Source organism: Perca fluviatilis, chromosome 21 (assembly GCF_010015445.1).
Source record: "Perca fluviatilis chromosome 21, GENO_Pfluv_1.0, whole genome shotgun sequence".
Classification (NCBI taxonomy): Eukaryota; Metazoa; Chordata; class Actinopteri; order Perciformes; family Percidae; genus Perca; species Perca fluviatilis.
Genome location: NC_053132.1, coordinates 15,604,446 through 15,848,238, shown reverse-complemented (window position 1 = coordinate 15,848,238; position 243,793 = coordinate 15,604,446). Strand labels below are relative to the sequence as shown.

The 243,793-nt window shown below is 40.2% G+C and overlaps 6 protein-coding genes and 1 long non-coding RNA gene across 21 annotated transcripts; 2 read left to right on the top strand and 5 right to left on the bottom strand.

Annotated features, from left to right (window-relative positions):
* Positions 1–218: 218 nt before the first annotated feature.
* On the bottom strand, positions 219–4,886 carry LOC120551624 (probable cyclin-dependent serine/threonine-protein kinase DDB_G0292550). The gene is made up of 5 exons (XM_039789122.1): positions 4,882–4,886; positions 2,019–3,749; positions 1,244–1,894; positions 1,001–1,123; positions 219–244 (listed from the first exon to the last, which is right to left on the bottom strand). Exons 1-4 carry the CDS (start codon positions 4,884–4,886, stop codon positions 1,114–1,116), a joined length of 2,397 nt encoding a protein of 798 aa, XP_039645056.1. The 3' UTR covers positions 219–244; positions 1,001–1,113.
* Positions 4,887–15,270: 10,384 nt separating this feature from the next.
* On the bottom strand, positions 15,271–22,631 carry znf281b (zinc finger protein 281b). Of its 2 annotated transcripts, none has more exons than XM_039788776.1 (7): positions 22,460–22,631; positions 19,891–20,418; positions 19,550–19,663; positions 19,254–19,377; positions 18,188–18,280; positions 17,936–18,054; positions 15,271–17,528 (listed from the first exon to the last, which is right to left on the bottom strand). In XM_039788776.1, exons 2-7 carry the CDS (start codon positions 20,344–20,346, stop codon positions 15,906–15,908), a joined length of 2,529 nt encoding a protein of 842 aa, XP_039644710.1. In that variant the 5' UTR covers positions 20,347–20,418; positions 22,460–22,631; the 3' UTR covers positions 15,271–15,905. The 2 variants fall into 2 exon arrangements, with proteins under 2 accessions (XP_039644710.1, XP_039644711.1); XM_039788777.1 differs by having other exon boundaries at positions 18,188–18,271.
* Positions 22,632–25,968: 3,337 nt separating this feature from the next.
* On the top strand, positions 25,969–37,645 carry LOC120551717 (G protein-activated inward rectifier potassium channel 1-like). Its single transcript, XM_039789252.1, has 3 exons — positions 25,969–27,057; positions 34,351–34,567; positions 34,947–37,645. Exons 1-3 carry the CDS (start codon positions 26,389–26,391, stop codon positions 35,618–35,620), a joined length of 1,560 nt encoding a protein of 519 aa, XP_039645186.1. The 5' UTR covers positions 25,969–26,388; the 3' UTR covers positions 35,621–37,645.
* On the bottom strand, positions 32,601–74,132 carry LOC120551718. Of its 4 annotated transcripts, none has more exons than XR_005637907.1 (5): positions 74,009–74,132; positions 70,711–70,830; positions 69,363–69,462; positions 48,237–48,384; positions 32,601–32,915 (listed from the first exon to the last, which is right to left on the bottom strand). It is a non-coding gene; the product is annotated as an uncharacterized LOC120551718 (long non-coding RNA). The 4 variants fall into 4 exon arrangements; XR_005637908.1 differs by lacking the exon at positions 74,009–74,132 and adding an exon at positions 73,403–73,491 and having other exon boundaries at positions 69,363–69,483; positions 70,711–70,833; XR_005637905.1 differs by lacking the exon at positions 74,009–74,132 and adding an exon at positions 73,403–73,491 and having other exon boundaries at positions 70,711–70,833.
* Positions 74,133–74,907: 775 nt separating this feature from the next.
* svild (supervillin d) lies at positions 74,908–121,669 on the bottom strand. 3 transcript variants are annotated; one of them, XM_039788179.1, is made up of 30 exons: positions 121,585–121,669; positions 121,410–121,492; positions 108,553–109,090; positions 103,605–103,639; positions 100,612–100,667; positions 98,146–98,243; positions 96,775–96,877; positions 94,780–95,321; positions 94,314–94,446; positions 88,030–88,177; positions 86,113–86,196; positions 85,764–85,850; positions 85,201–85,384; positions 84,881–85,053; positions 83,579–83,740; positions 83,000–83,136; positions 82,729–82,876; positions 82,192–82,337; positions 81,756–81,931; positions 81,196–81,331; positions 80,146–80,446; positions 79,720–79,874; positions 79,473–79,575; positions 79,119–79,326; positions 78,896–79,029; positions 78,574–78,729; positions 77,709–77,852; positions 77,411–77,523; positions 76,668–76,823; positions 74,908–76,290 (listed from the first exon to the last, which is right to left on the bottom strand). In XM_039788179.1, exons 3-30 carry the CDS (start codon positions 108,939–108,941, stop codon positions 76,204–76,206), a joined length of 4,494 nt encoding a protein of 1,497 aa, XP_039644113.1. In that variant the 5' UTR covers positions 108,942–109,090; positions 121,410–121,492; positions 121,585–121,669; the 3' UTR covers positions 74,908–76,203. The 3 variants fall into 3 exon arrangements, with proteins under 3 accessions (XP_039644113.1, XP_039644112.1, XP_039644114.1); XM_039788178.1 differs by having other exon boundaries at positions 121,410–121,658; XM_039788180.1 differs by having other exon boundaries at positions 76,668–76,817; positions 121,410–121,658.
* Positions 121,670–124,670: 3,001 nt separating this feature from the next.
* On the bottom strand, positions 124,671–132,366 carry LOC120550599 (glycylpeptide N-tetradecanoyltransferase 2-like). Of its 2 annotated transcripts, XM_039787198.1 has the most exons (12): positions 132,304–132,366; positions 132,081–132,183; positions 131,691–131,835; positions 129,419–129,537; positions 129,155–129,246; positions 128,398–128,514; positions 128,096–128,266; positions 126,669–126,777; positions 126,070–126,240; positions 125,751–125,918; positions 125,394–125,531; positions 124,671–124,884 (listed from the first exon to the last, which is right to left on the bottom strand). In XM_039787198.1, the coding sequence occupies exons 1-12, from the start codon at positions 132,321–132,323 to the stop codon at positions 124,861–124,863; spliced, it is 1,377 nt and encodes a 458-aa protein (XP_039643132.1). In that variant the 5' UTR covers positions 132,324–132,366; the 3' UTR covers positions 124,671–124,860. The 2 variants fall into 2 exon arrangements, with proteins under 2 accessions (XP_039643132.1, XP_039643134.1); XM_039787200.1 differs by having other exon boundaries at positions 132,081–132,364.
* Positions 132,367–149,527: 17,161 nt separating this feature from the next.
* Positions 149,528–242,074, top strand: LOC120550918. Of its 8 annotated transcripts, XM_039787888.1 has the most exons (10): positions 149,529–149,986; positions 224,312–224,358; positions 224,442–224,525; positions 232,595–232,838; positions 234,250–234,299; positions 238,689–238,852; positions 240,827–240,918; positions 241,025–241,135; positions 241,269–241,545; positions 241,731–242,073. In XM_039787888.1, the coding sequence occupies exons 6-10, from the start codon at positions 238,811–238,813 to the stop codon at positions 241,953–241,955; spliced, it is 747 nt and encodes a 248-aa protein (XP_039643822.1). In that variant the 5' UTR covers positions 149,529–149,986; positions 224,312–224,358; positions 224,442–224,525; positions 232,595–232,838; positions 234,250–234,299; positions 238,689–238,810; the 3' UTR covers positions 241,956–242,073. The 8 variants fall into 8 exon arrangements, with proteins under 8 accessions (XP_039643818.1, XP_039643817.1, XP_039643820.1 ...); XM_039787887.1 differs by lacking the exon at positions 234,250–234,299; XM_039787884.1 differs by lacking the exons at positions 232,595–232,838; positions 234,250–234,299; positions 238,689–238,852 and having other exon boundaries at positions 149,528–149,986; positions 224,445–224,525; positions 241,731–242,074.
* The last annotated feature ends 1,719 nt before the right edge of the window (positions 242,075–243,793 follow it).

Here is a 243,793-nt window from a genome sequence, read left to right as displayed (position 1 = left end):
ATATATGTGTCACTCCTGCAAAGTAGATGAGGGATATATACAAAAAAGGAATGGATGTGCATTACCTAAAAGGCCTTTATTCCAAAAATGAAAGAAATAAAAGCCACTTAAAGAGGAGATAACCTTTTGCTTACCTCTTTGTTAATGTTTAGCGAGGCAGCTTGAAATTCTGGTGATGTATTGTCAGACATTTTTCCATTGTATGTTAATCCAGGCAGGGTTAGTTGTCCAGGGAAAACTTTGGCTAAAAGAGGAAAATATTATTATAGGAAAGTTGCATATACACTCCTGTCATTACCAATTCTTTAAAATAATAGTTCAACTATGTGGAAATATGCTTTTTCACGTTCTTGCCAAATTAGATGAGAAGATAAACCCACTCTCATATCTGTCCAATAAATTATAGCCGGTCAGATTAGTATTAAGATTTAAGACAACTAACGTGAAATCTTCTCTGCTTGCCTTGCTACCATAAGGTAAAGACAGGACTGCAAGAAATCACTGTTTCTGTACAAGATATTGTCCTGGAAACCCCAACTAGTCGTTCTAACACTTGTTTTATGGATTTAGAACTTGTTAATTTAGGAGGTGCTGGTGAATGAATTTTGTTTCCTTTGTACAAAGCCAGGCTAGCTGTTTCCCCTTGCTTCCATTTTTTTGCTAAGCTAAGCTAACCGTCTCCTGGCTCTAGCTACATATTTACCGATTTAACCTTCTTTATCTTAATATTGCCTAAAATGTTGAACTGTAGCTTAAATTATTTCCTGAAACAATTGAAGTATCACTGGTCTTCTAAAGGTGTTAATCATTTTGACCAACAGTTACCAGACTTCCATGAATCTGAACTAATTACAAATAATCAACTAACGTTACACTTCTCGTTTAACAAGGTCCTCCTACATCCCACAGGTACATTACTACACTTTTGTATTATAATTCATTAAGTCACTATCTCATTGAGTAACAACCTCATAGTGGTGGTATGCAAACAAATACTTACCACTCTCACATCTTCTGCTGTCATTATTGTAGTTCTCACCAGCCAAGCACAAGCATGCAAAGCTTTGATTGAAACGAGGCACACAGGTGCTCCCATCGCCACATGGGTTTCCCTCACAAGGGTCTTTAAAAGGCACAAAAAAAACACACACATACAAAAATATATGTGTTTACAGCATCATGTGAGCATCTAAAACAATGACATCTTGGAAACACAGGAAATTACAGTTTTTGGTGGAATTACCTGGAAGCTTTGTGGTTGTAAGAAATGGTGTTGTTGTTGTAGGCTCTACAGTAGTAGAAGTCGGACCTGCTGTTGTTGTTGTAGGCTCTAAAGTTGTAGAAGTTGGACCTACTGTTGTTGTAGGCTCTACAGTTGTAGAAGTCGGCCCTGCTGTTGTTGTTGTAGGCTCTACAGTTGTAGAAGTCGGACCTGCTGTTGTTGTAGTACGCTCTACAGTTGTAGAAGCCGGACCTTCTGTTGTTGTTGTAGGCTCTACAGTAGTAGAAGTTGGCCCTGCTGTTGTTGTTGTAGGCTCTATAGTTGTAGAAGTCGGCCCAGCTGTTGTTGTTGTAGGCTCTACAGTTGTAGAAGTCGGACCTGCTGTTGTTGTTGTACGCTCTACAGTTGTAGAAGCCGGACCTTCTGTTGTTGTTGTAGGCTCTACAGTAGTAGACGTTGGCCCTGCTGTTGTTGTTGTAGGCTCTATAGTTGTAGAAGTTGGCCCTGCTGTTGTTGTTGTAGGCTCTACAGTTGTGGAAGTCGGCCCTGCTGTTGTTGTTGTAGGCTCTACAGTAGTAGAAGTCGGACCTGCTGTTGTTGTTGTAGGCTCTACAGTAGTAGAAGTTGGCCCTGCTGTTGTTGTTGTAGGCTCTATAGTTGTAGAAGTCGGCCCTGCTGTTGTTGTTGTTGGCTCTACAGTTGTGAAGTTCGGCCCTGCTGTTGTTGTTGTAGGCTCTACAGTAGTAGAAGTCGGACCCTGTTGTTGTTGTAGGCTCTACAGTAGTAGAAGTTGGCCCTGCTGTTGTTGTTGTAGGCTCTACAGTTGTGGAAGTCGGCCCTGCTGTTGTTGTTGTAGGCTCTACAGTTGTAGAAGTCGGACCTGCTGTTGTTGTTGTAGGCTCTACAGTAGAAGTTGGCCCTGCTGTTGTTGTTGTTGTTGTAGGCTCTACAGTTGTAGAAGTCGGACCTGCTGTTGTTGTTGTAGGCTCTACAGTAGTAGAAGCCGGACCTTCTGTTGTTGTTGTAGGCTCTACAGTAGTAGACGTTGGCCCTGCTGTTGTTGTTGTAGGCTCTATAGTTGTAGAAGTTGGCCCTGCTGTTGTTGTTGTAGGCTCTACAGTTGTGGAAGTCGGCCCTGCTGTTGTTGTTGTAGGCTCTACAGTAGTAGAAGTCGGACCTGCTGTTGTTGTTGTAGGCTCTACAGTAGTAGAAGTTGGCCCTGCTGTTGTTGTTGTAGGCTCTATAGTTGTAGAAGTCGGCCCTGCTGTTGTTGTTGTAGGCTCTACAGTTGTGGAAGTCGGCCCTGCTGTTGTTGTTGTAGGCTCTACAGTAGTAGAAGTCGGACCTGCTGTTGTTGTTGTAGGCTCTACAGTAGTAGAAGTTGGCCCTGCTGTTGTTGTTGTAGGCTCTACAGTTGTGGAAGTCGGCCCTGCTGTTGTTGTTGTAGGCTCTACAGTTGTAGAAGTCGGACCTGCTGTTGTTGTTGTAGGCTCTACAGTAGAAGTTGGCCCTGCTGTTGTTGTTGTTGTTGTAGGCTCTACAGTTGTAGAAGTCGGACCTGCTGTTGTTGTTGTAGGCTCTACAGTAGTAGAAGTTGGCCTTGCTGTTGTTGTTGTTGTAGTAGGCTCTATAGTTGTAGAAGTTGGACCTGCTGTTGTTGTTGTTGTAGGCTCTACAGTTGTAGAAGTCGGCCCTGCTGTTGTTGTTGTAGGCTCTACAGTTGTAGAAGTCAGACCTGCTGTTGTTGTTATAGGCTCTACAGTTGTAGAAGTCGGACCTGCTGTTGTTGTTGTAGGCTCTACAGTTGTAGAAGTCGGACCTGCTGTTGTTGTTGTAGGCTCTACAGTTGTAGAAGTCGGACCTGCTGTTGTTGTTGTAGGTTCTACAGTTGTAGAAGTCGGACCTGCTGTTGTTGTTGTAGGCTCTACAGTTGTAGAAGTTGGACCTGCTGTTGTTATTGTAGGTTCTACAGTTGTAGAAGTCAGACCTGCTGTTGTTGTTGTAGGCTCTACAGTTGTAGAAGTCGGACCTGCTGTTGTTGTTGTAGGCTCTACAGTAGAAGTTGGCCCTGCTGTTGCTGTTGTTGTATGCTCTACAGTTGTAGAAGTCGGACCTGCTGTTGTTGTTGTAGGCTCTACAGTAGTAGAAGTTGGCCCTGCTGTTGTTGTTGTTGTAGGCTCTATAGTTGTAGAAGTTGGACCTGCTGTTGTTGTTGTTGTAGGCTCTACAGTTGTAGAAGTCGGCCCTGCTGTTGTTGTAGGCTCTATAGTTGTAGAAGTCGGACCTGCTGTTGTTGTTGTAGGCTCTACAGTTGTAGAAGTCGGACCTGCTGTTGTTGTTGTAGGCTCTACAGTTGTAGAAGTCGGACCTGCTGTTGTTGTTGTAGGCTCTACAGTTGTAGAAGTTGGACCTGCTGTTGTTATTGTAGGCTCTACAGTTGTAGAAGTCGGACCTGCTGTTGTTGTTGTAGGCTCTACAGTTGTTGTTGTTGTTGGAGGTTGCGTTGCTGAGAATGCACCACCTGAGACTGTTGTGGTTAAACAACACAATGAAGCAGTTAATAAATGATAACCTGCCAATTGCCAAAGTGTTTAACCACAGCTAATTTTGAAATGCCAAACAAATTAGAAGACATAGATATGTCTTCTAATTTGTTTGGCATTTCAACTCTATCAAAGCAATACATTTAACAGGTTTCCCCAGATTTGGCGAGATCATCTATGAGATAGTATGGGTTAAAAGCTATTGATTCATCAGTTGTAAAAAAAAAATAAAAAGAAATAAGAGAGTTTTTTAATTCATACCTGCTTTATAATAAAGTTGTAGCCTTATCTCCATCAAATTATTAAAAGCCAATGCCAGTCAGCATATAATGATGAAATGATATACCGTGATATAATTACAGCTTTACAATACAGCAGCATGAATTATGGGTTTATAGGCAGTTCTTTTTCTTTACCTGAAGATAAAAAAAAAGACTAGGTCAAAACCTAGTAGGCTATGTGTCTGGACCGTGTATGGTCTAAATTGTGTGCTAAATTTTGGCCAAATATGTATTTTTTATATAATAAATTTTAGAACCATTTGAATTTATTTATAGTTAATAGTTTACATATAACTAAATGTTGTTTCTAGAGAAGCAACACTACAATTTACAACAGCAAAGTCACAATATCGCACTGTAACCAAATCCAAAATGTAAAGAACAGACAGCAGTCAGTATCAGTCATTTATCCTGTCCTCTGTCCTCTGTCCTCCCTATGCCGAGGTGATTCACTGCCTGCAGGTACTGCTGGTAGAGAGAGGAGGGGCTACGTTTACAAGAATTTGCCAAATTTTAAGATAATTAGCAAACTAAGCTAAAGAGCTAGACTACACACAGACAGCTTTCATTTTTGCTTGTTTGTAACTATAGAGCATAGGATCATAATGTAAGCTTGTCGAGTAGAGTAATAATATCTGGTATAAATTATGTGTAAATAAATTATTACTGCAAATACTTTGTTAAAATATTTATGTAAATAAATTAAGTAACGTTACACATTAGCAATCAACATTTTTATTTTCCTGGGGACCACGGCTATGCTGAGGACGTATTGGGACTGTCAGCACCTGTTCATTTCATAGAGCAACGGCCAATGAAGAAGACCAAAACTCACGTCATCCCCAAAGATTTCTAAATTATTTAGGATTCAAAGTTCTTATAAAAAAAAATCAGGCTACTTACCAAGACAGGCCACAACTAGCCAAAGGAGTTTGAATACTTGAGCCATTGGAAAATATCTTGCTGACGAAACTTCACCAAAAGAAAGAAAGCCAGAGTGGGCTATGAGTAGAAGAGGCTTTAGGGCTCAGGTGTTCTCCACTGGCAGTTTTAATCATTAGCCACTCCCCCGAGGGCAGCACTGTGTGCTAAAGTGCATTTCACACCCAGAAAAGAAGATTCGGTGTTCCCACTTTCCATGTCTACCAAGCCATTTATCTGTTAATTTATCTTCCATGACATAGATCTGTCTCTGTCAGTTTGTTAAAATATAGAGTTGCCACTGTTTACACTAAATAGGTTAAAAACCACAGTTAAAAAACACAAAAAGGAAGCATTGACTTCTGCCAGTACAGAGTCAGTAATAAAGAATAAATGAATACACATGTTCCGCATTTGTGTGCCTGGATCACATCAAGAGCAAACGTCAACGCAAGTAAAACTGACACAGACTTGAAATTACTGTATACCAGTTTTTTAAATAAGGAAGAAGCTTTTTTTCCAGTTGGGCTGGTTAAAAGTTAGTCGAAGTAACAAACTAATCTAGGCAGAAGGCCTAAAAATACTCTATGACACTTTAAAACGGCTCTGGACTATTTGTAAAAATACTCTGACACTTTAAAACGGCTCTGGACTATTTGTAAAAAATATCTATGACATTTTAAAGCGGCTCTGGACCCCTTACAAAAATAGTCTATGACATTTGAAAGAGGCTCTAGACTATTTAGAGACAGACTGCAGAAGAAATAAAATAGTTTAAGAACAAGTTCTTGACTATTAAAATATTTTTGTCTGCAGGGCTGTACCAGGTTTTGCAAGGTTTGCCGAAAAAAGAACTAAGCTTTGTGGTGACTACCACATCGAAAAAGAAATAGTATACTATAAAGTTTTTGTCAATCATGGGTAACGAATCACCCAAGCCCTATGAACCGTCTGGACCCATTGTGGTTGAGATGAGTCAGAAATGTGGACCGGATTGTTTGCGATTTAAGTAACTAACTAACTACTTTAGGCAGAAGGCCTAAAAAGAAATAAAAATACTCTATGACACTTTAAAACGGCTCTGGACTATATTCTATGACACTTTAAAACGGCTCTGGACTATGTAGGATATTCTATGACACTTTAAAACGGCTCTGGACTATTTGTAAAAATACTCTATGACATTTTAAAGCGGCTCTGGACCCCTTACAAAAATAATCTATGACATTTGAAAGAGGCTCAAGACTATTTAGAGACAGACTGCAGAAGAAATAAAATAGTTTAAGAACAAGTTCTTTACTATTAAAAGATTTTTTCTGCAGGGCTGTACCGGGTTTTGCAAGGTTTGCCGAAAAAAGAACTTTTGTCAATCATGGTTAATGTTTAAATGTTTTAACTGCACTTTATTTGCGTATTTTATCTCTCAGTACTTTAAATTCTTATACTGCACTGTAAAATGTATTCTTGTCTTTTAAATTGTTTTTAATTGTGTACTAACTGCTCTTTCATGTTTTATGTAAAGCACTTTGAATTGCCCTGTTGCTGAAATGTGCTATATAAATAAAGCAACCTTGCCTTTAAAGCATAGGAGAGTTTACTGATAGAGGTTATCATCATTGTGCAATATCAAACGCATTACACATGCATCAAGTGATGTCATGTACATGTTTCTTATCTCCATAGCTGAAAACATGTCTAACAGAATTGGAGGATTTGTATGACAACAAAAAACAAAACTACTAACTCAGTGTAATGACAAACAATGTTGGTTTACTTGCTTTAATATTTATATGTCATTCATTTTCAGCTTCTTTCTACTGTAGAGTAAATAGCACATTTTTTGTATATCTCACTCTAAGATTTCATAAGTTACTTATAGGGGCTGTAATGACCAGGAGGGAGAAAAATTACATTCCTTGCCAGTCAATTTGAGTTGCAATAAGGTTGACAAGACCTCAACGTGAAAGTTGGAACATTTGAAAAGTCAAAGTGTGTTGTAAACATCACCTTAAGAATGTAGTCTAAGTCTGAAGTATTGTTTTTAAATTCTTTTAAATTTCAATGAGACCCATAAAACCCATAAAATAGGACCCATAAAATATTATCTCCAAGTTGACTTTGAACACTGTTACATATCTGAATTAACACGACTAAAGTATTGCGCCACTTCAGCATCATCATGGGCGTCAGTAGCCTGGGAAAACTCTGACGAACTTCCGGCAAATTTGAGATTTGCTCTGCAAGTCAGTCTGGCCAAGAACCCATTCAAGCCCATTTCCAATTTTTCCAAATCGAGGCACCAATCAAAACCGTTGAGGCGGGCTTTACATGATGACGATAACGCAGCGACGGCAAGCAGCTTTTTGTTTACATTCAACATGACGACCACTGAAGCGCAGCAACCTGTTGATGCCGCTGTCGCTGCTACGTCACCCAGATCATTGGTCTGATTGGTTGAAGGACTATCTAATTGCGCCCAGAGGCATTTGAGCGGCGTCCGTTGGTGACGCCCCTTTGGAAATGGGCTGTGAATGAAGCTTGCCCAGACCCACTCTCAGTTGTAACTGAGAGTGGGTCTGGGCGTCAACCAGGCTAGGGCGTCAGTGGAAACATGGCTGAAATTGCCTAAAGATAAAAAACTAGTTTTAACTAAAGTTTTAACTAAAGGTGAAGTAGTTCCAGTGTCCATGGGTGTTGGCTATAGGCTAATTAAGGTCAAAACAACAACCCTATATTACGTCAGGCATTTATGGTAATTAATTGGTCACTTCTCTTTTCTTTTTTTGGAAGCAAAGACATAAATTGCATTAGGAGTGTATTCCATATCATATTCCACTAACTACTCCATGTCCATTGAGTTGCCGTCCATAATTACTCTAAGGGCATCCTATACTGTAATTTTTTGCTATCTAAAAAAAATTAAGAAAGCCATAAGTCTCTAGTTTGTGGTAGTAAAGTTTCATTTAGGGACTGTTCATTATTTATTTAAGGGTGCACCGGAGGAGCTTTGGGACCCTCCCCTCACCAGTAATAACTTTTCTATGACCCTCCAGTGATTAGAAAAAAGAGACATGACCCTACCCAGCAATTTACTGATACCTTATGTACTAGTTTGCACTTGTGAAAGATATACAGATGCCCTTTGATTTTTTACAGCCACAATGTACAGTTGTTAACCTCTGCTTTCTCATCTTACACATCACACTCCTCTGTTATGGTGTGGTGGCCATTTCAGTAGATTTATTCACTACATAGTTGTGGAAACACAATAAGCATGGAAACTAAATGCACACTTCCTGCATTGATGCATTACTCCAAATACTAAGTTACTCCTCTAGTAAACTAGTATTCACATGAAATAAAACAATAAAACATTAAGACCATCCAGCAAAGGACACTGGGAAATAACAAATTCAACACTGGTTGCTATGGACTCGGCTTCCTCGGTCATTGTATATTTTAGCATAGGTAAAGCTGCTGAAGCTTAACATTATATTCCAAAACATATATGTTTATTTTTAAAGCAGATTTATTTTAAATTACATTGTAACAATTTAACAATTCACCCTTATGAAATCCAATCGCGACAAGGCTGTCTTGAAAACACAATAGACAGACTTAAATTAAACTAAAATGTAACAGTGAACAATCAGTGTTCGACCTACAGTGTGTTGAGATGCCTCTCCAAACGCAGAAACGAAGCGCAATCACACCATAAAACATTAAGACATGTTAGTAAAAAAGATGCGTATTTTGCAGTAATCCAATGACACGAAAAAAAGTAATCCACAGCAATCAGTAGATCCACAAAAAGGGTCACGGTGTATCCAGCAAGGCCTATACGAGCATCACATTCACCAGCCAACTCCAAACAGGTGAACGAGGCCTCTCCACTTTGCTGTTTAAACAAAGTGGAATAAACGTATAAAAGTCCAAATCTACACAAAACCCGCAATCAATTAGTAAGCTGACATCAAAAGTATATACATGGCATTTAGGAAACCTTTATTGCAACGTTGGCACGGTAAGATGTCCAGACATAGTACAACAGTAATTTTAGTTTTTTGCATCCTGCTGCTCCCATCATTAGCCAGGAATTATTTTTTTTTACTAAAGCAGCATATTAAATCATATGTATTACCTACCACCATTTAGTTGTTTTGTGTTATTTAAGATATTTATAAAATATCTGGTTATGCCAGACGTAATTATTCCACTAATTTTATAAACAATGCAATTACCCATTTCAGCCACCAGGGGAGCAGTGCTCCCCGTGCCCCACAGCAAACTCATGGGTCAGATGACCCATCTGGTAGCGAAGGAGAGAGCTACATGGAAAAATATGCACTAAACAAGCCATTTTGAAATTTTTCTGTTTTCATGAATACAAAAGTTAGGTCCCCAACTTGGGTCCCCCCAGACCAAAACATATTGGGTGACCCTCCCCTCAACAAAGAATAAAAAGACATGACCCTCCCCTATTTTCCTCCGGTGGTCCATTCCATAAATACCGAACGGCCCCTTAGCTGTGATTACTATAGAGGTCACACAAGGTAATTTTATACATGGACACAATAAAATGGCTACTATGGGGATTAAAATCATCACACATGAATACAGTGTGCTCATTAAATCCACAAGAGTCTCGGTTTTCCTGTCATATATATATATATATATATATATATATATATATATATATATATATATATATATATATATATATATATATATATATATATATATATTTAATACCCAATTTATGCAACTCCAAGCCTGTTTAGGGACCCCAGTATGCAGAAATTTTCAAATATACCATTTTAGAATGTGCGAAAATAACAAATTTGTACTGTATGCAAAAAGATGCATAGTTTTTGCCCCAAACTGCATGGGATCAGGGATACAGTGGGCATGTCTGTAAAGGGGAGACTCGTGGTTAGTTTTCTTAATACATTCATGGTGGGTAGGCCTACCCATAGAACCCATTTCATTTAGATATCTTGAGATGACAATGCCAGTTTCCCCTCGCCATAATTAGCATAGAGTAGAGTAGCTATAGCTGGCACGGCATGGTTTCTACCATGGATTCTTCAGATCGTCTACTTTCACAACATAGACCTACCACTAACGATACCATGGCGCTAGCTTAAGAGAAATAAATAAAAATGAATAAAAACGGTCCCGCAAAGTACCTGCAGTAACGTTATCACATTTCAACACGATTTTACTAAAAAATAAACTACAAAAACTAAAGTAGCCTAATTATAATTATAAATTGCTTCAATCCAGAAAATATTCATTTTAAAGTATTAGTAACAATATAGATGTTATTCTTACCGTAACGTCTTCAAAATGATCAAAGATTTCCATACAAAACATCTGCAGCTCGGTGAATGCATGGATGTATTACGTATATTATGGTAACTGAGGGCAGCCATTTGATTCTGAGGGCCTCCGCTGCCTGCAGTGCATGGACAGTCCACCAGGGGGCAGATAACGTGTATCAGATTCGTCAGATCATTGCATACAGCAGGGTTTTGGCGTTACAGGGTACACATCTACCTGCACACTGGTTACTTCCTAATTAATATTATACATATTTCATTTTATTATATATACTATGTATTTTCATTCTACACTTGTATATGTTGCCTACATTCTTTTCATTCCTCTAAGTATATCTTTTGAGTAGGTGTTCTGGTGTTTTGATCTTTTGTTGTCTTATTTTATTTTATCTTATATTTTAACTCATTTATTATTTCTAGTATATTTCTTGTATTTTATGTATGTGTGTGAGTGAGTATGTGTGTAACTTGCTGCTGTAACACAGTAATTTCCCAGTTTGGGATTAATAAAGTCCATCTATCCATCAAGCTACTGTAAGTTATGTAGGTTTTTGGTTAAGTTGAATCAGTAGAAATAGGCCTACATTTTTCGATTATACCGAGCTGAAAACACACACATACTTATTTTTAATCTGCATGCCAAACTCTCGAACTACATAAAATACTGTCATTCCCAATGATAGTCCTTAACTTTTCACCCAACAATCAACATAATCACAATAATGGTATCCAACACTATGTTACTATTTACCATAAATCACATAGCTTTGCTGGACAAAAAGGATTTCACTATTCATTTTTTTTTGTGTTAAAAGATAATTTCTCAAAAAGTACATTTTTGAACTGGGGTTCTGCTTATTATCAAAACATTTTTTACATGATGTTCACCTCAACAGTTTATTTAAGAGCAGGTACATTCTTCATTCCTGCAAATTAAGATATATAACAGTATAATTCTCCAGCTACATTTTTCACCTGCAGGTTTTATGAACATGTTGCCTTGAGTCAATAGAGGTGCGACCACAGAGCAATAACTGCCTCTGGGTCATCTTGCTAACTGTAAGTCCAAAGTAACTTACAGTTGTGATCATCCTCCCCACCCCTCTCCCGCCTCCCCCAGTCATTCCCTGAAGTCAGACCCTCGATTCTGAACTCAAGCTACCGAAAGCAAACAGGGCAGGGGCAGAAGGAAGGGAATATTTCTTCTAACCGATTATACTGCAAAGTCATGGCTCATTTATAAAAATGGGTGACACATAAAAGGAAAACCAACATTAAGTGCAGAGGTGGAAGAAGTACTCAGATCTTGTACATAAATACAAATGAAGTAATACCACAGTGTAGAAATAATCCCAAGTAAACATACAAAAGTATTGGTACCAAAAGTGAAAGTACCCATTATGGTCCATTTTAGATTAATGTATATTATATTATTATTAAATAGATTTCTGATTTCAATGGGACATCCTGGTACTAGTGTATGGTTAAACTTAGGGGAAGATTGTGGTAATAAACTACAGTTAAAGGTGCACTAGGTAAGACTTATAAAACTAACTTTCTGTCATATTTGCTGAAACTGCCCCTATGTTCCAGTAGAACTACATGAAGCAGGTAATAAAAATAAAAAAAATCTGTCTCCTCTGGCACCACCTACAGCCTGTAGTGCGATTTGCAAAAATCCACAGCTCCCTGGTCAGATGCACCAATCAAGGCCGGGGTGTGGGGTGTCTAATTGCATGTCAATCACTGCTCATGCACACTCATTCATTCTCCCTTGTTGGGCGGGAGGGACTGAGAAGTTGTTGATGTTCAAATTTTTTGGCTAAGTCACACAATCCTACCTACAGCACCTTTAAGGAGTGGTCAAGGTCAGGAAACTATAACACTTGGTTAGGTTTAGGGATAGGTCATGCTTGAGGCTGTTTCTTAGTGATTTGTTTGGGCTGATCACTGGATAGACTTGTTATTTATACTGAGACAAATAGAGTAAGTAAAGAGACACAGTTTGCTCCTTCTAATTTAAAGCTACTGAAAAGTGTAATCAAACGGTTAAAAAGGGTTGAAGCTGCTGATCTATTCCATACAAAAGACAAAGAGCCAATTGCCATGGGAACAGTGCAACACTATGGTATATCTTCGGTGTCTCGGAAGGTCTAGAAAACAGGTTTTTCACAGCCATCAAAGTCAACAGTGTGAAAACAAAAGTCTTGTTGACATTACATCGAGCACCTTTTAAAACACCTGTAAAACATGCAACATATTTCAAGCAACTGATATTGTCAATATTTCATCTGAGTTCATGTCTGTCAGGAGATCCTGAGTTACTTGGTGGAAAACAGCTCCATCTTCAGGCAGCAGGGCCCCATGTCTAAATGACAGGATGATTCACCATCACATAAAAAACACATTATCCCTTAAAAGATCACAGGAGGACATACTGTAAACTGGACTTACTCACAGCAGGAGCGAGGTGCATCCACTGGAAGAATGTAAGTCAGTGTTATCCAGGGACTCCTGTGTCTGTTGAAATTCAAACTTCAGCTGCATAAAGAGAGTATTAAAACCCCCTTTACTCCAAAAAGCAGTAAAAGTACAAAGTAATGTACAGAATAAACAGTAATATATAGAATAAAGAATGTACAATAAACAGTAAGGGGTAGATATGAATATGCTACAGTATGAACAGTCTGAGACGAAGCTGTTTAAGCAGGCAAAATATATATTGCAGATAAGACAAAGCTTTCTCACTACCTGTACTTACTTTTGATACTAAAGTACACATTGCTGCTCATACTTCTTTCTGTATTTGTATTGAAGTGCAGGACGTTTATCTTCAAATGAGGCACTCATGAATATGAATTAATATGATACCCATTCCTGGTTAATTAAAATTCTATTCAACTATTATTGCCCAACAATGTAAACTATTTTGTTTTCTTGGTAATATAATAAACTTGTATTGTCATTTTACTGCTGTGCAAGACATACAACGAAATTGGGATGGCACATATTCGGATATTAAATACAATATAAAAGAAAAGCTAAATAAGAGCAGTTTTTTATGTGCAAAAAACCAATAGCAGTGGCATAAACGTGTAGTAGACCTAATATGATTAAGTCAATTTCCAATATACAATACTTGGATTGATATTTTAGTGTGCTTTTGAGAGACAAAAATCCCACACTGTGTACTTTTTTGTAACAAAAAGTTTTTATTGGCTTCTCTAATCCGTTCATCATCTCAATAACAGGTACAGCCTGGGAAATCATATCACAAGGGGTCTAGAACAGATAAGACAAAGGAATGCTACAAAACTTGGTATTGAGGTGACAGTCAGAAAAAAAAGCCATACAAAAAAAATTCTTTATCATGCATACTGGAGAAAAACTCAAAACAAAATTGAGAACACACATTTTTAGTGTTTTTGTACATTTTTGTAAACAATATCCTTCTAGAGATCATATCAAAACACATTATGGCAAGTAACAAAAATAAGGGATATAACATGAGAAGAATTAATGTTCTATGAGGCATCTAGAATGCAACACTGCTTGGCGTGGATGTTTTTACAGAAAAAAAAAAAAAAAAAAATACATTTGCATTTTGACGAGTCATTTGCTCTATAATTGTAAACACAGGCAGTGTTAAATGATTATACAAGATTTCGAAACCTATACTACAAATATTTCCACTACATACATGAAACGCGTGTCCCTGCTTTCTTACGCTTTAGTGATATGAGGTATATTTAGGTCAATCGTATTGTCTTTTTTTTATCTCACCCACTCTTTTTCTTCCTGTGATCTGAGCAGCTTCAAAGTCTCTTGGCTGTGGAGCTCACAGACATAGGAAAAGGAGAGGGGAGTCACAGGAAATCAACTAAATTAAATATCAACCCTGGCTGCCGGGTTAGAATGGCTTTAGCCATGGAAGACAAAGAAGGCCATTGTTTATTCTTGTGAGTGCAGGGCTGCATTTTTGGGGAGAGGAGGTGATAACTTTTCTGTTTCTTAACTGTATTATTGAAGCAGTTTCTTGCAATTACTACAACAATTGGGTATCATAATCATAAAATGTAGATGGATGGGATGAGGGGGCAGATCTGGTGATTACTTGCCAAAAATATCAGCTACTGAGTTGTGTTGTGGCTAGTGGAGAATAAATAAAAGGGTTTGGGTATGTATCCAACATACTCATGGGTTCAGAGATATAAGGGTTCCAGCCTGTCAGCCTGTCTCTCCAAACACTTAAATACAAAGAGGTACTCTCAGAATATTGTATTACAAAATTATGGCAAATCATCTTTTTACAACATCGCCCAACAAAGAAAAAAAATAAAAATCCCCCCTCCCGCTTTCTTCTAAAAGCAACAAAATACATTTAGATGCCCATGGTCATGCCTAGTCAACCCCTATCAAACCCCCCCCACCCTCCCCCTCCTCCACCCTCCCTCTCTCGTTCACAGTTTTCTCCTCTTAAAAATAATATTAATAATCATCGTATCACATATGCAAATTGAATGGTTTGTTGTTGCTTCCAATGATGATTTGTTTAAAAAAAGTGCTTGTTTGATTCCATTGACACAAAAAGGAACAGCAAGGAGTGGAGTAGAAAAGTGGTGACTTGTTTAAAAAAAAAGAAAGAAATCGATCACTTCAGCAACAGCATGATGAAAAGATCAAATTCATGTTCGTTGCTTTCGGAGACAGCAATGGGTTGAATTTTGTCTAAGCTGTGGCTTTTCTACTGGCCACCGGTGGGCACAACCAGAGGAGTGCACAGTTAGACAGGCTTCATAAACAGACACATAATGCCGACAGAACAGCCACTTGTGTTCAAACATCCTCTTCACTTCAGAACATGCTGTGTGCTGAACTCCACTACCTCGTGTACACGTGGCTCTCAAAAGAAATGTGGATGTCTTCACAACTGACACAACAGTACCATAATCTCAACAACATGCAGTCGAAACCAAACGTGATCATGTATTGTAATTTGTTGTTCTGACAAGTTTAAAAAAAGAAAAGAAAAACACAAAATCAAAGCTTTGTAGTCTCAAAATACACCTGTAAAAACTGTGCTAATTGCATCTCATTATACAAAGTCTTATTACACAATTTTGCCTATTTTCCTGAGTTAATACGTTTCTTGTAACAGACAATATATACTTTTTTTTGCCATTTGAATTCTGGGCCTTTCCCTGCCACAAATGTAATTATTGAAATGATCAACATTATTCATTATTACTTTACAATGGTATGATGATTGGTAAAACACAAGGGTTCAGAAAAAGAAATCAAGCAAAGTTTATAGCTACCCTCTAAATGTTTTAAATTACATTTAAATCTACGGTACGTTCATATCAAAATCACTACTTTTAAACAAAAATGAAGCGACTAAATACATAAAAATGACAATATTTTAAAAAAAATTGCATTTGAGGCCATGAAAGACCCTCCCTGGTCATTTTGTATCAACATTTAATGGCAGTGTATAAAAAACAAAACTTTGCTACAAGAACAAAATTAGGATGGGTATAGGGACTGTATGGACAGTAACAGAACAGCCCCATACTGGATTCACCTCGTTTGACCCTTATCTGAAACTTTGGCTTGTCTGGGTTTTTGATCCTGTACTCACTGGCTCACTGACGTCAGCTAACAAACTGGTATACCCTGAGAATTCTGACACTGGAGTCCGTATTCGGTGGTCGACCTCTGTCCCAGGATCACTGCCATAGCTCAGAGGGGTCCCCCGCCCTGACTTGAACTGGGAACCAAAGGCCTGGGCGAAGTTCTCGATCTGGTACGTGGTTTCTTTAGGGGGGTTCAGTGGGGACAGGTCTGGGTAGCTGGAGCCGTTGGTGGGTGCAGCGCTCCCTCCGGCCTTGGGCTGCTGCCCCTTGGAGCCCTCTGCTGAAAGAGTCAGGTCCTGGGGAGGTAGGTTGAAGGTGCCAGGGGAGTGCTGCTTCTCCAACTGCTCCGTTAGCTCCTGAGATGGAGTCAGCTGCTGGTGGCTAGTAGGTTCCAAACTGATGTGGTAGCCTGCCTGGGAGGGGGAGCAGACGAGCATGCCATAGTGGGACTTGGAGGAAGATGAGGAGGAGTTTGATAAAGGGGCGACGATGGGCAGTGGGGAGGAGACAGCAGGCGGGTAGCCACAATCCATTGGGGATGTGGCGTACACGTGTTTGTCTGAGAACAAGGGCCCCGTGGGACTGGAGCTGCTGGACAGGAGTGGGAAAGGCCCCGTTGGGCCAAGGCTGGGGAAGGGTCCACTATGGCTGGTGCGCTCAAGGGCCTGCAGGAGGAACTTCGAGTACTCGCTCATCACTGCTGTCTTGTCACCACCGTTGGGGGAGTCATCCTCCAGCTCAGGGGTAACGGGGGCTGCTGGCTGGAGGTCTACGTGGTGTGGGTGGTCCGACAGGTCGAAAGTCACGTCATGGTGGTGCGTCCCCTCTGGCTTATGGCTATAATGGTCTAACAGGCTTTGCAGTACCTCATCTGGAATGCCCGACTTGTCGTGCTTTAGTTCCAAAGGAGAGGAGTCCAGCATGGCCAGCGTGGGTTCGGGCCCCAGGGAGCCCTGGATGACACTATTGCCCTGGGATGCCATGTGCAATGAGCCGGCTCCATAGTCATTGTTAACTGCATGGAGGTAGCGCCGCTTTTTCACAAACTGCATTGCATCATCGTAGTTGCTGCTGGTGGCGGGCCCCTGCTTGTTGGCCCCGGCTCCCTGGAGTAGACCCATGTTATCAAGGTCGGAAACCTCCACATGATCCATGGAGCCAGGCTTGTGGCCCAACCGTTTTTGTCCGTCAGCACTGTCTTCCAGAGAGAGGAGGCCCTTGTCCAGGCCCTTGCGGCCAGCTTTTTTAAAGACCAATTTGGGAGTACGTCCCTGCATGGCGGGGCCAGAGCCCGAGGGGTGCTCCATGCTGAAGTCCTGCAGGCCCAGTTCACGGGCCATCCCCCCAGAGGACGAGGCTGCTGATGCAGCGGCATTCTTCTTCCTCTTGCGCTCACCGCCCTCACCGTTTTTGGACTTGGCCCTCTTGCGCCCGGAGGTGGTAGAGTTTCCCTGAGTGAGTGAATAGCTGCCCTGGCCTAGCTCCGCTTCGCTGAGCTCCAGCATGCTTGGGTCCAGGCCCTTCTTTATGGCTTCTCCACAAGTTCGTTTGTGCTTCAGTAACCGGTCTGTTCTTGAGAAAAACTAAAAGTAGGGAGGAAAAAGGGATGAGCAAGAGGAGTATAAGCTTAGTTTCCACTGAATGGACGGAAGCAGTTCTAAAATGCTATACATTATTAATTTCAGAAACAGAACAGAAAATATACTGCAAAAGGTACCATGGAATTTCATGAGCAAACATTACATTCCCTTTTCTCTTCTGACACTGAATGGCTTTATAAGGGATTGGAGTACAGAAAGACAAAATGTTTTGAATGAATGAATGAATGAATTGCCCACATGCTAATGATAATAATGCATGTTACTCATACACACTATTCAATAAAGGACGATTCAAAAAGTATATACAAAGCCAACTGGCAAAACACACAAAATTAAAAAGACAAAACAGTGGGATTAGCTACTTAGCAAACAGACTAGATATAACCTACCTGCTGGCAGGTATCGCAGCGATATGGCTTCTCGCCACTGTGTGTCCTTTTGTGTCGCTCCATATGGTACTTCTGGATAAAGCGCATGTTACACTGGTCACAGCTAAAAGGCTTCTCTCCTGCAAACGACATAGGACAGTGTTAGGCCTTGTGTCACAATAGCAAGGTTTATATAAACTGATACTGGTGACACGTGAACACAGTCATTCCAAAACACTTCAGTTCACTCCATATCCACATGCAGCGACTCACCACTGTGGATCTTCTCGTGCCGCTGGAGGAGATACTTCTGGATGAAACTCATGTTACACTGACTGCACCGGAAAGGCCTCTCACCTGTGCGATCAAGAGTACAACAATCCGCTCACCACATTAATTAATTACCTCTCAGCCTGTCCTTTAACTGCGTTAACCATATGGTCACAGTGACACATGAACCCGTGTCATTTTATCAAACGCCTGGTGCATCAATACAAAATAAGATCTATGAGACTCACATGCTAAACAGTCTAACACTAACAATAAATATGCTGAAGAAACTGAGTGTATCGCATTGTGTATTTAGAATAGCACAGGGCACTAGATACAGTAACACTCGGAGGAATATGGAAAAACCAAGGAAAATGATTTCAAATGAACTGAGGTCGTAAAGAAAAAGTAATGATTTACTTCAAATCATTTATGAGTTCAAGTTCAAAGAGCCAAGTGAGAATTTCCAGCAAAGAGAATGACTAAGACGTCCAGAAATATATGAGTAGTCATTGAGTCATCCCTGGCCTTAGCCATGTCTGGTTTCAAGTAAGGCCCCAAGCACTCATGGTGAAGGGCAAATTAGTGAGAGGCGAGGTTAGTGAAGAGTGTAATTTAATGTCTAAGGGGTTCTGAGAGTGCTGTTTTTATTAATGGAAACTTGTGTGTTGTTTTTGGGCAACCTTGGTAACATAGAATTATACCAGATTCCATGCAAATGGATCTGGGGATGTATATTATATAATGTATATATACAAATTACAACAGGGATCTTAAGCATACTTTTATTATAATTTGGTAGCGACTTTACAGTCTTGACACAAACTTGTACAGACTGCCTTCTGTAGCTGTATCTGTTCTGCTTCTGAACTAACATATCCTGTGTGCATCTTATATAACTTTTTTCAGCATAGGAGATCTAATCAGCAATGGTGCATTTAGTGAAAGGAGTAGTGGACATAGTTGGTAAATACATATTTTAATTTAGACATACTTTAAATGTATACATTCTGGAAAATACTCAGTCTAGAGAAAAGTAAAGCACTGACAAGCAGCGAATGTCTCTCACCTGTGTGTATGAGCACATGTCTGCGCAAGTGGTAAGAGCTGCGGAAGGCAGCATTACAGTGCTCACAGATATGTGGTTTTGAGTTGGGGGACAAGTAGGCTCCATCTGCATCCAACATCATGGCCTAAAAGGAGAGAGGAAAAGTAAGATACTGTTGACTTCTACACATCACGTTAGCGCAGCACAAACAAATTTAAAGGCCAAATGCCTTTTTTTCATGTGTAGATAGGTTTTAGCCAAAGATTTTTTTTTTTCTGGTGTAGTGACAGAGATGAGGAAGCAGATAAGTCATTAACCTTTGCAGCATCGTTGCGTTTTCTTCGTGCTTTGCCTCCCTGCCCATCCCCATTGCTCCTCCGCCCTCTTCTACCAGAGGACTCTTTTGGCTCTTTACCCGGTCTTCCATGCATCTAAAGTCAAACGACAAGGTAAGTTTGCCACTATAAATGGCAAATACAGGCAGAAATCGCTACTGCAAGAGGAAACAAAGGTCTACAAATAAAGGCCTGTCACAATTTGTGCTTAAGCAGTAATGGGGGGCAAACTAAGCACAAAAAGGACAGTCTGGCAAATTAATATGTCAAATTCAACTAAATATTATATCTAAACAAGATTTAGAACCACAACCCTTTCTCACCGGTTCTCCAAGGGAACGAACGTTGCTGAGGCTGAGGTCATGTAGGAGCATGTTCTGGTGATTTTGGTGGTGGTGGTTGCCGAAAGACATGTCCGGCATGTCGTTACCACTCTTCCCTGCGCCCCCTTCAGCACAGTTCACCCCTACTCCTCCACCCCCACCATAGAGGGGCATTCGGTAATCCAGCTCACTTAGTCGCTCCTGCTTAATGCCCATACTTTGGAGGAAGCCCCCGGTGTTCACAGCAGTGGCTCCCTGGTGTTCCGGGGGCGAGTCACGTTCTTTCTTCAGGATCATCTCGTGAGGAAGCTCGCCCATAACGGACTGGGAGGCCAGCCGTGTAAAGCTGGTGACAGGCGGCAGGTGGCTGAACATAAGCATACCTGGTGCAAAATTGGGATCCATGCCACCGTTGCGCAAAAACTCATTGCCTAATTTGTCTTGGATAATACTCATAGTGGTGGTTTTGCTTTGTGCAGGGAAGAAGGAGGGCAATAAATCTAAAGAGGAATGCAAGATAAGAATATCCTGGAAGAGAGGGCAGATAAAAAAAAAAATTTTTTTTAAAAAGAGTCATGTTAAGTATTGATTTCAGACATTAATAAGCATACAATTCAAGGTAAGTCACATTTTATTGTAGCCCAGAGTCTTTAGTTTAACATTTCACCTCTAAGTCTTGCCAGTAAAGTAAATTTAGTAACTGCTACATAGCTTTCAGTGTGTACTGCGTGCACTACAATGTACTCTGAATTTCCTCTCAGTCGCCCATTCATTACTTAATTGGATTTATTAGGCTTTACCTAAAGGAAGCACTGCGTACAGTAACTGGAAACCCTGATAAATATGTTGCAAAAAATACTTTAATTCACACTGAGGAAAAAAAACCTAATCATGAGAAACCTCTGAATTCAAATAAACACCTCATTTTGGGAAACTATGTCAAATATAGCAGCGCATATTGACACATTTATCAGTGAATTGAATAAATGAGGTCAGTCATCATGAAAGAAACTAGATTGTATATAACATGTATTCAAGAGATTCTAATAGAAGATAAATGAATGGAGTCAATGTGTGCCAAGGTATTAGTAAAATACAAACATTTGGTTAAAAAGGCCCCAAAAGACACACATTTAGGATGAATAATATCAATGATCTATGATGAAGTGACTGCAAAGTAAAAATTGGGAAGCTCTGCACCCCATGTTTCAGCACTAAAACGTTTCTATAAATTATGTTCAATATAAGAAGAAAAATTCATCAAAAATTCCCTCTGAAATATTCAATCCTCATCCCGTATTGTTCTGCTTGCGGCATTAAGCACCACATGTGTCTTGGACTGTAGCCAAAATCAAATATGTGCAGCAGATTGATAGCGTTTATACAGACATCCCTATTGTTTTCGCACTTTAATGCATGCTGGACTACGCCGGTTGCCATCTTTGGCTAATAAACCAACATGAATGAAAAAGCTGGGGGGCAATGGTTGCAATATTGGCAAATTAATCGGTTCACTACACATGCCTAAAACAAACGATATTTAGGTCAACTACAACTAGACATTTCAATCAAATTGGGCAGTCGGATGCTAAGTGGTACGTGTATCGAAACGAGCACAGAAGACTAGAGTGAGATTGTATTGTTTAGTCTAGACCAGCCGACCATTTGGCTACGTGACACGGAATTCAACAGAAAGCGGATGAGCTTTTGTGATGCATAATAGTTAGCCAGCTAGTTAGCATAGCAAGCTAGCCGGTTTAGCCACAATGAGACAATCAACGCACCTTTACGTCCTCAATCAAAACAATAGGCTAAGACGCTTTAAAAGCAAATATCCATCATTTAAATGAAGTCACAACAACACGTTAAGTTCTGTGGTCTCAAATAAGCCACATATTTAGTCAATACATGTCTAATTTGATCAGTTATGGTCAATGTAACGTTTAGCCTGTTAACGTTACCTAGTGTTGCTATCAAGCTGGCTAACACTAAACAGGATCCATGGTTTGATACTATTAACGCATACACTGGCCATTTAAAATGCAATTATATGTGGGGAAGCATCCTAAAACCAAATGGTACTAATCACTCACTGAAAAAATATCAGTGAAAAGAGAAATTAAACAGCAAGTTTGATTTAAAGTCAGGTCAGCGGCATAAATTGCACATTCTCCAATTCCCAAGCTTTGATGACGCTCGTGAAATCAAATCTGTCTGGCGCTCTATTTATTGTTAGCTAGCTAACTTTAGCTGTAATTACAACCGCATAATGCTTCGGCTAGCATAACATTCCTCGGCGACTGCGGTAGCTACATGTGGACTTCAGATCCAGCGACCGAGCTAAATAAAACTGCGCTTTAAGGCAGCTGTGTTTATAACAATCAAGCTGCCATGAGCTAGCTAGTTAGCTGCTAGCTGCCCCACTGAAAATCCGCATTACGGCCCATGCAACAGAAACAATGATGCTGGATCTCAGTGCATCTCCCCGAGCCAGACAATTCCGTCGCGTAAATCTCGACAAAGCCAAAGCACTCGCCACAAATTCAAATCTATTTAGCTTCCCACTCACCTACACATGACCGCAGTTGGTTTCAAACGTGCCTATATTCTCTCTGTGTTCGTCGCTTTAGGGTTTTATTGCCAAAACACTGTGCTCCAGCGGTCGCTGCTTTCGTCCATCTTGTCCTGGCGCGGGGAATTATGGGTGTAGCGGACGGGTCGTGAGAGGAGACAGGCGAAGTCTGCTGAGGTTTGGGTTTGAGAGAGACTCAGTGGACAATCTCAGTGGTCTTATCATAGTGTCATAGTATAATACATCCATGTGGATAACACACAAGTAGCTGTGTGCTATAGTAATGTAAACACCCTGGAACCATTAGCATGAACAGATACTATTGTAATGTAGAGAGACCTGGCGCTGTGCAACTCTTTGTCTTTAACGTTAATCAGGACGCAAGAAACGATTTATTAACATTTCTACTTAAACAGCATCTCCTTACAATTTTATATAGATTTTTTATAATGCAAAATTGTTATAAACACAGGTATATCATCCTACTTCTAACTGTTTAAATCATTTTAAAGTTATAGGCTACAATGTCTTTTAATTAGCCTACATACAGGGTAGGCTACTTAGCAATATGTATTTATTTTAGCAAGTTTTATGTCTTTATTTATTTAATATAGTTTTGTTTTTCTGGTTTTGTACATTAGAGTTGGTGTTATGGTGTGTTGGAATGTGATTTGGAGTTGTATGTTGATGGAGTGTCTGATTGGACCCCAGGAAGAAGCCTCTGTTTTGGTTAACCTGATGGGATCCTAAATAAAATTAAATGCAATGTAGCACAACACAATCACCCAGCCACAAACTGTATATTTTCTTTATATAATGTTAAGACTATCATACAACAGGGATTGAGCAACTGGTAGTTTGGGCTGTATTGTGTATGTATGATTGCATGATATAGTCAATAATTTTTGGGGCAACACAGATATGCTCTGCTCAGATCCTATTGTGGCCTGCACAGATGTGATTCACATACACACAAAATTATGCACTGATCAAAATTTTCACTCCCGATATCTCAACTCACTGTATCTGCTGATACATATTACTAATCTCATACCAGTGCTTTCACTCATTAAGATCATTTTTTATCAGCTCAGGTAACATGAAGCCAGGGGCCCTACATTTTGAGTTAGTGGCCTGCCATGACTGAATGGTAGTTAAAACACTGAAATGTATGATGACATGGATGAATAAACTGTATGTAATATGCATCGGTCACATTTAGTAGTTGCCTTAGTAAAGTCAGTATTAATGCCAATTGGTGTATCAGATCGGTGCATCCCTACACAAAAATACAGCGCTGGATTACCAACTGAGTAAAGCAGACAACAGCCGTGGAGCACAATACCCAACTTTACTGTGAACTGATTTTAGGTAATCTCATTAATTACAAACTTCATCAGGGAATTTACTTCACTGCAGACATTGTTGATTAAGGTGAGTCCTTCATTATGAACTTATGTTATGGCCCTACATTATATAATGTCCCTTTGTCAAAATAACCGTTCTATTCCTTAGATTGAAAAGCACAGTTTCTGTTGGTATGTGATGGATTCACTATGACATGGGTGTGCTTTCCTCTTAAATGTTGAGGCACTACATTTGTGGCTTGGTAGAACTGGTTATTTTAATTGCTTACATAATAATCCTTGAGAGTTTTCTTTTCACCACTGAAGCATTTCCATTTGATATTTAATATCATCAAGTATTATAAAAATTAGAACACTGTTCTTCTACAGTTCATTTATCATAGTTCACATGTTTTTTTTCCAAGAGTCAAGAGCAAAAACAGTCTAACTGAATACACAAATGTTTTTCATTATCAACTTGCAACTGCTAGTTATCAGATGAATGCCTACAGTGATGAGTTCATGGCCTGTGCTTGGAGTCCACTGTTCATACGAAAATCACAATTATCAGTATGTCCAAATCTAAATATTTTGGCCAGTAAAAGAGTTTTTTCCATTTTGTTGACATGGCCATTTATTTAGTTTACACTCCTAATACTGGACAGCTGGCCTGTGATTAAGTCCAACAGGGTGTCTCCCTCTTTCTGTTTTCCATCAGCCTCAATTTCCTTTATTTCCAGTTAACTCAAACAACAGGATAAGTGGGCTGATGTAGGGGTGTAACATGATAAATTGACAATGATGAAGGAACTACAGAGGAAATCAAAATGTTGCAAAATTTTCCATACATTCAAACTTGATAATCCTCTTAGGACTGGTGCCATTACTTGCTTTCACAGCGGTTTGATACAATCTTACTATTGAAAAACACAAAGAACAGACACAGTATTGATCACATCACTGCCCTCATTTGAAAGGGAGCGGCAATGATTCCATAATTATATTTTGTTTTGACAACATCTAGTCATATTCATTTGATAATATTTCCGCAGGGACTTGGTGTGAAGCAATGTACTGTAGGCTAACCTTCCTGAACATGATATAAGATAAGAGATCCTTTATTGTTCTCTACACAGTGCAGTACAGTAAATAGAGGAATGGAATTGTGTTTCCCTGGTCCCGGTGCAAAAACAAAAGAAAAAACTGAAATGAACATAAGGTGCAAACAAGATATAAAAACAGGTAGGCTACAGAACAAGACAAAGTACAAACATATTGTTCAATACTGGGATATTTATGTGCAAAATTACATTTCTAATCACCTTAATCATCTGTATATACACTTTTTTTTACCTATCTGTTTAAAATAAGGGTGTTTATAGTGTACATATAACTATTATTATAACTCTTATTGTATTTTTTTCTATTTCTTATAATACTTTTTGTATATTTTTCCAATGTCTATTTAATGTGTACTGTCTTATTCTGATGTGTGTGATTTTTTTCTTTTGAGCTGCTGTAACAAGGGAATTTCCCCAGTGTGGGATTAATAAAGTCTATCTTATTTTATCTTAATTTATCTTATGTAGTAAGGTGCAAGTATTCCAACAACCCCTATAATACAGCCTACCAATGAACACATGTAGTTTTATGGAGACATTTGTCTGACACAGTGACTTCAAATGGAGTATTCTATAGTGTATAATGCGGTTCATACAGTATATCGCCATTTATTACCTCAGGTTTACTTTCATCGCAGTACCACTAGGGGGAACCAAATAGTCGCCAATCACCACAAATGTCAGAATAACCAATTTTATAGTAGGCAGTCTTCTCCGCAATAAATATATAATTCGACTAGGGGAAACACATTTAAAAGTAATGTAAAATAAAATAAAATAAAATGAAAGACTAAAAGCGGCCTCATATAAGGATGTGAAAATGTGAATAGGCTAAGTACGATCATTTTAGTGATTTCACGCTTACATTGTTTACTCGCTCGGATGCTGTTACCTTGGGTACAGGCCAAATAAAACAAAACCATTTCCCTCTCTGTCCCCTCACATCAGCCTCCACCCACCGTCAACGAGGAATTTCTCATACGTGCTGCAATTCGTCTACAATCTTTGATTTGCAGTCACTTCTACCAGAACTGTTCCCTCAGGCAGAAGTGCGCACTGTAGCCTGCTATTCATATTCACAGGTCTGCTGAAACAGCATGTCAGTAGACCTACCAAGGACAGAGCCTTTGAGTCGAGCTGTTTGAATGCAGCATTTGTTTTAAATGTAATGTTGAATGTGTGTTATTCCTTCCATGGATGAGACCTGAACAAAAAGTTGTCACTTGCAGCAGACTCCTTTGCGTAAAGGACCGGATCTGAATCATGTATTGCGCAGAATCTCTGATCACTTAGGATTAATTTACAGGACAGTGGTGCATCTCCACCTCACAGGATGCGAGTCGCGCGCTGAATGTTATTGCATGGTTGTGGGCAGGGAGTTCCAAACTTGCGCAAAGACCCTGGTTCTGAACAAGTAGCCTATTAGTACTTGTCACAAGTAGGTAGGCTATTTGATACAATGTCAGCCTTACGGCGGAAATTTGGCGAGGACTACCAGGTGGTAAACACCAACCGGGACACGACTTTTTCCGCACCGGCGAAGAGAAAGAGGCAGCGGTTTGTGGAGAAGAACGGTCGCTGCAATGTCCAGCACGGTAACCTTGGCGGAGAGACCAGCCGATACATCTCCGATCTCTTCACCACGCTGGTGGATCTCAAGTGGCGCTGGAACCTTCTCATCTTCATCCTCACTTACACAGTTGCATGGCTGGTCATGGCTTCAATGTGGTGGGTGATCGCCTACATCCGCGGCGACCTGAGCCACGGTCGCCACGACTCGTCCTACACCCCGTGCGTCGCCAACGTGTACAACTTTCCCTCCGCGTTCCTGTTTTTCATCGAGACGGAGGCGACCATCGGCTACGGCTACCGCTACATCACTGAGAAGTGCCCGGAGGGTATCATCCTCTTCCTCTTCCAGTCGCTGATGGGGTCCATCGTTGACGCCTTTCTCATCGGCTGCATGTTCATCAAGATGTCGCAGCCGAAGAAGCGCGCCGAGACGCTGATGTTCAGCCAGGACGCGGTCATTTCGCAGCGAGACGGGAAGTTGTGTCTCATGTTCCGAGTGGGGAACCTGCGGAACAGTCATATGGTGTCCGCTCAGATTAGGTGCAAACTCATTAAGGTAGGTTAAAGGTTATAGTCAAGGTGCGCAATAGCCTATATCCAAAATCACTACACAAGTAGGCACTTTGGCGCAGTGAGCATTTGCCTATTGAAAGGCCATAATCAAGGCTGAGACTAATTGACAGTCACTTAATCTGTTTTTAAAATGCTCATTGTGTTATAAGGGTGCTTTTCAAGTCATGCGTTTTATTTCTATTCATCTCCAGAACTGATTGCATTCCCTGAGGGTCTCTATGCAGAGGCTATGGTTTTAATATGAGGCTCCAAGATGTATTTTAGTGACTTACCATTTACCCCCTGCAACTACTTCAGTAGCTAGAGTCTTCCTAAGCACATTTTGTTTCTGCTCAGTGTGTTGCCTGGTACAATGGGTTTAGTAAGTTCAGCCTCTGCTTCAAAGTCCACAGATGAGCTGAATGGGCCCCCAGGGGGACAGTAGGTGGAAAAGCACACTTGTTGACTAAAAGATAAATTTAACAAATTACTCTACTGTGTGGTAAATCATTTTCTTGAGGTCAGTATTGCCCAAAGACAAAATGCCACTAATCTGAAGCACTGACAGTTGACGGTGATATACTGTTCCTCTGTATCAAGTGTAAGCTGGTTTCAGAGCTGAAGGAATATCTGAGGATGAAAGGCGCTGAGGCAGCTGCTGGCTATGATAAAAAAGAAGAGGAAAACATTTTCTGTCAACATCACAACTAAAAGAGACTGACTCTGCAGTGTCAATCATTGCATTTTCTAAATCACAATTCTCTGCAAAATCTATGGCCGATAGCTGGACAGCACTATTTTCTGCCATGTCAGAATTCTTGTCCATGCACCACAATCCATCATATAATTTGACAGCTGTGTGTTTTATGTGCAAGCCCTGTATTTTCTCACTGTAGCAGGAATGTCTTTTCCCCAGTCCAAACATGAGCGGCTATCTAAAGGACAGCAAGTGCTTTGTTTTGGCAGGGAGAGTTAGTCGTGGGTGGAGTAGCATGATGATCTCAAGTGACAGTTTACTTTCTGAACCTCGAGGGAGAGTCACCAGAAAGCTCCCAGTATGTTAGTATTAATGTGGGCCTACTTAATGTTTTGTTGCGCTCAGATTTGATCCAGGCATATGATATCATTTAAAACACTGTTTTTCTGTTCAGTCATTTATGATGACGATTTAACTGTTATCAAATGAAAAAGGACTCATTTTTCATTTGATAACAGTTAAAGTATCATTAGAGAAATAAAAGTCACTCAGTTTAACACATCAAAACCCATGACTCAATAACTTCTTATTGCTATTAATAATAATACATTTGATTTATATAGAGCTTAACATGGTACTCAAAGACACTTTACAGTAAAACCAACCTAATGTTCCAGCTTTCTCTATAATGAGTTTTATTTCATTTCATTCCCATTGACTCATTATTTAACAGCCTAGAAAGGCAAAGAAAATGCTATATCAACAACTTTACAGAGGCCAATAGTTACATTCAGAGAGTTTCATATTCTGTAATAGTTGTCTATGATGCTTCACTTGGTTCTTTCAAACAGAATGAAAGCAGTTAGATATTCACCCATGGGGCATGCTGTCATGTTTGACTTTGGTCAGAACCATCTGTGTACCAATATTACAGATATGGTCTAGTAGAATGACCTCTCTTATACCACATGGAGCCCCTACAGATTTATTATTAAAGAAGAATTTTTGGGATAATTTAGTTTATAGTCTTTATTTGATACCTTAAGGCCCAGTAGAAAAGTGGAAAACTTGAATTGTGAGCAGGTCTGATTCACAACATGAAAAGCGAAACAAACTGCTGCAGTACTGTTGCAGATTAGATACATTACCACTACTTTGGCTACACTGCACCATACTCAATCTCACCTCTAAGGTCCTTTTTTAATTTTTATTTTTTTTAAGTAAACGATCCTGCCTGAGCATAATATAGTTACTGCAACAGGGAACGTTTGTTGTTTAAAGTGTTCCTGACCCATCTGTTTCAGATTTTTTTTGTTCAACAAACATTGGCTTTCTTTCAAAGATCAGTTGATTATATTTATGTGATGATCCTGATCTAGGATTTCTGCCAGTAAATGATGATCTTTCATTAAATCATCTTTTAAGCCACGGCTATTCGTGTGTTGGTGGAAGGTCAGATAGGTCTTTGCTAATGATCTGCTAAAAAACATCGCTTTCCTGTGCCATCAGTCATGACCCGAGGACAAGCGGTAAACAATCAAAACTTTCTGAGCTCACTTTTATACAGTGCCGTTTCATGTTTCATGAATTTTCTTGGACAGTGAGACAATATTATAAACATAAAATACCTTATTTTAGGATAAAACCTCTATTTTCTTTAGATTCTATATTAAATGTGTTGTTACAGTGGCCAGTGTGTAGGATACCACTGTGGCATTGCTGCTGAATAGATTCAGTATTTTTATGTCTTTTAAAGGGCACATTAACAGACACAGTGATGTGTTTATGAGCCCATAAAGCTATGGCATTGTGATGTCAGACTGTACAGTGGGGTAGTGTAGAGTAAATGTACTCTACATCACCCCATAGTACTACTATACATGCACTGTGGGAACAATGCCAGGGCTTCAGGTAATGCACAGCTCAAGGTCACTGTCAGATGGGTTGTCCTCGAAGCTGACTGAAGATATGAGAAATACTGCAGTAAATCCTAATGACAAAGCTGTGTAAACGCACTGTCACATGGCAACTGCAATCAGTTCTCAGGGATAGGCATGAGTTGTAACTTCTTATGGGACCTGGATACCTGGATGAAGTTGGCCACATTCTTGATGAGCACTCATGTTATTTACAATGCAATGTATTTATTATGCAGGAGTGCATCTATAACTTTTTAAGGTTTGTTAAAAAAGCAAACCCGTCAGGGAAATTGTCTAAAATATATGCTGTGTATGTAATAAGCACATTTTGGTGCAGTATTTTAACTCTTTTCAACTCTATTTTGTACACACTTTTTCACAATGATTCAGGAAGCGTTGATATAAGACTATTATCTTTATATCACCAAGTTTTATAAAATATTTATACACTGTCTACTCAATATATCACCTTCCAGCATCCTTATAGGTGGTGCTGCTAGTGCCCTCTGATAAGTGGCTAAGCAATAGCTCATGACAGGTGGTATGTTTTGATTTCATCACAGCTAAGGGCCATTGTTCGGCCTGACACAAAGGAACCAGTCAGATTGCTTGATTTAAGCTACACGTTTTATAATTACATATATATATATATATATATATATATATATATATATATATATATATATATATATATATATATATACTTGATGCTGGGGCTTATTGCCTCCATGAATTTCACTGAGGACCGAAGCGTCGTAAAAATAGAGTTGTGAAATGGGAGTCACTGGTCCTGGGAGTGTTTTTCCCAGTTCTTTCTTTTCAGAACTTTCTAGTAATTGATACTTGCTAGGAACGTTTTTGTAAAATAAATAAATATGACAGGCACTTATTGAAAAAAGTTATGTAGATATACCCAGAGTATAATTTCAATAGATACTTCTGACCTAGATAACAAATTGAACTAGAAGGGCACTCACATTAACATTGTGAAATAGGGCACATGCCCTATTTCACAATGTTAATGCAGTGTGAATTTTCCCAGTCGGGAACTCATTTTTCCGATAATTCAGACATCACATGAATGTAGCACAAATGCCCTATCTCGCAATGTTAATGAAAGTGAAAAATATTAAGTGTATCCATCTCGTGATTTGAATCCTCACCAAAATTGAATGGGTTCTTTCTTGGCCCATGCTACACCCTTCTACCAAGTTTCATGAAAATCCGGCCAGTAGTTTTTCTGTAATCCTGCTGACAGATAAACAAACCAATAAACGGACAAACTGAACTGAAAACATATCCTCCTTGGCGGAGGTAATTATCAGCGGAAACATTATTCCTTGGATAGACCGTGCATTTCTCTACATCCATAATGCATATAAACTTAAAAAGAGAACTGTCCTTGAATTTCAATTAATATTAATGCATCTTTCATTAATAAATCAATAGAATGCAGTGGTGGACTGACCCCTGAAGCACTGGCAGAATATGATTTTAATGTAAAGAAACATGTTTGCACATGGTTTGCCAACAGTGCATGGAAGAAACATACTCATCTTAATAGGAAAAAGTGCTCAGACAAAAAACAAAAAGACAAGAGCGAGAGAGTGACAGCCGGGTGGTGCTCCCCAATGTTAACAGACGCTTGTCTTAGTAGGTTAGTCTACTCCACAGCAGGAGATAAGTGATAAGGGCTAGTTGTAGCAGACAGACAGGCAGGCGACATGTCAGCATGACTCGCCACATCTGCCACTATCCAACTCTGAAGGACGAGCAAAAAGAGGAGAAAGAGAGAAGACGCAAAGAGAAAGAACATTTGAATTTGCTTTAATGGTGCTGTCGAGAGATTGGGAATTGGCAGCTCAAATGTGACGTCTGTAGGAGCATTACGTTTGATGTCCAGCTCTAAGGTTCCAGCTGGACACACAATGGACATAAGCACACACAAATACACAGTTGCATTAAAGACACACAAGGACAAACATGTACACGCATGATTCTTTCTAACTTTCACTGTCACTGTTGGTGTGTCTTTGCATCGCTCGCTCACACACGCACGCACACACACACACAGTCACTGAGAAGGAAGTGAGTCACCAGGGATAGAGCCTGCTTTCATTCAACCTGAAACTCAGGTGGCTCGGTAAATTAAGCACTCCCTCTATAGCAGGTCCTCTTCCAAAGGCCATTAATTTCCCCCTTGTGGCAGTGACTGTTTAGCGGCAGTAAGAGAACACACAAAGCTTTCACCTTGTTAAAACCATTCAGTGTCAAGCAGGTTTCCCTTGGCAGATTTTAATTTAGTTGCAAAATGGAGCTATGAACAGTATGTGAAAAATAGCAGCTTCACTTTCATGACTAGAATTGGCTTAAATATGACTTCCCAGGAAATTGTTTTTCAATCTCAATAAATTGTATGAGCGTTGCTGACAAATGGGACACCTGCCTGAAATATCTCACTGACAATTTACATTTTTAAATGATTTGGTGAAAGAAAGAAATGAATATAATCATGACTTTTTTAAGCAATTACATACTGCTCTTCCCACTTATAGGAGACAGAGGAAGCTTTTAGAGAAGTAGAGATCAACAGCAATATGGAAAAATCAATAGAAAAAGTATTAAACTTGAATTTAAATGTTATTTTAGCCTGTTTTTTATATTTATGTCTAAGAGATGCTGGAGTAGGATGAGGGCATGAAGCTGGTTAATAACTGCACAAAAAGTACAATTATATGGGGTAGCTGTTTCCCATTTCGTCTTTATGCTAAACTAAGCGCCTTCTGGCTGTAGCTTAATTTTCATCCTACAAATATAAGAGTGGTATCAGTCGAAGTATATTTCCCAACTTGTCTGTACTGTAAGCCTGCAAAAAAACGTGTTGACATTTACACTGCATCTTTTACACCTTTTATTGTAGAAAATGCCAAAATGAAGTTATAATACCTTGTTAATTACAAGAATATACCAGGTAGACTGGGGGTGTGGCTTTTTACAGCTCATTTTTATATATCTTACCAGGTCAACATTTTTTTAACATTGTTCTGTTTTCTAAAACATCGGCCTTTCTTGCTTTCGGAGTTTTTTCTGATTTAATTTCATTCGACATGGGACATAGGCTCCCTGTCTGCATATTCCAGGAGCGCCCATCACTGATACAGCATGACACTTTCCCTCACCATGCCAGGGATCTGTGGGCACAGACGTCTTCCTGTGAAATGTCACACCCTTCTGTCCTCAGCATCCCTGTGAATACAAATGACAGTTTGTGTGCCATCTGTGGACCAAGTGGCTCCTCACACAAAGGCCCAGGGAGGCTACTCTGCATACAAGTTAACATGAGGCGAAAGGGAGAACTATTTGAATTGAACCATAACAGAATATTACATAGTTTAGGTTATACATTTGCATTTTTATTCACTTATGTTGGTAGTAAAATTAAAAGGGGTTGGGCTTTGATTCTTCCTCACTCTGGGTAAAACAAACATAGTTTCCTTTGTAAATCATTCACTCCTGTCGTAACAACCGGAGTAAGAGGCTTGTTATTGACAGGAAAAGAGGGTTTATAAGCTCATAGAGACGTTTGAGCCTTGTCCCTAATTCCATGAATTCATTTAACAGTTAAAAGAGTTGATTAAGCTTAGTTTCCCAAGAGCGAGCACTATGTTCTCCATAATCTAATGATACTTGTCTAAGAAGCCAGGCTACCACAGAGTGTTAAAGTACTCTAATGTGCTGCCAATGTGAGTAATAAAGATTAGTGTCTCAAACTATAAATGTAACCAATGTTGTCTGAAAGAGATGTGGGAGACCTCTGTTTTTTTACACCCTTATTCTCACTTTTACCCAGCATGTCTTCCAGTAAGTGCACAGAGAACAACATCAAGGTCTAAGAACACATTCCTAGTGATGTTGCCTCTCCTGGGTGTATTGTTCTGCCATCTATCTTGCCAAAACAATATGTCAACATGTTCATTTCTTTGTATTGTTATATCAAAATGCATCCATGTCTCTGCCAAAAGTGTCACAATGTTTTTGTTGACTCATCCAACTCTCAAGGCAAATAAATACACCTACTGTCAGAGGTGTGCTTTTAGGTGCTATCATTTTGCAGCGACATCAAAATAAAGTCTGAGGCTCAGGGCAAAAACATGCCCCTCTTAATCCCTTCCCTCCACTTATTGGGGACTAGGACACATCTATGATCACTTCTAGTTTGCAGGCTTTGTCCCGCCGGCTTTTTTAGCTCTAAAAACTCCCTCCTCACTTTAACTCCCACCCCAACATCCTATTAAATGTGGAATTATGTCTGACCATGGAGGAAAATTGCCTTCTCAAAGCTATTTCATGGGACCCTTAACACAGCTTCAGTTACATTCCCATCGGGGGTTACACCTGCAACAAATACATGCACACGTACATATACATTTAGAGAGGCGTTTTTTCCAAGTTATACAGTATCTATTTCAATGCTATAAAGAATGTGGTGTTTAAATTCAACATTAAGCATTTAGTGGTGGTTCAATTTCACAATTAGGTATTCAGTTGCATATAGGTTTATTATTGTTATTACTTGCTTCCATTACCGTGTGCTCTGACGCTGTTGTGGAGGAGAAATGTGAAGAATTATCCTCAATAATTAAATGAAAATGTTATATGTCCTGATCATTTATGTTTCCAGTCTCGGCAGACCCCAGAGGGCGAGTTCCTGCCCCTGGATCAGTGTGAGCTGGATGTGGGTTTTGGGACGGGGGCGGACCAGCTCTTCTTGGTGTCGCCTCTAACCATCTGCCACGAGATCAACACCAAGAGCCCGTTCTTTGATCTGTCGCAGCGCTCACTCATGAACGAGCAATTTGAGATTGTTGTCATCCTAGAGGGCATCGTGGAAACCACTGGTTAGAGCAAATTATCATTTTTGAATATATATATATATATATATATATATATATATATATATATATATATATTCCTCATAACTTCCTAGCAAGTAGCATTACTCAGTAATATAAAATAAAATATATAATGGAATGTTTAATTTCATGGTCTTTAATTATTCAATAGCACAAGCTCTTCTCCGTCTGTCTTTTTTTCCCTTCATATCTCTGTCTGTCTTTTCCCTAAAGCAATTCTCCACTTTTCATTTCTGTTCCCTGCCTGGCTGTCTGTCCAATTTTAATAGCCCCCACAATTTCCTTCGTAATGTCACAGTGTTGCCTTTTTCTTGTCTGTATTTGAAATATTTCTCTATACTTATGTCTCTTCTCTCCATCGTAGGTATGACATGCCAGGCGAGGACATCTTACACCGAAGATGAAGTCTTGTGGGGCCATCGTTTCCTCCCCGTCATGTCACTGGAGGAGGGCTTCTTCAGAGTCGACTACTCCCAGTTCCACAACACCTTTGAGGTCAATACGCCTCCATACAGCGTCAAAGAGCAGGAGGAGAAGTCCCCATTAAAGTCGCCCAACTCTCTTTCTGTTGCACCCACCCCCTTATCCCCTCAGCTGGGTAATGATGGCCGAGGAGGCCGCAGGGAAAGGCTTATGTCAGCTGACTATGCAGACCACGTAGAGGACCAATCCTACAGGTTGCCCAGCAAACTTCAGCGCATGAGCTCCACCAAGGAGGAGAACCTTTGGAGGGGACTGAAGACAGGGCCAGCCTTGCCTGGGGGGAAGGCCTCCAGCACAGGAGACCTTCCACTTAGTATTCAGAGGCTGAGGTCCAGCTCCATCCCGGTTGTGAGGCAAGCACATCTGGATGAGCAGGTCCAGCTGCTGTCCTTGGATGGAGAACCTGAGGAGGATGAGCTGGAGAAACACAGACTACCAGCAGCCAAAAGCACCATCACTGCTCCAACCCTAACCCCAGTTCAGATCCCCTTGGTAGGGGGTCGGCCAGAGGACAACCTGCCTGCCAAACTGCGCAAAATGAATGCTGACCGCTGACTTCTGCAGACTATACCTTGAAGTTTTTCAAATTAAAATTGGACTTGATGGGCATTGCATATACCGTAAAAAAAATACTATTGTGATATAAGTTTTATTTTTTTCTGCAGTTTTTAGCCAGTATTTTACATTTATTGACGGGCTCTCTACTTAGTTGTCCATTGCCACAAATAGAAGGACAACGCCAATAAGCCATCCATCCGCTCGTACTGTGAGTTATTTTTGATAGATCACCATCTGTGCCCCCCACTGACTTCGAACACTTCTGTCCTTTTTCTTTTTTCTTTAAAGTTACAAAGTTACATCAAATACTTTATTATCTCAAACAACTACACTTTCTTTACCTAATCAAGCACCAAAATGTCATAAATAAGCCTGACCTGAATTGATCATTCGCTAAACCCCTCCCCCGAACACAACAGGTCTGTCAAGCTTTGGATTTCTCCACATACCTCCAGCAGTGTACATGGGGCTTTATTAAGACTAAAAACCCACTGGAAGCAGCATGAAGCAAAGTTTGCCCCCATTCATTTTCTACTTGGCATGAGTGAATCGACTTGCAAGGTATTGTTGACTTTCTGGCAATGTGGGACTGACCAGCGATTTGAAAAAAGGGAAGGGTCGAAAGTTGAACATCATTTAACCTTATGCAAATGAGGGCAAACTTCACTTTGTCTGCTTCTAGTGGGTCTCCTCCGTAAGAGTGATACCTCTGCATTTCCAAAGTTTGGATAGTGGGGTCTATCTTTTAACCTTTCCAAACCAAAAACACAAGAACAAAAGTGTGAGGAATGCATGAAACTGTGAGTTTATATGCTCTAAAGTAAGCTGCAAACGTTATCAGTCGAACAAGCTTACTATCTACAGTACTACAATCGTTACTTTCATGGCCAAGGAGCACTATAAGTAATTGACTACCTACCATAGTTTGTGGGGTTACAGGTCATATTAAAAAAAACACCTTCCACAACTATAGCACATCCACTGTGTAGGATTTCCACACTGTATGGAAGCCGATCCTGGAAGATATCGGAGTGTAGGCTACAGAAGCAGCTCCGTCCTGCTCAGCCAGTGACCAAGTTTTGAGCCAACTTGTATAGGTAACATTAGCTTTATTAGCTAGCTAACAAACAGCTCAAGCGGCAACTCCTGGTTCTAAAAAATTAAGACAAAGCAGAAGTGCCAAAAATTGCAGTTCCTTGAATGGCCACTTGAGGCTTGCCGCAAAAGGCTGCTTTAAGTGACAGGCGACCGCCACAGGAGACTGTAGGCTTCATTCGGCCCTCCTCAGCTCCATCCACACTCCACCTCTTTGCCGATGACATTTGGACCGATGTCAGGCACTGCCAAGAAGGTGACGGCCAGAACCACCGGGAGTTGCCCACTTTGAGCTTCATTTTGGCTCTTCTGAAACCTATGGGTAATGTCACAGGAACTATGTCCATATTTTATACAGTCTCTGGTACAGTTGGCAAAATCATTGGTTGCCTGCTAGAAATGAGAAACCTGCTTTTGTCTACCTCTGTGAAATTAAGCACCCATTGTTTAAAATATAACTAAGAATTTAGAGTAGTAACTCTGCCACTGTCATTGAAAACTGCAAATGTGCCGTGTGAGAACGAAAGCTTGACAGGCAGAGCAACAGTAACTATGGCAGACAGGGCTTAGCCAATGGTCAATCAACCTGAAATGGGTAAAATAGACTCACAAAAACATCAGTCAGGTTGATACACTGTATGTTTTTACCACTTGTACTGAACATTTCTTTATTTGAATGCTCACTTGATTTGTATGTTTACTACTGTACAATTTAATCTATTTTTTACCTGTGTGCAGTGTTTGCATTGGCCTGTTATACGCATGGGTGCAATTTTGGACTCTTTTATCATGAACTGATTTATTAAAATGTAAAAAAACTAATATTTGGGAATGCAGGGTTGCTGACATCAGGGGACACATGTATTATTGCTAATATAAGATACAACTTAATATTGCAACTGCTAAATAATAAATTATTTGAAATCACAAGTGTGTCTGGGAGATAATTATTCTTTTTACATAGTTCAGCATTTCAACACCCTGTGGTTTCAGTCTGCAAAATGCGCCAGCAGATCATGTGTCACCTGCTGCGATCGTTAAACCAACATTCATCAAATATTAAAACCTTAAATGTGAGTTGTTTCTATTTTGAAGCAAAGTTTAGGAGGGCAAGAGTTCAGATTAAAGCAAACGCAGAAAAATCCTATTGCATTTAAACCCTGGCTGGTAGATTAATGTAGGCTACTCTATTCCTTCCTCTGCTAAAATCAAAGCCCTAAGCCTTACTCGGGCTGCAGCTTCAGCTAATTATTAAAGTCCTGTAGCTGACAGAAGTCATGCCGATTGTGGCTATCAAGATAGAAGTGCTCCAGCGGAGGTTGATTTTCCAGAGATAATTAGTCCTACTGCAAAGAATAGCGTAAAACAGAAATTTTATTATGTAACTCGTTGACAGTGCAAAATGACCTCTGTCCAGCTTAAGATAAAATGAACTCAGATAAATGATGGGGGGGAAGAATAAATCACAGACAATTGTTCACACATACATAATACTGTATAATGATGGATTCAACTTTAAAGGAAAATCTGTTCCTGTGTCAGTAAATTGTGCTTTGGGAAATGGATTAGTCTAATTTTCACCTCAGTTGCACTTCCTTGGTGAAATAAAGGTCATTACATATATAGAATAGAATAAACATGCTATGTTTGTAAGCCTGGACTAATTTCATGTCTGAATCAGGCCATACTATCTTATTAAAAATGGATGAGATCCAACCAAACCAAACCAAAACCAAGAGTCCTTAACAATAAAATACATTTTGAGATTTTTAGAGTTAAACATTAGAGTCTCCTTGCATATTTGCTTCTCGAGGACCAAAAAGGAAGTAATATCTGTAAAAACTACATTTGAGCTAACTAAGACTAGAAGGTTGCAACAGATGACACAACACAACACAAACTCATCTGGAAACTTTACATGAACATAAACTCATTATAGATCTGTTTCATAAGCAATGCATATAATCTGAGGCAGTTCAATTAATACTTCCAGCATTGATGAAAAGTAACTAAGTACATTTTCTGAAGTACTGTACTTAAGTCCAATTTTTAGTTACTTGTACCTTTTCTTAAAGGTCCCATGACATGGTGCTCTTTGGATGCTTTTATATAGACCTTAGTGGTCCCCTAATACTATATCTGAAGTCTCTTTCCCGAAATTCAGCCTTGGTGCAGAATTACAGCCACTAGAGCCAGTCCCACAATGAGCTTTCCTTAGGATGTGCCATTTTTGTGTCTCTAGCTATTGAGGAGGAGAGAGGGCGGGGCAAGGTGGAGGGTGGGGGTGTGGCCTTGACCAACTGCCACTTTTCTCGTTTGAAAGCCATGATGTCTCTCTCCCATGGGTTGGCCAAATTCTCTGGGCGGGCAAAGCAGAGAAAGGGGAGGTAACCTCCAGAACGGCTCATCTGAGCTTTCATTTTCTCAAAGGCAGAGCAGGATACCCAGGGCTCAGTTTACACCTATCACCATTTTAAGCCAATTGGGGACCATAGGCAGGCTGGGGGAACGCATATTAATGTTAAAAACCTCATAAAGTGAAATTTTCATGCCATGGGACCTTTAAGCTCTTCCATTTTATGCTACAAATGTTAAGTTTTTGAAATATGATGCTGTTATAGAACTAGCCAAATGTAACAATAACACGCATCAATAATAATGGTCCATTAATATTAACACTGACAGCTCTCGCTCTACTGGAAAAAAGTTTTACTTTTCATTCTTAAAGTACATTTTAAAGATAATATGTGTGTACTTTAGCTGAAGTAAATTTCAAATGCAGGACTTTTACTAGTAATGTATTTTTAGTGTGGTATTGCTACTTTTACTGATCTGAATCCCTGCTCCACCACTGAGCTCCAAAATGTGAAAAGTAATTATGACATAATTGTAATTTTGTCATTTATTATATTATTGGATTATTGATAATGATGGATGTACTGTACTGTATGAAGTCCATCAAATACAGCAGCATCAAAAAAGTGGTCTGGATATTGGTTATTTTTTCTGCCCTTCAAAGAGACAATTTTTAACAATCTAAAACCATTAATTATAAGTGTGATCTCTGTTTACAATTGCACTAGCTAGGCTCCTTCACGTTTACAAGAGTTTGAGTCATTGCCAGGTATAGTCCAAAGTTACATTTGTATGCCACCATAGAGGCAGATGTGTGTGCAGAGCGTGACTCGGTCGGCTCTGTATGTCTGCATGTTTATCTGTGTGCATAGGGAAACAAAGTGAGGCGCTCTCAGAGGGAGCCCAGTGATCAGATCACACATCCACATTGACCAGATGCTCATCCATAGTCAATGAGCAAAGAAACTGTCGCTTCTCTAAAGCACAGCGCCATTAGCTTCGATGGTGTGTTTTGAGCAATCATCTGGTATGTGAGGATTCAGTTCGGTTGGATACACCTCTTGACATGGATACAGCCATTTACAGGTAGCGGCAGCTATCAATAAATCTGTATCTATGAGCTCATATCACTTTGAAAGTGGAAAGTGAGTTAACTCTCACTGATTTAAGCAACCGTCAAACTACTGAACAAGCTGGAGTGGGAGTTACCCTGGACACTCTCTCACTGTAAATGCACACCACTTCGGTTCACACATCAGAAAAATTACAAATATCACAGTGTACAATACTTTAAAACAAAACTTTTATGAGAGAATGAAAGAACCGACCAGATTTTTTAAGTTTCCTTTTGATCACCATGAGAGATCGAAGCAGGCATAATTTACTTGGTGTGGTGTCAGCTGTGTTGTGCCCACAGGCTCGCTCTGGGCAGCCTAGGTAAATAGTGCTCAGCTCTCCCCTGCAGAATCTCAATTGCTTTTCTTTCTTTATATTCTCTGTCACCATACATCAATTCAAGTGCTCTTTATTTCTGTGGTTACCTTTCAGACTGAGGAGTGTAAGAATACGGTACATTTTGACAAAAAAAAGATATCATTTTCAATTAATAATTTGAACTATTTTCTCAGCTTTTTCACTTTTACCGCATACACTAAATGCAATCTCACATTGTCAACAGTATTATGACTTAAGTTATTTACAAAACTTGTTCTTTTCAAAACAATGTTTGAGATGAACCTGAACAATAAAATAATGCTCTAAAAGAAGGGTTAATTCATTTCAGCAGCAGTCTAACTTTATTCTAAATCTAGTTCAGAATCTTACCACTTTTACAATAACATTAAAGTGGCTATAATAATTATTTGATATTAACAATGGATCACATGACCGCATATAATGTGAAATGGGTCGCTCATAGCAAGGAATCCACAGACAATAATCACTTGCCTCAGCAGTTAACCTCAGCTCTAAGGAGCATTTCAGCATCTTTCAGTATATTGTTTTGTTTTTTTCGGGCCAGCGACTTTAATGTTTCGGTTCACTCTCACCGCTTTCATTAGCATCGTTTACAGCCGCAGGCAGCTGTTTTTAGTGACAAATCTCTAAAAACCCACTGTACACAACCTGGTCAGCAACATGGAGAATTTAGCAGCTAAAAGAGCCAGATATTCCTCGGTGGAGTTGGTGGAGACCAAAAACAGAGCTAAAAGAAGAGTAATTACTGGACTGACTTTCAGCAGGTCACTACTAATGCAACTCCAAATGAATGCTAATGTTGCTCCATATCTGCTGGATGTGTAAATAGGGAACTGTTTGCTAACAAGTTTGCCAGCTTTATAAATTGATAATATTTCAGTGTTGTGTTTACAGTTTTTTTCTGCTGCCCCTAGGTGGCCAAAAAAATCTGTTAATGCAGGTTTGAATATTCATGACTAAAAAAGCAACAAGTCAAATCATACTTACCGGTATGTTTTATTTACTAAGAGTTTAACACTCAAACACTTTAATCATTAATGGGCTGTCAAAACAGAAATTAATTATTTCTGTGTATTTGTTTCTTCATGTTTTTGTGCTACTAATTGATTTATGAAGTAATCATTGCAGCATGAGTCGATTATTAGTCAATCATGGATATTTTAAGAAATGCCTTCTCTGCTAATTATTGCACATTTATTGTTTGTTTCAAACTGTAGAAACGATACAATGAATCCTATGTCATAAAAAGGTACTATCCATTCTCTCCCAATCATCTAACCAGCAGGGGAGGGTGTTGTATGCTTATTATGATGCTTCCCAGGATGACCATGATTGAAATCTGCTCAGAGTGAGAGCTCAACATGTGCCTGCCTTATTACCAGCCCAGTCACTCCATTACAGAGTGGCAGAATCATATTACATGCCCTGTCTTGGCATCCTAATAGGGTTTTCACACCAATACTTTTTCAAAAACTGCTGTCTAATCCTACCACTGTCAATAAAAAATCACTCAGCGCACATTAGCAGACACAGTATGCACCTCAGGAGTTGTGGCTGCTGCTTTGAATAAGTGATAATCTTTACAGGGCTTTTCTTTGCTTGACCTGGATATTTCAGGTAAAGTGCGATGCCTGAGAACCATATTATTACAGGGTTCAGTGCTGCAAATATTAAAGAAAGAGTGATCATTTTTAATAGCTTTTTCAGTTACAAACTTTAAAATATGGTCACAGAAAAGAGGCGTGTATGGTCTTCTTTTGATTATTTGTAAAATGCTGTAGACTCATGTTATTCATCATTCATTGAATAAAATCACACTCTCTTCTGTCACTCTCCCCACACACTAGCTCTGCTTCAATCCTTGATTCAGGTGAGACCTCCAGTGAGTGATAAAGCCATCATTTTCCTGTATTTGATATGTAAAAAAAGAAAAGAAAATGCAGCTCCACCACTCGACACCTTCGGCCAACTAAAACTAAAACCTTTGATTTCCCAAAAGGCCTTGCCTTGCTCACACATTTCGAAGTCTTCATCATATACAGTCATTCATCTTCCCTCTCTGGATTACCTAAGTAACACATTCAGTAAATACCATGTGGGATAATTTAGTAATCTTCAAAGAGAGGCTCGAGAATGAAGACTTGTTCATGTCTCAGAACATTTACATATTTTCAGAACATTTACATATTTTCAGAACATTTACATATTTTCTGGGACACGATTCTTCTGAGCACTCTTCTTTTCCATCATTCTCACAACTTTTAGACAGAATGTCTTTCTCCGTGACACATGAGATGTCAGCTAATCATTGTTTCAATTGGAAGGCAACAAGGGTAATAACATAATAATAACGTAATAATAATCTGCAAACGAGAGGCATCCAAATACCCAAAAAAAAACAAAAAAAAACACCTCTGTTTTTTTTTTTAAACTTCAGACTTCCAGTCTCCCTCAGAGTTATCAACCGTATGTTGGTAAATTCAATTGGCTTTAATATTCTCTACCCTATCAGTATTTCCGAGCTTTGTTCAGGTGTACCCTATCAAATTAAATTGCTTCCAACACAATAAATCTGATTAACTGAGCACACAGCCGTATTCAGTGCAGTGCTATGACAGATGATTAAGAGGTGGATGTTTCATGCACACAACATTTAATAAATAATTCAAACTTTTATTATACCCAGATGCTAGGATTGTATTCCAAGAAGAGCTGAGATAAGACGGCGGCTGCTACTGTGACTCTTCAGATTGAGGAGGCTTGCAAGTAAGTGCTTCCTCAAGGGAGTAAAGTGCAACACATAACATGTACTGTATGTTTTGACGTGCAGCTACACTGTTCAGTTTGAAGGCAGGTATAACTTTTACAAGCCAGTGGGTTCCAACATTTTTTGTCAGGTACCCCAACAGCCCTGTCAGATGAACACCTTCATGGACGCTACCTGTCATTTGAATTGATTTTAAACTGGGTGTTATTGAACTATTAATGATATAACCGTGGATATAATAGTAGCTAAATGTTACAAAATGTTTTTGTTACAGCTGAACTGCCAATGTCCTTCTTTTGGCTGCATTCTTACTACTATTACTTTACTTGGAGTGATAACCATTTATCCATTACATTTGGCTAATAATTTCAACTGTTCGTACTACTTTAAGCTAACCTTTCTCTAAATTACTGTTAACTAACCATTTAAACTAATCTAAACGTAATTTAAAAGGAAAGTGCACCCCAAAATCAAAGATGCATATTTTTCCTCTTATCTGTAGTGCTATTTATCAGTGTAGACTGTTTTGGCGTGAGTTTCCCAGTGTTGGAGATATTGGCCATCTAGATGTCTGCCTTTTCTCCAATATAATGGGAGTCGAAGTGGCAAAAAAATACATTTGAAAAACTCAACAACACGCGTCTCTTTCCAGAAATCATGACCAGGTGTTTCAAGATGATCCACAGAACTGTTGCTTTAAAATATTTAAATCCTGTATCCATTCATTTCAGCTATATTTTTCAACTGTTTATACCTTTAGCAATCTATTTAATTTGTCATTTGTTGGACAACTATTTCAACCATTTATCTGCTAACTTACAACTTATCTGCTTGCTTACTAACTAGTTTTTTATACCCTTCAATAACAGCAACATATTCCAGGCTTGGGACCGGGAGGTTGCCGGTTCAATCCCCAGACTGGCAGGATAAAATCTGGGTGGGTAAAGTGAAAGAGCAGCACTTGTCCCTCCCTCATTACCACCACTGAGGTGCCCTTGAGCAAGGCCCTTAACGACAACCGCTCCAGTGGAGCTGCTAAAGAAAACAACAGTCTTCCTTCCCGAGACCAACCAAAAAGTGGTATTTAGGCCAAACAGTTATTTCTGAGGATTTCTGGACACAATACTTGTCATGACTACAAGCGTTTGACTGCCAAACTGGAAACTCTGAACAGATTTGCTATCAGTGCAGCAGAATAATGACCAATAAAATGCTGTCTCGCACATTCGTCAGTTTCAAGAATAAACAGGCTGCAAAAAAACTGGCTGCAATGCCAGTCTGTCTTCTGGGAAAATGAGGCAGCCCTAGCCAGGACGCAAGTTGTGCAGAAGCTGCATCTGTGCCCTGAACCTTATTTCTTATACAACTCCTGCCAGGCAGCTTTACAGCCTCTGGGTGAGGTTAATCACTGCATGGTTTGGGGACAAATTGGTAAGGCAGGAAAGTGCCTCATTTTGTACCATGGGTACTGACCTTTCCATCCAACTTGACGAAGCAGATTATTCGCTAATCAGGGCAATAGTCGGCAGCACAGCAGTGATAGCCATTGATTTATTTCTCAAAAAAAAAGTTATAGGACATCAGGCACACAAACGTCAGGCTTGATATTCTATAACTCCTTTGTACAACAATTAAGACATTTAAGAACATGTGTGTGTGTGTGTGTGTGTCTATGTGCACTCCTTTTGAGCCTTTACCTAACGTCTCTCTCTCACACAGCAATGGCAGTGACGTCTCAACTTTATTACACATGCTCCAGTATCCCAATCAATTGGGAGCAGCTCAAATCAATTAGCTCTGCGGCATTATATACCCAGCGAAACCCTCTGGGATACACTCACTCACAACAGCATTCACTGTATCTGTTGTCCACTCTGGCTAATACTGTGATTCCCGCTTGGCACATACAATTTATTATTCGTTACTCACTCTGCCCAATTGAGGAGTTCCATCCTGAAAATTGAGTAAATGCCTTCTTTTCATTAAATAATAATAATAATAATTGTCACACTCAAAGAGAACAAAAGTGACATTTATCCCCAGGGCACATTTTGTGACTATTTTTGAGTTTAGAATTAAATTAAATTTGTAATTATTAGCTCGTTCTCTGCTTCGTGTTGTTCACATAATCCTCCTGTGCACTTGCACTAGCCATCTGTGACTAGACTGCCAGCAGTGCAGAGGGGGGGGGACATGCTAAAGCAGCTAATGCAGTGACAAGACTTGTACTTGAGGGAATACCATTAGTCCCCAGTTGGTGAGGGAGATGGCCATCTGTGGTTAGAAAGCAAATCTTAAATGTGTCCTGTCCTCTGGCGTTAAGAAACATTTGTGACAAAATTACTTGTGGGCACAATATCCAGAATTATTTTACTTTTGGTTTAATCACATTTAGTTTTTATGAAAACCAAAGCAGAGCAGGGTGATCTCTTTTTATAGACACCACTAATGGAGTTATTGATATACTTAAGCACATTAATCACAAAGGCCCCACAGCAAATACAAAAGCTATAAAGCACAGAATATGGGTGGGGCAGCTATAACGTTCGTCCTTCTGTTCACCCTATATAGGCTGTTGAGTTTAAACCAAGTCTGTTATTACAATGGACTCAATAAAACTTAAACAAGCATTAAAAGTATGTCCTCAAGGAGCTTCAGTAACCTTTTGTTACAATGTTTAATATCCAGTGGCAGTAAATTGGGACGAGTGATCTGCTTACACCAGAATTTGATTAAAATCTTTCTGGTCCTGAGTCTTGTGTTGATGTTACTTCAGCACAATGCATCGTGGTAATTATCAGCAGAAGAGAAGAGTGGCTGATATGTTAAAATGCCCTTGAGAAAAAAAGCTGCATGTACCGTATGCTCATGTGAGTTTATAACAAGACAATATGGCAGCTGAGACGTCGTTAGAGTAAAAAAAGTTCTGTGCAAAACGCTTTTCCAGAGAGTGGTTCTTTGCCATCTGGCTCTTTTGAACTGTAAGGTAATTGTTTCAGAGAAGCAGGTTTGAGCAATCAGGATAAGCAGAAAATGGTTGGCAGTGACCTACAGCACATATTAAAGGTACAACTTATAAATCGCAGTGCAATTCTATGAATTGAATCAGCTGTTCTTTCATAACCCCTTCCATCATCCTGGAGGCGTGAAAGTAAACTTGAGTTTGGTGTTGTGCTGCCTGTTTAAAAGAGATTTTACCTGACACAAAAGGTTACTGCACTGATTTACTTTAAAGGAAAATGTTTGTATATTATTCAGATTGTCGCCCACACACTGATTATAAGATGCTTGCAGCACATCGTTTTGCACTTTCACAGCCATGAGCATATATGCATGGTATGTACTGTATTTTTGGCTATTCTAATAAACATATTTCCAGATGTCAATAGCAGAAATAAAAAATAAAAAATGCATTGTTATCTAAATAGAGAGTCACATTTGGTTGAGCCAACACATGCACAGAAACAGATCGAGAAATATTATAATTGACTGGCAACTATGATACATATACTGTATCTTGGACATTAACACGGACCAGACTGAGCAAGCACTGACTATTTGGTTAGGAAAGATTTCCTCCATTAAGTGGATTTACCCTTTCACTGACTCAGCTCCAGGTTTGGGGCGGAGACGTTCCACCTACCTCTCTATCATCAGTATTCACAATGAGTCTCGTGTCCTGAAATGCACTTGATGAGACTTGCCACGCTCTAATTTACCACAGAGGGGAAACAAGCGGATGAAATTGCTCCTCAAAATATCATTCCCATGACGAATCAATATTCCACCAAAAAGTTGGTTGTTTGATTTTGTTTTTTCTCCAAGGGTGTCCTTTTGAACTATTGCAAACAAAAAGCTAAGATTTTAAAACCTATTTGGTCAAAGATATTGCATAGCTATAAGAGAAGTGGGTTCAGACTGCATATAGAAAATAAGCAAACAATTACTTTGGCCACAGAGGCGTTTGTTCAGTTTACATGGTCTGAATTCAGGAAATGCTGCAGTATGTAACAATATCCAGAGAAGAAGAGTGGGTGCCCGTTTTATTTATTCCATCACTATCTGCAGATAGTGACCTTAAATGAATTGTGAAACATAAACAAACATCATCATCAAGAGGAACAGTTGCACTTGACAGTCTCCTATGAGATTTTCTAATCAGCAGCCATAACTGGGCACGTCAGGCCTCTTTAGTTTTGGGTTTCTCAACATGCAGAAGTGGTGATGTGCATGGAGCAGAAGTAAGAGCAATACAAAAAGTTTGAAATGTGATGTACATTTTTTAAGCCTTTCCAAAAACACAAGTGAAAGGATTAACATAAACTCTAGTCTGGATCAACAGAAGTGCATTTCCAGGATAATTGCCTGTGTGGCTTTTGCGCTGGATGCCTCTCACCTTCCTCTCTCTGTGTGTTCGCTTGTGTTCGCTTCGAAAAACAACAATAAACTCCGAGCTAGCAAGCCACACGCTGAAAATGGCAAGTTTGGAAGAAAATTTGGACCGTGCAACAGGACAGGCCTGCTTGGTTCTTTTGGGAAATGATTGTAAGGATTTACAAGGAATATGTTTATGGCATTTACTATCTAACTGGGACGTTTTGGGACCGATTGGAGAGGATTTCTATGGCTAAGTATACATAGCGACTGGTATGAGCAAATAAAGTTTAACCACAGCCGGGCTCACTGCAATTTTTATAACAATCCTTAGCATGCTAATCTGTGGTAAAGCCCACTACAGAACTATGTATTCACAAATGCATAAAATAAGCCTGCAGCTCAGCACCTTTTGCACACTGATAAATAAATGTTGTTCACAGTGAGAGTTGTATAAAGAGCTGTACAATGAGAGCAAGGGGGAAACAGATTTTGTTTTCTTTTGACTGTGAATATAAAGTAGCAATTATTGGCCTGTGCTCTCACCTTATGTTTCATTGCATCGTGCACAACTCAGCGAGGTAATTCCATTCCTCAGGTTGAGAGTTCTTCACAGCTCAGCAGTGTCAGTAAAATCTGTGACAGTCGAGACGCAGAGTATTCGCTGACTGACTTCTTCCTGTGGTGTCATTACCTGTGATTGGCAAGTGTGTCATCAACATTATGACAAGAACGTCAGATACAAGTCAGTGACTTTCACGCACACACGCTCTCACACAAACACACACACATACACACAAACACACACACAAACACACACAAACACACACAGCAAATACATGACTGAATTTCACCTTTTAGAATGAATCCCATTACCGCTGTTGACACATTGATGTCCCTCAGTGACAGCATAACATGTTAACTGCCTTGTCAGAGCCATGACATTTCTTCTTAAGGTAACTGGGTGGCTAAAGGCACAATCCTACAACTAAAATCTAGCATATATCCCTAAGACAACATGCTTGCCATTTTTTCCGATCAGTAGTTACATAATCCTGAGCAGACCTCCTGCCTGTCTCTGTCTTCGTAAGCTGCTCTAGAGAGCCTCAAGTCTAAAATAGAAAAAATGGAAATGAGGAGATATTGACACCTAAACACTGCTTTGACAGCAGGGATATGTGTTTACATTGAGGTAAACGTAACGTAACTATGGCGCTCTGCATCCTTACCATCATGCTGTTGAAACAGTGTGTGGAGGCAGGTTACATTCATTTTCATTAACAGAGGACAAATTGTGTTTGGGAGGGACTTAATCAGATTGTGTGTTCTGTGGAGGCCTGTGGTTTCTTATACAACCTTGGGGTCCATCAATTGGGGGAATTTTTAGATTTGATTGCTGGATTGATTTGGTTACTTGATGATTTAATCAACAGGTTGACTACAAAAAAATTAGTACGCTTGTCGAGACTGTCCTTGATTTGGGCTGCTAATAAATACAAATCTTTATTAACGTGATAAAAATACTCACTTACATTTGCTCTGCAATCTGCATAAACCTACATGTTTACATACTTCAATCATATACCCATGACTGTTACCTTTTTATAATTCATATTGATTCTTGTATGCACATTTGCAAGCTGTGAGCTTGAGTTTAATAATTGATTAAACTAAGAATCATCCAATATATATAAGGAAGAGGAACTTTAATAAAATGCTCTCACAAGAAAATGCCAATGAATACTGAAAAGCAGAAGCAAACCTTTGAGGATGTTTTATGAGCAGGATAATTGGATTGATTTTTTTTGTACTTGGGGGACTTTAGCTTGTGTCTCTTTTTACTGTACGTGTATGAACAGAACACTCACATATTCCTACACTTGCTAGGACTTGCAATTGTTTTCTGCCTAATCTAAACCTAAAACTAATCTTCTAATATTGTCGATATATGCAGTATAATTGTACATGTGTTTTATGTAAGCAGGGTCAGGGATTTTACTTGCCAGTGAGAGTGAGCATCACATATGCAGCTTCCTTCCTGCATTCAATTCAACTATGTGACAGCTGTGTTCAAAACCGTTCCCTATCACGGAAATAGTGCACTATATAGCCATTTTGTAGTGGCGTTTGAATTCTCTGTGGTAAATGTCATTCACTATATAGTCCACTATAAAATACCCACAATGCACTGCTAATTTGAGTGTGCATACGATGTACCCTACATTTTACTCCCGTAAAACCACAATGCAACGCAGACGTGTTTTCCCAGAGGAGAAGAAGAAGCAGAAGTCACCGCGAAAACTGAAAAGGAAAAATGGAGCGGACTTTCCTTTCTAAACAGTGTAAATGTTAACATGCAACATATATACAACCTTTTACTATTCTCTTGAGTGCTGTGTTTGTTTCAGGGATGTATTAGAAGTATTTTAGTTTCGGTTTGTTTACATGATCCTGTCTCCACAACGGGCGCATCTCCTCCTCTCCAGTCACGCAACAATGTGTTTTTTCAGTGAGTGTCTGAAATCTCGTTTGGCCGTTCCCTGTATAGCTCACTATTTAATAAACACTATATAGGGAATAGTAGATATAATAGAATCAGGATGATGTTTCCATTTTTGGAGCCAAAGTGTGAGCTTACATGTAATCCTATAGTTGGCGTTCATATAAGTATATAACCTTTATTTTATCAGGTAGTCTTATTACGATTAAGATCTCTTTTGAGAGAGAGAGAGAGAGAGAGAGAGAGAGAGAGAGAGAGCTGAGTACAGCAGGGGAAACGTACAAAGTGAGGACACACAGTACAGCAAACAAAGTTCAGTCCCACTTCGATGGAAAGACAAACAGCATCATAAACTAATCGGAAATATCTCTTCAAATCTTTCCAAAAGTTAGTTAAAAGATTTGAATCAGCCAGTGGGATGAGATGTTCTTTGTTATACGCTCCATATATAAAATGATGACTAATACGTACTGAAAAGCAGTCTTTCTAAGTTCAATATTTACCCATGGAGTATCTACAAGTAAAGAACATTTTGCAAGATAGATCTCCGTCCAGTCTTCACAAAAGGTCTGAGGGCATCTGGACACAGAGCCAGACTGTGACATTTTGAAGTCAACTGGATGAAACAATCAGCTAAATAATTCGTGATTTTTCAAGTTCCTTCACCAACACGTTGGTATGATAGAGCCTAGTAAAATAAGAATGGGTCAGACCCAGTCACACCCCAGGAAAAATGAGAGTTGAACTATAATTGGCTACACTGAAAACAGACGATGAGGTCAGACTCTGAGGTCAGTCTGAAACACAAGAAAGGAAATTAATTCACCCCACAACTCGATCAACACTGTCATTTAAGTACTTATAATCAAAGGTCAAATAGGGTCAAACAATCACACAAATGTCTTTATTCATGTCGCGACGACTTTTGGACTTTTTGGACTTTTTTTGGACAGCAATGAGCCTGGCTGTGCGTCAGGAGCACTTACTCTTTTTTTGGTGGGGGCTTCCTCTGTTTTTTCATGTGTGTAAGTTATACAGAGTTATATATTTACTAATATAACATTCATTAACCTGAGTAAGGCCCTTCTGTATTTTTATTATGTACAGACACTGACTTATCTAATCAGTATCTTCATTTTGTGTTTCCCCAGGCGTTCTTGCTGTCTCATTTCAAAAACAGCCATTTCTAAGTTTAACCACAGAGTGCTGATCGCCTGAGGACATTTTCAGATTTTAGCCTGCAGTGAATTTTTGCCTCAGCTGACCTTCGAGAGGTGCTCACATAGCACATATCTCTGTTATTGTTTCAAGGTAAAAATCCCCTGGTTCAGCTAAACGAGGGAAAGGTCATGATTCTTTCCCCAAGGCCTGAAGACAGTTGGTGATTTCTGTCCACTATTCATTTCCCAAACCTTGTCCCAATATGCTGCAGCATGCTAATATCTTAATCGCTACACCGCACAGACCTTGTCACATCCTTGAGAAAAGCTGCTTGGAAAGACAGGGTGAGGACGGGGAAAGATAAGATACCCAGAGGCTAAAAGATAAAAGTCAGAGTCATTTTAAAAGACTTTATTACATTTCGAGGAGCCAGTGGTTATTGAATTATATTGAAAAGTGATTTCCATAATAATTCGCGCACCCATTGACATACATCAGGGAGTCAGAAGATTAGAACTAGCACTAACAATGGTTTCAAAAATGGCATTTCACTGCTGCCTGAGTGCATCACAGGTAAATAAGACTAAGGCCCAACCCCAAAGCCCCCCACCCCGTACTAAGGCTTTAAGCCCTAAACCCTCACAGACTTAACTGCGGTCACCTGGTAAGTGGTTGAGTGCGAGAGGCTGCAAGGGCTCGAAATGGTATAAATAGGAATGGGACAGCACTTTGCAGCAACATATCATGTTACCTTGACGGCACAAAAACATGTTCAGTACAATTGTGGGTCTGTGCTGGCTTTGTGAACATCAGGATATTGGACTAATCGACTGCGCTAATTGATTAGTTGAGTAATTGAGTAGTAACATGCAGTGATTTACTGATGATCCTGAACCTAGGATCACTAGAGGAAGAAGAAGAAAAACATGACTGAGAAGGTAAAAGAAGACAACAGAAGCAAAGTACATTTTCATGTAGCACGTGAATATACAAAGGACACACTCCTTACACAACACTCGGTGCATGGTGTAAACACTGGATAGAAGGTTTCTCCACTCTCCTCCCCACAATTTGAAATCGCTGAACTGGACTGCAGGACACAGATAAGATAAAAAAATACAAATACATGCGGAGACTCTTGCACTTAGCACAGACACGTTAGAGACACGTTTAAGAATGCATGAGCCATTAAAGTAAAACATGTTCTTTTGTACCTCCTGCCTCGAGAAAGGAAACATGTTTTGCTGCGAGGTTACCGCCAGCAACGCTGCTCTGGCCCTGTAGGAGATAACAACTCAAGTGAAACATTGGCTACAGCTGAATTTCAGCTGACACTGGTTTTCTCTCATTCTGCCAAGAAAATGTATTTGTAAGCCGACAGTTGGGTTTCTGTAAGGTGGTAAAGAGAAACACAGGGCGGATATGTCAGCGTACTGAATGATACTGTGAGCAACTGGAACAGAAAAAGGTCCAAAACGACAGGAATGATCAGAGTAGAGAGGAGACAATCAAAAAAATCAATTTCAACACACATGAAGGCTGAACTGTAGCAGTATTAGACACAATCTTAGTTTAGGATGCCTCACTGCAGAGATGGGAAGTAATGAAGTACAAATACTTCGTTACTGTACTTAAGTAGATTTTTCGGATATTTCTACTTTACTATTTTTTTTTTTGTGGCGACTTTTTACTTTTACTCCTTACATTTTAACACGAATATCGGTACTTTCTACTCCTTACATTTTAAAAATTGGCTCGTTACTTTAGTTTTGTACAAGAGGTCGTAATGTCGGAGAATAGCGCGGACACGCGCCTCACACCGTGACGGGCGTGCGCCACACAGAAAAAAAAGTGAGAAAAAAAGAAAGAGAGACTGCTGTCCGGAGGATAATCAGTTGAGATGGTGTGTGTGCGTCCTTGAGAACTGTAAGTCGTATAACTTATGTTGTCAGTTCATTTAAGCCTGTTGTTGTATTGGTCTATAGTTCCTGCACAGTTAAAGTAGGTTAGCTAGTGATTTAGTTGTTTGTGTTCTTCACCTGTTAGCTAGGTTTCACGTTGCTACACGCAACGTCATTCCCAAGCATCAAAAGAGAGAAGTTGTCCGTGTTTTACAGACACACCTGGGGGGGGCGAAGTTTGAAACCAGCATCAGCTTTAAATACGGTCCTAATCTAGTCCTCACTTGCAAGTTTCAAATAATTTCACTGGAGTTACCGTTATTATTTTTCACGTGATCAATACCGAATTCAATCTAATTGGATGGGAATATAATGTAGGCTACGTTGCATGTAACGGACCACTACAAGACGACTCGACAGATTCGGCCGCATTCTGCATTCATTTGCGGCAAATAATTGCAGCTTGATGGTGGTAACGTTAGCACTAGTAGTATGGACGGCGACATGATTGAAAATGAAGAAAACAGAGATCCCAGAGATTAGGCAGACAAGCAGCAAGACATTCCCAATCATCCCTGGCCTTATCTGAGAGAGATGTTTGAGATAGGCTAGGAGGCGTCAAGTATGACTCATGGCCAATGTGCTGTGTAACTCTAAAAGTATGGGGAACTTCTTAATTAATCTATGTTTAGTAATTCATATTGTATCCTTTATTTTCTTTCTATATTTGAGCACACACACATATACATGTAGATTCCTTTAAATGTTAAGGGGACGATTAAAAAAGAGAAACTGGATCTGTGAATTCTCACAGAATCACAATTGAATTCATATCTTGCTACTCAGTCAGAATCTTATTAAGCTGGAGTCCCAGTCTCTGTCACAATAATCATATATGTGATGATTGGCAGACATCCATTTAAAATGTAGACAATGGCATATAAAGAGCCTGGTTTTTATGTCCACTGAAGTTTCTCATCTTGCACTCTAGTAACGTGTGTGGTCCAGGTAGCCTTGCATAAAAGTGGTTGTCATTCGCAAGGCTACTTTTACTTTTATACTTTAAGTACATTTCAAAGCCTGTACTTTGTTACTTTTACTTAAGTAAAGAAGTTAAATCAGTACTTCTACTTTTACCAGAGTATTTTTTAACACAAGTATCTGTACTTCTACTTAAGTACGGGAAGTGAGTACTTTTGCCATCTCTGCCTCACTGTCAGTTGCAGATACAGCCAATAGCCTGGAGACACACTCACCACTCACTATGCAGGTTTGAAGCAGTTTACTCGAATTAGTTCAGTAGTCGACTACCCGAGATGACCCCAAAACGTAAGGTTTCATGGGTATAACAAGATTAATGTTGACATCCCATACCCTGCAGTTACTCATGCAACACAATGAAAATGAAGTGTAAAAAGCAGTCTCAACTGATGCAAATATTCAGCCACTTCTTCATTTGATATTAACTAGTATGAACACTAAGGAGGTAAATAATAAAAGAGTGCAGTTAAATGTTCAGCACTGAAGTGGAATAGGATTTATTTTGACACCAACAGCCTCCAGAGACTCTTCACTACAGGTAAACTGTGTAATAAGAGTTGTTTAGGCTCAAAAGAAAGATTATATACTATCACTTTTAATGTGACGCTGTAGTTTTGCTCTGAGGATTTTTTTTGTAGAACTGACAGTTGGAGATTTGTCCTAGATGAATGCTTCGGTAGTTAATTAAACAAAGGAATCAAGGTTTGCGTCTTCCATAAGATAATTGATCTGTGCATATGTACTGTATGTGCAAGTGTGCATCCACAAACACACACACACACACACACACACACACACACACACACACACACACACACACACACACACACACACACACACACACACACACACACACACAAATGTGCACTCATGCAAAACGCATACATACACACAAGCGTTCCTCTCAGGGGTTTAGCTCCTGTCGACCACTGCTCAACCATGCGCACACAAAACACAGTTTTCTCCAAAGCATAGTGCACATGCATCAACTTGAACACCAAACAGATACAGAGCATATATAGATGTGCACCTGATCTCATGCTCTTCCTGTTCGCCCCTGGTTATAGTAATGAATGAAACATGAAAGCTACAGTATGTCTACTCATCGTTTATTTCTCTGACTGAAACATCCACAGCTCCTTCCCCTGTTTCTGCTCACACAGGGATGCTGAAATCCCCCGCCTCAAATCGCGTCTTACATTACTGGCAGACATGCCGGGACTCGAGGTGACCTTAGCACCCAAGTTCTCATTACTGAAGTTTGAATAAAGGAGAGGAAGGAGGTGGGGGAGAGAAACAAACTGGAAGGGGACATGTGTTTGAAAATTTGCTTTCATCTTCATGTGTTACCACATACACCCAATGCTTTTTTAATAATGCAGCAAGTGCACAGTGTGCCATACATACTGATCCTAGAAGAGGACTTATAACATATACAGCAATGTGAATATTGTACAGATAAACCCCCTTTCACACACGTTTGGATTTTTACACTTATATATCTAAACCCCAAACCTGAGCCCAACATAAAGATAAAAATGTCATCCTTAAACCACTAAAACCAAGTCCTAACCCTTAAAACAGCCTCTGAAGAAGTCCACACACACACCACACACACACACACACACACACACACCTACACACACACTACACAAGACCAATGCTGCAGACTGAGGAAACTATAATTTATTTCTCTCCATATACCCATTTCAACATGGAAATCACAACAAAACATGTCCCAGTTTTCAAGCTACTACAGTAGTGTGCATAACGCTGTTAGCTCAGCAAAACAACAGACAACCATAAAATACTGTATCAGTACAGATTATTTTACAATTACAGTAAAAAAAAAAAAAAAACAAGGATCTGAAAAAAACTGAAAATACAGTGCAGAAAATACTAGACTTATCTGCTGCATTTTTATAGCCCTTAAACCTGATTGGTGTGTCTAAAATTAAGCAATCATATGTTTGTGCACCTGATGGCTGTTTCACAGATTGGCTCATAGGTGTGGTAATATGACAGTCAATGCTTTGGAATTTCAAGGAAGTGACATCATGATATACTTCTGTGTCTAATGTATTAAAGTGTGTTTGGTGTTTTGCAAATCACTGTGTGTATTGTTTTGCATAAAGTGTGAGGCTGACATTGTGCTTATAGTGGTGCACATCTGGCCAATGTTTTGCTCCTTGAGTCTAAGTTTTGATAAATGTGTAATATTAAGCAATTGGCAAAAACTGTAATCTTCACAGATGTGGAAGCCCGCACACACACACACACACACACACACACACACACACACACACACACACACACACACACACACACACACACACACACACACACACACACACACACACACACACACGTACTGTAACTACATTAATAAATTGTCTAATTACATTCTCAAAGCATGTGACAACAAATGCCTGAGCATGATCTGGAAACCACAAAACACACATAACATGGATTTCAAATGATGGGATTCAAATAGGCATGGGACTCACACACACATATGCACTCAGCTAATTTTCCCTACTTGGTAACATGCAATTAGATAAGCGAGTGTTCGACAAGGCACTTGGCACCCACACACTTCCATTTCAGAGCTGCTTTCATAACCGTAAAGCTCAACTCTACCGGTCCACTTTGACCAAACTCTATCAAACGGCGCCACTCATCCCTCTCCACCACAGGGAGTCACATCCCGCCCGCCTACTCAAAACCATCTTTCAATTCCCCTGCTGTCACACAATGTCTAACCCTAATGGAAGCGCCCCAGTGCCCCCAGAGTGAGCCATTAAATATGATCCGCTCACTCTCTGTTATGGAGCACTTGAAAATTGCTTTGAAAATCCAATCTGTTCTTTTTCAGTAGTGGTTGTAAAAAGTCAATATTAAAGAGTTGGGCAGTTCGATGACTTTGATTAGAATCTCATTCCCAAATGACATAAGTGAAAACACGTTCTTTAATTATGTTTTTGAAATGAAAGCATTTTTTTTTTTGCTGAGCAGTCCAGTAGAAGAACCGACTAATAATTCAAGAATTGAATATAAGAACTTGTCTCTGTAATGTCAGTATTTTTTTAGGGAAAAGAGGAAAAGGCTGTGACTTCAGCATAAGTTCAAAACATACACCAACATTTCACCACCAGTGTCATTTTATTTGCAGTAAAACAAGGTGATGGCGCAGTGGATATGACGCATGCCTTTGGTGTGGGAGACCCAGGTTTAATTCCCTACCAATGTGTCCCTGAGCAAGACACTTAACCCCTAGTTGCTCCAGAGGCGTGTGACCCCTGAATAGCAATTGTTAGTCGCTTTGGATAAAAGTGTCAGCTAAATGATATGTAATGTAATAAATGACCACCATCTCCTCAACAACGAACACCTTTCTAAATTGATAGGGTGCAAGTTCAAGATATAAAAAAATAAGAATTTTTAATAAACTGAAGGTTTAATTGCTCCTTTATGCCTATTTTTTTTGGGCTGCTGTAGGAGAATGTGCGTGGGGGTCATTTGGAGCGTTTACGTGGCTGTTTCTTTACACTTGCACTAAAACTTGTAATCATTTTTTCTTCTTCTTTCTACCGAGAACGTAACTCAACGCACCAGATGGTTTGTTTCACAGAACCGTCTGAGAAGCCGTCATTGGAAACTGTTTGGACAAGGGGGGGCACTTTCAAAACATACCTAGCAGGTGATTGAATGAACCATCCATCTATCAACTCTGCCATTGGTGTTTTGAACGAAAAGTCGCAGACGTCACACACACCTTAACCGTGCCCATAGCTGCTAGTAGCTCCTCAACAGACGCTGATTGGTTTGGTTAGCTGGTAGTTCAGACACAAACTCATTACTTGAGGCCTGACAAGAGGGTTTTTTCGTGTGATATTGCGAGAATCCAGCTGCCATGCAAGGTAACCTAGAACCTGCCTCCTGACAGAAGTTTAATCAACCAACAGCTTTCTTGACAAATAGGACTGCACAAGGCCTTGTTGCCATATTGGCAGGTGTGGCGGATTGCTCCTCTGCACACTGTATTTAAGGAGAAGCACAATTACAGTTTCAGGCTGATGAAATTTTTTTTTAGAACTGTGATTATCTCATCTTAAAATACATTAGCCTAACCATTGAATAATGCATCCAGGACAAGTTTTCACAGTGAAGCATTGTTATTAATTCTGGGTGGTCAGAGGTTTACTCTCTGCAACAGCCGCTTCTGCCTACTCATTGCTCTCGCTTTGGATAAGTCAGCATAAGCTGAACCCTTTTAGAGGTTTGATTCTCTCTGCAGCCAACCCCACTAAAGGTGGATGCACTGCACTGCGGGACACAAAGAAATGTGTTAAGTGTGCTCCCCAGAGGCACCAGCTGCATATTTGTTCATTAAGTTCATTGCACTTGTGGTTTTGACTCTCATAGTCGCAGCTGAATGTGTGGAAGGGCACCTTGAGGGTCGGTGGAGGGCTGCTGCCCTTCGAGAGGCTGACAGAGTCATTTATCAAACAGGAAAGGCCATGAATTTACTGCACCCGCTGTCTTATCCGCATGTTTAACCCCCTGCACTCCTAAAACACACACACACACACACCACCTGCCCCTGCAATGTACGCAAGGGGATCCAGATCTGATGGAATTAGAGTGAGATAGAGTGAGAGAGCGAGGTAGAGGTAGAGGCAGACAGGGAGAGTTTATTTAATTAGGGGGAGACAGGAAGAGGACTGAGTGACATCATTTCAATGTTGCCCCCTCCCCCCCCCAATACAGTTCACTGTCAAGAGCTCCATCTGGTAGGCACATGACACACACACACACACACACACATTCATGTCAACACACATATACTGCCATTCAGTATCCACAGGGACACACAGACCAACACACACGCTGCATGCTTTCTCACTGAGTCAGTAGATTAGACACAAAAAAAAACGCTCACACATCCGAGCTATTAATCAGCTCCTTCATTTCCACCTTATGGCTCCGACATTCTGCCCATGTTACTGTTCATGTAGGGGTCCATCAAGCCAGCCCTGACACCACGTCACGCACACGTCAGATAATGTACCACGTGAAGACACCGCCTGTGTGGATCAATTTAAAGGATTAAACCAAGTTGTTTTTGAGGGGACAGAGAATGACTGGCCTGACAGAAAAGGATTTCAGTTTCCTGAGAAAGTGAATTCTCTGTTGCCCCTTTTTCACGATAGCCTCGGTATTAACACTGAATTTAAGGTGGTGATCAAAAATGTTTGATAAAAGAAAACATACAACATACAAACAAACACAAACAAGCTGCTCATGGGTCGCACAGGTAGCGTGAGCACCGATTAGTCCCGACCAAGTGCGTTTAGATAACAACGGCAAAGGTACACGCCCAAGCGTCCGTATTTTACGCGATAGGCGTGAGAATGTGTTGCAAAAATTTGACATGATGATGGCATTGATATGAAAAGTCGGGGAATCGGAGTTTGGTACAGACATCAACATCTGTACCAGATGTCATGGCAATGCATCTAATAGTTGTCGAGATATTGCAATGACAACCAACGCAAGAGGAAAAGTCATATATTGGGTCAGCCTGTTAGCATGCTAACATTTGCTAATTAACATTAGGCACAAAGTACAGCTGAGGCTGATGGGAACATCATTAGTTTCATTTGACAAATCAAAATTTTGATCTGATGTTGGCGCTAGATCAAAAGTCAGGGGATCACCAAAGTCAGTAGTAGTTTCATCCCTATGAATGTCTTTACACAATTCCATGGCAGTCCATTCAACAGTTGTTGAGATATTTTAGTCTGGACCCAAGTGACTGACTGACCGTCCAACCGACCGACCAACACTGCCATCACCAGAGCTTCAAGCATGGCTAAATGTGCAATTTTAGCTACCAGGGGACACATGCATGACTGATTGTCTCTGTCCTCTCTCTCAGTAAGCCGAGAAAATGGGCCAATCCCTTTAAAATGTGGTGTATTTCTTTAAAAATCCAACCATCCCCCCTTTGGAGTCTACGGAGCTTCTGTAGTTTATCTGCAGAGTCCCAGGAGTGTAAGCCAAAAGTGCGTGTATTTTTAAACAGGACAGTGTGTTGTGTGAATGTAGGAGCCCTTCTCTATTGTGTGTCAATGTCTGTATGGGAGTATATGTGTTGTAGGTGCAGTATGTGTCCAGTTGTATGAGTGCTAAGAACGTTTCCTTGCCTGTGTGTGTGTGTGTGTGTGTGTGTGTGTGTGTGTGCGTGCGTGCGTGCGTGCGTGCGTGCGTGCGTGCGTGCGTGTGTGTGTGTGAGCGTGAGCGTGAGCATCTCAGCATGGGCAGGATAGAAGGAGCCTCAGTGGAGAGCCACACAGGAGGTGAAGTGTTCAGTGAAGTGTGTTTTTTGTATTTCATAGTGTGTGTGTGTGTGTGTGTGTGTGTGTGTGTGTGTGTGTGTGTGTGTGTGTTGTGGGAGGACTGAACCTCCCATTGCTGGATCAGTGGCTAACCACAGGGGATGAGGTGTCCATGAAAGCTGTCAGTGAAATCCAGCATGACTGCATTTTACACAAGAGCAGTCATGATCGGCTCTGTTTATACAGATGGAAAATATGACATATTAGTTAATGAGAGAGACATTTTTACTGTGTCAATGAGAGAGACATTTTTACTGTGTCAATGAATTAAATCTCCCATTAATGCACATTTGATCTGTTGCTTGAGGAGATTTTAAAGCCAGATGTCCTACTGAAGGTTTTTAACGTGAAACTAGACTACAACAAAGTGTACGTTGAAAAAAAGCATTGGAAAGGTGATTCTTTTTTATGTATCACAGAAAGCCAAGCCACACATTGCTAACTGTTAAGATTCAGATTTAGGCTACATATTAGGTACTCAGTTAACTGATAAATGTCTGTGAAATATAAAGCTAGAGCCAGTAATAAGTTAGCTTAATTTAAAGTGCTCCTAATTTAAAGTGCTCATATTATGCTCATTTTCAGGTTCATAGTTGTATTTAGAGGTTGTACCAGAATAGGTTTACATGGTTTAATTTAAAAAAAAACACCATCTTTTTGTTGTACTGCACATTGCTACAGCTCCTCTTTTGAGTTACCCAGTGAGGCATCTCACTTCTATTCCATCTTTGTTGGGAATCACACATGCACAGTAGGTAAAGACAACTAGCCATTTAGAAGCAGAGTATGAGGGCATGCCATGCTAGCACCTCGGCGAGCATTATAACGTGTGTTACAAAGTGCTGCACGTTTGTCACGGAAGTAAAGGCTGGACTACAATAGAGCTGTTTGGAGCAGTTGGTGAACAGTGTTTTCTGTTGGCTTTTTCACTTTGTAAACCTATAACGTGCACAAAAAAGATAAATAACACAATAAAGGAAAGGGAAAAAGCCAAAAAGCATAATATGAGCACTTTAATGTTGAAAGTCTTATATGGCTTTATGAATGGCTAGTACTGGTAATGAATTGCAGAACTGTGGTTTCACCACTTAAAAGGACCGACAGATTATTTTAAACCCTGCATCCCATCCATCAAAGTAAACCGAACTGATCACAACAAACACACACATTGGGCTTCTTTTCTGTGCATGAAAATGCTGCGGTGGCATTACAGGATGACCTCGGGGTCATCCTTAGACAGGTCGGGGACACACAAGAAATGCACCTAGCAGCAGGAGCAGAAATCATCAGGGAAGCTGTAAAACAGCAGGAAAATGGTTTTGCTCATAACGCCAAGGTACAGATTATTTTACAAACATGTCAGAGCGTAAGGGTGCCATTATGGGTAACACGTTCTAGCGGGTGGAAATGGAGGGATCACGGTGGTTTCGCCCGCAATAAACTCCCTTGATAGCAAATGCTTGTAATGGACTGCACTGAGGTGAGACGTGATAAAAAAAAAGAAAAAAATGCAGCTATAGTGAGCACCACAGAGAAACCCCTTCTGCTGCTGCTGTTGAAATTGAGTTTCTCTTGGAAAATTGCTGATGTTGTATTACATTTATTACATCACTCCGACATATAAAACAACAGAGGATCCTGCCAAAACAAATCTCCTTTGACATTTATAGATATTAAGCAGAAAGCAAATAATGAAAAATCTAAATCATCTTCTGGACATTTCACAGTCACAGTTTCTACTTAAACACACGTTGGCCTTACAAACAACATTAGCACAGTCGTGAGAGGCAAGACATCGTGCTGCTCACAGAAAATGACTCTCCGGAGAAAAATTGAAGTTCAGCGGAGCAAATAAACAGACGGTTTGGGGGTGAGAGGAAGAGACGGCTCTTTGATGTCATGAAATTAAAGTTTGTCTTGTCTGCTCTGCTCTGTAGATATATGAAGACGAAGGGTATTCATTTTTACTTTGGAAAGAGTGTCTCTGCACACGTGCATGCCAAGTGAAACTGCAGGAGTGCCTCCACGATGTAAGCACAGTGATAATGTAATGTATAAATCCTTTGTGACAGTGCATGCTACGTGTGTGCGCTGACACATGCTGGGGAATAGAGTCAGCTGCTTGAGTTCATTACTTCCTCAGGGCCCAGTGAGGAGGGTTAGCTGGTCAGTTTGCACAGAGGCTAGTGTTTCCATCAGTTCTACACACTGACACAAAGCATTCATCACAATTACACAGTCACCATCATTTTTAATAGCACTGTTATATGGACTGCAAAAGAAGCCTGCAATTAGATTGTGACATTTTTCATGTTTATGGCCTGTGACACCGCAAATGTATTTTACAAATGGGAAAAGACTGTTAAGGGAAACCATGCATGTAAAACAATTAGAGAGCAGGTTTTAACTCTAAATCAAATGATCGACAAAGGTCCAGTATCTCAGGGGATCCTGTGTGATAAAGATCACAGATACCTTCTTACACTGGGGAAATCAATCAACGTTGTATTACCCACATTTGGTCTTATCTGTGATTTAAGGCGTATACATCAGCACCTCTGACCCTGAATTACTAATGCCGGTGTTGGCATACATCTGGAATATGGAAGCAACAATTTATCGACTTGACTGCCATCAGTCTTGCAAAAGACGATGAGATTCGCGGATGGCAGTGGCGGATGTTAATCTGTTGGGTCGCGTCAATTTTGTGCTGGCTAAATGATGGTTATTTGCGGTCTAACTCAGACAAGAGTAGGAAGCATACCCAGCTGCTGATTCGGAGAAGAAGCCACTGGCACAACTTTCGCATGAATTTAAGAGGGCAACAGGTTTGTATTCATCAATTTGTTATTCTTGCTTTTCTAATCACTTTAATATTTACACTTCATTTATGTTTCACAAAAAGAATGTTCTTGTTGGGCTATGCAAGTACTGAAACATTCTTCTCATTAAGTAGGTAATTGTACAGCAGCTAAAAAGGCTTTTGAAGCAGTTGTTTATAATAAAAAAAAGAATCTTCATTTGAAAGAAGGTTATATTAAAGGTTGTTTCATAAATGATTGGATATGTGCTCATTCAAAGACAGTATAATGACGATTTATTTGTTTCCCTGGCACAAAAGAGGGAATAAATAACAAAATTTAAAAAAAATTTAAAAAAAATTGCTAGCGACCAAATTGTTATTTTATATCAGTCCAGAATTTCACAATCAGTGCATCCCTAATCTGGAAAATAGCCTTTCCACTGCTGCTGATTGTTGAAGATTCTAAAGAGATGGAGAAGAGGAGCATGATGGAGGGGAGGGAGGGAGAAGAATGTAGGCTGACATATTGAGAGAGAGAGAGAGAGAGAGAAAGAGAGAGGGGGGTAGAATGAAAAGGTAGACATGAAGGGAATAAACGGAGGGGTAGAGAGGATGTGGAAGGGAAATAAGAGAAAAAGGAAAAAGCGTTTTGAAAATGATACACATACAGAGCTGCTGCACTGCAAAACACCTGCAGTGACACTGAAAGCCAGCTGCAAACATACAGATTGATAAGTATATGTATGTGTATGTATGCGTGTACTTGTGTGTACGTGTGTGTGCAGTGCAGCGTTACAGGCAAAGGTAAACATACCTATAAAAGCAATTTCACAGCATCTGCTTAGAAGAATGAGTTTGTATAAAACCACAGGCGGCACATATACTGTAGAAATAAGTGATTTTGAAGACACAGCTGCAACTGTGATAAAAAAATAAAAATAGAACCTTGCCAGATACTGTGGGGCAAATACCTGATCTAGGGAAATATGTCAAAGTTTTGGAGCCCAAAACCCTGCCTCACTCTAACAAATACACACTGTGACAGCTTTAACACACACGCACACACGCACACCACTCTCCTCCGTGTTGGACTGTGTGTCATTGGTGAACTGACCTTGATGAAGTCTAGGTACAGTAGGAACCCCCCATCAAACCCTCAGCTGCAGATTGTTTTTTAGAGAGGTTGAAAGGAATTAGATTTGAAGGGTTTCAATACAAATGAGATTTGTGTTTTCCATGATAAAAATAATTGTGGAACCAAGGTTTGAAATGGGTTCCAACTTTAATGCTACAAGGTTACAACAGATTGTGCAATATACTGTCTGTACAATAATAACTACAGAGTCTAATATTATTAATCAGTGATATCGTGGTATGGTATAATATAATAAATAGTCCTGCACATAACCCCCATAAAATGGTGAACTGTTTTTCTACAGATTGTAGACTGTTTCCAGTCTTTATACACATTTAAGAGAACTGGCTGCTCACTGTAGCTTCATATTTAATGTACAAACATGGCAGTGGCACTGGTGTTATCATCTAACTTTCTAACTTTTTTTCCAAATGTCAAACTAAAATTTTTAATTTAATGATGAAAATCATTAAAAGTAATCATGCAGGTGCAAGTATGAGTAGTGTTCCTGTTTCTTTTGATACTGTACTATCAAAGCAAAGTCCATGCAGAATAAATCCTCCAGAATTCCTGCAGCAAATTCAGAGCAGAAATTTAAATTCCTACAGGTCCTTAAAATATCCTGCAAAATGATTACCAATCTGGTAAAATGATCAGCCCAAATCCTGTAGGTTAACAGGATTTAACCTGCAGTAATGACCTTTGGATTTTTGTACTGTTAGTATTGATCAATACTTACAATATAAAATAACTGAGCCATACACTGGTCAGATTTTCTATTTATTTTGAATCCAAAAACAAAAAACACAAAAATCTTTCCTTTTTTTTTAAATGAGTTCAAATGAAGTCCTTTTTTTGTCAGTTATAGAGAAATCATGTTTCTATTTGGTACAGTTAGATAAGAAATTACAAAATGTCTTGCAGAAGTTTGATAGATAATCCACTGCAACAGTAAAGAAGGTGCAATTTGAGGATGAAAACTGCAGGATGAAAGAGACATAAAAGAGACAAATTAGGCAGAAGGAGGGAGCAGAAAGTGAGTCCAGAAAGAATAATTTTGTCATCTTGAGACATTTAGTATGTGCTACACAGTTTGCTCAGATTCTTGCTATTAGTCACTGAGACAAAGGTGGAAGTGCCATTTTGGAGAAGATCAATTCATGTAAAAAACAAGAGAGGAGGTATTATGTGGAGACTGGAGGTGAGGAAGGAAAGAGGAGAAAACGACGGGCAGGGACCCTCGCAGACCTAATTCAGTTTCCTCTGCCGCAGAGAAGATCACTCCATATCAAACAGTGGACAACCCCATTTAGCAGGTGCCAAAGAACCTGATGGGCTTAGCAAGGATTAGACGGCAAGCACTAAAAAGTTCACTGGCTGTAATAAGTACAGACAGAGCAGGGTTAGCTGAGTCTGAAATGATGGTTCAATAACAAAGCCGTCTCATGCTAAAGTCCCGAAAGACACATACAGCAAATTGCAAGTTTCAGTCTGCTTCCAGAGATCTGCAAAGCAATTACACCAACTATGACGTTGTTGTCTGTAACGACACACATCAGAACAACAATACTGTCACTGAGGCGGTTGTTTCTGATCATCGGGATTTGCATAAGAGGTTTAAGGATTATTATATTTTATGTCATTAAGTCATCCAGGTATTTGGTCATAAAACAAAGTATTAGACGTAGTAAGTTTAACCTAATGATGGTGCTACATGAAAAGTCCATCAAAGGTTGGTACAGAAATCAACATCTGCAATAAAAAAAAGTTTTTACTTTCTTTCTATTCACTCTTGGTGAGTCAATCTCCTGTCTTATCTGTTCTCTCTCTACTTAATCTTCTGTAAACAAAAATTAATTCTATATTCACAGGTTTTCAGAAAAAAGCCTGCCTTTAGAAATGAGTCGTATTTCTTTCTTTTATGTTTTTTCCAAAAGCATAAAATACTTGCAGCTGTTTATTTAACAAATTATATTTTCATCAGGAGACCACATTGACATGTATTTCTTACCAATCAACCAGTACGGTTATCTTTAAAAACCTTTCTGCAGTATTTTTAGTATTTTATTTTGCTCTAAGCTCTTACTGAACACTTTATCATGGCCTTGTTTAATGACCGACATATCCTTGTGGATAAGGGTGCTCTACAGCTTTGACCCAGGCATTACTTTCTAAAGGGTGTGTCCCTATCAGTCAACTAGAAGTCTTAGTTTATTTTGCTCCGTGTGACTTTCTCTGGGTAAGTGCCGTCAACATCCCAAAAAATGTTTACTTCACGGTTAAGACATTCTAGAGAGCTTTTGGGCTGTCAACAGTTTAATGCTTTCCAAGCTGTCTGAGCACCTCGGTGATGCATGGCATCAATCAGAGCCAATACAGATGGTCATGATTGTAACTTAGTAGTTTGTTTTGTCGGCTGGATAAAGAAATAAAATATTTTTGAGAGCAGAATGTACTTTATTGTGATAGTGGGAATATCTGTGTTATAGGGTGCACTGTTCTCAATGCAAAAGATTTATGCATTTAGTTAGAATTTTGACTAATGAGTCACTTTGTGTTTGTTTGCCCACAAGGATGCTGTGTAGGCGTTTCATTCCTAACATCTCGAAAAAGTACATCTGTGAGTTGATCTGCTCAACTGTTTATTATGGTGTTTGGTGCACTGTGCAACAACAGAGCACACATAATAGAAGAGACAAATAAGCCCAAGTTTTACAGCAGGTGTAACTGCCTCACACAAACATATGTTGTACATACATTTAGGGGTGGGAATCACTAGAGGCCCAACAATACGATATGATATCATCACGATACTTATGTCACAATACGATATTATTACTATTTTAAACATGCAACATTGCGATATTTTGCACCATCTTAATTTTACCAACTTCCTCGTGCACGCTGATGGTACCAGACGATAACCCCTGCTGACCTCACCATAAAAAACTGAACTGCACCATCTAGTGGACTGAAAATTATTATTCTAATACCGAAAAGTTAAATTCTCATGTACAATTTATATAACAAAAGATCGATACCTGGTTTCCGTGAATTGATACAGTAAAGCCACGGAAAATATCCCGATACTATATGTATTGATCTTTCGCCCCCTACCCACCCCTACATACATTGCAGTTTTTCTTCACCTTCCATTAATCGAATGCTTGTAATTGCAAAGCATATTGGCAAGATGAATGGATTAAAAATCTGAATTTCCCACACCATAAACTGAGACATGGAGTTTAGACTAATCCCTTCATGGTTTGAGATTACATTTTGGGTTTCTCCGAACCTCACTCAGGTACAGAACTTTGGCTTTAGATTATCAAGCAGCTCAACTGCCACAATGATGGAGGTCTGTTACCTGGATATTCAGAAAGACAAGGTCGAGCAAATGTTACTTTGGATTCATTTCAGCCAAACAAATTGTGGTCCTCTTGTCTTCTGTGAGAGTAGTTATGCCAGATCCACGGCTGTATGTAGTCTAAAAACCCCTCTGGGTGACTTGATGGTCAGGGCTGGCCTAAATGGGTTTCGCTCTCTTTCCAGCAGATGGATTGAACAGCAAGAAGATGATAAACAGGCTGAAATGATGGATGCAAGAGGGATGAAGATCTTTCAATCAATCTGTCATCCGCAGTTCCCCTCTCATCCGCAGGAAACAGGACTGATGTCATGGTCGATACAGGCAGGCTTTTGTCACTGGGAGATATGTGTGTGTGTGTGTGTGTGTGTGTGTGTGTGTGTGTGTGTGTGTGTGTGTGTGTGTGTGTGTGTGTGTGTGTGTGTGTGTGTGTGTGTGCGTGTCTGCGTGCGTGCATGTGTGTGTTTATGCATGCATGTGGTGTACACTACCTGCTTTTGTCAGAGGGCGGTGTAGGAATGGGAAGGATATGAATCTGTTTGTGTTTGTTTGTTGTAACTGAGGTGTGCGAGTGTGTATGTGTGTGTTCGAATGTGTCGTGCTGGAGTTAAGTGGGCAAACTGTCACCATCTGCTGCCTGGAAATACCGACTGACACTACACATCAGACAATATAAATGCTCACTTCAGCAGTTGGCTCAGTGGGAGCAGCTCTCCTAATCCAAAACGTGTGCTACACAAGTGTTTGCTTGTTTGATCTCATTTTCATTTTTCATTTAAATTCCCCTACAACGAGATCACCTCCCAAAAGACTTCTTTTATTACTTAACAGGCTTTTTAACAAGGGCTATATTTAGATATGTCACAGTAGGGACAGCACAGGTATACATAATAAAATGAATGATGGCTGAATTCCATTTAACTGCTTCAGTTTCAGGCTCTTGGTGTTGTATTGCAATGACTTACTGAGACAACTGAACAGAACAGAGCCATAGTTAATGTGACATCTGTGCTTTTCCTTCCTCAGTCAAAATGCCTAAAACTCTTCTATTTACACATTTGTCCATTAGGGATCAAGTATAGTTATAATAATAATTACATAATAAAATTTAAAAGAAAATGATGTAATAATATGATGTAAAGACTCCTAAGACTTTAGGTTGGTTGTAAATGATTTAGTCAGAACACTTCAATATGTACTCCTTCAAGATTTTCTATGGTTTATTTTTCTAAAGATATTACCTGTTGCATTTAAGAGTACATTAAATAACGTTTAGCACTAAAAGCTGCATCTGTAGTCATTTTTTTTCTTTTAAAGATTTTTTCAAATCCAAGGTCATGTTGAAAAACTAGTCTACACCCACCTCAAAGGGGGAGGACAGCCTCAACGCACCATTAGTTTTGGGGAATCCTCCATCTCATTTGGGGATGACTTGCAGCTCCAGCCTCCTTGTTTTTAGTCCCCTGGAAATACACATTGGTAGGCTGTTGGATTGGAAACAGCATGAGTGAAAAAATCTCAAAGAGCTTTCAACCGCAGTTATTTGTTCTGTGACCATTTGTGTCACCTGAGCCAACTTTTAGCCACTCATGCGGCGTGTCCCAAATCCATATTACATACTATTCTAAGCAGGTTTTAAGGGTGTAGTGTGTTCACACTGGAAGAAAAAGACACAAAATAAAGTATACTCAAAGCACACAGTATGCATACTGAATACGTTTGATATTTGAGTGCTGTTGATGCATACTACATTATTCTCCCACAATGCAATGCACAAAGGAAACATAGGAGAACGTGGGTGGTGGAGTTTCATGGAAAACTAAAACATAGATATTGAATCGGAAAAACATTTTCAAAAGTTGCAGTTTGATTGACATCCAACTTTTTGCCATTTCCTCTTAGCATAAAATGATAAGGTACTGTTTGGTGGCATTTCAGTATACTAATTGCTAAAACTGACAATTAGTACTGTATATAGTACATACTGTATATAATTAGTATGTGATATAACACAGTTGTAGAGGTGAGATGCAGTATGTGGACCTTTGATTTGAGATTATTTTATCGCACACAAGAAAACTATTATTCAGGAACTATTTAGGACTGCTGATGTTTAGATAAAATACTTTGTGAAAATGGACGTGGATTTATAGGACAATGATCAGAAACAGCACCAGCCTCAATACAGTAAATGTAAAATCAAGTAATGTGTTGATTTAAAGGTCCCATGGCATGAAAATGTCACTTTATGAGGTTTTTTAATATGCATTCCCCCAGCCTGCCTATGGTCTCCCAGTAGCTAGAAATGGTGATAGGTGTAAACCGAGCCCTGGGTATCCTGCTCTGCCTTCATTATGGCTTTCAAACGAGCAAAGTGGCAGTTGGTCAAGGCCACACCCCCGCCCTCCACCTTGCCCCCCCTCTCTCCTCCTCAATAGCTACAGACACAGAAATGACACATACTAAAGAAAGCTCATTGTGGGACTGGCTCTAGTGGCTGTAATTCTGCACCAAGACTGAATTTCGGGAAAGAGACTTCAGATACAGTATTAGGGGACCACTAAGGTCTATATAAAAGCATCCAAAGAGCACCATGTCATGGGACCTTTAAGGCAAAAACAATGAAATACAAAGATAGAAAAACAATATTTAGCTTGCCATAAATAACATAATCAGAAGGTAAACCTAGGTACCTCTGATGTGAATCATACCTGCTGGATCAGTACATATTCTGAAGTGCACAACTCAGAGAGTTAATCCCACTGTAGCTCCGAAGCAGTCTCGGAGAAGTTGGCAATTCATCTCAGCAGCAGGAATCTATAGCCAGAGTGCTGCTGGGAAGAAAGCCAGAGAACAAAATTGATTAGCAACATTATCACCTTTATTCCTACTGATTCTGTACACACCTTACGAATACACAGACATCCAAGGTTATTGCAGGTTTTTTTTTTCGGTTCAATATTGGCTGCTGCACTCAGAGCGAACAATGAATTTTTCAAGGCCTTGGATATCCCACATAAAAACAAGAGTTTTGTTTTCTTTCCAAGCAAGCCAGGCAGTATTGCTTTGTGATTTATAAGAATCTGAAGGACTCTCTTGTCAACCTCAAAGCCAGGTTCCTCTCTCCTGCTCCAGCTAATAAACATATTTCAGTGAAAGAAGGCTCCTAAAAAAGTAGGGGAATTGATTGGCTCTCTCTGAGGCAATCAATCCTCCTAAAATATCTCATTTGGATGTGGCCTTTATTAAATATTTTTTCCTTTGTTAACCTGCTGTTTTGTTGATGTTATCTACATAAAAATAATAAACACACACAAAAACATCAAATTACACTCAGCACAAAGAAATACTCCTACTTACCAAAGAATAGGTTGGCAATGACAGTTTTGGCTAAGTTTAACAATTGCTGAGGTAAAATGCAAGAAACAACAAAAAAACATCCAGGCTAGTACTGCCTAGAGTCAAATGTGGTAAACACACAGGGTGTGCCATGTTGTAATGGTTGTGTCCAATACATTAGCAACATTTGCAGAAGTCCCTCCCTAATTCACCATTTAAAAAAATAAAATAGTTTGACATCTTGAAAAAAATCACTTTTCTTTGTCACGGAGAGTTCAATAAAGTCAAATAAACCAAAATGTCAAACTATTGCTTTAATCTGCAGGGAGAACATGCAAACTCCACACAGAAAGGCCTGGGCCGACCTGCGTTTGAACACAGAACCTTCTTGCTGTGAGGCAGAAGTGCTAACCACTGAGCCACCGTGCTGCCATTTAGAATGGTAAATGAGAAAATCTTTTTTTTTTATTGGATTTATTTCATAAAATATTGTTTAAGAATGAGTTCTGTGCTGAGTTTTGACTTTTTCAGGCCCATGCTTGATCAAAATTTGGATCCTGATCAAAGCGCGAGACTATTTCCCCTTCCAGAACTGCCCATTCAGCTGCATCATCTCATATCCAGCGTGTTATTACTCAAGCTAATCTGCCTTGTATAAGCAGCTTCATTGTTAGCCTGCATGTCAGTCACATTGTGGGCAGCTGTGGCACCTGAGCCAGAAGGCAGAGCGATGCAGGTGATTAATGCTCGCAGGACAGAGAAGATAATAAATAAACAAAACCAGCCGCCCATTCGCTGTTCAACGAAGCAACGGCTGCCTCCTGCCATCTGCTGTGGAAATAACTTTGCTGCTGCATCTTTGTTGGCATCAATGTGACAGGATGATCTATAAGAGATGTAGAGCTAGTTTATGTTTGAAGATTGATGTACTTTACATAACGGTTTGTTTACAGTATGTCAGTAACCCCGGGTGTGTAATGCACCGATGTGCTGCATCAAAGCTATGAGTCAGGCAGAACATAACAAATATTCATGAATGTTTTTGACACAATGTTCGAGACATTTACAAAGACCTCCAAAAACTATTTCAAGGTTTTTTTTGTTTGCTTTAAATGTTCCATTTTCTACTCATCACTTATTGATTATGTATGACACAAAAGGCTGCACAGATTTAAAAAGAGAGATTTACAGAACATAATGGTTGGACAGACAACGCCCCCTGGTGGTTAAATATAAAAATGTGACATGGCACTTTAACTGTTTTTATTACCTCATGCATAAGATTGGAAAGAAGCATTAGATATATTAAATATTAGATATTAAGAATACTAAGGTCATGTCTTTTAAATCTTACTTTTTCTGGGAATTTGTTAAGAGTTTTAACAACCTAGAGGGGAAGTTATTCTATAATTAAAAAGAAACACCAACATTAAGTGAATATTTTATAGGCTGATTCCAATGAATGTATGTATTTGCCTATTTTTATATAGGCTATTTTATTCTAGTTATAGGGCAACAAATGAATAAAGGATCCATCAGTTCCCAGAATTTTATTCAGGGCAGTGTGCCGGCTTTGAATCAGCATTTAGACTTAACGTTACCTGTTAGTAAAAATATAATTTAACTGTTGAATTAGCTAAATAAATAAAATGTTAAAGCAACTATTTGTAGATGGGGTCGCTCCTAGCGACAATGAAAAACCCACAGAAAATATCACAGGAACTTCTAGTTCCCCTTAGATCTATGAAGCATTTCGGCAAATTTTAACTCATGGTTTTGTTTTTCCAGCCCACAACTTTACTGTATTGGTTTATACCGTTTTCATAGACCCTAAAACCCACCATCTGCTACCTGCCCACCACCAAACGGCTAGCAGCTAGTTAGCAGCTAACCGCTAGCTACTTAGCTAGCTATATCTTTGGTTATATCTTAGGTTAGCTGCGAACGTTCGACATATTTCCAGAGACGGTTTAGAACCGTTTATTATTAGACTATCTTTAATATTTCCCTCAGAAGTTGGTGAAAACCAAAAACATAGCTAAGAGTAGACTGAATATGACTTACATATAATGAAGTAGACAAAAAAACTACTCCAAATGAGTGCAAATGTTGCTCCACGTATTCTGGCTGTGTAGTATGCAACTGTTAGTTTCTGTCGCCCCCATGAGGAATTCTAAGTAATGACAACAACACTGTCGGCGTATCCACACGATACAAGCCTGTACGTGATAGCGCACGCGCCCCCAGCCCTCCTAAATGCAGTTGCTAGCAGTTTAGGAGGACACGGAGGATTAAAAAACATGACAGACTCTTCAGAAGAGGTAATTATCTTCACTCGAGCTTCATGCGCGGGAAAGTCACCGGACAACGCAATCTTCTGAACATAGCGATACTGAGAAATACAGACAGAGTTGTGTGGAGCTGATAGTCTTAATTAGCTTTGTAGCAATTCATTTGGCAATGGCTTGAATGTAACGGACGTTCATTAATATAAAAAAGTTACGCACTAAATATTTAACGTTGCAAGTTACAACTCAACTTATTAACAAGCTAATATCATGTCTGTGTGTTTAACGCTACATTTACAACTTGTTTTCGCTGCCCCCAGGTGGCCAAAAAATTCATTGTATGCTTAAATCATTTAATTAAAGCAACAAATGTAACTTTTACCTGCAGCTAAACTCGCTACAACTAGCGCGAGTTGTATTTCCAATGAGACAACCTGTAGGGCTAAAAGTTACAGGGTTGGGTGCCCGGATAGCTCAGTTGGTAGAGCGGGCACCCATATGTAGAGGTTTACTCCGACCTGCAACCCTTTGCTGCATGTAACTCCCCCCTCTCTCCCCTTTCATTTCTTCAGCTGTCCTGTCAATAAAGGCCTAAAATTGGGTTTCTAACATGATAGCCTTTTAAGAGTTTTCTAAATTCTAACGAAAGAAAAATTGTATAATGTATAATAACAACAGCAGCCATGTTCTCACAATGGTACGTTTGGACTTGTCTGACACAGATTTAACTAACGTTAAGAACATTAATACTGGCTGTGTTCAGCTCAGCTGGACCTTTTCCAGGGCTCTGGTATTGTGCCCCTAAATGAAATGACATATAACAAGTCAATGCCTGCCATGAGGAAGCCATAGAAAGATGTTAGTGGTAGTGGCTATGGAATGTTATGCTTTACTGTTCCACTGGCAGATTCCACAGACTTTTCCATCTTAAAAACAGCAGAAAAAAAAAACACACCAATAAAATAAATGAATGTGTCTTAAGTCATTCCAAAGAAGTATCATGTTGTATTATTACTGCAACAACTTCTTGCACTGGGTAGCTGTTGTAATATTCATCCCAGCGGGCCTTTTTCCCAGCAGGCAGACCCCGGCATAGCAGGGAAAACACAGGTGTTACTAATAACACTTAACAATGGCTCTGCTTGTTTAGCCATTGTTAATTTAATGATCTGCACCTGTGCGTCTTCTACTGGGACATGCCTTCAGTGGAAAGACCTATAGATCATCTTTTTAAGAGCTAGCACATGCTTCTGCTGTTTCAAAGACGATCAGAACCAAACATTTTTTTAAATACTTTATTTAAAAGGGAATCTTGAGCATTAATATCTCATTTCCCTAACACCAATGTTTACTGTTATGTGCCATGAAATAAAAGCTGGCCTGGAAGCTGTCTCCACATATAATGCTGATCTTATGTATCACAAAAAAAAAGCAAAATATTTTAGTTTACATCATGCAGAGGATTTCCTACTTCAGACATCACAGGCAGTCATGTTAACGATATGGTTTACATACCATTACATCACAGTGGCAGTATACATTTGTGGTGTCACCTACAGCTATAAATGCAGCTTATACTGCACAGTTACTCTCTCTTACATACCCACACATACTTAATACTTTTAAAGTTGCACATTTACACACATACATACAAAAAAACATGTATAACAAGAGAAAAGATGAGATTTGGTCCCTAACAACCAGTCAATCAGAGGGCTGCCATCGCTGGCACACAGGCAGTTATTCATGAGAACCAGGAAATATTCAGTACCAAACTTAAAAAAATAAAAAATAAAAATGTTATGGATCAGTTTCAGTGATGCTGAACAGTCAGTCGCATCAATGTGATGGTTGCAAAGTCAGAAATAATGTTTCATGTTTCAGTTTCTTTTGGGATTTTGGAGTTCACTTTGTCACACCCACAACCACACACATATCTACAAAAAAAAAAAAGAATAAAAACGGAATTGCGGTTACAAATGTCCGAGTCACACCTCTAAAATACAATTCCTCACCTTTCTTTTTAATGCGCAACAAACAAAAACAAATTATAGGGATTGTTCTCTGAACTTTGACTTGTTTTGCTTCTTTTCTTTGTCAACCTCTAAGTGGAGACACTTTTGCTGAACAATTTAATCCCATTACACAGAGCTGGCTTTTTCCGTCAAATATAAAAATCAATAATTAACTCCTCTCACTTTTGAAACCACAGGCAATTTTCATACAAACACATTCTCACACACATATTGACACCATCTGGTGTCAGACATAAAAACACATTCATTTATGGTATATTACATATTTATAATGTGAGGGTAACTTCTTTTTTTTACCATACAAGGAAAACATCTTGCCATCAAAAAAAGATTAACAATTGCACATAATGATTGGCTAAAATATTTCAGTGACACAGGAAAACGTAAAAAATGGCATTGTTATTAAAAAATTGATCAACATTTAAACAAAATTGTACATATGCTTTTCTTTATCCTTACAAAATGAGGATATCATTTTCTTTTTGGAATCAAAAAATGTACGAAAAGCTGCTGAGAATATAAAAGAAGGGGCAGATTTGTTTTAAAACAGGCCTTTGCTTTTCTTCAGATTCTTTTGCTTCCAGTTTGGCAGAGCGTTGAACTCAACTCGGCTCATCTCAAGAAGTGTCTGCAAAACATCAATGAAAGAGGACAACCAATGTTACGTGAGGCCTAATACAATAACAAATACAGTGGGTGAAAAACCTGTGGTCCAGGTGGGCCAAGTGCTATGAAATCGGTGTACATGTATATTTGCTGTAACATGCATATGGTCAATACAAACACGTATGACTGTCTGGTCAAACTATTTTCATTATTTTAGCTTTTTAATGACGCGTTTGGTTTGGATATCATTTTGAAAATGTCTTTTTGTCTTCTGTCATTTGGCTTATACTCAAAATTCTCACACACTGGAAATAATTACTGTAACTGCAAGGAAATAATTTGATCCAACAATTAACTTTGAGCCTTACGATCCTATTTGAGAGCAGCCGAGTGCCCTACCTTGAAGTCCTGGTCAGACAGGTAATCCTCCAGGCGTAGAGGGTCCACTCCCTCTGGTAGTGGTTTGCTGGTCAGCTCCTCGATGGAGTACTGCAGCTTACTGAGCTGAGACAGCGCCTCCTTTACTAATATCACCTTGTTCTTGGAGCTCTCCATCTGTATACACATATAATTTACAGCAGGTAAACAAATGCCAAACTGAACTATTCTAGTTTCCATTCCTCTATTTTTTTTAAGCATCTTACATAACCGATTTAAATAATATCAAAATATGTGCAAATGGATCATTCCTGCAGGAAAGAATACAGCGCTTTGGAGTTAACTGGTGACAGTGGTTTCAATCCAAAACGGTGACTTTAACAGAGACAACAAATTAGGCATTTCAACCATAGATAACTTTACTTACTTTTACTTTTCATTTAAAAACTCTGTTTTGCTGTGTTTCTCTGTAGAAGTTCTACTCTCCACTTTTTTTTTGTCTTCACTGGCTTTACCCTACACATGATTCTGCATGCCAGCTTTAAATAGACATACCTGGGAGATGACACTATCTGAACAGATCTGGTTAAGTGAGATGATTTGGATTCTTTCTAGTGTCACCTACATGGAGCTCAGCAGTCTCCGGTCTTAAGCTGTGATACTGGGACAACACTACTAACCCCAACACTGAGTAGTAAAAACTGAGACGTCACAATGAGAATAATAATAATAATAATAATAATAATAATTAAGTATTCCAGCACCTTTGAAGTGATACTGGTGTCGTTCTCCCAGTATGGGAAGATGTTGGTGAAGGTGAGGGGTTCACAGCCTGCAAGGACCAGATATGCCAGAGGGGGGCGCCGAGGGTTCTTCTCTGTAAATCACACCACAGTGTAGAAGATGTATTCAGATTCAGGTTATCTACTGTATAGGGGGTAAGTGATGTGTGCTCAAAATACTGATGGCATAAAAAAAGACATAGCAGTGTTTTTTGAAGACTACTTAGGTAAGTGTTTGGCTGGTAAAAATGTCCTAATCAGTTACTGTAGACAGACTGACCTTTGCAGTACTGCAGCACGGTCTCCATGGCACACTTCCTCTCGTTGTTCCAGCGCATCTTTGCAGAGCCGGTACACTGTGTGTCTTCGGGCTGCCAGCCCTGCCACAGGTACACCTCCATACGGTTATCCAACAGGAACAGGGCTGGAGAAGTAAGACGGCAGAGCACTTACATATCTAACAGAGAAGCCTGTTTGAAAGTATTTCAAACACCAGCACCTCATTGTTAAGTTCTCATCAGTACAAGGTCCAAACAGGGAAAAATGTGTAACTTAATGTTTTTGTAATTTTTGTGTCGTGTTTCTTTTTTAAGATACATTTTTGGGCATTTTAGGCCTTAATTTGTATAGGACAGCTTAGACTTGAAAGGGGAGAGAGATGGGGAACGACATGCAACAGAGGGCCGCAGATCGGAGTCAAACCCGTGGCCGCTGCGTCGAGGAGTAAACCTCTATATATGGGCGCCCGCTCTACCAGGTGAGCTACCCAGGCGCCCTTGTGTCATGTTTCTTTGTGTGCACGCAAGTTGAGAAACCTGCCACGACTCTCTTTTTAACAAAATATCTCTGATTTAGATTAAGGGCAACTCAGCACAGACACTTTGTTTTTCATGATGTATCTCTAAAGTGTGCAAATTCTTTAGATGAATGACTCACAAGGGTGCAAAGCTTCAAACTATGGGATTTTACACTACAGTCACTATTACATCAATAAATAGGAGATACAGATACTTTTCTATTTGAGCATTGATCCAACTGGCAATGTAACCTTATTCTAGGATAACATATCAGAAATAGTTTTACACTGATCTATACTCCAGTTTAGTTTTATAGAAAGCATCAGAACATACAGTTGTGTGTGGTACCTGGTTGTTGTGCGGAGTAGAGGTTCTCCTGCAGGAATGGCATCGCCATGACTCCCTCCATCACCCTGGCTGGATACAGCTGCTCCTCCCCTTCGAACATCCCGGAGCTGGCGCTCAGCCAGAACAGCCGGGGTGTGTAGTTGTACTTCCCTGGATCTGGAGAACACACACACACACACACACACACACACACACACACACACACACATCTCTTTACATATCTGCTCACACACTGAATACAAGCAGTCAATAAAGAACTTTCTCTCCATTTCTTGCTGAAAATTTGGGAAGTGGTTTTGAGTATGTGAATGTGAGGACGCACCTTGCAGCATACAGTCGTAGGCCTTCTTGTCCTGCGGGCCCAGAGCCTTAATGAACTCTGCAGGTTCAGATCCTTCCTCCACCTCCTCAACTGTCACGCTGCTGGTGCTGCTCAGACCTAACTCTGAGGGACACCTTGACGACACAAACCCAGATAAACTGTTGGTCCACATATGTCCTTCCACTACACATCATCTAATTATCCATCTGCCTATACTCCTTACCTCTGGGTTAGTTTGTCCACAGCTCTTTTGGCCACCTGCCTGGCACCGGCATGTGCTTTACAGCCGTGCCACAAGTAGAGAATGCCTTTCTGAGCGCTAAGAAGCACCAGGCTAGCACGAGAGCGCAGGCTGGCACGCTGGCAATCTACCTCCACCAGTGAGGCCTCCACCTCTGCCTCACCACGAACACAGAACAACCTCCAGCCATCTGGAGAGGGGACACAGACATGGTGAGAAGCGTTAATGCCACAATAATTCAGTGTTTATTTGGCATTGAAAATTAAAAAGTGTTCAACAACTCCCTACTCGCCATTTGGTATTACACTGCATGAGAAAAAAACGTTTTGTTTTTACCTGTATTGTTGGCGCGGTCTTCTCTGCTGCCCTTGTGGATGATCAAACCTCCCTGGAAGAGCTGGAGGAAGCACGGCGGCTCTTTTCCCTCACTCACCAACACCTGGACAGCCAATCACATACAAACATATATAGAAAGACACACTTTGATTAAATCCTACTTGAATTATGAGTTCTAATCGGGAACTTTACCATCAAAACGTGACATTTTATTGATTGTGTGTGGCCGTGATGAACTGATACCCACTTGTGACCCCCTGTGGCTGCCCAGCTCCACTGTCATTAGAGCCGAGGTTCCTTTCTCGCTGACGCTGGAGTGAGTGCCTTGCCAGAAAAAACAAGCAGTCCTCTCTCTTCCAGGAGCACCGGCGCTCAGCTCCCCGGGTTTCTGTCGCTTACCCACTGACAAAACAGGACAGGACAGAAGCAGAGTAAACCTGGTGGACTTCTGCTAAAATGCAAATCTTCTTTCAAACCTTATTAACTACACTTAAATTTGCCTCTTTGCTCTAAGCACAGCTGCTGTTTTTCAGTTGCACTTCATCACGACTAACAATTGAAGTCAGTGCCATTAATCTTCTCCCAGGTCTTACTACTTTGTCATCATATTCAAACCTTCCAAATCACACATCCACTGTATTTCAGGCCACTCTGTGCCAAATGCATAACTCACCAAGTGTGGTGATAGAGTACTTCCAGCGAATGATGTAGGCGTCGCCCTCGTGCAGTTGGCCCAGGCTCTCTTTGGGCAGTTCCTCCTCACCGTGCTCTTTTATGTGCCAGGCGTCTACAGCTATTGTAGCCAACTCCGCCTGTCTGCCATCATCTGCCCTCACCAGGCCGTGGCCCCGCTGGACGTTCACCCCCTCCAGAACGGTCTTTACCGGCTCTGGCTCGTTGTCCAGCAGGGCCTTGGCGTCGCATGGCTGCAGTTCCATGTCCAGTGGGGGGCGTTCAATAGCGTGGACTGGGCTCTGAGCAGAAAAAGAATGTTTTTGGTCAGTTTTAAATTTGTTACTTTAGTCAGGATATATTCCTGAATTAAGCGGCTACAGAAGCAGTGTTTCTTTTTAATTCCTTTAAAAACAGATTGTCACATACCTACAGATCAACAGCCAACAAGAAAATAAAAGAAACAAGCAAATCAGATATTGAAAGCTGTCACTGATTTACACTAAGACACAGTCACTGCTAAATCAAATGCAAACACCCTTAGTAAATACAGTAAATAAATTAAATCTTTATTTTGATCGATTAATAGAAGAAATATATATATAATGTTTAAACGAACAACAACAGAAAGAAAATATATAACAACATTTTTTTATAATAATTTCAACATTCAAACCGTTCAAAAAGGGATAGGTAGAAGCCCTAGGCTACCCCCTGGTCTTTACCACATCTAAATTATATCACGGTCAAACAAAATAAACCATTTTAAACAATACAAAAATACCACTCCAATTTCCTCCTCCTCCTCCTCCTCCTACGTTATCTAGCTATTAAGATAAGGAGGACCAAACAAAAACAAAAATCAAGCAGCATTGACATCAGCAAGTGATTTTCACTCTCCTTCCTCACCTCTGTACCTTTCAAAAAATAAATCTTTTGTACCTTTTTTGAAATTGCAACCTATTAACACGTTGATTGATCAATTCGTTCAGACTATTCAACAAAAAGCACCCAACAAATCAAAATGCACATATAGTCGAATCTCATCTACCTTGATTTCCTCAACTTGGGCAGCTTCCTCCTTCTTCCTCTCGGCCCAGTCCAGGAACTTCTCTCTGAACAGGGACGTCTCATTGTGCTCTGACAGCCGGCCGAACAGAGTCCAGCTCGGACGACCTTCCCCCTGCCTGGAAATCACACACACACACACACACACACACACACACACACACACACACACACACACACACACACACACACACACACACACACACACACACACACACACACACACACACACACACACACACACACACACACACACACACACACACACACACACACACACCCCCCCAGGAAGTCCTTTAAAAAAAAAAAAAAACGTCTCCTCTGTGCAGCTGTACTGGCCAGATGAAACCACTAGGGGCTACAAAAACACAACCAATAATCTAACCCTTAACCCACCTTTGCTCTCCATTCATGCCCACTTATATCACGTAAAACTGCATTTATTAAGTCCAAAATGTCTAAGATAAATACAAAAAAGTGCACCACAGTGTACAATTGTGTTGACTGCTACAAAAGGTGGTAGGATTAACATGTGATACTCACATAGGCACATCTGTATTCAGGCAGGAGGCATCTAAAGGGTTGACTCTGCAGTTGCTGTAGTCATAGCTGCCGCTGTAAAGCTGTTTGCCCAGTTTCACTGCAACTTTTCTGTCACCCAAGGGCACATCTTTCCCGTGCCATACATACACTTCGGCGCCAAAATCAAACACTAAGACCTGGTGTGGGTTGTTGACAGCAGAGGGAAGGGGGAGAGAAGATGGATTGTGGTTTTTACAACATTCAAAACAAGAGAAACAATGTGTATTACAATGTCTGTCTGGACTATTATGGGTGCTTTATGGACATTTTATACCATGCCTTTTCACACTTTCTATGTAGGTCCCAGACTTTTCCAGCGGCAAAATGAATCAAAATATTTTTCCACACGTCAAAACTTCCCAGACATATGAGGTCAGTACTCGAGTAGTGGTGTTACCTCTTTAGAGTCGAGCAAGGAGACACTTGGGATGGAGGCCCAGGCATCTTCATGAGGCACCAGTTTGTCTCCCTGGAGTCTGTACACTCCATTAGAGTCTACCACCCCACTCTCATACAGCTCATCCTCCTCTGGCTCCCCTGCCCCTACAACACACACACACACACACACACACACACACACACACACACACACACACACACACACACACACACACACACACACACACACACACACACACACACACACACACACACACACACACACACACACACACACACACACACACACACACACACACACACACACCAAAGAGCAGAGTAAGCATATGTGTAAGTTGCCAGGGCCCCAGTGCTTAAACATATAATCCTTCAAATGAGGTGTTCTTAAGGAAAAGAAGAAATCTAAAAAGCATTATATTATATTATAAAAATGTGTGAAATGGAAACAGAGGCTGCAGTTGTCACTAACTTTGACTAAAAAAATACAATACATGATGGTGTTAAAGAGGGACAGTGTCTCAGTGTGAGTATGAACCTCTGTACTGGGTTTGTCCTCCCAGCAGGCTCCAGAACTCTTTGGCCCATCTGCTGTCAGTGTTGATGCCCTCCTCCAGCACTGTCACCTGGGAGGCCTTACACCCGAGGTCCCTCTTGGCCTGAACAAATGCTGCCATCTCCGACGCCTGGTCACAGAAAGCATATTGCACGTGTCACGTCTGTATTCAAGTGGAGAGTTTATATCATGCTTTGTCAACGCCGGTCTAAACACTCAAATCAAAAACTGGTTCTCCATTAAGGTTCCCTACCTTAGCTTTCTCAATGACGTTGGCAAACTCTCCGCTCCACATATAGCAGTGCTTTGGCGTTATGAGAAGGAAGCAGTCGCCGCTGTTTAGAGAGTGGGCCGTGGGCTCCACCAGACGCACCTGGATGTGCCTCCGACCTACAGACGATGACAAAGCAGTTTATACTTCCATCTGAAACATAAATCACTGGTATAGATCTGTAACAAATATAATTGGTTTGTGTCTTAACTTTCTTTAGACACAAGAAACACACATGGGAGTTTCCCTTTAACAGCACTTCTAAGTGTTGGGATGGGTGATAAATCACCATACATCATTACATTACATGCCGCTTCTATCCAGAGCGACTTCCAATTGATTGTGGAAACCGGAGCACCTAGAGAAAACCCCATGCAGACACGGGGCGAACATGCAAACTTCACACAGAAAGGCCCGGGACTACCTGGGTTCGAAACCTGTACCTTATTGCTGCCATACCACAGTGCCAACCATTGGGCCACTGTGCTGCCCATCTCACCTCCATTCAACAAATATTAATAGAAAAACAAAACATACAGTTAATTCGCCTGCATTTCTGACCTTTGACGCGGATGAGCATGAGCTTGTTGAAAGGCAGCGTACTGTTGTTGGTCACAACATCGGTGGATTTCACACTGCGCAGGCTGATCTTGCGGAAGTTCTCCTTGCTGGCGAGGCCCGCCAATGCCACATCAGCCAGGTTTGTTTTGGAGTGTTTTGCCACTTTGATGGAGAGAAAAGAAGAGGACCCGTGATAATTAGAAATGAACACAGTTGAACTGACACACTGATCGTTACTATTCCTTGATCTAATCTGCCATCTCACTAATTATGACAAACAAAGACCACGGCAGGACTTAGAACATAGATCATAAGAGATAGGACATGTTTTTGAATGTCTCCTTTCATGTGTGCTATATACTAGACAGCCTACACATAGCTGCGGTGCTCACTTCCTCTTATTTCCCGTGTAACCTGTGAAAAGGTCACTGAGGTCAGACGAGTGAAGAGAATCTATAAAGAGGAACCGAATATAGAAAATACACGAGCAGCAGACTAAACTTACAAAATACAGTATATGAAAATCAGGCAGGTAACGCGTACAGCTGCTTGTACCTTCAGAACAGCTTCAGTGCTTGAGTACAGCTAATCCAGCTTCAATGCAATGTGTTTACTGAAAATTAAACAACCTGAGCTGTGTTTTAGGTAGGGAACCTGTTTTGTGGCAGATGTTATTTGTAGAGTGTGGGACAGGAGACAAAATACCTTGTTTGCAATGAAGTGCATAGAAAAAATGGCCAAAATATAAAAGAACTTTAATTTCCCATCAGGTTACACTCTTTAGTAACCTACAGTATGTATGGTTATGTAAGTATGTATTTATTTATTGCATGCACATAGAAACGGCCACATGAAAATTTAAGACACCAAAATTGCAGTTGTAGTGGTGAAACATTTGTCAGACATAAAAAACTAAAACAAAGGCTAATGTCTGACAAATGTTTCACCACTACAACTGCAATTTTGGTCTCTTAAGTTTCCATGTGGCCGTATGTATGTGCATGACACAATAAATAAATAAATAACATACATTTAAGTATCAACATTGTAATCTCATTCTTTTGCCTTTCTGTTATTGTTAAAGTTTTAGAGAACACTGCAACCTTCAGAAACCACTAAAGGCCACTGGAACCTTGTAAGCTTATCAGGACATACACATAACTTGGTAAAGTCATTACACAGCAAAGTTTGGTTTTGGTCTAAACTTTTGGTGGTGCTTGGAAGCTGTTGGGCCATATAAGACTCTACAGCCTAGCTAGGGTTAGAACCGTAATAGCATAGCAATAGTTTGTGCAGTCTTACTCCTCTCCACTTGGATCCTCTTGGTCTCCAGTGAGGCCACATTAAGCCTCTGCTCGGTGTAGACCTGGCGGATGTCGTTGCGGGCAGCCAGAGCCCGCAGAGGGTTCCTGGAGCCCTGGTTCCTTCTCGTTGGTCGCACTGCTCGCTTGTGTTCTGCTACGGCTGAGGTGAGCCTGAAGACATGCATACACAAAACACTGGTCATTTTTAACTCAAGCAACCGAGGACCTGAGAATGACATTTGAGAGAAATAGGGAATCGTAAGTTGTTGAAATGGTTGATTGTCATTTTCATCGTTGTTATGATTATTATCAACTAACTTTGGTGTATCGGCCTGGATCTGGCTGAGGTCCTCCTCCGTCATAACCACGCTGGAGTCCAGGGGTGTGGACGGTGAGACAGATTTGTAGAAGTTGCCGAACGTCTCGTCATCATCCAGGGTCATCACTTCTTTCTCCGTCTCTGCCGTCACCTCGATGGTGGATGTCTTGCTTTTACTCACGCCTGACCCACGCACCATGGCAGGAAACAGGAAGAATGGAACAGGAAGTGTTACACAGAACTTTTCTCTCGCTAATTATGAATATGGCGAACAGGACAAGGACAGGGTCCTCCAGTGTGTGTGTGTGTGTGTGTGTGTGTGTGTAGATTCATCTATAAAATGCTTATCTGCAATGTTCAATATACACTGTAGCTAAGTGGCAGTAAATAAGTTTGAAATTAAACAAATCTGGAAAAACACATACACTCACTCACTCACACACACACACACACACACACACACACACACGCACACGCACACGCACACGCACAAGATCCTTAATAACTCAATGTGTATTCAAATATCTCATGCGGAAAACAACAACAAACAGGGGGATTGTACCTTTATTGTGGAGCTTGTCGAGGAAAGACTCCAGCTTGTCGAGCCTTTTATCTCCTTCCACCTTGACATCAGTTCTACTAGAGATTTCTGTCCAGCAAAAACAAACAGAGGCCTGATTAATCGTGGCTTAGTACGCTCAGTGTTACAATAAAAAAATACAATTTTGGCATTAATATTGTTTTAACAAGGTATCAAATGCTATTAAAAAAATACTAAAATTATTTAAATATAAAAGATAAATCTGGGTTATCTGAGTCAAAGAGTCCTGTTCCAAGTATCAATACTTAAATATTCACAACATCTGCTGTATTAACAGACTGACGGGTTCATCACTTTATTGATTAAGTACCTTGTTGCGGCTTCACAGGCGTGGCATTAGATCTCTTGAGGGAACTTAGAGGTGACTCTTCCTTTCCGGTATCTGTCACAAGACCTGGAGGAAGAAGAACAGGGGGAAAATGCAACTACCAGTCAATTTCATCACCAGTTAATCTGTCAGTTATTTTCTAGATTCATTGTTTTGTCTAAAAAATAAAAAAATAAAAAAAAGGAAGCACATTCAAATGCAAAGATATTCAGTTTACTTTCAAGTAAGGGGAAGACAAACTGCACAATCTTAAATTAGAGCAGGGTTCTTCAGCGTTTTTTAAACCAAGGACCCCTTAACTGAAAGATAGACAGAGCAGGGACCCCCAACTACTAATATCAGTGTTTCCTTTAGTTGCGACCGGTCGAGCGGCGAGCGGCGTGCTTGAGCTAGGTTACTGGTTGCGCGGCGTTCGTCGCTCGGCTGGTTGTGGCTGTTTTCCCGGGTTGGCGCCCGCCTGTGTGCATGGGCGGAGCTGTCTTTCTAAACTGAACTATCTGTGCACTTACAACCGCAGCTGCGACTGCGTTATGCGTCTGCCCTGTTTCTGGTGCCGTGGCGGGCCGCCACTGCAGGGTCAGCATAGAGGAAACACTGAATATTAGGGGTGCACGATTCAGAAAATGTCACGATTCAATATTGATTTTTAGGCTCAAGATTCGATTCAAAATCGTTTTTCGATTCAAAAATGATTCTTGATTAAAAAAACGATTCACAGTATGTAATTGTAGTTACTTTTCCCAAGTGATTGCAGTAGACATACAATAAAAAAAAAAAAATGGATTATGAATCGATTTTTGGAATTCTATGAATCGATTTTGAATCGGTAGAGCTTGAATCGCGATACTAATGTGAATCGATTTTTTTGCCCACCCCTACTAAATATTGTAAAAAATTAAGTTGAATATTAAACTGGGTCTACAATAAAGTGTAGGGCGGCCTAATGCCTTTATACATACCTTTTTAGTGCATAGAATACTAGCTATGAAAATAATAATAATTGTCAGCATGTTTTTTATGAATCATCTTTTAATGTTAAACATACATGTGGCACAGTGAATCCTTAGGACATACTACATACACTGTATCTGTGGATGGCTATCTTAGTTACTTTACCCATAGGCCAGTAAGCCTATTATACATGGGGATTTATATTTGCTAATAATATGTTGCAACGTTAAGACATTTAATTCTTTTTTTTACTTTCAAATATTAACAACAATTTAGAAGCCCCCCTGCAGTGACTCTGAGGACCCCCTAGGGGTCCCGGACCCCCTGTTAAAGATCTCTGCTCTCTGATTAGAGAAACTAAAATTCATTTAAAAGAAAGGGAATGTTGCCAGAAAAAATTACTGAAACTGTCAGAGTATCAGATTTGCTGCAGATACATTTTCTGTCAATCGCCTTATCGATTAATTGACTGGTCATTGCAGCTCTAAAGGGAATCGTTTTTAGGTTTGTTATCATGGGTCCCACTGTATATCCCAACAACCCTGAAGATATCCCTTACTATCTAATGGGCTTTAAGTAAACCACTGTAGGCTGAGTAGCTCTTTATGGAGAATCAAATGTGATGCAGCAAAATTGTTATATATGGTTATTGTTATATATGGTTATAAAGGCGGCAATTATTGTTTGTCCATTTTCACAAAATCATATTGGTCAGTTAGTTGTTGGTTTTCCTTTTTTTTTTTTTTTTTTTTAAACCTTTAAACTTTTCACTTTCATTTTCTTTAGATAAAAAAGACCAGTGTAAAGCAAAGTCTACAACCTGAAAGACACTATGTCATGTAGCAGCACAGAGAGTATTCAAGACTGACTTGTCCTCTCACAGCAGAACAATAAGCATGCTCAACTCGTGTCAAGCCACACTGAGTTAATAACACACTGCAGTTTCACCTCTCTTGGCCATGCGTCCAGCCACAGTGAATTGGACCGAGTCGTTGGCTGCTCCTTTGCCTTTGTTCTTCCACTGCTCCTCCTTGTCTTTAAGGATCTTCATCCTGTCAGCCAGCGACATCTTGGGCCCCAAATCTACATTGGATTTCTGTTGGAACATTTATTCAAATACAACTTTAGACTTTAACTTTTTTTTTGTTTTTAAATGTACGTTATGCACTCTACTGTCCATTTATTTAACAGAGGAACAGAGAGTTATGAAGACACAGTTAAAAAATCTGTGAATCAGAGTGAGCAAGAAAGGTTGCATGAGGTTAGGAGACACTACTGGTGATGGTGATGGAAGAAAAAATAGAAATACATATAGAGTGAATTATGAAAGATCTCACTACTTTCCAATTATTTCTGTGGGATCTTTGCTTCTCCCAAAAAAAACAACAACTACCTCCAAAGGGTTTTTACTGTGTTATTCAAACTTCATTTTTACAACCAAAAAACATGAAGAATGAGTCCTGACAATAAAACACCAACAATGGACTGAGGCCATCCGTCACCCACGATTCATTATTGCTTTCATTACATGATTTACTCCCGCTGCCATTTTTGCACCTGAACTCCACCATTAAAAATGAATTAGCAGAGGTTTACTGCCCCCACTGGACCCACTGGACCCCTGAGCTGTTTTAAAGTAATTAATGATATTCCACTCCTCAATATGTGAAGCGTTTTATGGCCCTGCCTGGGTTTTTACTGGCTGCCACCCCTTATTTCTTTGCTAATAATGAGCAATTCACTGCGTGTAATGTACCAGAAGAGTTGACTTCCTTTCTACAGTGAGTTCCACACAGCTTAGTCTCAAAAGGCAGACCTATCTCCACACTATGACTGCACAGGAGAAACACACGCAGGTAATAAGTTCCAAGCAGATAAACAGCATTAACAAAGAAAAATAAAACAAGAAAACGGGATATCCAAAACTCTACATGGTTGGTGCTCGCATGTATTTATACTGTATATTCTTGGATGTTCTTGTGCTTGTATGGTTTCATATTCACAGAGGAATTTTCTCTGTGGATAAACGATGATCTGTGTGATCTGCTGCCTGTCATACTGGGATTCACAGCATCATCTGTACTGTAAGCTCTGAAGAGTCAACTAATCATTCACAGATGTCAGCAGCTATAAAGCGAAAAAGATGTTTGGTTATAGCGGTGAACTGCAGCCACACTGATGTCAATGTGGCATTAGAAGGAGGATATAGTGCAAAATCAGCAGTCCATATTCAAAGTTTTTGACATTAAACTAATGTCAATATAATAGCAAAAGCTGAATGATAAGAGAATAATGTGTAATTGTGATTTATTGTCTTTATTTCTTTTTATAAATTAACCTTTAGGCATGTGTTGGGTGTCTACATGATATTTAACATGATAAGTTTGTGCCAATCACAATCAAAGTATTTCTGCATGAAAAGAAAAAGAGAGTAAGCCATCTTTGACTGATTGTAAATAGTACACACACTGGCATGCAGACAACAGATAGGAATCTTCACTTTGTAGTTTTGCCAACTCACACTTTAGCATTAATTAGACAATTAATACAGCTGACCACATTTTTTTTTTGGCTTCAGTTGTCTTTAGAGCTAGAGAAGTCAATGGCTGTCACTGACACAGCTTGTTTAAATTGTGCTTCATCAAGATGAATTGTGTATCCCCACAATAGCAGGAACTATACAAAAATATGTCATATTTTATGCAATGGCAGACTTCAATATCAGTCTAGTAATAGCTCATGACAGTTCTAAACTTGTTGAAATTTGAATCTCAATTATTAGCAATTTTATGAATAGAGCACTGTGACATACTGGCAACCTGTCCAGGGTGTACCAAAAAAATAAAAATAAAAGAGTTCTCGGATACAATAACTCATACTTATTATTGATTACAAAAACTCTGAACACATTACATAAACCACAAATATGCTATATATTCTATAGGGTAATTCTATAGGTTATTTGGATACCTGATTAATGTAATGCTTACAGCTACCATTCAATATCTTTTACAACTAAACTATTAATAAATTAGAAAAATTATGTATTCATTTTGTGAATCAATAAAAAAAAAAACTCACACAACAACACTACTGCATTACCTAAATCTCAGAGTATTTCCAAAGCGATCATGCAGATTTGTATTTGTTTGTATTTATTTAAAGCTATAGTGCGTAGTTTCTGTCGCCCCCATGAGGAATTCTAAGTAATGACAACAAAACTGTCGGCGCGTCCACATGATACAAGCCTTTATGTGATCGCGCACAGCCCCCACCCCTCCTCCACACAGTTGCTAGTAGCCAAGGAGGACACAGAGGATTAAAAAAACATGATGGGGGTGCCTGGGTAGCTCATACATAGAAGTTTACTCCACGACACAGCGGGCGCTGGTTCGACCTGTGGCCCTTTGCTGCATGTCATTCCCCATCTATCTCCCCTTTCATGACTTCAGCTGTCCTATAAAATAAAGGCCTAAAATGCCCCAAAAAATAATAATGTTTAAAAAACAAAAACAAAACAAAAAACATTATGGACTCTTCAGAAGAGGTAATTATCTTCACTCGAGTTTCTGCGCACGAAAGTCTGAACATAGCCATACTGAGAAATACAGAGAGAGTTTTGTGGAGCTGATAATTAGCTTTGTAGCAACTCATTTGGCAATGGCTTGATGTAACAGACGTTCATTAATATCAAAAAGTTACGTTATTTTAATACAGGTGTTCTCATTGAGACACAGGGTCTCATTCTCAAGAGAGACCTGTTTGGGACAATACTGAGATCTGAGATAAACAGGCTAAAGAGACTGTGACTGTAAAGTCAAACGTTTAATCCTCACAACAGTCCTCATGTCTAACAGTATATCGTCCCTGAGAAAAACTCTCCAGCTCTGCTTAACCAATCATGGTTGATACTATGGCAACGAAGGAGCTGGAAATTGCAGTGCCATGTAATATAAATCTAGTCAAATTTAAACAACAAGCCTGAGGAGTGACAGGCTGTGGTGTGATATTTGTCCTGAATATGCTACAATATCCAAACAGCCATATAGTAACAAAATGGAAAAGCACCAGTTTCCCTCAAACAATCTTCCACTCAAACACACTCTCTCTGTCCGTCCCTCACTCACTGAGCACACAGTTTGTTTGAACTTTAATGTCAAACATGTGGCATGGAGTGGTCAAATATTAGCCTCATGTGACAAAAGTTCCAAGAAATTCTATATACGAAAAAAAGGCAACTGGGTAAAGTTTATTGTTCCTTTAAACTTTAAACATTATCGTGTCTTATTAGAATAATGCTTATCCATGCATGCAAACTACAATATCCAACATCTCACACACTCAGACTCCCCTCCAACTATCAGCCCATCTCTGGACTCAATCAGAGGGGGGAAATACCTTGGCCTGACAGGACCCCAGAGACAAGGGGAGGAGAGAAGAGGAAAGGGCCTGGGCTTCAAACCCCCACAGGAAACTATTTTTTCTCAGTCCTGCCTTACTGTACGGTGCAGGCAGGCAAACACCTCAGCCAAACCACTGACACAGATATGGACCAGCTGAAGGCCAGCAAACCACATTCATGTACCAACAGCAAGTGTGTTGACAGCTCTGATTTCGCAGTGGTACTCCTCAGAGAGTGTGTGAGAAGTTGTCCAGGACAAGCACAGGTATAGAAATAAGGGCCAAAAAATGTCCGGGATTAAGTCCATGCAATGAGGCACATACAGTACATACTGTATGTATGGACACACACTCACCTGACGGGACTGGGAAAGGTTGACCGGCAGGTATCAAAGTCAAAGTAAGGGGTAGAGTCCGCAGGTGAGGACAGAGGAAACTGGAAAGAAGGGTTAAAGGAGGAATAGTACAAGAGGAGAAGAGGAAAGGGAAATGATCAGATGAGTATGGAGGAGAAAGAGCAAAGCAAGGCAACATGTCTAACTAAAGAAGAGACATGGGTCGTTTAAAGCCTGGCATAAAGATTGGGAGAATGGGAAAGCAAGGAAAAGGGAAGTAGGCTGTTTATAACAGTGCATGCAGAGAAGGCAAACACCATTAGCAATGCAGCGAGAGTATGAAACTAGCCACACAGTTTAGTTATAATCAAGTGAAAATGTCTCATCCTGTTGCTGGATTTAACACAAAAAATCTGACTCCTTTCAAGTAATCATTTGTGTTTTTAAATTGCCTATTTAAAGAGCCCTTTTCAACACACTCATGATGTATTAGAGATAATCCACTCATCTTTAGAGGATTATATCTAATACTTGTTCTGGTAATCAACACACCAGGGACAATATTTCCAACTGATCATTAGTCTTAATGGACTGCATCAGACTTCTTCAATGAGTCATCACTGGAATATATATGTAAAGTCCAAAACATTCTTTTAATGTCTGTCTAAACAGTACACTTTATAATTTAATGTACTGTCAAAACTAAGTTTAGCAAGGCAGCAGGTTCTTTTTTTAAAATTTTGGTTCAATTTATCATTAACTAATGACATGCTGCAAACAGTCAATGTAACTTATGGTTAACAATCATTATTCAAGACAACACAGACCCTCTTTAAATCTAATTTACAAGAAGACCTCACTTTACAACACAGCCGTGGTGTAAAAAAAAAAAAAAAAAACAGCTTTGCAGGCTAAACAGGAAACATCTGGAGCTGGTTGAAGATGACCATGGTGTATACCATGCATGTTACAGTCCCTGGTCTCTCACATATCAACCAAAGAGCAACAACATCTGCTCCGGATTGGCAGTGTATGAGATAAAATGACATGCCTAAACATGAAATTCAACGGCCTTTCCTCAAGAGAGACACGAGTAAAAAAATAAAAAAACACATGGGAAAGGCCCAAGTTAATACGAACATGGCACTAGCCAATGCCTCACCTCTCTTTTTCAGCGGCAGCCACAGAGCCCAGCAGATATCTGACCAATCATGCATCATGCCATTTATTTTGTTTACCATGTTCTGTCTACATGTCTGATGTCATTTGTGTCCTGATAGCTCTTGGTCAGGTTTCCCTTTCGTGTGGTGTTGAGGACGCATTTTTTTTTTCTTTTTTTTATTATTTTTGAGAACGTTTGTGTGCCATTAATTGTTATGGATTTTGTGTTGACTTATCATAATGAAGACAGACCACACAAACATAAAATGACATCAGTTTTCAGTATTTTATTGAGTGGGGATTTGTTCAAATTGTTGGCTGTCTGTACTTACTTATTAAGTGGCTTTTTCCAGACTAAGAGTGGATTTAGTCTAAGGTTAGCTCATCCTTGGATAAAGGATGAGCCAAAAACCAGAAATCCCCCAAGAGGATCATTGATCTGGACAGATGTCAAGCCAAGAAATGCCCTGTTCAAATAAACATGACATCACTTCAATCTTAGTGTCCAATCTACTGTTTTTTTGGGGATATCCATGTGGCACTCATAGGGGTTTTCCACTGCTGTAGTACAATTCATTACTTGCACTGTCCATGAAATGGTTATAATAGAGTTGAGTGTTGTTTTCCCACTTGAAAACTCAGCAAGGGTGGTCTTGTTTGTGTAGAAATCTGCATGCTCTTCTATCACCACTTCCAAATATGTCAGTTATCTTAACATGTGTTAAACATTAAACCCTCTATGGTGACCTGTGTAAAACTGTTTACTCTGGATGTTTAGATTTTGTAAGACATGGAAGTCTATAAAGAACTCAAAAGCTTGCTTATGGATGGAATTCTTTTTCATCTTTGAGGACAGGAGAAGAGTGGAGAGTGCAAAAACCAACAAAAGGAAGCAGGCATTTGCTTGGAAGGTTTGCAGGTGTTTGGTCATGGTGTAGGCTTTTATTTTTACAAGGGGAAGGGGCGTGTTTTTCTTTCTTTTTGGGAGGCCAGCTAAGCCCTGGATCTCTGGGCTTTGGCATCACCACTCTCAAATCTGCTGCACCCCCCAAGCCCTCCTAACCCCACACCATTTTGGCAGCAACTCAGGGAAATAACCTGATTCAGCAGAGGAAGAAATGTGTCCGCAGCCAAATCTCCTCTTTCCCTGCACACAAAGCTGAGGGGAAGCCTAAACATGTGGCAGCATTTGCTCGTTGCTGCCCGTTTCCCCACCCCAAAAAACTATTGCACGCCAACTCCAGTCTTAAACCGGTTATTCATACTAACCAACCAACTCAATAACTGACTACTAAACCCCACAACACAAAGAAAGAGTTTTTTTTAAGAACCTACCTTTTTCATCCAGGCATTTTCGGCATCTTGGAGCTGACCGAAGCGATCCGCCAGAGATGTCTGGATCAGACTGGATGGTATGGGCTTCTTCAGTCTATCCTTCTGCTCACCTTCACTAGTGAACTCTGCCAGTCTGAAAAAGGCAAGAAGACATATTAGTTCTTTCCCCATGACAATATACTATCTTGGAAAGCCTTAACTTGAGTATTAAAGATATTTAAAAGCTTCTCTTCTTGCAAATTACTTGGTCCCAGGTTTATAGTATAAATGTTACAACTACTGTATATTTAAGGTTTCATGACATTTTTAAAATGACTGTGTTTCTGGGTACGTTAGTTATACGCCTCAAATGAATTCAAAGTCCATTTCATATTTTTTAATTCCCTTTTCTTTGCATAGTCAAAAATCTGCACATTCAGGCCTTATACTTTATAATAATGCATGCTGTTTGTGTACATCCAAAGACCTCTGTTTGAGTGAGGAGCCCTGGCTTCCATCCAAACTGCTGTCCAGTTCCTCAACATCCTCCGACACTGTGGACGTCTTCTCCAGACTCTCGTCAGGCGAGGGACTCCGCCTCTCCTCGAAGCTCGTTCTGCTACTGCTGCTGCTGCTGCTTCCTTCCCTCTGTTGTCCGTCCATGCTGAAGCTCCCTCCGTCTGTGATATCATCAGTTAATGACTCATCCTCTCTGTCATTTTCCCCACTGACCTCTTCCTCTATCTCCTCCTCTATCTCCTCCTCCTCCATCTCCTCCATCTCCTCTTCGCTCTCAGGGTGGCTGAGGGTGACACTGCTTTGTCGGGCTGGCACGCAGTCCGGCGTCGAGCCCTCGCTGTGGTCCGACTCCACGCTGGTGGAGCGGCTTTTCTTTAGGATTCCCTTGATGCCTCGAGGCCCAGAGTCCTGGCGCTGCAGCGAGGCACGCTGGCAGGGAGGAGAGGGAGGGGGAGAGGCGTCTCTGTTCTTGCCGAGGGGGAGAGCTCTGTCAGAGAGGAGACTGGAAGGCTGAGAAGGAGAAAGACAAGAAAGCTTTTTAAACTACCAGCCGTAATATCTATAATATCTGGAAAAGACGATTAAAGTTGCATACAAGCCTTTAACCAGACCGACGTTTTCCAATTTCAGATCCTTTGCAGTTTCCACACATACAGTGAAATTCCTTTTTTCTCTCTCTCTTTTTGACAAACACATACTCCTGTTTCAACTACTAATATTTCTGCTTTCATTGACCTACTGCTGTTATCAAGAAAGTCTGGGTTAATAGGTGGAGGTTGAGAATGTTGAAGGGGTTTAATTAACATAAGTAAGAAGAAAAAAAGAAGACCTGGTGGAGAAAAAGAAGAGTGTGTGTCAAGAAAGTTTGTGAAGACTGTCCTTGTCTGAGTCTGGGAGACTTGTTTGGTATGTCACTTATGTTTTTCTAAGAAGAAGAATTTTTTTTTTTACAAAAAACACGTAAAGTTACCATAAAATAAAATATTACCAATTTTAAGAATGTGATCATGCCTTTAAAAAGCATTTCAAAGAGCAATACTTTCAAAATGCAAGTGCAATGACTTCTTAACTTGATTTTTATTTAACGTTTGTGTATGGATGGATCTTGACTTGTATGTACAGTGTGCAGGTAACTGCTACGGATGGTCTTTCTTTTCAGGTTTTAATTTTCCTCATGTTGTTGTCCTGTTGAATAGTAAGACCAATTTGTCTTTTTTTGCATTTTGCAAGAGAGACACACATAGCAAACACGAACATGAAATGACACATCTAAACACCCCCTTTTGTGTGTGTAATCTGCTGTTGCTTAGACGAAACAACAGCAGCTGGAGCAACAGCAGACATCTTGCTGACAGGTCAAAGGTTCTGAGGGAGTGCTGATTTGCTGATTTAGGAGGAGTTGAAGGAAGAAGCAGACTGAGAGGCCAGGTCAGGTAAAAGTGCAACGCTAACCAGGTGGTCTTCTTAAATGAAAAACACCGGAGCGTATAAGGTGTGAGGGCATTTGTGTGTGGTATACAGTACTGTATACATACTTTCATAACCTTGTGAGGATCAGTTTAAGATATGGGTGACGTGTTCACATTTTATCCAGACAAGTTAAAGAGAGAGAGTGTGTGTGTGTGTGTGTGTCTGTGTGCGTGCGTGCCTGCGTGCACGCACACATGCGTGCCTGCGTGCCTGCGTGCACGCACACATGCGTGCAACTGTACATAAGTGACATGAATTACGATCTACACGTCAACTTCAAAAACTAAAAAACTAAACTAAACCAGACCCAGAGGTAAAGAGAGCCAAAGTTAAGGTGAGTAAGAGTTTTGGAATTGGTCAAAAATATGATCTTTCCATAACACAATCCAGAGAGATGACTTTTATATTTCAGCCTACTGAGTTATGGAAACCATGTGGCATTTTAGTTCTATATATAATAGTAATGTATAAAATGGAGAAAACAAATACTGACCGTCTCTTCGACCGGAGAAGCATATTCCTGCTGCTCCTTCAATGAAGTTTCATCCGTGGCCTCTTGATCATCCATTAACTTGCTTATATCAGTTTTGGAAGGGCTGAAATATGAGCGGAAAAAAGGATGAAGATGGTGGAAACAGACAGGAAGAGAAGAAAACAATATGTTTTTCCTCAATTTGATGTAAAAACGATTCAGCCATTACATAACGGAATAGCAGGAAAAAGCTGGCTTACCATTTGTATTAATTAGTAGTTGTTTTTTATGTATTACAACCACCGTTGAAGTCAGTGTTAGTAAATCTAGCTGGGTAAAGCTTGTGTAAAAACTGTATTGTACACAACTGCAGAATATCTTGTTTTCCTTGATTTTGATTTTTTCACTTTTGCTTTTAGCATTCTCATCTCCTGAGCAATGTTGTTTTTTTTCGCTATCGTTTTTGTTTTTGTCATAAGCCTAATTTATTTTAATGAAAATGTTTGGTTTGTTGCATGCAGTGCAATTGAGCTTTGCTGAAAAGGGCATTTATATCTCTCAGTTGCAAAAAGTCAAACAAACCGATATCACTTCTGACTTGGGAAGAAACTGAAAATAGTCAATGGGTCAGTTCAAACTCCAAGTGGAAAAAAATATATGACAGGGCAGGAATGAACTTACTTATGTCTTTGGCCTATACACACACACACACACACACACACACACACACACACACACACACACACACACACACACACACACACACACACACACACACACACACACACACAGGACATTTCTAATAGATAGATAATACATATACATTGCAGCTCAGTCCAGACTTTTAACTCCAGTGGTTACAGTGCTAAGTTCAGTTTGGCTCTCACTGCTGCAGCTATTAACTTTAGTCTGGTTTGCATCACCATGGCTACCACACAGTGTTGAGTGTTGTCTGTTTATGCATGTGTGTGTGTGTGTGTATGCACGCGAGAGAGAGAGAGAGAGAGAGAGAGAGAGAGAGAGAGAGAGAGAGAGAGAGAGAGAGAGAGAGATATTACAGAGGGCAAGCTCTGCAGGTTTATCTGGTTTATCTCTGCAGCTGCTCACATCAGACAGCCTTTCAATTGGTCTGTAATTACCTCTGTGCTCCGCTCTGTCTGCTCGGCCTGTGTGTGAGTGTGTCAGTTGGTGAATCTGTTCTACTTGCTTGTGTTGTGGCATATGTTATGTACCGCAGACCACAACATCTATGACTTGAATGGTGAAAAAGAAGTCTCCATTCAAAGTTGAACTGCAGTTGGTCCAACACTTAACAATAATACAGTGTCAGTCACAGTATTTCATTTAGAAGTTAACTTTGCTGTTAATTAAAATCTGTTTCAACATGCCTACCTGGTAGAGGATTCCTCTGCTTTACTGCTCATTAGCGAACACTTTGCCCTGTCGCTGGCACGTCGGCCGCTGCTTCCATCCTCCGACCCCTCCAGCTCCTACAGGTAGAGAGAAGGGCGGCGGCAGCCTAAAGGTTAGGATTATGTTTGCAAGAAATTCTGCTTACGTCCTACACTAGCTGTAAAAAAAAAACAAATCTTGATAAGGGGAGGGAATAAATGAATGAGACTCCACCCATACACTTGAGCAAAGCAGTTAACCCTTCAAATGCTCCAGGAGTTGCTCAGGTCAATGGTGTAGTGTGCGAGTGATTGTGAAGTAAACCTACCCACCCTGAGTACATACAAAACTAAAACAGAGAGAGTAGTACTGCTGCTACTGCATTTTCCACATTAGAGTACATGCCCTCAAGGGGACTATTATGGTTTGTTTTTGTTAATATTTAACTATCTTTAAATGTTAAAGATCCCCTCAGACATACTATAAGACATAAAATATGCTGCTTTGTGTCTGATATAGTTTTTCCACAAAAGAAAAAAATCTTATAAATTACATCTTTCTTCCCTCACTCATAAAAAAAATCCAGAATTTATTCATATGTATCGTTTCAAAAGTTGAAATATGTCCAACTTCACTGAAAAGTCCATTCTCAAGTGTATGCGCGCTGGAGGCTTTCCACGTCATACTTGTGTAAGTTGTATATTGGACCATGGGTGCCTCCAAACTAGTTGTGATGTCATCAATTATGCTCGTACGTTCAACTCAGATTTAAGGTGAGCTCAGAGGAACTTTCGCGCTTCAGCAGATGAATGTGAAAATGGCCTTTTAGTGTCAAACTCTATCCATACATCAATCTGAACGGAGAAGCTCAACCATCACAGTGAAGTAACAAAAAGCAAAACATACTTTTGAGACTTTATACATTTTTAATAATTTCTTAAATGGGTCACTCTCATTCTGACTCGCTGTCCATTTTCAGACCCGAGGGGTGGATACATTGTGGTAGATCATTTTGGTGTAATCACACATGCGTACAGTGTGAACTCTGCAGCTGTGTGAGACCTGTGTCAGTAAACACTAAACATTCTACCGGGGCCCTGGGGTGACCTGCTGAGGATAAGTGGATCTCCAGCTGCGTGCCAAGTAACGGAAATCAAATGCTCTTTTCTCACAAAATTACACAGCAAAGCTTACAGAATTAGAGGCCTCTTCCAAACTGACTTATGCTCACTGATTATAAAAAAGGAGCTTATTTTCCACCCAGCATGAATGCATTGCCTTCTGACAAACAAGTTTTTTATATACTCAGGAAATTTAAAAATATAAATGAGCTGTATCTTTCTCCAGAAGTCTCCATGTACGCATTTAACTGCCTCCATCCATGCTGGAGAGCAGACGTACTGTAACCTCACTCCTGGTCTGTCTCTCCTGCTGGAGACACTGACTCACTGGCTTTCAACGGGGATTTTGGATCAGAAACGAATGATAAGGGAAAAGTGAAGACAGCGAAGGAGTATCTGTTACAGCTGATGACTTTCAAGTGAGACACCTTAAAATAACAGAGATCTAGGTCAGAACAAAGGATGGAGAGAGCAGAAAAAAAAAAGAGAAACCAAAAAGCAGCATGATGGTAAGATAGCCTTTTCGTGGGAGTTTGTTTTCCCAGCAGGTTTTGCGGCCATCTGGGTTCACTTGGCCAACCTTGGCACAGCTCCTGGCCTGTGAAGGCCAAGTTAGAACAGCTATTTACCACTTCTGAAACTTAAGCAGCCTGGGAAATACAAATACTGTCTATATTATTAAGCACACACGTGTGTCTATCTCCCATAGGATTGGGGGCATTATCAAGTTGTGTTCCTAAATGGATCTTTAAGCTCTATAGATTTCTTCTTCCCACAGTCGCTTTAAGACCTCCACAGACTGTGTGTGTGTGTGTGTATGTGTGTGTGTGTGTGTGTGTGTGTGTGTGTGTGTGTGTGTGTGTGTGTGTGTGTGTGTGTGTGTGTGTGTGTGTGTGTGTGTGTGTGTGTGTGTGTGTGTGTGTGTGTGTGTGTGTGTGTGTGTAGTCAAGACTTTGGCCGAGTGTGCATCAAGGTGCGGGACAGCTCAGTGCTGTATGGAACAGCTCAATTTGTTATTAATGGAGCAAAGATCCAGGGGGGTTGAAGCGTACACCAGCTGCGTTGGAAAGGGCTGGGAGTAAATCGGCGCGGGAAATGAAAAGAATTAACCTTAGACTGTCCAAAAAAATATAGAAATAACATCGGTGACTTCACTCACAAGTTTATGCATGTGTTTCGAAGCTTGGATTTGGTTTAGTGTGTGCCATCATTTGGAGCTATGAAATCTAAATTTGAGCAAACGCTACATAAAGACAATCGGACACACATACACAATGTGTACTCAATCAAACCAAGACAAACATTTAGATGAAGGGAATTAGCAGACAAATCTAAAATACTATACCTTAAAAAGAGACATCCTGGAAGTCCTCTTGGCTGAGTCCACATGCTTCTCTTCAACTAAAAAGAATAAACGCACACACAAGCGCGCACACACACACACACACACACACACACACACACACACACACACGGTTGAGCTTGATTACAACAGTGAGAGGACAACTGCTTCCTGCCAGTGAAGTATCATAAGATCAGTCACCTTAGAATGAGGACTTAAGGCAGACAGTGTGTGTGTTTGCTATCCAGAACATAATACCGGTACATTGTTCTGGGAGATGGTGAGGTGAGGTCAGACATGGCCAACAATACACTAGCTTTTTTCAAATACAGGATACAATTGCATGCAAAAAAGGTACACAAAGCACAGACACAAAGGTAGATTTAGGTCATTAGATGACACACACACACACACACACACACACACACACACACACACACACACACACACACACACACACACACACACACACACACACACACACACACACACACACACACACACACACACACACACACACACACACACACACACACACACACACACACACACACGGGAGTCTTTGAAAGTGGAAGTGTTTTCTTGGTGGGGATAACAACTTTAAACATGTAGCCAGGAAAAGTGACAGTATGTAATCTTATTGGCTTCAGTAATTCTACACAGGTGTCTCTGGATCAGAAAAGGAAATGACGGCAGGGATATTTCCTTGGCCTCAGGGTGAGTTTGAAAAGTCACTGGGCTCCAATAGATTTAGAGGTAAAACCATACTGCGTCTATCAGTTTATGTGAGATAATGGATGTCTTACTCTAAAGAAAGGAAAACCCTGATTGTGTGTGTGCATATGTGCGAGAGAGAAACATAATTATTTCTCATGTGAGTTCTCTAATCAAAAACAGCCCTGAGATTTATAATCTTCTTATCCGAACTAAAGGAAATCATTGAATGTAATGTTTTCCTTTAGTTTGGACAAATTTCTTAAATCAGCACACTCACAATCCACAAATCTGTTTTTATTGCCTTGACAATGAGTCATTTCAGGCTAAAATTGTTCCCCATCCAAAGAAAACAACTGAAAATCCAAATAGTGTCTCTGACAAACCCCCCTTTTCCAATGGAAAGAAAGCTGTTCCATTGAGGCCTAATGCTCTAGTTTTTTAATACTAAGATAAATTTATGTTTCCAAGATCCCCTGCTATCCAGAACTTAGCATGATTTAGTTCAGACGATGACACAATACGCATTGCAGAGCGGTGATTCCCCTGCAGACTGTACTCTCTTAGCTTTGACTCCAGTCCAATCTTTTTCACATCATCATCCATCCAACATCCAAAGCGAGCGAGAGAGAGAGAGAGCGAAAGAGAGAGATAGAGAAAGAGAAAAAGACAGAGAGAGAAAAAAAACTCAAGAGATGGAAAAACCTCCACTTAAGTTCACTGACTTTTCCATAAGTGTTTACATCCATCTCAAATGACTGCTCAGTCATAGCTGCTGAGAGCTTATTGGATGGGCCTTTGACCTTGTAATGGCCAATACTGTCTGCACAAATGTGAATATTAGCCAACTCTGAGGAGCAGTGTAGAGTTTTTCAAATCTGCATACGGTTTTAAAGCAGAACTACAATGGAGGGTTTACTTTAAGTCATAGTGAACTGAAATCATTCTGAATGCACTCTGCTAATATGAGCATGAAAGCGCACTTGTGCAGTGGAAACAGGCATCTAACTAAAGGCTTCCACAATATGTTCACTGTGAACCGGTTGTATGTGTGTGTGTGTGTGTGTGTGTGTGTGTGTGTGTGTGTGTGTGTGTGTGTGTGTGTGTGTGTGTGTGTGTGTGTATATGCATTGCTGGTGCGTGGGAGAGCTGAAGCGTTGGGGAAACCCTGGATGTGACCACAAGAGGCATTCTGGCTCAGAGCACTGGATCCTCTGCCAGCCTGGACAGGGACAGGAAGCTCATCAGCCGTGCGAAAGCACCACCAATGCTCTCACACTCTATTGCTTTCTCACTCACACACACAGACACACATCTCTCTCAATTACAGACATACACTGGCTATTCTTTCTTCCTCTTTTTGTATCTATGGTTCTTTCTAAGTACAATTTCTACTACTGGCAGAGAATCAATCATTGAAAGCAAAGGAAGTCCTCAGTATTCTGCATTATTTTGTATTCTGTTATAGTAGTATTGTATTCATTACAATATTGTTTTGCCTAAATTAATAATGTGTTTTAACAGGCTTAATCTTACTAAAATACATCACGGCATTTGCTTTTAAATATTTGAAAACATGGGTTTTACTTTTTACAATGTCATTATAAATACTTTATATATATATATATATATATATATATATATATATTATAAATACTTTCAAATATGTGCAGTCCACGAGTAAGCACTTCGTCTGACACAGACAGACGGACAGACTGACAGACTCAGGCTGTGGGCTCAGGTGGCTGAATGTGAGTGGGAAAACCAGCCAGCGGCCCAATGTGTAAACTCCGCCATTTTCTCCTCTCTATAGCAGCAGATTCTCCAAAATTAGTTCATAATGCTAGCTGGCTGAAACACGCTTCCAGTGTACTTGCATTAGAATCCGACAGTTGCACAGAAAGCCACACATGTGTAAAACACACCCACCCACTAAGTCACAGTTCTTGAACATAAGTCTGCAGACACGTGCCAAACATTATCTCCTTTATTATTGGAGATAGAAAAAAAACCATTGCTTGAGGAAAAACATTCACTTTAAATTACACAGAGAACAAAACAGAGCAGTAGATCTGTTTTGTTTTTTTTTCTCACTCCTCCGCAGTGGCAGAGTATTAAATAGCCAACATCTATAAAACCAGGTAGGTGATCTGACATCAGCAATGAGCTCAGTATTCCTTTAACACTGAGTAATCGAGAGAACTTGAATGAGTTCAGGGATAAAAGCAGTCTGTGGGACAAAAGAGGATCTGAGTGCAGTGAAAGTGGAGAGTTCGTCTTACCCTTTGGCTCCTCTGTGTCATCGGTTTCCAGCAGCCTAAGAGAGAGAGAGACAAATGAGGTCACCCTCTAAGACTCTGAAGTGAGGACAGAAATGATGTGTCGGTTACAACTGAGGTTTGCAAACTAGACAGAAAAAGGAGAATGTTAAGTCACAACTATAATCCAAATATCTGACACTCAAGCCACATAAAAAAAAAAAAAGAGTAATATGAACCAAACTATCAGCAGAGCTGCAGACAGCCACTTACTGTGCTGCGTATGATCTTACAACGTTTACTCATGCTGTTCTTCCAGTCCCATGTTGGCACTGATGTAACAGCGATGCCTCTGAAGATGGCAATTCATCTCTAAGTAATGGGCGTTAAATATGGACGGGGACAGCAGCTGCCTGTGGGGTAGCAGCGATGATGTAACAGGAGGAGGGGAGAGAACTGCTTTTAACACAATAGAGAATTGCGGTGGACATCTGGGAGGGGTCAAAGGTTACTGAAGGAGGGGCGCTGGCTGGCCCCAAGCCAATCTGCAGGTTTGGACCAATGGAGGCATTTCGTTAAGGGTCGTATTGGCTAAATACAGTCAGATCCATTTCTGATCTGTGTACACCCACCTGTACTCCCTTAAAACTGCAAACACGCAGCAGTGTGAGCTGGTGACAAGCGGCCTGCAGTTTTGAAAATACTACAGGCAAAAGTGTTTATAGCTGTGCTGAAAGGCCACTCTCGAAGGCGGAGTGAAAAGCTGGCCATCAACGAACTATAAGGAAAGAACATTAAATTAAATACGGGATCTGACTCAGTATTGTCTGACTTTTCCGTGGACTGGTGTCATGTTTGATTTCCAAAACAAAAGTAATTTAAAAAAGTAATTTTTACAGCAGTATATTATTATGAGAAGTTTTGGGCATTAGGTGTAGCTACCACGGTACAGCTTTGCGATATAGCAGGGAATGTAAAAATGCCAGGCCAAGGTATTTACGGCGTGTGAATATGGTGTAGTTGGAGATGGAAAATGTGATGGAAGATCACAAATCGATGCTGGCTTAACAAGAATTAAAGTAATGAAATACATAGCAATCTGTGGCTGTGTAAAATACACATGAACTTTAAATGATAACACAGTGTCGAACAACATTACCCAGTTAAGGCTCGGCTTCTAGAAAGTCTGTTTGAAGACCATGGCGATGTCAGTGACTGATGCCACCTCGTTCTTAAGCTGTAACATTAGGGGTGGTACGGTTCATGAAAAAACATCCGAACCGCTCGGTTCGCTTGTCTCGGTTCGGAGCGTGTGTGCGTCACACGGTTCGTCAGTACACGGTTAATGTGCATTAACCACTTACTGCCGTAGTGCCCACTTTCGACACCTATGTTAAAAGGACTTACTGGAAATGACGAGCGGGATGAGCGTGACGAACGCAACACATGGAAGCGGATTGGACGAACGTGTCACGTGGGTCTTGCTGCTCCCGAATTTCAAAACAGACTCTAAATGGCATCTCGTTCTGAACACGATCTCGTATTTTACGAAAATAGATCACCGAAATGTGTTTCTGAAAACATTTTAAGCAAGAAATAGGCCATACACTTGCTGAATCCGTCTGTTTTTTTGATCGACAAAGGTCAGTTTAGAAGATTTCTGACCGCTCCTCAAGTGGAGTGTGGAGTGCTGCTGCAGGTCACGTCACATGCAGAAATGTCAAGTGGGAGAGAGGCTGCCCGGAGTTGGAGAAAGCGCCAGCGGCGTATATAGTCTGGTGTGTGGGAACATTTTGGATTTCATGTTACCTATGATGACAGCGGAAATAAAACAATAGATAGAACTGCCACTGTGTGCATGTATTGTGCAACATGCATTATATGCTAATTTTAGCTATATATCATATGCTGAAGTATATTTCTGGAGTGTTAAAGATTAAAAGAAAAATTAACAAGAACCGTACCGAACCGAAAACTGTGATCCTAAAACCGTGATACGAACCGAACCGTGGGTTTTGTGAACCGTACCACCCCTATCTAACCCACTCCTCTGCAACCACAGGGCTCAGTGACACTTAACCAACCCCATCCACAGTGCATCGGTCCTACCCTCCCATAAAAACTAACCAGAGAAGAAGAGTAGGGTACAGTGCAGACAGAGGACGAGAAGAGTAGGGCTGGGTACCGAATTCAATCATTTTTAGGCACCGACTGAATTGCTTCTAAAGTATCGAGCATCGAAAAAATGCCTCGTCATTCAATACCCAATTTCAATACCTAGGGAGTAAATCTCATCTCAGACTCTTTGAGCCAATAAGCATGCAGTATTCTTCTACCAAGCTCTAATATTGTTTGTGATTGGCTGTCTAGCATTGCACGTCGTAGAGACACGCAGGAAAAACTCTATGTTATGCACAGAGACGGGGATCACGTAGTAGGAGCTAAAAATAAATAAAATTAAAAATTAAAATTGTCCCATAATGTGTAATGTTGTAATTTCTTTTTGTTTTATAAAATTGGTATCGAAACAGAATAATGGGGGAAGTTGACGAGAGAAACAATAAACGCACTTTCAAATCAAGGCAGGCGAGTCATTAGTCAAACACAGTAAACTTCAACACTCACTCTTGTTCTAATAAATTATGTCATTCCCACAAAGCATTACGTGAGACAGTGAGCCAGGGAGAGAGAGGATGAAGTAAGAGTACAAAAGGGACATAATCATGAGCGTGGCATTGTTCAAAAATGTAATTTTAATGTCTCTAATTTGTGCGCTTAACTGTTGGAAAGCTTGGTGCTTCGTATTGCAGGTACTGGAACTGTGTAATGGTTCAGCCATGTAAACAATAATTATCCCAAAAACCCATTCAGTCCTGTTTATAATCCAAAGTGTTTGGCTAACCCCAACGTGCCAGGAGCACAATTACTGCTGTTTACTACATCAACCCCAAAATACTACAATACCCATCACACTATAGATGAAAGAATCTTCTACAAATCAACTGCATTTTTGTATCGCATATGTATTGGTACGTCTTCCCAGTCCCACAATCTTACTTTTGTACATCGTACATTTAATTGTAAATGTCAAAATGCAGTGTTTTGGAATGTCACCCTTCAACTGTAACTTTGCCAAAGAAGAAGGGATTCTTGTCTGTGGCAGATTAACCTGTTGACAGACAGTTTTCATTATCGCTGGAACAGCCAGAGTTCCAGTTTCCTAATGCTATTCCTGTAACAGACACACACCGACGTGTTGTCTACCAAGGTTCAGTGAATACGTGCGAAGCTCTAATAACAAAGCACATGAAAGTCTACCAGGAATCTGGAATATGTTGAACTAACATACAATTCCGAAAGATCTGTAAGGATGCTTAATAAAACACAAAAAACTAAAATTGAAGGTGGAATTGAAAACCCCCTAAAATTGAAGGTGAAACCCATTACATATTATATATGTATACATATTTAATTTTGTTATATATACTATGTACAGTATGTAGGTTGTACATTTTACTCTACACTAGTATATACATGTACATTCTTTTTCATCCCTCTAAGAATATTTTTTTTTCTTTGCTATCTAATTATTTATTTCTGGTATATTTTTTTTTTCTGTACATGTATGTATGTCCAAGTAACTTGCTGCTTATAACAGAGTAATTTCCCAATTTGGAATTAATAATAAAGTCCATCTATCTATCTATCTATCTATCTATCTATCTATCTATTACATAAACCACTTATATCTGGGGATCATCAGCTGACAAGTTTTTGGCTTATAACAATAGCTTCTATAAAGCCTCCTCTGTTTGACTCTATGTTGAATAAGTATGCCAGCAGACAAGAATGCACAGCTGGACTGTGACATGCAGCGAACGTCATAACAAAACTTGCAAGATTAGTAGCTGACATGACAGGCATGCGAGACAAACACGTCAAGCAGCGTTCGTGCTCTCTGTAATTAAAAATGTAGTCCATAGCTTTGTGTGTGACTTTACTCTGTATTTTGCCAAATATTCTTTCTGCTGTGGTAAGACGAAAACAGTTCCTTTCAAATTTCATAATATGCAAAAACTAAAATTATTTAAATTTCCTCCAAATTCGTGAATAAGCACTACACTGATTTTTAAACTGGAACAATTTCAATCCTACATTGTGCACTTAAACATATTGACATAAGCAGGGTCGTATAAAAAATAAAAAAACAGAGCTTCGCCATGAGAGATGATCAGGTAGAACACTGACTTGATTGCTGAGATTTGCTGAAACACGCTGTGCTGCACGTACTGTATTTCTTTTGCAAGTCTATTTCAACACAAGACGAGACCTTTCCCAATCTTATAAAATAATCAGTCCACAGTGTCTAACAAGCAATCACTCACAGCTATCTAGATGTCTTGCTTCATTAAGTGCAGGGCATGAAAACCTGGCAGAGCCTAATCTCCCCCCACCCCCCACCCCCACAAGCCCCATTCTCTGACATTATCTCCGCACTCTGTCCATCTCAGTTCGTCTCCATCGTCATTCCCTCAGGATGTTTTTCAGGAACAGACAAGTCTGGCTGTGTGCACACAGCAGAATCCCCGGCTTGATTACAGCTCAAACATCCCAAAACAGTTACCACGACTGGATAGGTTTTACTCCATCTATGTACAAAAATCGTTCAAGAACATTCCTGGCATTGGCAGCCAATGAAAAACTATGAAAAAGACTTTCAAGTCACGCTGAAAATACCAGTTTGTTACTCCCAGATGTGTTAAACATGCAAGATCCCCCATATGACTGTTAAGTGAACCAAAACAAGCAGCTTGCATTTCATAAATAAATGAGGCCGTCCGCTGCTTTGCACACATGGCCAATTTTGGAAATGTTAGCAGCCATGTTTACTTCAAACAGAAGATAGACCCAAATGTTCTCCAAATTTGGCCAATTACAGACACTCAACTTGTGAAAATGTGAATAAACTCACCTCAAATGAGAGGACATCTTCATGGAGGTGACAGCTTCTGATTTAGATGATAAAAGTGGGTCTGTTTTGAGGTGAGTGGTACCATCTTTTTCCTGGGTGGGCTCATCATCAGTGGGCTCCACAAGTTCTGCTGCTTTATTCCTGATGCCACTCCTGGTATATGTTTGCTCTGATCCATTACCCTCACATTTTTCCTTCTCCTTGGTTTCTGAAGACACTGTTTCGGCTGTGTCTCCAATTTTCCTGTCCCTGCGGACATATTTGGAGGTGAATTCGTCTGTGTTGCCATAGCGCTCCGCGAGCTCCCTCCTCCTTTCTGCCTTGTACCGAGCAATTCGCTCGGCCTTGGTCTCTGGGGCCAAGCTCTGCAAGGTGTCTATTCCATCCATTTTAAAAGTTCAATGCCGTTTAGGGTTTCGAATGCAGGTGAGGAGATCCCAAGTTGCAACTTCAATTGTCCAAACCTACATATGTAGAACAGCTTTCTTGTAGCTCTCCCTTGACAGCAGTGTCTCACTCCATTAAAATCATCCCAGTGCTGCAAAGAAGAAAGGAAGACATCATTAGTGCGTCATGATTGTAGAGTACAATTTCAGATGACAGGCACACACTAAATGTGTAAAACTGGATGCACCAAGGCATATACTTCTCCAGCTTTCATAGGAAACTGGCTCAGCTGTAGAGCTTCAAGCCCTGCCCCAGCTAAACCCCCCCCCCCCCTGTGAGAATGATGTCAGCCAGCTCTGCTAAAAGACAGCCGACCACCGCAGTGAGACTCTCATATAACCTCTGTTCCATCGACTCACTTGGAGCCGGTTGGAAAGAGGGAGGAGAAGAGAAAGTAGAAGATCACACATGAAATATCTTCATCCCATTTTATTCCTCATTTACTTGAGGCTTTGTGCCAAAAGCCAGTCACCTCTTCAACATTATCCTACCTCATAATTATTATGTATTTACTATAAACACAGAGCACGAGAAACTAAATTGCCAATGTGTACAGTATGTCTACATGTGCTAGCCCTGCAAAATACTTGCAACTTATCCATGGTGCACATGGCCTCCGAACCAATGCATGCTGGGACAGGCTTTAGCCTCCCCCGCAAAAAGATCATTTATTTAACATCTCCTTTTCACATCTAGCACAATTAAAAAAACTATTTAATATCTTTTGACTTTTCAAATTAAATTTAGGGAGGTAAAAAACCAAGAGGTTGAGTTGAGCTCATTTTATTCCATTAAGTATTCACAAAGCAGAAAACCACACATATGGCTCGGATGCAGTGGTTTGAAATGTGCACTCACACAAATGCATCACCAGCTGACAACAACAATGAAAATTATGTGTGCGCAGTTTCAGATTGTTCCAAACCAAGCACAGGGGCTTTTCCACAGACTTTTTTTTTTTTTTTTTTTACAGAGCAAGTGCGCTTACGATGCTTCTGGGCTTAATGTCTGAGGACAGCCAAGGAGAACACAAATTATAAAAAGGTGAATAAAACTAGGTCTATTTATATTAGAGAGGGGCAGGGGTTTAAAGTAGCCCCCTGGTATTCCTCAAATGACATTACATTACGTTCAGCACATTGGTTCTTAAATTTATGGCCAGGAAAAGGGGTATGGGAATAATATAAATGAAAAGTGCTGTGTCTGGACAATGTTAGCAATGAGAGAAAAAAAGAGGGAAAGTGAAGAATGGGTCAAGACAAGAGGGAATAGAAAGGTGAGTCTGGTCATAAGGTAGAATAAACGAGCTGACACCAAGAGCCTTTTCTGTAATGATGACAAGCTTGAACCGATCTCAAGTGCACCCCTCTGACCCCCGTCCACCTGCTGGGCTATAAAACCAACCAGGAATAAGGACCTCTTGGTCCCCTTGAAAAATATGGCTTTGAAATATTACACAGGAAATAAGTGTATATGTCGGGGGACATGTGTCTGTGTGTCAGTCTTTACCTTGACCTCTACTTTCCCTCTTCCACCTAGAATAACAGTGCCTCCCTCCCTTGTGTGAATTTAAATTTAGTCTAACCATAAACTGTAACCCTGCTGAACGATTACATGCTGTCTGCTACTTGTTGTATTCCCGGAGATGTCCAAGACACCTACGTTCTGGGAAATGTATGCTTTGCAGTATGTAGAAATAAATGTACCATGTTTGTTAAATAAACAAATCAGCACTAAGCAATTCCATTCCAGGTAGTCCAGCGACAAGTACCCGTAGCCAACTGAACTTAGCTAGAACAGAAACTAGAACTTATTCTAGGAAGGTAACCAGGATCAGATGCGGCTAAAGCTTTTTAAATGGAATTTACTGCATAGTATGAAAAACAAATGGCCTATCAAATACGCAGTGATAATCAATTGGTAGCGGTTAATCCACTTCTACCCAGCCTCAAGCCTTTGGAGAGCGAGAGAGTTGTATTACATTTCTGCTCTAGGGTGAAAAGCTTAGCATTTCAAGATCAGGTTTGTTTTGGTTGTGAAGACCATTAAATATTAGGGGTGTAAGAAAAAATGGATACACTTGAGTATCGCAATATTTTATTTAGTAATACTATATTGATTTTCAAAAACGCAATATTGTTTTTGTTTTTTTTAGTTTACGTGCAAAAATATTCATGTAAGACAGTGGTTCACGTTTATGTTGTGTTTAAACCCCCTACCGCTAGATGGCTATGCTGAGAAACACCACTAGTGTCCTTGCCTAACAGTGCCTAGCAGTGCATGACTTTTTTGCTAGAAGCTAACAACGTAGCTATGGCTGAACTTTGGCCTACTTTAGCATATAAACATTAGCTCACTAAGAACCTGTGAACCACAATCCCAAACTGGCAGTTTGATTGGCAGTTTGATTTTCTGTGTACTGACTAAAGTAAACTTCTTTGACTTTTATGCACATCATGTCTGTTTTTAAATATTAGTTTTTCTGAAATTATACTTTAAAAAAAATCCCAATATATTGCATTACGCACAGTATCGAAATATATTGCAATTTATTGAATCGCGACCCTTGTATCGCCAGATTCTTGCCAATACACAGCCCTATTAAATATAATGGTAAAAAATGCCAAAACATATCTAAAATTGAGGTAGCGGCCATTCTCCCCATCAAAACCTGAAGCAGATATCTTTAACTTGTTTTGGGGTTTCAACTTAATGTTGCTCCAAACGTCTGTGAATTGCCTTATGAAGGCAAAATGATCCTGAGTTTGAATGTTGATTTCAGGATTGTGCACATGCTTACATAATTCATCTAGGTCACTAACTATAAAAGGAGTGCTAAACAGTTCGCTAAAGCTTGTCCGTGGAGACCCAGAACATCGAGGCTGCTTTGTTTGGAAGCTGCTTGTGTTATTTTTAACAACAAGGGGGACTGAAAACGGAGTTGTGAGTCATACTTGAAAAATCATCACCCCTATCGGCAAATGTGGACTCACCCGGGAATTTGTTTTGGTAGGTGTTTTAAACAGCCAAAACATCCCAAGGTGTCTTTACTTATTTATGGTTATTTCTTCAGATAAGTGGAGCAAGCAGAGACGTGCAGGACCAAAACCTCAATGAGAGGGCTCTGAAAAGGATCTAATGTGCTAGTATTGATTCAGAACATGGTGATAAAGGTGTAGGGGAAATAAGCATGATGCACTCAAGTGCCACATGTGTCCCATCTGAGGGGTTTGTTGGTGAACACAATGTAAGAAGAAAGATATTCGAAAACTCTCCGACGTGCATCTGTCTAGCTCAGCATGTAGTTATACCAGTTCCACCTGCTTATTTACACGGGCAATGTGAATAACTGCTCCTCTAGGGCATGTAAACAAACCAAGTCCATAGTTTCCAGTCACTGAAGTGTTCTCTGACCTTCTGTTGCCCATTGGGAGTTGTTACTGGCGACAAGAGGAAGATCTGTCTCAACAAAGGCCAAGTGTGTCGCTTCCTGACCGTGCCCCATATCCTCCTTCATAAATAAATGCTTAATCAGGAAATGTTACTCATAAACCTGGAAACTGTCCAAAACTCTCTTCAGAGCCAGGATGGGTGAGGGCAGTGAGAAAACTCTGAATGGGTTCAACAGCCAGACATCCCCTTTGCACTCGATAGTATCGGATTTAGAGTCATCATTTCCTCTTACAAGTCTAAGTACTCCATAATGGCCCAGTATTTAAATATTTACTTCTCTGAAAAGACATTCAGTGAGTATAAGCAGTTGCTTGAGATTACATAATAGCGGTTCAAAGCCTACTGACAAATGCAGAAGTTGCAAAAGCCAAGACGAAGGGTTCAAAGACAATTTAAAGGAGAATGTTCGCCCTTTTTTTGTGTGACATCCCCCCCACAGCCCAGTCAGTAAACAATAGTGTATTCATACACTTGAACTGTCAATGTTTAGGGCGGTTAGGTTAAGTTTGCATTTGTACTACTACCACTTGGAGTAACAGTAGCTGGGCATTTCAACCATTTACCCCAATACATTTATTTACTATTTATCTGTTACTTTCAGCTAACTATTTCAACTGTTTATCCATTTGTTTTATCTATGTATTTTAGCTGCTAAGCCCTGTCTGATTCTGATTCTGATTAATTTTAGCTAAGGGTCAAGACCTCTCTGTAACCCTGGTTGGGCATTACTATAGTTTAACGGTATGGTGTCCTTATATTCTCAATGTGTTACTGCCTGGTGCTTTGATTTAGTACAACATTTTGATAAAGGTGAGTCAACTAAAGCACCTGAAAAAAAATCCGGTCAAATGTAATTATGTCATTTTTACTCACTCACTTCGACGTCATTATCTACATCGGTGAAGCAATAGAAAGCAGGCTTATTATGGGTCACACAGATCCATAGGGAGCATTCATTCCGGGCCAGACAGAAAGTTGCCTCAGAGGCAAAAGCTGACCTGTGGCCCACCAGCCTGTGTATCTTTTCAGAATATACATGTCCACACAGGAGGACAGAGCAGGAATGCAGGCTACACCCTACTCATAAGCAGTGGATTTGCATGAAAAAAGTAGGGGATTTTGACTATGTAAAAAAATCCGGCTAGGGCTTTGTTTTCAAGTGAGTACCGCCCAAAGTAAAGCTTGAATAGATAAAGCGATAACCTGGTCTGGTCACCTTATTGGCCAAGGCCCAAGCAATGGGCAGGAAAGCTCTGTTTAGCAAACATTTAAGGTGTTATATGTGCCCACTGTTTCAACATTGTGTCAGTTCAGCTTAACTGGAGTCTTTTATTTTTTCTTATCTTACATTGAACCTTTACACAGAGATTTACACCTGAAAACTGCTAGCATTTTGACAATTATGTTTAAAATGGTCGCCACTAAGGTTGCACTCACATTACACAAGTTATCTGTTCAGCACCAACGCTTCATATGAAGATAACATGTTGCCACTGTAAACCTTCAGGAATCCACATAAAGTTACTGCAAACATCAGAGAGACTTTCCTTCGCTGTACAAAAGTAGAGGAGGCGGTTATAGACACAGCCGGCTCCTGACACACATTCTTCCTGAAGGAAGAGGGTGGAGAGTGGAAACTTTGCTCCACTGGGAAAATCAGGTGCCAGTGCATGGATTGCAAAGACAGCAGGCAATAAACAGACTGGCGGTCCATTTTTAAGAAAAGTTCTTCAGCTGGTGCAGCTCTGGGGAATTTTCAGACAAGCTCAGGGACCACGAAGGAGCAAAACAAAAGATGGATGCAGCAGAAATCTGGGCGACCTTCAAAAGTATTGTTTCCTTGCTTTTAGGGTTGGTTAGGTAATGTCATCATGTGTAACCCTGACTATACCGGGAAACAGCGATCCGGTGATTTTCCGCAGAGTGGTGTGGCGGTGTCACTTAAATGAAACTTTTCGCCACGGGCTAACTGCATTTTTTTCTGGCTCCCCCCATGCAGCAACCCCCCGCCACGGCCTAAAAGCACTACCCCCACTGAAAAAGAATGGAAAGACCTGCGTTTTTGCCACCCCTGTTCGTATGCAGACTTATACAGTATGTTGCATGTTTGTGTACATGGGTGTGAAATGACTGCAACCAGGTCATGTGACCAACCATTTAAAGCAGATAGGCCTGAGTACGGGTCATTAGTCTCTAATCCATTAACTCCATCTTGTACATTAAGCATTGGCTTCTAACCAATCTATCCGACCAAACAACATCAGAAACTGGCCGGGGCATGTCCAGGGTGTGTCACACTTTTTGAAGCCACCCTCATACAACAATCAACCACATACTGAGTGGCCAATGTGTTTCTCATTAAAAAGAAATCATTCAGGACTTAAGGCACTTAAAGTGCCCTGCCTGAAACCCCTGGCAGAGTGAAGTTTTAATTGCAATAGTAGAGGCTCACAACACTTCATCCTGTTGAGACAGGCCTTCACTAGTAGAGAGCTTCAACAGATGATTCTGACAGGAGGGTCGTGTTTGTCTAACTTGGCAAAGCCCTTCATTCACGTGACTCAACTCTCCCCTTTGAGCTGCGAGGAAAATAGGAAAGAAGGGGATAAAGCGGCAGAGGAAGGAAAGTCAGAGGAAGAAGAGTGTACAGGGTGGAGGAGGATACAAAAAAAGGGAAGGAGGATAAAAAGAGAAGGGTTGGTACAACAAGAGAATGAAGAGAACTATAGAGATCAGAGGAGTTGTGTGTGTGTGGTGGAGGGGATGAAAGAAGATGGAAAGGATTGAGGAGAGAATGGGCTTTTGTGGGGGTGGATGTGATGGCTTTGTGGGGCATGTGTCTCCAGGGTGCCAAGGGGCCCCGTTCTGGTGGTACGGGGGTGGAGGGAGGACAAGATCTGCTGCTGCAGCGGAGGAGGAGGAGGAGGAGGAGGAGGAGGAGGAGGAGGAGGGAGGAGGAGGAGGAGGAGGAGGATGGGGCAAAACAAGGCCTGAGACTAATCCATCTCTCCCTCTCCCTCCCCTCTATTTCTCACACAGACACAAACTCCCTCAAATCCCTTTTACCAGAAGTCCTGCTGACTGTAGCCACTCACCCGAGAAGCAGTTGACATAACAACCCCCTCGGTACTCATGCCTGCACTCTGCTATAGCTAAGTAACTGACACTGTAAAAACTGTACTGACCTGCTTGAGGCGGAGCCACCATTTTCACCAGGCAAATACTGTAAAGAGTGCTGCTTTCCCATCCCTAAAATCTTTGTCAAGGGGGGGGGGCAACAGCATGTCATTCAAACTTAATAAAGCTATGAAGTTTAACACAGAGAAGCATCTGGCAAGAGGAATACCATCCAATTCCATTGTATCCTGTACAATGACAATAAAGAATTCTATTCTATGTTATGTTTTTTTTTTTTAACAGGCTGGCTCTTTGTCCCAGCCTTCCGGCTTTCTGTTTACCGCATTCAAAGGAGCCATTAAATGTGACGTATGGGAAAGCAAACAAGCAAACTCACATGGAAACACACACTGCAGTGCACACCGACACGCAACTGATGAATCACAAAAACAGGACAGAAATACACACTGGCTCTCCGACAAGGCTGCAATCATGGAAGCTGGAGTGTGGAGTGGGAAGGGTGGGGTTTATGGGGCTTTATCTAGCTAGGGGATCATAGGCATGCATACTCGCATGTTCACAACACACAATGTGCTATGTTGGATTCCTTTCAGTGAGTCAATGTGGGCCAAAAACACCCACAGTTTTATTATTTATTTATTTTTTTTATAAAATGGGACAGATGTACTGTAGTAGCTACAGTTAAAGCACACTCACACCGATTGCTACGCTTTGTTGCACTCTGACATACGGAAAGCATTGTCTCACTCCAGCTGCTCCAATTTGGCAACTTTTGATGAAACAAATTTGCAAATTGACCGAGGACTTCATCAGTACACTCAATCGAAGCTGTTTCAACTATTTTAAAACTTGAACTTAGCCAGTTACTTTAAGTACAACTGATGTTTTGTTGAATGTATTTTTCCTCTTTCATGTGTACCTTTTAGCATTTATTTTACTAGTTTCTAAATAAAAATGCATGACAATTATTCCGCTCATGGTCACGTCCATGTATCCTAATTTTCTAGTATTTTGTGACTGTCGTCTGACTTCTATGTGTCAAAAGCATGCAACGCTAGTTATTTCTATCAACATTTTGGGCAATGAGGGAAATGAGTGATTTATTCTGTCAATCTTGCTCATGGTTCACTACGGAGTAACTACAGAGCTGTCTCTCCTTAGAAACCATCTAATGCGATTTTTTCCCCTTGTCAACAACTTATCGACATGGACTTCATCCCCAGACAAGACTGAGCAGAGAGGGAGGGACGGGGGTCAGTGGGGTGGAATGTCTCATCCGGTGAATCCTGCTGGTGGGGTTTCTCTCTCTCTCTCGCTCTCTCTCTCTCTCTGCTCGCTGGTGTCCACTGTGCAGAGCAGACACCATCTGGCCAGCTGGAATTCTGCATTGAGAAGGGGGGGTGGAGGGGTTAAGGGTCTCCTGTCTTGCAGGGGGATGGGTTATGGCTGAGAGATGAAGTATTAACAGTAGTGGTATTAACCATGTAATGCCAACTAAACTATTTGAAGTGGAACAAAAGCAGTGATTGGAAGAACACTATGGAAAGCAGTACTGAGGCCATTGGGGCCATTAGCCTTTCCTGTAAATATCGATATAAAATGCCTAAGATGCTGTATACAAGGATAACTATAACCTGGTGCTTAATGAGGTACACAGAAATTGATTCAAAGTGTGTCCTGCCTCTTCATATGATATTATATTACCGGAAAAACAAATATGCATGGGCACTGCGTTTGTGTCAGGTTTAATGGAATAGTTTGACATTTTGGGAAAATTTGCTTTCTTGTCAAGAGTTAGAAGAGAGGATTGAAATATGTTTGAAATCACAGCACAATACACAGACTTGTGCACACAATGTACGGCAATAAAACTAAAATAGGCTGAATAATGGCAGTATTATTTAAGTACTCTCTGCAAACCAGTCCCTAAAGGATCAATTCAAGGCAAGCTTTACACCCTCTTTATAGATTGCATTTAAAAGGTTGCTGTGTTTAAACACAATGCTTTGACTATATCCCTATATGGTTTACAAAGAGACATTTGTTTGTGCTTATGTTTTATTAATGGATGTTTCATGGCAACATCTGTCACTCACATGGGCGCAGGGCAATACAGCTCTGGTTGACATGCACCGAAAAGGTTGCCCATAAACTCACTTGTTTTGAACGCAGATTCAAAACACTCTCTGGTGTCCGATGAAATTCTGCTCCGGCACTGAGCTAAAACTAAGTGAAATGTAGTATGGAGAGAAGCCTCGTGCTGCCCCTACACATGGAAACTATTATGTGTGCGCAAATCAAATGAAAGTCTGAAGTATAACCATATGTTGATGTGCCATGCAAATATTACCCTGGTTAAAGACGTCATTGAAGTGGGCTTTGGCTGTGCAGTTGCTGACCAAATACAGTTAGCGTCTTGGTGGTGAAGCTGGAAGCGGTCCACTCTAACTGCTAGCTAGGTTTATAAATATGTCTTAGCGGAGATTAGCCTGAGGGTAACCCCCCTCACACTTTTCCCCGTGGAGATCCCATTGCTCACATTGCCACATCCCGTCTGCTTTATATAAATATTTGTACTGAAGAACTTCTTGGCTGTGCAGCCGACAACCAACCCTACTGAGAGCTGAGGAGAGAGGATAGGTCAGACTGGAGAGAGGGGAGAGATGGGGTTGAGTGGGTGGATCTTGTGCTTGACTTTTTGCAGCCAAGTTTTGCAGTTCAGCTGCAGCGTGTTATTTAACTGTTAAGTAAGACATGCAGGTGAAGCTTAGGACCCCACATGATCAATTAAAATACTAATATCTTGCTGACCATGTGAAACAATATCTACTACAATGAATAAATTGTTCCCTTACTTGTGTAAAACGTATTCATAGCTTATGTAGAGCTATAACATAACGGCTAGTGATTCCTGAGTGGTTTTAATATGATCAGAAAGGGAGACGCAATCGGGCTCCTTCACCCTCTCTTTGCAAGTCAGAAATGCATAATAGGCGAGGTTGCAATAATCAAACCATCTCATCGCCGATCCAAAATAGTAAATATTTGCTCATTCTGAGCTAAACTGAGGCAACCTGGGTGCACAAGTGTACTTATGTTGGGTCTTTCCCCCTTAGGGCCTTGTTTAAAACCTTAATTAGCCATTTAAATCTAATTTACAATCCTGATTGAACACAAGGTTGTTGTTGTTTTTTTACATCCCTTCAATTACTTGTCAGATAGGCAACTTCTCTGTGGGAGGTGCATTCACTCAATGCAACCAATAAACTCTCAAAATTACACCTTCATGACAGAAGGTTGGCATAACAGAACCTACAGAATAAAAGCCAAATGAGAGACCATTAACTAATCCGAAGCTTAAAGGTCCCATGACATGGTGCTCTTTGGATGCTTTTATATAGACCTTAGTGGTCCCCTAATACTGTATCTGAAGTCTCTTTCCTGAAATTCAGCCTTGGTGCTGAATTACATGTATGTGCCATTTCTGTGTCTTTAGCTATTGAGGAGGAGAGAGGGGGGGGCAAGGTGGAGGGTGGGGGTGTGGCCTTGACCAACTGCCACTTTGCTCGTTTGAAAGCCATGATGTCTCTCTCTCATGGGCAGGCCAAATTCTCTGGGCGGGCAAAGCAGAGAAAGGGGAGGTAACCTTGCTCCTTATGACATCATAAAGGGAAGATTCCAGATCGGCCCATCTGAGCTTTCATTTTCTCAAAGGCAGAGCAGGACACCCAGGGCTCCGTTTACACCTATCGCCATTTCTAGCCACTGGGGGACCATAGGCAGGCTGGGGGAACTTTTTCTTTTTATTAATGTTAAAAAACCTCATAAAGTGAAATTTTCATGCCATGGGACCTTTAAGGAGGAAGGAAAGTCCTGAAACACTGTGACTCAGACGCTTGTATTCCTTGCCAAAGCGTTCTCGTAATATTAGGCGATTCAGGAATTAAAACTTGATCTACAGTTTCACTCATGACTACTTGCTCTGATTCAAAATAAAAGAATAATAACAAGTTGATGTTCCAGTGTAGAACAAGACAAGTCACTGCAGCAGGAGCAGTCCTCCACAGCATGCTCCTCCACCTCCAAATAAAAAGCCCTCTCACCAGTGTTGAGTAACAATTTTACCTGCAGACGCTAATCCTCAGACTGACACGAGGCATTAAGGTGAATCATAACACTTACCACATAACACTCACTTCTGTTCAATAACAATGGAGCGTCTGTCTCTTTGTTTGGGGTCTTTACATGGTCCAAAGAAGAGTGCAGGTAAAGAGCCGCAGAACTATGTAAGCATTACAAGAGCCACTCCCTGCTCGGACACGTTTTGCTCCAGCAGCTCTGCACAGGCTGGATACTGTGCCCTGTGCCCATCAACTCTCTGTTATTTCCCAACAAAACAACAGGAACACAATGCAGCTTCCTCTGATTAATGAGTTACAGAGTAACCCAAACCTGTGCTGTCCTGCTCATGTCTTATCAATGCATGCATCAGTTTTCGTCTTCTGTCTTGCTCAACACCATGCAGCAGGCTGAGGTTGGTCTTGGTAAACATGTTGTGACACAGGCCACTGAGATGCCGCACAGCGGGAAAATTACAGCCTGGCAAGACTCAAATACCATAGCCCTCGGATATGAAGGTTCAATTAGTTTCAGTCTATTTATCATTTGAGAAAAAAAGTAACAGCTGCTGTTGCAATCATTGATAGCACTTTTACATAGTAGATTTTGATGATACTGTTTAATAAAAAAAAAAAATTCTCACAATTTTAAACATAAACCTCTAAATTCACAGTCTGATGACAAGTGCTAAGAGCCAGGGCCCAGTTAAAATCAGAGGAAAATCACTGCTGAAAGAAACACACTGAATAAACAAAGGCTTCACCTCGCAAAGGGTAAAGTGGCCATATCTTAAGGAAATCAAACAAGTCTCATCCATCTCAATGTACACATTACCCAGGCAGTTTGCATAGCCATGGCAGTCTGACACAGATAAACAGGCCAACTTACGTAATTTGGTCTGCACTGGCATTACTGTAAGCTTTTTCCACACAGCAGAGTTGAAAAATAAGGTATAGAGTGACAGCCATTTCAGCTCTCTCACACTTTCTTATCACTTTGTTTTCACAGGTGGTTTTTGATGAAATCACCACTAAATGCTCACCCCTCTCCCTCTCTCTCTCTCTCTCTCTCCCTCTCTCTCTCTCTCTGTCACTGCGTGCAAAGGGACTGACTCGATTTAACAAGTCTCTGTTGACCAATTTGCCAAGTCCAAAGTAAAACAGTGGGTGGAAGGATAAAACCAGCGGTCACTTGATATGTTACACATATCAACAACAAAATGCCTACATTCAATGGAGTGTAAGTGTTGTTCTAGGGTGCAGTTATGCAAAGGCACAAGCCAAAACGGTACAAATAACAAGTGTTTTTCCAAGTGCAAATTTAAACAGCGATTTAAAAAAAAAAGGACTATTACCACCCCCCCCCGTCCCAACCGCCAGAACTAGGCTGATGATTAAGGAAGGAAACTACACTGACACATACTACGACAGCTGTTGAGAGTCTGAGTGTGACAGCGTTTCGACACAAAACTACGCATCATATCCTTGACTGTAACACGTACCGAATAATGTGGCTGTAAAATGATAAGCATTTCCTGAAAACACGCTTCAAATAGCCTACTTCAGAAAGAGAAAAGAAACGAGAAAGAAAGAAAAGCTTCAGGTTTGTGCACATGCCTCCGAGGTTAAGTTACATTGCAACAACATACTCATTACAAAGTTACAACATAAGCTGCCGCTTCAATACTGTGCATAACCTACCTGCAGTCCTTTATGGAGGTCTGCTCAAGCCTCAGCAAACACGACATCCACGGAGATATAACTGCGGGACCCTTGTAAGACAGCTGTTCAAACAAAATACCACACTGAGGGTTTAACAGCACATTTAGCTAACGTTACTGTAGTTATGCTTTGGAAAGTTCCTGACTATGCTTACGTTTAACCGCAGCACGTCACAGCTAGTCGACTACCGTTCAGTCGGCAAGAGCGAGTCCTCAACGACAACGGGGGAAGTGGAATAGATCGAAACTTGTCTTAACCGTTTAGATTTCTTTACGCATCCTCCACCGAAGCTAAGAGGAGACACGGCTCTGTCCTGCCCGGGCAGGGTGCAGAGGCGGCAGCGAGAGCTGCTGGCAGGTCCACTAACTACAAACTTAAAATGCCTTCTCGCTTCTGATTGGCCCCAAAACAGCGGCGATGCCTTCACGTGCCTCTGGTAAACGCGGGCTCCAAACTATGACTTGTTTGTAGGCTGAGTGTTTTTGGATACAGTAAGAAAATAAAAGAAGCGTAAAGTGACAAATTACATTCACCCAAAAACATTTTTACAATTTAGGTACTCATACTTACTTAAAGGTCCTTATCATGCAAATTTTCAGGTTCATACGTATTTTGGGTTTCTACTAGAACATGCTAGCATGCTTTATTGTTCAGAAAACATTATTTTTCTCAATCACACTCACGTAACGCTCCGTTTTAGCGCCTGTCTCTTTAAGCCCCCTTCTGAAAAGCCCAGTCTGCTCTGATTGGTCTCTGCACCGTCATTGCAGCCAGGGCATGACTGTAATGGGTCTTAGCAGCACTTTCTGCCTATATATAGTATAGTTGTGACATCACAACCGACGAGCGTCCTGATGGCTCGTTTAAAGGCACTGTTTCTGAATACGGGCTGTGTGCATGGCTCATGAATGTAATATAAGAACTGGATACAGCGTTACAGTGGCACATGAAGCCATCATGGAGCCAACAATGGCCGGCACTGCTGATGATCGGCACTGTCTGCTTCCGCACTGTGCAGCCCGCAGAGCAGTCGCACTAGAGACCTCAGCTGGTCGTGCCAGGAACTTTGGGTTTGGAGCTCCACTAACTTGAGTGGGGGTTAAAAGATTTAATCTTGCGGCTCTCCTAGACTTTCCAAATGTACCAAGGACCAAATGGATCAAATTCTGACAGTGAAACGAGTCATTTCGCAGGGGTTGTGAAATGTACTGACTGATTTACGGACGTCACTTTCAACATGTAAGTCTATGGGAAAAAAGTATTTTTGGCCAGAGGTCATCACATGACGGGCCTGGAGTTGTTATTCCACAGTTTGACTTCAATGTTCAATTTGCTTCAAAGCCCGGCGCACTTCCTGGGGGCCTTGCATTTCTCTGTGGATTGAGCGTTTTGATACTTTCACAGTATTTATATAGCACCTCAACCTGCTTTATAAAAAAAAAGGCATGGAAATTGAACTTTTTACAATATGGGACCTTTAAGAATTTAGTAGCATAGTAGCAGTAAACTTATTACACTGCATTTACCCATTTAGCCCACTTGATGAATGCAGTACTTAACAGTTAAGGCTTTTGCAACTTTTAAATATAATAATTTGAAATGGATGGTTTCTGACCCTCAAATTGATGTAGTGTCTACTTGATCAGCTTGCAACCCATCTAAGAGTGATAAAAGAGTTATTTTCCTCTAAACTTACCAGGTCCTTTTATTTGTAAGGGACACAAAAAGTTAAATTATCCAATATTTCACATGCATAAAAAATTATGACAGAACTAAGATGAGAAAAAAATCCCCAAAATAAATTAAATTAGGGCAGCAGAACCATGTTTTTACCTCTTTCCTGTCCCATTAATCAGGTTTTTAGATTCTTAGATGTATCTTGCATTTGGAGGGGGCCCCACACCCAGGTTGGGAACAACTACCCAACAAGAGTATTCAGAATAGTTAGATTTGGCATCAGCTACACAAATGATACTAACAGACTGAAAGAGGACATCACTGATACTTTGTCAATGTTCTTTCAATTAGCTATAATGTAAGTAGGACTGTTATTTGTAGTGGGGTAGCTATTTGCCATTGTAACATTCCTCAAACTTGTTTTCTGTCAACTTGTAAGTGCTCTATTTTCAACAGGACCTGAAGGCATCATAAAGCTAGGTTTGTTAGCATGTTATCTATCCATCTGTGTGTTTCTTTGTCTTCGTGTCTGTCACTATCTTACACACACGCAAACACACTCTTGATTTATGTTAGTGATTTTCTTACGCATCCAGCAATAAAACGCAAAGCCTGTGTTGTCTCCATCTACACTCAGTTGTTCACAATAAAAGAGGCTCTCTGTAATGTTAAGGTTGCAGCGCCCCCTGCTCCTCACATTTAGACAAACATCATGGTTATAGCTAGTAATCAATGGCTGTTGCAAGCTCTAAAACCAAAGAAAAAAACTATTTAATTGAAATGTCCTGACTTGACTAACTAAAGGTGACAAAACGGCAGAATGGCATGTTTTCTTGAACTGTAAGATATGGATTTTAGATTTGTGAGAGCATAAAGTATTAAAGTTTTATTAATATGACTATTAGTATTAGCGTAAAGTAATTTCCTTCAAAGTAAGTATCTATCCCTTTAATGTATCTTTTTTTACAAATTGTCTGCAAGGGAAAAACCTGTATAGCCTAAACATGCTTTCTGATTTATAAACATTTATCTTGTATTCATATCATGTCCAGATGGGATATAACTTGATTACATTTACACCGAGCATAATGCATCTGCTACATGCACACTGAAATAGATTGTATCGGCATGTATGAGATTGTGTGTGTGTCTCTGAATTCTTACAGGTGCGTCAGTGAGATGAATTACCGTTTCCTCTAAATAAATAAGTGTATTGGTCTCTCTAATATTAAGTCATGTCACCAGAGGTTATGTGACACACACACACACACACACACACACAACACACACACACACACACACACACACACACACACACACACACACACACACACACACACACACACAAACACACACACACACACACACACACACACACACACACACACACACACACACACACACACACACACACACACACACACACACACACACACACACACACACACAAACACACACACACACACACACACACACACACACACTTCTCCATCAAGTCAGGAGCAATCAGTTCCTGTCACAGAAACACTGAAGCAAGTATAAAACTGACATCCAGATGACAAATGTATTTACAAATGGAATTCTATATTTTTTATTTCTTTCATTGATTTGTGAGTGTGATTGTGTTTTACAGTTTGTCAGTTGATATTTAAAACCCAAATGCATGCTGGTGATGTGGTTTAATATCCACCATCAGTGCCAGACAGTCCAGTCCTTTTGTCTTCACCACTCTTCGTCTTCTTTCAGTGGCAGGTTAGTTTGGTAACACCAAGCCCACCTGTAAAACATACAGCAATTACTATGAATTACTGATGACTGGCAGCTATTTTTTTTTTAGCTCTAATGAGATCATTTCCAGCAGCCTCTTTTTTAGCTATAAAAAGGAAATGTACATCATGAATCTGGGCACATAAAAACAGTTTTCCAAACAATGTTTATTTTGAGCTTTTCTGTGTGTTTTTGGTAAGGTAGGAAATTCATCATTACATTCTAGAAATGTGAGTCTGTTTTCTAGGACCCCCTTGATGCACTTAAATGAAATGCTTGAATGGCCAATGATAACATTTTTTCCCAATATGTGTACAATAAAAGCGGTTTAAGCTATAATGACACATTAGAAGTTTTATTTTCAAGAATTTCATTCTACTTTTATAAGAAACTAGATGATAAACTTAAAATCTTGATTTTTTTTCAGCAGAAAGGAATATTGTGGAAGACTTTGGGCTTTGAATACAGAGAATGACTGGAACGTGTCTTGGCAGGTAGACATATTACAGCATTCAGTACCTTGTCTGGGCTCATTTTAGGACACATCCAGTTGTACAGGTAGTAATGAAGGCTCTTGTCACTGATGCTGAACCTGAGCTTCTCCAGGAAACTCCTGTTATCCATCACTTCGAGAGCAGAGAAGACGTCAAAACCTTTCTGTCAGTGAGGGAAAAGAGCATTTCTTCTGTTTTAATATGCAGTAGACCAAATCTAGACACATAAAAAAAAACATTGATGCTAATAACCCTTTTAAAATTTTAATTCAAAATAACATTGACCATTTAACTGCATGCATGCAGTCTGGAGGGAAAGGTTTAAAGTCAAACACCTTGTGCACTTCTTAAATGAATGGGACTTTTATTTTGACCCACTCACGGATTTAGCGAGGACCAGTGTGTCCTCCATGAGGTCCACTGAGTCGGTGGCGGTAGAGGCAACGTAAAGGAGATGAGCTTCTCTCAGTCCGGTGTGGACAGGGTGATTCAGCACCTTGGAGGAGACGCTGTAGAAACTCACCACGTCTGTCAGTGTGCCATCATCACCCTGTGTGTGAGGAGGGCACATGAATAACTTCTTAACTAGGCTACTGCAGCATAATAGGAGTATTTTTTTTTTTCTTCCAGAAAATGATGAGGGCAGCTTTTCCCTTTCCGAAGAAATTAAAAATCGAAATTGACAAATTGTGATGACAGACCTCCACAACATAGGTGTCAATCACATTCCCCCTTGGTAACAGCCAGTGCTCTATTTCCTGTAAAGACGACACGGGGCTGAGGTAAAACTTGCGGAGGTTTGCCCGCAGTAGTGAGTGTATCCCCACAACATCTTCTTTAGTCATAGGGCGCAGACCTGGTGTCTTTGTCACCTGGAAGAGAGAGGAGGGACGTTTCAGTAAGTGCAGTGACTGTCACCACAAATTCCTGATAATTATCTTTAATAATCTGTATCTTTAATCATTTTGTGTACACCTTTTTTCCCAGTCCAACATTTTGGTCAATGTCAATGCCAACTTATTTATATAGCACATTTAAAAACAACTGAGGTTGACCAAAGTGCTTTACGAGGTCAAATACAACAATAACCCAATAATTGAATACAGAGTGTATCACAATAAAAATAAACGAATAAAAGGTAATAATATCTTTCCTTAACTGGAAAGAAAAGCCAAAAGGGAAAAAAAAAAAAAGTGTTTTTAACAGTAGTCAGTCTGTTAAAAACTCTGTGATGTCAGGCCAACGTCAGACTATAATGGCAGTAATGGGTTTTTGCCTCTGGGTGGCAGCACAAACTAACCTCAGGCAGACGGTTGAATTTGAGAGCTCTCTGCAGGTTCATGTTCTGTCTCAGACCTGGGTAGCTCACCTCCGTCAGCTTTCGGGGATTCAGAAGGCGACGCCAGCACCTAAAGGATTTAGTGTGTTTATTCGGTAGGGACAGTAAAGATATAACGTTGCTTTGTAAGAGAAATACCTAAGATGAGATGTATAGGGTACATAACTAAAGCTAATTGCTCATTGTAACATACTTGTTTGGAAGAAATAGCATATGTACTGTACATTTAAAGCTGCTGTAGGTAAGATTGTGAAGATCCAGGACTTTGCTAACAAATTTGAACATCGACAACTTCTCAGTCCCTCCCCCCTTTCTGCTGCAGCCCAAACCGTCTCCTAAGCCCCTCCCACACAAGGGAGTTTGACAGAAAGGCCGGCATGTCAGACAGACATTTTCAATAACTAAACACCAACACAATGTTAACTTTACTCACCAACAGTAAAACAATGCTAACTGGCAAGCTAGCGTTAGCCATTTCAGCATCATATCAGACCGACCACTGTGCTAACGTTACTATCATGCTCACCAACGTAGCTTTGTGGACTTTTGACTACTAATAACCAAGTGAAAGATAAATCATTCATGGTAATTATGTTACCTGTCGAGAAGAAATGTGGCTACGTCTGCATCGTTCTTCAGATCTTTAAAATCCTGGAGCTCACGCCACCTCTGAAAAGCCACTTCACCACCGGAGTTTTGGGAAACTTTTCTGCAGCTCGTGCGCGGGGGAGGGGGGAGGGGAGAACGCTATATATGCGTGTACGTGCCTGAGCAGTGATTGACAGGCAGATAGACCCCCCCTGTGGCCCTGATTGGAGAAAATCAACCGGGAGCGGTGGAATTTTGCCAATCGCACTACAGGCTGTAGGTGGTGCCAGAGGAGCTGGATTTTTTTTTATATTACGTAATTCATGTAGTTCTACTGGAACATAGGGTCAGTTTAAGCAAATGTGACAGAAAGTTAGTTTTGTAAGACTTACCTACTGCATCTTTAAAACAGAGAATGCATATTTGGTAATTGGGGGAATAACCAGATAAAGAAGTATTTCTCTATAACATAAAATATTCATGACTAAATAAACTATTACTAAAATTACATTTTGGGATTAAAAACTCAGCTAATCTGCTTCAACAGGACTGGGTGGGAGTGGTTTGAAAGGATTTGATTGACAGTGACCTGGCAGCAAAGAAAGACGTGACATCACCTTTCTCCAAATGCTCTCTGCTGCTTCAAAGGAAGCAGCGATAAAAACAGAAGTCTGCCATGTCAAATTTCAAGTTCAAGTCAAAACCCACCCCTCCTATGAAAAAGTTTTTTTCAGGGGCTTTAAAAGTGCTAATTGCCCTTAAAAACAAAGTGTGCGTTAACCCTGTGCAGCAGCCACTACCTGCAGGAGCTCATTGGTGTGGGCAGCACTATGCCAGCTGTGTAGACAGCTTGGTGGAGGCCCTGCTGGTTGACCCGTCTGGCGAGCTCTCGGATCAGAACTGGAGTCATCCGCTTGAGGCGTAGCTTCTTATGAACACACAGGAACTTAACCTGTACCATCCGCTTCTCCCTGCAGGAAAGCACGTTTTAAGCATTTGCTCTGAAACACTTGTGGATAAAATTGCCACAGCTTTGTTGGCAAGTGATCTGAATACTAATATTGCTCATCAGATTTCACACATACGCAGATGAACCACTCACGTCTCATATATGCGGACATCTGCGGGAAGAGCAGCAACGAAGCCGACTAACTTGTTATTGCCGTCTACTCGCACTCCACAGTTCCACTGGGCCAGCCAGTTGGGAGGTTGTAAAGCCCTAAAGAGGAAGAGAACGACTGTGATATGACTCTGTGAATACATGCTGGGGTAGTTAAAAAAAAAAAAATAATACAATTTCCGATAAAAGAATTGAGCATGAGATGACTCAGCTGAATGAATACAGCAGCTTTCTTTAAGCTCAGGACCAAAGACCTGTGCCAGTTCCTGGAATGCTAATGTTAATTATTCGTATCAAAGTAAATGTTATTATGTTTTGATAGAAGTGTTCCCTGAAGGTGGGGATACCGTTTATGCAGATCACAGAGGAACAAGGCAGTGGTAAAGAGATTAGAGCAGCCAGCTTGTAACTGATAACGGTGTGTTGGAGGGTTGGAGTGGGAAAATGATTATGTCCTTTTTAGACTCCCAACGCCTTAATTCCTTTATTGCAATTCAGAGGCTAAGAAATGTTTTAGATGTACTGAGCACTTTGAAAGTGTGTTAATGCAAGACAGAGCTGAAACAGCACTGCTCAATATTTACCAGATGAATAAAAGGTTTAAAAAGAAAGTTTTGCTGACATACATTCAAAATCAAGCAGGCGCATTTAGACGCATTTAGGCGCATTTAGGCGCATTTAGGCGCATTTAGTCCCTTTTGAAATCAAAAGGGACTAAATGCGCCTGCTTGAAGCTTACCATTGCAGATACTCCAGCGAGAACTCCAATCTGATAGTGTTGTCATCCTCTTCCACGTAGTTCTCATTGAGCAGCGTGCACAGCTCCTTCAACTGCATTGATACGTAGATGGAAAAATGTTGAATTTGCCTCGATGTGAGTCAATTTGACCTAAACTTCACACTAGAAAAGACCGTTCCTGTGCTCTGAAAGACCAGAATTTGACAGAATGTTGGTTGCAGTTTCTAACAATGTACATACAGTGACTTGCAGTAAGTAACCTACCACCGTAGGGCTGCTCAGGTCCAGAGTGTCCCAGGAGAAACCTTGCGGTAGAGAGTAGGGCTCCTTACGGACACTGGCTTCACCCTCCACTATTGGGCCATGAGTCACAATGCTGTCCCCTGAGCACACAAGTATAAAGAAACACAAATAAGGTATACATAACTTCATTCTCAATATTGTAATTAAAGTGAACGATGTATGGACTTCAGGTAATGGCTTTTTTAAATGAATGCTCTGTAATGACGATAGGGTTTCTTCTTCTTACTATTTTGTATAAAAGCATACATTAAAGTGGAACTGAAAAATAAAGTCTGTGCAACTGAAAAGTCCATCTATATCTTTTTTAAAATGACCATATGTAACTTTCAGTTTGTGTTGATTTCAGCGCCCACCTTTGGAGAAAAGCGGTAGTGTTTATATCACACTTGCTGTCGTAAAGGTCTAGGAGTTAGCGTTACCGGGAGGTCATATAGTTGCGATGAATGTTTTGCTCAGACAGATAATAATTCATTTTCAATAAGAGAATACGTTACAGATGCGTCATTGCATTTCAAGTATTGCATACGGTTACTTAGCCTACTTTGGATGTATCGTGAGCTAAACCGGGTATCACTGTCAATATGTCACGAGCCAAAGCATTAATAGTTTGTTGTAGCAACCGACGTAAAAAATTAGATGCATTTCATGAAACCTAGGACGCTTCACACAGGTACAGGGGGACAAGTGAATAGAAAATAGTAGGCCAACACAAACACGGACTAAAAGGAACAAAACGTCCACGCTAAATGGAAGGGGGACGTAATTTCATGTCGGCTACTGATGTACAACCACATCACACAATCTAAAGTTATTTCATGAATAAAAATGGACATATTATATACCTGAGGGGGCCAATTCGGGGACGTTTTTGAATCATTTACAATCCTGTAATGGTCTCCGTCTGTCCGACCGAGTGTGACTCGGATTGTGCCTTTCTGAGATGGCCCTGCCCCAGTATCAGCCATAACTACAACAGATAACTTCTAAAATACAATTAGGCCTATATAAAGAAATCTCCTGCTACCTTTTACCTGCATACTCACTAACACAGGCTTTTCTGGTGTTTAGCCGAAATCTGTGACCCTTCAGAATGTGTGCTCTATAGCGCCGTCTACCTGCCGTAAATCATTTTGTGACTTTGCGGGTAAAATCCAAAATCGGAACCGGGCACAGGCACAGGCGTTAATAAAAACTACATCAAAATAGTGTTCTTTTCACTGTTAGTCTCATTTGCTGTTACAGGTCATTTGTGATCATCAGATGGAACATTACACAGTTTCAGAAACATTTAAAAGTTACATAATAGTCACTTTAAATCAATTAAATTAGTGTGCAATATGGGCTGTGATCAGCAGTGGTATTAAAGGTATCCAGAGCAGTGCCTCTCGTATTTTCACGTTCTCCCCAGTTGCACAACCAGGAGGAATGTGATAAGATCAGATGTTGGTGGTAATGTGCTGTAAAAGATAGCAATGTACCAATACAATGATAGAAGTAGCTTGAAAGTTGCTGTAAACACTGTCGATTTTAATAATCAAAGGAAGGATTTGCAATACTCTTGACTTTCTGCACAGTGAATGGTACATTTTTACATTTTTATACTTAATGGAACATTTTGGTAAATACGCTTATTCACTTTCTGGCAGAGAGTTAATGAGAAGATTGGTACCACTCTCACATCTCTGTTAAACACAAGGCTACAGCCAGCAGCAGGCTAGTGTAGCTTGGCATAAAGGCTGGAAACAGGAGTAACCCAAGGAAACACAATCCACCTAATAACACCTCCACAGCTTGCTACATAACATGTTATGTCAAAAGAAAAAAGTTTCAAAATGACAATTTGCCATTATTTGTGCCGAACTATTCCTTTGCTTTCCAACAACTTCCTGAAGTCTCTGCTGGTTGCCTGGAAACTGCTCAGAGCCAAGAAATAATCCAGCACATAACCCCCCATGAAAACAAAATTGACATTTTTACACTGTTAACTACTGAGCATTAGAGCTGCTGGTAGGTTGGTTTTTGTAAGTCGGGCTACCTGTTTCCAGTCTTTATGCTAAGCTACACTAACCTGCTGCTGGCTGTAGCCTTTATGCAAGTGGTATCAATCATCTCATCTAATTCTCCTGCAGAAAGCGAATAAGCTAATTTCCCAAAATGTCAAACTTTTGCTTGAAGTATAGATTTAAACCAAGGATTTTGTTTTTAGAGTATAGGAACAGGAATTGTTTCTTACCCAGTTTGGGGACAGGCTGTGTGTCCCAGAAATGGTACATGTGTTTTTTGGCTTGCTGCAGGTTCTTGGGCAGACTCCGGCCCAAGGAGAAGAGGTGGAGGGCTTTCTGGATCTCCTGCTGCTTCATCTCAGGGAGGGAGTCCAACTAGGGCAGAACAAGGCAGGCAAGGACAAGTTACTATATAATCTTTTCCAGGAAGATTGAAATTTGTCAAACTGCAGCATAAGTCAGCTAAGTCATAAGTCATTTCAATAGACACATTTACCTGTTTCATGTGTGATATGCATACAGTACACCCTCAGGAAAGTTTATGAGTATTTATCATTGTCACAAACTAACACCAGCACACATACATCACTGCATATATGCACTCACAGAAAGACACAAACCATAGCAAATGGGTCCATGGGTCCCTCTGGTTTCCAGGCATCTCCCTTCTTTTGCTTCTTTTTGCTCCCTTTTAGAGTCCCGACCTCTGTCATTTTCTTATCACTGAAAGACATTTCCATGCAGACGTTCTTGTACGTTATATTATGAGGGTGAATTTGACCGAATTCTTTTTTTTTTTTACTCACTGAAGATACAGAGATCTGAAAATACTGTCGTACTTACAACAAGTTTGAATCACTCATTGTGAACAAGCTTGAAGCTGAGGGTGAATCGGGGTGTTTTCTAACACACTGGTGGTTTTTCATTTCTTATCTTGGCGAGCAGCGAGGGGAGGAGAGTGACCGCCTCAGTCACCCAACCCAACTCCCACCCAGTGTATAGATAACTGAGAACAATACCAACAATTAAATATAACTTCTCACAGTCTTCATGTGTCAGACAGCTGCTGGATGGAGCACTGCAGCTGATTAAATCTTATAGCAGCTTGATCCAGGCAGCAGATTTAATTGGTTGAAGTTGTCTGTTCCCATATAGCTTTAGTCTTGCATTTAAAAGTCAGCCTTGTTTCACCCAGCAGAGAAACATGGGCTTAAAAAGTATTTGAATGAAATGATTAATGATTAAAACATTTTGCTGGTTGCTTTCCAGCTGCAATATGGCTCAAATATATTTTCCATATTTTAGCTTTTTGATGATATGTATCTATTTATCTCTGAAATGGCTTCTCAACAGAACAATACTTAGAGTATTAAACAGTAATATAATAAACAACACAACATTCATTCAGTAAACATAAAATAATATCTAGACAAAATAGAATTTAAAAAAAAGGTGATTTTATTCCCAACTTATAGTTTTATTCACTACTGGATAAGAAGATTAGTTTGATATCAGCACATATTCACTTACAACAAATTTGAATTTGAGAGAGAGTGTTCTTTATTTATAAAAAAAAAAAGGGCACACGTACAGAGTTCTGCGCGAGCTCTGTAAATAACTCGCTGCATCTGGTCTTTGGTCTGAAAAACCCTTAAATGTTAAAGTTGTTTACCAAATTAAAACACAGGAAAGGGGAGAGGTTTTTTTTTTTTTTTTTTTTTTTTTTAGGGTTGGGGTGGGGGTTTTTTTTTTTTTTTGTGGGGGGGGGGGTTTTTTTTTTTTTTTTTTTTCTTTTTTTTTTTTTTTTTTTTTTTTTTTTTTTTTTTTGGTGTTGGGGGAATCAGCCGGGCCAGGGATGCAGGGATTTTGGGGAGGGGGGGGGGGGGGGGTTAAAAGGGGGGGTGGGGGGAGGGAGGGAGGGGGGGGGGGGATGGTGCAGGAAGACCACACTGTGGAGGCAGCAGTAAGTCAGAGGATGAACAACAAACAACACGTCTCTGGTGAGCTGATGCAGCCTCTAATACGCTGTATGTCTAACTCTATGTCTAGCATTCTTTGTTGTTTTGCTTGATTGTATCTGTGTGCCATTTCTGTTTGTTTTTTTTTATTCCAGAGGTCACTAAAATGCAACTCTTAATTGTGCTGGAGCCCTCTTGAGTCACTGAGGGAGGTTTATCATGATCGGGAAAAATAATTTACCCATTTAAAGAAGGTAAGGTAATTCACTTTGGATCTATTGATGATTTCTGTCCACCCCTGGTGATTACTGTCATGCTCCACTCGTAGACAGCAAATTTACTATCAGGTTATGTCAGAGAAACCGATTGTGATTCACATAACATAATATGATCACTCTCCGGTATTGTCTATTCGGACAAATACAAGCTGAAAACACATCTAGTTGAGTTAATGTAGTTAGATTGGTGACTGTGCTGTGTTTGTTTGCAAGAATTGCAGTACATGAGACAGTTATTTGTACCAAGAAACTAGAGTATGCATTGGCACGCCTTTAATTTATGCGGATCAAACTCCACCCTGACATTTTGGGGTAGAGAAAACATTTCACCATACCCAAGAAGACGAGACATTATGAACAAACGAAAGAGCAAGGTAAGCTCCTGGATTTATACTTTACGTGACAGGAACCATCTTGTTTTTGATGCTTTTTCTAATATTGTCTCTGACATTTCTATGATTTTACTACACCTTGTGTAAGTATAACTGTGTGCTCTAGACCTAATCACTCCAGATCCTGTATTGTTTTTTTTGTGCTTAAAGTTGGCTGATGCACAGAGATCCCCTTATCCTTAAAAAAGAAGACTTTACATTAAGTTGCCAGATATGAGGAGCAGATTGAGACTGAAGAAACAGAAAAGACTATTCTTTGGTTCATGGAATGGATTTTGTTTAACTTTTTTTTTTTTACTACTACATCATATTCATGTATGTCATTTTGTGGGTTAACTTGTTTTAGATTATTATGTAATTGCAATTAATGTATGCAACTTAATCCCTGAAATGCTTAAAATAAAAATGAATGTCGAATATTTATACCCAGGCCTGTAGGTGGCGTAAAAACACCTACAAAAATGAAATACACCACTATTACAAGTTAAGGTAAGTTTGCTGACACACACACACACACACACACACAGAGTCAGAACCATTACTAATCTGTAAATAGATCTGTACTGCTGTGATCTCTGCCGAACAAGATCCTCCTCGCTTTGCCTCGCTTCACTTCTTCTTCCCCGTCTCCCTCGTCTGTCTTGGTGTCTGTTAACTCTGTTGTTTGCGAGATTGGATGAATGAGCAACAATCTCTGCATCTCTCTTTCTCTCTGCTGACTCTTGTCTCTCAAATTTCTCTTTCAGTCTGTTGTTCCGCCCTTGTCTCATTCTCTCTCACTTATGCATTTAACTCGACTTGATACTTCTTGACAGCCATCTGTCAAATAAGTCCCAATCTCCAAAATATAGTTAATATTTCTAATCAGTGCATTGGGATAATTTGACCATTAAATATCTGTTTATCTTTTTGCATTCAGCCTAAATAATCAAAATCTGCAAGCAATAGAAGCTCTTTTTTTGCTATTTTGGTTCTGTCTTTGTTTCTCTCTTTCTTCCTCTAATTGTTAATTTCATTGTTACTTTAACAGGATAAAGATAAATGGCAAAACCTGAAGTTATAGTCTGTAAGTGGAAGAATATGCCGTTTCTTCTTTCTAAAGTTACTCACGAGTTATCATTATTTTACACATAAAATGTGAACCCATGTGTTTTGTTTGTGTTGAAAAACGTCTTTCCACTTATGTTGATTTCAGATAGGTTGAAGGATAACGTGCCCCTCCAGGGGTAGAGGAAATTCATCAACCCCTCTCACAAACCCTTTCAGGTGAAAATAGATAGTCCTTCAGGTATAACAGGACAATTTTACTTTGAAAAGGGTGCATTTTGTAGACTAACTCCAAAACAAAAGCCAGCCTTCCAAGAAATTAGACTCGTGTTGGACTATTCTGCAGCACAAAATTTACATCCAATGCCATTGCTCAGTGCTACTCTGCAGCAAAGTGTGTGCGTTTTATGTACCATCACAAAAGTAAAGGTGGAGGTGGATGCATGTGAGCCGTCTGACCTTAAAGTGATGGTTCGGAGTAATTTCACCCTAGGGTCCTTTGCACCATGACCTCGAAACAACCCCATTAATTTTTCATGGGGGGCTTAACATTGGGAGAGTTAAATTAGAGTTATCAGTTATAATAGCGTTAAGGGGGGCTAATGGACCCGTGTATCGTTTGTAATGACCCCACTCGAATAATGCCGAAATTCCAACGTCTATGTACAGTAGGTTATGTACAGTTAATATATGTAAATTTGAATTTAGTGACACCAGAAGTTTATGAACACTTGCCTGCTCTCTTCTGTTCTCTGCTGGGCTGCTGCTGCTACTGAGTTAGACTTAGTGCAAGTAGGCGCCTCCAAATTATAGACCGAAAGAGATACAACAAAAATATTTATTAATTTAATGATTAAATAAGGTAATGTCTCCAAACTTATCTCAATTATTATTTTTCTCCTGCTAGTTATACTACAGCACTTACTTAAAAAAAAAAAAGTTAAATTAAAAAATATTTTTGTTGCATCTCTTTTCGGTGTTGTAATTTGAAGACGGCCCTAAGCACTCGTCTTACAGCAGCAACAACAACAGCAGAGAGCAGAGGCCAGCAGGCAAGTGTTATTTACATAAACTTCTGGTGTACTTACAAACTTTCCAATCCATCGTTTTATGAGTGCATAACCTATATGTACTAGTGTAGACGTTTGGTATCATTTCGGGCATTATTAGTGGGGTCATTTACGAGATACAAACGTGGGTCCATTAGCCCCTGCGCTAAGCTATTCAGCTGATAACGCTACTCTACGCTAACTCTCCCAATGTTAGACCCAGGTGAAAAAAGCTTCTGGGGGGGGGGTGTTTGGCTCGAGGTCATGGTGCAAAGGACCCTAGGGTGAAATTACTCCAAACCATCACTTTAATTCTGATCTGAAAACTGATTTTGTGTCCTGTCAGAGTTTTTTTTAAACCCAATGATGACCTTTTTATCCTTAAAGCTATGTGTAGAATGTGTGGTTATAGCATCTTTCAAATCAGAATCTGATGCCATGCATCAAAGTCTGATATTTTTAAATTCTACTTGGAGTGTCTTTAAAGGTCCCATATTATGCTCACTTTCAATTTTATGCTTGTATTTTGGGTTTCTAGAACATGTTAACATGCTCAAAAAACACGTTATTTTTCTCATACTTTCTGTCTGAATATTCCTGTTTTATCCTCTGTCTGAAACGCTCCATTTTAGTGACTGTCTCTTTAAGCTCCCCCACCCGAAAAAGTCTAGTCTGTTCTGATTGGTCAGCGTTTCAGGGTCTTCTGTAACTGCACTCTCTGAGTCTCTACACCATCATTGCTGCCGGAGAATGACTGTAATGGCACTGTAGCGGCACTTTCTGCCAAAATATACTGTAGTGACATCACAACCGTACTGAAGTCCTGACAGCTCGTGTAAAGGCACAGTTTCTGAATACGGGCTGTGTGCATTTCTGCTTTTTGCGTTTTCAACATAGTTACATAGCACCTCAACCTGCTTTATAATAAAAAAAAAAAAACACATGGCAATCTCACTCTTTACAATATGGGCCCTTTAATCAATTGTGTCTTTAATCAATTTGAAATTTAAAATGTTAGCATTAAATGTTCAGAAATGTAACATCACTGCTGTATTTTGGCAATATAAGCGTTGTTGTTTGGCGAATAGGTTGTTAAAAGCACTTCCTCCAACACACTTGTCACTCACCTTGATGGGCTGTCTACCTTAAAAACAGTGTCTGGCCTGAAGCTGAGCTAACTGCCTCCACACCAAGGGTGTGGATGAAACAAACAAACGAACAAACAGGGGACTTTCACTTGAACACACAGACTTAAATGGATCAAGAATACATATCTTGTACATTTTGTTGTTTCAACATCAAAGAATTCCATGTTGTAACATTACAAGTAAGAAAACCTGTAGGATCAACTCCTGGAAAGTCAGCCATAAAAAGCCATACATCTGAGTCTAACTGGTTAAATTGGAGGCAGCACCAGCCTGTGGAATTAGTGCAGGCCGGGCTTTCTGGGTCCTAATCAGCATCTTTTCATCAAAGAGTCAAAGATGCTACTTTGATGTTGCCGACAACTCAGAAAAAATGTAGAGCCTGATTGGAGGATCCTCCCTCTTAAATCATGCAACCGCGGGGCCTTGTTTGTTGATATTATTTGGCCATGTTGCCGGCCATGATAAGTGGACTGGACAACAGTATTTGCATTCACCTTGAGCTCCAAGCTGAATACTTTCCCTTTGTGCCAGATTCTGTTGTAGAAGAGGTCTAGCTTTCAAAATTGAATCTGGCCGGCTGTGTTATTGGCAACTTGTCATCTCTGTCCACCTTTATCCATCTTACATTTTAGGCATGTAGCTGGCATTACGGCGACAGCGATAGTGAGCGAGCAGGATTCAGTGTCTTGTTCAAGGAGACATGGGATAACTCTTGGAGAAAATGGCTGCCATGGGGCGATCGAAAGATTGACTTTACGACTATTACATCTACAACCGTGGATAACCTCCATCTCACCTTTACTTGATTTCTTTCTATCTCTCTCTCTGTCTCATTCTCTTGCTATATCTACTCCTACAAAAGAATGAGACAGAAAAAATTTAATTTCACTTCATTTGGCATTGCCTGAAAAGAAACAAATCCTGACAACTTAAGTGGTCAATCAAGGACAAACAATCAGATGAAAAGGTTAATTACTTCATCATCCTCTGAAAATGTTGGCAGGACTTTGGAAACTCAGTTACAGAGAGGTATAAAAGTAAAGTTGTGCTCAAACTTCAGTCTTGTTTGAGCACCACAGTCTCTCCAGCATCTCCAGCTTGTTTGCAGGGTGAATTTAGGGCAGAGATCTTCAACAGGGGGTTCTTGACCCTTAGGGGGTCCTCAGAGTTACTGCAGGGGAGCCCTAAGACATTGTTTAATTATTTTTCTTTTTAAGTTTCAAAGGAAATATGTCTGAAAATATACATAAACATGAGTCCAACATATTATTAGCAAAGATAAATCGGCCTATTTGTGATTTGTTTTTAAATGTACACAACATTGATGATAGGCTTATTGGCCTGTAGGTAAGGTAGTTGTCTGTAATGCCTGTTTAACATTAAAACATGATGTATAAATATATGAATATGTCAGTAATTATTATTTTAATAGCTTTAGGCCGCCCTACACGTTATTGTAGGCCCAGTTTAATATGCAACTCAATTTTATACAATATGTGGTGGGGGTCCCTGCTCCGACTTTCTTTCAGCTAAGAGGTCCTTGGCCTACCGCAACTTTATTTCTTTTCTACTGCAAAATGTCTTCTTTTTGGGGGAAAAAAGGTGTACGTACAACAGTGTGTTTGTTAAATGTAACAAATATCAGCTCAAACGTCAACATTATATGGGGACTAACCTCCACAAAAAGTCGGTCCCCACAAGTTATTGGTACCATTAAGGTTTAGGTTTAAGACTTGGTTTTTGGTTAAGGTTTAGGCTAAAGTTGGGTTGGGATGAATGAGTTGGCAATGCCTTCCTAAGTATGTTTGTATTTAAGGCAGCACTTTCATTATTTTTAGCCTGACATGGTATTTAACACAGGAAACCTCTTTAAGTAAAAAAACACATTATGGCATTAGACATGAAATAAAATGAAATAAATATAAATATTTTCCAGTTAGGGGCCAAATGAACACACCACGCAATGATGAGATTCATGAAATAAGCCGATTAAGAAACTCTATCATTAGAAACATGGCAGAGCTTTAATGCCTATTTGATCGAAGCTATGTTTCACCTATAGAATGATCAAGTTAAAGATGAAAGGTGATTCAATTCACACTAAAAAACCAAAGGCAGAAAACTGGCAACTCAGTGGGTGGAGGGCATGACATGATACACAATATTCTTAATACAATAATACAAATATGTACTATGAACACTGTATAACAAAGATGTCATCAGGTGATTTCATCTTACCATGTGGGGAACTTGGGGCACAACACTGAATCAGAGCCTGGTGTTGTTCTTACATTCTCGTACAGGGTGCGCGGCCCATTACTTTAATCCCTCTGGCCCTCCCTCTCGGACAGCTACAAAACACAAGCATGTCTCTTTTTGGAAAAATCGTTGCCAAGAATGAGGCCACAATAAATAAAAAGTACAATAGAAATGCATCACAGTGTTTGTACAATAAATGAATGGCTTACTTTTTCTACATCAAAGCTCAGTGTGTTCGTAAACTGACGCGAGTCCTTTGAGCTCAGCAACATCCCAAATATTTGATCACTTACAAGTGCAGTACATATAAATACATTTTGCTGTGATTCAAAGTACACATTTCAATTGAAAACACATTTACAAGTTGCGGTTTAAAATGTATTCTCAGCTGTTACATACTGTTACTCATTATATCAGCTCAGCCAGTCAGTTTCAGACCTCAAGAATGATTTCAGTTCAGTAAATAAAAGCAGGCCGTGTACAATTCAATGCACTGACTCAGGGCTATGCTCTGAAAATTAAGAAGCTGGCCAGATTTAAGATCATCATTTCTCCAACTGATTAACGTTGTTGTTGTTTCCATATTGCAATGTTGCTCTTGAAGAAATGTAACTTCAACACAATCACAGGCATTAAAAACAAAAATGTAATAATGTTTTTACAAAAAAATTATAGTTTGGCATTACACTTATTTGCTTTCTTGCCAAGAGTTAGATGATTGATAAGATTGATACTACTCTCATATCTATCTGGTAAATATGACAGCTAGATGCCAGTTAGCTTAGCTTAGCTTAAAGACTGAAAAAAGCAGGAAACAGCTAGCCTGGCTCTGTCCAGAGCATCAATGTATAATAAGCCGGGTAGACCCCACATGGCGCCTATTCAGTCCAATGAGAATTGCTTGCCTGGCACACCCACCAAAAAGGTTTCTAGCTTCAGGGTTTACTTGCAGGGTATGCAAAAAAAATAAAATAATCCTCCTATAACTAGTGGACTGAACCGGGATTTGAACCCCTGTCTTGTAGTCTTGTTGTTACCGTGAGGTTGCCAGGCAACCAGTAGAGAGTCCGGGAAGTGATAGTGTGGCACAAGGGCGTACCTTTGGGTTCAATATGGGTGGGGTTGAGATCTCCACTTTTGTGCAAAATTGAAATTTTGAGCATATCAAACACTTAATTTCCTGCATTCTGGTGAATTTCTCTGCAACAAGTTATGGTGCAAATATCTTTATTTATGTAAAGGAAATTATAATAGTTTTTTGGGGGGGTTGCACTGGCCACATTTGAATATTGGGGGGGGGGGGTTTAACCCCCTCATCCCCCCTGTAAATTACACCTATGGTTCGGCACATAGCTCCCTGTAAAACCACAGCTTGTTGTTGTGTACAGACAAGATATAACATGTTAATTAATCAGCTTTAGAGGTGCTGGTAGGCATACAGATATTGTTACCTTTGGAAAATTCCATGCTAGCTGTTTCCTATTGTTCCCAGTTTTCATGCTAAGCTAAGCTAAGCTAAGGGGCTGCTAGTTGTAGCTTTATATTTAACAGACAGACATGAGAGTGGTATTGACCTTAACAAAAGCATTCCTGTAACATTTTGAAAGTAATAGTGAGTTATGTTTGTGTGAGTCACCACTTACTTTTCAGAGTAACAAACTCTTTTAACAAACACTTTTTTTCTCTGTGGAACAACCTTTTCCATGATATTTTCATTGTGAATACATTTGTCATCTGTAACTATGGAGACCAATCTAGCAGCATGTATATGCCGTGTCTATTCATGCAACTAAATAAACTCCCTACTCGATTATATTCCGGGCAGAAAACAAATCCTCTTTTGGATTTTGTCCATGGTGGATTGTGCATCCTAAAATGCATCAGTCACTTTCATTATTCTAGCAGCCAAACTAATTTAGTGCTTTGAGTGAACTTCCATATGCTGGTTTGGGTACCTGCCAAAGTGGCCGGTAAAAGTAGACGAAACAACCGCATTTATTGGCTGTTGGCTCATATTTTCCCATACTGATTGTGTGCGATGTACCTAATATGGGATGGAACTGGAAAGATAAAGAAAACAGACACTTACTTCATGCAACATCACTATGCAAACTAGAATCTGCCAACGATATCCTGCCATTACTTTGTGTGTGTTTGTGTGTTTTGTTCTATTTTTTTTGTCCTATCCATCCTTGTCTCCTCCTACCTGCATTTATCATCCTTTGTTCTCTGCAAAGAACTTTGTGACATGTTTATGAAAAGGATTTTATAAATAAATTTGTCTGACACCAACATCTCCAGAATAATTTAGTAACCCATGTAAATCAGCTAGTGACCTAACTTACATATAGGATGCTGCACCAGTTTCTGAGGAATGCCAGAGCAGAAAAGTTCAGGCTTGAAGGAAAACAATTTCAACAACTCACTCTGACAGCAGCAGCCTTAGGGTCAGACAGATAACTCTGCATTAGTTCAGGAAACAGTTTAGCTCCATTTGGGACACTATTTCATCCAAATTTCATCACAACCCATCATGATAGAAGGTGCAACACTTAGACATACCTCTTATTACCATGTTATCTGGGTTAGTTTCAGAAATCATCCCACAGATCACCACAATCAATCCTCTTTTTTCAAAAGTTTACTGTAATCCTCTCAATCTATTACTTCCCAAAATCTGTTATTACATCAACCTTCAATGACAGTTTAAAAACTAAGCGTGATCATAGTCCTCTTGTTTTAGATGACGATCTGGGTTCGATTTGGTTTAGATTGCTCCATTCTTCCATCTGAATTTCACATTTTCTGAATGACAGGACATAAGGCAGAGCAGACTGATGAACTGAATGAATAAAAGTAGGAGTTGGTAGAAGAAAGGTAAGGGGATTAATAAAAGATGGGTTTTATGGGGAGTGTCAGGCCTGGGAGCCTCCCAAATCCCTTTCTTGGAAAATGAAGATAATAAATATGTTCATCTTGTTGTGGCTGATTGTTTGTACATACAGTACTGTACACTTGTTTTTATTATTATTATTAATGTGTGTGTGTGTGTGTGTGTGTGTGTGTGTGTGTGTGTGTGTGTGTGTGTGTGTGTACTGTGTATGTATGTGTGTGTCCAAATGCTTCTCCAATGTAAAACTAATGATTCTCAATGAAAGCCTGTTTTTATTGTTCATTTGTGCATGAACACGTACTTACTGTAGTGGGAGGGAAAATCTGTTACAGAGTGTGAGCATGTGGTTTTTGCCTAAAAGTGCATTTGTGTGTGTGTGTGTGTGTGTGTGTGTGTGTGTGTGTCTTTCTGTGTGTGCGTGCCATACAGATTAGCTTCTGATCCCTTCGTAAACCAGAAATCAATAGGTCTCAGTCTGTATTGAGACGGTTAGACAGACAGTTCTGCTTCAAAACATCCAAACATCACCTCTACTCCACATTCAGAGCACACAAATGTATTTCTGACATCTTTGAAAGACAGAAAAGAGAGGAAGAGAAAGGCGAGAGGGGGCACACAAAAAAGGGGAAAAAAGAGCAGGAGGGAACAGGCGTGAACAGGTCTATTTTTGACGTTGGTGAAAGATGTGGAGGAACACAGAAAGACAGACAGACGGACGGTGAGTGATGGAGCAGGAGACACCAGCTCGGTTTCTCTCATCGGATAATAGAAACAGAGAGAGGGAGAATGGAGAAAGAGGCAGAAAAAAAACAGATAAAAAGCATAGAGCAGTTTTTGTCTACAAAAACTACAAAGACAAAGAGAAGCCTTCCACCCCAGACTCATGAGACCCATTGACATAGACAAAGAGAGGAAGAGACAGAAGGGTCAATGTAAACACATTTGAACAATAACACAAAACAGAAAACAATTTGTTGTGCTGCACAACTCTAATGCACATCATGTAACATTAAGGATAGGATTCTTGTCATATTTCCCTGTAGATAATTGTTGTTATTGCCAGTATAGCCTTGACATACCACAATTGTACTTCATTTCACAAAAGCTTTTACTTTAGCTGCTCTTAACAGCATAGTTTACATTAAGGCCTCACCAAGTGGCACAGTGAATTAGTTTTTATTACTGTCACTTGGGCCTTCTCAGTGAGGGGCTGTTTGTTCCCAGGATTGCACCATTTCATTCACTAAAAAGGTATTACTAAAATGAGCTAGCTAGCTATCTGTCATCTACTGCTAACTATTAATTAGCAAGCTAGCAATGGTCAGTTAGCAAGCGTGTTAGCTCATCGCTGACAGGACAGTAAATTCACACAGTTTATTCAAAATATGTATGTACTTTTAATTGTCTATAAACCATGCCTCTTTCATGGAACAGTACATATTCCAGTAGAGGAGGTTTATAAAGAAGTGTATAATGCAACACAGCTAATAAGCTACAATAGTTTCCTCCATTTTGGTTTATCAGGCTTTCCATTACCTCGCAGGTCAGCACTCATCACTAAGGCAGCTTTCTATAGAGAGCAGAAGTGAACCAGAAGTAAGAAAACCTCATTCGAAATCCCATTGCCAATTGTAAACACTCTATATACATCATGACTCAACAGAAGAGGTGACTATATGAGCGGGTTAAGGGGTATTACAATATTAAAATGGTCCTTGCTGTTATAATGTGTAAAAAGCTAGCAGTTTGCCCACTCTCATTGGGCCATTCAATTTGAAAGGATGCATCTTAACACTTACATTCACATACTTACTAACATTCTGAATTTACAGCTGGGGTCATTAGGATTCAAACATTTCTGTGTCACATTTTATAACAATCCAGTTGTTGAAATATTTCCCACTGGACAAAAGTGACTGATGGACTGACAGACTAGCTCAAGGACCAAGCAAAATTTTCATACCCTAAAAAGAAAATAGAAAAAACAGGCATAGTATCATACTCTTTAAAATTACACACACACACACACACACACACACACACACACACACACACACACACACACACACACACACACACACACACACACACACACACACACACACACACACACACACACACACACACACACACACACACACACACACACACACAAACAAGCACAAATTGATGGGACATTGCAGGATAACAGCATGAGATGGCATGCACTGACACTCCTGCACACAGATGAGTCACACATATGGACACAAAGACATGCACGTGTATGCATGTGGATGTGAACGAGTACAGAACACACACACACACAGACTGTACATGCAGGGATCTTGTATGCTGAGCCAACACTGGCACAGAGGGACTGGCAATGCTTGGTTGAGTGGCTGGCAGAGACAGTGACAGTGGAATTGGCATAAGGTGATTGAATGAAACCGTTGGTGTAACAATGAGAGGGTGGTTTTCAGGCATTGTTTTAGGGGGAAAAGGAAAATCACATTAGACTGTAAATCAGGTCGAACTGTTTCAACTCCAGCTGAACTAAACTCAGCCGCAGAGCTTTCCTGCTGAGGATATGTAAAGTCCACTGCAGCACAATGAAGGACCACCTGTTGTGACTCATTATCTACGAACCAAGTATACTTTACATCACTGGCAGGCTGCCAGCCTTTTCCCAATATTCCTAAAGCAGGAGTAAATGTAGAAATATTATTAAATTTTCTTTATATAGTTTAGAAAATATTATATATCCAAGATGAAGCTGACTGAGTCGCAAATCTGTCTGCTACTTCAGCACCATGGACAGCGGAATGAATTTATCAATACACAGCACGGTCAGATAAAGGATCAATGAGTCAGGCAAACTAGACTAAACTGCCCCTGCACTGTCTCTGCTACTAGGGGATGAAGAGGGAGGGATGGCAGGTTAACTACGAGCATGCATTTTAGTCATTTTGCTGGAATTGTCTACGAGACAACACAAGACAAAAACAAGAACAATAAAATAGATATTTTGCTCATTTTATTGTGAACAGAGCCCATACTTCCCACTGGAGCATGTTGGTACAATGAGTTAATGCTGACACACTTTAGTTTATTACAGATGCGTATCAAAAGAGTGTGCATCAATGACGGAGATGACAGATGGACATGACAGATAATGAAATCCTCTGTAATCTTTTGGTGATAAAATGTCACTTTTTGAAAAGAATCCAATCATTTGCTCTGCATTTCTGTCTCACATATCATTTCATATTTGCTGACAGTATAAATTAACTGTTGGTTTTTGTGTCTTGAAGGGAGTAGGTGATACAAATAAAATAGCAAATAAGGGCTAAAGTGGTTTGATGGTTTCTAAGGACATGTATAACACGGATAAGACGGATCTTGAACTTAATAGCACTAACACAAAAACTGGAGCTTCAGAAGCTTTTGTGGCTACAGCACGGATATTCTGCTGTAATAAAAGCTACTTTGTACTGAGAAGAGAGGGTTTTTATGAAGATTTGCTGCTTCTCTGGCCCCCAGCTGATTCAATCAGCACAAACATCAGGAGAAGAAGGACAACAAGATACAATTGGGTAAGCATATACATACACATATGCAGACATACGCTGACACACGTGCTCACATGTTTTCTAAAAACAGCCACAGAGGGAAATGGTTGACATCACAGCAGTCCAACTAACAAGAGAGTCCAGGGACAGTCACCACCCCCCCCCCACACACACACACACACACATGCTTGTGTTTGAGAGACAGACAGAGGGCAAGTATAGGAGAGAGTGTTAGAGAGAAAGGTGTTTACAGTATGTGCATTTTTGAGAGTGTCCTCTCTTGAGACCCCAATAGAGGGATTTCAAACCAGAATCTTTCTTCAAATGTCATATATCTTCCTCGCCGTGAAATAGACTTGTCTTTGCCCATTACAGTACATCCTCTTCACTCATGACTCATGCAGACCAAACTCAGAAGAACTGTTCCAGAAAGATTTCTTAAGACCTTAATGTTTGTTAATAGTGAATGCAAGGTGAATTTTAGGGAAGTTGTGGTTTGCTTCAGGCAGCGCAAATGGAGTCATGATCTGTATCTGCAAGAGTTACTGTTAACGCATTTCTTGAGTAAAAAAATGTTTTTCCAATACTGTATGACTGCCACACAACCATGTACCGCACACTGAGTTGACACGCGCTACAGTAGCTAGAGCAAGCATCTGTACTATTGGTGGATTGGATGATTCGCTGAAACTGTGCTGTCATTTTTGATTTCTAACATTTAACATGCAGTGGAAAAAGTTGCACACTCACATGGTGGGAACACCTGAAAAGATGTTACGGGGCACAGAAAAGCATATCACACAGAGAGTAATCTGTTCATTTACTGGAAAATCAACAGAACATCCGGCGCTGTGTAATGTAGGCGTGTAGGGGCCAGACCTTACTCTACAGCGCTGTGGAGATAGGTCTGGCAATGCGAGACTACACAGACAGAGATCTGGTAGTTCAGAGAAACAGGGGGCTCACAGTGGGATAGTGTGCATTAATTTGAAGCCCTCCAGCAAAGATGCTTGGATCTACAGTGTCTGGTTCGTTTTCCAAATAAAATTAGCTCAAAAACATCCGAATAATGTTAAAAACAAAACATTTTTTTAACTGTAACCACTAGTCAAAGTTGTCTTACGATCATGAGCTGCAGCCATGACCGTGAAACACCTCTCCACTGGTCTGTAGAGGTGATGAGTTTGGTTCATACCAAACGGTTCCTAATGTAAAACTATACTCTGAGGAGTAAACGCATCAAAACATTTGTTACAGTGACATTCAAGTAGCAAAGCTCTCTAGTCGTCATAGTAATTATGACTCATGTCCGTCAGGTGTCGGTAGTCAGGTTATGTTATCATAATACGACAAAGTCTGTGTACAATACATGTTGTACTGAGATCATTAAGAATCTAAAGGGATACCATATGAAACCAGATGCGGCGGTAAAAAAAAAGTGAGCCGGAAATTGATACCAAAAAGAGAATAAAGAAACATCTTTGGCTCTGATGCAGCAGAAGGATGTAAGCCATTGATGATAGATTGAGTTTATGCTAAAGTACCCTCAGTGGAGGGGAATAGGTGATGACGATGTGGTGACTCTGGGACCTCTACCAGATGGCTCGACAGAAGAGATGAGCAGGGCAACGTTTGTGGTACTGGCAAAGGGTGAGTTTGAATAGTTGTTGGACATGATTGTTTTTTTCCACCATGGGGTAAAATAGGTTTGGTGAGCTGTGTGTTAAATTGTGCACTGCTGCAGGGGAAGTATCAGTAGGCCGAGAATATGTGAATCACTCTTCCAAAACTTTTGGTCATGAATTTCAAATGTGTGTAACACTCAATGTGTGTGTGCAATTGTTGATGCTGAAAAAGGGGTCAGGCAGAGCTGATTATTTCTCCACTTTCCCTCAAGTGCTTGATTCTCTTTCCTTTCCTCCTTGGGTCCTCTTGCTCCTGAGATCTTACTAACAGACAGACACACATTTTTGACCGTATTATTGTTGGATTTTGTACACAGGATTCACACGTTTAAATCCCCCACATCCCTCTAAAATGACGCAAAAGGAACCAGGACATAATTTCTGCCAAATTTTGCTGGCAGAAAGGATCCAAAACCCATCACTGTTGCACCACCTGTGCACCTGAGCCATTTTGCATGGATCTTGCAGTTTTGACAGTGAACCAACATCTAGACACTTTAGTGGGAAGAAAACTAGTTGCAGTATAATAAATTGCAGCTCCGCTCCAATGATAGCCACATAAGCACCATGTCAGATTTACATGTAGTGTGGGGATGCTGACTATGTAAGGTCTAATTAAATGCCAATAAACAGGCTCACAGAAATTAAAAATGAACTGAGCTGAACAGGAAAAGCCAGGCCTGGCTGCAAAACATGTGGGAAGATGTACAGTAGTTGTCTCTGGGTCCAGAGAGGACTGGCTGAAAGAAAAATGGCAAAGTAGAGAAAACAAGTATTTCAATTGAATAATGGAACAAAGGCTTGTTTAGCAAAACCTCATTTTTCTGACACAATAAAAACGGTTTCTTATAGCAATAGGTCCGACTTATACATTTTGCACTGATTTCACTGCACATGGTCATTCATTTTAACAAACAAAAATAAAAAAGATTAGTCTGACTGACAGAAAATGAATTGGCAACTATTTGATAGAATAGTTTTTTTTAGCAAAAATGTAAAATATTGTGAACATTTTCAGCTTTTTTTACTGTCTCATGTAAAACATTAACTAATATCTTTAAGTGCCGGTCACATAATAACAGTGGTGGAATGTAATTAACTCTAGTGCTGTACTGAAGTACAAATTCAATGTACTTTACTTCTACAACACTATATCTCAGAGGCAAATATTGTATTTTGTATTCCATTACATTTGTCTGACAGCTGTGAAAACCATGTATCTCCAGATTTGGAGAGTTTAAATTTTAAGTGTTCTGATAAACTGAAGGATTAAGTGTTCCTTTATGGATTAAGAAAATTGTCCTACTTCTTAAACTAAATAAACCCGATTGAATTAGCTAGAAAATACATCTCACAAAGCTGAAAACTGGGCTGTTTTTCTGAGCATATGAAAAATTGACTTTTTAGAGTTACGTGGTTCTCAAAGGAAAGCCATTTGTCTGCGGAATGAGTAGGCTACTTTTCATACATTTTGCTGATACTGTTTACATACTTTTACAAATAAAAAATAAATAAAAAATACTCTAGTAGCCTAGAGTATTTTCCCAGTGTGGTAACTTCTTCCGCCACTGCATAAAAAAAGTGATTAGATGACATCACTTGGGCTTGGGCAGTATTTTGTGACATTTTACAGTTATTACATTTATGAATTAATTAATGGATAAATTCATACCAGTCAAAGGATAATTCTCATAATTCCGCAGGATAATGTGACAACTAAAAAATGTTTTTGTTGTGTTTGGATCTTGTTTAACACTTGGTGGTAGCCAAGCGGTTTCTGAGTTGCCATAGTCACATTTTGGTAAAAACCTTCAGCAAGTGTGCCCATGCATGATCATTTCCTGTCAGTAATGGAGCCCGGAGGAAGCTACTAGCGTTAGCTAGCTGCTTCTAATGGTGCTGAAGTAGCTGTAACAAGACAAAACGTGGCTAAATTTTCACAAAATAACTCTGAGAGAAAGAGAGTACGTTCACTCGCCGTTCTCAACGTTTTCCCATTCAGCCAGTAGGTAGACAAACGTAAAGTAGCGTTAGCTGCTAATTTAGCACCAAAACAGCCTGCTGGCACCAACTTTCCCGGATGTGGAGGAAATACAGAGGTTTAATGTACAGTTAAAGAAGAGGCACTTTTCATCACTTGGTAAAGTAGCCTACTGGACGTCTGGCTTGGCATCAATGGTGACAGACTGAACTTTGGTAATATTCACCTGAGAGAAAACTGGCTGATGAATAATTGGACTATGAAATATTATCATTGAAGACATCAAAGGTAAGCAATTTAAGCGAGTTTTATTGGGCGTCTTTGGTTTGGATGTATGTGCTGCTGTTTGTTGTTTGAGCCTTCAGAATGGATGTGTGAATGTAGCTGCTTCTGCCAGGCGTGTTGTTATTTGGCCGCTGTGCCACATTTTTGTTTAGTATGCTTGATTCGGCTGGTGTTATGGTGCCTGTGTTTATTGCTACTGTTGCTGTTGTGTCTGCCATACTGCCAACACCGCGTGTGAGTGTGTGCCGTTATGAGGAAGTGCCAGATGAAGATTCAGTATGCTGCTGTGTGCCCTTTACCTGGTGTAACCATAGACAGTATATTCAGTCTATGGGTGTAACAAGCACATGCGTGTGTATTCGTGTTGGTGCCTGTAATGTCACTTGATTGGAAATTAGAGCTGTCATTTTATAAATTAAGCAAACAGCACTCCAGAACCTAGCTTACGAACAGGCTTGTCTCACCTGATTTTCTCTTAAATATAAAACCTATAACTATATCTCACCAAAGTAAATTTAATAAATAGACCGTGAAATAAATGTAAGCAATGAAATCAACTTAATTTTCATATATCTTATTTTAAAACTCCATTTTAATGAATTCTGAATATTTATACACAATTTACATTTTATATTTGTTTAATTTTTACATACAAATTCTTTTCCATGTCAATTTTGTTAATAGAATTATGACCCATCTAGTCTTCGATATTCCCTGATAAACAGTCCCAATTCTAAAAATGTTAAGTCGTAGAAAATGTATGGCATCTTTGGCTGGAAAGTTAAGTTAATTATCAAAGTAGTTCAACATCATTTTTAATTAATCAACTAATAATTTAGTTCAGTTGCCTGATATGCAGAGTCATGATCTGCTGAAGGAATTATAAACTATTATTTGGCTGCAAGGACAGAGAAGTGCCTAGACCCTTTTCTATAAAACTCTGGCATTGTTCAGAGTGGCTTGAGCTCAAAAGAGATGGGAGCTGACAATAAGCTTAAAAAGCTGATGGACAAGTGGCAGGCACTGTTCAGGACATCCAGCCAAAAGTGAACTGCGCTGAATGTGCACACAGTGTTTAAACATTAAGCAGTCCTGGTCACTGTCCATGGCTCACATCAAGTTATAGACCGTGGACACAGTATTGAGAAAAAGAACCATCTATTAAAAGTATTTCAAAAGCAGCTGCAGAAGACCCCTGCTGTGGTGGCGTAACTAATAAATCTATCCTGGACTTGAATTGCACGTATCACCTCCCATGGCTTCCAAAACCATGGACGTCCAATGTGATTCACTGACAGAATAATTCATGCCTTCAGTTAAGCCTAAAAAAACGTACCATTATTGGGGCACACAAAGCTCTCTCTGGGGAAATGAGGGTGTTCATTGCCATGTTGGAGTTCAGTGACACACTGATCTCAGCCAGCAAAGAATTAAGGAGAATACCAGAGTGTAGCAATGATCAGAGGAGAATCCAAAATGAAATACTTTAAAGTGAAACTAAGAGGATCAAATATGTAAGCCAGAAAGCCATTGCAAAGGCAGTGTGAATTTATCTTAAATAAATCAGATTTACACCTTAATCCACGTCCCTATGCACATTTCTACCACATTATTACTGATCTTTCTGGAATCCCCAAATTCACACTTATTTAATCTTGTCTCTATGTGATGACAACGGCAGGGCACGCTACTCCTATTATTATGATACTGATTAGAACAAAAGTGGGCAAGGTGATGGTACGTACTGGTGGAAAAGTAAGCAGATGTTTTCAAAACATTCAGGTGTTTTCTTTAGATCTTAAGGCTTCTTTGGAAGTTAATAAATATCTTACTTTAACAGTACTTGTATAAATACCAACCTATGAATGGTTAAGTTGTCCTACAATGTATGTAAATTCACAAATCTGTAAATTTCCAGTTTTACAGAAAAGCCACAGAATTCCTTTAACCCACTAGAGGAACACAGTGAAGACACTTCAATATACCGAATTTGAGATTGTTCTCTTTGCTGCTGCAGTTTTTCTTGAAGATCAATAAAGTTCATCTTATCTTATCAACACGGTTTAGCGGCATTTATGGAACAAAATGGAATGAATGAAAAAACGAAATGGAACTGCAGAGGCAGAACAAAATTTCACCAGTTAGGCCTGAACACACACACACACACACACACACACACACACACACACACACACACACACACACACACACACACACACACACACACACACACACACACACACACACTAAAATGGCAGCTTTGAGAATGGTTTATTGATTGGTGATCATGCCTGCGGTGGCATTTCAATCCTTTTTAACCAGCAGAGGAAATTCCATTAAGCCATTTAATACAAATGCCATGACAACTGCTGGGCTGAGTGTGTGTTCGTGTGTATGCATGTCGCTCACTTGCTGATTCCTGAAAGTGTGTGTGAGCTTGTGAGTGTCTGTGCCTGTTTTGCTATAGTCCTAGATGAGTAGAGGTGTGTGTGTGTGTGTGTGTGTGTGTGTGTGTGTGTGTGTGTGTGTGTGTGTGTGTGTGTGTGTGTGTGTGTGTGCACACACACACTGCAGGGAGTTCCAGAGAAGGTTTAGACAAGGCGTAGAACACTCACTATGAAGAACAGAGAGAACAGGAAAGAGGAGAGCAGTCTCAATAGGGAGAGGGAAAGAAGGAGGCCAAAGAGATCTGGATAGAGAGGTAAAGAGAAATAAAGAGATTAAGAGATGGGGGGGAAATTATCAAGTAAGTCAGAAAAGAGACAAACGGTGGGAGAGAGCAGCAGGCAAAAAGAGAGACATGGTGAAGCTGTGAGCAGATATACGAGGGAAGACACTGATTCTAAACATTACCATATATACAGTACAGGCCAAACGTTTGGACATACCTTCTCATTCAATGTGTTTCCTTTATTTTCATGACTATTTACATTGTAGATTCTCACTGAAGGCATCAAAACTATGAATGAACACATGTGGAATTATGTACTTAACAAAAAAGTGTGAAATAACTGAAAACATGTCTTATATTTTAGATTCCTCAAAGTAGCCACCCTTTGCTCTGATTACTGCTTTGCACACTCTTGGCATTCTCTTGATGAGCTTCAAGAGGTAGTCACCGGAAATGGTTTTCCAACAGTCTTGAAGGAGTTCCCAGAGATGCTTAGCACTTGTTGGCCCTTTTGCCTTCAATCTGCGGTCCAGCTCACCCCAAACCATCTTGATTGGGTTCAGGTCCGGTGACTGTGGAGGCCAGGTCATCTGGTGCAGCACTCCATCACTCTCCTTCTTGGTCAAATAGCCCTTACACAGCCTGGAGGTGTGTTTGGGGTCATTGTCCTGTTGAAAAATAAATGATGGTCCAACTAAACGCAAACCGGATGGGATGGCATGTTGCTGCTGGATGCTGTGGTAGCCATGCTGGTTCAGTATGCCTTCAATTTTAAATAAATCCCCAACAGTGTCACCAGCAAAGCACCCCCACACCATCACACCTCCTCCTCCATGCTTCACGGTGGGAACCAGGCATGTAGAATCCATCCCTTCACCTTTTCTGCGTCGCACAAAGACACGGCGGTTGGAACCAAAGATCTCAAATTTGCACTAATCAGACCAAAGCACAGATTTCCACTGGTCTAATGTCCATTTCTTGTGTTTTTTGGCCCAAACAAATCTCTTCTGCTTGTTGCCTCTCCTTAGCAGTGGTTTCCTAGCAGCTACTTGACCATGAAGGCCTGATTCGCGCAGTCTAGTTGTTCTAGAGATGTGTCTGCTGCTAGAACTCTGTGTGGCATTCATCTGGTCTCTAATCTGAGCTGCTGTTAACTTGCGATTTCTGAGGCTGGTGACTCGGATGAACTTATCCTCAGCAGCAGAGGTGATTCTTGGTCTTCCTTTCCTGGGGCGGTCCTCATGTGAGCCAGTTTCGTTGTAGCGCTTGATGGTTTTTGCGACTGCACTTGGGGACACATTCAAAGTTTTCGCAATTTTCCGGACTGACTGACCTTCATTTGTTAAAGTAATGATGGCCACTCGTTTCTCTTTACTTAGCTGATTGGTTCTTGCCATAATATGAATTCTAACAGTTGTCCAATAGGGCTGTCGGCTGTGTATCAACCTGACTTCTGCACAACACAACTGATGGTCCCAACCCCATTAATAAGGGAAAGAATTCCACTAATTAACTCTGACAAGACACACCTGTGAAGTGAAAAAACATTTCAGGTGACTACCTCATGAAGTTCATTGAGAGAACACCAAGGGTTTGCAGCGCTATCAAAAAAGCAAAGGGTGGCTACTTTGAGGAATCTAAAATATAAGACATGTTTTCAGTTATTTCACACTTTTTTGTTAAGTACACTCACAGCACTCACTAGATCGGTTCGCAGCCAAGTGTGAAGCAGTTGGGATGAGGATCAGCACCTCTAAATCTGAGGCCATGGTTCTCAGCAGGAAACCGATGGGAGTGCCTACTCCAGGTAGGGAATGAGTCCTTACCCCAAGTGAAGGAGTTTAAGTACCTTGGGGTTTTGTTCGCGAGTGAGGGGATAATGGAGCAGGAGATTGGTTGGAGAATCGGCGCAGCGGGTGCGGTATTACATTAAATTTATTGCACCGTTGTGACGAAAAGAGAGCTGAGCCAGAAGGCAAAGCTCTCGATCTACCGGTCAATTTTCGTTCCTACCCTCACCTATGGTCATGAAGGCTGGGTCATGACCGAAAGAACGAGATCCAGGGTGCAAGCGGCCGAAATGGGTTTCCTCAGGAGGGTGGCTGGCGTCTCCCTTAGAGATAGGGTGAGAAGCTCGGAGTAGAGCCGCTGCTCCCTCGCGTCGAAAGGAACCAGTTGAGGTGGTTCGGGCATCTGGTAAGGATGCCCCCTGGGTGCCTCCCTAGGGAAGTGTTCCAGGCACGTCCAGCTGGGAGGAGGCCTCGGGGAAGACCCAGGTCTAGGTGGAGGGATTATATCTCCAACCTGGCCTGGGAACGCCTCGGGATCCCCCAGTCGGAACTGGTTAATGTGGCTCGGGAAAGGGAAGTTTGGGGTTCCCTGCTGGAGCTGCTGCCCCCGTGACCCGAAACCGGATAAGCGGATGAAGATGGATGGATGGATGGATTAAGTACATAATTCCATATGTGTTCATTCATAGATTTGATGCCTTCAGTGAGAATCTACAATGTAAATAGTCATGAAAATAAAGGAAACGCATTGAATGAGAAGGTGTGTCCAAACTTTTGGCCTGTAATGTGTGTATGTATATTTATATTTATTAGGGGTGGGCGATATGGACAAAAAAAACTAAAAATATTTTGACGATAACGATAATTAGACGATATCCTTTTAAAAATGTGTTTTTAAAAGTCTGATTTACTTAATCACTGATGATGATAATGGGCACAATGTTGAATGAAAACAGTTCTTATTTATTTTCTTTAAAATTTAAGTATTCAAGTAAAAACAATTCAAAGACAAAATACTAATACTATACTAATACTAATTGAACTAGTGTAGGAACATTGAACACACGGCAGTGTGCTATTTTTGTGGTAAATAAAATGGCCTGTATATTACCGACAGGGCTCCAGGTCAGGTGAGCCGTGCTGGGCAACGATCCTGCGGTCGGTACTCTATACATTGTGCACAAAAATGCAGTCCTCCGCCTCTGGTCTTGCCAGAGTTATTTTCTCATCCTGCCGGTAGCTAGCTCAGTGTGCTAGCGCCGACAACAACCTGGAGCGCCCGGTCTGGCTATTTCCTCCGGGATGTTATGAGCCGCCTGGAAGGCTCTCGTAACAGCTGTGTTGTATCATAGTCCTATATTGATTAGTTCAGTGTTGCAGTACTTGTATACACCGACAGGAGAGCAAGTAGCGCGCCGCCATCTTTGTTGACATGAGTGAATGTGTAGCGTTCCAATGCGTGTTTTGAAGTGTTTTTTTTAAAGTAATTTAAATACTCGATAATGTCAATTTGCACATCGTTAACAATGACGATATTATCGTCATTGTTGTTTATTTTTATATATATATATATATATATATATATATATATATATATTTATATTTATATTTGTAGGTTGCACTACAAATTTATTTTATTTGAACAGTGCAGTGTTCAATTTTAATAAATAGAGATTTGAACCTTATTGAAATTTGTTTTGTGTAAATTGTTAATAACTGAGCAATGGGATAATAATCGCTAATTGAAAAATGAATCATTAGATTAGTCGACTAATTGAAAAAATAATCGCTAGATTAATCGTTTAAAAAAATAATCGTTTGGGACAGCCCTAATTTAACCATATATCCAGCTAATTTAAGTAACTCACCTTACTGTCTTTTGTGAACAGTTCATTCAATATTGTATGTGGCGTATTCTTTAGCAGGACAAGTTCCTTTCCGAGACCATTTTGCAGAGTCAGCGTCACTGTGTGTGGAGTGTAGAATCCCCCAAGACGGTTGTGATTGGTTTAAAGAAATGCAAACAACCCAGAGCGATTTTTTTTTTTTTTTTTTTTCTTTCTTCCTCCTATCCCAGGATATGTGTGGTGTAGCCAGACCTTACTCCACAGCAATGCAAGATTACATAGACAGAGACCATGACAGCAGTAAAAAAGTAGAAAGTAAGGATATTAAAAATAGGTTGGAAAGAAACAGTGTATGTTTCTAGAACATAATTATGAATAAAACAACAAATAGTCACTGCTGAATGTCAAATGATTTTGAAATCAAAGCCTTTTACATTCTGGAGCTATGGGAAGACCTCTAAGAAAAAGCCCTGACGTACAGTGTGTTGCAACAGTAACAACATTTGAGACATAGAAAAAAGGTTTTTCTTTAGTGAATTTCTTACTGAATCACATAAAAACATGGACAGAGGACGAGAAAGTCAGAGAGACAGAAAGCAAGAGAAATAGTGTAAGAGGAACAGAGACCAAAGTCATTTTCAGTTTCTGTACATATTTTATTGCCTGAGGTTTGTCCAGTCAAGCTTCCTCGTTGTAACTGCTACATGGTCGATGGCATGAGTAAACTCCACACCACTAGTTTAAACACTCTTCTACGCTTTTCTAAGTGAATGATAAAAAGAAAACACTCTGTGGTCACATGGTGCTGGTGAACAGAAGGTTCAGACTGATTAAACAGGACAGACAGGGTCCTTGCCCCACTCCTACTACTCCCATTATGCGCTTTCACACCTCTCGCTTAGTTCAGTTGAATCGCAATAAGACAGGTGTCTTCAACGTTTTTTAGGCCAGGGACCCCTTAGCTCAAAGAGAGACCAAGTAGGGACCCCCTACTGCATATATTGTAAACAATTGAGTTGCATATTAAACTGGTCCGAATGGATGAAAATAAATGGATATTATTTATACATCATTTATACATGTTTTAACGTTAAACATAAATGTGGAAGGCACAGTGAATCTTTGAGCCTAACTGTATGGCTACCATAGTGGCTACCTTACCTATTGTAAGCTTAAATCCAATATGTACATATACACATGTATTTTTTGTTCTCACAAACAGCCCAATTTATCATTGCTATTATGTAATATGTTAGATTCATGTTGATGTATATTTTCAAACATATTTCATTTTTGAAAAAATAATCTATACATTTTTTTTTTTAAGATATTTTGGCGGCCCCCCTGTAGTAACTCTGAGGACCCCCTAGGGGTCACGGACCCCCTGTTGAAGACACACACCTCCCCCACTCCCCCACACATGTAAATAATGCACCTAAAATACAAACGTGAGCAAGGGTGTTGAGCAATCGCTATTATATCGAATCAACAGCCACGTGCAATTTAGCTCGCAGGTGAAGAACACAAACAACGAAAATCACCAGTTAACTTAAATTTGCAAGACCAGGCTTAAATGAACTGCCAACATAAGTTATACGACTTACAGTGCTCAAGGACGTACACACACGATCTCAACTGGCTTATCATCCGGATAGCGTCTCTTTTTCCTTTCTCCCTTTTTCTACCGAGTGACCGCGCTATTCTCCGACGTGCACTCTAACAACTCTTCAAACTAACTCTGGAGCAGTTTGTGGTGAGAACGTGATCCGACCTCAAACTGCACCAACTATATATATATATATATATATATATATATATATATATATATATATATATATATATATATATATATATATATAACATATATATATATATATATATATACATATATATACATATATATATATAGATGTACTCCACAAGTCTGAGCTTGTAATGAGTTACAGTGCCCTCCACAATTATTGGCACCCCTGTTTAACCCTTGTGTGGTCCTTCGGGTCCCAGTGACCCGAAGGACCACACAAGGATTATGTACTTCCCTTTACTTTGTTGAGAATTGCTCTCTAAACCCTGTTTCTTGTAAAGTAAGTAAGTAAAGTTTATTTCTAGAACACATTTAAACACAGTTTAAGCTGACCAAATTGCTGTACAAACAAGAACTAAGGTGCTGTATTAACCCTTGTTTAGAGAGCAATTCTCAACAAAGTAAAGGGAAGTACATAATCCTTGTGTTGTCCTTCGGGTCACTGGGACCCGAAGGACAACACAAGGGTTAAGATGGGGTCATGGACTTCTAAAAATTCTCCTTTTTTTTTAAGCAACATAGAACCCAAATGCAAAAAAAGAGAAAAATCCAACCTTTTTTTTTAACCTTTTGGTGGTAAAAAAAAAAATCACACATTTTAGAAAAAAAAAACTTGAAATCATGTGTCCCACAATTATTGGCACCCCTAACAATTGCGCTGAAAAATTTAATTGATTTTTTTCAAAATATATTTTTCTGTAGTTGCTAAAGTTGGTCAGGGTATCTAGGAACTTTTAAATAGTAATTCATGACTTCCTGTTTCCCTGGGGTATAAATATGACGTGACACAGAGTCCTAATTCTCTTACCCATTTGTCAACATGGCAAAGACAAGAGAACACACAATTCAAGTAAGGCAGATGTGTGTCGACCTTCATAAGTCAGGCAATGGCTACAAGAAAATAGCCACTCGCCTTAACTCGCCCGTATCTACAGTCAGAGGAATCATTAAGAAGTTTAAAACAACTGGAACAGTGACAAACAAGGCTGGAAGAGGTCCCAAGTTTATCTTGCCACAACGCACAGTGAGGAGGATGGTAAGAGAAGTAAAAAAAAGTCCTAAGCTCACTGTCACAGAATTGCATCAAAGAGTGGCATCTTGGGGTCACGAAGTCTCCAAAACAACCATCAGACGCTCTCTACATGCCAACAAGCTGTTTGGGAGGCATGCAAGGAAAAAGCCTTTTCTCACTAACACTCACAAACGTAAACGTCTGGAGTTTGCTAAGTGGCACTGGGACTTCAACTGGGATTGTGTGCTTTGGTCAGATGAGACTTAGATTGAGCTTTTTGGCAACAAACACTCTAAGTGGGTCTGGCGTAAAACAAAAGATGAGTATGCCGAAAAGCACCTCATGCCCACCGTGAAGTATGGTGGAGGATCTGTGATGCTTTGGGGCTGTTTCTCTTCCAAAGGCCCTGGGAACCTTGTTAGGGTGCATGGCATTATGAATGCTTTGAACTACCAGGACATTTTAAATAAAAACCTGATGGCCTCTGCCAGAAAGCTGAAGATGGGTCGTCACTGGGTCTTTCAGCAGGATAATGATCCTAAACATGTGGCAAAATCTACACAAAAATGGTTCAGCAGTCACAAACTCAAGGTCCTCCCATGGCCATCTCAGTCCCCAGACCTCAAACCAATCGAAAACCTGTGGGGTGAGCTAAAGAGGAGAGTGCATGAGAGAGGACCCAGGACTCTGGATGATCTAGAAAGATTGTGCAAAGAAGAATGGTCAAAGATCCCTCTCTCTGTGTGCTCCAATCTTGTGAAATGTTATAGAAGGAGATTAAGTGCTGTCTTGATGGCAAAAGGGGGTTGTACAAAGTATTAACATCAGGGGTGCCAATAATTGTGGGACACATGATTTCAAGTTTTTTTTTCTAAATGTGTAATTTTCTTTTTACCACCAAAGTAATGTACTTAAATAAAAGGTTGGATTTTTCTCTTTTTTTGCATTTGGGTTCTATGTTGTTTAAAAAAAAAGGAGAATTCTTAGAAGTCCATGACCCCATCTTAAACAGGGGTGCCAATAATTGTGGAGGGCACTGTAGGTGTGCTTAGCAATCAACATGCAAACTGTAGCAGCTTGCAGTGTTTCTCTCACAGAAACAGTCAAGCTCGCTGTCTGTCACTCACATCTCCGTGGTCAAACCAGCTGCCGCTAAAGTTGGAGACTGACTTTCCCCTTTCCTTTTATTGTGTTATATATCTTTTTGTGCACGTTATAGGTTTACAAAGTGAAAAAGCCCAAAGTCCACCCCAAAGGGACAGAAAACTGCTCCAAACAGCTCTACTCTAGTCCAGCCTTTACTTCTGTGACGAACGTTATAATGCTCGCCTAGCTGCTAGCATGGCACGCCCTTATACTCTGCTTCTGACTAGCTAGCAGTGCTTACTGCGCTGAAGTGAGATGCCTCACTCTGTAGCTAAAACCGAGAGCTCAACACACAGGGTGAAAAGAGGTGTTGCAACAATGTGCAGTACAACAAATATATGGTGTTTTCTGAAAATTAAACCACATAAACATATTCTGGTACAACCTCTAAATAAAATTATGAACCTGAAAATGAGCATAATATGAGCACTTTAAGTTAAACTTGGGACTATTCCTATTTTGTAATGCACTGTAGCTGGACTGTAGTTTTTCTATTGCTGTTTATTTAGTTGTACTCTTTTTAAAATCCTGTTTATGTTTTTATATTGTTTTTTAAAATATATTTTCTTAATGACTTCCTGTCCGATGTATGTAACACACTTTGAATTGCATTGTTGTTGAAAGATGCCATACACATAAACATTCCTTTCCTATGGTTCAAGCCAAGCTAAATAACACATGTGCAAAGTAGCGCAAGCAGCTTCCCGGTTTTCTTTTCCTTTTAAAGGGGTGATAGAATGCAAAACCGAGTTTACCTTGTCATAGTTGAATAACGACAGTTCTGTGGGTGAAATGGTTATACAGAGAACCTCAAATTCCCATTCACTCCTCTTGACTATGTAAATCTTACAATTTGAAACTGCAGCCGAAAACGGGCGAATCCCAACGAAGCTCATAGTTGACGTCAACTGCGCAGTGTGTGTGTGTGTGTCTCTGCAGCTTTGCTCGTTGTAAACCAACCAATTCGTGCGCAGCTCATCTAAATATTCATGAGCTCACCATATAAGGGAGAAAACCTCTCGTTTCATTCAAGGGCTATTTCTTTCTTTCTTTGTTTTAAAGATTATTTTTTGGGGCTTTTCCCTTTAACCCTTGTGTTGTCCTTCGGGTCCCAGTGACCCGAAGGACAACACAAGGATTATGTACTTCCGTTTACTTTGTTGAGAATTGCTCTCTAAACAGGGGTTAATACAGCACCTTAGTTCTTGTTTGTACAGCATTTTGGTCAGCTTAAACTGTGTTTAAATGTGTTCTAGAAATAAACTTTACTTACTTACTTTACACAAACAGGGTTTAGAGAGCAATTCTCAACAAAGTAAAGGGAAGTACATAATCCTTGTGTGGTCCTTCGGGTCCCAGTGACCCGAAGGACCACACAAGGATTATGTAATACCACACAAGGGTTAATGACAGTGGATAGACCAGAAAGGGGGAGAGAGATGGGGGATGACACGCAGCAAAGGGCAGAGGGTCGGATTCGAACCCACGCCGCTGCAGGACTCAGCTAACATGGGGCGAACGCTCTTACTGGGTGAGCTAGAGGCCACCCCTTATTCGAGGGCTATTTCACAGGGTTGCATTAGGGCGCATAGAACAGCACCCGGGCCATTTTCAGCCCAACCAATGTTACATACCCTAAGGAACAGTGAAATACCGTATATAATCATTTTATCGCCCCTTTTTAAGGATTTTTTTATTATAAAAAATACAGAGGTGTTAACAGTTTATTTAATGTTTGTTCCTCTCCATCCTCTTTTCTCAGTCCCTCCCTCCTCCCACTCTGTCTTTACTAACATAAATCATTGCTGACAGTCAATAAGCTCCTTGTCTAAAAGTTTTAAGTGGCCACCAAAAGGTCAGAACGTCTCAAATACCTCAGAGAGAGGTGCGTGAGCCCAGATACTATCTGCTGTCTAAGCAGCCAGAGCAATGACAGTGATCCAGCACTCCGCAGAATGCAGCTGAGGCCCTGCCTTCAAGATACACAACGTATCTGGATCAAAATGCTCAGGCGATAAATGACAGAGTCAAAAATGTCTTCAATCCAATAAATCTCTTTAACACAGAGCTAGCATCTCTTGAATGTTTTGATATTACAAGAATGCTTCTCCTAAATTTAAAACATGTTATGAGTTTTATTTTAATAAACTTTTATTATAAACTGCCCAAAATTGGTAGGCCGGGAATGCCGCACGACAAATGTTTAGCATTTCTAATCGTCCCATTGATCAGTGACTAGCTAGTCTCCCATTGCCAGAGCTATCTCAACAGTCTGTGCTGGAGTATGGTCTGACTACACCACTTATCTATTCTGCCCAAGCAGTGTTTTGAGCCAAATGCTAATGCTAGCATGGCAAGCATGCTCACAATGACAATGAATGAACAAACATGATGTTTAGCAGGTATAATGTTTACCATGTTCCCCATCTTATTTTGGTTTGTAAGCATGTTAACCTTCGCTAATTTGCTAACACTGAACACAAAGTACTGAGGCTGATGGGAATATCATTTGTTTTGCAGGTATTTGGTTATAAACAGAAAAATGGAAATGTTGACCTGATGATCAAGTGATACAAAAAGTCAGGGGATCACAAAAGTTATTATAATTCATCCTGAGTGGAACATGAATGTCTGAGCCAAAATTCATAGGAATGCCTCCAATAGTTGTTTAGACATTTCACTAAAAACCACAAATGTCAACCTCATTGCGGCGCTGAAAGAAAAGAAATGTTGACCTGATGATCAAGTTAGACAAAAAGTCAGGGGATCACCAAACTGATATAGATTCATCCTCTGAGGAGCGTGAATGTCTAAAATGTCATTGCAATCCATCCAAAATTTGTTAAGATATTTCTCAACTAACAATTATTTTCATTGTCGATTTAAAGTGTAGCCTAACTCTCACCAAAATGCATCCTAGGGTATTTTTGTGAATGTACGTGAGTCAAACTTTAGTTTAAAAGCATATTTAGGACCGAATCGCCACTTTTAAGATTCACCGTATTCTCGTTTTTGGGTCAAATGACCTTTTGAATGGGAGAGCTAGGGGCACTCTCATACTAGTCTCAAAATAGCTATTTTAGAAATACTAAGAAGGCTCGACTCAACATGAAACTTTGCTTCAAGTATCACCAGGAGCTCTACACCTTAACGCAAGCATTGACAACATTCTTTGTGTACACAGATTTACTAAAAAAGGTTTTGAGCAACTCACCGCCGTTGTTGTTGTTGTTTCCGGCCACTACCGCCTCGGCAGTCAAAACGAGTCGATATCCGAATGCGAATGAACAGACTCCATATGAGGCTCCTTTTTCAACTACAAGGTCAATGTTATTTTTCAATAACGACAAAATAACGACCTATCCGTGCATTTACATGGAACTAAGCTTTAGGAGCTTTCCGCCTTTACTCTCCTCCCTGTTACGTTGCATTCGGAAATCGATTGTTTGTTTTTGACTGATAAAATGGCTGCGGCTGGAAACAACGAGCGCTACGGTGAGTTGTTCAAAACCTTTCTTTTTAGTAAACTCTGGGTACACAAACAATGTTGTCAGTGCTTTCGTTAAGGTGTAGAGCCCCTGTGATACTTCGAGCATAGTTTCATGTTGTGTTGAGCCTTGTTAGTGTTTTAAAAATAGCTATTTTGAGGCTAGCATAAAAGTGCCCCTACCACTCCCATTCAAAAGGCCATTTGACCGAAAAACTAAAATACGGTAAATCTTAAAAGTGGCGCTTCCGTCCTAAATATGCTTTTAAATGAAAGTTTGACACAGGTACATTCACAAAATGCATTTTGGCGAGAGTTACGCTTTAATCCGTTGGTTATTTTCTTGATTAATCAATTAGTTATTTGGTCTATCAAATGTCAGGAATTTTAATCTTCTTTTTCATAGAAAATGACTCAAAACGATTAATGGATTATCGAAATAGTTGACAACTAATTGATTAACCGATAAACCTTTGCAGCTCTAGATATTTCAGACTGGACCAGAGTGGTGGACAGATCGACTAGCTGACCGACATACACCAGTAGTAACAAACTATATAGAATTTTCTATGATGTTATTGAAGTAACCAGCTGCGTAGATGGTCTTTGTTTTTGGCCAAAACATTCTGACAACTGTCACACTGAAGCAGATGTCAGTGAGTCTTCAGTTGAGTGGTTGAGCAATTACTCAGAAGAATGAATGTGTACCATATGTTTTTTTTGGATGAATTTAGGACTTTCCTCTTGAACCAAAGCACTTGTGTGTGTGTGTGTGTGTGTGTGTGTGTGTGTGTGTGTGTGTGTGTGTGTGTGTGTGTGTGTGTGTGTTGTGTGTGTGTGTGTGTGTGTGTGTGTGGGGGTGCACGCATGCTTGCACATGTGCTCCTTATATTTTGGAGACAGATGGTGCAGTCAAAGAAAATCTATAAACTCATCTTCTTTTGACTTCAAGGCAAACCGACTGATTACATATGTTCTGTTTTGCTGCCACTAGACACACGCACGCGCCATGCACACACACACACACACACACACACACACACACAACCCCCCCCCCCCCACAGTCCGAACATTACAGTAGCAGTCTCGCAATACGTCTGTGTCTCTTGTTTTTAATAATAATAATAATAATAATGATAATAATAATAATAATAATAATAATAATAATACATTTAATTTATTTTGTGCTTTGCATGTACTCAAAGACACTTTACAGTAAAATCAGCACATAAAAAACAGATAAAGGAATAAAACCAACACATAAAACAAGCATGTTAAAAGCAAGTGGAACAAAATAAATAAAATAAAAATAAAATAAATAAAATAAATAAAAGCAGGTCTGTGAGGTAGGAAGCAGCCTGGTTATGGAGGGCTTTGTGAGTAAGGAGGAGGACTTTAAACTGGATGCATTGGGGAACAGGGAGCCAGTGGAGATTCTGGAGGACAGGGGTAATGTGGTCACGGGAGTGGGTGTGGGTGAGGAGGCGGGCAGCAGAGTTTGGGATGTATTGAAGTTCACTTAAGGCTTTTGTGGATGAACCATAGAAAATGCTATATTTTTATCTTTCATACCCACACAGTCTGGCTCGCTGTACACCCAAATGTCTGTCTGCATTCCAGACGACCTATATTCTGTCATTTTTTTTATTTTTATAAGCGTCATTTGTGTGGTACTGTCAGTGACAGTAAAAGGTGTTGCATCCAGAGAGCTGAGAGGTGCATCTTTGTGCGTGTGCTATATGTGTGTGCCTAAATGTGTAAAAATGAAGTGTGTGTGATGTGGATGGATGAGGATGACGATAGTGATGAGTGTAAGATGAACAATGTGGGATAATGGTTCTTTGTTCTTCATTGCTCTAGTATTTCACTGTATGGACCGTAAGGAGCACGCAGTGCTTGTATTATTAGTTTACACTTACAGTAAGAGCAAAACAGAGCCAGCTTTGGGTCGACTTCAGGACCGAAGCTACACACGGCAACAAGTCAGAAACGCATTTGGCAACTGAGTGCAGTCAATGGCTACGTTCAAACTGCAGGCAAAAGTGGCCCAAATCTTTTTTTTTTGGGGGGCCAAGTGACCAGGTCAGACTACTTCAGAAGTAGTGTGAACACTCAAATTTTTTTTTCACATTTTGACCACTTCCATATGTGGTCCTGAATCAGAATTGATTTTTTTTTTCTTTTTCAATGCGGCCACAGTGTGAACAACCAAGGCGGATTTGATACGACTTTTATGTCAATCTACATCGACATTAAAAACTTGACTAGGCCTACAAAATAGAGAACAGTGATGGAGCAAGTCAATGGAGGGAGAGTGAGGTGTTAGTGTATGGGGAGATACTTCAATTCAATCAAAACTAGAAGGATCATACCGTAATCGTCTCCTCCTCAGCAGCTGCTCATTAATGTTAGGGCTGCCATTGTAAAAACATTTTTAAAAATAAAAGTGCTTACTTCCTCCTTAACCTCCCTAACTTTAATGCAACAGCGGGCTGCGTCTGATGTCATTGCTCTTTTGCGCATGCGGGTCAGTTCGAAACCGCAAACACTTCACACTGGAATCTGATATAGGCCACATTTTAAAAGGTAGCTAATGTGAACAGCCAACCAAAAAACTGGATCTGAGCAAAAAATCCAAATTAAGCATTAAGACTTGCGGTGTGAACGTAGCCAATGTGTCCAGTAGTGAGTAAATTGTCTGGCTAATTCTAAAGCTGCAATTCAAAAGTAAGTATAGACAATGACCTAAACCTTTCAATAAAACATAATAATCTATCTTGGTGTGTGCCTGTTATGATGGATAAGCTATTTTATAACCTTCTCAATAATAAACCTGACCTATTACAATTCTGATGGAAGGAGCATCATGATATCATATCAACCTGGGCTTTCTGATTTCTTGGCCACTGGGGGGCAGCAGAACCAAGTAAAAACAACCCTGGCATACTAGCAGGTCAATATGCCAAACTTGATACAATTAGTTGCCTGTCTAATATAAATGTTTGTTAGAATTTGTCTCCACCAACTCCCGAGGGAAATATATGGCTCTTTAGCTGCTAAATGCTCCGCTATGTTCACCAGCTAGTCGCTAACTCTGTTTGGTGATGGGCAGTTAGTGTATGGGTTTTTAGACCATTGTCTGCTGAAAACAACTGCCTGCTGCAGCTGCAAACAACGCCGTGAGAGCGGTGAGAGTGAACCAAAACAGCAAAGTTGCGGGTCGCGAAACCAAAACAATGAGCTAAATGATGTTAAAATTCTCTGGAAAGCTGAGAGAAACTGAAGCGTCAGGTGATAATTGTCTGTGGGTTTATCACTATGAGCACCTTTTTTTACATACAAGTAGTCCTATTATCCATTGTTAATATAGAAAAAAGCCAAGTGGCTTTTTATGTTGTAATAGTATTTTCCTGTGTTATTCTGATACTCATGTATCAGTAAAAAGGAGTGCGGCCTTTCTGGTGCTTCAGCCTATTCATTCTCCGTGTCAGTGGTGGTTATCTGCCACAGTGTCTTTTTTTGTACTGCCCCTAGGATTCGCTAAACACGCACATTTTCAAATCCTACACATAAGGTCCTTAATACATAATGTTTCATTTTAGGATTTGAAACATTTTTTAATGGATTGGTTAATTTAAGATCACAAATGTGAATGTGAACCAGTCTGATGCTGCTCATATCGTAAGAAAAAAATCACTTTTGTGACCTGAAGGCTATAGCGGATGGGAGCTGCAGAACTCCAATGCAACTACTGCTAAGGTGCGCTTCAATGAGACGCTCAGCAACCAAAGCTATAAGATCCAGTTTGTAGTTTTGTCACCCATGGAACTATTTCTCACTTATGAATGAATGAGCCAGTGTTAAAATATGCCAAAATGAGAGCAAGTCAGGGGATTAAAGCAACATGAGCTCCTATCTAAAGTATATATCAAACAAAAGATCATTATTATATATATTTATTAGTGCATATACAGTAGTACCTCATCATTTGTGTGTTAATGTGACAACATTATCATCATCAAACATATTTACAACTGTTGGGTATTAGGTCCAGTTTTATGTTTTGCCTCACTGATATAGTTTGCCAAAACCTGCTTAACTCTGGCTCCAAGCCCTCGAAACACTCACAGTCAACCTACCGGTGTTAAATAAAGGTGATGATGATAAATTATGTACAGTTACTGAGGGGATATTTTTATTTAGCCTTTCTAGAAGAGCAGCATCAGTGTAAAAGATGGCTGTCAACTCCAGATAAATCACATCTTTGGGGGCATGCCATATTTTCATTAGGGAACTCCGAGCACACACAAGTAGACATGCACAGACGTACAAACACATTCAGTACATGCTCCTCTTTCCATTACTTTCTGTCCTTTTGACTTTCTCCATCCATTACCAACACACACACACACACACACACACATACACACACACACACACACAAAAAAAAAACAACAACACACACACACACACACACACACACACACACACACACACACACACACACACACACACAGACCCATGTTATGTACACAAATGCTGTTTGTGATGAATTTTTGCATGCAACATCTGGACTTGGATACTCTGTTTGAATACTTAGCAAACTGGCCTTCTTGGAGAAGGTGCACTGAGATGGAAAAATTTTAAAGTCAGACTGGATACACCCACAACCACATCATTTATTTAAAAACCCCGTGTGTCCTGTCTTCTTGTAATGGTAAAGTCAGCTCATTTTTATCATAGACAGAACTCATATGGTTATATTGGTATGTAAAAAAAAAAAAAAAAGTATTTTAAAATTGACAAATGCTTGCAAATCACCATGGTAACCAAAACGTATTTGCTGTGTTTCACTGTAATGAGGTTACATTACAAGGCTTAAGTGTCAATAAATGATCTAAGTCATTGCCACTATTCACACACAGTATACTGAAATAGGACTTGACTTTTAGTTAACCAAATTAAATTACCATCATATCATAAGTTGTCAAGATTTTCGAGAATGCTTTCCTTAACTAACACAGTAGATAATTTGACCAGTGCACTCAAAATTTGGGCACATATGATTTGACCCCATTGGAGATCTTTTAGATAAAAACTTGCATGTCAAAGTGATGACCAAATGTTAGCTGAAAAATGGTCATAACTGGCATTGGACTTAACATGTTCCACTTGTGTAACATTGCAACTGTGATTAAGTTGATTCAGCAGTGGTGCATGCAATCTAAATCTTACATCTAATGAAAGTGTTTGTGTTGTTGATGTATGTGTGCATATCTCTGCACGTGTCTGTTCCACTGAGTGAACAAGGTAATAGCTACATATACTGTAGGTATGTTTTTCAAAGACGCACACTAATTTCAAACTAGTAGTGACCATGAGGGAGACCCACCTCAACAGGTCATTAAGTTTCATATAGTAGAAAATGCGATTGTTTCTGAGGTAGGGTGACACAATTCCATTTGTCCTCAGCACAGTTTCACTTTGAGAAAATGTCAAGCACGGAAAAGCATTTGTATATGAACGAACAGAATCTGAGATCTGTAAAATGACAATTGCAATATGTTAAAGCACCCTTATATGCTAATCACTTTGCCATAATCTGATCAATTTCATCCAATACATTGTGAATGCCTGATGAATAGTGCTTTTTGGTTTTCATCATAAGCAGCAATGACTACTTAAGGTAGATGTTTCTTGCATTAGTACAGAATTTCTTGAGAGAAATTGAAATAAAACAATGATTGTTAAAATTGATATTAAATAAAGTGTTTCAAAATGATGTCCTGACACTGCATATAGGTTATTAGTTTGGCAGCCTATTTCCGTCACTCTTTGGCCATCTGTGCATGCCTCTTACAGTTTATATCAGACATACTCAGACGTATCATTTTGAGATTGGTAGTTTTCAGTCTAGACTCTTAAACACTATATAGCTCTCTTTTTTTTTTTTTTTTTTTTTAGCAGATGTGCAGCTAGCAGCCCTAGCACCATGTTTTCTCTTGAAGTATCTGTGCAACATTTTAATGTTACATAACATTAATTTAATCTACAAAAATATGAGTCTCAGGGCACACAGTGTAGACCTGCAGCTTCTCCTCCAGTTCAGTCTTATGTTGACTTTCAACCACAATTGTGGTATTTTTCTACTGTACATACTGTGTGTATACAGTGTGTGTTTGTGTACTGTACCTGAATACCCCCTAGAGTGTTAAACATATATTCATTGAACACCAGCTTGTGCAGCAATGACAATAATAAACTGAACATCTTAAAAAAAATATAGTATACATTTGACTAAAACTAAAAATCACAATTGATCTGTGGTTTGCTTTAGTTCCTTTTGTAACTTGACAGAGAAAAACCATTCTTATTAGTATAGTTTTAAATTCACTTTTAATCATTTAATATTACGTTTGATAATCAAATAAATAATATACTAAAACTGCAATGAACTTTGATCTTAGAACCAATGTATCCAAAAACCTACAGCATAGCCCAACAGCCTCCTGCTTGTAGGTTCAAAATAACCAATTGGTTGTGTTTCTGTAATTCACTTTAAGCCCGCTGAATATGAAATGTCACTGGATGTCGAATTTTATTCTATTTTGCTCTTTCAAATCCTTTCCTACATCCTCTCATTTCCTCCACTCTATCTTCATTCAACCACTGCATTAAAGCTAGTTTCATAGGAGGGAATCAGCAATGTTATTATTATCAGCAGCACTGACTAATGTCCCTCAACACAAGCATTGTAATTCCACAATCAATACGAAGCTTTAAGTATTAAGTGGGTGTTTGCATTAGCAGTGCTGGAGACTCATAAATGATTAAACCTATTCAGTCTGACCCAGCATTGTGTGTGTGTGTGTGTGTGTGTGTGTGTGTGTGTGTGTGTGTGTGTGTGTGTGTGTGTGTGTGTGTGTGTGTGTGTGTGTGTGTGTGTGTGTGTGTGTGTGTGTGTGTGTGTGTGTGTGTGTGTGTGTGTGTGTGTGTGTGTGTGTGTGTAAAAGAGACAGCGAGGGAGATAGCAATATAAAGAAATGCACTGCTTTGTCGACTTACAGACAGCCTTTGACTTGGCATGAAGGACTGCTATATGAAGGAATCGAAAGCGGTATTGATGGTACAATCTATGACTCCATCAATGTGTAGTAAAACCATGTTTTCATAAGGACCAGGAGTGCGTCAAACATGTAGTTATACCCCCTGCATGCTTCAACATCTGGCCCATATAAATCACCCATAAACTACAGCAGGGTCCTAAACTTCTTAGGAAATGAAATGTCTCCTTTGACAACTCAACTATGTGGAGGGTTTTGGTCTGTCCGATCCTGGCTTACGACTGGTTAAGTGTGTGACGAGAGACAGGATACATAATTGGTCTTGATTACATACATTTTGAATTAAAACATCCTCTTTGGTTCTGCTTTGGTTTAGAGAACCCACATGGATCTCCGGCGCTTGCTGCTTCCTTGAAGTGTGTTTGACTTACACATGTTTAAGCATGTGTGCGTGTGTGGTTGTGTACAGTACAATGTGTAGCCTACATTCCTTGTAACATCTGCCTGCTTGTGTGTATAAGCCAGTACACACCAACCAGACGGCCGACCCTTGGCAGAAAAGCCAGTCGAAATGATCAGTTGCGTCCCAGAGGTCCAAAAAACTGCCTCGGAACACACTGAGGCGACACTGACTTGAGAAACGTAATACGTCTCCATAACAGCAGGTGGCGCTACTCTGTATTGTTGCCCAAGAAATGAAAACCGGCAGCTGATTGGACGAACGAGTCACATGGGGTTTTTTCTCCGGAAATTCAAAGCCAGACTGTCATGGCGGCTCGTTCAGAATACGATCTCATATTGTACTAAAATAGTTCACTGAAACGTGTTCCTGAAAACATTTTAAGCGAGAAATAGGCAATGCAGTTGCTGAATCTGTCTTCATTTCAGCTCAACAAAAGTCAGTTTAAAAGATTTTCGTCAGATTTTGAGAGACTCTAGTCACGCTCATTCCGCTCCCCATTTCCGGGTGAGTCCCGACTGCCCTGCCGCCGACTGAACATGTCTGGTCGGCCAAAATGAACGCCGACGGCACGGGACACACCGAACAGATTCGAGTCACTGACCTCGCCAGACTGTCCAACGGCCGATTTTCGCCCCTGTGTGTCCCGGCCTTATTTCTACACTCAAAATGTGTGTGACTTAATTGCAGTTGTGTGCGAGGGTGTTTTCTTTGTTGAGCCTTTGAAATCCTGCTGTGAACCCTGTCACTCCATGCCTACGGTCTTAGAAAATCAAGCTGAAAAGTGTGAACAGCATGGGTTGTTCAGGTGTAAGGCTTTGTAGTTATAAGGTCTTTGATATTTGGCAACTTTTTAAAGAAGTCCGACAGGCTGCACAAGGTAGGAGGGAGAGCAATTAACTGACTCAGAGCTGAACTAGCATTTGGGCACTAAGAATGAATGTACAACTCGTATGAAAAGTGACGAAATCTGTCTTACACTATTATATTCACAATACTTTTTTTCTTAATCTTCTTTTTTTTTTTTTTATACAATATATAATAATTGTTCAGTTTCCCCAAAAGGACTTAGCATTACAAGTGCTTCTCTTACAAACACATATTTCCACTGTTTTCAATGGAGGATAAAGGAGAAAGAAATGTGTGCACGCATTTCAAAAGTGCCCTGTGGAACAGATGTATTAAATGCATTCCCTTCCTCATAAAACATTTGCGAAGCCGAGTTTTTAAGTATTTTAAATCCAGCATTGTTTACATCCTTGTTTACTAGCTAGCAGTCTTGTTTATCCGTAATAACTCCACTCGGTGGTGTGAAATGAGATGGGCAAATAGTGTTGTTTTTTTTAGAATGTGGACACATTGTCAAACATACTTGGTATACATTCTTAAATACTGTTTGTTTCAACAAAGAACCCCATTTTCTTAAAGACAACATAACCCCTTATGGTGAATACAATACAGATTATAAGAGAAATCAGAGGAAAATGCAAAAGAGCTGCAAATTATCCATGAAAGTGTGTCTGTGTAAAAAATAAATAACTATTAAATAATACATAATCTAACATGCTGTGCTGTAATTAAAATGAACTCAATCAATTAATCCACATTCCTATTTAATAAACACTGAAATATTCCTGAATGTTAAACTGACCTGAAGAGCATCATTAATGTAGTAATAAAGCCGAATAAAAGTAAAAAGATTGAAAGTGTGTCAGTGTGTGATGAGTGGGTTTGTGGCTTAGTGATGTGTGTCATATGTGATTATGAATGTTGGCAGGTGTGAGTGGATGAAGCCAGTACTTGTGTGAATATGGAGTTGTGTGTGTGTGTGTGTGTGTGTGTGTGTCCATGGGAGTGTTTAACTGCCCATTATAGTGGAGTGCAGTCAGTTTTTTTTTTTTAACATCTTTATCGTGACAATCAATAGGTACATTAACTATTCGGGTTATAGAGCAGCAATATGTGAATATTGAAGGGACCTTGCTAGAGTTTGATGCAGGCGGAACTGAATAGAAGAGAGAGCAAAAGATATAGAAGAAAACGAGTAAATACACGAGCCGATGCATGTAAAGAGCCCAACAGGTTCCCATCAACATTGCTGTGTCCCTGACAACACTGAGAACTCAGCTTTAGTGCTCAGGCATCTAAGTGCTAGAATAAAAAAACTGCTAATTAAACATAAAGCAGATGATTACCAGCTCGTCCAGGTGTTTAATAGTTTCATTGAGACAGCAGTAGCAGTGCGTGCCTAATCCTTGTCCCACTAACTCCTTGGCGGTGTATTTAGCTTTTTTTTTTTACACCTCTCGCTTAAACGGCATGAATGCCACCTTACACTGCAATGAGCTGACGCATTATATTTGATCACCAAGCCCACTTCATCAGTTAAGACATCATTCTACACCCAAACAGTCATTCGCTTTATCTGACTGTTGATTGGCTGCCTGCTTCACGCCCTCCTCTCACACAAACCAACCGTGTCCCGCTGTACCTGCTCATTTACCTTTTGATTTAATTGGCTGAACGTTTCCCAGAAGGCAGAGTCAAGTTAGGCTGTCCACTGCTAAAGAGAAAAGGGCAGCCGTAAAAAGAAACTCTTTGGTGTTATTAGGCTATTTACTGCTCCATTTGTGGTTTTATGGCTGATGTGATGCTCTCAGGAAATGAGTTTGAAAATGCTTTGTTGGCAGACAGGGGATTATGAGATTGGGGTCCCAGAAATAGTTTGGCTGCACAGTGGGGCCCTGGAACTCAGTAATTACTAAATCTTTCCTGTTTCCTATGTTGTTAGTGTCTCTTTTTTTCTTTGGGACTGGCAGCCTTTGCATCTGTTTCCACCTATTATCATCTGCTCCTTCCCCTGTCTTGCATGTTTGCAGTTGAAGAGAGTGTATTTTATCTTGTCTCTTTCTTTCTATATATATCAATATTGTATCTATTATTCACTTCAGCAACTGTCAAGTGAAGTACTGTCTAGTAACCACGATGTTTTCAAGATTTCAGGTCCCCATTTGCACCGACAATTATTTTTGTGCCATTATTCCAAATTGAGCGTGAACATTGTGTGCCGTAGTTCTCTCCTTAAAGACAGTTTTTTGATGATATTTTAATGGAAGGTTACACAAGATAACTGACAGCTAAAGAAGTGGCAAATAAAAAGAAGAATCTGAGTGAGACCGAACAAGGGAAAGGATTACATCTGATACAAATCATGCTGAATTAAAACGCCCGAGTTTTCCTCACAAACGTAAATTAGTACTGAATCATTTGCTTTTTGAAACATTTGTCTGTTGCAAACAAGCCCATCATTTTGGCACAGTTGGAAAATGATTTTTGACAAACAAACCTTTTCTGGATTAAAACATTATTCATTGACTATACAGTGTCACATTTTATACTTCAGTTATTTAACAACACATGATCTTTTATTTGTAAGGTATTCTCAAATATCTACTGTTGCAACTCTGCTACTAATCCAAAGTCAGTGTAGGCATTTTAGACAAAACCTGTAATTGTTTGCATCAAAGTTAGGGGGCCCAAACATTATGAGTAAAATTATTATAGGTAGACCTATACATTCTATCAATGTGCAAATCTCTACACTAGAGTGTAGTGTATGCAAAAATAATGAACATGTATTATTTATCATTTTGCTGGAGGGCTTCTCAAAGGAAGTCTGAGAGCCAGACCAATGTGCAAGCTCATTCGTTTGCTCTGGCAGACACGTCGGTCCCTCTCCCGTTGAGACAGATTTCCAGCCGCCCGATATGTGCCGGCCAATCACAACCGTTTATCTAATATGGGCGGGTTTAAGACGATGACTGAAAGAGGAACGTCACTGTCCTGTAGTAGGTCCGTTCAGCGCAATCCACCCAGCTCACGTAACTCAGATCAAACTGTCAAATTAGGCAGTTTGAAATCGAAAATGAACTGAGAGATTCCAGACTAATACGCATTTGCGAATTAATCTACGCCACCATCAGCTTCAGCGCTACTTTGTGTTTATGGCTGCAACTAACGATTATTTTCATAGTCGATTAATCTGTTGATTATTTTCTCGATTATTCGATTAGTTGTTTGGTCTATACAATGTCAGAAAATGGTGAAAAATGTGGCTCAGTGTTTCCCAAAATCCCAAGATGACGTCCTCAAATGTCTTGTTTTGTCCACAACTCAAAGATATTCAGCTTACTGTCACAGAGGAGAGAAGAAGCTAGAACATATTCACATTTAAGAAGCTGGAATCAAAGAATTTTTACTTTGTCTTAAAAAACTACTCAAACCAACAAATCGATTATCAAAATAGTCGGCAAAAGTTAGCATGCTTACACACTATACTAAGATGTTGAACATGGTACAGCAAATTTGTATTGCGATTAGACTTTTAGGGTTAATGTACATTTTTAGTGTTCTTTCCTTCAGTTTGGCCTCATCCCAGACACTTCAGGTATTTGTTTGCAATTTTGGGAAATGATTTATGAAGCAAACATTACCATTTTAATTTCAATTTGGATTTATGTGAATAGGCGCCATGCTGTTGGTCTGACTCTTTTGACCCCATTTTTTTTTTATTAAGGTGTTGAACTTTATAATACTGTAATTCAAATGTTCCACACAAATTCTGATTAGAAACTTGATTTGAATTCAGATCACACTCAAAGTGGAACCTGCGTATAATTTGACAGCTATGCCATGACGTGAGTTTAAAAAGAAAATTGCGGCACCATTTTATGCTGATTTCAGCCAGCATGAAGCATTTCAATCTACATTATATCCTTATCACATAGTGCCACAGGGGCTGCTTGTCTCTGTCTCTCTTTCTTTCGTTTACTTTTCTCCTCTCTCATCTCAGTCCTGCTCCCTCTTTGCATTTTGCACAGTCCGTGTTTCTTTTCTTTTCTCTCACTCTTTCTCTTTTTGGGTCCCTCTCTCTGCCATAATTAAATATGGATGTAACCAACAGCTGATAGGAAAGTTCATTTTAGGAGTTAATGTCATAAAAATACCTGTCAGCAGAGAGAGAAAGTGTGTGTGTGTGGTCAAATAGATAAGAAAATCATTAGAAAGATATGTGACTAGCACAACTCACACAGGTGTCTAAGTGCTTACATTATAAAAGCTGTTCTATTTTGAGGTTGTATATTGTTGGTGTACATTCTTCCTATTTGACATATTCAGTGTTCTTTCTCTAATACAAACAACTCAAAAAATGCAATAAAAGCAAGGATGTATGATGATCATATTTCACTGGCGTATGCGCACAAACACACGCTCCCGTTCCTCTTGTGTAGCTTTTTTTGACAGCGGCCACAGGATTTAATTGAGTTCCTGTCAGAAATATCAATTGTTCAATTTCTCATCTGTCACAGGGTTGGGCAGGGAGAATTGAGAGGTGGGAGGATTTTCACTCCCATATACAAACTGTCAGTCGAAAGGTTGGAGTAGAAGCAAACAAGTAGAAACACAGAGAATCAAAGTGAAAATAGCATAGATTGCATGCCACGAAAAAAATTGATTTTTAATATACTCCCATCTCCTTTTGATAACTTCTGACTGACTCACCAACCCTTTTAAATTAATAGGAATAGTCTTTTGGTGCGTCTCATCATTTACAGACTTTCAAAGATAGAAATATTCCTTTTTTATTTAGGAAATGTTGCTTTAATGCTGAATTAGTGAATCACTGTCGGTGTGTGCATGTATCTATGGCTGCATCACCAAAGGTCAAGAAATGATCAGAGGTAGAGCTGCAACGATTAATCGTTTAATTGATTAGTTGTCAACTCTTAAATTAATTGCCAACTATTTTGATAATCGATTAGTCGGTTTGAGTAATTTTTTTATTTTGGGCATTTTCAGCCTTTATTTCGATAGGACAGCAGAAGAAATGAAAGGGGAGAGAGAGGGGGGAATGACATGCAGCAAAGGGCCGCAGGTCGGAGTCTAACACGGGCCCCTTGCTTCGAGGAGTAAACCCCTATATATATATATATATATATATATATATATTAGCGCTCTCCCAACTGAGCTATCCGGGCGCCCAAGGTTTGAGTAATTTTTTTAAGACAAAAGTCAAAATTCTCTGATCCCAGCCTCTTAAATGTGAATATGTTCTAGTTTCTTCTCTCCTCTGCGACAGTAAACTGAATATCTTTGAGTTGTGGACAAAACAAGACATTTGAGGACGTCATCTTGGGCTTTTGGGAAACCACATTTTTCACCATTTTCTGACATTTTATGGCCCAAACAACTAATCGAATAATCGAGAAAAAAAATCAACCGATTAATCGACTATGAAAATAATCGTTAGTTGCAGCCCTAACCAGAGGGCTTATTGTCAACTTCCAACACCTGTGCTTATCATTTCAACAACACTTCGACTGTTAATCCTGCATCCTAAACTAGATTTTTATCCTCATTAAAATGATAAAATGAACACAAACCAGCTTCCAGTGCCGAAATGAAATCTCTAGGTGCATAGTGAAAATGGACACATGTGGAATAGAGTCCCACAATGTGATAAAGAACTTGATAGGCAAGCATCAGACAGTGGTTGAGTATGCAGAAGCGTCTTTTCTGCCTTTTCTTTATTAAAAGCTGTGATAATTTCAGATTCCTTTTCACTGTTAGACTTTGGAAAACATAACTTGTTAGCTCCTCTTCTAATCGTAGCATTGGCGCCTCTCCAGAAAAGTGTGGGGAATTTTAGTATTCTTATCAACCAAAAACTTAAGACTCCAGATCTTACCCTCTGACAGGTTTATGTCTCTGCTGATATTTCTACTGTGAGAAGCTGTTTTGAAGCCATTTCAACCATTTCAATTTCTAGAGGTCACGCCGTCTCACTAGAAGTCTTCCACCTGTCATGTCGATTTTAGTGAACGAGGCATGAGTTTCTCAAAATGTTTCAGTGTAATTGCAGCTTCTCTAATCTCAAGCTTGCTTAAAATGCAGGAGCTGGATCATACCACCGATCAAGGTTTTTAGCATCTGTCACTTTTAGAATAATTCTTATAAAAACTTGTTCTTCTTCTAACTTTTAAGGCATTCAAAAGGTCTTAAATGAAGCAATAGCATATAAACCTTTTGGCAGTATAAAAGTCATGAAAAGGAAAGAAAACAAGACCTTTTAGTTTAGAAATCCTTTCGTGGCTATAAGATGCTTATATGGTTATATATTTATTTAAATTAAAGGGGTGATAGAATGCAAAACTGATTTTACCTTGTCATAGTTGAATAATGACAGTTTAGTGGGTAACTAGGACATACATAGAACCTCTAAATCCCATTGACATCTCTTTTCTCTGCAAATCTCACTATTTGAAACTGCCTCTGAAAACAAGCACCGGTTCTCACGAGCCCCATAGTTGACGTCAACTATTGCGGCTCCTCCTCATTTGGCTCTAGTCTCTCTCTTTGTCACGACCCAACATTTGCATAGGCTACACAACTGACCTGAGATCAGTTAGTCTTCTGAATCTAGGTCATGCAGATCTCAGAAATTGTATACATTGTTCCTATGCTATTTTACCATTAAATTCACTTCTGAGACTTTTTTATGCGAGAAATCAACTATGTAGAGGTCAAATATGGGCCGTTATGAAAATTGATGTCTAATTGCAAATTTTGTCCGACTGTGTGTCGGAGTTTAGAGGCTGGTGCTGCCTGTGTAGCTGCCTCGCCGCCTGGCCTGCCTTCCTTCACAGACCCCGGCCTGCTGTGAGGTAGATTGAGCTCAGTCACGGCTGGCAGCCCACAGCACTCCATACCCGCGCAACCGTTTTGGGCTAATGGACTACGAAACGCCGCTGCTCTGACAGAGCTCCAGGGCCTCCAACTCCCCTCTTCCTGCTAGCTAAATGCCCGGTGTATGTGAGTGAAAGCGCGGTCAGCGAGCTTGTTACGCCAGCATTCTCTTACCACAGGTTCCAGTTACTCTTTTAATGTGTGTAATTATAATGTGTTGAGTTATTTAAACAAACGATTGGGGAAATAAACGCCGCTTGTCCGTGAGTCTCATTGATAGAGCCTGCGGCTGGATGGAGCTCTATCTATGAGAGCTAGCTAGCTAGCCTCCACAAAAATTCATTAACTTGAAATCTGACAGTTGTTAGCTTTATAAGACATTTAGTTAGATGTTGCGTGACGAAATTCAAACTGTAAATATACTCGAATTACGCCGAAAAGGAAGCTAACTATCTGTGATTTGTAGCTAGGATTGACGGGACAGTCACAACTAACGAAACACCTAGTCTTCACAAATATTAATTAACTTGAAATTGGACACCGTTGTTAGCTATATAAGACATTTAGTTAGATGTTGTGTAAGTGGCGTGACGAAATTCAAACTGTAAATATAATCGAATTAAGGCGAAAAGGAAGCTAACTATCCGTGGTTTGTAGCTACACATAGCTAGGATTGAAGGGACAGTCGCAGCTAACGAAACACTTTGTCTTCACAAATATTCATTAACTTGAAATCGGACACCGTTGTTAGCTTTATAAGACCTTTAGTTAGATTTTGTATAAGTGGCGTGACATGTGTGTAACATGTGGTAAGAGATTGCTGGTGTAACAAGCTCGCTGACCGCGCTCTCACTCTCACACAACGGGCCATTTAGCTAGCAGGAAGAGGGGAGTTGAAGGCCCTGGAGCTCTGTCAGGGCAGCGGCGTTTGGTAGTCCCTGCTGTGGGCTGCCAGCCGTGACGGAGCTCCAAGTACTCTCACAGCAGGCCGGGGTCTGTGAAGGAAGGCAGGCCGGGCGCGAGGGCAGCACCGGTGGGCGGCGAGGCAGCACCAGCGGCTGAACTCCGACACAACAGTTTACCAAATTTGTACATTAGCCATACATTTTCATAAAACGCGACCCATATTTGAGCTTTATATAGTTGATTTCTGTAAAAAAGTCTCAGAAGGGAATTTAATAACGAAATAGCCCGACAAACAATGTATAACTTTGCAGTGTCCGAAATATGAGGCCTGCTGCCGAGTCTCCCATGTGTTTCTATGTAGTTTGCTCAAACCAATCAGTGCGTAGCTCATTCTGAATATTCATTAGCATACCATATTTGGAAGAAAAGCTCTTGTTCCAAATAGAGCCATATTCACAGGGTAGTTAAGGGCCTAATAAAATAGCATTCTGGCAATTTTCAGCCCAACCAATGTTACATACCCCATTAGGAGACCTTAAGGAACAGTGTAAAATACCCTATATAATCATTCTATCACCCCTTTAAACATGCAGAAATCAGCAAACTTTTTTGTTTTTATGGTTTTATTTTGCTCTATTACTATTTTTTCAACTCCCAAATATTGATATCGGTATGGGCCTGAAAAATCCAGTATCGGTCTGGCTATAGACTTCACAAACTCCTGAGAAAAATAGCTTCTAAATACTCTTTACACTATGTTGCAATAACTGCTAAATGTTCCACTATGTTCACCAGGTAGTTGCTAACTTTGTCGGTCTGCAGTTTGATGCTGTGTAGGTAGAGTATGCTGGGTTTTTAGTGCTTTTTAAAGAAAATATTTGCCTAATGCTGATAAGATCCTTGACAGCGACCCAAAACCGTTAAGTTGCACACCATAAAACCAAAACAACAACCTTTAAAGACGCTTAAAAGGTCCATAGAGCAGAGGGTAACTGCAGAGTTGGGTGATACGGTCCGCCACTATAAGCGTAAGTGACTTATTTCACACACATGAACACTATATCAATATTGATTGTAGCGGTTTAAAAGGAACAAAGAGCAATTTTTCCCATGGAGTTTCCTCAAAGGTTCTCACCTTCAGAGATGAGACATATGGCACTATTTCTGGACTGTACTGACACCTTGGTAACATGATTATATAGTCAACTTGGCTATTTAGTTGGTTAATGGTTGTTGTGGTTATTTATCAGTCCACAAAAAAACCTTCAGCAAAAGCCTGCACCACTGCCCCCCCCCCCCCTCCACCTCCCCCCTGGTTTTCTGCTGCTGCTGTTCTTTCATCTGTTTTCTCTGTTCTTTGGCCTAGCTCTTTAAGTCTCCCGCTGTGTCTCAGTGAGGTATAACAGGCATCTTGTGATCTTTGATGCCATCACTGCATGCAGGACAGAAAGGAAACGTTTTAGCCTTGAGACTCCCAGCCAGCGTAGAGACTTGCTAACCAAAAAGCACAAAGCTCCTATTCTTCTCTTCTATCGAAGGTTCATGTAAGGGGATGGTCCGGGTTGTTCTGAATCTTTTTTTGTTCTTAATCCACTGTGATTGTACATTATTTAAAACTCCTTTTATGTGTAAAAGCTGTGTTTCTGTTGCTTTATGGTACCATGCATATTTTTTATTATTAGAACTGCACATACCTCATATCAGTGACTTTGTAGATGTAGTTCCAGATATGTGTAGAGCCATGTATTTTTAATTATTTTTTTTTATTTCCACTTTGCAGTAAAACACCCTTGATACTTCACATGTTTAATTTTTACTATTCACTAGGGCTGTCAGCATTAACGTGTTAATCGCGTTGTGATTAAGGGCCGAGCATAACGCGTAAATTTTTTTTAATCGCATGCCGCCATTTATTTTATTTTCACTTCACTCGGCTTCACGTCATGCCTAACAGGCTACTATTTTTACCCTTTGCCGCACCGTTACTTATCATCAAGCTGTCATACTTCGTCCTAACACATCCTCCTGCTGCAGGCTGCAGGCATGATGGAGAAATGCAGCAGCAACACCATTCTGAATGGCGCTTTTTATTTTCCAAAACTCCCGGACGGCTTGAGACAAGTCAAAAGCCATAGGCACATTGTGTAAAGCCGAATTAAAATATCACCGAAGCACGTCGTCAAGCTTGAGCTACCAGCTACGAGCTAAGCATAGTACAGTTAACGTGACTCAGGTTGATGCTAGTGGGCTCAGGCAAAGCACTATTTTGGAGAGTGCTACTCGCCGACCTGTTATTGAATCCAAAGTCCAAAGTGCAAACGCTGTCTCATCAACCGGTGATCACTAGACGTCAGTGATCACGAGTAATCAAAATTATTTAGAAGTTACTGCACACTATATTGACTCTGGTAAGTATTTCGGTAATATTCGGTATAATTTCGGTGCCTCATTTCGGTGCCTGACTTTACACTACACCTGGCAGCAGGTAACGTTAGCCTACCTTTAGCTAGCAGCTGGATTAAACACAGTTAAAATGCTGACAGCTAACATTAAACAGTGTAAAGTGTGACTGGATTTTACTGTAGAGGATTCCAACACTGGGCCCTAACAGTCTGTTCTGCAGCGCAGCAGCTGCTGTTGTCGGAATTAAACGACACAGACGGTGCGTTCACTTAAAACAGGTAGCCTCGTGGTGCATTTACAGTAATTGTAAAATACCATTTTCCCATCTGGTGGTTGTTTTTGTCGTTCAACAGCAATTTACTGGTGAAATAAGTTATTGTTATAGTTATAACATTATTATTAAATCTTTAATTTTGACCATGGCCTTCACAATAAACAAGTTGCTATTGTTTAGTACCCTTTTTTTTTTTTTCTTCTTTTGTTTACAGTAAATAAATAATAAACTAATACAAATCTTAAAGTCAAGTTCATCAAGTAACTTTCTTTGATTAGTCTTTGATTGATTTGATTCCCAATCAATATACACTTGTAAGAATTGCTTTCCATTGTTAATAAGTACTTAAAAACAGTTCTGAAAAGCAAAATAATAGAATTTTATCCATGTGATAAAACATGTGATTAATCGCGATTAACTATAGAAATTCAGCGATTAATCGCGATTTAAATTTTTTTTATCGTTTGACAGCCCTACTATTCACTGCTTCCAAACACTGACCTGCTCCTTCGTCGCTTCACTAACCCTCTTCCATGTTCCACTGTATGTTATTGGCTATAAGAGATGCACTGTAGTTATCTGAGCCAAAGGGATTTCCTTTGATGTTACTGCCACAATGTAAGCTTGGAAATGATAAGCTACAGACGAATTACTGCTTTCAAAGTTTCCCTTTGATTTTAATGTTGTACAGTAGGACAGTCATGAGTGTGTCTAATCGGCTGTGAGAAATGTGAACGGAAGTGCGGCGCGCACACACACACACACACACACACACACATACACACACACACACACACGAGTAAGAGTCCTTAAGCAAGAGTAAGTGCTCATGCTTACGGACACACTTTTATCCACACACAAATGCATGTTAATACTGTGTGTGTGTGTGTGTGTGTGTGTGTGTGTGTGTTTACACATGCATGCTAATGTGTAACAGTGGAGACACATGCAGGCCTTCAGTTTCAAGTAGATGGAGCTGCTTCTTTACACATTACTTCTCTTCCTCCATCACACACATTGATTGCAAATTAGTCCCCTCATAAAAATTCTTCCTGGACAGTATGGGTTTGCTTAGGATAAAGTACAGTGAATTATTCAAGCTGAAACGTTGTGTTTTTTTGTTTTTTGGGGATTCAGCAGTGACTTGAATCTAAATGAAAAGTGAGTAGAGAATATATTAAGTAGTCACACAAATACACACACACACACACTCTGGGCCTAATTTACTAACACTAGCGCAGTTTGCGCTACGTCTGTTTATGCGAGTTCGGTAATAGCGCACGCTATGCTTCCACATTTTGCGTAGTATTTATCAACCCTGACACCCATCAGGCAATCAGCATCTTTCTCCGCCCACTATACTGTAAATTGCGCTGTAGCAAAGCGGTACTTGTGCTATGATACGGCTGAGTGCAGACTGCGATATTCCCACTGCTGATGCTGTGACTGTTTGAAATGATCCTGATGCCAATATTTGTAATGTAGCGAGGAGTTTAACAACTGGTGGAATGGGATGTGAACGCTGAGTGGGAGATTCAATTTCATCTTTGATTTCTTCCAGTAACTCTAATATTGCATGTCTGCTTGATCTTAACGCGGCTAAATGATGTTGTGTTCACTGACAAAGTGTGATTCTTGTGTTAAAATATATTTTCATCCTCGCTTGTCTTCGCCGTCTTCCGCAAATTACTGTTGCCATTTCACCCGCGCGCACTAAAAGTCACGAGGAAACTCGATTGCGGCTGGTTTAGACCTGCTTTTAAGAGGCCGCGACATTTCCCCCGCAGAATAGAGGCGGCTCTTACTGACAGTCTTTGTAAATACCACGGAATATATAATTAGGTGCACTTTGCGCTTATCCCCCCACCTTTTGGGTGGAACTCCCACTTTCCCCACGACCCTCCCACGAACGCATATTGAAAGCGTAACTTGTCTCTTCTCGTTCATGTGGCAGACAATCTGCGATTTTACCCAAGTGCGCCCTGTTTGTAAATAGCCCGCATCGGTTACGTCCGTCTTTGCGACCAATTAGCGCCTGGAAACAGGAGCAAACGGCTTGATAAATCTAGCCCTCTGTATTTGTGTACACTAACACTTTGCATTTGTACAAATGCATTCAAGGTTGTTTTCTCATATCTACAGTACAGTGCGGATCGGGCCGCATTTTTCTGCCCGGCCCACGTCCGACAGCAGTAACCGAGCCCGGCCCGAGCCCGACAGGCATTAAGATATTTATGTCCGAGCCTGACCCAAGCCCGACAGTTAAAATCTTGTTTTTTTCCCATACTAATGACACGTACGTTTGTTTGTGTGGAAAGCCCGCTTTTATTAAGCAACTGTAGGAAGACATTCGGAAATGTCAACAGATGAGCACATCAGCGCAAACGGGACAACAAGCGCACGTTAACACAGGCACGCACCTAATAAGCATTTTTAAATTTAAAATGTTCAATGCCTTATCGCGCTGATGTGACCGAGCCCAACCCGAACATCATTTCTAAATATCTGTCCGAACTCGGCCCGTCGGGTACCGTCGCGACGGGCTCGGTTCGGGTATCCATCCTCTAATCTACAGTCACAGAGACACTCTCTGTCCCTGTATCTGGTTTGTTCTTCAGTTTAACACAAGCAGGCACATACAGGCATAAATATGCACTCATTCTCACTGTTTTTTTTCACACTTTATTTCTCATTTTGTCATTTCACACTTATATTCACAGTTGACGTTGTGTGCTATAATTCCTTATGTGCACTGTTGCACAGATTTGTCAGATTTATTGTTTAAATTTGCCATGATGTTGTCTTATAGGTCTGCAGAATGAGAATACACTTACAATTCCTCTGGTATGCTCTTTGCAGGCCTGATTAGTAAAAACTTCTGCAGTGAAGTTAAAGATAGTTGTTTAAAACTGCTGTATTAACTTACAATGGCCATTCAGTTCCATGCTTTTCCATTCAATTTAGCTCAGACTACAAAGTAGAGGGCCTAACATCTCCACTCTTTAATCAGTTCAGCTCATATATTCTCTTTACTTCTCCTTTCGTTCTTACTGCTTTTCCTTTAGTGTTTCTTTCCATGTTGATTGCTGTTCATTTATCTTTAGCTGCCACCTATTTTTTGGATCTTGTTGTTCCTTACTGTGTATTTATTTCCCTCACATTCTCCCCTATGCCCTTTCTGGCTCACTCTCTGTACACCGTATGTTTGAATCTCAGCCTACTGCCAGGACCAGTCTTACAGTGTGTCTGCAGTGCTCAGTGTTGGACATCCTGCCTGACGTTTTTTTGCACAGAAGAGTCACTTTTAGAGAGTTCAGCCTTCTGATCCCAGAAGTAATTCTATTATAAGTTTCTTTATTGTTGCAGTTAATTTGCAGTTGTAAGGAGTTACTGGGGTAATATCTTTTAATGTTCACCTTTGTTTAGACCTGCTTTTAATTGCCGGGTTAAGAATGCAGTTTAAAATCCAAATGGGGCTTGTATTTCACTGTCCGCTGTGTCTACAATGCCATTGATGAGTACAATATTATGCTCAGGTATATTGGCCAAAATGAGTAAAAGGCCAAGATTGTAATAAGGATTTTTCTCTTTAATTTGTCAATATCTGGTGGAAATTAGAGCTGGGCAATATATCGATATTATATCGATATGGTGATATGAGACTAGATTTCGTCTCAGATTTTGGATATCGTAATATCGTCATATGGCATAAGTGTTGTCTTTTCCTGGTTTTAAAGGCTGCATTACAGTAAAGTGATGTCATTTTCTGAACTTACCAGACTGTTGTAACTGTTCTGTTATTTGCCTTTACCCACTTAGTCATTATATCCACATTGCTGATGATTATTTATCAAAAATCTCATTGTGTAAATATTTTGTGAAAGCACCAATAGTCAACACAATATCGTTGCAGTATTGATATCGAGGTATTTGGTCAAAAATATCGGGATATTTGATTTTACGCCCAGCCCTAGTGGAAATTGAGCTTGCAGGATTCACTTAGACCTCTGTGAGGATAATGTTTCACAGGCTGTCCATGCAGGTATCCTGGAAACTTTGGTTAAGACATGAGTGGTATATTGTCACAGCAGGACAGCGTCTGGATTTAAAAGGGAGGCCTCTTTTTGGCGAGGACTGACTTTGGTAAGACTCTACGGTGTGACGCGGTGTGTGTGGTTTCCTCTCCGCAGCTCCCAGCAGGCCTCAGGGGAGACTGACAAGGAAAGGTTTTTGAGTAATGGGTCTCATGCAAGTACAAGTACAGTGTGTCTCGAGCAATTGAAGCAAAGCTGTCGAAGTGTAAGCATCTGCTATCACATCTCTCATGCAGGGGCAGGATGCTGGTAATAAACAACTTGGCAGCTGTCTGCTTGTGACATCATGCTTAATGCCCCTTGCAGCTTTCCTGGCAGGAATCCAGAAGAAGTTGTTAGACGTCTTCTGGTCTTCGGCTGAGAGCTGCTGTCCTGGCCAGGACTGTGGTCACAGCTTGATTGAGAGTCAGGTGGAAGCTTTCCAGCATCAAGCAGCACGGACCAAGCAGCAGAAGTCTGCTCGAGGGACACTAGAGGATGCCACAGAGGCCAGTTTTCATCACCAGACTCCCTTGACACTGTTAACATCTGGCCTGGCATGTGGTTGGATTACGCAGAATAAGATATGGGCCTCTTAACCCTGGATATCCTCGGTGTGATGTGCGAGCTTGGCCGATTGGACTGACCTATCTGACAGTGCTGAAGAGGTTTATCCAGAGGTGCTGGGCCCTCTGGTAGATACAGAGGCAATGTAGGGATTTCACGTAGAGTTGCAGGTTGCTGTGATTTTTTTTTTTTCATCTTTGAGCAGGAGGCAGTTTAAACAGACGCAGCCTTGGATTTAGAAAAAAAAAAACTTTGAATCATTGAACACTGTTTATTCATTTCAGAGTTATGTGTCATGACTTTTAGCCATTCTTGCGGCATTGCTCTACGGATGTCAGTTGGTCTGCCCACCAGTTTGGCTCAGACTGAAACATCTCAACAACTACTGGATGGAAGTACAACCCTTCTTGGTGCCCAGAGGATGACTTTTAATGACTTTTGTGATCCCCTGACTTTTCCTCTTGCGCCAGCAGCAAATTGACATTTTTGGTTGGGAGTGAAATATCTCAACAAATGCTGGATAAAATACAGTGAGATTTGGTCCACATTATGTTCTTCTCAGGGTGAACTGTAATAACTAAATGTGTCCAATACTCTGGATATTGAACCAAAAAGCCAAAAACCTAATGAGATTCCCATCATCCTCAGCTGTTCTTCGGCTTGAGTGCTAGTTGATGTTAGCATTCTAACCTGCTAAGTAAGTTGGTGACCACCATAGTAACATTGCACCTGCTAAACGTCACCATGTGGACATTGTCATTGTCAGTATGGCAACATGCTGACAATGACAATGTCCACATTAGTATTTCCACAATGTCCACATTAGTATTTCTGCCAAAGCGCTGCTGTGTTAAAGTACAGCCTCACAAAGGTGCTGGCATGGCTGCAGGCTCTTAGTCTTGTTGTAACGCACACCGCTAAGGGGAATTACTGTATGTTATGCTCCACAGAGCAGAAGCGCTATGCATAAGCATAAAACAATTACAGACTGTGCTCTCCAGGCATTTAGAGTCAAATAAAAAATCAACTGCATCAGTCAGGTGCTACTTGGCTATAAGGAAGTAGCTTGGTGATTTGTATTGACTTAAGTTGGAAACTACATATGAACTAAATACAAACTACACCAACACTAAACACTTACTTGACACTTAGCTACACCAGTAAGAGATAACAGTTAAAAGTATCCCTCAGCCAATTTCATGTTACAGTAGTGAATTTGAGGGCCATATTTCTGGTTGGCCTAAAAGCAATAGTTCGACATTTTGAGAAATTTGCCAGCAGCCAGTTATCTGAGCATTATCAGAAAGACTGGAAAATTGCCATACTATTTCTTGGAACTGTTTTCTTCAGTTTTTTATTTTTTGACCGAGCCAAGCTAGCCGTTTCCAGTCTATTTGCTAAACTAAGCTGCTCCCAGTAGCTTCATATTCACCTCACAGATATGATCTCCTCATCTAACGCTCAGCAAGAAAGAAAATAAGCATTTTTTTTCTCAAATGTTGAACCATTTTCTTTTAAAAATGAAGTTGATTTACTATACTTGCCTGAACTTTGCTGTTTAATCACTGGACCTTTACGATCAATATGACAAAGTGGGAGAAATTAAAAATGTCTAGTGTCACACATAATCCAGCCGGAGGTAGAGAAACATGGCTCATTTCACACATCCTAATAGGGCTGAGACGGGTACCGTATTACCGCAATACCGCGGTCACGTGATGCCTAGCGCGGGTCTGTGCTCGTCACCGTCATCACCGCAAAAAAACACACTCTCTCTACAGGGTAGGAAAGGCAAAGACATTTTTCCGTTCTCAGCTGAGGTAGGCACATTAACTAGCTTAACAAGCTGCAGTGTTTACCAATCCACATTAGCCTAGCAGCTAGCAGAGTTTCCTTCTGTTTATAGCTTTATCCCGATAAAACGGCACGGTTGAATTTCAGCCTGCGTGCTCGTTTCGTAGCCTAAAACAGAGCGGCTTATATTGGTAGAGAGAGCAACAGGTTAGCGAACTGCTGAGTCACCCTCTCTGCTCTCTGTCTGCTCAGCTGCTAGACGGGCTGCACTCAGCATTGTCGGCCAACTATTTTATTTATATTTTACTTTATTGACAAAAGACTCTCACCTTGCACTGAACTGGAAACACTGTGATGCAATCTTTTTATACAGTCTATGGCTGCAACATATGTTGTAAGGTTTAAGGCAATGTTTTTTCTTTTGGGGGTAACGCCATTCACTTTACCGTACCAATAGATGAAGCCACCGTGTCTTGAGAAGCTCTAGCTTGCTGTTTTATTGTTCACTTTTAAGTCACTTAACATCATCTTTGCTATCGCTTTTCCTCACTGCGGCACTCATACGCTACTCTCCGTTACCGCTTGCTCTCCTTGCGCGACCACACGGGTAAGGGGGTTGCGGTACACCGCTTTACCGCGGGAATGTCTTGCTTTTCAACCGCTGTAAGAAAAAATCCATACCGTCCCAGCCCTACATCCGAATGGCACGCTGGTGGAGTCCATTGATGTTTCTCAGAAATTATATTGACACATTTATGAATGTTTGTGGACTGTGAGACAGTATTTACAGCGAGAGAGCAGGATCCAGTGCTTTGAATTTTAATATCACTTTGATCTGTTGACGCTGCCTGCATTGTAGATAGTGATGCGTTCAGTCCTGCTGTTGGGTTTGTGCGTGTATAATATTTTATAGGAGTTGAAGGAGACAGAGCTAAAAGGAGAGTGGAAATCATACTTGCATATTGGACTCAAACACTCCAAATGAATGCTGATGTCGCTCTATGTCTACACTCTGCAGGATGTGTAGTAGGCAATTGTATGTATGCTTCAACAAGCTTGTCTTATATAAGGTGAGGCTATATGTTATGTTTTCACCTTGTTCTGCTGCCTCAAGTGGCAAAAGAAAGTGAAAGAAAAGTTTCCAGATCCAGCAGGTCTAGGTTATGAGATTTGATATCAGCTGCAGTCCTTGGGGGTACTATGTGGTTCAAGAGACTGTGGTCAAGTCTGTGTTCAAACTGATTCTATTTTCTTGTTTTTATCTTATTTTCTGAAAACAGTGTGTCATCATCAGGACATCAGGACTTTTGACATCTCCCAGGCTCCCTCTTGTTGAGGACGAAACCTCACCCATCCTCATCATTCTGTGCACACACGGATGTACTTTATTCTTAGAAAAAAAAAACTTTTTTTCCCCATACAGTCACACAGATTTTCGCACGCTCACACAGTTAAACAGGAAATGGAGGCAATGATGAAACCTCAGTGCAACGTTCAGGGCTCAAAAGGACTGACAAACGTCAGTCACCCTCTCAAAACCAATTATCATCCCGGTTTCAGTCCAGATTTGTTTGTTGTGTGTGTGTGTGAGAGAGAGAGGCACACACACAAAGGGGTCCCACTGAAATCTGAAATTGGATCACAAGATTAAAAGACCCAAGAACTTTGCTATTGTGCACACATCGAGTTGAAGAACAAATGTTCAGAGACAAAAACACTTTGTCCCTTTACTGGCAACACACTATTCTGTGTGTTCAATAGGTGTCCATTCAAACCAACATAAATGAGGTGAAGATATCATGTATAATTTGTTAGTTACAGAAGCAGTATATTCAGTATCTTTTGAGCCCCTCTTGGGTACAACGGTGAACTGGAAATCAATCACTCACATTGGTAAAACATTTTTTTAGTGATTAATAGGGTCTCTAGCTGCAGTCTGTGGACTCTAATTTGAGTGACCTCAGGAACGCATCAAAGCTTTTTGCTGATGAGGTAGTTTTACTTGCTTCACTGGACTGTGACCTGGAATACACAGTTGGGGTGGGGGGTTTGCAGTGAAGAGTGAGTGTGAAGCTGCTGGGATAAAGGCTCTTATATACTAGACGCAGCCCAGCTGGCACGTGCAAATGTGACGTCATGGTATCGCCGTGACTATTTATACCTGCGCTGGTGCTCGCGACACTAGTTGCAGTCTTCTCCTGAACAGCGGTGGCGCTAATGAGCAAAGGCTACCAACGTTGCTCTTTCTACAGACTACAAGAAGAAGAAAAAGGTGAACAACGGCAGAACTGGCAGCAGCATTGCCGTCAATGCTTTGTTTATATTCGATGACCTACTTCGTCGGATCAAGCCTTTCATTTGCCATAAACGATCTCATCTTACCCCAGTAAGTTTACAAGAGAGACTTGTAGTCACTCTGAGTCCTGGCATCCGGTTGTCGGCGGACTCGTTCAGGCCTCCTGTTTCCGCTTTGTCGCGTGCCGCTGAAAAAAAAATAGAGCCGTGCGCGACCTCTGCTTGGATGCGGCTAGTATTAGGGCTGGCCGATATGGAGTAAATCAGATATCACGATATTCTTGACCAAATACCTCGATATCGATATTGTGGCGATATTCTAGGGTTGAAAATTGGTGCTTTAACAAATTATCTTCACAATTAGATTTTAGATAAATAATCATCAGTAATGTGGACATAATGTCTAAGTGGGGAAAAGGCAAATAATAGAACAGCTAGAACAGGCTGGTAAGTTCAGAAAAGTACATCACTTTACTGTAATGCAGCTTTTAAAACCAGTAAAAGACACCACTTAGGTCATATCATGATATTACGATATCCAAAATCTAAGACAATATCTAGTCTCTTATCACGATATCGATATAATATTGATATATTGCCCAGCCCTAGCTAGTATACCGTACGTTTAAGGGTCAGCCCCTCCAGGTCTGAGACTATGGTACTCTATTGGAAAACAATGGATTCTGGAAGAGAGCAAGCTTTGCACCAGACTGTTATTGTTAAGAGGGAACTGTCATCTATGGTCATGAGAGCCCCGGAGTGACCAAAAGAGTTTTCTTTGCTGGGTGTCTAGACAACCTAGCTTAGCCTGCTACCACCTTCTCTATCACATCCTAACTTCAATGTAGGTTACAAATCCAGAAGAGCATCAATTGCATGAAGATGAACAAATACTTTTGGACGTTTGTTTGCTACGGTTCAAAAGGTTACTTTGTTACAGAAAAGACAAGCACACCAAATGAGAATCAATTCTTAAAGAACACTGTCATGTCTGCCATTAGACAAGAAGAAAGGTTTTTAAATGTATACACGTTAAAACAATGCTAAACATATGGATGTACCAGTGATCAAGAAGAAAAATCACTGCAAACCATGCATGAAATTGAGTTTGGTCTGTCAGGACCATTATTAAGCCAAACTGGTGTTTAATGTATGCTATTAAAAGTAGCCATGAGTACACAGAAGTTTTGGTGTTCGCAAAACATTGTTTTTGTTAATTTATTGTAAGTCAGTTTTTTTTATTTTTATTTGTTCAATTCTTTAAACATTGTCAAATGTTTTTTTTGGAAAACTTAATTCTTCACACAAAACCCAAGGTTTTACAAAGAGGAAAGGCCACACACGAGTTCTAAATTAAAAAGCTAGGACCGCAAATATTTGTATTCATCTGCTGATAATGAAAAAGCCTGTCACTATTTCCAAGAGCAGAAAGTAACATATTCAAATGCCTTTTTTTTTTTGTCCCACCAACAGTCCAAAATTCCCAAATATTCAGTTTTAGCATTATATAAGACCAAAAAAAGCAGCAAATTCTCACTTTGGAGAAGAAACAGCAAATCTTTAGCCTGACAAGCCAGACCCACATCAAGATGTTGGGTCTGGGAACTCACCATTGACGGAGCTCAATCCGAGGGGCGGGATAAAGGGTTGTCTTTCAAATTCCCTCTGCACGTGATAGGATAGCGCTACAACCAGGCAGAGCAACGAAGAAGGTAGCGAAGCTAGTTGATATATTAAACTTTTGCCGTATCCGACCAGCAAAACATCTTCCTCTTTTAAGAATGACTTCAGTGCCGTTCTTTGTTCTTTTCTCAAAGAAAAGCTTAACTCCAAGTCGTCCAGAAGACCGCTGTTCCCAGCAGTAGCAGCCATAAGCCCGCCCACCGACTCTATACACGATGTGATTGGCCTGACCAGAGTTTGGTTTTTCCAGCTCGCAAGTCAACGGAGAGTGCCTAGACCCCCCCTGGCTGCAAATTAAATTTGCTGCCGCTAGCGTGTGCGTCTAGATTTCTAGGCTAGCAAATGTTTGCATTTTGTTTGAAATGTGACTAAAACATTTCATCGATTATCACATAGTTGCCAAATGATTGTACGTTAATCGACTAATTAATCGTCAACATTTCGGCTCCAGGGCAAACCAATCAATCAATAAAACCACATTCTCTGTCTAGGATCCTGCAGGGAGAGGCCGGTTTAGAGATGGCTGTCACATTAGCCTTCCAAAAAATAGTAGGATATTACCTACTAAACAAACCCCTGATGTTTCCCGTCACAAAAATGATGGCGCTACTTGACCACACTCTCTGAAAGCTTAAGCACTGCTTTTATAGGAAGGCCAGAACTAATTCATTGATGTCGATAGACATCAATCAGCAGGATAGTTTAAGATATGGGTGCATTCATACATTTATTTAATTTGGTCACTCAGTCACCAATTGCACTCATTTTGCCATCCGGATATGGATAGTGGAAAACGTACGTCCTTTGCATACAGAATAATACATGTTTTTAAGAAATTAATACGATTTGTTGAGGATGAGATCGTCTGTGTTTTCAAGCAGCTGGATTCCAGCACAAGATTATGCAAACAGACAGGTGGAAAACCTCCTTAAAAATGGTTGAAATCCGCTCTGGTAATGAAAGTTGATATTTAAACAGTAGCTGAAAGGTTTCGACACTGTTACACCTGTGTGTGAATATAATATCATTTGACATACATACAGTGAGTATGCGACTCACACATTTCCAAAAATACTTCCAGAAAATCCTGAAATGTAAATCCAGGGGGGGAAAAAAAACATATAAAGGTTCTTACCAGATTTCTCAGGAAATGATTGAGGAAGGAGCTTGTATTAGGTTTCTCAGCACTTCAGTCATTTTCATGAACACACAGCCTAAGGTGGCTTTCACGTTGTCTGCCTCTTGTTTTCTCCTTGTCATTTTCCCCCACTAATTTACAATCTCATCTCCTCCACAAACTCTCTCTCTGGTTGCATTTCACGTTATCTGCACTCTACCCACCTCTCTCTTTCGTTCTGTCACCCTATCCCTCCATCTCTGTGTCCCTCTGTGCTGTATATCATTGATTTGATCCTGTAGTCTCTCCCCTAATGTGCAGCCTGTTTTGGGCGGCAGCACGAGCTCATGGTGCCTTGAAATGTCAGGTACCTTTGGGAAGATAAGATTAAAGAGCTCAGAGCGATCCGTCTGTCTTTGTCTCCTCCACTTCTGATCATTTTTTCCTCTCTTCCGGTCTCTCTTCCACTTCTTCCCCTCGTTCTACATCTGTCTCTCTGCCCGTCTCACTCTTTGCTGTTTCCTCTCCTCTCTTGTTATAACTCTTTTTCTCCGCTTTCTGGCTTCCTAATCCTCTCAAGTGCTGGTTTTTCCTAAACCATATTAACACAGGGTATCATCTTTGTCGTGTCGAATTAAAACGGAACCAAGAAGATCTGAGTAGCTGCTATCAGGTTAAAATCACATATCTGCGGAGGAATTAAGTTCAGCCTATTTATTTTTTACGCAGGTGACCCTTATCCCTGGGTCCCGAACTTTGTTTGACACATGGCGGGGGTCATGGCGAGGTTTGATTTCTATCAAAACAAGACCGTTACAAGCAACGCTTACAAGGTTTTTCAGCGAAGCACTGAGACTGTGAGTTAAAAATGGGACAGGGCTTGATCCTCTTCATTCTCTTCTTCTCCAATTAAACAGTGAATGGATGTGGGAGCTTCTTGGTGGAGGATATATGGAGGATATAAGAGATCTACAGGCCGGCCTGGGGGACGTTAGCTCTGCTTTTATTGGGAATGAACTGTTGCATTAGCAGAGAGATGGATTTTCTTTACTTTTTTTATTTGAATGTCATAATAAATACATTCAAATACATCATTAGTAATTAGTATTAATGGCTAAATCCCCTTGTGCTTAAACAAGGCCAGGATGTTTCTATTCATATATTTCTATTATTATTATTATTATTATTATTAGCTAATGTTTTAAAAAATGTACTGTACTTCTATTATCCCTTACTTTTAAATCCTTGGAACACTTTCAGGCCCAGGCAAGAAACTTAAATGTCTTTATTTTCCTTGGCTTTAATTCATCTTTTTCAGCATGAACAGGGCTGATTGAAAACAATGAAACATTTAATTGGAAATGTGAAGGTGGCGCTGATAAAGTGAAACAAGAAACATTCAAAGTAGCTACTCAGGTTCTATTCAAGTGAAATGCCACTAATGATTAGTGAAAGATTAGTGACTAATCTTTCACTAATCAAAAGCAATAAACAACATTTAGTGAACTTTTTGCAGCCTCACAACCGCACTCTGATGTGCACTTGTTGCTTGGATCACCATAACAACATGCAAATGGGGTTACAACCAAGCATAAGAGCTATTAGAGCTATTGATATGTTTGGGCAAATCTCTGGCATGCCACTGGGACTAAAAGGGTTAATATTCTATCAAAAGGTCATATGTTAAGGCTCATAAAGATTACATATTCTTCTGGTTGTACGTAGATGGATTCTTTCGGCACCTTCAAGTGGAGTTGGTCTTGTTGTTTCACTGTCATTACTTTGTTATTTACCACTGATAATTTGGTATTAGAAACATACACTCCCTAGTAGGGCTGTGTATTGGAATATATTTCGATACTGTGCGTAAGGCGATATTGGGATTTTTTTTAAGTATAATTTTTGAAGAACTAATATTTAAGAAAAGGGTAGGGGGTTTAAACACAATATAAACGTGAACCACTGTCTTACATGAATATTTTTGAACATTTAAAATAAAAAAAAAATCGATATTGCCTTTTTGAAAATCTAGTATTGCAAAATAAAATACTAGATAGATACTGAAGTGTATCGATTTTTTTCTTACACCCCTATTCCCTAGCCACTATATTACGTTCACCTACAATCTAATGCACTCCAGTACAACAGCTTTTCAAGGGCCTTTGCCAATCAGACACTTGAGTAAATAGGTATTATTGATTGTTTCTGTCATCAAGGGCATCCAATAGCCCTATAACCATTAATAAAATTATTAAAATGTGTAGCAGTCACTTTGTATGGCTGTCTCACATTATTAGAGAACGACAGAAGGATGGCCTGACGCAGGCACGCACACACACACGCACGCACACACGCAAATTGCCTCTGGTCTTTTTCTCAACAACTAAAATAGAAGGCATAACAGTAAAAAAAAACAACTGCTTGCTGCGGAAACATAGTTGTCAGAACAAAGTCAGAAAAACAGGAATGATTTAATTCGTACCTTTAATAGCAAAGCCACCGATGAAAGGAATTAAGACAAAATAAATAAATAAATGTCACAACCTCGTAGCAGTGAACTGAACAAAAGAAAAAGAGAAACTCTGTGTTTCTGTCTGTGAACAAGAAAGGAGTAAAAACTTCTTCAGGGTCACAAGTTTGTTTCACATCAGCACCGGTATGTACAAAAGAACGAAGTATGAAAAGAAATGAAGAGGAAAATAGGACAGAGATTCACAAGGGAGCCAGCTTATCCAGGTGAATTACATTATATTCTCTTCAGTTTTTCCCTGTAGGATGATTATAGGGTCAGTGTCACCATTCAAAAGAAAAACACACCACATATGCTGCATGAATATTGGGTGATATTCTGTATAATAACAGTACGTTTCTATGTAGCTATTTAAAGATTTACCATCGTAAAGGTAATGACAGTATATCACTGTCAAAACTCATTAAAGTGAATTAAGATAGTTAATGTATATCTACTTGTGTTCCTAAAAATAAAGAACGCATTTCCCATAAAACCTGCTTCTTCCTTTTTAGTCTAAGCGGTTCTCCCTCACTTTACTGGGGATAAATAAACTTGTTTCAAGCAAATAATTTTTTTTACTTTGGCCTCTAATTCATTCCGCCATCTGTCATTGAGAGAAACTGTGAAAGCTATAGCTCCATTTGCACTCGAAGAACAGCGTCCTTTTACTATGTAGTGTTACACATCAATCTCCTTTAGTGTTACTGTGGTCACAAAATGGCTAAAAATCAATGAGACAGAAGTCCAAAAGAGCCTTTTGGCAATCAGCCATGGTGATGAATAGACAACTAGCCACTCAGTATGAATGCTATATTTACACCGAGACATTATTACCTTGAAAAAAAGAAATGAACACACGAGCGTATTTTTTTTATGTGTTTCAGTACTTGAAGCATATTTGGCTTCTACCTCTGGTCAGTGGTAGTTTATATTAGCTAAGCACATTTGTATGAAGACAAATTTAGTCTCTGATGTGAACACAACCGATCATTTCAATACACTAGTGGATATTGACTGCACCAAGCGTGGATTGGCTAAGACCAACAGCTGTTTTAAAGCTTTAAAGCTTCAAATTGTTAAACATTTCTGGAAATGCTCTTTTTTTGCATATGCAGCACACACACACACACACACACACACACATACACAAAAATAGATAATTTATATCTAGACTGTTGACAACCATTGTAATTCAGTTTTTTCATGTTCGTCATGCACAACAAATTGCTCTATACTGGGTATTAAAGACCCATGATATTTGTTTTCCTTGTTTTGCATTGTGTGTGTGTGTGTGTGTGTGTGTGTGTGTGTGTGTATGTGTATGTGTGTATGTGTTTGGTACCCCTGCAGTTTCATGGATATTTCTGCTTGTTGAGAGGGATGCGCTTTTGTGATAACGTGTGTATTGTATTCATAGCATGAGGCCTTACAACAGGCAAACACATACAGCCAGAGGAGACACATTAGGATTCACACACACACACACGCATAATAAGTGTAATGACTAACCCAAATTAATCACCTCCAGTAAAACAAACACCTAACTGTAAAAGTATTTATTCTTTTCTTCCCCCTCTTTAAGCAACACAGCTACACTTGTATCCATTCAAACACATGGTGGTTGTCAGTTTACAAATCCCAAAGAAAAAACTAAGTACCATTGTAAAGTACCTTTTATCTTGCTGCATTTACTCTAAATTAGAGCTACAATCCAAAATGGATGCCGTGCCCTTCTTTTCTCCTGTGTTAACATAAGGGCCATTGTGGAATAAAGAAAAGTCCAAAGTCTCATAATCAATGCTAAACATTACAACAATTTATTGGTTTTGGTCTTTTTACGAACTTATGGTGCAATTTATCTCTGCTGTGAATCGTCACTTTGCTAGAATGATGCTCTTCTTTCTTTCAGGGGACACAAGTAATGGTAAGGTAATCATAAAGTAATGTATTCTAAATTACGACTCTGTGCACCACTTTAGTTGAAGGAACACAATAATGCCAACTAATATGTACATAATAATAATGGCAACAATAATAATCAGTTGTGTGGCATTTATTATTTTGCAAACTAGGCTACAGACACTGCTTTCTGGCTACAGGCACTGCTTGCTGTGGAGCGTCAGAGTTTGAAAGTGGAGTCGTATTTAATAACAGTAATTATGGGAGAACAAGAGAAGTGAGTGATGCTGCAGGAGTTGTTTGAGAAGTTACTCTCAGTGTTATTTTAGCTTTTCTTCTGTCATAAATATGGAAAAATGTAATTAGCATTGTGAAGGAGGATCATAGGAGACACTTAAATACTCATATTTTGGCAAAAGACTGGTCGTTGGTGTCTAAGTCTGGAGCAGATCGCAGTGTGCAGGAGGGCATCTCAGCCTGCCAAAGCCTATAAACAAATGCATATTAAACCACCAATATCAGCCCTATTGAATGATGTCCTCGACCCCCTGGCATCTCCGAGTCAGTGGACCTTGACCCCGGTACACCTGCTTGCATGTCTAATTATAATGGCCCATTATTTCTGCTATGAAACATATCTATGTGTTTGATACACAAACTCTCATTTGGTTTCTCACGGTCTACACAAACTGGGAAAGAAAGTAGTTTGTATGCGCTATCATCCTTAACATTAAAAAACGCTTTGATGAAATAGAAAAGTACTAATAGAAAAGTAGTGAAGTTTATATCAATAATTATTTTCAACATTGCGTCTGCTGTTTTCATCATGAGGTCACAGCAGAAGTCATGAGTAAAACATTTTTTATCTACTCTCACCTCTTGTGTTTCTCTCTTGCCTGAGTTTTCTGGCTCTAATACACACCCACACACACACACACACACACACACACACACACACACACACACACACACACACACACACACACACACACACACACACACACACACACACACACACACACACACACAGCAGTGACGTGGTGTTGGAGCCATTGAAGCAGAATGAATGATGGCTATTACTCAAAGTAATTGTGTGTAGGTGTGTTATTGGTACACAGGAGTGCATATGTCACCATGTGCAATTTATCTGTGCGCGGCGTGTGTTTGTGTGTCTGGGGTTCATGGCGAGGTCAGCATCTCTCTCTGACTCTAGACTTTTCAGTACCCATTTAAATGCAACTCTTAATTATCTCACTGATAATTACACACACATTCACACCCAGAGAAAGACGTGGATGTGGGGCATGTGCACGTGGGCGCACATATTTGTGCCTGTCTTAAGGTGATTCAACACATAATGAGATGGAGGGAAAGCCAGAGGAAGAGAGGCACATTAATGAATCACAGGGCCGACTTGATGGATGTTTAATGAGCAGCTTCTTGTGTATGAAGACACAGTCACAGAGCTGATGCGTCACAGCAGCATTCTAGCTTAAACACTAGAGCCGCCATGACATATTTACTGAAATACATATTAACTGTATTTAATCCAGTTTTTGACTTCTCCCAAAATTTTATTAATGAATGCATCAGAAGAAGATTATAGACTGAAAAAAGGAAAGAATATCTCGTATCCATACCAATTTCTACACAACTCAACATTACTGGAAAACTTAATGAAACTAGTTGGGTACTCCCCAACACTGTGCACACAATCTACAGTTTACGTGGAGTTCTGAATCAGAATATCACCTGCATATTGAAACACACTTCCTTGCAGTGCTTAGCTAAGGAGTTCTTCAGGCACTGCAATGTTTGCCTTGGTGCAAACAAACCGTTACATTGATCCCCCATGGATGTATTATCACATCCTGAGCTGTGCCGACATGTAGGTTCAGGAACGAGGAGGGACTGGAAGCTGCCTACGAGAGAAAGAAGGCGTAGTATGCAGACCTGGTCGCGGAGTGCAGAGAAAGTGGATGGAGTGCGAGGCTGTACCCGGTGGAGGTGGGAGCCAGAGGCTTTGTGGGCAGATCAACATCACGCCTGTTCAAGGACCTGGGCCTACGTGGAGCCACACTGAGCAGATCCACCAAAGAGCTCCCTGAGGAAGCTGAGAAAGCAAGCCACTGGCTCTGGCTGAAACGACGAGACAAGGCTTGGGGAGTAACATCCAATTAGGTTTTGCTGCAGGGGGTGTCATGGGGACGTCCCTGTTCACTGCCCCGCCACCAGGAGATGTTCTGGGTTAAGGGGCGGAACGTCAATGAGCAGTGGTCCCCAGCTGAAGACCCTGCAGCAAAACCTTGTGGTATGCGGTCAGGTTTAGGCCTGCCTCAGGGAAGAGGACGCCCCCTGTAGGGTTGCACGATATTGACAAAATGTGATATTGCGATATCAATTATGAATATTGCGATATCGATATTAATTTTTATATTCTTAAACATATGTAACATGACAAAAGTTAGGGCAAAACGCATCAAAATAGATTCATAACAAATTAAACAAGTTTTCTTACAACACAAGGTTTATTTCAACTGACAGTCATATTGGACTGGTCCAACATGAATAAATAAATAAGGACCATGTCTACAGAACAGGACATGTTCTACTGGTTGGACAGCATACACTGTCACTCTGTCGGAATGGAACGCTACATAGGGTTTGTCATGTAGTGGACCCGTGCGCTGACGTGCACTAACATGCAAGTGGCACGGTGACTGGCCAATGAAACATGATCATTATAGCGTTTCAAGCGGCCTCTAAATCGAACACAACTAAGCCACACAGCCAACGGACAGGACACAGCGCTCCACAAAATAAACTAAATATTGCATACTTATTGCGACATTTTCGATATATTGCGATAATGATATTGAGTTGATATATCTTGCACCCCCAGATATAATATTGCGCAACGTGATATTGCGATAACGATATTAAGTCGATATATCTTGTGCCCCTAGCCCCCTGCCATGCACAGTCCACCACAGGCACCGTTGGAGGTGCGACAGGCCTAAGGCCCAGCAGAAAGACCACCTCGCTGTAATGAATAAAGTGTTTGCCTTGGTGCAAACAAACTGTTGCATTGATCCCCCATGGATGGTCTTATCACATCCTGAGCTGTGCCGAAATGTAGGTTCAGGAACAAGCCCCCAAAGCAGGTGGAGAATAGTGGAAACAATAGCAGGACCTGTAGACATGGCTACACGTTGAGTTTCAGTTAAATTGCTGGAATGGAAATGCCCTAAATTTAAGCGAGGGGGACAAAATTCACGGTCCTCATCCAAAGTTAAGCCAAAGCTAATAATAAGGCCAGTATAGAAAGTGATGATGACCCATATCTGAATATAACTTCTTCACTGCACATATGGCATCCAAAATCCTACTTCATGTGACACATGGATTTTTTTTTTTTTTTTTGTACAGATACTTTCTGTTGGTCTCACATTTTCTTGCATTAGCGTCTCTTCATCTAGCATGACCGCCCGCTGTACTCTCCCTGTCAGCCTGCCAGTCCACAGGTCTGTTGGTTTTATATGACCGTGTCTTTTTTTAAATCGGACTGTGACCTCCTCCTCTCTCTTCATCTTTATTCTCTTTCTCAGAAGTTATTCGCTCACAGCAATATTTTATTGGCATTTCCTCTTGGCAAGCCAATCGAAAGGGACCACGAACATGAAATCGTCCCGTTTCCCCTAGTTACTGAATGAAATGGTTCCTGTGGTGTCGGGGTGAGTGTGTTCCCATGACGACCATATGAGTTTTTCTTCCCGTGGTGATACAAAAGTTATTCAAGTTCTTTGATTTCCCAACGGACCAGAACGAGAGAGAAAAAGACTGTGGAAAGGAGTGGAAAAAAAGGTGAGACATAGGAAAAAAAAAAGCACTGATAGAGTGAGAGAATGGCATGGTAAAGAGACAGATCAAGGTAGGTAGGCTAGAGATGGCCTCGTAACAAAAGAGAAAAAAGAAAGGTAGGAAGAGAGGACTGCTTGCATGGCTGGAAGATAAAAACCTTGTTGATTTTCTGGTTTTCAGGATCAGTGGGTTGAACAGCCCTGCAGCATTCTTAACTTTATTGCCAAGTTTTATTGCAACACAATCTACTCACCCGTCCATCCGTCTGTCCGTCCGTCCATCCATCCATCCATCCATCCATCCCTCTCTTATGTCCTTTTTGCTTTCTTGCTTCAGTTTCTTCTGCTCTTCCACCCAGAAGCCCAGGGAGCAGATTTAGATTTGTGTTTTTCTTTTGGTTTTTCAGGCTCACTAAATTAAACAGGCCTGCAGCAATCTGCTGTTATCACAACGTTTCCCTGCAACCCGCACTTACAAGGTGAATTATCTTTCTTTCTTTAGAAAAAGAAAAACAGACCATCTTTGAAATGTCAGTATTGGTAAAAAATTAAAATAAAAAAAATAAAAAAAACTAATAATTCCTTAATTTTTCAAAGATGCATGTGTTCCAACAAGCTAAATATGTGCAAAAGAATATCTGATTTGAATAACTTGGTTCTGTAATTCTGGCCAGACGTACACACCTTTGAACTCCATGTTCCTTTGTCTGTGTACTAAAACATAATTGGCTAACATAGAAAATGTTTGTTTGTGTCAGCAAACACTGGCTTATGTCTGCAAACAAATGTCTTGCGGAGTACAAAGGGTCAGTGGCCGAGAGAGAGCGTGGGCCACAGAGAGTAGAGAGGAAGAACGAGAGGCATCGGGATTACATTTTTATGTTAGTCAGTTTTTATATTAGAGACAAAATCCAGAAAAGCTATAATTAACAGAGAATGTGGTTAAATATATGCTTTAAAGCAATAGTTTAAAGATTCATCCCACACTTAATTATTCAGGTCGATAGAGGCCTAATTAGGCAAAGTAAATGAGTGTAGGTGGACAATGGGTGTGAAGTAGAGCCCTGCGCGGGACTGTTTTCTTATCCCGCTCCTGCCCGCTCCCGGTGGGTTTCTTATTTTTATTAATTTTTTTAAGATTATTGTTTTTGGGCTTTTTCCGCCTTTAATTTTTGACAGGACAGCTAGGTGAGAAAGGGGACTCCGAATGCAGTCCTCTAGTGTGAAGGGCCGTACATTTCGGCAACAACATTATTACCAAAAATGCTTATTGTATTACACTTTTCCTATTCATGCTGTCTACAGGGTTTCTTGTCTTGCTGTAAAATCTCCCAGACCAGAAGCCAGCAGACACAGGGCGCTTTCCATTCTGCTAATTATGCTTCCTCCCTTTGTCACGTTTGTCAAATGGAAGATTTAAAGCTTTAGTGCGTAACTTTTTGATATTAATAAACGTCTGTTACATTCAAGGCATTGCCAAATGAGTTGATACAAAGCTAATTAAGACTATCGGCTCCACACAACTCCTTTTTTTTTTTTTTCTCAGTATGGCTGTGTTCAGAAGATGGTGTCGTCCGGCAACTTTCCCGCGCAGAAATTCGAGTGAAGATAATTACCTCTTCTGAAGAGTCTGTCATGTTTTTTTTAATCCTCCGTGTCGTGCGCGTAAAGGCTCGTATCATGTGGAAGTGCCGACAGTATCGTTGTCATTGCTCTATAGTTTTAAGACTTAGCCTGATTTTAGTCCTTTCTTACCTTGGCTTCACTTTTTTTTTTAAATATGTTTCAAAATATCTCAAACTAATCCATTGACATAAAAGTGCTTAAAAATGTCTGTAAAATGTTTGGATTCAAACCCAATTTATAGAGCAACAAACATCCCTTTAGTCCAACAAGTCCTTCAAATAAAGCAACACAATACATCAGTATGCCCTATCAGCAGGACAGAATTGTTTCTGTTTCTTCCAAAACCATTTCAAATTACTGTTGAAAAATAAGTGACAATGCCATGGTTGAGGCTTGGTTAGGTTTAGGCACAAAAAGAAGAAGGTGGTTTGACTTAGAATCAGTACTTTGGCAAAGTTAGGTTCATTTCTGCAGCTGCTCCACAGTAAAAATGTTCCTTCCGTTGGACCAAAACACTGTCTTGTTGTTTTAACTACTGCACAATTCCACACATACTGCACCACATTATGAATGTATGAAGAGACAGTGGATAGCCTGCGAGAGCAAGTATTGATTACTATCAGGATGATAAGGTGTTGAGAAAGTAATCCGTAGTATCAGCAGTACGAGACCGGTAAAAACTAGGAGCCCATGTGATTGGTGTGTTTGCATCTGTTGACAGTCAAAGTTAACCACATTCTTTCCCTAAACACAGTATCTGAAGTTGATTTTTAACCATCTCAATCTACATAATTCATCCTTCAGGTGCTATGTTGTTGGGTTTTTTTTTACCCAGTGTTTTGCCTAAATTGCACTGATTTTACCCAAACACGTTTTGGTGCCAGTGCTGGTTAAACAGTCCAGAAGCTATTTGCAGTTTGCTATTCAGATTCCCTCTCCATATTTCTCATTTGCACACAACAACAGATTCTAAATGAGGCTTAAAGCAAACTAAGCTTCCGCCAAAGGCATCCTTTTGCCTTGCTAATCTCTTGTGCATGTGCGTATGAGTGTGTCTTGTCTGTTAAGTATCAAGTATGAGTATATATTTCAGCTCTTTAATCCAGCATCACACACACACACACACACACACACACACACACACACACACACACACACACACACACACACACACACACACACAATACAGGCTAATTAAAAGTGTGCTCATGTATACACCCAAAGGCTCTTGTGCACCTGCTACAGGAAATGAGAACACACACACACACACACACACACACACACACACACACACACACACACACACACACACACACACACACACACACACACACGTGATCACATGGATGTTTGCAGACTCATTTAGAAAGTGTAGAAAGTATTTTTTTATAAACTGGCCAAGTACAGTCAGGATCTATAAAAGGCCGGCTCCATGCTTCTTTCTCTCTTCAATTCAATCAAGTTCAATTTGATTCAATACTCTTTACTGGCATTTAAGTCAGTACCAATAATTGCAAAGCATCCAGGAAGGGGATACATTGTATAGGTTGTGTAAGTAGCAGCAGGGGAATACATATTGAGTCACATCTTCTGCTGTTTTTTTTCTTCTCCGCTTGGTTACAGTTTTAGTGCATGCATTATTTGGTGTATTTTTTTATATATGGAAAATATGTGGACAGAATTCATAACACAGAAACAAATCTTCGAAATTATAAATGATCCACTTTATATCCAACACACAGTGCTGTTTTATTGTTTGTGTGGAAGTTTGTGTTATCGTTTGAATGTACTTTGAGACAACCAATTTCAAGCACTTTGGTAAAAACAGCTTCATATTGTGGCACCTGTCTCTCTTGCAGGAGTCCATTCGTATATTTTTAGATTTTGAGTATGATCTTTGGAAGAACATATTTTTAGATTTTTGGCATGTTTGAAATTGACTTTAGGAAATGCTTGCTTGTCAGTGTTATTGACAAAATTGTTTACTCTCCTGATTTGATGATATTTTAGAGAGACTGATTTTCTTCCGACACCATCTTTTGGCAGTGACTCTCTGATTGTTACTAATTTGTACTTTCTGTTGAGTGAGAATGGAAGCTTGTAGAAATGCCACACAGTCAAACAAGGACAGATAAATCCATCTTGCGTTTCGCAAATATGCACCTAAAAAATGCAGACAGAAAATATGAAATACAATTCAAGGCCAATAGTTGAAAACCGTTTTCTTTTGTTACAGTATGTAATGAAAGTTATAGAAGCCAAAACTGAACGATCTCCAATCACCTCTCGCAGAAACGCTACAGCGTTAAGTATCAGTCTAAGTAAGGTTCACAACCTGCAGCTTTGTCACAGCCTGGAAATGAGACGAGCAGCAGAAGATATGAAATGTTGATTAAGTATGTATCTGAGACATTAAAATGACAGGTGCACAATGATGACTTTTGCACACTGGAGTTGCCACTTTGATGGTCTTGTCTGACTATTGAAACCACCAATCCACTCAGGGTCATAGAGACATTTACAGGGGGATGTTTTTTTTTTACCTTACAAACTTATCAGTAGGTTCGCATTTTAGCTGTTACAGGATCAAAGGGCATTGACTACAGTTAATATAATCTGCGGCAAAAGCAATGATCAGAACTGAATGAAAATGAGAAGCCTGCTACCTTAAGATTTCTACAAAGCTCCTTGCTAATTAAAAAAAGTGCAAGAAAAGATTAAAAGACAAAGACCCCTATTATAACATATCAAGTAGAGAAAAGACAAGTTTGAATTGAGAGATATCTTAAGTTAAAGGGATACTTTGCAGATTTTCAACTAGCTTTGTATCCTAACAATGTGGGTAGTATGTGTAAATGAACTATAGTAAACTTCCCTCCATCTTGCCAGCGTCATCCGGCAGATTTTTGCTGGCTCGCGGCTGTTGCTCGAACTACAGATTGTACTTCCGCATCAGAGTACAGAAGAGAGAGAGAGAGAGAGAGAGAGAGAGAGACGGCGACAAAAGGCCGTCTCCTAGCTTCAAAACACCAGTGCACAAACCAATGGGTGACGTCACTGATGCTACGTCCTTTATTTGTACACTCTATAATTTTAGCCTAACTGTAGTTAATGTAGTTCAACTGACTGTAATACAAGATAGTTGGTTACCAGCTGTCAGCCACCAGCGGGAGCATTTATTGGTCTGGTGCGGCGCAGTACATTCTGGTAGTTGTAGTTTTTCTACCTTTTGAGCAAAAGTGCGAAGTAGAAGTACTGTAGTTTTCTTTGGTCAAGTAGCACCAATTCCAAAAGCCTTTGCCTCTTTCTACTGCAAAGACAGCCCAGTTTTATGAGGCCATTTTCCCAACAGTGAAATACTTCTTTAAAAGTGTTCATTTTGATACCACAAACAGTCAATATAATCTAAAGAGAAACACATGCTGGCAGTAAAAGAAGTCCAATAACCAAAGTGCTGGGTTTCAAACACCTACACTACCCAATTATCCAGAGGAAATAAGGATACAAAGTACACTTCTACAGGTTTACCACTGCTGGGTAAGGAGGTCGGTCTTCTTTTTAAAAAATAATTTTGTTGTGTTAAGAGAGGTGTAAGAGGGCAGGTGCAAAGAGCTCTATTGCTGCTATTTTCTCTCTCTGACATCCACACTTCCGTTTTCTCCTCTCCACTATCTCTATCATAGATCATTATACGCCCTGTCTAGATAATAATTTTGAGTGAAAAATAAGTCCAAGACATAGTTACACACACACACACACACACACACACACACACACACACACACACACACACACACACACACACACACAGTCTGTCTCGGGTTAAATAATTAAGAGGACACATTAGAGCATACAGTTGGTTCAGATCAATAACTAATCAGAGTATGACCTTCACATACATACACGCGCGTGCACGCGGACACACACACACACACACACACACACACACACACACACACACACAGACACAGCTGGGACTGCGTTACAGCATGCTGTGTTGGATCTTGATACTTGGACCCCATGCCGTGATCCAGACAGGGATTTGTGCTCTCTCTTTCTCTCTCTCTCTCTTTCTCCCTGTCCTCCACTGCCACTAAACTACCCACTGTACCTCCTGCCACCCATCCATTACCTAGCTCAAAGGTGCTTTGTAAAGCATTTAGAAATCAATAATTTACCATTACCACAGTCCACATTGAGTGATTTGGATAATTGGATATATAAAAGTGAATGAGACCATCAGCAAGAAGACTGGTAGCTCTTCAAGTGTCTAAGTTGTGCATTTTGGTTTTACTTACAGTACAGGCCAAAAGTTTGGACACACCTTCTCATTCAATGCGTTTCCTTTTTATTTTCATGACTATTTACATTGTAGATTCTCACTGAAGGCATCAAAACTATGAATGAACACATGTGGAATTATGTACTTAACAAAAAAGTGTGAAATAACTGAAAACATGTTTTTATATTTTAGATTCTTCAAAGTAGCCACCCTTTGCTTTTTTTATTAATAAGGGAAAAAATTCCACTAATTAACCCTGACAAGGCACACCTGTAAAGTGAAAACCATTTCAGGTGACTACCTCATGAAGCTCATTGAGAGAACACCAAGGGTTTGCAGCGCTATCAAAAAAAGCAAAGGGTGACTACTTTGAAGAATCTAAAATATAAGACATGTTTTCAGTTATTTTTTGATCAAGTACATAATTCCATATGTGTTCATTCATAGTTTTGATGCCTATCAAGTGAGAATCTATAATGTAAATATTCAAAAATAATGAAAAGATATTGAATAAAGTGTGTGTATACTGTCTTTATGGCTTTAAGATATAAGATAAGATAATACTTTATTGTCTGTTGCACAGGGTTCCAGAAAATTGTCTTTGACAAGGCTCCAGTTACAAAGAGACATTCATACATACATATAAAAACAAGACATGGGGTGAATTGAAGTATCAGCTGACTGTAGTGTTCATTTTGTGCTATTCAATATGGCTATTGCAGATGGGATGAAGGATTTCTTGTAGATGTTTTTCCGGGCCAATGGTACCCTAAAACGCCTGCCTGATGGTAATAGCTGGAAGGAGTGATGGAGGGGGTGAGACGGGTCCTCTGTGATCAGGTTGGCTTTCCTGATCACTGAGCGATTGTAAAGCTCAGATAGGGGAGCATGGGATGAGCCAGTTATTTTGGCAGCGTGATTCACTATGCGTGAAAGTCTTGTTTTGTGTTTGATGGTGAGTTGGTTGTACCAGGAAGAGATATTGAAAGTAAGAACAGATTGAGCAATAGCCTGTAAACCAAAGTTGCTATGGAACAGAGGTGATACCTTGTCACTGCCCCCACAGCAGAGCTCCTTAGTTTTTGTAGTGTAGATTGTTTACAACCTGCTGGTAGCAGGTTACAGCGTCAATGTTGGCCATGTGTGCAACCAAAGCAATGTCATCTGCATATTTAAAAAGTGCCATACCTTCACTGTTACACAATATGTTGTTAGTATACACAGAGAAGAGGATTGGGGATAAAACACAGCCTTGGGGAAGTCCAGTATTTAAAATAAGCTTGGTTGATTTAACCCCATTAAAAGACACCTGTTGTGGTCTGTCCAGCAGAAAACGTTTTGTCCACAGGGTCAGTGTTGGGTGAACGTGAAGGTCAGAAAGGTGATGTAAAAGTTTATCAATGCACACAGTGTTAAAAGCTGAGGAAAAGTCCATGAATAAAATCCTGGTGTGTGGATGTCCAGAGTCCAGATTTTTGGTGACAGTATCTAAGAGTGTGAGGCTTGCATCCTCCACACCCCGTCCTGCCCTGTAGGCAAACTGGAAAGGGTCCAGCTTGTCTGACACCATGCCTGATAGTAGGTTACAGACCACCCTCTCCATACATTTGCACAGCACAGATGTTAGTGCCACTGGTCTGTAATCCTTTAGGTCCTTAGCAGGAGCCTTTTTGGGGATTGGAATGATGGTGGATTACCTCCACTGGTCCGGGACACAGCCAGAGTCCAGGAGGTGTTGGAACAGCCTGGTGAGAACGCCACTTAGCTGAGTGGAGCATTCTTTCAACACCCTGCCTCTAAGCCTGTCAGGGCCTGAGGCCTTGTGTGGGTTGATTCTGCGAAGCATGGAGGTCACCAGCTGCTCATCAATAAAGAGGGGTTGGAGGTTGGAGCTGGGGGTTGGGGGGGCCCAGGTGGGTGTTGTGCTGCCCCCATTGAAACGGGTGAAGAAGATGTTCAATTTCTCCGCAATAGTTGGGTCTGGGCAGACAGCCCCTGCAGGCTTGGGTGTTCTGCCAATCCTTGCCATGCTTCCCTCGCATTCCCAGAAATTAACTTCTGCTCCACCTTGTTCTTGTAATCGATCTTGGCCAACTTGGCCTTCCTCCTAAACTCCTTCTCCAATTCCCTCACCCTGAGTTGATCTCCTTCCAAAAATGCCTTCTTCTTCTGGACCAGGCAGATTTTCATGTCCTGTTAACCCATTTTTTATTATTTGGGAATATCCTTATTTGTTTGATGGGCGTTACAGTATCCTCACAGAATAAAATGTAGGAGGTAAGTGAGTCTGTTAAAAAGTTAAGATCATTGTCACTATCGTTAAAAAACAAATCCCAGTCTGTTAATTCAAAACAGCCCTTTAGAGATTCGGCTATCTCCTTATCCCATACTCTAATGCATTGTGTTATGGGTTCCCCCGTTTTCAATTGTGACCTGTATTTTGGCAGTAACAAAATTACATTGTGATCAGTGCGGCCGAGGGGTGGGCGTGATTTTGAAACATATGCGTCTGGGATGTTACTGTAGCATAAGTCAAGTATATTCTGCATTCTGGTGGGAATTGTGACATGTTGCTCTAAATTTGGCAGATAGGTGGTGATATCACACCTGTTAAAATCACCCAGAATAAACACTGCTTGGTCTCCATTCTGATTGCCAGCTCTATTATAGCTATCAGTTATGTTTTCGGCTGCTAAATTAAAATCGGGCCCTGGAACATATACTAAAATGACAGTGATCTGGGAGAATTCACGGGGTAGATAATGTGGTCTGAAAGACACAGTCATTAGCTCGTAGTGTTTACAGCACACAGTCTCCCTCACCGTAGTGTTTGTTGCCCACTTATCGTTGACAGCCATGCAAAGCCCGCCCCCAATTGACTTCCGTGTTCTTGTTGCATCTCTGTCAAAGCGAATGATGCTAAAACCGTCTAGTTGAAAGTTTATATCATCAGTAAGCCATGTCTCGGTAAAGCAAAAGAGACTAGTCTGCCAATAATCCAGATCGTATCTGATGAGTGTGGAAAGTTCCTCAGTCTTGTTCCGTAGTGATCTGACGTTTGATAGGGTTATGGCAGGTAGGGGTAGCCGGCTGCCTCTCCTCCTCAATCTGTTCCGTATCCCTCCTCTCGAGCCTCTTTTCCTTCGTATCCGCTTTCTCTTGTGCCCCCGAAGTATTTAATGTGGTATGCTGTTTGTGTGGAGGGATCCGTCAGTCCCCGGCTGGTATCTCAGCTCCATTAGGTAGTTGCGTGAGTAGGTGCGTCTACCTGGGGCTGCGGTGAGAGGCTGCACCGGTTGTAAGCAAGGTCCATATACATGCTTTAGATTGGCGATCATTAGCCAAAAATAGGCCAAATAAAGAGCTGTTTCACTCAACATCCCGACGAACAAAACGTGAAAGATGACATACAGTAGAACGGTAAAAAAAAAAACACGGTGAAACACACAAACACTGAGCCGTGTCTGGAGTCGCTTACACAGAGGAGCGCCCCCTAATAACACAGTGTTGTTCCTCCCATGTAAACTGAAGGACTAGCCTACATTTTGTCAGATACTGGAGTTTAATTATTAGAAAAAATACTTCCGAATTCTGAAGTAGCATTTATAATCCTGGACCGGATATTGCATGACGGTAAAGAAATGCATTGTTAAAAGTACAATTTATGTCCCGTCTATCTCTATGTTTTGGACCTCAACTAACACCACTGCTAAGCTAACAAAATACTTGAGGCTACTTAGGTTTAGTATATGTATAACTTGAACAGAAATTAGAATTCTGAAGTGTTATTTCAAACACTGGACTTATCTCGTAAGCATTACAGTTCAGCAAATCATCAAAGCTGTTTTTACACCGTCTCTCTCTGCAACTGCAGAACTGACACTTGTTGCTCTCATGTCATGTTGACTGCTACAAAATACATGAATCCATTGGTCACGTCTGCCTCTGGGCACTTTATTTATTTAATTAATGGTCTATTTTCACTGCAAATTTGTTCTGCCGCTTCTCTGTGTTCATTTATAGTTAACTCAGTTCTAATTAATGCAGAACACAACCAGCCTGTGATTGTCACCTAGGGTTCATGCAAGACCGAATGTACCAATTGACAAGGTGAGAAAGATGGATCAGCGACACACTTGTTTTCTGTTTCTAATTTACTGGAAAAACAAAGGCAAGTTCAAGCACACACACGCACACACATGCACACACAAGTGCACACATGCACACACTTGACATGCATTGATGAGGCTGAAGAAGAGCAAAATACAAATCTACTTTCTAACCCTGTCTCCCAGATATCACACACAAGTTTAGTTTCAAACTAACATCACATAAGCTGCATAAGCTCCTAACTGATTAAAAAGAGCACGGATCCCATTTGTTATGCTTCATAAATGCTGAACTGATGATGGCAGACTATACTGCACATTCATGATTTTCTATACACATTATGTTGCAGAGGTGGAAATATTAGCAACGGCTGATAGTAAACATTGCTGTGATTTTATTAAGCATTACAACTTCAGTTTGATAAATAAAATGTCAATTTTTTTTCTGGTACATCACCTGCTAGAGATCCCAGGGTCTAATCCCATAGGACTAAATTTAGCAGCAAAGTGGTCACATGGCTTATCACATATTACTTGCTTGCTGTTTGTTTACACCAGTGGCGACACAGTTGGCATCCAGTGTGTGTTTGTGACTGATTAAGAGGGAAAGCGAGAACCACAGAGGAGGGTTCATGGGTCTGTCTGTCTATATTAAAAGTTTCCCTCAGAAAGGGGCTGTTTTTAATTGTGTCTGGAGGGTGTGTTTGTTTTGTTTTCGCTGACCTCCCTGAGTGCATGCAGATGGTGCCTTGAACAGCTGGGACCAGCAGGGCTCACATCAGCCTGTTTGGCTGCGTTTATGTTTATCTTGATTCTGTTTCAGTTGATCTATTTACCAGGATTATTTACAGTAGATAGATGCACAGAGCCCTGACGCCTTCAGCGTCCAATACCCTTGGGATGAATTGGAACGCCGTCTGAGAGCCGCGCCGTATTGCCCGACATCAGTGGCTGACCCCATTGGTGCGCTTGGGGCTGAATGGGAGCAAAACCCTGCAGCCGGGTTCCAGCAGCATATTAATAACCTTGGTGTTTAAAGAAGATGTGTATCGACTACTGGTGTAGTGTTTGAGTGTGTGGTTGTCCAAATTCTTTGGCTATGTAGTATACTATTATGATAGATAGATAGATAGATAGATAGATAGATAGATAGATAGATAGATAGATAGATAGATAGATAGATAGATTAGATTTATTTCTCAATTTCTCTGCCTCTTTCTCACTCTCTATGTGACTGTGAAAGTGTGCGTGTGGATGTGTAGGTGACTGTGTGTAGCGGTGTGTGCGCCTGAGTCTGCGGTTAATAATTGAAAAATGTCCTCAGGGTTTGGTAAAGCAATGTGAGTTACCGTGTCCCCCGAAGGACAGTACATTAATGTAAAATAGCATTCAGAGAGACACGATTAACATAGAAAATATGGGAAAATATGAATGTACAAGATTAGACTGCTTTTTTTTCATACTTTATCAAACAGCACTCACCTGGATCAGTTCTTCCTGTGTCTTTAGGCTTGTCTTCATCTACATTTGAGTTTTTCCTTTTCTTTTATGAAAATCCACATGAAATACTATATTTATGCCTAAACAATGGTCATGTTTCCCTCCTATGAGACCTCTTTCTAGGACTCCTAAAGCTGTTGTCCTAAAGTCAACATATTGTACTGTAGGGAGTATTAATGTACTTTAGTAATTAACCAAGAGCTGAATATTAGCTGACAGGTACCTCACTGATTGGGAAGTTGTGGCAACTGTCTTCCTGCAACATCAGCTCCACATGGGAAAATTAAATTCCAGTGACTGACAGCAAGTGACGCAGCACATTACTGAAGACTTATGGGTTAATTTATAGACTTTAGTGTTCACAAAGAGCTCACGAAGAACTAATAATCATTTTGAGCATTATTAGACTGATGGTGTCTCTTTGCCTCCTGCAGTAAGTAACCACATTGCAAAGGCTATTTTTAAACGGAGTCCGATGCAGTCAGTCCACATAAAAACACAACGAGGGCTCCATTCACTTCCAGCTAACTTCACGGAGAACAATAAGGGCAGAACAGCATTGCCAATCTGTTTTAACTGAATTTTCTCTGTCTAGCTCAGCTAAAAACACGTTACCGTGTTGATCACTACCGGCAATGTGATCTTCACCTGTTCAACTGTTTTTAACTGATATTTTTACAGACACGTGAACTCACCACAGACAGTTGCCCTGCGCTTGGAGTCACGGCGGTGCGCTTCAGATAATGAACAGGGGAAACAGTGGAATGTATATTTGGTGTTATTTCTGAAAGAACGGGAAACACTGATATATGAAACTGCCAATTATATTAATTGACTTGTTTAACCCCTGGGTGCACCAGCACGTAATTTAGGATCACTCACATTTTTTCTGGCTCGAGGTCAGATGAGGACCTCTCCGCCACAGCTGTTTAGTCAGGATTAGGCATCTTAAAGGGGAAAGGGGAGACAGGTGGTGGAGCGGTTACTTCCACCATTGAGGTGAGGTCTGGGCTGGGCCTTTCAGGTCCAGGGACAGGTGTAACAGGCACCACAGTATTTTTCTTAATGAAAACCAATCAATAGATCTAGATTGTGATGTTGCTCAAGGAGGAGTGCAGAGCGCAGTTTCACACATGCACTCATGACTTAGTTCTTTCCGCCACCCTTAATGCAAAGAAGAATAAGAGGACCGATAAGAGGCAGAGTAGGAGCAGGTCTTTGCAGAATGTGGGTGATAAAAAAAATAAAATAATGCTACATACATATGCACACAGAGACAGACCCACTAAATATGAGGCGCACCGGTGCAACCAGTGAAAATGGTTAGTCGCACTTGACAGATATTTGGTTGCATCTGCAGCTACAAAAAATTGGTGTATTCTTTCTTTATACTCCTCCTCACCACTGGGTCATGTGTGCAGGTTAGGTATCAGTGGTCTACAAAAAACCCACAGCTGTGACAGGGAGGATGGGTCCTTGATGGCAGCATTCACAACTTGAAACGCATTCTGACAACAGTGGGTCTCGTGGCTGATATGTCAAACGAATGCTCAGGGGAATTTACGACAACACCAAATGTGTTGCCTGAAGCAAACTGTCAGGGAAAAAAATGAAATATGTCATGCTTAAAAATTTGTTCAATAACAAATCAAATTGCTGTCACTAGCAAACAAGTCAGGAAGTAATGAACTGGGTGTATGTGTAACCTAACATTCATTCGTTCCACAACAAACAAATTCTCTGTTTTCTGAGAGTGTGTAACTAGATCAACTGGAATAACCAGGGTATATCATATACATGTATTGTATTACGGTGGGCAACTCCGATTTTTGCCATAATCCAATGGATAATTCACAGGTGCTCTTCTTTTTTCACACATTTGCATGAGAGGAAGCCTCCACAGTGTTTTATATCTTAAGCTGTCTGTATTTTATATTATTTCATTTTACTGTTGACACTTAAACACCGAGTCTGAAGGATAAATTCCATTTTTCTGCAGATTTAAAGTCACAGATGATGGCATCTGTGACTTACGGTAGCGAGCTGTTTACTACACAATCACAATGTTGTTGGTCTGATTTAGCTTTTGGCCTTTGTCACGCATCATCCACATTCCTATTTGTCCAGTTTCTGTGTACAGTGATAAAGCAAAAATGTAAAATGAATAAATAAACCCTGATACAAACGAAAAGATCCCCTTCCTTTCTATTTGCAAGAAATGGGAAGAGAGTAAGTCCGAGACAGAGGGCCAGAAAGAGGAACAAGGAATGAATGTCTCTTGTCTCTTCTTCTAAATTCCACCTATGCTTAGGAGAAGACCCTCTGGGGCTTGAAGGGAAAGGTTTCCTCCTCTGATATGAATTACTGTAAGATCCTGTGAAAATTCCCTTTAATTACCATCCAGTCTGGGTATTGTTAAGGCCTTGCATCCCTGCAATGTGTCGTAAAATCTCCCCTTATTAGAAGTAAGGAGCAATGAAATCAAATAAGCACCTTCTAGTTGTAACACGTATCACAAACTGAAGTCAGTGATACACTTACATCGACTCAGTTACAGTAGCTTGGAAAATAGCGACATGGGGCACTGAATGTGATGAATTTACTGTTATCGGATGACAAATGAGACAAAAATTACCTAGCTAGTGCACCCTGCGGCCCCTCGGCCTTACTCCCCGCCGCTGGTAGACTACTTCGGGTGGAGAGCCAGGAGCAGCCTCGGAGACAGACCAGCAATTAGAGGCTGTAGCGTCTCAAATTCAGGCAGCGCATATCCCAGTGCTGGTGGTCACAGTGGGCTGAGGGTAGGGATGCACAATATATATATTTTTTTTATCGTCATCGCAACATCAACCGGCGCAATATACACATCGCTGCAGGCTGCAACATATCGCTATAGACACAAAACAAACTTTTTGTTTTAGGTGAAAGAAAATATCAGTAGAAAACTGCAATTTGTTCAATGAAAGAATGTTAGAAATTATTTCCTTTCATTTGTTTTAAATTCAACAACCAATGTGTTATATTTTAGCAGAATACTGAAAGCAGCAGAAATGCAGAACTGAGTACATTTTAATGTCTGTTTATTTATCGCAAGTAACATCGTTATCGCGATATTCTACAACGTTATTGCATATTTTCCTCATATCGTGCAGCCCTAGCTGAGGGCCAGCTGCAGTGCTCGGTTTAACCTGTGTAAAGACTGCGACAGAAAGTTTGCTGATCCGGTGGGAAGTCGGGATTTTCATTTCCAAATGCACATGTGCGAAGGCTCATAAAAAAACATCACTTTCCTCTATGGTTGTACAGGTTTCTGCACTTTTCTCCACACTGAGGCATGATGCAGTAAAATGCTAAATATCTTAAGATAGAAAAAATGGCTTTAGCCACAAAATATAAAGCTTAGATTGCAGTTTTGCATGTAGGCTGTACCATGCATAATTGTTTTGAAAAATGGTTGAATTATGTCTTTTACTGGAAAATTATGTTGTGCCCCCTTTGGTATGGATATATTCATGCGCGTGAATGTGTGCGTGTCCCTACAGTACACTGTGTGCATGCTAATGCGTAAATGTGCTTGTGTGCCTGTTTGTGTGACTTGAGTGTATGAATTATTTACTAGTAATATCTCATAAGAATCATATTATACAGACTGCACAAGACAAAGCCCTCCTGAACCCCATCACTGACTATAATCATTGCCCTCAGCCACAAAGAGGGAGAGAGGAAGCCGGAGAGAAGGAAATAAAAGTGTCGAAAGAGAGTAAAAAAGGTGGAAAGAAATTACTTCTCCTCACTTTGCCTGTCTCTTTATTTGCCTGTCTGCTTTCCCATATCTTCAACTCCTTTTTGTATCACTAGCAATCTTAATGTGATTCTTTGAGAATTTGAGTTAAATAATTGATTCAAACTTTCTATCTATTAGAACCAAAGTGGATGGTTGCCAGTTTGGTGCGCCACATTGGAAATCTGCTTTGTAATTTATCTATCCTACTTAGGGTTTCCACGGGGTCTTAAAAGTCTGACATTAGCTGAAATATTGTGTCTAGGTCTTAAATTACTTTTAAACTGGTCTTAATTTATCCATGTCCATGTAACGCTACCTCTTTTTTTTTTTTTGCAGTAGCGCAGAGATCGAAAAGTGGCTGATGGTTATCCACTGTGGTACATAGTGATCCACTGGCGGCACTGGCCGCTCACCGTTTAACGGCATGTGAACGTGGTAACGTTAGGCAACGGTCAGTGACAAACTGTTAAGTAATTTAATATATCCTTACAGATGTTCCCAAAGTATAAGAGCTGACATGAGCTAACATGGCTATTGTTAGCCTCGCTACCGTAGTGGCTTAATCCTACAGACAGTGCTTATGCCACACCCACGAACCATTTACGTTACTCATTAAAAGTGACCTTATGGTGAATAATGAATAACATTATGTATGCCTGGTTAATGTTTCGCAATGTGGAGTTTTGTATGATGGAATGTGTGATCACGTTCTACTATTTAACATACCAAAGGCGTCATAGAGATACAAATATATGTATAATTATGCAATCTATACTGGCGGTCAGTAGCGGAGTCGCAATCGGGAGAGTCGGGACTTTTCCCGGTGGGCCGGTAGTGTTTCGAGGCCTCGAGGGCCGGTCTGATAATAGTTATACATTGCAAGTTCTTAGCAACACCATCCGGCGGCCTGGTGGGCGGCCGCTGCTCACACTGGTCAAACTGTGCAGCCTCCGCTCAACCCATACGGCGGGCCGCAGCAGCCTCTTATTTCAGTACAAACACAGGCTAATCAGAAAGCACTAACCAAGTGCAGCTCACAAACATGTCTAGGATTTTAAGAAATATAGGGGGAAGAGTGAGCGGCCCCTCCCCAAATGGCATAGCCCTGGTCGGCCTATGATGTAAAGCCATATTGAACACCTCTTTTTTTTCAGGTCAAAATTATGGAGGACTTATATATGTTTTTTTCCTCTTCATGACGCATTTTTTGACTGATGCAACTTATAATCCGGAAAATACGGTACACTATTGGGTTATGAAAACATTACACCTTATCAGTTTAAAACTCAGACCCTCCACTCGCCTTGTCTGGAACCTGTAAGGTAGGTCAGTGGCTTTCCTTTTCTCAATTTGGCCGGCTGTGGCATAAGTTAGCTTGGCAGTCAGTTTCAATGTGCTGCTCTCTGGTGCTCTAAAACGGACATCAGAGGCAACGGAAGCATCTCTGCATGTAACGCTAGTTAACATTACACTTCGCAGCAGGTAACGTTAGCCGAACGTTAGCCAGTAGCTGCTTAAATACGGTTAAATACTGAAAGCTAAACGTTGTAGCGTTAAAGTGTTGTCGGAGAAACAACACATAACTTAATGATATGTTCAATTACAGTTGGTAAGTTAGTGGTGCATTCACTGTTATTGTAAAATACCCTTTTGTCATCTAGTGGTTCTTCTTTTTGTCGTATAACTGCAATTGACTAGTAAAATAAGTTTTGTTATAATTCTTATTACATTCTTAATAAAAAAATTATTTGACCATATGGCCTTAGCAATACACAAGCAGTGCTCTTCTTTATTTTCAAGTATCGATTCAGGCACTGTTAAGGCACCAAAACCATTTTATAAGTTTAATTGTTTTAGGACCGGTATCAGAAAAACCCCAAATGATACCCATCCCTACTCTGGGTCCTCCACAGGGTGACTAGACACCAGTCCTATAATGCAAATGAGGAAATCAGAGAATTGTTTCAGATGTTTCCCGACTCTGACATCTACCGCTTTTTGTTTTGTTTTTAATGTCGTGATGTAGGTCTTAAATTTCATTCATAATGGTCTTAAAAAGCTCTTAAAAAGTCTTAAATTTGACTTGGTAAAACCTGCAGAAACCCTTCCTACCATCTGTTTCCATCTTCCATGACATCTGACAATCTCTCTGACGGATGAATAATGAGTGTTTCACAGGTCACAACATCGCTTATCATGCCTAGATGATGACAAACTGGCCTCACACTAACAACTGATCTGCCTGACCGCCCCCCCTCACTCCAGCAATCAATCAATTAGGGTAATTTCAATTGATCAGATCTGCGTTACGGTCCACATAGCCGATAATGACACTAGGCTGGGTGTGAACTGCTACTCTTTTCCATCGGAGGAGAAGTTTTGATGCAGTGTGTTGGTTCTTTTGAAATCTTTCATTTTCCTTGTTGCTATTTTTCTCCCCCCATCTCTCCTAGCTCCCATCTTTCAGATGAATGAGTTTAAGAGGTCCAGGGGTCGAATCATCACCCACTGTCCCTCGGTGAAACAAACCAGCCCCACACCAATGATTGATATCTTGTATATGGCCACTCCTTCACTCCAGCCATCAATCAAGCATCATGTCTGTTTCCATCAATCAGATAAACAGTGATCCATTGCTTTAGGATGGAGGCAACTAGAAGTGATGGAGTTTAGGTGGTTTATTGCAACAGTATGCCTGTCAATCTTTCCAAACTAGCACAGGACATAATGTATGCAGTTAACTGTACAATGATAATGGCAGCAGATTTACCACCAAAACAATTGGTCTTTGAAGTAAACATGATTTTGTTGCTAATCAAGGGAACTCCATGAGTTGGCTAGAAACTCAAACTCCTGCTGACTTTTTAATGTTTCAAGTTGACTCCTTTTTTAAAGTGAGACACTTGCAAATGATTCAAATAAGCCCTTGAAGAATACATACTTAAATGCTAAAAGACTGAGGCTAAAGCTACATGTCCCTGTTAAAAAGTCACGTGTTGATCCATTTTGAAGACATGGAAGTAAAGGTGCAGCATTTCCCCTTGAATTGCCGGGTAGAGGTACTTCATCTTTGCTACAAATTAAAAAACAATTACACTCCTTTTGGCACAACCATGTTTGGATGTCTCCAATAGAAAAACATACAGACAAGAAAGACAAAAAAGGTTATCTTTTACAGGTAAATAATACCATCCATGACTGTCCCCTACATAATGGATGTTCCAGACTTTAATGGGTCTTTAACCCTGTAATGTGATGTAGTTAGGTAACAATATTCTCAGTACTGTATGTGTATAACCTGTACTGTATAATGTAACATAAGCTGCATTGTTTTTTTTGTTGTTGCACAAAATGTACATATAACTTTCTCCTGAGTACATTTCAGAATCTCTGTTACTTAACAATCTACATATTAAAAAATTAACCAGGAGTACTTTTATTATTACACCAAACTATCTTAATCACTTGTATAACAGCTATGGGGGGGAAGTGCACAGCACAATTATCACTGAGCAGGCTTTTGCTTTATTGCAAAATTCGGGGAGAAGCGCTGATGTAAGATTATCTTTCTTATCTTCCTTATCTTCTAAATCTGTTTAAGTCTGCTAATTGGGTTTTAATTTGTTCAAATCACGATTCTTATGGGAATTATCCCCAACTAACCCATTTAACTCAAGTTTAGAGCCTCAGAAAGGAAATCTTGTATTATTTTAAAAGCTTATGTGGCGTGATCTGATTTTAAACTCAATTGTAAACACAATCAGTGTGTACTTAGGCAAAATGTGTCCTTTTCTCATACTTCAGAACAAGAATGGAGAACAAGACTGGTGAGCAGTTCAAAACCCAACAAATGGGCAAAACATTTATCTATTATAAACTTTGCACAGAATTGGTGTTATAAAGTAAATCATTGTTTTATAAATTGTAAAGCCACAGTCTGTGTGAGCATGGTTCATTTTGTACCTTAAAAATAACTACCAGATATCAGCAAAAAACAGTTACTCTGTAAATACAACCTGTTCTTCTCCAGTAAACAGACACTCTTGTCAATATGTAACCATCATCCATCACTGGCAACAAGGCAGCATTGCTTTTGTTACTAGAAATTGCTTCCTTTTTCCTTTTTAAAGAAAAAGCTTTGATAACTACGAGCAGGTTTCCAGAGTAAGTAGTGTTCAAATTGTTGCTGTCAGCAGGAACCACATGATTTCCTTTTGGCTTAAGCTTTTACTTAAAAAAACATTTTGTTCAAAAGCAATACCACAGAGTGTGCACTCAACATTTATCTATCTGTATCTGCCTGTCTCTCTCTGCCTGCCACTCTTTTCTGTGTGTCTGTCATGCAGTTCAGCTCAGGTTTGAGCAGGGGGATTAGAACCTTCAACCATTTCTTCTTCTTTAATAGGATTTGACAGAGAGGGGCCGTGTGGGCCTGTGTGTGTGTGTGTGTGTGTGTGTGTGTGTGTGTGTGTGTGTGTGTGTGTGTGTGTGTGTGTGTGTGTGTGTGTGTGTGTTATGCTCATCATAGAGTCAGTGGTGCCGTAGTAACTCCCCAGTAACAGTCACATATGATGTCAACTCTGAGGTCGTCAATATCCTAATCCCTGTAGTGTGTGTGTGTGTGTGTAAGGGGGAACAGAGGGTCTGAGACGTCTCAGAAGCAATCCTCAAACCTTATCCTCTAAGAGCATCAAGTAGCAAAGACCAGAGCTTGTGTGTGTGTGTGTGTCCGTGTGTGTGTGTGTGTGTGTGTCCGTGTGTGTCCATGTGTGTGTGTGTGTCCGTCTGTCCGTCCGTCGGTGGAAGTATTCAGATCCTTTACTTAAGTAAATTATCACAACCTTACTTGAGAACTATTATAACTTCATTGTTAATGTACTCATTGTGCAGTAAAATGTTCCCGGTCAGTGTTTTACTATTATATATGATGTTTTTGGATTAATAATGCTGCTGCATTAATGTGTACTGCATGTTGCATTGCTGTAGTTGTTTGAGGTTGTGGTAGTAATGTTAACTACTTTATATACTATTGGCTAGATTAATCAGCAGCAATGCATCACATTCTATACGATTATCATGTGCTTTTAGCGTCGCTGTCCTGTGAGAACCACGGATCTCTAAAAAGACAGCTTTTCTTGGTGTCAGAAAAACAGCCCTGTTTTCAGCTTTTTGGAGATGTATTTTCCAGCTGATCCAAGACGGTTTCAAAATAGTTTATTTAGATTAAGAAATAGGATTTACGACAGGTGGACGCCGCTACAGAGCACACATTCTGACAGGTCACAGATCTCGGCTGAACACCGGAAAAGCCTGTGTTAGTGAGTATGCAGGTAAAAGGTAGCAGGAGATTTCTTTATATAGGCCTAATTGTATTTTAATTAGATTTTAGAAGTTATCTGCTGTAGTTATGGCTCATAGGGGGCCATCTCAGAAAAGGAAATTAAACGAAGAACAACTAAAAGCTAAAAGGGAAAGTGAAAGACAACTGGCACAATCCAAGTCACACTCGGTTGGACAGATGGAGACCATTACAGGATTGTAAATTATTCAAAAACGTCCCTGAATTGGCCCTCAGGTATGTAATATGTCTATTTCATTCATAAAATAAGTTTAGATTGCGCGATGTGGTTGTACGTCAGAACATTAACATTAACACATTATTTGAACATGAAAATTTCGACATTATAACATCGTAGATATGACCGAAAATACGGAAAAGCATAACATGTCACCTTTAAGCTGGCATACAAATAAGTGTGTCTTGTGTATGTCTTGTTTGAGATTCCTTCATTTTCTTTAACTATGACTGGAGTTTGTTTGTGCTGAATGTCTGTGTTTAACACTTTGGTATTGGTGACGCTGTCCAAGGTGATTAATCCATCTGCCTGGGGATATTTGAGGAAATAGTGGTTCCGATTGCCATTTTTATGCTGTAATCATCATTATCGTGGTGATTATAGTTATTCATAATACAAGTCTTTGTTTTATGCTCATTAAAAATCTCTAATAGTCAACTTTTAATGGACACGCTTTGATTAGCTTTGATTGATTTAAAAAAAATAAAAAAAAGTGCAACCTTTGATTGCTGGCAGATACTATTTAAAGACTTAAAGCACTGATCTGCTTGCTTTTGACGAGACATTTATGTTTACATTATGCATTAACAAGATTCCATTTAGAGCATGCATGATGTGGGCTTTATATCAGGGTGTGAAGGAAGGTTAGCGGCAGACACTAAACAAACAGCAAGCTTTTAAAAGAAACTGATAGAGCTTGTTGTTGCTGTTGCTACTTCTTTTTTCTTTACATCAATAATATAGCAATCACCTCAGATGTTGCCAATAGGCATGTTTATGTTGTGCAAAGTTGGAAGTCATCAAGAAAGAGCTTACGGTAAAAGCCAGGTCCATGTACACACAAAGTAGAGTTTCTTCCACAGTCCATTAATGCTGGACATTGATGTTTTGATGGTGATGGTCCTGCTGAAATGTTAATTGCTTTGGCTTATGGAATATTTTTTTGTGTTAGATGCAGTCTTCTAATTGAAATAATGCACAGTGAGCTGGTTTATGCAGCACAAGGCAGAATGAATCACGTGTTCTCATCCACCTCCACAGAGACTTGAGAGCTCAGGGTCAGTTACAGAGCAGCACCACTGGACCTGGTAGGATGAGTTTCTTGCTTGAGGTCAAATAGCTTGAACACAGGACTAATGTGTTAAAAGAAAGTCTATCTTCTCACCCCAAGCAGGAAAAGAGACAGATGCAAGCTGGGATTCCTGCATATGAGGAATTTGCTGTGGTTCCACATAATCTGGGTGCATTGACCAAGGTAAAACCATTCACTGAGAAGCTTATACTGTCCTCTCACTTTCATTTCCATAGTCCAAAAAGGATGAACTAACATACAGTAGTCCCACAGCCTGTCTCTGTTGACTGGTGACCTGTCTGAGCCTTGCTACAGCACATCATTATCCAGGCCACCTGCTAGTCTGGCAACAGATGGGAGAGGCTTACCTTGCGCGCCCCCCGACTGACAGCTCAAGTCATGCAAGCAGACGTTTGTCATTGACAACCACAACAAACTCTGCATGACACTTGTACGTTCAAACACTTCCCATATGTGGCTCTCTAATGTGCAAGTGTTAGTTCAGAGTCAGTGAGAGAGAAGTTATACTGAGAAATGAATGAAATGCAAAGGAGGTTCTGGACAGATTGTAGATCTACAGAGTCTTGAGTTCAGCAGGGATCACTACAACTGTGTTTACTAAAGCTAAAACATTTTTGAAGGTTAAATCTGTATGTTTTCATGTATTGTCACAGAAGACAGGTAACTGCATTGTTGTTTAAAGAAGGACAGAGCCTCTAGCGTCATTTCTGTGGCTACTGTTCAGCGAACATGGCTAGCATAAAGCCTTCCATATGATGTACAAAATATGGCCTATATAAAAACTACAGTATGGCTTAGTAAGAGGGCCTCAACTTCTCTTAAGTAATCTCATGCAACGTTATTTTTAGCCATACTAGCAGCATGGCTCAAGGGATGACAAGGGCAATGTCCTTGCATGCACATTAGCATGCTGACCTTAGCATTTAGCTGAAACCACTGCTCTGCCTAAGTACAGCCTTACAGTGGCACATTTAAAAAATGTAGATTGTGTAATGGTTTAACATTATAAAAGTAAAAGGTTGAGCCAAAATTCTCTTTTTTTCCTGTAAGGATAGGACACTTGCTTTAAAAGTGCAATGAAAACAATCTGTTAAGCATAGCCTATATTTTAAAGATACTTCTCTTTACCACTACAAAGTACAATGTGCCGTTCATTTGTTGGCCAACTGTCACTTTAATTGTGTTATTAAACTGTATGATTTGCAATGTACAGAAACACCAGTGCAACATTGTGTATTAGTGTTTTATGTCATTTTAGAAAAACTACTAAAATTGTATCACTTAAGAATACAATGTGACATAATGCTGCACAGTTCTTTACGTCATATCTATTAACCGCTGAATTGTATCATAAATCTCACATCAACAAATGTCTTGAGATTAAAACTTTAAAACAGGATGTGAGACTTCTCGGATGGATAACATCTAATGTTTGTGCAGTAAATACCAAGATAGCGTAATTTAATTTTTATACCAGATTGAATTGAGACTGATTATCACTCATTATCTGCTCTCATCTTAGAGTGAAACACTTAATCAACATGATCTGACAGAAATTACTTCTTCTTTTCTGCAACTGTGAAAATGTCCGGTGTTTTTGTTAATACAGAAAAGATGCAGAATCGGGTACTGTTTTCACCTGAGATATGGTCCCCTGGCTATCTGGGTGCATATACAGTAGACAAGACAACGGTAGAAAATACCCTGCTTAGGAATTTAAGCCTAAGATTTAAGGTGTGTAGCCAGGGGCGGATCTAGAAAAATATTTCTGGGGTGGCGAGAGGGGGGCAGGAATTTTTGAGGGGTGGCAACATATGTCAGACGTATATTTACTGAATTTAATCAGTTATCACAGTTTGATGAGAAATAGTATGTACACACTACAAAAGGGCACAGGCTGCCATTTACAAACTCATACAGACAAACTTCATCTCATGCAATCAATGTCCTGCATTTGGGGTTTCATTTGAAACCGTTCATATTAGGAATAAGTGACCGTACAATGTGATCTCACTTAATAGGAGATATAGAAGTATGATAGAAGTAAGGGGCATTATCACAGGAAAGGCATTAAGTTAAGACACAGGTGATGAGTGGCAGATGTGTCAGTGTGAGAGGGGAAGCAAACTGTTTTGGACTGTGTCAGAGAGGAAGCGTTGCAGGCAGCATTTGTACAAAATTAGGAACTGTCATTGATTAGTTCTAACCATCAGACTGTGTTAACACACTAACATTTTAGCCTGGGAGAGTATTTTTAGGTTCATTTGTTTATTTTTTGTTTTATTTATATATTTTTTTTATTTTTTATATTTAATCTGAGCAATAGATCTAAAATACATTCTACACAAAATATAAAAACTCATCTCCCCATCTCATCAAACTTTCACACTGACAACTTTCCCTAATTATTCATATTTAAGCTTTGTCATTTGTTGTTCTTATTCATATCTAACTTAGTATACTATGCATCAACAATTTCCATACCGTGTGGAGAGCGGCGGCCTTAAGCATCTGGGGGCCCGTTTCAATAACTAATATGGGGCCCTACTCACATAAAACATAACCATAACAGAAAAAGCAAGGATTCCTGTTGGTTTGCATCAATGGTATATTATTGTATTACGTGCACTTGCAGCTTAATTGATTTGCGCAGTATATTTTCAGCTGTCTGGGCTGACTTAAAAAAAAAATAAAACAGCTCAAACATCCCCTCAACTTGAATTATTTAACAAAAGCAAAGAAGAAAAAGTGTCTGACACTGAACCGAACTTATCATAAATAATGATGGGCTCCGCGTTTTTTCAGCTCCGGTCAGCTCACCGGGCGGCGGGCGTAGATTTCACCTGAGCCATTTTTAGAAATCCACCCTTCTGTGTTTGAGTGCTGAGAATGCCCTGATAAGTTCATCTTTGTCCAGCGATTTTGTCACCTCGTGCTCAATTGAAATCCAAGCGGTTGAGTTAGCCTCCTGGAGCATTGTTGACCTCAGGTGTGCTTTATCACGATTTTAAAATCAACGGGACCATAATTAAAAAATGAACATCATTCTGTGTTGCAGAAGACTTAAAAAAAGCGATTTTGTGTTTTATTAGCTTCAAGCGAGAGAAACTCCTCTCTCCGCTCGCTACAGTCACGGGCACTGTCATCATGAGTCAGAGAGCAATGCTGAGGTTTGGATGCAGTTCAACTAAATTGTTTCTGTAAATGTAGCTCAGAATCTGCAGGCCAGCGGTTTCTTTTGCTGGCACGGCAGTGATAGCAGCCGAGATCTCGCGCACAAGGTCCTCAGCATCCACATCGCCGAGGGTTTTTTCTATATTTGCGCAGCTTTTTTTGAGGGTGTATTGTCAATGGTACCGTGCGTTTTTACGCGCTTCTCCAGCTCACGCCAGCTGTCCATATTGGCATGGTGTGTATTGGATTTTTCATGATCATGGAGTGTGAGAGTGAGTCGTTCCCACATTCTGAAACCTGTGAGTGAGACTACTCGTCCGCTTGCCAAATAAGGTACAGCAGAAACAGAAGACTGAATCGGATGATTTTTAGTAGCCTATGAAAAATGGAGAAAATATACGCAGGTCATGGTTAGTGTAGGCCCTACACTAACCATGACCCGCGTGACCTATATTTTCTCCATTTTTCATCTTCATGAAATATCTGTCCTTGGTAAAACGGCGGTGTGATTGGCTTTGTGTGAAGTTGAACTCCTCTATCTGAACAGGACCGCTCCTAACAATATCAATTTGTTGGTCATCGGCAATATGCTCCGGCCAGCACCCCGGGTCTGTCTCTGTAAACGGGGCTTTCTCCCTGGCATCTCCCTCACCTGTCTCAGCGGTAGGATCTTGATCGTCATATTCTTGTTCTACTAACAATGTTTGGTCATCATTATTGCCATCAGTTTCAGTTGAAGACGGATAATCTGTATTTTGGCTAGCATCCTGTGACGGGGGTTCGGCCGCTGCTGTCGCCGGTAGGTTTACAGATGCTGGACCAAAGAAAGAGGTCATTTTTGGTAGACTGAATAAAGCTTTTCTTTTGTTGTCCGATATCTTTCGTTTTTCAGCACCACTGGCATATGTACGTTTCATTTCCTCTTAAAATTCTTTTCTTCAAAATAACATTTTAACCTAACGGCAAAAAGGCAAAGGTATAAACAAATAAACTACCGGTATTATACTTCAGATCGCTTAAGCCGTTCACTGGGGCGGTAAACGTCGCCATGGTAACCGCGAGTTTGACCAATCAGAGACGTTAGTGTTGTTGTTGAATTTTGGGTAGTGTAGTATTTCTCCAGAAGATCGCAAATAAAAAGGTTGATTTCATACCTTGTGGCTTTTATAGGAGCAGAAATGTTTGTTTCGCAACCTCGTAGCTCGTGGTCAATCTAACTTGGATGGTTTAGACATTATGGCTGAAAATTAATATCCTACGGAGAAAATGAATGGGATTTTGCTGGTCTGTTGGGGCCCCCCTTGGAGGGCAGGGCCTGTTTCAATTGAAACGGGTGAAACATAGGTAAGGCCGCGTCTGCGTGTGGACCAGCTTGACTGGAGATGGTTGGTGATGGCCCAGGCACTCTGCTTTCCCTTTCACTGTCTGAGCCCTGCACGTTCTCTTGTCTCTCGCTTTCTCCTTCCTCATCTTGGTGATGCTCTCCCTCCATATCTTCACCGCTGTGGTCTTCTCCCACCTCCTCCTGTCCCTGGTCGCCTTGGCCTTGTATTCTGTCTCTGTCACGTTTCTGTTGCCCTTTTCTCTCTCCTTCCACCTCTTTTCTATCTCCTTCCACCTCTTTTCTCTCTCCTTCCACTTCTTTTCTCTCTCCTTCCACTTCTTTTCTATCTCCTTCCACCACATCTTCTCCATCTACCTTGCTCACTTGTTCATTTTCTATTTCTCTCGCCTTTCTCTTTGGAGACAAAAACTGAATATGCTACCTTTCCTCTTCATTTCTGTACGATTCAAAGTAACGATGTTTTCCTTGACAGACGTTGAATCAATATTAGCTTTTGTAGCCTACTTTACACAGAACAAACGTCAGACCCTAAGTAACATTGTATAGTTGGCGAAATAACGTTCTTCAACCTGATTTTTATCATCTCAAAATCAGCATCTACTAGCAGCAACTATGCTACCACTGTGCTTTCGTTATCATTTCATTTCTTGATAGATAGTTAATCCGTTTTGACCTCTTTCCTCCTGTGTCTCCATTCATTGCGACTCCTGGCTCCCTCGCTTAGCGCCACTCAGTTTTCCAAACAAAACAGGCTCTCTCCGCTCTGGCGTCATCTTATGCTGCATTCACTCTAGTCGGACATTGGAGACGCACGCTCGTAAATTGTCAAATTGGCCATAACTTTTACCGTAATTCGTTGCTGCCAACTGGGGTGGCAGCAGGGGTGGCAAGGCTTTCTTTTAGGGTGGCAGTTGCCACCCTATGCCACCCCGGTAGATCCGCCCCTGTGTGTAGCTGTGTGTGTGTGTGTGTGTTTATGTGCGTACACTCTCTTCTCTTCAGGCCCTGATCAAGCCATAATGTGCTGCCTGGACTCTGGGTTATTAGATATTTTTGCTCTTTGCAACTCTTTATTACTCTCCTCCTGCCCTTTCTTTTCGGCTCTATTTGTAAAATTCAAGTTTTTTAAGTATTTCTTATTACTTCCTGAAGTCTTCATAGGCTCACATACACACATCTTTCACTGTGGCAGTCTTCCACCCTCTCACAAACACACTAACTCTTTCTAACTGTGTCTCTTTCACTTGTGTAAACAAACAAACTCACACCAACTCATCCAATTTAAACCAAGAGGAAAGCATAATTTTTGATTTGCTAAACATCATTCCCTTCCCTCTTGCCTTGGGGAGAACTGTTTTTGCCTCCTGCTCCATATTGATGCTTGATAAATGTGTCGTATACAACACAGCATGCATTCAATCTGAGCGTATGTATGTACCAGCATCTCAGGGGTAATTAGTAATGGATAAAAGTTTTTTTTTTTTGTAAATATTTCATAATTCTATCATTGATGTTTTGTTGTTGTTGATGCATCCTCATAGCAGGGCAGAGATGGCTTCAAAGAATTACATTTTTTTTTCTAGCAAGGACACATTGCTGGTTTCCTTTCTGTCTGTCTGTGACTTTCTTCCTCAAAAAACTGTCTCGCTTTGTGTCTTTTTTTATTACACACTCAGTAGAGCCCAGTGATATTGGTAGTCAGCACTTTTTTAATGAACATTGTGAAACATATGGACCCAGCTCTATCTATGTAATTACATAGATAGAATTTATTTAGGCGGCCCACCCAAATCTGTCTGACCCCATTCAAAAACATTTGTTTTTTGTCCCTCAAACCTCTGCAAGGAATGCAGTGTAGATTTATTATAATTCTGCTAAAATTATTCATGTACACCTAATTGACTGTTTGACCTTGCCCCCCGCAAACAACAATTGTCCAGTCATAGCTTACTAACGAGCCACGACAGGCCTGTCGAAAATTAGTTTTCTCCACATGCTGAAGCTGTGTGTGTTATCTGTAGTAACGCCACATTCACATGTTCACCAGTGGAAAACATTTTTTTAAAAATCCCATTTTGTACAGCTGCATGTAAGTGAAATATTTACTTCCATTAGCCATGTAAAGAGCTTAGTCGGAATATTGTCTTTTCGGAATAAGGGAAAAAAAACATAATGTTACGTGCATGTAAACATCTTCATCTTCTTCTAAGACAGATGAGCATTTCACTACCTATACATTATTTTGTGGGTCAGAGGTTATGTTAAAAAAGCCCTTTTCCCGATAACACATCCACTGTGTAGTACCTGTGTAGTGCATCATCCCCAATTTATACTCCAGCAACCCCAACTGAAATCCGAAATAGCACTTCATTTGCAAAACACAACCCACAACACAAGCCATTTCTCTAAAATACAATTATTAAAGCATAAATCTAACCTCCGTCCTGCTAGTCCAAGTATGTACTCTACGTTAAGCAGCCATAACAGGTTTATGTTAGAATGAAATAACGTTTCCAACCAATGCATTAAGCTAACCATTGTACTTGCATAAGCTGTCCAATATGTTCAGTTTTCCACTTTGACACCTCTCCTAATGACCTCAGCTGTTGATTTGTTTGTCTGATGTATTCTAGTTGAATTCAAAGTCTGATATCTTATCCATGGGCTGATTATATGATTACTGAATCTTACGAGCTCATTAATTGCTCTGAGACATTTTAATGGAGGTTCTAATTGAAAAGCATCCAGCACTGATAGAGATAGGAGACCCTGGAGAAATTTAGCGCTGGATAGAGACAATTCAGACAACAAACATATTTCATTATTTTTTTCATATCAATTAATTAGTTTTCAATGATAGCGTTTGGTGAACAAACTTGGCCCGAAATGGAAATCACCAGATATTTTTTCATAGGGAGAATTTGAGGCAATGTTTCTCCTGCTGCTGTTCTCTGCGTGTTTCAAACCAACCCCAGATCAGGCCTAATTATCATGTGTGTGAAAAAGTATTACCGGTTACTTTGACCAAAATTCTAAACTTATAAAACCCCAACTAATTTTCCTCCTTTCCTTTTTACTGTCTTTTCTGTTTTTATTTGATGTGTCAGTACTTTGGCGTCTTTCATTTCTACCATGACTTTGCTGAATGTCAAAGGAAAATATTGGCTTGAGAATTTCTTAAATTAACTCATGCATTCATTCATGTTTTTTCTTTTCTCCTTATCTGCCTCCTCTCTTTGTTTTTCTGCTCCTCACAATCACACTTTCCTTTCATCCCTCTCCCTGTTCTTCCTTCCTTCATAACACTACTTGAACTATCCATCCATAATCATGATTATCATCGCAGCTACCATGCCGGTAATGACCTCAACAACAGATGAATGGTAAATCAATAAGCACTGACCTTGCAGCATAGTTGGACTGGGCCTCTCTCACTCATAGAACAATAACTTAATTATAGAGGGAGACAACCAAAGTAATGGAGGTGTTATTTTATGAAATTATACTCATAAAAACGGGGTGGATTTCCTTGTTGTGGCAGTGCCGTGGCTTAGTAAGGGAAAGCGATTGATCTTTAACTGGACGGTGGGGTTCAAGCCCAGTTAATAGCCATGCCGTGCTGAAGTGTCCTCGAGCAATCCTGGGGTCTGGTGTTTTTATAGTTTTCAGCCTGCACTCAATATAATTAATTATGTCCCTGTTTTTTTTTCAGATAGTGGCTCCCTTTTGGGCCTCGGTCATCATAAAGTCACCACTTAAAATTTCTGAACTGGGGGACTGGTCATGGACGTTTTTCAACAGGTACCATTGAGATCCACTTGAGCAAGGCACTCCAGCTGCCCAAGTGGATCTGCTTAGTGGCCAGCAGTTAGGACTGGAGACTGGACAGCTTCCAGACTGAATGAGAAGCAGAGAGCTGAGAGAGAAACCGGTGTGCTCATTTGGGTTTTGGCTGGGTAAGTAAAGGTTAATAAGAGTCTACAGCCACACTTCTGTAAGGCTGTACTTAGGGCTGGGTATCGTTCAAAAAGTTTCGATACCGATATCAATACCAATACCGTGACTTCGATACCGAAATATATCAAAAAAATACTTTTTTTGATACCAATTTTATTAAACAAAAAGGGATGACAACATTACACATTACGACACTAATCGTTTTTTTTTATTATTCAGCTCCTACAACCTAGTCTTTTCCTGAATGCCTCGACCATGTTTAGCTTTAGACAGCCAATCACAGACATTATTAGATCTTGGTAGAAGCATGCTGCATGCTTATTGGCTTGCTGACGCTGATGAGATTTACTCCTTAGGTATTGAAATTGGGTATTGAATGACGAGGCATTTTTTGATACTCAATACTTTAGAGGCAATTTGGTCGGTGCCTAAAAAGTATGCATGTATTTACCTGGCTGCAGCCCTAGCTGTACTCAGGTACAGTGATGCTTTGAGCTAAAGTCTAATTGCTAAGGTCAGCATGCTAACACACTCACAATGACAATGGTAACATGCTGATATTAAGCAGGTACAATAATGTTTACCATGTTAACAATTTTACTTTAGCATGTTAGCATTTGCTAATTAGCGCAGGTGAGGTACAGGCAAGAAAGCTACTAAAGAAGGAAGTAATTACATCACTTTGTAGTGCGTTAACGCACGTTGGTGCCAAGTAGTCAGTAGGGGTAACGTTAGCCAGCTCTCTGGATATTTTCTATTACTGTGGCACTAAACGACAAATTTTATATGCCTCTATAAATCTGGACCTCTATGACTTACCGGTAGGCTACTTCTTACTTTGTCAATGAACTAAGTAAGAAGTTGCATTTTCGTTTTAGGTGTGCTTTAAGGTCTTGATCACTATGTTGGCTTAAAAGTTTTGAAACTTTGAAAAAGAGTTTCAAAGTTCCTTCTTGAATTTAAGAAAACAATCTCACCAAAAACTTCATTGAGTAGCTGATTTGGTGTTTTTATCATCATCATCATCATCATCATCATCATCATCATCATCATCATCATCATCATCATCATCATCATCATCATCATATCACATTATCCTTATCAGCAGATGCAGTTCTCAACTGCTGTTTCTATGGAATGAACTTTGAACCTCAGCTTTGTTAATATTATGGCTGGCACTTTGACCAACTCGCATCTCCTGGTCAATGACTGACTGACCAGATTTTTTTGATGCCCATTAATCTGTCAGGGGAAAACAACTCACACAGGCAAAAAAGACACAAAAGTGAAACCGATAAGCCAACGGAGTGGCACTGTTTTCCAACGATAACATAATTTGAACGTTGGATCACCTGAGCCAAGATAATGAACTGAACTAATATAGATAATTGAATTTTGTATCACCCTCAGTTACAAGTTCACCTTCACTACCTCCATTTCCCATCTACCTCACGGCCAGGGTATGAATTTAATGATTTGTCTGTCTTTGGTAGTTGCCTAATCTCTTTCTCTCCTTCCCTCAGGTATCCGTCCCTCCTCCCTTTATCCTTCTCTCACTGACTCTGTCGTGTAATCTCTACCTCCCTCTTCCCCCTTCTTGCCATTTTCTTTTCTTACGCTTTCTATTCTCTGATGCATTTAAACGCTACTGTTCTCGACACGCACGCACACGCACGCACACACACACACACACAAAGATACACAAGGTATGGGTGTACATGCCCATACAAAGAGGTCCTCATTAGACATGCACACACTTAGACACATAAACTTAGACTTTGAACATTGAAAGATGGGTGTTAGTGTAATTGTGGGTGTAGCCTCTCCATGTCTGATGATTGATTTTGTCCTGAATTAGGAGGTGGTGCTGTGTGTGTGTGTGTGTGTGTGTGTGTGTGTGTGTGTGTGTGTGTGTGTGTGTGTGTGTGTGTGTGTGTGTGTGTGTGTGTGTGTGTGTGTGTGTGTGTGTGTGTGTGTGTGTGTACTGTGCACACACACCTATGCGAATATATCGGGAATCGCCAGTTGTTGGGCTGACACCCTACCATGCAACTTGCTAAAATGCTATGTCTTTTCATTTATTGAACTCATCACCTAAACTAAGACACAACGAGGGAGGAATACATATAAAAGGTAGAGGGGAGGGCAGGACAAGAGATGAAAGTGCAGGATGCCTGAGAGTGAGAAAGAAGAAGAGGACGATGAGTGGACCAGGATGTGAGAACGGAAAGTAGATTGACAGGGGTAGTGAGATAAAAGGTGATTGACAAGGGAAGAGACAGGTAGAGGGAGGAAAGATGAGAAAGGGGAGCTGTGGGAGAAAGATGGAAGAGGGAATTTAGGTTCTTACAAATCTATACAAGTCAGTTAGAATTCTTTTTCAAGGCCTCTTTGAAGTTGAATGGGTGAAACGTTAATACAAATACATTGTTGGGGTAGATATGTTTTTAACTTTCTGTAAATTTCCTGAAAACCCTAATCAGTCAGGATTTATTGCACAGTTTCCATCACGACATTGTTTAGTGGAGGTGGTAAATATGCCCCACCACTCATTGGAAAACAGGAAATAAAAAAGCTGTTCATTACTTTACTTTCTGCTCATATAAATAACACATTGCCATATCTGTGTGAAATAGTTCCCACCTCTGCCCTTTTTACCTGAAAGTATCTCTTAAAGGACAATTCCGGCGCAAAATGAACCTATGGGTTAATAACCGGTGTACGTGAGTCGATCTTTCTCTGGGATATGTTTTCATGGTGATCGAATGTGTATGTAGCTTGAAACAAGGTAGCGCTAATTAGTTTAACGCTAGGCATTCGGGGCACTGGTAGAGTAAAAATAAATCGCTATTTTATGCCACTAACAAGGCTCAAAATAGCACCACACTTCAACGGTAGCATAATGAGGGTCCCTACATGTGAACGCCCTGCCTGAGCTATGTTACTGGTTGCACGGCGTTCGACTGATCGTGACTGTTTTCCCAAGATGGCGTTTGCCTGTATACCCGGGTACTGTCTTTAAAAAAAAAAAAAAAAATCTTTTTCATAAACTAACTGTACACTTACAAAGTTCTCAATGCTTCGGTTTAAATGTAGGGACCCTCATTATGCTACAGTTGAAGTGTGGTGCTATTGTGAGCCTTGTTAGTGGTATAAAATAGTGATTTATTTTTACTCCCTGAATGCCTAGCGTTAAGCTAATCAGCGGTTCACGCTTGTTTCAAGCGACATACACATTTGATTACCTTGAAATCATAAACCAGAGAAAGGTCGTCTCGGTACACACGTGTTATTAACCCCTAGGTTCATTTTGCACCGGAATTGTCCTTTTAAAGGTCTATTTATTTCCCGCCTCCACAATAATGAAAACCTTGAAATGCAAATGTAGCACTACACTATGACCTGTTTGTATCAACACAGACTTGTGTTGTGTTTTAGAACACAATGATACAAACAGGTCATATTTCCTGTCACTATTACTTATAAGACAAACTGCCAAAAACTGTATCTGATATGGGAAAATAATAGTATAGTATTTAGTTTCCACCTAAAATGCACATCTGGGAACCTAACCTATGACTCTGCCCTGGTTAGATAATTAGTTGACTGACCTTACCACTGCAGTGAACTACAACAATTAGATTTAGAGGTTTTCTTACAGTAGAACATTAATCTCATGATCACACACAAAATTACAGCACACATACAGTAGCTACTCATTCACTTTCTCCCACAGACATACTCATGTACTGTACAGTCTCTCTGCAGTCCTCTCAAAATTATCCCCCCTCTGCTTTTCCCTTTATTGCCGACCTCAGCTGTCACATTATCACAGAAATGGAGGAGGAATTGCGTGAGTGTGTCAGAGAGTAGAAACGGTTCTTTGTTATTATATGTCCAAAGGGGCTCTTTAACTTTTCAAACCATTTTAGGATGGGATCCACCTGAGAGTTTGAGTTTTTTATCCCAAAACCCATCTTATGGAGACATTCCTCCTTTTTACCAGCATGTTAAAATGGCTTATGGAGTGGAAATAGTGTGATGTTCTCATAGTACAGTATACAGTTAGGTAGCTTTAACTGTCCACCACTTTGGTCCAAACTGAAATTTTTTTTTTCATGAAATTTGGTACATTCATTTATGGTGCCCAGAGGATGCATTCTATTGACTTTAGTGATCTTCTGATTTTTCCTGTAGCACTTGTGTCTTCACAACTATTGGATGGATTGCCTTTAATGTAAATATTTTGTTGCTGTGATTGCCTGCTCACTGTGCGCAGTGCTTGTTGGTTGCAGACCGACTCATCCTGGAACACTGGGAAAAGGATCTCGCCTGGCTCTTGAATGCCCGCTCAGTCCTATCTGTTCCCAGATTCCCTTCTACTGATGGGCAGTATTGTTGCTTTGTGGAGGCAGCTGAGTCTCTTGTCCAACTGGATTGGCAGCTGATTACAGTCAGGATTTCCGATGTGGAGTACCATAGTGTAATCTGCACAGATGCACAGTCCAGAATGTTTGAACTCAGTCTCATCACTGTGTGAGCTGTCAATGCTGCAATGCTTCTGAGAATTGTTTACATATTTAAAATTAAGCATTTTTATCAGAGTGGAAGTCTGCATGAACCTTGTTTTTCTTTATTTTGGTGACACTTATATGCTATAAGGTAACTTATGAAACAAATCCTTTACGGTATTGAGAATTTAAATGTGTTGGCTCCCCTTGCTGTATATTTGGTGTTCAACAACAATAAGCAAAAGTGAAAAATGTTACCGTTACCTCATGAGAAAAATTGGAGGATTATTTCTTTGTCACAAGAACTTACAGAGAAAAGGAGGAACTTACAAAAAAAATCCTAACAGTCTAAACTGAGAATGTAAACATGGTTACACATACTTAACATCAGCATGTAACATTGTCACTGTGGGCATGTTAGCATTCGGATGTTAGCATTTAGCTCACAACAGCCTTACAGGGCCGCTAGCATGGCTGTAGACTTGTTTTTACGTGATAACAAAGCATAAGGGGTTGTATATAATAAATAAACAACCATACACACATGAAGGTGTAGACATACATAAAGTGACAGACACTGCCTCAGATATACACATAGAGTACACGCATCACTATGAAATAAGCTCCACATTATGCCCTCCACACACACATTCATAAACTCATGCATCATTTTACTCACGTATAATCCCTCTCTCCGTCTCACACGCACACTTTTTCTGCCTCCCTCTCTGTTTCTATTTCTCTGACTCAACCCAAAACACACACGCCCACACAGACACACACACACACACACACCTCAGCTGCCACGGTGACTAATGAGAATATGTGACAGGGCTGGCAGTAAGTGAGACAGAGAGGAAGTGGAATCGAAGACACCCAAATTTGTCATTGAGGAAATGAAGGGTTACAGGGTTCAGCGCTTACCACTTCCTTCTGCCTGACCAATGGCTGATGAGTATTTAGAATAGACTTAGTGACAGAGGGGACCAGATTGCAGAGAATCTGTGGTGAATGTGACCCGCCTTTTTTTATACCCGTTGATCATTATCCAGCTTGCTTTCCTACCCATTCCTCTCTTTCTTAATATGGATCTGCCTCTCTTAGCCTGCTCTGTGTCATCTCAATCACTCTGTCTTTCTCTCCCCCTTTGGTTTTCATTTAATGTATCTTCACCATCACTCACACTTTGTCTCTTTACCATCTCTGTCTCTGCCCCTTTTTCATTATCATCTTTCCCCCCCGTCCGTCTGTCTATTCCCTCTACTCATCTCCTCCTTTCTTTCTATCCACACGCTCACTTTTCTTTGTCTATCCATTTCTCATGTCTCTTTTTCTCAGGTGGCAGAGCAGATTAGTGGTTAGTGAGACCATCCCATTACTGTAAGGTTACAGATTCAATCTCCGAAGCAGACTGTGTGCACACCAGCAGCCTGAGTCCTGTCAACCTGTCCTTGAACAGGATGCTGAACATACACCCGTGCAGTAATTTGAAGTTTCTCTGGGTAAGAGATCATTGCCAAGAAAGTAAATTTGAGCTTTTTTTTGGTATGTAATTTAGTATTACTGCCCTTGAGATTATCCTCAAAGCATTCATCTGACTTTGACCGTCACTTAACCGTTATTACAATAAACCACTATTTACTAAAGTAAGGGATGGTACTCATAGGTCTACAGTCTGTTTCTAGTAAGTCTCTAATATACTAAAAACATACTTAGATTTTTCATGAGAAGAAACTACCTTTTAGGGCTTCAACTATGAATCATTTTTTTTATAAGTGAATAATCTGCCATATATTTTCTAGATTAAATCATTGTTTGGTTTATAAAATGTCATAAATTTTATATATATGCCCGCACAGTCCTATCTGTTCCCAGATTCCCTTCCCTCCCTATGTTTGCAAACTAATTAATTAGTTTGCAAACATATTTCAGTTGTAATGTTTTGAATTGTTTAGAATGACAGCTGGTAGGGGTGTGCATTGGCAACGATTCGATTCAATTCGATTCTACGATGCATTGCGATGCATCAAAATTCTACTGCACACAACAAGGCAAATTTTTCATCAGTCATGAGGCAATCAGTCAGATATCCTGTTAAGATTCTGCTGAAATTTCATGCTTTTTGGTCTAAACGACATACCCAAATTAAAAGTGGTACAGCTCCCACGTACTTTGACACTCTGGGGTGTGCCTGACATCATTGGAAAGGAAACACTCTACATTTTTTTGTTACAAGTGTCAGGGTGATTCTAGGCCTTACTGATACAAAGTTACAGAGGCTAGAATGGAGATTTTTTATTTCCTTCCAAGTCATACATCTGTAAAATTATCAAAATAAAATACTGTAAACACATCTGGTGATATACAGATACACCCACTTTGAGCATGTAGCAAGCTGGGCAGAAAAGCTAGCGGCGATAACAAGTGCGGAAATGGAAAATTGTTTCGCGTTTTTCCCTTGTGATTCGGCCAGAAACGTCAACATTGTGAGGCGAACAGATCGTTTTGGAATATAAAACTTATATATTACATTTCCTTGGACTCTTGGGGATTTATGAAAATCAAGTTTTGGGCAACATACCACTTTGTTGCTGAAAGGACAACGAAAACAGGTATGGATGCACTCTGGACAGCTGCGCAGATTATGGCTGAATTGTTTTATTTTCTGTTACTTTGTAACAGTGGTGTAACTGCTATAAATCATGTTATGCTTTGTATGTGGGCTTAAATTAATCATTAGAGGCTAAGCGTTCAATTGGTGTGTATATTTGGAAGATTTAATGCTTTAAAGTTATAAAAACGCTATCGAGGTTACAGTGACGCAGTGTCCCTTCAACGGGACAGTGATCCTTGAGAGGATATTGAACAACAGATTCTATTGGCTGCTATGTGTGTATTATCACTCTCCTGTATCTTTGATACAGAAGTAATTGAAACTTTACAACTTTATTGTCCACTCAAGGCCACAAAATAAACAGTGACATAATCGATTATGGCACTTTGCCGCATCGATGCTGAATCGTGCATGCCCCGCATTGCAATGCATCGCCGAATCGATTATTGTTGACACCGCTAACAGCTGGGTTGCATCATCAGGAGGACATACTTCGTACAGTGGCCTTTGTCATTAGTGTCAGAAGTAAAAGTAAATATATCCAAAAAAAAGGCCAAGCACGGATTGCCATTCTGTAACATTATACATAGACTAACGTCATACCAGGGTAACGTCAGAAGAAAAATTAAATAAATAAATTAGCCTGTACTGATGGAAGCATGTTAGCAACAGTAGTTGATTACATGCAATATTGTGCATTTATTCATGTGCACAGCAAGAGTCACGTTTAATGAGCACATTTTTGGTGCATTACATTTGGTAATATACTTTAACCTAAGTCATTATTGTGTGTGCAGTAGGCAATGTGAGTATATTTAAACGTTTGCAGATTCACTATATGAAACTCTGTTTGTCTGTATAGATACTGTATCTGGAACCAGCAACAAATAACTGCTCAAACACTGCCCTTTCATTTTTCCTCAAGGCAGTGGAAAACTTTGGCTGGCCTTCCAGGTAAATATATATAGTGATATCTGGTGCTACTGTTTCTATGCTCTTGCTGATCATTTCAGTAATGTAATGTTAATATAAATGAGCATTTCCCCCATTAATTTTCAAGGGTCAGGGGCGATGAAGGCGTTGAAAATGTCGCAATTGCTGAAACCATGTTTAGTGTTAAAGGCACCGGAAGAGGGAGCTTCATCGCTGGGCGAAGCGTACACAATCAAAGGTTAAAATAATAATTTACATAATCTACAGTATATTCATAGTGTGAATGTTAAATCATTGTTGGAAAGTATTTAAAGTAAGACTATATCAATGATTACTTTTGAGTTGAGTAAGACCTGTTTTTTCTTATTTAGGATTGAGCGCCTATGGCGAGATGTCTGGACCTGTGTCACTCATCTGTACTATGAAGTTCTTCACAGTCTAGAAGAAGATGGCCTGTTGGATTTGTCAGATGCTGTCCATCTGTTTTGTGCCCATTATGTGTTCCTTCCGCGTCTGGCAGAGGCCCTTCACACCTTCACAGAAGGCTGGGACAACCATCCCTTACGATCTGAAGGTGGACTCACCCCTAACCAACTCTGGGTTATGGGTCACATGCAGAATCCTTGTGATGCAGATGAAGATGTGCAGGTTTGCTGAAGCTATCTCTCAAAGTGTAGTTAAAAAATGCAGTTAAAATGTTTTCAACCTGAAGGTGTGGATTTAGATTTATATAAAAAGAAGCTGAAATCTTAAATCTTGTAGGTCAGTGTGTGCTTGGCAGTGTTTTCAAATATTTCTAAAGGTTGTTTCATACAAAATAACACTATTTTCAGAACATGGAGCTGTTTGGAACTGACTGGGAGATGTTTGAAAGTGTGCCTGAAGAACCTTATGGAGTTGAAGTCCCAGAAATTGAGTGCCCGCTGACTCCAGCAAGTATGGAAACTGTACAGTCCATGATCGATCCCTGTGCATCGTCAGAATCATTTGGCAGAGACATTTATATATCAATGGTTCAGTGCATTGAAAGTCTATGTTTGACACAAAGAAACATCTAAGATATCATCAGTCCTTGCAAACGATTTAATGGAATGAAGTTGAACATTTGCAAACAGACTGCCAGTTACAAAAGGTTTGCTGTGACATTACTTCATTTTATCATTCATCATTCATTTTAGTTTTGAAGTTTACTAAAAGCAAAACAATGGTTTTGTAACAATGAATAACCGTTATTCACAGAAACAAGAAGTTGTCAAATAAAATGCCAATAAAAAATACAATGCATATTTTGACTTATGGCAGTTACTTGGTAGTTTTCCCTTGGAGTGAGTTGTTACACCCTGTCAAAGGTTTGCCCATGGCATATGGCTAGTGTCATGATGTTTTTGAATTCACTGAATGTTTTCAGGCTCGCTGAGGGAAATGTGATTGTACGACTGCAGGCGCTGACAATACGAAAACAAACAGTGTGATGTGTGTCACAGTCATGGTGGAATCTCACATTTATGACAAAGTCCTTCTTTTCACTTGGCAGAAGGCTTGTGGCCCTGTCCGGTGAGCCACTGCATGATTCGTCCAACAGTCAAACTTTCTGGAGCAATATTGTTGTTGCTTGGTCCATCTTGTTCTTTAAAAAAAGAGATTAAATGTGAGTCTGGATAAAAAACTATTAAAAAGATGCTGCCTTCCTTTAGTTTAAGTTAATACAATTAGTTAATACAATCCCTCAATTAAATCAGATTAACATGTTAAGCATAGCCCCTTTTTGGGTTGGGAGCAGGGGTGTTAAAAGCCCTGGCTGTCTAGTTTATTGCTGTAAAATTTCATGAAGCAGTGTTATTCTAAAGGTCATAATATTAAATATCACATTTTACATCAAGATTCTGCAAAAGAAACGTTAAACCTTTATTGGAGTATGTAAATTCATAGCTAGCCATTTCCACTGCGCTGTATAAAAATTACTGTAGGACAGCAGAAGAAAAGCTTACTATTTCTTAAAACACACCAGAATCCTCAATTTCCTGAAGGTAGTCCTGGAAAAAGTTCATGATGTTTGTTTCCATGCGGTGTTTGGCAGAACCAATCTCGCTGAAGACAGGGCGGCTGTTCTCCAGAATGAAGACTGCATCCACCTTTTAAGAAGAAGAAAATACATTTCAGTCTGCATTCAACATAGTAATTATTGCAGAAAACATAAATGCTTAATTAAAAGCAACCAGAAACCCATGTCGAGCTACTAGGACGTGTTGTCCCTATGAAGAATCTGCACTTTTTTGGAACGAATCCCCACATCCTTGAGGAGCCTAGTTTTTAAAGTGACTACAAACTCTCCACATCCAACCTCCGCAGGAAGCACCTGAGTATGCCAGCCGTACAGTTCTGCCTCGGCTGCTAGCTCTGTGTACTTCTGGCTTTTCCACTCATATGCTTCCCCAACGGCAATCTACCATGGTACTGTAAGCCCCAAGATGTACAGGGACTTCTCTAGGTTGACCACAAAAATGGGGTCTGGTCTAAGAGTGGTTGAGACATGAATGTACCTTATCATCTTCCCCTGTAACAAACAGTGGTTGGAAAAGGTCTTGATGGGTCTTCATGATCTTTGGTAGTTCATAGAGCTGCAGGCCTTTTCTGAGCTGGTCGAGCATTGGGATGAGTCTCATGGTGGAGTGAAGTATAACAGCTCTAATAGACAATATAAAAGTGTTTCTTCAGGAGAATCTACTTTTGTGGTAACACGGTTTACTGTAGAAAAAATTTGTCATCAGCACTTTGTTAAATTGTAATTTGGTGACATTTAAAAGTGGTTTCACAACATAGCTTTGCAAGAAAAAAATCCAAATCAAGTCACAAATTGTTGTACAATACTCCCTTGCCATAATGAAAACCAAAAATG

Coding starts and splice junctions, on each gene's coding strand:
- LOC120550599 (XM_039787198.1), bottom strand. CDS start 132,323: ATGAGTGATTCAAACTTGTT. Junction 128,515..129,154: donor TCGCTGGAGTATCTGCAATG/GTAAGCTTCAAG, acceptor CTTCCTCTTTAG/GGCTTTACAACCTCCCAACT. Junction 125,919..126,069: donor TTGACACCTATGTTGTGGAG/GTCTGTCATCAC, acceptor CCTCACACACAG/GGTGATGATGGCACACTGAC.
- LOC120550918 (XM_039787886.1), top strand. CDS start 224,457: ATGCAAGCTGGGATTCCTGCATATGAGGAATTTGCTGTGGTTCCACAT. Junction 224,526..240,826: donor ATCTGGGTGCATTGACCAAG/GTAAAACCATTC, acceptor TTGTCTGTATAG/ATACTGTATCTGGAACCAGC. Junction 240,919..241,024: donor AACTTTGGCTGGCCTTCCAG/GTAAATATATAT, acceptor TTAATTTTCAAG/GGTCAGGGGCGATGAAGGCG.
- LOC120551717 (XM_039789252.1), top strand. CDS start 26,389: ATGTCAGCCTTACGGCGGAAATTTGGCGAGGACTACCAGGTGGTAAAC. Junction 27,058..34,350: donor TTAGGTGCAAACTCATTAAG/GTAGGTTAAAGG, acceptor TTATGTTTCCAG/TCTCGGCAGACCCCAGAGGG. Junction 34,568..34,946: donor GGGCATCGTGGAAACCACTG/GTTAGAGCAAAT, acceptor TCTCCATCGTAG/GTATGACATGCCAGGCGAGG.
- znf281b (XM_039788776.1), bottom strand. CDS start 20,346: ATGAGTATTATCCAAGACAAATTAGGCAATGAGTTTTTGCGCAACGGT. Junction 19,378..19,549: donor AACGCAACGATGCTGCAAAG/GTTAATGACTTA, acceptor CTCTCCTTTTAG/GCCATGATGTTGGATGCAGA. Junction 18,055..18,187: donor GCACGAGAAGATCCACAGTG/GTGAGTCGCTGC, acceptor TGTCGTTTGCAG/GAGAGAAGCCTTTTAGCTGT.
- LOC120551624 (XM_039789122.1), bottom strand. Junction 1,895..2,018: donor GCCTACAACAACAACAGCAG/GGCCAACTTCTA, acceptor CAACAACAGCAG/GGCCGACTTCTACAACTATA.
- svild (XM_039788179.1), bottom strand. CDS start 108,941: ATGGATGGAATAGACACCTTGCAGAGCTTGGCCCCAGAGACCAAGGCC. Junction 85,851..86,112: donor GCCTGTGAAGCCGCAACAAG/GTACTTAATCAA, acceptor TTTGCTGGACAG/AAATCTCTAGTAGAACTGAT. Junction 80,447..81,195: donor CCCAAGTTGAGGAAATCAAG/GTAGATGAGATT, acceptor TTTTCTGCTCAG/AGCCCAGTCCACGCTATTGA.